This window comes from Pseudophryne corroboree, chromosome 3 (genome assembly GCF_028390025.1).
Source record: "Pseudophryne corroboree isolate aPseCor3 chromosome 3, aPseCor3.hap2, whole genome shotgun sequence".
Classification (NCBI taxonomy): Eukaryota; Metazoa; Chordata; class Amphibia; order Anura; family Myobatrachidae; genus Pseudophryne; species Pseudophryne corroboree.
In genome coordinates, this window is record NC_086446.1 from 355,770,875 (window position 1) to 355,991,442 (window position 220,568).

General features: G+C 46.3%; 1 protein-coding gene across 2 annotated transcripts; it reads left to right on the forward strand.

The window, feature by feature from the left end:
• Positions 1–22,537: 22,537 nt before the first annotated feature.
• On the forward strand, positions 22,538–195,580 carry IGFBP4 (insulin like growth factor binding protein 4). Of its 2 annotated transcripts, none has more exons than XM_063959789.1 (4): positions 22,538–23,030; positions 185,666–185,823; positions 187,385–187,513; positions 189,781–195,580. In XM_063959789.1, exons 1-4 carry the CDS (start codon positions 22,685–22,687, stop codon positions 189,913–189,915), a joined length of 768 nt encoding a protein of 255 aa, XP_063815859.1. In that variant the 5' UTR covers positions 22,538–22,684; the 3' UTR covers positions 189,916–195,580. The 2 variants fall into 2 exon arrangements, with proteins under 2 accessions (XP_063815859.1, XP_063815860.1); XM_063959790.1 differs by having other exon boundaries at positions 185,669–185,823.
• The last annotated feature ends 24,988 nt before the right edge of the window (positions 195,581–220,568 follow it).

A 220,568-nucleotide genomic window follows, 5' to 3' on the forward strand; every position in this document is an offset into this window, starting at 1 on the left:
TAAGAAACAATTTTCTAAAACTTGCCCATCGTTTATCTCTGAGTCATGTAGTGGTAAATCTACTGTTAAAAAGGTTGTCTATACTGAAGCTAGTAATACTAATAAGGATGGTTATTCAGAGATGGACGCATCAAAAATAAGGCTGACCCCTTGTAAGTGCAGCCCGGCTGCGCTGTCAGGCGATCCACCTCCATTTTTAAAAATCAGAGCGGCTGCATGTGATTTCACACAGCCGTCCTGCAAATGCTCCCGGCATGCCCCTTTTGGCCCGCCACACCCAAGAAACGCCATGTCACCGCCCACCCAATGCCCGCCTCTGTCAATTATGTTGCGGACGCATCCTTCAGGGATGCACCCGCAATTTGAATGACTGCGCAGGAGCGATGCTGCCACTGTGCATTCACAGTTTGCTGATGTAAGGCAAACTGCGATGCGGCCGCATTAGCGGCCAGCTCTAAATTAGGCCCAAGGTCAGTTATCATTTTGAACTATAATAACTCTTTAGATGCATTTGTACATTTCTCAGCATTTTATAACTACTCCTTTACCTTGATAGTTTCTGGCTGCCCAAACTAATACATGTTGTATATGATATACTGTAGATATGCTGTTTCCTGTGAAATGTACTGTAGTTTTTCTGTCTTTAACTACTTTTTTTTTCATGCAGATTCGAAAGAAAAAGAAACCAGTAAGTCTTCCACTTTAGCCTTCAAATAGAAAATGTCAGAGTCACATGACACAAGTCATAACCCCTGCTGTTGCTTGGTAATGTCTTCTGATTCAAAACCTGGTATATGCCAAAACCACATCCTTGAATATAAAAGTGACACACTCGCTGTCTGGCTATCTATTTAATGCAGAAACTGAGATTTGCCAGGACCACTTCTTTTGCAATAACAAACTTTTTGAAGACTGTCACTCTCCAGAACAAGGTGTCTGCCAGGGGTGTGATATGTTTTACCGGCAGTCAAAAGACAAATACCAGCATCCCGATGCTGAGAAGTATCACTCCCCTACCCCCCTAAACCTAGCCCTTCCTCCCCGCAGCCTAGTACATAGCTGCAACCTCTCAGGGTGTGGATTTTTAGATCTACACTAAAAAGGTGTACAGTCAATAGGAAGACCACTAATGGTCAACATGCATTATGTCGACAGGGTCAAAGGGTCGACATGGAATAAATAGACGGTAGAAAAGGTTGACAGGATTAAAAGGTCAACAGGGTCAAAAGGTCAACATGGAAATGGTTGACACATAAAAGGTAGACAGACTTTTCTTGTTATTTTTTTGGGTGTTTTGGCACTTTTCTGCCACAAACAAGCCCCATTAGCGTACCGCATCCCCGCTTCGCTCACCATGCTTTTGGAAAGGTACCTAGTTCTGCTGCGCTCGGCACAGGTTACTATTCCCAATCGTAGAAAGAAATATATCACCGGATACTCAGGCGCAGACCCCTTTTGGAACAAATTTTAATACCAATTTGGTAATGATAACCTCAGGCAGAAAGATAAAAACAATCACATAGCATAATTCTGTGATGACAAATATAAAAATTTTCTAGCAGGTTTCTTCTTTATAGACTCCTACTGAATCTGTTGGTCTACAGAAATAAGTAGACAATTTGGGCATTCAGTGATACCAGGTATAACAGGGACTTGCACGTTCTCCATCTATGGATCCTTATCCAAGTACCTCAGAACAGAATGGAAATGCTCCCAACAGTGTAAAATAATTTTTAAGAAAATTCACATATAAACATGGACACTTCTAGATAAATTGGATTCTCACTGGCTAAAGAGGTCTACAGATGTAAGTAGAGCACAGACAAAATACAACCAGGCATCCCCGGGTGAAGATGCAATTGCCAAAGTGCCAGTCCAACGTCCCACATAGCTCTCCTTCACCCAATGCGTTTCAACACCACCTGGGTGTCTTTTTCAAGGTATGCCTTGAAAAAGACACCAGGTGGTGTTGAAACGCATTAGTGGAAGGAGAGCTGTCTGGGATGTTGTACTGGTGCTTTGGCGATTGCATCATCACCTGGGGATGCCTTGTCCAATTTACTCAGAAGTGTACATGTTTATGTGTGAATTTTATGAAAAATTGTTTTACACAATTGGGAGGGATTCAGTATGGGATGCCGACAGTCATGATCCCGTCAGTTACAAGACCGACGCCAAAATCCCGGCAAGCGGTATCCTGATGGTGAGTGCAGCATGTCCACTCACCACTCTTCAGGCCCGATGGCAAGCTTCACTAACCACACTAATTTATTTCCCCCCGGGGAATGGAAAGGACCACCGCCCTAGTGGGGATTCCGCGCCCCGATCGGGATTCCGACTGCTGGATTTCCTTTGGCTGTCGGGATTCCGGTGTCGATATCCTGACCACCGAGATCCCGACAGCTGGGAAACTAACTGCTTCCTATTGGGAGCATATCCATTCTGTTCTGAGGTACCTGGATAAGGATCCATAAAGAGGGAGAATGTGCAGGTTCCTGTTATACCTGGTATCACTGAATGCCCAAATTGTCTACTTATTTCTGTAGCACAACATATTCAGTGGGAGCCTTTAAAGAAGAAACCTGCTAGAAAATTTTTATATTTGTCATCACAGAATTATGCTATGTGATTGTTTTTATCTCTCTATCTGAGGATATCATTACCAAATTAGTTTTAAAATTTGTTCCAAAAGGGGTCTGCACCTGAGTATCCGGTGATATTATATTTCTTTCTATGGGGGTGATTCCGAGTTGTTCGCTCGCTAGCTGCTTTTAGCAGCATTGCACATGCTAAGCCGCCGCCCTCTGGGAGTGTATCTTAGCTTAGCAGAAGTGCGAACGAAAGATTAGCAGAATTGCGAATAGAAATTTCTTAGCAGTTTCTGAGTAGCTCCAGACTTACTCAGCCATTGCGACCAGCCCAGTCCTTTTCGTTCCTGGTTTGACGTCACAAACACACCCAGCGTTTGCCCAACCACTCCCCCGTTTCTCCAGCCACTCCTGTGTTTTACAACTCGAACACCTGCGTTTTTCCGCACACTCCCATAAAACGGCCAGTTTCCGCCCAGAAACACCCACTTCCTGTCAATCACACTCCGATCAGCACAGCGATGAAAAAGCTTCGTTATGCCGTGAGTAAAATACCTAACTTTTGTGTAAAATAACTAAGCGCATGCGCTCTGCGAACCTTGTGCATGCGCAGTAAGCGACTAATCGCAGTATAGCGAAAATCGGCAACGAGCGAACAACTCGGAATGACCCCCTATGTTTGTTAAGTGTGGGTGACACTTATTATCAATGATTCCATGGGCTGCGGTTGGCACATCAATTGGACACACAGTGTTATTCCCAATTTTAGTCCATGTAGATGAAAAAAACAAACAAAATAAAACTTGAGTCGACAATATGTGTGTCGACCACTGACATATCAACTTTTTGACCCTTTTATCCCTTTGAATTGTCTACCTTTTACATGTCCACCTTTTGACCCTGTCCACCTTTTGACCTAATAAATGTAGACCATTTGTGGTCGACCTATTGACTGCAGACCTTTTAGTGTAGATCTATAGGCCAGATACAATACTCTCACCTTATGGTAAACTTACAAGCATGTTTCAGGGATGTGAGGTAGAGCCATGGGACCAAATGTAATAGAGTCCGAGTTTTTTTGTGGGAACAAACTTGCACCTTCTTGCACATTTTGAAGGTGTGAGTTTGTCCCGCAACTTGCAAATATATTAACCTGCGAATCTGCGAGTTGGAGGCTATTTCATGCAAGTTTTTTTTGTATGTAAACACCTTTACATTTGAAAAGCATAACCAGCCCAGGGCTCTTTAAGCTGGTCCTGGTTCAAAAAATACAGGGGGAAAAATGTTTGAGATACCCCTGTATTTTAAGAACGAGCACTGGGCTCTTGGACTGGTCCTGGTTCTAAAACGAAGGGGAATAAAATGAGTAGGGTCCCACGTATTTTTAGAACCAGCACGGGGCTCCACTAGCAGGGGTTACTGCCAGAGACAGGAGACAAACGTATATTACCCGTCCGAAGCATTAACCTCCTTAACTAGTCAGCCCAGGATGGGCTTTCCTGGGGAAGTGGGAACCTCCTCAATAAAGGAGACCCCCCCCCTCCAGGCACCCAAGGCCTGGGCTGAATGAAGCCCGGGGCTATCCCTGGCACTTCTGGGCAGTTGGTGCCGAGTCAATAGCAATTCAGTTAGTTTTGAAAAAATATTGTCTATTACAGGAGGACTACATGTCCCAGCAAACCTCCCCCACATGCCAGTATTTGGAGAACTACAAGTACTAGCATGGGGGACATTGAGGGGCCAGCTGGTTTCTATAGTACCCCTGTAATAGCACATTAAAATAACGACAGGACCCTGTTACAGGCATTCCCAATCCCGGTCCTCAAAGCACACTAAAGGTCTAGGTTTTAGTGATAGCCGTGCTTGAGCACAGGTGACTTAATTAGTACATCAGTTATTTAGATGTAACAATCTGTGCTGAAGCCTGGATATCACTACAACCTGCACTGTTAGTGTGCCTTGAGGACCAAGGTTGGGAATGCCTGCCGTAGACAGTATAACTTCATCACACTCACACTTTCCTTTTTTTCTTCCCTACCGTTTACCCAGTTTCAATTAGTGATGTGCACCGGACATTTTTCGGGTTTTGTGTTTTGGTTTTGGATTCGGTTCCGCGGCCGTGTTTTGGATTCGGACGCATTTTGGCAAAACCTCACCGAAATTTTTTTGTCGGATTCGGGTGTGTTTTGGATTCGGGTGTTTTTTTCAAAAAACCCTAAAAAACAGCTTAAATCATAGAATTTGGGGGTCATTTTGATCCCATAGTATTATTAACCTCAATAAACATAATTTCCAAGTGGCCGACACAAACACCTGGCCCATCTAGGAGTGGCACTGCAGTGTCAGACAGGATGGCACTTCAAAAAAATAGTCCCCAAACAGCACATGATGCAAAGAAAAAAAGAGGCGCAATGAGGTAGCTGTGTGACTAAGCTAAGCGACCCAAGTGGCCGACACAAACACCTGGCCCATCTAGGAGTGGCACTGCAGTGTCAGGCAGGATGGCACTTCAAAAAAATAGTCCCCAAACAGCACATGATGCAAAGAAAAATGAAAGAAAAAAGAGGTGCGAGATGGAATTGTCCTTGGGCCCTCCCATCCACCCTTATGTTGTATAAACAGGACATGCACACTTTAACGAACCCATCATTTCAGTGACAGGGTCTGCCACACGACTGTGACTGAAATGACTGGTTGGTTTGGGCCCCCACCAAAAAAGAAGCAATCAATCTCTCCTTGCACAAACTGGCTCTACAGAGGCAAGATGTCCACCTCATCATCATCCTCCGATTCCTCACCCCTTTCATTGTGTACATCCCCCTCCTCACAGATTATTAATTCGTCCCCACTGGAATCCACCATCTCAGGTCCCTGTGTACTTTCTGGAGGCAATTGCTACTGGTGAATGTCTCCACGGAGGAATTGATTATAATTCATTTTGATGAACATCATCTTCTCCACATTTTCTGGAAGTAACCTCGTATGCCGATTGCTGACAAGGTGAGCGGCTGCACTAAACACTCTTTCGGAGTACACACTGGAGGGAGGGCAACTTAGGTAGAATAAAGCCAGTTTGTGCAAGGGTCTCCAAATTGCCTCTTTTTCCTGCCAGTATACGTACGGACTGTCTGACGTGCCTACTTGGATGCGGTCACTCATATAATCCTCCACCATTCTTTCAATGGTGAGAGAATCATATACAGTGACAGTAGACGACATGTCAGTAATCGTTGGCAGGTCCTTCAGTCCGGACCAGATGTCAGCACTCGCTCCAGACTGCCCTGCATCACCGCCAGCGGGTGGGCTCAGAATTCTTAGCCTTTTCCTCGCACCCCCAGTTGCGGGAGAATGTGAAGGAGGAGATGTTGACGGGTCACGTTCCGCTTGACTTGACAATTTTCTCACCAGCAGGTCTTTGAACCTCTGCAGACTTGTGTCTGCCGGAAAGAGAGATACAACGTAGATTTTAAATCTAGGATCGAGCACGGTGGCCAAAATGTAGTGCTCTGATTTCAACAGATTGACCACCCGTGAATCCTGGTTAAGCGAATTAAGGGCTCCATCCACAAGTCCCACATGCCTAGCGGAATTGCTCTGTTTTAGCTCCTCCTTCAATGTCTCCAGCTTCTTCTGCAAAAGCCTGATGAGGGGAATGACCTGACTCAGGCTGGCAGTGTCTGAACTGACTTCACGTGTGGCAAGTTCAAAGGGTTGCAGAACCTTGCACAACGTTGAAATCATTCTCCACTGCGCTTGAGTCAGGTGCATTCCCCCTCCTTTGCCTATATCGTGGGCAGATGTATAGGCTTGAATGGCCTTTTGCTGCTCCTCCATCCTCTGAAGCATATAGAGGGTTGAATTCCACCTCGTTACCACCTCTTGCTTCAGATGATGGCAGGGCAGGTTCAGGAATGTTTGGTGGTGCTCCAGTCTTCGGTACGCGGTGGCTGAATGCCGAAAGTGGCCCACAATTCTTCGGGCCACCGACAGCATCTCTTGCACGCCCCTGTCGTTTTTTTAAATAATTCTGCACCACCAAATTCAATGTATGTGCAAAACATGGGACGTGCTGGAATTTGCCCAAATGTAATGCACGCACAATATTGCTGGCGTTGTCCGATGTCACAAATCCCCAGGAGAGTCCAATTGGGGTAAGCCATTCTGCGATGATGTTCCTCAGTTTCCGTAAGAGGTTGTCAGCTGTGTGCCTCTTCTGGAAAGCGGTGATACAAAGCGTAGCCTGCCTAGGAACGAGTTGGCGTTTGCGAGATGCTGCTACTGGTGCCGCCGCTGCTGTTCTTGCTGTGGGAGGCAATACATCTACCCAGTGGGCTGTCACAGTCATGTAGTCCTGAGTCTGCCCTGCTCCACTTGTCCACATGTCCGTGGTTAAGTGGACATTGGGTACAACTGCATTTTTTAGGACACTGGTGACTCTTTTTCTGACATCTGTGTACATTTTCGGTATCGCCTGCCTAGAGAAATGGAACCTAGATGGTATTTGGTACCGGGGACACAGTACCTCAATCAAGTCTCTAGTTGCCTCTGAATTAACGGTGGATACCGGAACCACGTTTCTCACCGCCCAGGCTGCCAAGGCCTGAGTTATCCGCTTTGCAGCAGGATGACTGCTGTGATATTTCATCTCCCCGCAAAGGACTGTTGGACAGTCAATTGCTTACTGGAAGTAGTACAAGTGGTCTTCCGACTTCCCCTCTGGGATGACGATCGACTCCCAGCAGCAACAACAGCAGCGCCAGCAGCAGTAGGCGTTACAGTCAAGGATGCATCGGAGGAATCCCAGGCAGGAGAGGACTCGTCATACTTGCCAGTGACATGGCCTGTAGGACTATTGGCTTTCCTGTGTAAGGTGGAAATTGACACTGAGGGAGTTGGTGGTGTGGTTTGCAGGAGCTTGGTTACAAGAGGAAGGGATTTAGTGGTCAGTGGACTGCTTCCGCTGTCATCCAAAGTTTTTGAACTTGTCACTGACTTCTGGTGAATGCGGTCCAGGTGACGTATAAGGGAGGATGTTCCTAGGTGGTTAACGTCCTTACCCCTACTTATTACAGCTTGACAAAGGCAACACACGGCTTGACACCTGTTGTCCGCATTTGTGTTAAAATAATTCCACACCGAAGAGCTGATTTTTTTTGTATTTTGACCAGGCATGTCAATGGCCATATTCGTCCCACGGACAACAGGTGTCTCCCCGGGTGCCTGACTTAAACAAACCACCTCACCATCAGAATCCTCCTTGTCAATTTCCTCCCCAGCGTCAGCAACACCCATATCCTCATCCTGGTGTACTTCAACAGTGACATCTTCAATTTGACTATCAGGAACTGGACTGCGGGTGCTCCTTCCAGCACATGCAGGGGGCGTGCAAATGGTGGAAGGCGCAAGCTCTTCCCGTCCAGTGTTGGGAAGGTCAGGCATCGCAACCGATACAATTGGACTCTCCTTGGGGATTTGTGATTTAGAAGAATGCACAGTTCTTTGCTGTGCTTTTGCCAGCTTAAGTCTTTTCATTTTTCTAGCGAGAGGATGAGTGGTTCCATCCTCATGTGAATCTAAACCACTAGCCATGAACATAGGCCAGGGCCTCAGCCGTTCCTTGCCACTCCGTGTCGTAAATGGCATATTGGCAAGTTTACGCTTCTCATCAGACGCTTTCAATTTTGATTTTTGGGTCATTTTACTGAACTTTTGTTTTTTGGATTTTACATGCTCTCTACTATGACATTGGGCATCGGCCTTGGCAGACGACGTTGATGGCATTTCATCGTCTCGGCCATGACTAGTGGCAGCAGCTTCAGCACGAGGTGGAAGTGGATCTTGATCTTTCCCTATTTTAACCTCCACATTTTTGTTCTCCATTTTTTAATGTGTGGAATTATATGCCAGTATCAATAGCAATGGCCTACTACTATATATACTGCGCACAACTGAAATGCACCACAGGTATGGCTGGATAGTATACTTGACGACACAGAGGTAGGTACAGCAATGGCCTACTGTACCGTACTGCTATATATATTATATACTGGTGGTCAGCAAACTGTGCAAAACTGAAATGCACCACAGGTATGGATGGATAGTATACTTGACGACACAGAGGTAGGTACAGCAGTGGCCTACTGTACCGTACTGCTATATATTATATACTGGTGGTCAGCAAACTGTGCAAAACTGAAATGCACCACAGGTATGGATGGATAGTATACTTGACGACACAGAGGTAGGTACAGCAGTGGCCTACTGTACCATACTGCTATATATTATATACTGGTGGTCAGCAAACTGTGCAAAACTGAAATGCACCACAGGTATGGATGGATAGTATACTTGACGACACAGAGGTAGGTACAGCAGTGGCCTACTGTACCGTACTGCTATATATTATATACTGGTGGTCAGCAAACTGTGCAAAACTGAAATGCACCACAGGTATGGATGGATAGTATACTTGACGACACAGAGGTAGGTACAGCAGTGGCCTACTGTACCGTAATGCTATATATTATATACTGGTGGTCAGCAAACTGTGCAAAACTGAAATGCACCACAGGTATGGATGGATAGTATACTTGACGACACAGAGGTAGGTACAGCAGTGGCCTGCTGTACTGTACTGCTATATTTATTATATACTGGTGGTCAGCAAACTGTGCAAAACTGAAATGCACCACAGGTATGGATGGATAGTATACTTGACGACACAGAGGTAGGTACAGCAATGGCCTACTGTACCGTACTGCTATATATTATATACTGGTGGTCAGCAAACTGTGCAAAAATGAAATGCACCACAGGTATGGATGGATAGTATACTTGACGACACAGAGGTAGGTACAGCAGTGGCCTACTGTACCGTAATGCTATATATTATATACTGGTGGTCAGCAAACTGTGCAAAACTGAAATGCACCACAGGTATGGATGGATAGTATACTTGACGACACAGAGGTAGGTACAGCAGTGGCCTACTGTACCATACTGCTATATATTATATACTGGTGGTCAGCAAACTGTGCAAAACTGAAATGCACCACAGGTATGGATGGATAGTATACTTGACGACACAGAGGTAGGTACAGCAATGGCCTACTGTACCGTACTGCTATATATTATATACTGGTGGTCAGCAAACTGTGCAAAAATGAAATGCACCACAGGTATGGATGGATAGTATACTTGACGACACAGAGGTAGGTACAGCAGTGGCCTACTGTACCGTAATGCTATATATTATATACTGGTGGTCAGCAAACTGTGCAAAACTGAAATGCACCACAGGTATGGATGGATAGTATACTTGACGACACAGAGGTAGGTACAGCAGTGGCCTACTGTACCATACTGCTATATATTATATACTGGTGGTCAGCAAACTGTGCAAAACTGAAATGCACCACAGGTATGGATGGATAGTATACTTGACGACACAGGGTAGGTACAGCAGTGGCCTACTGTACCGTACTGCTATATATTATATACTGGTGGTCAGCAAACTGTGCAAAACTGAAATGCACCACAGGTATGGATGGATAGTATACTTGACGACACAGAGGTAGGTACAGCAGTGGCCTACTGTACCGTAATGCTATATATTATATACTGGTGGTCAGCAAACTGTGCAAAACTGAAATGCACCACAGGTATGGATGGATAGTATACTTGACGACACAGAGGTAGGTACAGCAGTGGCCTGCTGTACTGTACTGCTATATTTATTATATACTGGTGGTCAGCAAACTGTGCAAAACTGAAATGCACCACAGGTATGGATGGATAGTATACTTGACGACACAGAGGTAGGTACAGCAATGGCCTACTGTACCGTACTGCTATATATTATATACTGGTGGTCAGCAAACTGTGCAAAAATGAAATGCACCACAGGTATGGATGGATAGTATACTTGACGACACAGAGGTAGGTACAGCAGTGGCCTACTGTACCGTAATGCTATATATTATATACTGGTGGTCAGCAAACTGTGCAAAACTGAAATGCACCACAGGTATGGATGGATAGTATACTTGACGACACAGAGGTAGGTACAGCAGTGGCCTTCTGTACCGTACTCCTATATATTATATACTGGTGGTCAGCAAAATTATGCACTGTACTCCTACTATATACTGTCTGCAATGCAGCACAGATATGGAGTGTTTTTCAGGCAGACAACGTATACTGGTGGTCACTGGTCAGCAAAACTCTGCACTGTACTCCTCCTATATAATATTATACTGGTGGTCCCCAGTCCCCACAATAAAGCAGCACACTGAGCACAGATATGGAGTGTTTTTCAGGCAGACAACGTATACTGGTGGTCACTGTCAGCAAAACTCTGCACTGTACTCCTGCTATATAATACAGCTGTTCCCCAGTCCCCACAATTAAGCAGTGTGAGCACAGATATATGCAGCACACTGAGCACAGATAAGGAGCGTTTTTTTCAGGCAGAGAACGGATAAAACTGGTGGTCACTGATCAGCAAAACTCTGCACTGTACTCCTCCTATATTATACAGCTGCTCCCCAGTCCTCCCCACAATTAAGCAATAAAGCACAATCAAGTTCAACAATAAACGGAGAGGACGCCAGCCACGTCCTCTCCCTAACATTTCCAATGCACGAGTGAAAATGGCGGTGACGCGCGGCTGCTTATATAGAATCCGAATCTCGCGAGAATCCGACAGCGGAATGATGACGTTCGGGCGCGCTCGGGTTAACCGACCCATACGGGAGAATACGAGTATGCCTCGGACCTGTGTAAAATGGGTGAAGTTCGGGAGGATTTGGTTTCCGAGGAACCGAACCCCGAGGAACCGAACCCGCTCATCTCTAACATACACCCACACGTGTATATATATATATATATATATATATACATATATATATATATATATATATATATATATATGATATATATATATATTATATACACACACATATTTATATATACACATATATATATACACGATATATATATATTATATACACACACATATTTATATATACACATATATATATATATATATATATACATACATATATATATATATACATTATATATATATATATTTATATATATATTAAAACCCAGTACATAATATAAATTACGCAGCCTTACGTTTTTTTTAGGAGTCTGAGAGCTGGCTAGCCTGGCTGAGAAAGGGTGCTGGGCTGGCTGCTGCCTCCATGGAGTCCTCACGCGGCTGTCCTCCCTACTCCTTCCCTGCAGCCTGCGCGCCGAGCGGCAGCCAATGTCTGAGCCGCAGGCTGCTGCTGCTCCTCACGTTATTGGACAGCTGAGCCGTCGCTCAGCTGCAGAGCCGGATTAAGACCATGGGGGGCCCGGGGTACTTAAGACAGTGGGGCCCCTATTCAAAGGGGGGTGTGTGTGTGTATATATATATATATATATATATATACACGCACACACCACACATATATATATATATTTACACACACATATATATATATATATATACATACACACACCCACACGTGTGTGTATATATATATATATATATTATATACACACACATATTTATATATACACATATATATATATACGATATATATATATATTATATACACACATATTTATATATACACACATATATATATATATATATATATATATATATATTTACATACATATATATACATTATATATATATATATATATTTATATATATATTAAAACCAAGTACATAATGTAAATTACGCAGCCTTACGTTTTTTTTAGGAGTCTGAGAGCTGGCTAGCCTGGCTGAGAAAGGGTGCTGGGCTGGCTGCTGCCTCCACGGAGTCCTCACGCGGCTGTCCTCCCTACTCCTTCCCTGCAGCCTGCGCGCCCAGCGGCAGCCAATGTCTGAGCCACAGGCTGCTGCTGCTCCTCCTCACGTTATTGGACAGCTGAGCCGTCGCTCAGCTGTCCTTCCATCACAGCCTGTGAAGCCGCCGCCGGAAGCCAGAGCCGCCAGGGACAGGACAGCCCTGCCGCTGCGTGTGTCGCCGGTTCCCGGGAGCGCAGCGCAATACCGCAGATCGGATCTCTGTTCCGATCTGCAGCGGTGACGGGGGGCCCTTTCAAAAAAGGGGGCCCGGGGTACTTATCCCCGGGACCCCCCTTTTAATCCGGCTCTGGAGCATTGGAGAGACCAGATGGCGTTACTAAATAATTAAAGTGGCCATAACAGGTACTGAAAGCTGTCTTCCTCTCATCTCCAGACCGTAGGTTATACGCACCACAAAGATCCAGTTTGGAGAATCATTTAGCAGATCGTTATCTCTGGAAAAGTTCTGGAATGAGTGGCACAGGTCAGCAAACCTCATCTATCTTTTACGAGAAGAAAATGGGCTCCCTAGCAGGGGATGTAGATGGTCTTACAAAACCACGGGCTAGATACATTTCAATTAATTTTTTTAAGACCTTGAGCTCTGGGTCAGGAAGAGAATATATCATCCCAAAAGGGATTGGCCTTCCTAGCATGTGGTCAATAGGACAGTCGTATTTGTGCTTAAGTGAAAGTACTTCTCTCTGTTTCTTGTCAAATGCTTTAGAGAATATGTTGTACTATAGATTTTAGGTAACTTTCCCTTCTCAGGGAATAATGCACCACACGCAGTTGGTGACAAACATGGCTTGATACAAGGTTGTGATTTAACAAAAATAATTGTTTGATCTCGCTAGTTGATCGTGGAACTATGTTTCCTTAGCCAATAATGAAGCAAAGAGAATGTCAATATCCAAAGATAATTGATCCCAGTGACCCTGTATGATTTCCACGGTTAAAGCAACAGTTTGTTGTGAAACCAGGTCATGCAAACTCTTCCTTCTTGGTCACTAGTGATAATCGTAGTGCCTTTGCTAGAGTTTGGTCAATTAAATTTCTTATAGAGCCAGATTCACCAAGGCCAGACATTTCTGTTGCATTTTCCTCAATGGAGTTGAAGAGGTAGGCATACCGGAGGTAGCAGGAAGGAATCATGTTAGCTGGAACCAGGTGGCTAAGACTAAAGGTTTTTCTGGATCTGAGCTCAACTTCCCATCTTTATAGAGTGGAGAGTTTTGGGATTCATAATGGACTACCTTCTATTTGGATATTGAGCTAATTAATGAGCAGCACTACCACAGCGATGACACAGATTCTGGTCTCAGCAACGTTGTTTCTCCTGGGGGTTTAGATGTCCCCGAATACTTCCTATCTGCATAGGCTCTGGTTCAGTATGCTTGATTGATGATTGAGCACCCCGTACGATGAATGCTGTCACCTCCTCCATTCTATTCAGGGATCTGTCAAACTGGCATCAATGATAATGCAGCTATCGCTGAATTCTTCCAACCCAAGGTTAGAATCATTCCTATTTCTCTAATGTCCTAGTGGATGCTGTGGACTCCGTAAGGACCATGGGGAATAGACGGGCTCCGCAGGAGACAGGGCACTTTAAGAAAGAATTTGGATACTGGTGTGCTCTGGCTCCTCCCTCTATGTCCCTCCTCCAGACCTCAGTTTGAATCTGTGCCCGGACGAGCTGGGTGCTACTTAGTGAGCTCTCCTGAGCTTGCTATAAAAGAAAGTATTTTGTTAGGTTTTTTTATTTTCAGAGAGATCTGCTGGCAACAGACTCTCTGCTACGTGGGACTGAGGGGAGAGAAGCAGCCCTACTCACTGAAGATAGGTCCTGCTTCTTAGGCTACTGGACACCATTAGCTCCAGAGGGATCGTACACAGGATATCACTCTTTGTCGTCCGATCCCGGAGCCCCGCCGCCGTCCCCCTCGCAGAGCCGGAAGACAGAAGCCGGTGAAAGAAGCAAGAAGACTTCGAAATCGGCGGCAGAAGACTTCAGTCTTCATACTGAGGTAGCGCACAGCACTGCAGCTGTGCGCCATTGCTCCCACACTACACCCACATACTCCGGTCACTGTAGGGTGCAGGGCGCAGGGGGGGGGCGCCCTGGGCAGCAATTAGAGACCTCTTGGCAAAAGTGGGCATATATACAGTTGGGCACTGTATATATGCATGGGCCCCCACCATATTTTTACACAGAAACGCGGGACAAAAGCCCACCGCTGAGGGGGCGGGGCTTCTTTCTCAGCACTCACCAGCGCCATTTTCTCTCCACAGCTCCGCTGAGAGGAAGCTCCCCAGGCTCTCCCCTGCAGAAACACGGTAGAAGAGGGTAAAAAGAGAGGGGGGCACATAAATTAGGCGCAAAAACAGTATATACAGCAGCTACTGGGTTAACACTAAGTTACTGTGTGATTCCTGGGACATATAGCGCTGGGGTGTGTGTGCTGGCATACTCTCTCTCTGTCTCTCCAAAAGGCCTTGTGGGGGAACTGTCTTCAAAAAGAGCATCCCCTGTGTGTGTGGAGTGTCGGTACGCTTGTGTCGGCATGTTTGACGAGGAAGGCTTTGTGGAAGCAGAGCGGGAACAAATTAATGTGGGGTCGCCGCCGACGGCGCCGACACCCGATTGGATGGATATGTGGAAGGTTTTAAATGATAATGTTACTTCCTTGCATAAAAGGTTGGATAAAGCTGAAGCCTTAGGACAGCCGGGGTCTCAGCCCATGCCTGATCCTATGTCGCAGAGGCCGTCAGGGTCTCAGAAGCGCCCACTATCCCAAATTGTTGACACAGATATCGACACGGATTCTGACTCCAGTGTCGATTGCGATGATACAAAGTTACAGCCTAAATTGGCTAAAGCCATCCGTTATATGATTATAGCAATGAAGGATGTGTTGCACATCACAGAGGAAACCCCAGTCCCTGACAAGAGGGTTTATATGTATGGGGAAAAAAGGCAAGAGGTGACCTTTCCCCCTTCATATGAGCTAAATGAGTTATGTGAAAAGGCTTGGGAATCTCCAGATAAAAAACTGCACATTTCCAAACGGATGCTTATGGCGTACCCTTTCCCGCCAACGGACAGGTTACGCTGGGAATCCTCCCCTAGGGTAGACAAAGCTTTAACACGCTTATCCAAGAGGGTAGCCCTGCCGTCACAGGATACAGCCACCCTAAAAGATGCTGCGGATAGAAAGCAGGAGGGTACCCTGAAGTCCATTTATACACATTCAGGTACCTTACTAAGGCCGGCGATTGCGTCGGCCTGGATGTGTAGTGCTGTAGCAGCATGGACTGATACCTTATCTGAGGAACTTGATACCTTGGACAAGGATACTATATTGCTGACCCTGGGGCATATAAAAGACGCTGTCCTGTATATGAGAGATGCTCAAAGAGACATTAGCCTACTAGGCTCTAGAATAAATGCAATGTCGATTTCTGCCAGAAGGGTCCTGTGGACAAGCGATGCCGACTCAAAAAGGCACATGGAGGTTTTACCTTACAAGGGTGAGGAGTTGTTTGGGGAGGGTCTCTCGGACCTGGTCTCCACAGCTACGGCTGGAAAGTCAAATTTTTTGCCATATGTTCCCTCACAGCCTAAGAAAGCACCGTATTACCAGATGCAGTCCTTTCGATCACAAAAAGGCAAGAAAGTCCGAGGTGTGTCCTTTCTTGCCAGAGGCAGGGGTAGAGGAAAGAAGCTGCACAATACAGCTAGTTCCCAGGAACAGAAGTCCTCCCCGGCTTCCACTAAATCCACCGCATGACGCTGGGGCTCCACAGGCGGAGCTAGGCCCGGTGGGGGGCGCGTCTCCGAAATTTCAGCCACAAGTGGGTTCACTCCCAGGTGGATCCCTGGGCTATAGAGATTGTGTCTCAGGGATACAAGCTGGAATTCGAAGAGATGCCCCCTCACCGTTACCTCAAATCGGCCCTGCCAGCTTCCCCCTTGGAGAGGGAAATAGTGTTAGCTGCAATTCACAAATTGTATCTTCAGCAGGTGGTGGTCAAGGTTCCCCTCCTTCAACAAGGAAGGGGTTACTATTCGACCATATTTGTGGTACCGAAACCGGACGGTTCGGTCAGACCCATACTGAATTTAAAATCCCTGAACATATACCTGAAAAGGTTCAGGTTCAAGATGGAATCGCTCAGAGCGGTCATCGCAAGTCTGGAAGGGGGGGATTTTATGGTGTCTCTGGACATAAAGGATGCTTACCTTCATGTCCCCATTTATCCACCTCATCAGGAGTACCTCAGATTTGTGGTACAGGATTGTCATTACCAATTCCAGACGTTGCCGTTTGGTCTCTCCACGGCACCGAGAATATTTACCAAGGTAATGGCGGAAATGATGGTGCTCCTGCGACGGCAAGGAGTCACAATTATCCCATTCTTGGACGATCTCCTCATAAAGGCGAGGTCCAGAGAGCAGTTGCTGATCAGCGTAGCACGCTCTCGGGAAGTGTTACAACAGCACGGCTGGATTCTAAATATTCCAAAGTCGCAGTTGATTCCTACGACTCGTCTGCCCTTCCTGGGCATGATTCTGGACACAGGCCAGAAGAGGGTTTATCTCCCGATGGAGAAGGCTCAGGAGCTCATGACACTGGTCAGAGACCTATTAAAACCAAAACAGGTGTCGGTGCATCACTGCACGCGAGTCCTGGGAAAGATGGTGGCATCATACGAGGCCATTCCCTTCGGCAGGTTCCATGCGAGGCTCTTTCAATGGGATCTGTTGGACAAGTGGTCCGGATCACATCTACAAATGCATCGGCTGATCACCCTATCCCCCAGGGCCAGGGTGTCTCTCCTGTGGAGGCTGCAGAGTGCTCACCTTCTCGAGGGCCGCAGATTCGGCATTCAGGACTGGGTCCTGGTGACCACGGACGCAAGCCTCCGAGGGTGGGGAGCAGTCACACAGGGAAGAAATTTCCAAGGTCTGTGGTCAAGTCAGGAGACTTGCCTTCACATCAATATCCTGGAACTAAGGGCCATATACAACGCCCTATGTCAAGTGGAGACCCTGCTTCGCGACCAATCGGTGCTGATTCAGTCAGACAACATCACCGCAGTGGCTCATGTAAACCGCCAAGGCAGCACAAGGAGCAGGGTGGCGATGGCGGAAGCCACCAGAATTCTTCGCTGGGCGGAGAATCACGTCAGAGCACTGTCAGCAGTGTTCATTCCGGGAGTGGACAACTGGGAAGCAGACTTCCTCAGCAGGCACGACCTCCACCCGGGAGAGTGGGGACTTCATCAAGAAGTCTTCACGCATATTGCAAATCGGTGGGAACTGCCACAAGTAGACATGATGGCATCCCGCCTCAACAAAAAGCTAAAGAGGTATTGCGCCAGGTCAAGAGACCCTCAGGCGATATCTGTAGATGCACTAGTGACACCATGGGTGTTTCAGTCGGTCTATGTATTTCCTCCTCTTCCTCTCATACCCAAGGTGCTGAGAATCATAAGAAGAAGAGAAGTGAGAACAATACTCATTGTTCCGGATTGGCCAAGAAGGACTTGGTATCCAGAGCTGCAAGAAATGCTCACAGAGGACCCATGGCCTCTGCCTCTAAGACAGGACTTGTTGCAACAGGGGCCCTGTCTGTTCCAAGACTTACCGCGGCTGCGTTTGACGGCATGGCGGTTGAACGCCGGATCCTAGCAGAAAAAGGCATTCCGGATGAGGTTATTCCTACGCTGATAAAGGCTAGGAAGGATATGACGGCTAAACATTATCACCGTATATGGCGAAAATATGTTGCTTGGTGTGAGGCCAGGAGTGCCCCTACGGAGGAATTCCAGCTGGGCCGTTTCCTTCACTTCCTACAGTCGGGAGTGACTTTGGGCTTAAAATTGGGTTCCATTAAGGTCCAGATTTCGTCCCTATCCATTTTCTTTCAAAAAGAACTGGCTTCTCTACCTGAAGTTCAGACGTTTGTAAAGGGAGTGCTGCATATTCAGCCCCCTTTTGTGCCTCCAGTGGCACCTTGGGATCTTAACGTGGTGTTGGGTTTCCTGAAGTCACACTGGTTTGAGCCACTTAAAACCGTGGAGTTAAAATTTCTCACGTGGAAGGTGGTCATGCTATTAGCCTTGACTTCAGCTAGGCGTGTGTCAGAATTAGCGGCTTTGTCACATAAAAGCCCCTATCTGGTTTTCCATATGGACAGGGCAGAATTGCGGACCCGTCCGCAATTTCTGCCAAAAGTGGTGTCATCTTTTCATATGAACCAACCTATTGTGGTGCCTGTGGCTACTCGTGACTTGGAGGATTCCGAGTTACTAGATGTGGTCAGGGCTTTGAAGGTTTATGTAGCCAGAACGGCTAGAGTCAGGAAAACTGAGTCGCTGTTTATCCTGTATGCACCCAACAAGCTGGGTGCTCCTGCTTCAAAGCAAACTATTGCTCGCTGGATCTGTAACACGATTCAGCAGGCTCATTCTGCGGCTGGATTGCCGCTGCCAAAATCAGTAAAAGCCCATTCCACAAGGAAGGTGGGCTCTTCTTGGGCGGCTGCCCGAGGGGTCTCGGCATTACAGCTTTGCCGAGCAGCTACTTGGTCGGGTTCAAACACTTTTGCAAAGTTCTACAAGTTTGATACCCTGGCTGAGGAGGACCTTGTGTTTGCTCATTCGGTGCTGCAGAGTCATCCGCACTCTCCCGCCCGTTTGGGAGCTTTGGTATAATCCCCATGGTCCTTACGGAGTCCCCAGCATCCACTAGGACGTTAGAGAAAATAAGATTTTACTTATCGGTAAATCTATTTCTCGTAGTCCGTAGTGGATGCTGGGCGCCCGTCCCAAGTGCGGACTTCTTCTGCAATGCTTGTATATAGTTATTGCTTACATAAGGGTTATGTTACAGTTGCATCAGGGTTGATCTGATGCTCTGTTGTTATTCATACTGTTAACTGGGTAAGTTTATCACAAGTTATACGGTGTGATTGGTGTGGCTGGTATGAGTCTTGCCCTGGATTCCAAAATCCTTTCCTTGTACTGTCAGCTCTTCCAGGCACAGTTTCTCTAACTGAGGTCTGGCCGAGGGACATAGAGGGAGGAGCCAGAGCACACCAATATCCAAATTCTTTCTTAAAGTGCCCTGTCTCCTGCGGAGCCCGTCTATTCCCCATGGTTCTTACGGAGTCCCCAGCATCCACTACGGACTACGAGAAATAGATTTACCGGTAAGTAAAATCTTATTTTTTAAAGTATCATTGTGATACATACATGGCCTTATACAGAGATCCAGTTGACACTGGCCAAGAAATAGTTTATACTGAGAATGATCTCAACATGTCTGGAGGTTTGGAATCAGTTGCCAAATGCACTGCAGTCATATTTGCTTGTTGTGGCAGGTCTGGGGGCTGAACTTCTTGGGGTTTTTGAATCACACCCAAACGTCCCTGCATTACAGTTAGGTGAGTTTTTAATTAATGTATTGCTTGAATCAAAGCCGCTTCTGTAGTATGGACGTTGGGTCCAGCGGAATACATTTTAGGCTTGATTATTCTGTTATGGGTGATGGTGTTGGATTCTTTAGACTGGAACTAAAGTCATACTGGTGAGGTACAAGCAAAGATCAGACAGCAGAACTTTGGTTCTCAGATGGTGTTTCCAAGAAACAAGGAAGGCAAGGGAAACAATTTACTGGATACAGGGTGTTTGAGAAGACAACTGGCACTATCTAGCAGGCTCTAATAATCATTCACGGGAAGCTGGGCTGCCCGCCGAGGGGTGACGCCAAAGTGCCAGGAGCTGGGGTGCTGCACTGTAACATTGCGTGCAGCACCCCAGCTCCTGTCACTGTGCACTGCAAACAAAGAATCCTCCGGGTGCAGCCTGTATCTCCCGTCCCCCCGGAGTGACGAAAACGGAGTTGGGAAATCTGGTCACGCCCCCATCCAGCAAAGACATGCCCATGTCCCACTAAGCCACTCTCCCTTTCATGCCTACCGCACCATGTGTTGAGCAAGTAAGTGACGCCTCTGGGATTGGGGACCTGCTAGTCTGCTAAAATCAGTGAGGGAGGTAGAGGCACCCATATAGAATGCATTCAACACTAATGTAATTGGGTCTAATAATAAGTATTATAAGGTATGGGTGCCTGGCCTGCATTATATATCAGTGCCCCCCCTCCCCCCCAACTGATTGTAGCACATCCCCCATCCCCTATTAGCAGGTCCCTCATCCCTTATAATATCTATTATTGCACCCCTCAGTCAGTGATTGTATTAACTATATATCAGTACCTTTAGCGTAGCTACATTATATGAGATCTGACACTTAAGTTAGCAAACTCGCTACTGTGCAGTAGCGGATTTACCACTAGGCAACCAAAGCAGCCGCAAGGGTCCGGCAGGGCCCAGGGGGCTCGCCGACAGATCATGGAGTTGGGCGGGCATTTCTAATTTCTGCTGAAAATATCTTGAGTTCTGGGCTGGCTGAATACTCCCGGCAGGCTGTAAGTGGCTAGATAATAATAAACACACTAGTACAACTATCATCCATCCACCTGCTATAATCAGTAGGGGGCAGATTGGGGAGCATACACTGACTGGGGAGGCGGCATAATGAGCGGGGACATCTCTGCTACAATTGGTGTGTGTGTGTGTGGGGGGGGGGGTACACTGAGGGTTGTTTGAGGAAGTAGGGCCTTAAATTGGTATCTTGCATATGGCCCCATGAGCATAGCTCACAACTATCCCGATTTTCGTGGGACAGTCCCGTTTTTTTGGGACTGTCTCGCTGTCCCACCCACGGGCCACAATGTCCCGCGGTGGGGGTGCCAGTTGGGAGGCTCTGTCACGCACAGCGTCTATTCACAGGACACAGAGGGAGAGAGGGCATGTCAGCAGCTGAAAGAGCGATGGGAATGCCCCCTCAGTGACGAAAATGGGAGGAATGGCAAGCAGTCACGGCATACCGCGAAGCCACCCCACCTTTTCCTGAGACCACACCCCCTCTTCGAGCGGACAAAAGTCCCTATTTCTAGAAGATAAATGTTGGGAGCTATGCCATGGTCAAAATCTACCTCTGCTTATACTGCATTTATGTGAGTAGGCCCTTACTGAACCTTGCCAACACCCCTTCCCTCCCCTATTCCCCCCTCTCTGCTTGTAATTGTAAACTAGTAAATCCTAGCAGAATTTGTATGACTGTGCATTTTCATATTTGTTTGTGTTAATTTTCAGAGCATGTGCCATACAAATCTATGTAAGCTACACTGGGCAAATGGGCATATGTTCCATTTGCAGATCCGCCCCATTATCTGCAACTCAGTCCAGGTGGGTCATGAAGCATGTCAATGCTTGCAGTGTTATATTAACTGTGGAGTATAATTTATTTTATTTATATATTACCATAATCAGTAATACATTGTTTCTTTTGTCTTGCAGATGTGCACAGAAAAACCAGCAATTTTACAGGTACATTTTTACACTTCTGCACAACTCTGCGTAACCTGTAATTCCATCAGCATGCCCTCAGTGAACATTGCCTATGTGAGAATGCCCCAATACAGGCCAGTTATCACAAATGGAGATGCAACTAATTTGCCTATAACTGTATCACCAGTAGCTGCACACACTTGGTTCAGGAGCATGAGCTGAGCAAAACCACGCAAGATATGCTCCACGAACACTTGCATGCTACTGTGCATCCATTCCAAAGGGTGGTTTATAATATATTATGAAGCAACTGAACATGCAAAGAGAAACAGGTTTAGTGTAACAGTGAGACACTAACTAACATAACACAATTAGGAATCTTTTCAAGGAATTCTGAAATGAATCTAATAGAGAACATTCAGATATTGCTAAATTGTCTCTTTGTTTCACGCTGCATTTATTGCAGCTTCTGTCTTACTTCACCTCTATCTCTCATCTGGAACCTTTCTTTTTATTTTCTTGTCTTGCTTTCTAAATTCTTCTACTTTCATGCTCTCCTTCTCTCATTCCCTGTCCTCGCACTCTCCCCCTTTCTCCTGGCAGTGGGACTAGAGATAGGAGTGGCTTAGAGCCAGTATAAAGTCCACATCTATCTGCCCAGTGCAGTAAATCCTCAGTCCCCCTCATTCTTGCTATGGAGAGCAGTACAGCTAAGACTGCATCATTTCATGTTCCTGTGTGCTAACAACTTACCAGTCTACCAGCTCTGCCCCAACTACACCCTCTCATTCACCTTAATCCTATCTGTGTAGCCACACACAATGTCTGGGCACTGCCACCTTGCTTTACTTGTGATCTCATTGACATCACTTGGAATGGCAGATGATGCTATACAGTGCCCCCCCTGCTCACAGGAGAAACTTATTCGCTGTCTGGGCCCTACTGGGTGCCTGGAGTTGGTGAGAGAACCCGGGTGTGGTTGCTGTGCCACCTGTGCCCTCCAAAAAGGAGAGCCATGTGGGGTCTATACTGCTCGATGTGGCTCTGGGCTTCGTTGTTATCCCACCAAGAATTCCGAAAAACCTCTGCATACCCTAATGCATGGACAGGGGGTCTGCACTGAGATCGAGGAAATAGAAGCCATACAGGCAACTTTCCAGACAGCAGGTGAGAATTAAAAAAAAATATCCACAGGGCAAAAAGTAACTTCTAATTAAATCTGCGTAAAGCAATCACCTTCTTGTTTTGTTTTGAGGAACTTGCAATTGTGTGTCTCCCACTTCAAAGACAGGATATGCCTTCAGGATATTACTATACCACTGAATCAAATCCTTAACTGTTTTAGCACCAGGATTGCTGCTTTTTAATGTATGGGAACACATACAGTATGATGTATTGACTGCAATTGGGTCAGTGGTACACTATATACCTTCATCATAAAGGGTTAATAATGGAAAGATTGAGTGCACTATGCCAGATCATTATCCCTGCTCCACATCTGCGTATTTAGTTATAGGGTAAACCATGCCTGGAGATAGGCAGGCAAATGTGTTAAGGAATAGAAGTTAATTGCCTACTTTTTAACGTTCTATTTTCTTTGCACAATACAGCATGACATGAAGTAATGTATAAATTAACTTCTTTTGACTGAGTGATTGAATCAACCTAAAATATATTTGCACTAGTGTAAGGCTTATGAATTTCTCTGTTTGTCTTCAGAAATGCAATTTAGTACTGAATCTATATCATCCATAAAGTTTAAATTCCTTTGTTTTTGCAGTGTTTCCCATTTACTACTATTATTTTCCAGATAATTTTATTAAAATCTAGAACCACAGACCTATCATACACTGTGCTGCACCATAATCACTTGTTACAAGGCATCTTGTATCTAAGAAAAGTACTCATCTGGCAGTTTTTCCTGGTGGGATGTTCCCTTTTTTGGACACAAATCCCCAAGTTCCTCTCAATTCTAAATTGTCTGTCATGTCCACCTGATGTATATCTCTTTATGGATAAATTCCTTCAATCTCTCCTCATATAGTCTCAGTATAACAGTATGTGTATTTTTGAACTGTTAGTAATTTATGGTGTTTATATCTGGATATTGGTTGGTCTGTCATGTGATTTTTGTATCTGCACATCTGGCAAGGTGAGAGCACTTGCCTTCAAATGCATGTAAATATCTATCTGTTTAGTCTGTACAGTAAATGCCCCTATTTGGCCATTTTAAATGTTGGGAGGCATGCTGACATTTGCCCAGCTCTGGATTTATTTTACTCTTTTTTTGTGAATGTTGGACGAATATAATCTGATTCTGCGCTTAATGTTGTACTAGCTTGCAGTGCCAGCCAGATTTCTCAGGCATGGCACCATCATCCATTTCATGAAGGAAACATTAGTCTGGGTTAAGGGAATTTATGTGGGCTCAGTTAATCCATTTGTGTAAAATAAGCTTTTTATGCCTATTAATTAATTGAATAAAAATTGTCATGTTGACTTAATATTTTAGGAAGAAAGATAAAGTGCTGTGCCAAATCACATGGTTGCTATAAAAACATTTGTTATTGCAAAGTACTTTCTGACATAACATGGCAGCTCAGTAATGAAAAAAACTTGACAAAAGGATGCCAAAGATGAGTAGAGGACAATATTGCATTTGTTTTCAGTTTTATCCAATAGCAATCTACCACTGGTATTATCATCATCATTATTATTATTATTATTATTATTATTATTATTAATAACCTTTATTTATAGGGTGCCAGAACGGTTCTGCAGAAGAAGGGTTCTGTACAGACACAGTGCAACCATAACAAGACATAGGGGTAAATAGAATAGGGTCCAAGTTGCCGGAGGTCCGGGATTTCATCCGAGATTGGCCGTATCTTTAAAGCGACAATCATTTACATGGCAAAATCAAGTTGGTTTTGCTTTGTAAATGATTGTGCTTTACAAATATGGCCATTCTCTGACAAAATCCCGGACCTCCGGCAACTCAGTCCTTATTACATTTACCTCATAAAGTATAAACATAACTGTCAACAACTATACATTTAAATACAGACACCATAACCAGAAAATGAGTGCTGGCTGAATATACACTAGTTGATGGCTGCAGCAGACAGGTTAAGAGCCACTTGCGTGATTCAGAGGTATACACAATGCCTGTTGCCGCTTTGCCTTTGTATGTAGCATATATGAGAAGATATGCTAATGCCACAGCTGTTGGGACTTGTATTGGGATGTCCACCTCCTGGCGTCTCAGATCCGCCGCTTGCGTACAAAAATCCACCATAGGGTGCACATCGGTCACAGTAACAGACCTATGAGCAACCCTACGTTTGCTCAGAATATCTGTCTCAACTAAGATGCCGGGGCCAGAACCACTGCATATGAGGACACAGTTGCTGGCTCTGTAACACCCCAAAATGGTTTGCGACAAGCCTGCGTTTTTGTGGCAACCTCCCAATACCTCCCACAAATAGTCACTGCCTGTCAAACTCTCTGTCCCAATTCACACTAAAAACACTGTTGCAGGACCATTGTGGCACAGAGTAGAAAATCCATTGACTAACTGTGCACACCTTGGCATAGCGTCCACCTCTGAATCAGGCCCACTGTTCCAAGGGGTAGGAAATAAGGCATAAGTAAGGAAAAAAGAAGTACAGTACACGATAGAAGAGTGTCCTGCATGTGAGAGCTTACAATCTATAAGGAAGGGGCAGACAGACATAGGTGGCACAGAGGGGAGTTTCAGTTTGAAAAGACCTAATATGTACTAATGACAAGCTTTGTGTATGCATACAGATGGGTCCATGTTTATCTTGACCTTTAATAGGATTAACTGAGACTGGGCAGTCGTACTTAATCCCCTGCTGTAATGACTTAATCCCCTGCTGTATTGTTCTCTCTGTATTGTATTGCAGCTGAGAACAATAGATGAAGGGTTTATGTTAATAAACCACATTGTGCCTAGGCGCAGCAAACTAGCCAAGATAACCGTGGACCCATCTGTATATGAATAAAAACAGGATGCGGTCAATTTACCTACAATCAAAATCCTGACAAGGTAAAAATCCAGACAAGGTCAAAATACCGACGTTTAAAATGCAGACAGGCCAAAATACCGACATTTAAAATGTCAACAGGTCAAAAAGTCGACATGATTTTTTCATGATTTTTTTCATTGAAACCGACTTGTTTATACTTTACCATCCCAGTGGACCTGGAGGGGGAATATAATAGTTCCTGAAGCATGGCGAGCGCAGCGAGACATGCGAGAGGACACGGTACACTTATACGGTGTCCATGTAGACCTATGTCGACATGCACACAAAAAACTATGAAAAACTTGTGTTGACTTTTTGACCTATCGACATTTTAAATGTCGGTATTTTGACCTTGTCAGTATTTTGACCTTGCAGGTTGGGATTTTGACCGTCGATCAATTGTTGTCGGTATTTTGACTGTCGGGATTTTCATTGTAGGTATTTAATACTAAACCCAACTACATATCAATCATATCGTGGCATGACATGTAACTGCTCTGTTGCTTTGGAGAAAACTGTGTAACAAATGGTGGTTTCATGGAGTTGCCCATCAGATAGATATTGTTGGAATATGGACCTTTATCTGATCTGCACTGGAATAAGGTACAGCCTGGTGAAATAAATTTGAGATGTACAGCGTGGCCAATGTTGCTGTTTATTAGTCACTGCTACAACACATTTTTCCATACTGCACATGGGTACTACTGTTTGTATCCAGGTTTGTTGCCTTATGCCTGAAGAGGTGAAATGGCAGAGGTCAAATATTAGTTACACTGGTAATGTACTGTACTTCGTACCATAATTTGTCATTGTGTGATCTCTGTCTATTGGGGATCATTCCAAGTTGGTCGCTCGGCACAGATTTTCACAGCGCAGCGATCATGGCATAACGGGGCTAATCTGCGCATGCGTATGCACCGCAATGCACAGGCATGTCGTATGAGTACACAGTGGTTCACTACCCAGTGATGGCTTCTACGACGATTCCGTTCGCACAGCCGGTCGCAAGGAGATTGACAGGAAGAAGGTGTTTGTGGGTATCAACTGACCATTTTCAGGGAGTGTTTGGAAAAACGCAGGCATGTCCAGTCGTTTGCAGGGCAGGTGTCTGATGTCAATTCCGGGAAGAAAAACACTGAAATGATCGCAAGGACTGAGTAAGTCCAGACCTACTCTGAAACTGCACAAGATGTTTTTGCAGAGCTCCGCTGCAAAGACGTTCACACATTTGCAAAGCAAAAATACACTCCCCCATGGGCGGCGACTATGTGTTTGCACGGCTGCTAAAAGTAGCTAGCGAGCGATCAACACAGAATGAGGGCCATTGTGTGTTAGGATTTAGTGGGTGATTCGAAGTGGGAGGCAAGTAAAACATCTGGTGCAAGTGCCCAATGTTTTACTCCTGCATATGCCTCTCAATGTTTACCACCAGGGGACACAGATCAAAATTGCATTGAGATCCATACAATTTCTAAGGTCTTTCCTGGGCGGTGACTGGGGGTGTGCTATCAGTGTTAGGCATGTCGGAGTCGTATCTGTGTCCAGGCATGCTTTGAAAGACCCAGTTCCACTGGTACCGGCAGCCGTGTAGCATTGAATAACCTTACAGCTGCTTTAATGCCCGATGGTGCAGCTGATGTCACACCAATGGTGCTCCTTTGTGCGCACATCTGTGGATTCACACCGCGGCCAGTGGGCATCTCAATACCCATTGGTGCAGCATTACCATACAGATACAAAGATTGCATCTGCAATTGTGTCCATATCTGTATCATCGCCTTAAGGGGGGTACACACGGAGAGATCCGTGCTTAAAATCTAAGCAATCTTGCTAGATTGCTTAGATTTTAAGCACGGATCTGCCGTGTGTATGCCCTCCAGCGATAGCGATGCGCGGCCCCGCGCATCGCTATCGCCGATGCTAGATTGAGCCTGCATGCAGGCTCAATCTAGCGGGTCGCTCACTTCACCGTTGTGTGAAGTGAGCGGTCCCCCCGTCGGCTTCTCCCCTCGCTCAGCACATCGCGCTGTGCTGAGCGGGGTGAGAGATGTGTGCTGAGCGGTCTGTGTTAAGATCGCTCAGCACACATCTCTCCCGTGAGTACCCCCCTTTAGAGTATAGGGTCCCTATTCAGAGTAATTTACACCCTATTCAGAGTCAGTGCAATCAACAAGTCTCGACCGAATAAAAAAGTAAAGAAAATTGTTGCCATCAAAAAACAGTACCATATACACCAGAACAAAACAAAGGGCTAGATAAAATGATCCCTAACTGAAATCAGCAGATACTGTACATGGATTAGTTGAAAAATGCTTCCGTGAAGCAGAAATTACAGCTCCTTACTTGCAAAACCGATTACGGAATAAATGGATGAGGAAACTCCTTGCGGGAATACATCACCGCCATACCTTCATCTTTTCAGTGTGTTCTTTTTTTTATATATTTTTAAATCACAATATAAATAATAATAATAATAATTACTCCCATACTCCCCACCACCACTAACTTCAAAAGTACAATCAGTACTGGCAGTCCTGCCTAGGTTGGTATTGGAAAAATTGGAAAAATTGAGTGCATAAGGAGCGTCTCGCCCTCATGAAATTTTAATTACAAGAAGTATTACCAGCTAGGGCTTGTTTCACTATAGCAGGAAGGACAGGTGGTGTGAGGTACTACCACCATAGTCCCATCCAGCCCTATGCTGGTAAGCGCAGGGCCAGTGGTGCCGAGAGGTCGATAGGGGGGAGCAGGTACTATTTACGTGGGCCCAGACCCAAGTCCTCCCCCCCTTACCTGGCACCAGCAGCTGCAGGTCTTCTGTTGGGCTGCAGTGTGCCAGGCAGGGGCTTAAAGTAAAATTTTTCTGCATTTTTTTCTACGTGTGCAGGGTCACACCTCTCGTGGTTAGGCCACTCCCCATGAAAAGTACCTGGGCTGGACAAGCACTCTACTGCCCTGCGCAGGGCAGGTTTACCAATGGAATTTTGGAACTGGTGATTATCAGGGCTTTTTCCATACTTTTAATTAGAGATGAGCGGGTTCGGTTCCTCGGAATCCGAACCCCCCCGAACTTCAGCCTTTTTACACGGGTCCGAGGCAGACTCGGATCTTCCCGCCTTGCTCGGTTAACCCGAGCGCGCCCGAACGTCATCATCCCGCTGTCGGATTCTCGCGAGGCTCGTATTCTATCGCGAGACTCGGATTCTATATAAGGAGCCGCGCGTCGCCGCCATTTTCACACGTGCATTGAGATTGATAGGGAGAGGACGTGGCTGGCGTCCTCTCCGTTTAGATAGAGAGTGAGACACTTGATTTACTAGTAATTTAATTTTAGTAATTTTGGGGAGCATTAGGACTGGAGTACTCAGAGAGTGCAGAGTTTTGCTGATAGTTATACTAGTGACCACCAGTTTTATTTATTATTTAAAATCCGTTCTCTGCCTGAAAAAAAACGATACACAGTCACATACCATATCTGTGCTCAGCCTCAGTGTGCTGCATGATAATATCATCTATGTATATCTGACTGTGCTGAGTGCTCACTGCTCACACAGCTTAATTGTGGGGGAGACTGGGGAGCAGTTATAGCAGGAGTACATAACAGTGCACACTTTTGCTGCCAGTGTGACTGACCAGTGACCACCAGTATATTGTCTGCCTGAAAAAGTTAAACACTCGTGTGGTGTTTTTTTTTTAAATTCTATAAACGCATTCTGCTGACAGACAGTGTCCAGCAGGTCCGTCATTCATTATATTATAATATATACCTGCAGTAGTGATATATATATATTTTTATATCATTATCATCCAGTCTATACTAGCAGACGCAGTACGGTAGTCCACGGCTGTAGCTACCTCTGTGTCGGCAGTGCTCGTCCATAATTGTATACCTACCTGTGGTGGTTTTTTTTTTTCTATCTTCTTCATACTAGTAGTTTAGGAGTCTGCTGACAGTGTCCAGCAGGTCCGTCATTATATAATATATACCTGTCCTGCAGTAGTGATATATATATATATTTTTTATATCATTATCATCCAGTCTATACTAGCAGACGCAGTACGGTAGTCCACGGCTGTAGCTACCTCTGTGTCGGCAGTGCTCGTCCATAATTGTATACCTACCTGTGGTGGTTTTTTTTTTTCTATCTTCTTCATACTAGTAGTTTAGGAGTCTGCTGACAGTGTCCAGCAGGTCCGTCATTATATAATATATACCTGTCCTGCAGTAGTGATATATATATATTTTTTATATCATTATCATCCAGTCTATACTAGCAGACGCAGTACGGTAGTCCACGGCTGTAGCTACCTCTGTGTCGGCAGTGCTCGTCCATAATTGTATACCTACCTGTGGTGGTTTTTTTTTTTCTATCTTCTTCATACTAGTAGTTTAGGAGTCTGCTGACAGTGTCCAGCAGGTCCGTCATTATATAATATATACCTGTCCTGCAGTAGTGATATATATATATTTTTTATATCATCATCCAGTCTATACTAGCAGACGCAGTACGGTAGTCCACGGCTGTAGCTACCTCTGTGTCGGCAGTCGCTCGTCCATAATTGTATACCTACCTGTGGTGTTTTTTTTTTTTTTTCTATCTTCTTCATACTAGTAGTTTAGGAGTCTGCTGACAGTGTCCAGCAGGTCCGTCATTATATAATATATACCTGTCCTGCAGTAGTGATATATATATATTTTTTATATAATTATCATCCAGTCTATACTAGCAGACGCAGTACGGTAGTCCACGGCTGTAGCTACCTCTGTGTCGGCAGTGCTCGTCCATAATTGTATACCTACCTGTGGTGGTTTTTTTTTTTCCTATCTTCTTCATACTAGTAGTTTAGGAGTCTGCTGACAGTGTCCAGCAGGTCCGTCATTATATAATATATACCTGTCCTGCAGTAGTGATATATATATATTTTTTATATCATTATCATCCAGTCTATACTAGCAGACGCAGTACGGTAGTCCACGGCTGTAGCTACCTCTGTGTCGGCAGTCACTCGTCATCCATACTAGTATCCATCCATCTCCATTGTTTACCTGAGGTGCCTTTTAGTTGTGCCTATTAAAATATGGAGAACAAAAATGTTGAGGTTCCAAAAATAGGGAAAGATCAAGATCGACTTCCACCTCGTGCTGAAGCTGCTGCCACTAGTCATGGCCGAGACGATGAAATGCCATCAACGTCGTCTGCCAAGGCCGATGCCCAATGTCATAGTACAGAGCATGTAAAGTCCAAAACACAAAATATCAGTAAAAAAAGGACTCAAAAATCTAAAATAAAATCGTCGGAGGAGAAGCGTAAACTTGCCAATATGCCATTTACCACACGGAGTGGCAAGGAATGACTGAGGCCCTGGCCTATGTTCATGGCTAGTGGTTCAGCTTCACATGAGGATGGAAGCACTCAGCCTCTCGCTAGAAAAATGAAAAGACTTAAGCTGGCAAAAGCACAGCAAAGAACTGTGCGTTCTTCGAAATCACAAATCCACAAGGAGAGTCCAATTGTGTCGGTTGCGATGCCTGACCTTCCCAACACTGGACGTGAAGAGCATGCGCCTTCCACCATTTGCACGCTCCCTGCAAGTGCTGGAAGGAGCACCCGCAGTCCAGTTCCTACTACTTCCACCAAGCAATTGACTGTCCAACAGTCCTTTGCGAGGAAGATGAAATATCACAGCAGTCATCCTGCTGCAAAGCGGATAACTGAGGCCTTGGCATCCTGGGCGGTGAGAAACGTGTTTCCGGTATCCATCATTACTGCAGAGCCAACTATAGACTTGATTGAGGTACTGTGTCCCCGGTACCAAATACCATCTAGGTTCCATTTCTCTAGGCAGGCGATACCGAAAATGTACACAGACCTCAGAAAAAGACTCACCAGTGTCCTAAAAAATGCAGTTGTACCCAATGTCCACTTAACCACGGACATGTGGACAAGTGGAGCAGGGCAGACTCAGGACTATATGACTGTGACAGCCCACTGGGTAGATGTATTGACTCCCGCCGCAAGAACAGCAGCGGCGGCACCAGTAGCAGCATCTCGCAAACGCCAACTCTTTCCTAGGCAGGCTACGCTTTGTATCACCGCTTTCCAGAATACGCACACAGTTAAAAACCTCTAACGGCAACTGAGGAAGATCATCGCAGAATGGCTTACCCCAATTGGACTCTCCTGTGGATTTGTGGCATCGGACAACGCCAGCAATATTGTGTGTGCATTAAATATGGGCAAATTCCAGCACGTCCCATGTTTTGCACATACCTTGAATTTGGTGGTGCAGAATTATTTAAAAAACGAGAGGGGCGTGCAAGAGATGCTGTCGGTGGCCAGAAGAATTGCGGGACACTTTCGGCGTACAGGCACCACGTACAGAAGACTGGAGCAACACCAAAAACGCCTGAACCTGCCCTGCCATCATCTGAAGCAAGAAGTGGTAACGAGGTGGAATTCAACCCTCTATATGCTTCAGAGGTTGGAGGAGCAGCAAAAGGCCATTCAAGCCTATACAACTGACCACGATATAGGAGGTGGAATGCACCTGTCTCAAGCGCAGTGGAGAATGATTTCAACGTTGTGCAAGGTTCTGCAACCTTTTGAACTTGCCACACGTGAAGTCAGTTCAGACACTGCCAGCCTGAGTCAGGTCATTCCCCTCATCAGGCTTTTGCAGAAGAAGCTGGAGACATTGAAGGAGGAGCTAACACAGAGCGATTTCGCTAGGCATGTGGGACTTGTGGATGGAGCCCTTAATTCGCTTAACAAGGATTCACGGGTGGTCAATCTGTTGAAATCAGAGCACTACATTTTGGCCACCGTGCTCGATCCTAGATTTAAAACCTACGTTGTATCTCTCTTTCTGGCAGACACAAGTCTGCAGGGGTTCAAAGAACTGCTGGTGAGAAAATTGTCAAGTCAAGCGGAACGCGACCTGTCAACATCTCCTCCTTCACATTCTCCCGCAACTGGGGGTGCGAGGAAAAGGCTCAGAATTCCGAGCCCACCCGCTGGCGGTGATGCAGGGCAGTCTGGAGCGACTGCTGATGCTGACATCTGGTCCGGACTGAAGGACCTGACAACGATTACGGACATGTCGTCTACTGTCACTGCATATGATTCTCTCACCATTGAAAGAATGGTGGAGGATTATATGAGTGACCGCATCCAAGTAGGCACGTCAGACAGTCCGTACGTATACTGGCAGGAAAAAGAGGCAATTTGGAGGCCCTTGCACAAACTGGCTTTATTCTACCTAAGTTGCCCTCCCACAAGTGTGTACTCCGAAAGAGTGTTTAGTGCCGCCGCTCACCTTGTCAGCAATCGGCGTACGAGGTTACTTCCAGAAAATGTGGAGAAGATGATGTTCATTAAAATGAATTATAATCAATTCCTCCATGGAGACATTCACCAGCAGCAATTGCCTCCACAAAGTACACAGGGAGCTGTGATGGTGGATTCCAGTGGGGACGAATTGATAATCTGTGAGGAGGGGGATGTACACGGTGATGAATCGGAGGATGATGATGAGGTGGACATCTTGCCTCTGTAGAGCCAGTTTGTGCAAGGAGAGATTAATTGCTTCTTTTTTGGTGGGGGTCCAAACCAACCCGTCATTTCAGTCACAGTCGTGTGGCAGACCCTGTCACTGAAATGATGGGTTGGTTAAAGTGTGCATGTCCTGTTTATACAACATAAGGGTGGGTGGGAGGGCCCAAGGACAATTCTATCTTGCACCTCTTTTTTCTTTTCTTTTTCTTTGCGTCATGTGCTGTTTGGGGAGTGTTTTTTGGAAGGGCCATCCTGCGTGACACTGCAGTGCCACTCCTAGATGGGCCAGGTGTTTGTGTCGGCCACTAGGGTCGCTTAGCTTACTCACACAGCTACCTCATTGCGCCTCTTTTTTTTCTTCTTTGCGTCATGTGCTGTTTGGGGAGTATTTTTTGGAAGGGCCATCCTGCCTGACACTGCAGTGCCACTCCTAGATGGGCCAGGTGTTTGTGTCGGCCACTTGGGTCGCTGAGCTTAGTCACACAGCTACCTCATTGCGCCTCTTTTTTTCTTTGCGTCATGTGCTGTTTGGGGAGTGTTTTTTGGAAGGGCCATCCTGCGTGACACTGCAGTGCCACTCCTAGATGGGCCAGGTGTTTGTGTCGGCCACTAGGGTCGCTTAGCTTACTCACACAGCTACCTCATTGCGCCTCTTTTTTTTCTTCTTTGCGTCATGTGCTGTTTGGGGAGTATTTTTTGGAAGGGCCATCCTGCCTGACACTGCAGTGCCACTCCTAGATGGGCCAGGTGTTTGTGTCGGCCACTTGGGTCGCTGAGCTTAGTCACACAGCTACCTCATTGCGCCTCTTTTTTTCTTTGCATCATGTGCTGTTTGGGGAGTGTTTTTTGGAAGGGCCATCCTGCGTGACACTGCAGTGTCACTCCTAGATGGGCCAGGTGTTTGTGTCGGCCACTAGGGTCGCTTAGCTTACTCACACAGCTACCTCATTGCGCCTCTTTTTTTTCTTCTTTGCGTCATGTGCTGTTTGGGGAGTATTTTTTGGAAGGGCCATCCTGCCTGACACTGCAGTGCCACTCCTAGATGGGCCAGGTGTTTGTGTCGGTCACTTGGGTCGCTGAGCTTAGTCACACAGCTACCTCATTGCGCCTCTTTTTTTCTTTGCGTCATGTGCTGTTTGGGGAGTGTTTTTTGGAAGGGCCATCCTGCGTGACACTGCAGTGCCACTCCTAGATGGGCCAGGTGTTTGTGTCGGCCACTTGGGTCGCTGAGCTTAGTCATCCAGCGACCTCGGTGCAAATTTTAGGACTAAAAATAATATTGTGAGGTGTGAGGTGTTCAGAATAGACTGAAAATGAGTGGAAATTATGGTTATTGAGGTTAGTAATACTTTGGGATCAAAATGACCCCCAAATTCTATGATTTAAGCTGTTTTTTAGGGTTTTTTGAAAAAAACACCCGAATCCAAAACACACCCGAATCCGACAAAAAAAATTCGGTGAGGTTTTGCCAAAACGCGTTCGAACCCAAAACACGGCCGCGGAACCGAACCCAAAACCAAAACACAAAACCCGAAAAATTTCCGGTGCACATCTTTACTTTTAATGAGTATCAGCGACTCTCTGACAAAGAAGCATATTCTTAGAAGCACTGCACTTTGGCCAATAGAACAAGTGCTTCAAACACACAAAAACTGCATACACAATAAAGAGAGCCCCAATGTCCCCTCATTCTTATGTTTAAAGCTACACAAACGCCTAGGGAGGGAACAGAACACTATGCTGTAGTTCCATCCGCTAGCTGGAGCTTTGGGCTCCTTCATGCAGTGTTTTTTTCCTGAGCTCTTTGGTGTGTTTCAGAGTGATGATTTTGAAGGAAGGCTGAGTGGCAGGACCATTGAGAAGCTACAATGGCAGACTTGCAGCTTCTTATACACAATCTACGGGGGTGATTCAGACCTGGTCGCTGCTGTACGTTTTCGCACAGCGGGCGATCAGCAATAGACTGCGCATGCATATACACCGCAATGCGCACGCACGTTGACCAACAACAACGGCCATTGCCGGTTAGTGACAAGATGGTGCAAAAATGTCATTGGCATGGGCATTCGCAAGGTGATTGACAGGAAGAAGCCGTTTGTGGTGTTACCAAGCGTTTTCAGGGAGGGTGTCTGATATCAGCTCCGGCCACCGATCAGCCTGTTCTCTTCGCACTGGAGGAGTAAGTCCTGGGCTGCGCAGAGACTGCACAAACTGGATTTTTGCAGCTCGGCATGTACATGTGATTGCACACTTGCACGGTAAATTTACACTCTCCCTTGGGCGGCGACTATCTGAACGCAGGACTGCAAAGTTAGCAGCCCAGCGATCAGGTCTGAATCACCCCCTATGTCTCTTTTGGTGGTGATGCAGCATTTATTTAAACTTTAAATGATGTGAAAACAAGCTGTATTTTGGGAGAAGGACAAGGAATAAATGGTTGGTTCTAAAGTTGGCGAAAGTTGAACTTTGATTTGCTATTTTTCAGCTAGAAGCAGAAGAAACCCTGGGGCAGATTTAGTAAGCCTGGAGAAGTGATAAAGCAGTGATAAGTGCAAGGTGATAACGCACCAGGTAATCAGCTCCAGTATGTAAATTGACAGGAGCTGATTGGCTGGTGCGTTATCACCTTCCACTTATCACTGCTTTATCACTTCTCCAAGCTTAATACATCTGCCCCACTGTTCCTGAAGTTCTCATTAATTCTAACATGGGGCCTAATTCTGACTGGATCGCTGCAGCGGCAGCGTTCGTAGTCTGAAGCCCATTGCGGAGTGCGCTCACGCAGAGTGCGCACTGTGTGTGCACACCCCGGGAGCCCAGTGAGATGCTAACAGCATCTCAGGGCTGTGATCGCCTCTGCCTGACTGATAGGCAGAGTCGGTCATAGGGTGAGAGAGGGCGTGCCACAGTGTTAGAACGCCGTTGGTGGGGCGCGGTCCAGACAACGCAGGCGTGTCTGGACCGCTGAGGGGGCGGACCGCTTCACCTGCGTGACATCACATGCAGCGACCCGGGAAGTGGTGGGTAGCCGCCTGCCAGCGCGCAGGATCTGTGCTGGCAGGGAGCTACTCAGTAGGTGCAAAAGCATCTCTGCTGTGTGATGCATTTGCACCCTTGCGAGGGGGTTAGGGCCTGACATGCGGGGCGGACTAGCCCTGTGCTGGGCGTCCACCGCATGTCAGAGAAACTGATCGTAGATGTACTAAATTTAGCACATCTACGATAAGATCTGAATTACCCCCTTGGTGTCTATTTCAGATTGCTAATGGGCAAAACCATGTGCACTGCAGGGGGGGGGGGGCATATGTAACATGTGCAGAGAGAGTTAGATTTGGGTGGGGTGTGTACAAATTGAAATCTTAATTGCAGTGTAAATATAAAGCTGCCAGTACTTACAGATGGAGCCGCACTCATCCAGTGCGGCTCCACCACAGGCGTGCACTCCCGGCGTGACTAGGCAATCCGTCCGCCTTGCTCTGCTGGGAGTGCACAGAGATGCTCTCCCACTCTGGTGAATGGGACGCGTCTCTGTCACGGATGCGCGCGCCCGGACGGAGACACTCTCGGTATTAGGTGCGCCCAGGCACAGATGGAGCCACGACTAGCATGGCTCCATCTGTATCCTGCACAGAAATAATATAACCCACCCAAATCTAACTCTCTCTGCACATGTTATATCTGCCTCCCTTGCAGTGAACATGGTTTTGCCCATTAGCTAACAAATTTGCTGCTGCGATCAGGTCTGAATTAGGCCCATAATCAGGAACTGCATTTCCAAACCAGTCTCAGGTGAAAAAATGTTTTTGCTGCATTAACTTTATGAATCACGGTTGTAATGGTGGTGTCTGTCTCATGTCGGGGGGATATGACAGATATTCACCTAGGGCCTAATTCAGATCTGATCGCAGCAGCAAAATACACATAGGTGGTCATTCCGAGTTGTTTGCTCGGTAAATTTTTTCGCATCGCAGCGATTTTCCGCTTAGTGCGCATGCGCAATGTCCGCAGTGCGACTGCGCCAAGTAAATTTGCTATGCAGTTAGGAATTTTACTCACGGCTTTTTCATCGTTCTGGTGATCGTAATGTGATTGACAGGAAGTGGGTGTTACTGGGCGGAAACTGGCCGTTTTATGGGTGTGTGCGGAAAAACGCTACCGTTTCTGGGAAAAACGCGGGAGTGGCTGGAGAAACGGGGGAGTGTCTGGGCGAACGCTGGGTGTGTTTGTGACGTCAAACCAGGAACGACAAGCACTGAACTGATCGCAGATGCCGAGTAAGTCTGGAGCTACTCAGAAACTGCTAAGAGAGGTGTAATCGCAATATTGCGAATACGTCGTTCGCAATTTTAAGAAGCTAAGATTCACTCCCAGTAGGCGGCGGCTTAGCGTGAGTAAATCTGCTAAAAGCAGCTTACGAGCGAACAACTCGGAATGAGGGCCATGGTGAGATATTGACTATCTTTGATTTTGACTATCTTTACTTAAGAATTTGAATATCTTTACTTGTGATATTGGCTATGTGCGATTTTTATATATATTATACTTTGTACTAGATAGTCAAAATTGCCTTGCCTGCACAGTCTAATTTTTCATGCGATACCGACCCCACGGGATTGCGCATTGATATCGCAAGCTGTGTACACACGGTGCAATATTGACTAACTTTCCTTACGATTATGACTATATACTCAAAATCGTAAGCATGCATCGCACCGTGGCCCTCATTCCGAGTTGATCGCTCGCAAGGCGAATTTAGCAGAGTTGCTCACGCTAAGCCTACGCCTACTGGGAGTGTATCTTAGCTTCTTAAAATTGCGACCGATGTATTCGCAATATTGCGATTACAAACTACTTAGCAGTTTCAGAGTAGCTTCAGACTTACTCGGCATCTGCGTTCAGTTCAGTGCTTGTCGTTCCTGGTTTGACGTCATAAACACACCCAGCGTTCGCCCAGACACTCCCCCGTTTCTCCGGCCACTCCTGCGTTTTTTCCGGAAACGGTAGCGTTTTTATCCACACGCCCCGAAAACGCCGTGTTTCCGCCCAGTAACACCCATTTCCTGTCAATCACACTACGTTCGCCAGAGCGAAGAAAAAGCCGTGAGTAAAAATACTATCTTCATTGTAAAATTACTTGGCGCAGTCGCAGTGCGAATATTGCGCATGCGTACTAAGCGGAATTTCACTGCGATGCGAAGAAAATTACCGAGCGAACGACTCGGAATGAGGGCCCGTGTGTATACACCTAAAGGATTGTTTGCAATTTCTTTGCAAGGGTTGGAGATGGGGAGTGTTATTTTTACTATATTTTTACAGTTCCGATACAGTGGCAGATGTACTAAGCCTTGGAGAGTGATACATGGAGAGAGATAAACTACCAACCAATCAGCTTCTAACTGACATTTTTCAAACACAGTCTATAACATGGCAGTTAAGAGATGATTGGCTGGCACTTTATACGTCTCCACTTTATCTCTATCAAAGGCTCAATACAACTCCCCCAATGTTATTTGCCGTACACATTCTATTTGCTTTGTAAGTGTGGTCTACTGGCTTTTGGGTTAGGGGTGTCCTTCAAGTGGAAAAATAAAGAGATATGATGACAGAAAGAGAGGCAATAAACAAGTGATGGAAACACAGGCAAATCAGACATGTTATGTTTAGAGTTCTAGAACTAATAGATTACCTGAAAAGTCCTTGATATTTCAGCCTCTAAAATTTGAACAGATGACGTGGACAGGTATAATTGACATAACAAGAGAAAAAGGGAACATACACTAAAATAAACATACAATGATAAAGGTGTGTACACGTTCACTGGCAGGTGAAGACCTATGCAGAGATGAACTGCTATTTTTGTGATACCCGCGTTCGGGGTACCCCTTCTGCAGTTAAACCAGTTGCAGATGCACTGTGCGGATTAAAATCCTTTTTACACTGGTTGCTAAGCAACTATGGCAACCAGGAGAGGAATATGTATAGCACTAGGACCCTGGGCTTTCCATCAGGATCCCTGCAGAGCGGGAAGCTGGGAGCGCTCTGATTGGCCGTGTTGTGTGGGGAGAGAAGCAGGAAGGAGAGCTGCAGTGAGCAGACAGAGAGAGCATGGCTTTGGAACAGGAGGCAGTGTGTCATGCGTGGGTGTGAAGAGCTGTACGCGGAGGTCTGGAGGCGCGCTGCGCTGGGAGAGACTGGGCATCGAGAGACGGCTGTCATCCTGAAAAGCAGCAGTGAGAAGTGACCGGCAGGAGCTGGCAACAGCAGCAGATAATGCAGGTACTCTACTTCACCCCAGACAGCCCCCACATATGGGCACCCAGACCAACAGTGATCACCCTGACAGCTTGCAACATCACAGCCCCTTGGGAAAGATCACAGCAGGACCCTATGTACAAGGAGAGGGACATGTGGGATTTATTTGAAGCTGCCTGCCATTGTACCAGAGAGAGCCTTAAGGGATAGGGTTGTGTGAGACCCTCTGCTTCCCCTTACCACTGCAATTGCAAGGAAAACACGAAGTGACACTTATCCCTAGACTGTTTGAGCTGCAGCACAATGTGTGTGCCAGGATTGGGTCATTTGCTCTGTGACCCACTGTATGTGAAATGACTTACTCCACAGCGCCCTCTATTTGAAGCATTGCTATACTGTGATATGACTTGCTCCACAGCGCCCTCTATTTGAAGCATTGCTAGACTGTGAAATGACTTACTCCACAGCGCCCTCTATTTGAAGCATTGCTATACTGGGATATGACTTACTCCACAGCGCCCTCTATTGGAAACTGGTGCTATACATGGCAAGTAGCTGCTCCACGGCACCACCCGTTGGATTACAAATACTGTGCACAGTGCGAACTCATTCTACAGCACCCCCTGTAGGACAGTGATATAGCTGGAACATTTTGTCAGCAGCATAAACTGAACATATCCAATCTAGCGACATCTAGTGACCCGTCAGTATAACGCATGCATACTCATGAAACAGCTGTATAAGACGTCTGAGTGTTGAAATTCTGAAATGCTCTTGTGTTAATGTTATGTTATACTTTTAGTATGTGACTAAAAGTATCGTGGCTTATTGAATTGCACTGAACTCTACTAAGAGGTGAATTTAGTCACATGGACCAGTGACTAACCCTGTCTATAATAAATCTTTGTTACTGTATCCCACCGTAGTGGTCCTTTCACCTTTAAAAGGGGGGTGTTGACTATACTGGGGTATCCCCGTCCCTTCTGCCCAGGTCCTACGCAGCCTTCCCACGCAGATTCCGCCTGACGTCGCGACAAGCAAGAACCGAACGACCAGAGAGGCCACAACTGGACAGGCGTGAGACTGCAGGTACGCTTAGCCACCTATCACACTTGGCGTCCGCGAACAGGATACGAGCAAGATGACGGATCCACAGGTTCCCGCTACTCCCATGCTACCACCGGCACTCGGACAAGGAAACACGACCACCATGGCGGCATCACCGTTGACTATGCCATACTATTTTGGAGCACCATGGTTACCAACGTTTGCAGGAAAACAAGTGCCGGGTTCGAGTACGTTCAAAGAATTCAAAGACAAGATGTACTCCATGTTCCGCCTGTACTCACTAACCGAAGAACAGAAAATAGAGATCGTTATGGGTCAATTGACGGATTCGGCACTACGGGAAGTGAAAGCATGGGAAGACAGCGAAAAGAAGACCGTCGAAGGGATCTTTAAGAAGCTGATGACCATATTCGACTGCGAGACCATAGCGGAATTAAAGAGCCGCCTTTATGCGAGAAAACAAAGACCTGACGAATCACTGCGAGACTTCGCGCTGGCCCTACAAGAAGCTGCAAAGGCTATACGGGCCCTGGATGAACGAGAAGTCGAAGGGATAGATAGAACGTTAACAGACCTGTTTGTAGAAGGGGCAAGAGGAGAGACGATTCGCTCTCAAATGCGCATGGAGAGACGACAGCAACCAGGGAACTCCTTCTCTGAATTCAAAGAGACAGTGCTGCATATCCTTGGGAAAAATCAGAGCAACAATGTCGCGAAAGATGCGTCTTCAGAGTGGAGTGAAGATGACAGCTACAGAGAAACCGCACTGCCCGTGAAGTCAGACGGACTAGCCCAAGTGGGAGCGGTTCTCCAGCAAGCACAAGCCCCACCGGGACCAGATCCTATGGAAACGCTCAATCAGAGGCTGACGGAGATGATATTGAATCTCTCCCAAATGAGCCAGAGATTAGAAGAGCTCGACAGGGACCAAGATAGGAATAGACACAGAGAATGGCGTCAAGAGCAAGATTGGCAGAGTCGTTCTCGCTGGGACGTAGTAAGAGAATCGGGCCGACGATTGACCGATCAATTCCATGCTCCGAAAGGCACTGTATGTCAACAGACCTCCGAAAGAGTGGAGAGAATAGATCTACCATGGGAGGAACGACCCAGAAAAGCAGGACCAAGACTGGTGTGGCAGAGTCAAGTCGGAGTGATGGGTGTACCATCTGGTGGGGATGATCGAAGAACCAGAACAAGAAAGACGACAGGCCAAGTATTGTGGTTTAGTGCAACGCGTGGTTACGGCTTCATAAGGAGAACAGACACTAAGAGAACCATATATGTTCACTATACGGGCATTCAGAAGACCCATCAGAACAATTACTTCCGAAGCCTAGGAAGCGGGGAATGGGTCGAATTTGAATTGACCAATGGAAAAAGGGGCGTTAAGGCCATCAACGTCACAGGTCCTAATGGCGTTCCAGTGCAAGGCAACAGACATGCCAGAGAGCGTAACCGGTATTGGCGCTGTCCACGGTATAGAAAGCCTCCACTCTACTACCAGCAAGACTACTGGGACAGCGGAAGCAGAGAGGAACCAAGAGACTGTAATAGTGAGACCGGTAGACCTAACACCAATCCTCCTCGACCTGAACGGATACCCTGACCACCCGAACCTGAAGTCCCAAAGCAAAGGAAAATGCTGGACACAAGCGAGAGACCGGTTGCGAAAGGTCAGAGTGAGACAGTGCAGCAGTGCCTTCAAAATGTGATAAAGCCTCAGATTTCTCCTCAACCAAAACGAGAGTACATCCCAAAAAGGCAAGACGCAGATTACCGTGCAGCAAATTTCGAGCAAACAGATGCCGGTGCGACTGACCAGAAAAGGGACACTGAAGCAGTGGTCCACATGGCCATGACAAAGATAGTGGAACCCGTGGAATCCAGAAGTCCGGAGCCAGCAATGCCATCGTCTGAACCCAAGCCCCAGGCACTGCAGGCAGAGACCCCACAGGCAGCTGAGAAGGCTGAGGCCCATTCCACGGAAGAGAAGCCTGTAATGGATAGTGAGTACAGGACCATAACGGGAGAAGAATTCGCCTTCAGGATACAGCAGGCTATACGAAGATCAATGAGATGCGATAAAGGTGCACCACATGCTCGTTGCAGATCGCACGCCGTGATATAGAGTACCACCCATGTACACCATTGAAGAACCCGTACCGCAGAGGGATCGGAGTCCTGTGGCGGAGGGATGGGGTCCCTGGGATGGACATACCCTAGCTATTTAACAAGAGTAAAAGTAGAAAGGTATAACTGTTCAGGTTTAACTTGTTGGCATCTAATTATTTGCATGTATTGGGAGTTCAAAGACTGTGGTGTAGGACTTTAATCCATTACAGTATGCGTGGGGACACGCATAATTTCAGCGGGCGAACATGTGATACCCGCGCTCGGGGTACCCCTTCTGCAGTTAAACCAGTTGCAGATGCACTGTGCGGATTAAAATCCTTTTTACACTGGTTGCTAAGCAACTATGGCAACCAGGAGAGGAATATGTATAGCACTAGGACCCTGGGCTTTCCATCAGGATCCCTGCAGAGCGGGAAGCTGGGAGCGCTCTGATTGGCCGTGTTGTGTGGGGAGAGAAGCAGGAAGGAGAGCTGCAGTGAGCAGACAGAGAGAGCATGGCTTTGGAACAGGAGGCAGTGTGTCATGCGTGGGTGTGAAGAGCTGTACGCGGAGGTCTGGAGGCGCGCTGCGCTGGGAGAGACTGGGCATCGAGAGACGGCTGTCATCCTGAAAAGCAGCAGTGAGAAGTGACCGGCAGGAGCTGGCAACAGCAGCAGATAATGCAGGTACTCTACTTCACCCCAGACAGCCCCCACATATGGGCACCCAGACCAACAGTGATCACCCTGACAGCTTGCAACATCACAGCCCCTTGGGAAAGATCACAGCAGGACCCTATGTACAAGGAGAGGGACATGTGGGATTTATTTGAAGCTGCCTGCCATTGTACCAGAGAGAGCCTTAAGGGATAGGGTTGTGTGAGACCCTCTGCTTCCCCTTACCACTGCAATTGCAAGGAAAACACGAAGTGACACTTATCCCTAGACTGTTTGAGCTGCAGCACAATGTGTGTGCCAGGATTGGGTCATTTGCTCTGTGACCCACTGTATGTGAAATGACTTACTCCACAGCGCCCTCTATTTGAAGCATTGCTATACTGTGATATGACTTGCTCCACAGCGCCCTCTATTTGAAGCATTGCTAGACTGTGAAATGACTTACTCCACAGCGCCCTCTATTTGAAGCATTGCTATACTGGGATATGACTTACTCCACAGCGCCCTCTATTGGAAACTGGTGCTATACATGGCAAGTAGCTGCTCCACGGCACCACCCGTTGGATTACAAATACTGTGCACAGTGCGAACTCATTCTACAGCACCCCCTGTAGGACAGTGATATAGCTGGAACATTTTGTCAGCAGCATAAACTGAACATATCCAATCTAGCGACATCTAGTGACCCGTCAGTATAACGCATGCATACTCATGAAACAGCTGTATAAGACGTCTGAGTGTTGAAATTCTGAAATGCTCTTGTGTTAATGTTATGTTATACTTTTAGTATGTGACTAAAAGTATCGTGGCTTATTGAATTGCACTGAACTCTACTAAGAGGTGAATTTAGTCACATGGACCAGTGACTAACCCTGTCTATAATAAATCTTTGTTACTGTATCCCACCGTAGTGGTCCTTTCACCTTTAAAAGGGGGGTGTTGACTATACTGGGGTATCCCCGTCCCTTCTGCCCAGGTCCTACGCAGCCTTCCCACGCAGATTCCGCCTGACGTCGCGACAAGCAAGAACCGAACGACCAGAGAGGCCACAACTGGACAGGCGTGAGACTGCAGGTACGCTTAGCCACCTATCACATTTTCAGCTATAGATAGAGAGAGACAGTGTGGGGGAAAACAAAGACTGCCAAAATGCAGCAAAGAAGGCAAGTAAAGTCCTTGCGTGCATAAAACGGGGTATTGAGACAAGGCACCATATTATGAAAAAGATATCAGGGAGCTCGAAAGGGTTCAAAGGCGAGCTACTAACCTGATTAACGGGTTAGAGACACTGGAGTATGAGGAAAGGCTTAGTAGGTTAAATATGTATTCCCTTGAAATGAGGAGACTAAGGAGACATTATTAATATCTTCAAATATGTAAATATAAAGAGTTAGCAGGGGATTTTTTTATTAATAGAACTCTGTATAGGACACGTGGGCACTCACTGAGGCTAGAGGAGAGAAAATTCCGTATACAACATAGGAAAGGGTTCTTCACCGTAAGAGCAATAAGGATTTGGAACTCCGCAGGAGAAGGTAATAATGGCAGACTCTGTAAATGCATCTAAAAATTGTTTGGACGGTTTTCTAGCTGAAAAAATAATCCAAGGCTATAGCATTTAATACATTGACATTAAGTAACTGGGAGTGGTATGAAATACAGTTGTCAATTGGTACTAAACCATTACTTCAGATGGTACATTGTAGTGTGCACAGCTTGATACAGTGTGCAGGTTGAACCCGATGGGCATTTTGCCTCTTTTCAACTTCATTAACTATGTTACTGTGTTGCTAAAGTGATTGTGTGTGTGTGTGTGGGGGGGAATGTATGACCAAATCGGCACTTGCCGATGCCGAGGGGGAGGCACGACATCTCTGAACTCTCAAACCCGAACAAATTTGCCCGATTGGACGATGATTCGGTGGATGATAGCGAGGAAATGACGGAGCCGGTGGAGACTGTTCCCTTTAGCAACTGGAGGAGTGGTCCCTCTGGCTCAGATGGGATGAAAGTGAGAGAGGCATCCAGGCAGATGGTGGTGGTAGGGGACTCTATCATCAGGAAAGGCAGATAGGGCAATCTGCTACCGGGATCGTGATTGCCGTATGGACTGTTGTCTTCCGGGTGCTCGGGTATGGCACATTGCGGACCGGGTAGATAGATTGGTGGTAGGGGCTGGGAATGACCCGGCAGTCTTGGTGCACGTTGGCACCAATGACAAAGTTAGTGGTAGGGATGTCCTTAAGAAAGATTATAGGGACTTAGGCCAGTAACTAAAAGGACATCTAAGGTAATATTCTCCAAAATATTACCAGTGCCACACGCTAGCCCAGGGAGGCAGAGGGAGATCAGGGAGGTAAATGTGTGACTTAGAGACTGCTGTAGAAAGGAGGGGTTTGTGTTCCTGGAACACTGGGTGGACTTCTCAGTCAGATGCCATCTTTTTTGGTGCAATGGATTGCACCTGAATGAGGAGGGGGCTGCGGTGCTAGGGGGAAGGGTGGATAGTAGGTTGGAGGAGCTTTTAAACTAGGAGCCTGGGGGGAGGGTATAGCTAGAAACTATGGGTCATGCAGTGACAATAGTAAGGATGGTGGTAGTGAGCTAAATGGGGGTGGAGAAGGGGGGAGGGAAAGAACAACCTGCAAGGGCAAGGTATTTACATAGGTTCTAAAAAGGGTATTAACAAAGGTATTGCCAAAACATTAACTAACAACAATTATGTGTCATCATTACAGCATATAGAAAATGATGTACGTAGCATAAGGGAAAATACTTATGTCAGGGCGGAGAGTTTAGACGGAAACATTGAGTTGATCAAAGAGAAGAGTAAGGTGGGCAGTATTAAGTATGGTGGGGGTGGAGAGGGAGCGAGAAGGACAGTCAGTAAGAGTAACTCTAGGGAGGCACTAGTACACCTTGATAGGATACCTTTAAAAAAAACAAACAGACAAGGGAACCACTAAACTAAAATGTATGCTTGCAAACGCAAGAAGCCTTGCAGGTAAAATGGGGGAATTGGAATTGTTAGCATCAAAGGCTAAGTATGATATTATAGGTATTATGGAAACATGGTGGGACGACTCTCACGACTGGGTTGCAAACTTGGAGTGTTATTCTCTTTTCAGGAGGGACAGGGCAAGCAAAAGAGGAGAAGGCATCTATATGTCTTTATGTTAAACCATCTCTTAAACCATACTTAAAGGATGTTATTTATGAGGGGACTGGCAATAATGTGGGGTCACAATGGGTTGAAATCTCAAGTGGAAAAAAAATAGTCATAGGCACGTGCTACAAACAGCCGGATATTAGCATACATGAGGAAGAGCAACTCTTGCAGCAAATCGAAATGGCTGCAGGATTGGGGGACATCCTAGTGATTGGGGATTTTAATTATCTTGATATAAATTGAAGTAACAATTCATGTGTTAAAGCTAGGGGCAACAGGTTTATAAATACGTTAAAGGATCACTACTTGTCTCAATTAGGCGAGGACCCAACTAGGGGTAAAACTACTCTGGATCTAGTAATTGCTAATAATGTGGACATTTATATCAAGCACTAAAGTTGGGGAGACTTTGGGTAACAGTGATCACTATATGATCACATTCGACATCAGTTTCAGGAAACATAGCTATAAGGGTACAACCAAAACATTTAACTTTAGGAAGGCTAATTTCAGTAAGCTGAGATGTGCATTAAACAACATTGAGTGGGAAGTTTTGTTTCATGGTAAGAACACCCCGGAAATGTGGGATGCTTTAAAAGGGTTGCTAGATAGCAATATTCACAAATTCATTCCCATGGGCAGCAAACGCAGGCGTACTAAACTCAAACCGATGTGGCTTAACAAGAAGGTCAAGGCAGAAATGGATAAAAAGAAGCGTGCTTTAAAAGCATTTAAATCTAATGGAAAGGAGGAGTCATTCCAGTACTACAAGGAATGCAATAAAAGAAGCAAAAAAGCAATAAGAGCAGCTAAAATTGAAAACGAGAAGCAAATCGCTATAGAGAGTAAAACCAATCCTAAAAAGTTTTTTTAATAAATAAACAGTAAAAGGTTAAAAAGGGAGAACATAGGTCCAATAAAAGATGAATTTTGAATATTGATAAATGAAGACACAATAAAAGCAGAAATACTGAACAAATTTTTTTCATCAGTGTTCACCAGAGAAGAACTGATGGTGGGAGTAGTGCATAATGATAGTGACAGTAATGATTTGTGGTTAGATACTTGTTTAAGTGAAGAAGTAGTCCGGGAGAGACTAAGCAAAATTAAGATTAATAAATCACCTGGCCCCGATGGACTTCACCGAGGGTTCTTATGGAGCTTAGGCAGGGCCGAAACTAGGATTTCCGGCACCCAGGGCAAGGCAATAATTTAGCACGCACCCTCCCTCCTCACACACACACACACACACACACACACACACACACACACACACACACACACACACACACACATTAATTACATTTAAAAACAAAAAACAAAATCAATTATATATATATATAAATAAAAAATATTAAATAAATAAAAATTAAATAAATTAAAAAAATAAATTCTAAATATAACAATAGATTCCAAACTACACCACACAGTAGTGCACTCATATTCTCATTACAATGCACAGTAGTACCCCTCATTAACATATATATATATATATATATATATATGTTTCTATAAAACGAGATGCGGTACTCATGGGTCCTACTGTAAGAAGGGAATGAACAGAAGGATCAGTGGTGTGGCGATGAGACAGCTCAGATGTAGGGAAAACACACAGCTGCCAGTAACATAAATATTTTCTCGCTAGCACACTTAGAGCAACTGGGACGTTTGTACCTGTTTACTGGCTGGTTGCTGTGGTGCACACCTTACAGCCCAGGGGGAGTGGGGAAGGACTGGATGGCGGTGCTGGGTACTTCCTGTTACCGGGGCATCAATATTAAATTCTGCCCTGCGGCTGCGTCCTCCATATTCACTCCACAGCAGCTCTGCATCCCGATCACAGCCGTGTCTGATCAGTATGCACGGGCGGCATTGGCAATGAATTGGCGCGTGACGGGGGGGGGGGGGAGTTCTGTGTAATCAAACCCCTTCTGCCTGCGCCATAATTACCGGCTCTACTCTGTTGGTGTCCGCTCTCCTGGGTGTCGAGTTCTGGCAGGTGCAGGCAGATCGCAGCGGTGGAGAAGCAGCTGACTTAGGCGGGGGCCTAACATAGGTCCCCGGCACCGCCCCCTAAAATCCGGCACATGACCCCTTAGCTCCCCCTAGTTACGGCCATGGCTTAGGTCACAACTAGCAAGACCACTATACTTGAGTTTCAATAGTTTCATTAGATGAGGTATAGTACCGAAGGATTGGCATATAGTTGAGGTAGTGCCATTATTTAAAAAGTGATCCAAAAATCATCTGGGTAACTGCAGACCTGTTAGTTTGACATCTATAGTGGGGAAAATATTTGAAGGAATTCTAAGGGATAACATACAGGAGTATCTGCAGACCACTAAGATTATTAGCAAGAACCAGCATGGGTTTGATAGGGACAGATCATGTCAAACTAACTTAGTTAGCTTCTATGAGGAAGTGAGCGACAATCTTGACCAGGGAAAAGCAGTGGATGTGGTCTACTTAGATTTTGCCAAAGCCTTCGATACAGTGCCTCACAGGAGACTGATCATCAAATTAAAGGAGCTTGGCTTAGGAAAAACTGTTTGTACATGGATAAGTAACTGGCTGGATAACAGGGTACAGCGAGTAATGGTCAACGGGAAGTCCTCAAGCTGGACACCAGTAGTCAGCGGAATACCAGAAGGGTCCGTACTCGGGCCACTACTGTTCAACATATTTATCAGTGACCTAGAAATAGGCCTGGAAAGCACAGTGTCAATATTTGCAGATGATACTAAACTGTGTAGGGTAACTAATTCGGAAATAGATGTGGAGTCTCTGCAGAATGACTTATCTAAACTTGAATTTGAGAATGAGGTTCAATATAGAAAAATGCAAGGTTATGCATTTCGGGACTAAAAACAAACTTGCATCCTACATATTAAATGGGGAAAGTCTAGGGGTAACAGTATTGGAAAAAGAATTGGGGGTACTCATTGATAATAGGCTTAATAACCGTATAAAATGTCAAAGCACAGTAAAGAAGGCAAGTAAGGTGCTAGCATGCATAAAACGGGTAATTGAGATAAGGGACGGGGATGTAATCCTGCCGATGAACAAATCATTGGTACGTCCGCACCAGGAATATTGTGTTCAGTTTTGGGCACCACTGTATAAAAAAGATATCGTGAACTCGAAAGGGTTCAAAGGAGAGCTACTAAATTGATTAAAGGGAGGGACTGGATTATGAGGAAAGGCTTACTAGGTTAAATATGTATACACTGGAAAAGAGGCGTCTAAGGGGAGACATTATTAATATCTTCAAATATGTAAAGGGACATTACAAAGAGTTATCAGAGGAATTATTTAATAAAAGAACTCTGTTAAGGACACGTGGGCACTCGCTGAGGCTGGAGGAGAGAAAATTCTGTACACAACAGAGGAAATGGTTCTTCAGTGTTAGGGCAATAAGGATTTGGAATTCCCTGCCAGGGAAGGTGGTAATGGCGGACTCTGTAAATGCATTTAAAAAAGGATTGGATAAATTTCTGATAGAAAATGATATTCAAGGTTATAACATTTAAAATATTGACGTTGATAATCTGGGAGTAACGTGATTTATAGTTGTTAACTAGTCATAAAACATTACTTCAGCAGGTACATTATAATCAACTCAACTTAATACAGAATACAGGTTGAACAAAATGGGCATTTTGCCTCTATTCAACCTCATTTACTATGTTACTATGTAACCCGCCGGGTCCCCGCCGCCACCAATATCGCCGGGTACACACATCGGCTAGTGTTTACCTGGCTTTAGACCCTGGATGGTTTTGCAGATAGACCTCTCCACTGCTTATGATGCTGTGGATCATCCTCTCCTCCTCCGCATCCTTCAGTCCATTGGCCTCTATAGCACAGTCCTTGTCTGGTTCACCTCTTACCTCACCAACTGCTCCTTCTCTGTGTCTGCCTCTGGCTCCATCTTATACCCTTCAATCCTTCCTGTTGGCATCCGCCAGAGTTCTGTCCTTGGCCCCCCTCTCTTCTCCCTGTACACCTCTTTCCGGGGTGAACTCATAAGCTCCTTCGGCCTCCAATACCACCTTTATGCCGATGACACACAACTATACCAAATCTCGCCTGACCTCTCCCCATCTATCCTCTCTCAGATATTCAGTTGCCGCTCCGCCATCTCCTCCTGGATGTCTGAGTGCTCCCTGAAGCTCAACATGGAAAAAACCAAACTCCTCATATTCCCGCCATCCTGAGTCTCCACCCCTCAATATCTCTATCACTGTCAATAACACCATCATCTCCCCTATTCCCCAACTACGTTGCCTTGACTCCTCCCACACACTTCAACTACCGCCCTCACCCACCCAGCGGCCGTCGTACCCACATCGCCTCTCACGCATAGCCGTTCTTCTCTCCCAAAGGCTGCACTCCCCTAGTAGTACACTAATTACTGCTTCTCTTACCTTACATCCTAGCTGTATTGTGTATTGCGATTTGTGGTGCTAATTGTTACTTGTGCTTTTATGGGGGCATATGCAAAGCTTATGAGCATTATTATTTTCCTTTGGAGGCCCGTGAGTTTGTTTTTTCATACAAAGCCTGCGTGTTTTATTATTTTCCTCTGGGGGCCCACCAAGAACCTTTGCAATCTGGTGGACAACTATGCAATAGATACCACCTATCCTTATGTATTAATACCTATTTCCCTATAGATTGTAAGCTTGCGAGCAGGGCCTTGCTACCTCTATGACTGTTTGTTATTACCCAGTTTTGTTGTTTCAAATTTTGTGTAGCGCAACGAAAATTGCTACGCTATATAAGAAACTGTTAATAAATAAATAAAAATACATGTGTTTATTTCTTTCATGCAGAGCCTATGCATTTTATTATTTTCCGGTGGGGGGCCAATGTAACTTGCATGCACTGCAGGGAGAGCGTAGGGCCTGACCAAAATCTCCATGAATGCTGGGCACACCCCGTACACTGATGAAGAGGGGGAGGGTCTTAAGGACACCCCCCCTTTGAGTGGCCATGCCTCCTTCCCCATTTTTGTATGCAACAGTACACCCTGGAGTGAACACTAAGGGGCTATTCTAACCTGGATGCAGCCACACATTCCGAAGGAAGTGGCCGCATCCAGAGGGTCTGTGCACACGCAAAGTCTATAGTGCGTGTGTGCGCCCCTTCACCATGTGGCCGCATTGAGAAAAAAAATGACGCCGAACTGCCTACCAACGCAGCGAGCTTGCGCAGGCAGGAGTAGACCTCAGATCAATGCGTTCACAATTAAATTGCAAATGCAACGTGGTGCGGCACCACACACATGCTGGGCGACCTTGTCCTGTGCTAGGCGGCCCCCAGCATGTGACTAGATGGAGGCAGATCTTGCTGCGGAAGCAAGATCCGCGTCCATCTGTGAATAGCCCTCTAACAGTGACGTGCGGTGAGGTCAATGGCTGGGGAGGCACTGGCTTCACCAGTACATCCTTTTTAGGAACAGCAGATACATTAGAGTACATGGGGGTGGGCTAGTACTGCACAGTGGGCAGGTAGAGCCCCCTTTTACAGATTACGGCAGGCAGAGTCCCCATTTTTACACATTACGGCAGGCAGAGTCCCCCTTTTTTTACACATTACAGCAACAGACTCCCCCTTTTTTACACATTACAGCAACAGAGTCCCCCTTTCTACATATTACAGCAACAGAGTCCCCTTTTTTTTTTACACATTACGTCAGAATGCAGAGTCCCCCTTTTTACACATTACAGCAACATGGTCCCCCTTTCTTACATATTATGGCAGAATGCAGAGTCCCCCTTTTTACACATTACAGCAACAGAGTCCCCCCCTTTTTTTTTTTTTACACATTACAGCTATAGAGCCCTCCTTTTTACACATTAAGCAGGCAGAGTCCCCTTTTACACATTACGGCAGGCAGAATCCCCATTTTTACACATTACAGCAACAGAGACCCCCTTTTTACACATTACAGCAGACAGAGTCCCCCTTTTACACATTATGGCAGGCAGAGTCCCCATTTTTACACATTACGGCAGACAGAGTCCACCTTTTACACATTACTGCAGGCAGAGTCCCCATTTTTACACATTACGGCAGACAGAGTCCACCTTTTACACATTACGGCAGACAGCATCCCCTTTTTACACATTACAGCAGGCAGAGTCCCCCTTTTACACATTACGGCAGACAGCGTCCCCTTTTTTACACATTACAGCAACAGAGTCCCCTTTTTTCAACAGTACAGCAACAGAGTCCTCCATTTTACACATTATGCAGCAGAGTCCCTCTTTCTTTCTTTTTTATACATTATGGCAGCTGGGAGAGAGGTCATCAGCCCTCACAGAGGTAACCCCTTCTCCGTGTATGCGCTCAGCATGTAGCGGGGAAAGAGGGGAAGGGAGGCGGGTGGGGGTGATGGCTGCTGTGTTCATTACCTGTCCGCGCTGTGGGGAGGAACAGGGGTGCCGTACTCACCACAAGCGCCTCAGGATTGCGGCCGGCTGTTGGCTCACGACTATCCCTGCATTCACTTGAAAGAGCCCACTGGACGCGCCTATACAGGACACAGACACCCGGAGATGCGTCTAAAGGAGGAGCAGCGCACCGGCCGCCGCTGCTGCACTTGCAGCTCTAGGCTACCCGGCGCCGGCTCCGGCCAGCTGACGCCGCTGCACTTAGCTTTCCCCCCTCCTTGGTGCTGCCTGCGGCTACCACTGCACAGGGTCCCGGTGATGATCGCCGGCCGGCCGCGGGACTCTCCCACCGCCAGCAGCAGGTGAGAACGGGGAGGGGGGGGGGGGAAGAAAGTAGGGAGGGGAGCAGCTTACTGTCCTGCCTCCTGTATGGGTGATTGGACAGCGGGTCCAGCGCTGGATCCGCTGTCCAATCATTTCTGCATTGCTGACAGGGAAAGCCCATCCCTATCAGCGAGGCACTTCTGTAGGTGCCGCTTTCTTCACTTATTTCAATGGGCTTTTAAAGCCCAGTTCTTGGCACCGCCCCCCGCTCGATCCCCGTTGCCGTTGTCTATGGGAGGCACTGCTGTCAGTGCCTCCCAAATGAATTTAATGAGTAAAAATTATTAGAATAGAATAAAGAAGATGCTTATGACACAGAATATGTGTCATAAGTATCTACTTTGTATTATTTTAATAATTCATCACAGGGGAGGCACTGCCTCCCCTGCCTCCCCTGACTGCACGTCCCCGCCCTCTAAATCTCTTTACATTTTCCATACCCCCACTACAAAATTCCCACTGTGACCACTGGGTAGAACCATGATCAAGATCATTTTATATCACCACTTCCCTGTGCTTGCTGCTTAGACAAACTCTGGGATCTCCTTAAGGGGATGTCACAAATTATAACTTCATCAGAGGTCAGTTATGTTGGGCAAACTAGGTGTAGTACCAAGTCTACCTTTAGTGACACTGTGCACATTTATCTGAGCTGGCACATTAGGGCCTGGTTCTGAGTTGCACTACCAGCAGCAATTGTGCATTTTTTTTCTAGTGCACACCAGTCTAAGTTGCACTGCAAATGCAGCCAGCGTCTGTGTGCCCAAAGTCACAGTTGCAAATGAGATGCACAGTTTCCGAAATGTCTTGAAAATGTAATGGGCATCCTGGGTCATCAATGGGAGGTGACGGAGAGGTGGCTATGTTGATACATTGAGATGGTCCACAGTGGTGGATTTCTCAGTAGGCATGTGAGGCACGTGCCTAAGGGTGACATTTGCTGAGGGGGCAGCATAGCATGCTCACTTGCATGAGAGCTCTGCGAGGCTGGTGATTCCCCCCCCCCCCCCGTCAATACGACTTATTATTTTATTTTGTAACTGGTGAGGGAGAAGGGGACAATGGTCAGTAAATTGTGCCTAGGGGCAGCCTGACCCCTAAATTTGCCCCTGATGGTCCGTCTTATGAGTGTTTTATGGGAATGTCACAGGCATATCACTGAAGTGGTTGTGAGTTCAGAATAATAAACACTCACATTGAGGGCCATGCTCTAAGAATCTTCACCTACTGTAGCACGGAGCTGGTGCAACTTTTGATGGTGTAACTGACGGTTGAAAACTAAGCGTGATTACAGCGTCTAAAGGCGCTCAAAGTTGGCGCATCAGCCCCTGCACAATCAGATGCACGACTGTACACCAGGAAAGGGTTTGTAGCAGCATATGCATAAAGTCACAGATGTGCAACCAGCAAATGATGCAGGCACAGAATCAGTCGATAGTTTTCTACCACAGTGCATGGCACGATGACACTTGCGTTGGCTTAATCAGAAAAATTAGATTTAGCAAGGCCTTGTTATAATTGGATGGCTCCTAGTTTAGGAGACCCGATCAAAAATTTTGGGGGGTAGGTTTGCTCTTCAAAAAGGCACACAGTCATTTACAGTTCACAAACTGGGCAAGGTGAAGAAGCGATTCACAAAATTTAAAGCCATGAATCTGCATCAAAGAATATACAAATCAATGCAAATGAAATATAGGGGACTTTGTATCTCTCTAGTGTAAATATAACTAAAATGAGGACTGTTTACAGCTGACAAAGACTGGGCTTTAAAGAATGAGGAGGCTGAGTCTGCTGTCCCTCTGCATGTTATGCTCACAGAAATTTAGAGGCACATAGAGTATGTAAGTCAAGTATTCAGATATATATTATTCAAATTCTATTAGAACTGGTGTAGTCAACTAGACAACCTAGTGACCACTGGCGTATTTATAATTGATGCAGTGTGTGCAGTGTGCACCCATTTTTTCCCAGTACTTGCCGTCTGGAGTCCGACGTCGGCAGCAGCAATGCAGAAATCACCAGATAAATGGCGTGGTGCCTATTTTCCCTGCATTTCATGCTTGCTTCAGTAGCCTTAATGCGTTTCGCGCTTGTAGCTCTTCTTAAGAAGCATTGTTTGCTGCACTTCCTTTGATAACGGCAGGACAGGCATTAAAGATGAGCAGCAATCCGGCTGGCCAAGAATGTCCACCACAGGCAGTGCACCAACCCAAACCTGTTTCTTGACATGATGTTATCACCGTACACCTTGACAAGTTGGCAGTTAATTTTACCTGTTGATGTGCCCTTTAGACACAGAATTCTGATCACACTATGCACCTCAATATAGGACCATGTTTTCGCCAGCCCCGCAATCTTTCAACTGATGTTGGTACAGTATGACTTATGCGAGGGGTGTGTAATAAGTTTCCAGATGTGCAGTGCATAGGTAGAGTAGACACAATCTGACTGTCTGGTTGTGAACTGTAATCTCTCACTAAAATGTAACCATATCTAAGCAGCACTGCACACTGAGCAAGTCTGTGTGTTCACTTCCTTCATGAACTCATTATGGAGGTCAACAGAGGCCACTGGAGAGCCATGATCTTCTACTACTACAAGAGTGGCCTGAAAGCTGATTTTGGGGAGAGAGCACTATCCCAAACCACTATGTTTGAGTGGTTTGCTGACAGTCGGCACAAGAGATGGTCCCTGGAAGATTAGGAGCATCACAGAGGACAATGTTGCTGCCGTGTGGGCCATAGTTGAGTTGGACACCAGAGTGACTGTCACCCAGTTAGAGAAGAAGATAGGCATCTCATTGAGATCAATCCGCTTGATATGAAAGGCTTGGCCTGAGCAAGGTTTCCTCATGCTGGGTGCCCCATCAGCTACTCAAGGGCTGTATTGCTTGGTTCAATCTTGTAGGGAAACAGATACCAGGTCCTCTCTAATGCGTTATGTGCCACATTGAGCTTTATCAAAGAGTCACCTTGAGCTCTTTGATAAAGCTCAGGGTGGAGCGAAACGTGTTAGGGAGGACCTGGTATCTGTTTCCCTACAATACTGGATCAAGCAATGCAGTGCTACATTGATGCTGGTGCCAAACCGCAATTCAGCACCACGCTTTTGAAGACAGCAAGGAGCATTAGAGTTTACTTCCACCTGCCTGCATGACCAGGGAGTGAGCTCTAGCCTGACTGCGGCTGCCGGCGGTGATGCCGCTGATGGAAAGCAGCTGGAATAGTTATGTGAGTCAGTGAGGACATCCTATGGGGAGCGCTGTGGCAGACATATCAGCGTATGGACAGTGGTTGCATACTTTATGATCCACGTAAGATTACAATTGGGAATGGTAACCTGTGTCGAGCGCAGTGGTAGCGGAGTGAGGGACCTTGCCCGAAGCATGGCGAGTGAAGCGAGCCATGCGAGGGAATACGGTGCAAAAAACACATAAAAAACTCATGTTGACCTTTTTCCATGTCGACCTTGTTCATGTAGACCTAATGGCTGTGTCAACCTATTTCCTGTGTCGACCTAGTCACTGTCAACCAATAGGTGTCGACCTAATGTGTGTCGACCTAGACACTGTCGACCCTGAGTCCCATACCCGTGGTTCAAATATCAACATCAAATACAAGATAAAAAATAAAGTTATATAACTTATTTGTTTGAAGGTTTTGCAGTCAGTTATATGTTTAAAAATCCTATCGCTGTCATATCACGCTCTAGAAAAGGAACTTTCCAGGTAATTTGCAAATTTTTTTGTTTTGTGACAAGATACAGTTCTCTAACAATCAGGGAACTGGGGACAGAATGTGGATGCTGTGGTGGAATATTTGCTAGAGAACAGACAGCTTTGCCCTTTACTCCACTCACCTTTCAAAATCAACAGAAGTGAAAGGTAACTACTGTAGGTCTCCAGAAACTATGGATGTCTCTGAAGTTTGTGCTTGGATGCTGAAATCGCATGTTATGTTAATTGTACTGTTGGGTACAAACAAGCTGATCTTGTCACTTAGGGCATATTTATCGCAATTTGCATTTTAAAAGCCATTGTGATAAATATTTTGGGAGGGATTTTACTAAAGCCGAAGATGCAGCCAAAACTCAGAAAAACACAGCTTTTGGAGTATTTGCCACATTTCCATATGTACCTTTAGCTACGGAATGTGATCTTTATGTGACTCTACCCTGAGAGCAATATCCTGCCAACATTTGCAACATGTAAATGTACATTTTTACACAAATTTAGTAAGAAGCTCTTGTCGTCAGACGGACACCGATAAGTTCTTCCCCCGTGGAAGAGCAGGAAGCAGAGTGATGGCATACTTTCTGGTCCGGGTCCTCTGTGTGTAGGCTGGCACATGCATCAGTGGGGCGCTGGAAAGGGATCTTAAAATGCTCCTCATCCTGGAGCTTGGTAAATCTGACTGCATAGAAATTGAGAGGCCACGATATCTGCTGCAATCCATCCATGGTACATCTGCATACCCCCCCACCTTTGTGCTGAGCCAGGGAGGGACATCATCGCGCGCTGTAGCCCGAATTCAGGGGGCGTGGTCTATCAAAAAGGGGTCGTAGCCTCGCGGCAAGTGCCGCGTTTGCAAGCCACACCCCTGTTTTAATCATTATGGGGGCATGGACAGCGCTGAGAGAGCATGCGCACAGCATATATTCACCGCTGCTCTGCTCAGAGAAGCGAGTGACAGGAGGGATCTCCCAACTGCCCCCCCACTGTGGGACACTGCGACCTACGGGTGGGACAGCGGGACAGACGGTGAAAAATGGAACTGTCCCACCAAAATCGGTACAGTTGGGAGGTATGCATCTGGGGTATACGTAATATTTGCGGGTCCCCCTCACAGCCCTTAAATTAGTGATTACTGAGGATATCCTATTAATTGATAAATAGGGCTCTTAGCACCAGAATACATTTCCATTATTACCAAATTATCAGATTATTCTCTTCCTTATTTTTAAACCATAAATTTTTCTTAATATACAAAGAATTTTGTTAATATTTTTCACTCATTGGACAAAACAATAAGGGTCTGATTCAGAGTGGTATGTAAGCTGGCCGCAAGCAGAGTGGCTGCAGTCAGGGCTGTAGAGAGCTGGGCCGGATTCGGGTACTTTTTGGGGGGCAAACCCTATTCGCGGGGTTGGCAGAGGTCCCAGTCCCTGGTAAATAGTATCCACCCCGCCCTTCTCGGCAGCAGTGCCTCTATTAATTCACATGTGAAAATAGCCATCATAACTGTGGGTGCACAATTAGACAAACCTATACCTAAAACCTATTTGCAATCAAACAGACCTCTGCATGTTCTCAATTTAGAACAGTTCACTTATACAACTATGACATGCCCTCTGAACATTAAAGCTGGGTACATATTAGACGAGTTGCATCCTAAATGATGGCATGGCAGTTATAACGATATATCAGCCAGACTGTACACACTTAATGATATATACACAATTGCACGATATATCATTCACCTGCATGCCGTTGTGGCCAGGATCATCCCATTGGGTGTGCAGCACATCCGACGGGACGGCACAGCAAATAACCCAATGGGAGTGTGCGATTGGGGGTACACACTAGATGATATGGCTGATATTTATTGTTCCGATCCACTTCGGAAAGATGTATATCGGACAAGATATCTTCTAATGTGTACCCAGCTTTAGCCTATGGGGGAGATGTACTAAGCCTTGAAAAGTGATACATTTCACGGTGATAAAGTACCAGCCAATCAGCTTCTAAATGCCATGTTGCAGGCTGGTTTTGAAAAATGACAGTTTGGAGCTGATTGCTTGGTACTTTATCACCATGCAATTTATCACTTTTCAAAGCTTAGTACATCAACCCCCTATGGCCCTCATTCCGAGTTGTTCGCTCGCTAGCTGCTTTTAGCAGCATTGCATACGCTAGGCCACCGCCCTCTGGGAGTGTATCTTAACTTAGCAGAATAGCGAATGAAAGATTAGCAGAACTGCTACTAAATAATTCTTTGCAGTTTCTGAGTATCTCCAGACCTACTCCTAGATTGTGATCAGCTCAGTCCGTTTAGTTCCTGGTTTGACGTCACAAACACACCCTGCGTTCGGCCAGCCACTCCCTCGTTTCTCCAGACACTCCCGCATTTTTCCCTGACACGCCTGCGTTTTTTAGCACACTCCCGGAAAACGCTCAGTTACAACAACAGCAAATCTACTAAGTTTTTAGTTAAATAACTAAGCGTATGCGCCCTGCATGCCTTGCGCATGCGCAATTATCAACAAATCGCAGCATAGCAAAAGTCGGCAACGAGCGAACAACTCGGAATGACCCCCAATGTGCATATGCCCTATTGCCAACCAGTTACTCCCATCCAGCCACAAGTGCAGATGTGACTGAGATGTGTGTGACCAGCTTCAGAGCAGGGGGATTTTCCATCCTGTGCTGGCCTCACCACTGAATTTGTGACATTTTGATATCGCACTGAGGGTGCTGTGCAAACCACACCAGAAGAAGAACACTGTGTGGAGCATCCTTAGGACACTATGCAGTAAATTCACTAAAGCTTCTAAAACAGAAAATGTGTGATGCTGCCCATACCGTCATCAGATGATATATATTAATTTTCTAAAAGGCAATAGAGAAATGATAGACATCATCTGATTGTTTGCTATGGGCAACATCACCAATTCTCTGTTTTAGAAGCTTTAGTAAATGTACCCCTCTAGGTGGCGCTCCATTCTACAGAGTGCATGATGCAGATATTTAGCAGCTCTGCTGGCTGTAGCGTGCTGTACCCCTGTGCTCTCCTTAGGCCATATTCCTGGGTGGTGGCACCATGCGCAGATCCCTAGTTACGGGTCTGCATGGGACTCCAGAAGAGTAATGTGCAACTCTGAATGAGGGGTCTATTTACCAAGACTTGGATGGAGATACAGCGGACGGAGATAAAGTACCAGCCAATCAACTCCTAACTGCCATGTCACAGGCAGGGTTTGAAAAATGACAGTTAGGAGCCGATTGGCTGGTACTTTATCTCTGTGCACTTTATCTCCATTCAAGGCTTAGTAAATAGATCCCTTAGTCCCTTATTGGCAATATATCAAAATTTGAATTTTAAACTTTGTGGACTTATGCAGCAGGGACAGCAACCGAAAAATGTATCAGCTGTTTTCCCAAAACCTTTAAGTACACATGGAAATCCAATTATCTGTCATAGGATTTGTGCAGCTCTAGAAGATAGTCATGTTTAAGTAGCATAATGCAGGGCTGCAGTACGTCCACATGCTTTTTTGTAGCCAAATTATTTTTATAACCAGCGGTAGAGAAAACGTTTTCTTTAATACTTTTGTTGTGCATAGACTATAGAGGCATGTAAACCGCGCAGACATAATTTTTCCCACCATAACACTTTGTAGGAAAGTAATCATGCCTGTTTTATGTTCTTATTTTTACTGAAAAGTGCACTGGAGTCTGGGAGACATAGTTTAGCTGCTTTTTATTACTTTCTCAGCATACAAAGAAAATTCTCCCTGTGGACACAAACTTAACGATCAGTATGTATAATATGGCTGTAGTGAGCTCTATTAAGGCAAGCAATGCAAAGGTGAGAGGGACTGGAGATTGTCATTCGGATTTGCACGGGAAATGAAATGTTTGCGTAACAGAAACAGCGTGGTGGCCAGGGACTAACAAAATTTTAATTTCTGCCGGCTGATTCTTTACAAAACACTTATCAGATTACAACCAAGAAGCCAGTGCCTATGGCCCCAGGCAGAGGCTGGCTGGCAACTTTTAGCCTGGCGGGCAAGTCCAGAGCACTGGCCCATAAGTAATGGCGCCATCTTAAATGGAGGGTTTTTTTGTTTAAAAAATATTTATTAATAAAAACAAATTAGGCCTGGTGTAAATTATACCAAAGATACTTTATTATAAATTTGTCAGTGCGGCCACTGCTTCAGCAGACCTGTGTAGTCAGTGGAAGGTGGCGGCTCGCCCGTGACCTTTGGCAGTAGCGTGGCCCGGGGGGCAAATGGCACCCTGACCCCCGGGCCAGCCCGCCTCTGGCCCCAGGCATACATACAGGGGCAGGGCTAAGGTTTTACTTATGTGCTGCTATGCCATTATAGAAGTCTTGCGTACTCTCCAAAAATGTTGTCCTCCACCTAGGTAGATTAGAAAAGATTACTCAACTATTTTTGCAGTAACATAGTGGGAATTGAGACACCTGGCTTTGGTTTTAATTGATCTGTATGTCCAGAGGGATGCAGGCAGGATGTCCCAACACACGCCAGCATGCCGTTTCCGGAACTCCGTCAACGGACAAAATGGCAATGCTGGAATCCCGATACCCGGCATCAGGGGCGCATTTACCCATTGGCCAGGATGCCACTCGCCAGGGGCGCCAGCCGAGCAGGGTGGCGCCGCCTGGCGTTGCCACCCTTGGCCAATGGGTTGAATACCTTAAGCCGGGGTCTTCAACCTGTGGCCCGCTGAGCTGATCTCCGTGGCCCTCCACCCGCCCGCCAAGCACTGGTTTATATTTTTACTTTTTTTTTTTAAGATCCTCCTGAGTGCTCTGGAGCGCACCGGAACTCAGCGCCACGTTGCGTGACTCCCTGTGCTGCAGCAGCTGCACTGGCTTACTTGGGAAGTAGGGGGAGTAGCTGCCAGTGCAGCTGCTGCAGCGCAGAGAGTCACGTGAAGCGGCGCTGAGCTCCGGGTAGTGTGCTCCTCTCAGGCTGAGCCTGATCGTGTGTGGTGAGAGGCTCCACTCATTTCTGCGGCGAGGTAGTATGTTTATATATGCCGGGGGAAGTCACCTTGTCCTACACGAGTGCGGGGATCCGGCGTGGCGGGCGGGCGCTTGTGCTGTCTAGGGTGGGGGGGGGGGATATGATTATAAGTCTGCCTGTGCTGTCTGTATGTAAGTGTGTGTCTGTGTGAGGGGGAATAATCATGGTGTCTGTGCTACGTGTGTGTGTTTGTTACTCATGATGCCTGTGCTGTCTGTACATATGGGGTGGGGGGTGGGATTAATTATGGTGTCTGCGCTGTCTGTATATGTTCGTGTGTGTGGGTGGGAATTTATCATGGTGCCTGTGCTGTCTCTCAATGTGGGGGGAGGGAGATTAATCATGACGCCTGTTCTGTCTGTATATGTGTGTGTGTGTGTGGGGGGGGGGATTAATCATTATGCCTGTGCTGTCTGTATATGTGGAGGGGGGGGGGGGATTAATTATGGTGCCTGTGCTGTCTGTATATGATTGTGTGTGTGTGTGGTGGGAATTTATCATGGTGCCTGTGCTGTCTCTCAATGTGGGGGAGGGGGATTAATCCAGAAGCCTGTGCTGTCTGTCTATGTTGGGGGGATGATCATGGTGTTTGTGCTGTCTGTATATGTGGGGGGGATGATTATGGTGCCTGTGCTGTCTGTATATGTGGGGGGGGGGGAGGGAATGATCATGGTGTCTTGTCTGTATATGCAGGGGGGGGGGGGGATTATGGTGCCCGTGCTTTCTATTGAGGGCATATGTGCATCTGGCACTGCACTACTGTGGCACATGTGTATCTGGCACTATTGGGGGCTTATGTGTATCTGGCACTGCACTACTGGGGGCATATGTGAATCTGGCACTATTGGAGGCATATGTGTATCTGGCACTATTGGGGGCATTTGTGTATCTGGCACTATTGGGGGTATATGTGTATCTGGCACTATTAGGGGCATATGTGCATCTGGCACTGCACTACTGGGGGCATATCTGAATCTGGCACTATTGGTGACATATGTGTGTCTGGCCCCCATATGTGTATCACGCCCCCATTTTTTATTGGCCACACCCATTTTTTGGCACGCACACACAATACCATTAACACATTTTTTTCTACTTGCACCACTGTAAATATGTATATATAATATGTGGAAGGCCTCCTGAGCCTGGGATAACTGCTGGGGAGCGAGCAGGGAACACGCAGAGACCTGAAGCACAGGCAGCAAAATGCGTTTAGTGGTCCTCGGATTTCACTGAATTTTTTAATGTGGCCCACACTGTCTTAAAGGTTGAAGACCCCTGCCTTAAGCCATAGTGTCTGGCAATACCTGGTGTGCCGAGCTGCCTGTGCATTGCCTGGGATGGAGGGCGGAGGCTCGCTCAGCAGGCAGGAGCTGGCACCGGTGTCCGGCACCACAATGCAGTACAGGGAAGAAACTGAAATTAAACTAAAATTCCCAGCCAGGCCAGGCACTGCTGATGTCTCCACAGTGTGATAAGGATTACTATGTAGGCATGATGTGTAAAGGGAACTGCTACTGTGTGGGCATGATGTGTATAAGGGGTACTACTATGTAGCGTAATTTGATTAGGGAGTACTATTGTATAGTCATGCTCCTTTCCCACAAGATCATGACCTTTTTTGCACATGCACCTTCCATATTTCAAATATGGGGGGCGCCAGACCCCTAGATACACCCCTGCCCGGCATCGTAAGTATGCGGCCATCTAGTACTGTTAGCCCGAGGAGGGGGGTAGGTTTAGTTTGCGAGGGGAGGTTTAAGCTGCAGGGAAGGGAGGGTTAGGTTTAGGCACCAACGGGGAGTGTTAGGGTTAGGCTGCGTTGGGGGAGGGGGGTTTGGGTTAGGCTGCGAGGAGAGGGGGTTAGGTTTAGACGCCACTGGGGAGCGTTAGGGTTAGGCTGAAGGGGGGGGGGGGGGTTAGGCTGCGGGGAGAGGGGGTTAGGTTTAGGCACCACTGTGGAGGGTTAGGGAGGGTCATTCCGACCTGGTCGCATGCAGGCTATTTTTGCACTGCTGTGACCATGTAATCGCCGCCTATAGGGGAGGGGGTTAGGGATGTGCAGGGCTGCAACCACTTGTGCAGAGAGCTGCACTAACAAAAAGTTTGTGCAGTCTCTGCACAGCTCAGGACTGACTCATCCACTGCGATGATCCGGCTTGGAGCTGACGTCAGTAGCCCTCCTCTTCAACGGCTGGGCACGCCTGCGTTTTTCCGGACAATCTTCTTGTGTTCGCCGCTGCAAACCACATCTTCGTAAGGTCCATCGCTTCGTGGCGATGGCTGTCGTGACTGCGCATTGCCGCCCGTGCGCATGAGCAGTTCAGACCCGGTCGCACAGCTGCGAGAAATTGCAGCGTGCGAACGGGTCGGAATGACCCCCCAGGGTTAGGCTTCAGGGGAGGGGGGGAGGGTTAAGCTGCGTGAAGGGAGGGTTAGGGGGTATTGGATGAGGGTAAGTATACTTACCTAACCCGTGTCAGGATTCTCACCATTGGGATACAGTGGTCGGACTTCTGACCGCTGGCATCCCGAACGCCGGTAAATCGTATATGTAACCCTGTTCAGAGTGGCATAGTATAACAAACTCAGCGCTCTCGACGATTTGTAAATAAAAACTCAGAGCCTGTGTTTGTTATCAATGTTTCAGAACTTTACATGTTTTTTCGTCAGCATATTTAGATTCCAATCTCCTGAAATGTTAAAGTTATAGTACATGTTACACCAGGAGATGGGGGATAGAGGTATAAATTGCTGAGAGGAGGGTGTTCTGGATTTTCAGCTCACTACTCTTCCCCACAGATGTAATGAGGGTTATGAAATAGGCCCATTCGTGTACACAGGGCTGTAGAGAGCCATGCCAGGCCCCGGTAAAGGGCTGGGGTCATGGCATGTTAAGTAGGCATGACTATGTCCTTTAGTATAAAAATATGTGAACAATAAAATAATTGTGGCCCGCGCGCTTCACAAGTGAGGTGCCATTTTAACATAGGGGGGAGAGCACCCGCTTCCTACCTTTCTTCATCTGGAAGTGGGTCCCTCCTCCCTGGCCAGCGCCATATTCCCAGTGATATTTGAAGTGTGTCCCTCCTCCTCGGCCAGCGCCATATTTCCAGTAATATTTGGGAAGATGACGATGGCCGCTAGAGAGCAAAGAGAGAGGGGTTGGGTTCAGGTGACTGACGTTTGGGATCCCGCCAGTCACTTTACCTACGCCGGGATTCAGAGCTTTAGCTTGCTGGCGGTGGGGGTGGGGTGGGGGCGGTCTGCGCTCGCTACAGGTTCTATTCCCACTCTATGGGTGTCGTGGACACCCACAAGTGGTAGTAGTCCCTATAGTCAGGTAGTAAATTAGTCGGGTTCCCCCACTGCTTGTGAGCACACATTCCTGGCAGCTCTGGTGTCAGGTTCACGTGAACGTGGAGGTGAGTGGCGTGTCCTGATGACATCACTGCTCGTTTCCCCCAGTGACGTGCGGTGGGGTGAGGCAGGTGAGGCAGAGCCTTTCCTGTCAGACTTACGTTTGTACCAGAGTTTTGATTGTATAAAATATATGAAAAATACAAAGAATATGTTTGAAATATCTTCTTTGCATTATTCTAATCATTTTTATACCCAAAACTCTGGAGTAAAAAGCCATTTGCAGTAGAGATGAGCGCCTGAAATTTTTCGGGTTTTGTGTTTTGGTTTTGGGTTCGGTTCCGCGGCCGTGTTTTGGGTTCGAACGCGTTTTGGCAAAACCTCACCGAATTTTTTTTGTCGGATTCGGGTGTGTTTTGGATTCGGGTGTTTTTTTCAAAAAACACTAAAAAACAGCTTAAATCATAGAATTTGGGGGTCATTTTGATCCCAAAGTATTATTAACCTCAAAAACCATAATTTACACTCATTTTCAGTCTATTCTGAATACCTCACACCTCACAATATTATTTTTAGTCCTAAAATTTGCACCGAGGTCGCTGTGTGAGTAAGATAAGCGACCCTAGTGGCCGACACAAACACCGGGCCCATCTAGGAGTGGCACTGCAGTGTCACGCAGGATGTCCCTTCCAAAAAACCCTCCCCAAACAGCACATGACGCAAAGAAAAAAAGAGGCGCAATGAGGTAGCTGTGTGAGTAAGATTAGCGACCCTAGTGGCCGACACAAACACCGGGCCCATCTAGGAGTGGCACTGCAGTGTCACGCAGGATGGCCCTTCCAAAAAACCCTCCCCAAACAGCACATGACGCAAAGAAAAAAAGAGGCGCAATGAGGTAGCTGACTGTGTGAGTAAGATTAGCGACCCTAGTGGCCGACACAAACACCGGGCACATCTAGGAGTGGCACTGCAGTGTCACGCAGGATGTCCCTTCCAAAAAACCCTCCCCAAACAGCACATGACGCAAAGAAAAAAAGAGGCGCAATGAGGTAGCTGTGTGAGTAAGATTAGCGACCCTAGTGGCCGACACAAACACCGGGCCCATCTAGGAGTGGCACTGCAGTGTCACGCAGGGTGTCCCTTCCAAAAAACCCACCCCAATCAGCACATGATGCAAAGAAAAAGAAAAGAAAAAAGAGGTGCAAGATGGAATTATCCTTGGGCCCTCCCACCCACCCTTATGTTGTATAAACAAAACAGGACATGCACACTTTAACCAACCCATCATTTCAGTGACAGGGTCTGCCACACGACTGTGACTGATATGACGGGTTGGTTTGGACCCCCCCCAAAAAAGAAGCAATTAATCTCTCCTTGCACAAACTGGCTCTACAGAGGCAAGATGTCCACCTCATCTTCACCCTCCGATATATCACCGTGTACATCCCCCTCCTCACAGATTATCAATTCGTCCCCACTGGAATCCACCATCTCAGCTCCCTGTGTACTTTGTGGAGGCAATTGCTGCTGGTCAATGTCTCCGCGGAGGAATTGATTATAATTCATTTTAATGAACATCATCTTCTCCACATTTTCTGGATGTAACCTCGTACGCCGATTGCTGACAAGGTGAGCGGCGGCACTAAACACTCTTTCGGAGTACACACTTGTGGGAGGGCAACTTAGGTAGAATAAAGCCAGTTTGTGCAAGGGCCTCCAAATTGCCTCTTTTTCCTGCCAGTATAAGTACGGACTGTGTGACGTGCCTACTTGGATGCGGTCACTCATATAATCCTCCACCATTCTATCAATGTTGAGAGAATCATATGCAGTGACAGTAGACGACATGTCCGTAATCGTTGTCAGGTCCTTCAGTCCGGACCAGATGTCAGCATCAGCAGTCGCTCCAGACTGCCCTGCATCACCGCCAGCGGGTGGGCTCGGAATTCTGAGCCTTTTCCTCGCACCCCCAGTTGCGGGAGAATGTGAAGGAGGAGATGTTGACAGGTCGCGTTCCGCTTGACTTGACAATTTTGTCACCAGCAGGTCTTTCAACCCCAGCAGACCTGTGTCTGCCGGAAAGAGAGATCCAAGGTAGGCTTTAAATCTAGGATCGAGCACGGTGGCCAAAATGTAGTGCTCTGATTTCAACAGATTGACCACCCGTGAATCCTTGTTAAGCGAATTAAGGGCTGCATCCACAAGTCCCACATGCCTAGCGGAATCGCTCCGTGTTAGCTCCTCCTTCAATGCCTCCAGCTTCTTCTGCAAAAGCCTGATGAGGGGAATGACCTGACTCAGGCTGGCAGTGTCTGAACTGACTTCACGTGTGGCAAGTTCAAAGGGCATCAGAACCTTGCACAACGTTGAAATCATTCTCCACTGCACTTGAGACAGGTGCATTCCACCTACTATATCGTGCTCAATTGTATAGGCTTGAATGGCCTTTTGCTGCTCCTCCAACCTCTGAAGCATATAGAGGGTTGAATTCCACCTCGTTACCACTTCTTGCTTCAGATGATGGCAGGGCAGGTTCAGTAGTTTTTGGTGGTGCTCCAGTTTTCTGTACGTGGTGCCTGTACGCCGAAAGTGTCCCGCAATTCTTCTGGCCACCGACAGCATCTCTTGCACGGCCCTGTCGTTTTTTAAAAAATTCTGCACCACCAAATTCAAGGTATGTGCAAAACATGGGACGTGCTGGAATTGGCCCAGATTTAATGCACACACAATATTGCTGGCGTTGTCCGATGCCACAAATCCACAGGAGAGTCCAATTGGGGTAAGCCATTCCGCGATGATCTTCCTCAGTTGCCGTAAGAGGTTTTCAGCTGTGTGCGTATTCTGGAAAGCGGTGATACAAAGCGTAGCCTGCCTAGGAAAGAGTTGGCGTTTGCGAGATGCTGCTACTGGTGCCGCCGCTGCTGTTCTTGCGGCGGGAGTCCATACATCTACCCAGTGGGCTGTCACAGTCATATAGTCCTGACCCTGCCCTGCTCCACTTGTCCACATGTCCGTGGTTAAGTGGACATTGGGTACAGCTGCATTTTTTAGGACACTGGTGACTCTTTTTCTGAGGTCTGTGTACATTTTCGGTATCGCCTGCCTAGAGAAATGGAACCTAGATGGTATTTGGTACCGGGGACACAGTACCTCCAACAAGTCTCTAGTTGGCTCTGCAGTAATGATGGATACCGGAACCACGTTTCTCACCACCCAGGATGCCAAGGCCTCAGTTATCCGCTTTGCAGTAGGATGACTGCTGTGATATTTCATCTTCCTCGCAAAGGACTGTTGAACAGTCAATTGCTTACTGGAAGTAGTACAAGTGGGCTTACGACTTCCCCTCTGGGATGACCATCGACTCCCAGCGGCAACAACAGCAGCGCCAGCAGCAGTAGGCGTTACACGCAAGGATGCATCGGAGGAATCCCAGGCAGGAGAGGACTCGTCAGACTTGCCAGTGACATGGCCTGCAGGACTATTGGCATTCCTGGGGAAGGAGGAAATTGACACTGAGGGAGTTGGTGGGGTGGTTTGCGTGAGCTTGGTTACAAGAGGAAGGGATTTACTGGTCAGTGGACTGCTTCCGCTGTCACCCAAAGTTTTTGAACTTGTCACTGACTTATTATGAATGCGCTGCAGGTGACGTATAAGGGAGGATGTTCCGAGGTGGTTAACGTCCTTACCCCTACTTATTACAGCTTGACAAAGGGAACACACGGCTTGACACCTGTTGTCCGCATTTGTGGTGAAATACCTCCACACCGAAGAGCTGATTTTTTTGGTATTTTCACCTGGCATGTCAACGGCCATATTCCTCCCACGGACAACAGGTGTCTCCCCGGGTGCCTGACTTAAACAAACCACCTCACCATCAGAATCCTCCTGGTCAATTTCCTCCCCAGCGCCAGCAACACCCATATCCTCCTCATCCTGGTGTACTTCAACACTGACATCTTCAATCTGACTATCAGGAACTGGACTGCGGGTGCTCCTTCCAGCACTTGCAGGGGGCATGCAAATAGTGGAAGGCGCATGCTCTTCACGTCCAGTGTTGGGAAGGTCAGGCATCGCAAACGACACAATTGGACTCTCCTTGTGGATTTGGGATTTCAAAGAACGCACAGTTCTTTGCGGTGCTTTTGCCAGCTTGAGTCTTTTCAGTTTTCTAGCGAGAGGCTGAGTGCTTCCATCCTCATGTGAAGCTGAACCACTAGCCATGAACATAGGCCAGGGCCTCAGCCGTTCCTTGCCACTCCGTGTGGTAAATGGCATATTGGCAAGTTTACGCTTCTCCTCCGACAATTTTATTTTAGGTTTTGGAGTCCTTTTTTTTCTGATATTTGGTGTTTTGGATTTGACATGCTCTGTACTATGACATTGGGCATCGGCCTTGGCAGACGACGTTGCTGGCATTTCATCGTCTCGGCCATGACTAGTGGCAGCAGCTTCAGCACGAGGTGGAAGTGGATCTTGATCTTTCCCTAATTTTGGAACCTCAACTTTTTTGTTCTCCATATTTTATAGGCAGAACTAAAAGGCACCTCAGGTAAACAATGGAGATGGATGGATTGGATACTAGTATACAATTATGGACGGACTGCCACGGTTAGGTGGTATAAAAAAACCACGGTTAGGTGGTATATATTATAATAATAATACAATTATGGATGGACGGACTGCCTGCCGACTGCCGACACAGAGGTAGCCACAGCCGTGAACTACCGCACTGTACACTGGTTGATAAAGAGATAGTAGTATACTCGTAACAATTAGGATGACACTATGACGGTATAAAGAATGAAAAAAAAACCACGGTTAGGTGGTAGGTATATAATAATAAATAATACAATTCTGGTCGGACGGACTGCCTGCCGTGTGCCGACACAGAGGTAGCCACAGCCGTGAACTACCGCACTGTACACTGGTTGATAAAGAGATAGTAGTATACTCGTAACAATTAGGATGACACTATGACGGTATAAAGAATGAAAAAAAAACCACGGTTAGGTGGTAGGTATATAATAATAAATAATACAATTCTGGTCGGACGGACTGCCTGCCGTGTGCCGACACAGAGGTAGCCACAGCCGTGAACTACCGCACTGTACACTGGTTGATAAAGAGATAGTAGTATACTCGTAACAATTAGGATGACACTATGACGGTATAAAGAATGAAAAAAAAACCACGGTTAGGTGGTAGGTATATAATAATAAATAATACAATTCTGGTCGGACGGACTGCCTGCCGTGTGCCGACACAGAGGTAGCCACAGCCGTGAACTACCGCACTGTACACTGGTTGATAAAGAGATAGTAGTATACTCGTAACAATTAGGATGACACTATGACGGTATAAAGAATGAAAAAAAAACCACGGTTAGGTGGTAGGTATATAATAATAAATAATACAATTCTGGTCGGACGGACTGCCTGCCGTGTGCCGACACAGAGGTAGCCACAGCCGTGAACTACCGCACTGTACACTGGTTGATAAAGAGATAGTAGTATACTCGTAACAATTAGGATGACACTATGACGGTATAAAGAATGAAAAAAAAACCACGGTTAGGTGGTAGGTATATAATAATAAATAATACAATTCTGGTCGGACGGACTGCCTGCCGTGTGCCGACACAGAGGTAGCCACAGCCGTGAACTACCGCACTGTACACTGGTTGATAAAGAGATAGTAGTATACTCGTAACAATTAGGATGACACTATGACGGTATAAAGAATGAAAAAAAAAACCACGGTTAGGTGGTAGGTATATAATAATAAATAATACAATTCTGGTCGGACGGACTGCCTGCCGTGTGCCGACACAGAGGTAGCCACAGCCGTGAACTACCGCACTGTACACTGGTTGATAAAGAGATAGTAGTATACTCGTAACAATTAGGATGACACTATGACGGTATAAAGAATGAAAAAAAAAACCACGGTTAGGTGGTAGGTATATAATAATAAATAATACAATTCTGGTCGGACGGACTGCCTGCCGTGTGCCGACACAGAGGTAGCCACAGCCGTGAACTACCGCACTGTACACTGGTTGATAAAGAGATAGTAGTATACTCGTAACAATTAGGATGACACTATGACGGTATAAAGAATGAAAAAAAAACCACGGTTAGGTGGTAGGTATATAATAATAAATAATACAATTCTGGTCGGACGGACTGCCTGCCGTGTGCCGACACAGAGGTAGCCACAGCCGTGAACTACCGCACTGTACACTGGTTGATAAAGAGATAGTAGTATACTCGTAACAATTAGGATGACACTATGACGGTATAAAGAATGAAAAAAAAACCACGGTTAGGTGGTAGGTATATAATAATAAATAATACAATTCTGGTCGGACGGACTGCCTGCCGTGTGCCGACACAGAGGTAGCCACAGCCGTGAACTACCGCACTGTACTGTGTCTGCTGCTAATATAGACTGGTTGATATTTAAAGAGATATTAGTAGTATACAACAATACTATACTGGTGGTCAGGCACTGGTCACCACTCCTGCAGCAAAAGTGTGCACTGTTAATTAATATAATTGTACTCCTGGCTCCTGCTAACAACCTGCAGTGCTCCCCAGTCTCCCCCACAATTAATTATAAGCTTTTAATTTATACATTGATGACTGTGCAGCACACTGGGCTGAGCTGAGTGCACACAGACTGAGTCACACTGTGTGACTGACTGTGCTGTGTATCGTTTTTTTTTTCAGGCAGAGAACGGATATAGCAGAGAGAAGTGAACGGATATATTATATTAAATAAAAGTTAACTAGCAACTGCACTGGTCACTGACTGTGGTAAACTAACTCTGTCTGCGACTCTGCACAATCTCTCTCTCTCTATCTAATCTATCTCTATTCTAATGGAGAGGACGCCAGACACGTCCTCTCCCTATCAATCTCAATGCACGAGTGAAAATGGCGGCGACGCGCGGCTCCTTATATAGAATCCGAGTCTCGCGATAGAATCCGAGCCTCGCGAGAATCCGACAGCGTCATGATGACGTTCGGGCGCGCTCGGGTTAACCGAGCAAGGCGGGAAGATCCGAGTCGCTCGGACCCGTGAAAAAAAACATGAAGTTCGGGCGGGTTCGGATTCCGAGGAACCGAACCCGCTCATCTCTACTCCTTATATAGAATCCGAGTCTCGCGATAGAATCCGAGCCTCGCGAGAATCCGACAGCGTCATGATGACGTTCGGGCGCGCTCGGGTTAACCGAGCAAGGCGGGAAGATCCGAGTCGCTCGGACCCGTGAAAAAAAACATGAAGTTCGGGCGGGTTCGGATTCCGAGGAACCGAACCCGCTCATCTCTAATTTGCAGGTGCCTCACCTGTCTATCTTTTCCACACATCTCTGATCAAAACTCTCCAAATTTCCAAGAGTTTATACTGCTGCACCTGTGTATAATGCCCAGATGTACCCCTTGGCTCATATTTTGTGTGTAAATCTGGCTCTGGTGCTAGCTAGTGCCTCCTGAGCCATTTAGCTCACTGCACGTCCCTAGTTTCCCCAACGGTTGCCATATATCAACCCATAATGCTCCCCCTGTGGCTGCCAGCTGTCAGTAGTATATTTATATATGTATATATATTTTTTTTAACTATAGTTAACATTTTATATATTTTAAATATATTTGTTAAACTACTTTATGTCTATTTTTTGAATGGTACTATCTATTAATTTATAGTTTCTCTGACGTCCTAGTGGATGCTGGGTACTCCGTAAGGACCATGGGGAATAGACGGGCTCCGCATGAGACTGGGCACTTCTTTAAAGAAAAGATTAGGTACTACATCTGGTGTGCACTGGCTCCTCCCTCTATGCCCCTCCTCCAGACCTCAGTTAGAATCTGTGCCCGGCCTGAGCTGGATGCACTTAGTGGGCTCTCCTGAGTTCACTAAAAAGAAAAGTATTTGTTAGGTTTTTTATTTTCAGTGAGATCTGCTGGCAACAGACTCACTGCTACGTGGGACTTAGGGGAGAGAAGCAAACCTACCTGCTTGCAGCTAGCTTGTGCTTCTAGGCTACTGGACACCATTAGCTCCAAAGGGATCGAACACAGGGCCTGACCTCGATCGTCCGTTTCCGGAGCCGCGCCGCCGTCCCCCTTGCAGAGCCAGAAGACGGAAGAAACCGGAGGAAATCGGCGGCTGAAGACTTCGGTCTTCAATAAGGTAGCGCACAGCACTGCAGCTGTGCGCCATTGCTCCCACAGCACACCACACGCTCCGGTCACTGGTGGGTGCAGGGCGCTGGGGGGGGGGGGCACCCTGGGCTGCAATTAATATACCTTTTGGCAATAAAAAGCACATAATACAGTGTTTAACACTGTATATGTGCAGAAACCCCCGCCATTAACGTTATTAAAAGCGGGAGAAGCCCGCCGTTGAAGGGGCGGGGCTATCTCCCTCAGCACAGCCAGCGCCATTTTCTCTGGAAGGACGCTCCCCAGGCTCTCCCCTGCAGTATACACTACAGGGGCATAGAGGGAGGAGCCAGTGCACACGAGATAGTACCTAATCTTTTCTTTAAAGAAGTGCCCAGTCTCCTGCGGAGCCCGTCTATTCCCCATGGTCCTTACGGAGTACCCAGCATCCACTACGGACTACGAGAAATAGATTTACCGGTGAGTAAAATCTTATTTTCTGTCCATAGCTGTAAACCTTATGCATCATCTTTTATCAGTCTGTAGTCTGACTGTTGGGTTCCTAACTGCCGGTGTCTTTTGTCAATGGTATTGTTGCACATCAAACGGGTTGCGGTTGATGATTCCTTTAATGGTGGTTGACCAATGGCTTAAAAACATCGAAGGTCTAAAGCACATCCCTATACCTAGCATCACAGGGTCTGGAACATATAGTTTCCTCCACTCCCAGCAGCATTGTTAATGGAATGATGACTCCTCTACTTACAAAGTACTGGGAGGGTAAAATACTGTGGATGAGATTCCATGAGCAGAGGAATGTGGTTGAGTTTTGCTGTGATGATGTGTTGATTCTTCCAATGTGACCAGTGTAAACACATGAACATTGTCCTCAAAGTCACTGGTGGAGTTTCAGAAACAGGTATAGAATAATAGCTATGGTTATAATGTGTAAGACAATGACATATGCAGTACAATAGGTAGTTAAAATAGCACTAGGATGTGGTAGAGAATGAGCATTCAATCACTTTCCTATGACCATCACTGGCAAACCATCAACGGCAGAGAATCATTAGACCCCATGGAAAAAACATTGACCATTTGACGTTAACCATCAATGGTCGATGGACAACTCTAGTTTATGGCTCATGTTCACTGACTAGTGGAATACACTTCCGTCTTTCTTAAGGCTGCAATAGTGATCCTTCCATCAAGATGTCATCAATCAATCAATCAATCAATCAATCTGCATCAGTGCACATTTGCTAAAAATATTTGGATGTGTTTTCGGTATATTACTCCCCTTGATGAAGTCTGACAACTCCTAGTAGCCAAGACAAATCACACTGGGCATCTAAACACTTTCCAGGTTTACCCAGCCAGTCTGCTATTTTTGGCTGATGGATATTTCGTCATTAGGGACGCTTACTTTATTTTTAAAGTACTTGCTCTTTAGTGACTGAAGGAGGTGGCCACTTTCCATTGCATGCAGCATGGCACAAGTGGTGAAATTACGTATTGCCATAATATATGTACTATACTATGTTGTCTTTTTACTTTTTAACTTTTTATGTATCATATGGGAGCATCTGTTCAAAAGTGAGCTCCAAATCAGAGAATGCTGTATATAATTTTGAACTGTATTTGGAAGGATTGTGAATTTGGATCGACTGAGGCATGAACTCTCCTGAGATTGCGCTTGATGACTTTACCTATTTCAGAGTATTACTACATTTAAACCTCTAGGTAACCCTCACATATTAATGTAATAGCAATTATCTATATGTTATATTCTCTAATAAATATTCACAAAATATACTGCACTATACTATATATATGGAAAAGCTGGCAGGAATTCAGCACTGAGATGGTCATTCCGGTGCGGTGGAAAGAGCGCTATTATGCGCAAAGTACCGATGTACGGTACTTTGCACATGCCCAGTATCATTCTGTGAGTGAATGAATGGGTCCTGCGACCTCTGACTTCCAAGAAAGCTGCAGTGATAGCAACTTCAACAACACCTGAATGACCCCTTTAATGCTGTTAGCCTGCTGTGAGGTAAAGTTGCAGCCAGACATGCCAGACAAAGCACCTGGGCTAATCAACTTTATATGAGGAAGCAGGGAACTGTTATTCTCATGGAAATTAAAGACATGGCCTAATGTCAGCCAATTAGGATAGAGCTGGGGTGAAGCCTTTAAAAAGCTGGACCAGCTCACAGAACTGATACTCATTTGGAGTGTGTTAACTTAGTAATAGGGATTAGCAAAAAGAAAAAGATTTGTTTGTGTCTGTTGTCTGCCGTTCTGACAAAAGAGGTAGTTAAAACAAACAGCATTGTGAGCATTATGTTGAAGGCGTTCATGTCACAAGTGGTGACATCATGGGATGCTTAGGTAAAACAGATTCCACGTCTCACCATCCCAAACAGATAAAATGTACAAAAAGCTAGTAAAAGGCATTTTGGAAGTCACTGTTGCCCAGCAAGTGCTGCAAATAGCTAAGGTCCAGGAAGAGAAAGCTAGACTTCTGCAGATATATCTGAACCAATGAATATAGCAACAGTAAGTAATACAGTAAGTGGGTGCAGCAGCATAATGTTGAGGACTAACTGGTGGCTATCACTGACCTGGTTTGAAAGTGTTGTGGACTCTGGGTTTCTTCCGGTGACCGGGAAAAGGAACCGCTACTGGGTCGCAGTAGAGATGGCCGGATGTAGGTCTTCCTCATACAGGATTAGGACGGTAGGCAGGAGGCACGGGTGAATGCTTGAAGGTCTCCTGAAAGACAAGACTTGTAAAGGTGCTGATGAATTGGTGGAGAGTACCAAAAGCTTACTGTGAGCGATGTTGGGGTGCTGGAGGCACTGAGGTGCTGGAGGCACCGAAATGCTAGAGTTTATTGAGGTGTTTGAAGGCGCTGAGGCGCTTAGAGACGTTGAGATGCTTGGAGGCACAGTGGTGCTGGAGGCACGAAGGTGCTGGAGGCACAGAGGTGCTGGAGGCACAGAAGTGCTGGAGGCACAGAGGTGCCGAGTGCTGAGGCACGGAGGTGCTGAGTGCTGAGGCACGGAGGTGCTGAGGCACGGAGGTGCTGAGTGCTGAGGCACGGAGGTGCTGGGAAGCACGGAGATGCTGAGGCACGGAGGTAACGGGAGCTCTGGAGATCACCACCACAGTCGCAGCAACGATGATACTCAGGCGCCGGAGCATTGCCCGGCGTCTGAATTTGAACTTCCCGCCAGGGCCTGATTGGTGGAGGTGCCGATGACGTCACCCGCACCTCCCGTGGACGTCGAGCGCACACGCTGGCCGGACGGAGCGCTGGACGCCGGGAACCGCCAGCAAGGACGGCCGCACAGAGACCCAGCGCGCCCGGAGGGGTAAGTATGGAGACCGCGGCGGCGCTGTGACAGTACCCCCTCCTCTAGGAGTGGCCCCTGGACACTTTCCTGGCTTCGTAGGGTGTCTAGAATGGAAAATCCGGATTAATCGAGGAACCGAGACCTCAGAAGCCTTTATCCAACTTCTCTCCTCAGGACCATATCCTTTCCATTTCACCAGATGTTGCAGATTCTTGTGAAGGTAACGAGAGTCTAGAATAGTTTTGATCTCGAAGTCTGTTCCTGTTTTAGTCTGCACAGAGGTGGGGCTAGAGGTCTTTGAATGAAAACGATTAAGGACGAGAGGACGAAGAAGAGAAACATGGAAGGCATTTGGTATACGTAGGTGAGAAGGTAAACCCAGCTTACAGACCACAGGATTTAGGACTTGTAGCACAGGGTAAGGACCGATGAATCTTGGAGCAAACTTCATGGTGGGCACCTTCAACCGGAGATTACGTGTGGACAGCCATACCCTGTCACCAACCTTGTATTGAGGAGCGGCTCGCCGTTTCTTATCTGCGAAAAACTTGTACCGGACTGAAACCTTCTTAAGATTAGCATGAATCTTGCTCCAACTTTGTCCGAAGTGTTGTAGAGTGGACGTTACAGCTGGAACCTCTTCTATCGGAAGGCTTGGTAATTCCGGAACACGTGGATGGAACCCGTAGTTGACGAAGAATGGAGATTCACCAGTGGAAGAATGAAACGAATGGTTATGGGCAAACTCCGCCCAAGGTAACAACTCCACCCAGTTGTCCTGTGAAGGGGAAAGATAAAGACGAAGGAAAGTCTCTAGATCTTGATTGACTCGTTCCGTTTGTCCATTTGTTTGGGGATGATAAGCGGAGGAAAACTTAAGTTTAATCTGTAAAGTTGAGCAGAGGGTTTTCCAAAACCTTGCGGTGAACTGTACCCCACGATCAGAGACTATTTCCTGTGGCAACCCATGCAACCGAAAATGTTCTTGGATGAATAGTAGAGCTAGTTTCGGAGCTGTCGGTAGACCAGTCAATGGAACGAAGTGTGCCATCTTCGAAAACGGTCGACAATCACCCAGAAGGTGTTGCAACCCTTGGAACAGGGCAAGTCAGTGATGAAGTCCATGGAAATGTGAGTCCAGGGTCTCACAGGAATAGGCAAAGGATGAAGCAACCCAGCAGGAGGCAGGCGAGGAGATTTATGTTGTGTACACTGTGGACAAGAATTAACGTAATCCTGTACATCCTTCCTCATGGTGTTCCACCAGTAAGACCTTTGCAGAAACTTGTACATCTTCTGGGCACCGGGATGACCGGAAAACTTGGAGTTATGGGCCCACTGTAATATTCTTGGCCGGAATCTAGCAGGTACGGACATTCTTCCAGGAGGAGGAGCTGGAGTAGTTAAAGCAGCGGAGACAGAAAATGGATTTAGAATTAAACTCCGCTCAAAAGATTCATCCTCGTCTGTGGAAACTTGTGAACGGGACAGCGCATCTGCTTTAGTATTGACAGTCCCGGCCCGGTACTTGATAACAAAAGAAAATCGAGTAAAGAAAAGTGCCCATCTCGCTTGCCGAGGATTCAAGCATTGTGCGGATTTGATGTACAACAAATTTTTGTGATCCGTGTAAATGGTAAACACATGTTTAGCCCCTTCTAAGAGGTATCTCCACTCTTCCAAGGCGGATTTAATTGCCAAAAGTTCCTGGTCTCCAATAGTGTAATTTCGTTCGGCCGGAGAGAATTTACGAGAATGGAAGCCACACGGATGTAATTTCTTATCAGAGGAGTACTGAGAGAGAACGGCCCCAACCCCGACTGAAGATGCGTCAACCTCTAGGAAGAAAGGTTCATCAAAATTTGGTTGTTGGAGAACAGGAGCAGACATGAAAGCTAACTTCAAGTGGGAAAAGGCCTCAATGGCTTCAGGAGGCCACAAACTCGGATTAGAGCCCTTTCTCGTCAAGGCAGTAATGGGCGCAACAATGGTGGAGAAACCTCTAACGAATTTCCTGTAGTAATTCGCAAAGCCCAGGAATCTTTGTATTGCTTTTAAAGAGAGAGGCTAAGTCCAGTCACGAATGGCAGAGAGCTTTTCCGGATCCATGCGTAGCTCCGTCCCCGAGATGATATAACCGAGGAACGGAATTGATGTTACTTCAAAGGTACATTTGGAAAGCTTAGCATAGAGATGATTCTCTCGTAAACGGTGGAGCACTTCTTTGACTTGAGTCCTGTGTTCAACAAGATTTTTGGAAAAAATCAGTATGTTGTCCAAATATACCACAACACTCTGATATAACATGTCTCGGAAGATTTCGTTGACGAATCCCTGGAAAACAGCAGGAGCATTACTAAGACCGAACGGCATCACCAGGTATTCGTAATGCCCATCCCGGGTATTGAAGGCAGTCTTCCATTCATCCCCTTCTCGGATGCGTATAAGATTATAAGCTCCCCTCAAGTCGAGTTTGGAGAAAACGCGGGCGCCACGAACCCTATCAAATAACTCTGTGATTAGTGGCAAGGGGTATTTATTCTTGATAGTGATATCGTTTAAGCCGCGGTAGTCGATACATGGTCTCAACCCCCCGTCCTTCTTCTTCACGAAAAAGAAGCCCGCTCCAGCAGGGGAGGAAGAGGGGCGAATAAATCCCTTGAGCAGATTGGACTTAATATATTCCGACATAGCTTGAGTCTCGGGAAGAGACAGGGGATATGTGCGACCACGAGGTGGCGTCTTCCCTGGGACAAGGTCAATAGGGCAGTACCAAGGCCTATGAGGTGGTAACAGATCAGCTGCTTGTTCCGAAAACACATCCTTGTACCCTTGATACGCCTCCGGAATATGCTCTTCATCCGTCTTAGAAGAGACACGGAGCGGACAAACGGGAGTGAGACAGTTAGCATGACAAAAGGAACACCAAGACAGAATTTGAAAAGACTTCCAGTCAATGTGGGGATTATGAATTTTCAGCCAAGGCATTCCAAGGACCAGATTGTGATCCAACGCTGACCCTTCAAGCAGGGAAATTATATACGCTATCTTAGAGCGATCCGTAGGGAAGTTATGAGAGAGCAGCTCGAAGTGCACCTCGCACTGATTTAAAAAACCACGGCAATTCTTTGGGTTCCCATTATAGCGGGAAGGAGTAGGAAACTGAAGACGTGACCTGGTACCGGCCGGAGGTTGGACATTACTGGAAACAGCAACTGGAGCAGTTACGGGAGCTGGAGCCGGAATTGCGGAGGCTAAGGATGCTTGGATTTGATCCAATCGGCCGGACAATTCCTGGAGATATTGCATCACCTGACCCTGTGTCGCCTCTTGAGACTGAACTCGGGAAGCCAAACTATGAATGGCGCTTGACTCTGTGTTCCGATTCCCCGGGTCCATGTGGCCTGAGTATACTATCACTGACCTGGTTTGAAAGTGTTGTGGACTCGGGGTTTCTTCCGGTGACCGGGAAAAGGAACCGCTACTGGGTCGCAGTAGAGATGGCCGGATGTAGGTCTTCCTCATACAGGATTAGGACGGTAGGCAGGAGGCACGGGTGAATGCTTGAAGGTCTCCTGAAAGACAAGACTTGTAAAGGTGCTGATGAATTGGTGGAGAGTACCAAAAGCTTACTGTGAGCGATGTTGGGGTGCTGGAGGCACCGAAATGCTAGAGTTTATTGAGGTGTTTGAAGGCGCTGAGGCGCTTAGAGACGTTGAGATGCTTGGAGGCACAGTGGTGCTGGAGGCACAGAGGTGCTGGAGGCACAGAGGTGCCGAGTGCTGAGGCACGGAGGTGCCGAGTGCTGAGGCACGGAGGTGCTGAGTGCTGAGGCACGGAGGTGCTGAGGCACAGAGGTGCTGAGTGCTGAGGCACGGAGGTACTGAGGCACGGAGATGCTGAGGCACGGAGATGCTGAGGCACGGAGGTGCTGAGTGCTGAGGCACGGAGGTGCTGAGGCACGGAGATGCTGAGGCAGGGAGATGCTGAAGCACGGAGGTGCTGGGAAGCACGGAGATGCTGAGGCACGGAGGTGATGGGAAGCACGGAGATGCTGAGGCACGGAGGTGCTGAGTGCTGAGGCACGGAGATGCTGAGGCACGGAGGTGCTGGGAAGCACAGAGATGCTGAGGCACGGAGGTGCTGGGAAGCACGGAGATGCTGAGGCACGGAGGTGCTGGGAAGCACGGAGATGCTGAGGCACGGAGGTAACGGGAGCTCTGGAGATCACCACCACAGTTGCAGCAACGATGATACTCAGGCGCCGGAGCATTGCCCGGCGTCTGAATTTGAACTTCCCGCCAGGGCCTGATTGGTGGAGGTACCGATTACGTCACCCGCACCTCCCGTGGACGTAGAGCGCACACGCTGGCCGGATGGAGCGCTGGACGCCGGGAACCGCCAGCGAGGACGGCTGCACAGAGACCCAGCGCGCCCGGAGGGGTAAGTATGGAGACCGCGGCGGCGCTGTGACAGTGGCATTTAATAGTACCACAAACCTTGCTAAATGGCCAGTGAAGAATTGGGCCAAGATGTTAGCACCATAGTTGGTAGTGAAACTCAAAAACCTATATGGATTTGGATGCAGTACAGGTATTGGTCTACTATATGAACGGGTTCACTACGGTATGCCGGCGGTCGGGAGCCCGACCGCCAGCTTACCGACAGTGTGGCGAGTGCAAATGAGCCCCTTGCGCAAATGTGTCGGCCACTTGGGTCGCTTAGCTTAGTCACACAGCTACCTCATTGCGCCTCTTTTTTTTCTTTGCATCATGTGCTGTTTGGGGACAATTTTTTTAATCTGCCATCCTGTCTGACACTGCAGTGCCACTCCTAGATGGGCCAGGTGTTTGTGTCGGCCACTTGGGTCGCTTAGCTTAGTCAGCGACCTCTGTGCAAATTTTAAAACTCAAAATAATATTGTGAGGTGTGAGGTGTTCAGAATAGACTGGAAATAAGTGGAAATTATGGTTATTGAGGTTAATAATACTATGGGATCAAAATTACCCCAAAATTCTATGATTTAAGCTGTTTTTGAGGGGTTTTTGTAAAAAAACACCCGAACCCAAAACACACCGAATCCGACAAAACATTTTCAGGGAGGTTTTGCCAAAACGCGTCCGAATCCAAAACACGGCCGCGGAACCGAATCCAAAACCAAAACACAAAACCCGAAAAATGTCCGGTGCACATCACTAGTTATTAGATATTGCCAGTGTATTCCGGTCTCTAGGAAAGCCAACCCCCGTATCTACTTATAGTGTCCCCTTAATACCCACCCTTAGGGGTAAATTTACTAAATCTTCTAAAGATGAAAAGTGCTGATGTTGCCCATAGCAACCAATTCATATTCTGTCTATCATTTTCAAGGATGCAATAGAAAAAATGATAGAATCTGGTTGCTATGGGCAATATTGCCACTTTTAGTTTTTAGAAGCTTTAGTAAATTTATCCCCAGGGTGCCTTTTTTTCCCTTTTGGGAATTTTGGCAGGGACCTTTTAGAAACTCAAGGATAGCAAATACAAAGTTATAACTGTTGCACCCGGGAAGAACCCGTTTCCCGGGTTATTACTGGGTCAGGTAGAGTGTGAATGGGTTACCAGGTCGATGCGGACCGGGATCCGTTCACAGCATAAGCAGAAGCAGATCTCATCTCCCAGTGCAGCCTCCGCACACGATGTCGTCAGCACCGGCTCCACCCCTGCCCGGGATGGCAACCAGACACGGCGTATTACTGGGTTGGGAAGCCAATGCGAAAGGGTCCAATGCCGGGTTGCACCCGGGAAGGACCCGTTTCCAAATTCCGGGTGCGACCCGGCATTGCGTTCTGAAAGCAGCATTAATTATTCATACTGTAATTGCTATAAATTGCATATGCATACCACAAAGCAGGCCACATTCAGGATTACCTGCAACTTTGCAGTTCAATAGTCCTGAGAACATTATTGTGCGCAAAGTCTCGTGTATTTTTGGTTCTGATGTCATCGTCGTGTTTTGGTTTTGCACACCCACCCTCAAGTCTGGTTTGGAATCTGTATTTCTCATACGTCATAGAGGATGCTGGGGTCCACTTCAGTACCATCATGGGGTATAGACGTTTCCGCAGGAGCCATGGGCACTTAAAAACTTGTCAAGGGTGTGGACTGGCTCCTCCCTCTATGCCCCTCCTCCAGACCTCAGTTTAGAAAATGTGCGCAGGCAGACTGGATGCACTCCAGGGGAGCTCTACTGAGTTTCTCTGAAAGACTTTATGTTAGGTTTTTTATTTTCAGGGAGGACTGCTGGCAACAGTCTCCCTGCTTCTTGGGACTTAGGGGGCAGAAGTAGGAACCAACTTCCTAAAGAGTTTCATGGCTCTGCTTCTGGCTGACAGGACACCATTAGCTCCTGAAGGGTACTGAACGCTAGCTGCTCACTCCCACAGCGTGCCGTCACCCCCTTACAGAGCCTGAAGTCAGAAGACAGGAGAGTTTACAAGAAGAAGGATCTTCATCGTGATGGCTAAAAGGTAACGCGCAGCGGGTGGGAATGCTGCGCGCCATGCTACCCAGTAACACAGGCACAGCAGGGAGCAGGGGGGGGGGGGGGGGGGCTTTGGGCAGCATAAAACCTACTCAAAACTGGCAGATAAGGGGACATAAGATGCTGAGGCACAGTCCTACCCCCCGCCAGTATAAAAATTAGCATTGAAAAATCTGAGAGGAAACGCGCCATTATGGGGCCGGGGCTTTCTCCTCAGGCAGCTAGCACACTGCTCAGCGCCATTTTCTCTCCTAGCAAGCTGCAGAGAAGGACGCTGGTCCTCCTCCACTTCTGTACCAAGTATCAAGGTGCAAAATGGGGTGGGGGGGGGGGGGGGCACAGTGTAATTTGGTGCTATATTGTGAATTTATCAATTTAAAAGCGCTATAGGTCTGTGGGCATTTTGTGTTTCACAGGATTTTTATAACTGGCACTGGGTTTTGAACTGGCAAATCCTATCTGTGTCCTTCTCACAGATTTTACTGTGGGTCTGTCCCCTATAAGTCCCGGAGTGTCTGTGGTGTGGTTGTGCACGTGTGTGACATGTCTGAGGCAGGGAGCTCTTCCCCTGAGGGAGCCTTTTTAGGGACACAGAGTTGTAATGTGGCGCTACCGGCACACCACAAGCCTGAATGCGTGAAAGAATTACGTGATAGTGTGAATCATATCAGTAAGATATTGGATAAGTCTGAGTCTCATGCAGAAAACTGGAGAAAATCAGTGGAAGATGTGATTTTTCATAGTTCTGCCTTTTCATCCACTGGAGACCCCTCTGGGTCACATAAGAGACCATTTGCACAAATAGTACAAACAGATACCGACACAGACTCTGATTCCTGTGTCGACACTAGTGATTCCAGGGGAATAGATCCTAAATTGGCAAAAAGCATTCAGTACATGATTGTTGCTATAAAGGAGGTCTTAGAAGTTACGGAAGCCCCTCCTTTACCTCAGGAGAAGGCTTATTTTTATAAGGAAAATAAATTAAATGTAACTTTCCCGCCTTCTCACAAACTAAATACTCTCTTTGAGGGAGTTTGGGCAAACCCTGAAAAGAAATTTCAGATTCCCAAAAGAATTCAGGTTGCTTATCCTTTCCCGGCAGAGGACAGGAAAAGATGGGAGTCACCCCCAGTTTTAGATTAACTAAAAAGTGTTACGCACACCAGTGCTAACAGGAGTATACCGGTGTATCAACAGAGAGGGAAGCGAAGCAAACGAACTCACAGACAGTATAACATAACATACACAGGAGGTGATGGAATAACTAATAAACACAAAGTGAATGGAGAAGCCCAAAGGCTCAGGAATTGGGTGTCTCCCTAGTGTCAGGAATGCTCAGATGGAATAGAGCGGACAATGAAGCGATGTGTAGTGATTTCACATGTGGAGCACCTGAAATGATGTTGCTAAGAGCAACAGAAAAAACCCCAAAGGGTTACCAACGGGTGTGGGAATAAACTCCTTGGTCAGAGATAGAAATATAGACACAAGGAGAGTATCCACAATCCTAACCCCCACTTGCAGGGCACAGGTTCAGCTTACTGCCACTAAACTGGCACCTGGACGCCCTGCACAGTGAGGGAGGATTAAGCAAGCAGGTCTGAGAGTACAGCCGCAAACCTGCTGGGTTCACAGAATAGCAAAAGAACCCCAGCAGGTCAAACAACTGACTCCAGTCTTACTGCTAGGTCCGGATTGGCAGAATGAAGTACCGAATCCCAAGGCCTATTCGCAGTAAGCAACAAGTAAATACAAAGTCACACAGTACTAGCTAACTCTCTGGAACTGACTAACAAACAAAGATTCAGCAGCATTTGCCTAGCCTGAGAGGATGGTTTATATAGCAGGTGCTGTCCACGCCCCACTCAGACCTCACAGACTGTGAGCACAAAACCAGCGCCGGATTCCCTGCCGTGCACAGAGCCTGTAACCACTACACAGTAAAAACCCGGACCGGAGTATCAGCTGCGCTCAGGTTACTTCGCTAACACTTGCCTCCCGGTTGCCATGGCGATGTGGCAACACAGAGCAGGAGATCCTAACAGTACCCCCCCTCTGACGAGGGGTCAAAGAACCCCTACCACCGGGTTTATCGGGGAACTGCGAGAAGAAAGAGCGTATCAGTCTGGGGGCATGAAGATCACAACTGCGCACCCACGACCGCTCCTCCGGGCCATACCCCTTCCAGTGCACCAAAAATGACAGCCGACCCCGAACCATCTTGGAGTCAAGAACCCTTTCAACCACAAACTCCCTCTGACCCCGTATCAGAAGAGGAGAAGGTCTTCCACTGGAAGAAGGATTACTAACCGCCAGTTTTAAAAGGGAACAATGAAATGTTTTATTGATACCCAATGAACAGGGCAGATCTAACTGAAATGCCACAGGATTGATAACCCTGGTGATCTTATAAGGGCCGATGAACCAGGGGCCTAACTTATGAGATGGCTGTCTCAACTTCAAATTCTTGGTGGACAACCAGACGAAGTCTCCTAATTTGAAGCTGCAGGGTCTTCTCCGCTTATCAAAAACCCTTTTGGTCACTAATGACACAGACACAAGGGCTTTCTTCACTTTCCTCCAAATACCCCTAAGGACCGAAACAACAGAGGAACCACCAGGCGTGGAATCCAGGGGGTCAAAAGAATTGGCCTTAGGATGATGCCCATACACACAAAGGAAGGGAGAGATCCCTGTAGCAGAGTGAGCCGCGTTGTTATAGGCAAACTCCGCCATGGACAGATGAGCAACCCAGTCAGTATGACACTTGGAGACATAACACCTGAGTAACTGCTCCAAGGACTGGTTCACCCTCTCAGTCTGCCCATTAGACTGTGGATGGTAGCCTGACGACAAGCTCACAGAAATCTGGAGATCAGAACAAAATGCCCTCCAGAATTTGGCCACAAACTGGGATCCACGGTCAGAGACCACATCAAGTGGCAACCCGTGGAGGCGCACAACATGCTGCATAAATAACTCAGACAGGCGTCTGGCCGATGGCAACCCAACCAGTGGAACGAAATGCGCCATCTTCGAAAACCTGTCAACGACAACCCAAATGGCTGTCATCCCCGAGGATTTGGGCAAGTCCACCACAAAATCCATGGAAATGTGGGTCCATGGCTTAGACGGAATAGAAAGTGGATGCCTCTAGGAGTTTTATTTCGGGCACAAACGTCACATGCCCGAACCCACTGATCCACATCCCTAGCCACCGAGGGCCACCACACCGCCCTAGACAGCAACTCCCGAGTTCTGGCAATACCCGGATGCCCTGCCGACCTCTTGGCATGGAATTCCAGGAACACTCGCTGTCTTAACCTAGGAGGCACAAACAAGAGACCTACCGGAAGGTCTGGAGGAGCCTGCTCCTGTGCTCTAAGGACTAATGACAAGAGGTCCTGGGTAATGCCCACTTTAATACATGATGGGGACACAATGGGCAATGGCTCCTCGGTGGTCTTTTGAACTGGAGCAAAACTCCGCGAGAGCGCATCAGCCTTGATGTTTTTTGACCCAGGGCGATATGTTATCAAAAAATTAAAGCGAGCAAAAAACAAAGCCCATCGTGCCTGCATGGCATTGAGCCGCTTCGCTGACTCTAAATATGCCAGATTCTTATGGTCGGTGAGAATTGAGACCACAAACTTAGCCCCCTCAAGCCAGTGTCTCCACTCCCCGAGTGCATCCTTTATAGCCAACAATTCCCGGTTACCCACATCATCATTCATCTCGGCAGACGAAAATTTACGGGAAAAGTAAGCACAGGGATGAAGGCGATTATCAGACACCCCCATCTGAGAGAGCACTGCCCCAATACCTATCTCAGAGGCATCCACTTCTACCACAAAAGGACGCTCTGGATCTGGGTGTCGCAGCACCTTGGCCGAGACAAATGCCCTTTTGAGACGGGCAAAGGCCGCTTTGGCCTCACAAGACCAGTGAGCAACATCCGCCCCTTTCTTAGTGAGTGCCACCAAGGGGGCCACTATAGACGAAAATCCAGCGATAAACCGTCTATAAAAATTCGCAAATCCCAGAAAACGCTGAAGCGCCTTCAAACTAGTGGGCTGCACCCAATCCAGGACTGCCTGTACCTTAGAACCCTCCATTTAGAAACCTTCTGAGGAGATAATATACCCTAGAAATGCGATTTGCTGGACTTCAAACTCGCACTTCTCCAGCTTCGCCCCAAGCTGGTGGTCTCTGAGTTTCTGGAGGACTAAGCGTACATGCTTCCGATGTTCCTCCAGGGAATGAGAGAAGATTAGGATGTCATCTAGATAAACAACTAAGAATCTATCCAAATATTCCCTGAGCACATCGTTCATGAATTCCTGGAAGACTGCCGGGGCATTAGAGAGCCCAAAAGGCATCACCAAATATTCATAATGCCCTGAGTGGGTATTAAAGGCAGTCTTCCATTCATCCCCCTCTCTTATTCGGATTAGATTGTAAGCACCGCGTAGGTCAATCTTAGAAAAAATGGTGGCAGTACGAAGCTGGTCAAACAAAACCGAAATGAGAGGCAGTGGGTACGAGTTTTTAATCGTGATACGGTTCAATTCCCTGAAGTCGATGCAGGGTCGCAACGAACCGTCCTTTTTACCCACGAAAAAGAACCCCGACCCAACTGGGGACTGTGAGGGTCTGATAAATCCCTTAGCCAAGTTCTCCTGAATGTACTCTGCCATAGCCTGAGTCTCAGGACGTGACAGGGAGTACAACCTGCTCTTGGGAAGCTTAGCATCCGGCAACAAATCAATGGCACAGTCATAGGGGCGATGGGGAGGTAGTACCTCCGCAACTTTTTTGGAGAACACATCCGCAAAATCTGCATAACATCCTGGCAATCCTGGCAAACTTAGCTGCGAGAGCCTGACTGGAAGGCTCAAGCAACTCCTGAAACAATCACTACCCCAACTAAGAATCTCCCCAGAGACCCAGTCAAATTGAGGGTTATGGGCCCTTAACCAGGGTAACCCCAAAACCAATGGGGCAAAAGAACAGACAGTCACATAAAAAGACAATTTTTCAGAGTGTGTGGCTCCAATAAACAAAGGAATTTGGCTGGTGCAGGAGGTAATTTTACCCTGGGACAATGGTTCCCCTTTTAACCCACAGATCTCAATCTCTGATGCCAAAGGTACTGAGGGAACAGAGTGTTCCAGGGCGAATTGACGGTCCATGAAAACCCCATCGGCCCCACTGTCAACAAAGGCCTCAGTCTTGACAGTTTGACCGAGGATCTCCAAAGTCACCGGAATGAGAAAAGTATTTTTGGGAAATTCTGACTTCTGGCCTGACAGGATATTTCCCATCACCCTCAGGCCCTGAAGTTTTCTGTTTTTCTGGGCATGATACTACAACATGACCTTTATTCCCACAGTACAAACACAAACCCTGCTGTCTCCTCCGCGTCTTCTCACGCGAGGAGAGGCGGGTAGCCCCAATCTGCATAGGCTCCTCGGAATATTCCTCAGAGTCTGAGGTTCCCTTGGGAAAAAAGGAAAATGCGGTCTCCCTTTCAAGCCTACGCTCTCTCAGCCGTCTATCCACCCGGATGGATAACTGCATGAGCTGATCTAAGCTATCAGGCGAGGGATAATGTACCAGTTGGTCCTTTATCTGGTCAGAAAGGCCCCTTCGGTACTGGTTTCTCAGGGCTGGGTCATTCCACTGGGTATCATGAGCCAACCTCCGAAACTCCGTACTATAAACCTCAGCTGGCCGTCGACCTTGCTTAAGAACCGTAATCTGAGCCTCGGCTGAAGCCATCTTGTCAGGGTCATCATACAAAATGCCCAGTGCCGTAAAAAAAGCATCAACACTTTTAAGCGACGGACAGTCAGGCTGTAACCCATATGCCCAGACCTGTGGGTCTCCTTGTAGCAAGGAAATCACCATGCCCACCCGCTGAATCTCCGACCCAGAAGACTGGGGCCTAAGCCTGAAATATAGCTTACAGCTCTCCTTGAAACAAAAGAACTGCGAGCGATCTCCAGAAAAACGATCCGGGAGATTTACTTTCGGCTACTTAACCCCTGAACTTGCCGCTGCTGCTGCGGGAGCTCCATTTTAATGGACATCTCATTAAATTGTCGAGTCAGGACCTGCACCTGATCGACCACCTGTTGCAAAGTATTTTGAGGGGTATGCTCCATATTCCCACAAAATTTCAACAGGAGTAGGGCTGCTGAATATGTTACGCACACCAGTGCTAACAGGAGTATACCGGTGTATCAACAGAGAGGGAAGCGAAGCAAACGAACTCACAGACAGTATAACATAACATACACAGGAGGTGATGGAATAACTAATAAACACAAAGTGAACGGAGAAGCCCAAAGGCTCAGGAATTGGGTGTCTCCCTAGTGTCAGGAATGCTCAGATGGAATAGAGCGGACAATGAAGCGATGTGTAGTGATTTCACATGTGGAGCACCTGAAATGATGTTGCTAAGAGCAACAGAAAAAACCCCAAAGGGTTACCAACGGGTGTGGGAATAAACTCCTTGGTCAGAGATAGAAATATAGACACAAGGAGAGTATCCACAATCCTAACCCCCACTTGCAGGGCACAGGTTCAGCTTACTGCCACTAAACTGACACCTGGACGCCCTGCACAGTGAGGGAGGATTAAGCAAGCAGGCCTGAGAGTACAGCCGCAAACCTGCTGGGTTCACAGAATAGCAAAAGAACCCCAGCAGGTCAAACAACTGACTCCAGTCTTACTGCTAGGTCCGGATTGGCAGAATGAAGTACCGAATCCCAAGGCCTATTCGCAGTAAGCAACAAGTAAATACAAAGTCACACAGTACTAGCTAACTCTCTGGAACTGACTAACAAACAAAGATTCAGCAGCATTTGCCTAGCCTGAGAGGATGGTTCATATAGCAGGTGCTGTCCACGCCCCACTCAGACCTCACAGACTGTGAGCACAAAACCAGCGCCGGATTCCCTGCCGTGCACAGAGCCTGTAACCACTACACAGTAAAAACCCGGACCGGAGTATCAGCTGCGCTCAGGTTACTTCGCTAACACTTGCCTCCCGGTTGCCATGGCGACGTGGCAGCACAGAGCAGGAGATCCTAACAAAAAGGTGATTCTTCCTGCACCTGGGACGGCTTCACTAAAGGAGCCGGCAGACCGCAAGTTAGAGACTACGTTAAATCTATTTATGTGGCCAATGGTACGCTACTCAGGCCCACCATTGCTTGTGCGTGGGTGAGTAGTGCTATCGAGAAATGGTCGGACAATTTGTCATCTGAAATTGTCACAATAGATAGAGACGAGATACTCCTAACGTTAGGTCATATCAAAGACGCTGCTGCATACATGCTAGAAGCCATGAAAGATATTGGGCTCTTGGGTTCAAAAGCCGCTACCATGGCTGTCTCAGCTCAAAGGGTGTTGTGGATTCGCCAATGGAATGCTGACGCAGATTCCAAAAGAAATATGGAGGCTCTCCCGTATAAAGGTGAGGCCTTGTTTGGAGATGGGCTGGATGCTTTAGTCTCTGCGGCTACCGCAGTTAAGTTGACATTCTTGCCTTATGCTCCTGCGCCGGCGAGAAAGTCACATCACTCTCAGATGCAGTTCTTTCGACCCAACAGATAGAAAAAGGGTAAAGGTTCCCCTTTCTTTGCAGGTAAAGGAAGGGGTAGAGGAAAGAAGTCCGCAGCGTCTCCAGGATTGCAGGAGCAGAAATCAACCCCTGCTTCTGCCAAATCTGCAGCATGATGCTGGGGCTCCCTTGCGGGAGTCCGCTCGGGTGGGAGCACGTCTGAAACTTTTCAGTCAGCTCTGGGTTCAATCGGGCCTGGACCCATGGGTCTTACAAATAGTGTCCTATGGATACAAACTGGAGTTTCAAGACGTCCCCCCATGCCGATTTTTCAAATTGACCTTGCCAGCTTCTCTTCCGGACAGAGAAGTAGTTTCAGCTGCAATTCAAAAATTATGTCAGGATCAAGTCATTGATCTGGTACCCTTGTCGCAACAGGGAGAAGGGTTTTATTCAAGTCTCTTCATAGTTCCGAAGCCGGACGGCTTGGTCAGACCGATTTTAAACCTGAAATCTCTGAATCTTTACCTAAAAAGGTTCAAGTTCAAGATGGAATCTCTGAGAGCAGTGATTTCCAGTCTGGAGGAAGGGGACTTCATGGTATCAGTAGAGATAAAAGATGCTTACTTACATGTTCCCATTTATCCTCCTCATCAAGCGTATCTGAGATTCGCAGTACAGGATTGCCATTACCAGTTCCAGACGTTGCCGTTCGGACCCTCCACGGCACCGAGGGTATTCACCAAGGTGATGGCAGAGAGGATGGTCCTCCGTCGACAACAAGGAGTCAATATAATTCCTTACCTGGACGATCTCCTGATAAAAGCGAGATCCAGGGAACGGTTGGTGCAGACCATTGCACTCTCCCTGTCAGTACTCCAACAACACGGTTGGATCATGAATTATCCAAAGTCACAGTTGGAACCGACAACAAGATTGTCCTTTCTGGGGAGGATGCTGGACATGGAAGTACAGAGGGTATTTCTTCCAGTGGAAAAGGCTCTGTCACACGTCGCAGGCAGCGGCGCCCGCGCTTGCCCCTGCGTGTGTCTTGGATTACCCGGCGCCTCTCTCCCCCGGCGGTCTCCGGGTTCCGGCGTCGGGTCGGTGTGTCTTCTCGGCGGCTTCCCGGAGCGAGGGCGCCGCCATCATGAGTGTGGTCATGGAGGCGGAGCAGGACTGACGTCACCTGCCCGCTCCGCCAATCAGGCTAGGGCGGGAGATTCAAAGTCAGACGCCGGGCAGAGACCCGGCGCCTGAGTATCATCATTCTGCTGTCAGAAACTGTGATCTCCAGAGCTCCCCTGTTCCTGCTAAATCCTGTGTTCTCAAGCATCTCCTTGTTTCCAAGCATCACCGTGCCTCCAAGCATCCAAGTGCCTCCACGCACCTCCGTGCCTCCCAGCACCTCCGTGCCTCCCAGCATTACCGTGCCTCCCAGCATTACCGTGCCTCCCAGCATTACTGTGCCTCCAAGCACCCAAGCACCTCCACGCACCTCCGTGCCTCCAAGTGCCTACACGCACCTCCGTGCCTCCCAGCATTACTGTGCCTCCAAGCACCTCCATGCACCTCCGTGCCTCCAAGTGCCTCCACGCACCTCCGTGCCTCCAAGCACCTCCACGCACCTCCGTGCCTCCAAGCGCCCGAGCGCCTCCACGCACCTCCGTGCCTCCAAGCACCTCAGTGCCTCCAAGCGCCTCCGCACCTTCAAGCACTTCTGTACCTCTAAACACCTCAGTGTATCCAAGCACCTCAGTGCCTCCAAGCGCTTTCGCGCCTTCAAGCACTTCTGTACCTCTAAACACCTCAGTGCCTCCAATCATCTCAGTGTCTCCAAACACCTCAGTGTCTCCTAGCACCCAGAGCACTTTAGCGCAGTTTGTGCCTCCAGCATCGGATATTCTTCACTGATTTATCAACGCCTTTCAAGCTTTGTCTTTCAGGAGACCTTCAGCGTCCACACGTGCCTCCTATTTGCCGATCTAATCCTGCATGAGAAAAACTTACATTCGACCATCCCTGCTGCGGCCCAGTTGCGGTTCCTCTTCCCGGACACCGGAAGAAACCCCGAGTCCACAACACTCTCAACTCAGGTCAGTGATAGGCTATGGAAATCCAGAGAATGGTCAAGCAAATTTTGAAACCAACAAGAGTGTTGATCCATCAATGCATTCGGTTGTTGGGAAAGATGGTAGCGGCCTACGAGGCCATACAGTTTGGCCGATTCCATGCCAGAGTATTCCAGTGGGACCTGTTGGACAAGTGGTCCGGATCCCACCTACACATGCACCAGAAGATAATCCTGTCCTCCAAAACCAGGATTTCGCTCCTGTGGTGGATGCACAGTTCTCACCTGTTAGAGGGACGCAGGTTCGGGATTCAGGACTGGGTCCTAGTTACCACAGATGCAAGTCTCCTAGGCTGGGGAGCAGTCACACAGGGAAAAAGCTTCCAAGGAAAATGGTCAAGTCAGGAAACCTGTCTTCACATAAACTTTCTGGAATTGAGAGCCATTTACAACGGCCTTCTACAAGCGGTGCATCTTCTTCAAGATCAACCCGTGCAGATCCAGTCGGACAATGTAACAGCAGTCGCGTGCATAAACCATCAAGGCGGAACGAAAAGCAGAGCGGCAATGGCAGAGGTGACAAAGATCCTCTTCTGGGCAGAAAGACATGTAAGAGCTCTGTCAGCAATTTTCATTCCGGGAGTTGACAACTGGGAAGCAGACTTCCTCAGCAGACACGATCTCCATCCAGGAGAGTGGGGCCTCCACCAAGAAGTCTTCGCAGAGGTGACAAGTCTTTGGGGAGTTCCTCAAGTAGATATGATGGCATCTCATCTCAACAAGAAGCTTCAGAGATATTGTTCCAGGTCGAGAGACCCTCAAGCAATAGCAGTGGATGCACTGGTGACCCAGTGGGTGTTTCGGTCGGTATATGACTTCCCTTCACTTCCACTAATACCAAAGGTTTTCAAAATAATAAGAAGAACAAGGGTTCGAGCAATCCTCATTGCACCAGACTGGCCAAGGAGGGCTTGGTATCCAGATCTTCAGGAGTTGCTCATAGAAGATCCTCGGCCTCTTCCTCCTCGTGAGGACCTGCTGCAGCAAGGGCCATGCGTGTATCAAGACTTACCGTGGCTACGTTTGATGGCATGGCTGTTGAGCGCCAGATCCTAACCCAAAAGGGTATTCCCAAGGAAGTCATTCCACTCTTATTCAGGCCAGGAAAGGAGTAATGTCTAAACATTACCACCGTATTTGGAGAAAATATGTGTCTTGGTGTGAATCCAAGAAGTCTCCTACGGAAGAGTTTCAGTTAGGACGTTTTCACCATTTTCTGCAGGCAGGTGTGTGGATGCGGGCCGAAGATTGGGTTCAATCAAGGTCCAGATTTCGGCCTTATCAGTTTTCTTTCAAAAACAATTGGCATCCCTTCCAGAAGTTCAGACGTTCGTGAAAGGGGTGCTGCACATCGAACCTCCATTTGTGCCTCCGGTGGCACCTTGGGACCTTAATGTGGTGTTGCAGTTCCTTCAATCAGATTGGTTTGAACCTCTGCAAGAGATAGAATTGAAGTTTCTCACTTGGAAAGTGGTGATGCTCTTGGCCTTGGCATCCGCAAGGTGGGTGTCTGAATTGGGGGCCTTGTCTCACAAGAGCCCTTACCTGGTCTTCCATGAAGATAGGGCAGAGTTGAGAACTCGCCAATAATTTCTTCCAAAGGTGGTTTCGTTTTTCCATATAAACCAACCTATTGTGGTGCCAGTGGCTACTGACACCTTCACTGCATCAAAGTTTCTTGATGTGGTTAGAACTTTGAAAATTTATGTCGCAAGAACAGCTCGGATACGGAAAACAGAGGCTCTGTTTGTCCTGTATGCTCCTAACAAGAATTGGGTGTCCTGCTTCTAAGCAGACCATTGCGTGCTGGATTAGAGGGACGATTCAGCACGCTCATTCCACGGCAGGATTGCCGATACCGAAGTCGGTAAATGCCCATTATACTATAAAGGTGGGCTCATCCTGGGCGGCTGCCCGGGGGGTCTCGGCATTACAACTTTGCCGAGCAGCTACTTGGTCGGGGCAAGCACGTTTGCAAAGTTTTACAAGTTTGACACCTTGGCTGATGAGGACCTCAAGTTCGGTCAATCGGTGCTGCAGGGTCATCCGCACTCTCCCGCCCATACTGGATCTTTGGTATAACCCCATGGTACTGAAGTGGACCCCAGCATCGTTTATAACGTATGAGAAAATAGGATTTTAATACCTACCGGTAAATCCTTTTCTCCTAGTCCGTAGAGGATGCTGGGCGCCCGACCCAGTGCGTACTTTACCTGCAGTTGTTAGTTTGTAGTTACACAAGTGTTGTGTTACGGTTATTTTTCAGCATGTTGCTGCCAATTGTTCATGCCCGGTGGCATGTGTTATGTTGAATGCCATGTTGTGCGGCATGGTTGAGGTGTGAGCTGGTATGAATCTTACGTTAAATGAAAAGTAAATCCTTTTCTCGAAATGTCCGTCTCCCTGGGCACAGTTCCTATACTGAGGTCTGGAGGAGGGGCATAGAGGGAGGAGCCAGTTCACACCCTTGAAAAGTCTTAAAGTGCCCATGGCTCCTGCGGAACAGTCTATACCCCATGGTACTGAAGTGGACCCCAGCATCCTCTACGGACTAGGAGAAAAGGATTTACCGGTAGGTATTAAAATCCTGTTATTGATGGTTTGGAATCCATATATTTAATTGGTTAAGCAATTTTTATGAAAGAGCACTATGCCCAAATGACAACTCTCATTTTGATGGTTCAGGTGTCATGATATACTGTAGATGTGTAGAATTTTGATAAGTGGTCAGGTTGTTGAGGAAAAGCGTGTCAAAGTCATGAATTTTTTTCCATAGAAAAAGCATTACGTGGGTGTCGCATGCTTTATTTTGCTAGATTTCAAGCAGCGGTTGACTAATCCAAATCTTGTGTTTGAAATTACTTGAAAATGGATAAAAACAGCTAAAATCATGTAATTTTTGCAGTCCAAAACCCAAAATTCAGATTTAAAATTTGAATTTCAAACCGCAGGAAGATCCGAATCGGGACTGTTGGGATCTCCTCGGGAAATCTAAACTGGCTTGTATCCTCACAGAGGTTAGGTGTAGGAACTGAAGCAGATTATGCTGATGTGAGCACCATGCCACAAGTCCATAGGCATTAAAATATTTTAACAAAAGAAGACGTTTGGCTGTGTTTCCTGTCACCAGGGGAACTGGGCAAATGTTTGTTTTGCCCCCACTGTACTTTTCTAGAGGAAATCTTTTATTTAGCCAATGTGTAAACTGTTTCTGATCATGAAGGGGAGGACTTGAACTGGAGTTACACAAAGTTAGAATGTGCAAACACTGGGTTTTGGCCACACTACCCATAAACAGATACGGAATAAAAATGTTTCTGATTGTTTTTCAGTGGGTTGGAGTCCCGAAAAACCTATTTAAGTAATGACGCATACAGCTAAGAGTTGTCACTGCAGTACACCTAATATGAAAGTCACCTTAAAGTTTACAATATTTTCATACTCAATTTTGCCAGTTCTGATATGCCAATATAATTTAGCTACAGCTTAACTTAATTACGATTTATGTTTAACCATTTACTTTCTTTAAATTAATATATGCACAAAAACATATCTGATATAAACTATTCTGCCCTAAATTTCACTCAAAGTAGAATGTCACTGGGACATTGCTCTTTCAGTGACCTTAAATATGACCCTACACTAGGACAGTTAAATGTTAACCAGACACAAATAGTGAGTGGTGTCAGTGCCCAGAAATACCAAGAACTGCAATATGTAGCGTGAGGTCAGCCATATCTTCACAATGTAATTGTGACCTTTCTTCCTACATCCTTTACCCTTCTTCTGTCAAGTCCTTTCTGTTGTTTGCATCATTCTATACATGTCCTGTGACTGTCGCAGTGTGTCCCCATGTGGGCTCGCTGCGCTCGCCATGCTTTGGGCCCAGTGGCGACCTTAGGTCGCCTCACTAATCTATTCCTCCTCAGGTGGTGGCGTGGACCACCACCCAAGTGGGGATTCCTAGCAGCGGTCCAGGGGCGGCATTTCAGTTGGTGTCGGAATTCCGGCATCAGTATTTTGATTGCCGGGATCCCGAAAGTCGAAATTAACTGCGTCCCCATGTACCTTCTTTCACCTAAGGAACATAGCCAGAATCAAGCACTTAATTCTCCCAGACGATCTGCCAAAAGTCATACATGCATTTGTATCATCTCGATTAGACTACTGTAATGCCCTCTACCTTGGTCTCCCAGCAAAATAATTGCACCGCTTACAGCTGGTGCAAAACACAGCTGCCAGGCTGTTAACCGACCAGCCCCGTTCTAGCCACATAACACCCATCCTCTACTCCCTTCACTGGCTGCTTGTAAGATGGGGAATCATCTTCAAGATTGACTTACTGAGTTTCAAAGCACTACATGACCAAGGCCCAAGGTACCTGAAGCAGCTGCTGATCCCATTCTTCCCCACTTAATTACTGCGATCTATAGATGAAGGACTTTTAGCAGTACCTAGAACCTCCCGTAATTCATCTGGGGGTTGAGCTTTTAGTCATGCTCTGACTCTATGGAACTCACTTCCCCGCACAGTGCGAGAGGCCCCAACTATAGAATCCTTCAAAAGTAGACTCAAGACTTTCCTGTTTACTCAAGCATTTCCATAATGTCACTTTAGTATCTACATGCTTCTGTATTTTATGAAATGCTGTTCTGTACTTCATTATTTTCTGTACTATATTATGCTATGTATCTGTTAAAAGCCTTGAGTCCTATTGGAGAAAGAGCGCTATATAACTAAAATTATTATTATTATTATTATTATTATTATTATTATTACTGACATCAGCTGTGGTACAAAATGTAGACATTGAGACTATTGACATGGTCTGAATGTCAAGAATTTTGTCACGGTAGTATGCCGACATGTCAAATGTCAAAATTGACATATTTTCAAAATTGTGCCTATCGATAGTCAGCATGTTGAGATAGCATTTTCACCTGATTGCAGCCTTACCCTAACACTAAAATGGACTGTCGGAATTCTGCTTGTTGACATTCACAATGTTGACATTATGTCCATGTTGACATTGTTAATATTGACATTTTAACCTTCAACATTTTGCGAATGTAGACTTTCTGAATGTCATTCAGGGTGCTGTGGACATAATGACTAGAAACACAGACATCTCCCTAATCTAGTCTTTTGTTGTCCCTTCAATTTCTGGCATCCTATATACCAGCAGTTCTCACACTGTGGGTCATGACCTCACAGTGGGTCCCGACCATCTCAGCATGGGGTCGCAAATCCATGTTGCTGTCAGGCTGATGACTCCTTTGATCTCGCAGCCAGTGATTCGAGGACTCTGAAAAATCATTTGAAATGTTTGTTACTTCAGACTCCTCAGATCACTGGGTTAGACATCCGAGGAGTCATCAGGCAGCTCTGCCCCCACCCCAGTGCTCTGCCTCTCCTGTCTAGTCCAGCTGCTGATACAGCACGCTGCATTTCTGGCTCTCTCATCAATATGCAGATATCCACAGGGCGCACATGGCTAGCAGCGAGGGCACACCTGAGTCATGGGGCTTCTGAGCTGTAATAAACTTACAGATGAAACAGGTAGCCAGGAGCAGACCGCAGTCAGACTCAGAGGAGCCAGCTCTCAGTACCAGGTGGGGTTTTGGGAAGCAGCAGTAGGGAAGCATGAGGGGAAAGGCACACAGGTTTTATGGGATGTGTCTGTGGATGGTGGGATCAGGGGAGCACAGTGTAGGATGTGGAGTGGGAACGGGAAAACTCATTAATTAAACACCCACTGCCTCTCCCTAGTTAGCCTCTGCCATCCCCTGTCGCCCTATGCCATCATTCCCCTGTCAACCTTTGCCTCTCCCTAGCCATCCTCTGCCATTCCCCTGTCACCCACTGCCATTCTTGTCAACCAATGCCTCCCCATTGCCCTATGCCTCACAATGCCTCCCCATTGCTTCTCCCTAGTTTCCCTAGTCACCTACTGCCTACTCCTGCCATCCTATTCCTCCCCCTATCACTCCCTTTGCCTCTCCCTATTCACACAAGGTTTCTCCCTAGTCATCCTCTGTCTCACTCTGCCATCCCCTTGTCACTGTCTGCCACCCCGTTACCATCTGCCTCTCCCTAGTCAACCTCTGCCTTTCCCTAGTCACCCTCTGGCATTCCCTATTACTGTCTTCCTCCCAATCCCCCACTGCCTCTCCCTAGGCACGCTCTGCCTCTCCCTGCCAGCTACTGTCTCAATCTCTCACTCTGCCATCCCCCTGTCACCCTCTGCCTCTCCCTGCCAACTCCTGCCTCAATCTCTCCCACTGCCTCACCAGTCTGCCATTACCTATCTCTGCCACCTTTTGCTTCCCTGTACCCCTTTGCCACCCACTACCTCTCCCTGTTACCCCCTGCCTCGCCCAAGTCACCCACTGCATCTCCCAAGTCACCCTCTGCCTCACTCTGCCATCCTTCTATCTCACTCTGCCACCCTCTGCCTCTCCCTAGTCATCCACTGCCTTTCCCAAATTACCCTCTGTCTCACTCTGCCATCCTTCTTTCTTACTCTGCCACCCCCTGTCACCCACTGCCTCTCCCTAGTCACCCTTTGCTTCTTCATGCCACCGTCTGCATCTTCCTGCCTGCCACTGCTTTAGTCTCACTTCCACTGCCACCCTCTGCCTCTCCCTTGCACCCACTGCCTCTCCCTGTCATCCACTTCATCTCCAGTCTCCCACTGCCTCTCCCTACCACCCTTTGACAATCCGTCATCCTCTGTCACCCACTGTCTCTCCCAGTCATCCACTGCTTCCCCTGTCACCCACTGCCACCCACTGTCTCCCTGCCATCCCCGAAGCCTTCACAGCAGATATAAACTTAACATTTGCATGAATATATGGGAAAAAACACACATGCAAGTTGGACTCAGAAAGGAGATCATGCTGCGATTGTGTAAGAAATGAAGTGATCGCATTAGCGATCACTTCACTTCTGTTTTGTGCCTCTGCAATACTGCTGTGCATGTGTGGTCTTCTGATCACACATGTGTGGCGGCCATTCCGCGGTAACTTGCTTGGGGTCCTGTAATAAATGTTATCTTCTGACTGGGTCACAGAACAATATAGTTTTTGAGAATCCCTGCTCTATACTCTCTGTCCTTTAAGTTCCTGACATAGGGCCTAATTCATGTTTGTACGCAATGGCAGATTTTCACACAATGGAGCAATGTGCTGCTATTGCAATGCGTATGTGTCATGGTGCCACTGCGATCTCACTAGCAATAAGGATTTCATGGAGAAGTGATTTACAGGAAGTGACCATTTGGAGATGTTAATGCGGAGTGGTTGGAGAAACGCAGGCATGTCATGGCCATGTTCAGGGCGTATATCTGCTACCAGCAGCTGCGAGCTCATACGTGCAAAAACATGGCACCTGCTTCGCTACTGCTGTGTGCATATAGTCATAGTCCTACCCTTAACCTTGATGTTCCTCATTTTTGCATATAGGCTGCGAATGTGGCTGTGCACGGAACTGCAAATGAGTTTGCAATGGCACTAGTGGGCGTCTCTTTTAATTTCTGTGTGGCAGCTTCACTTGCTAACAATACATTAGCGTTCTGAAGCCTAGAAAATTGCAATTGCATTTGTGTACAAACATGAATTAGACCCATTCTTCACACATTCCATCTTGACATCTTTTACCTTGTCTAGCTGCTGTATCTTCTAAATGAATAACATCTACCTTAGCAAAGACAGGGACATGCGATATGAGAAACTGTTATGGTAATGTTTGCTTGTATCAATTCAGAATAGGGACAGGTAGAAAAGTGTATGCTTGTCTCATTTCCGATGAGACAAGTAGACACTTTCCCTTAATCTTGTACTCTGAAACCCTATGTTTATATGTAAGCCAAAACCAGATGTCTCCACACTGTTTCAAAACATCCTTCCACCCACTCTAGGGCCTTACTCCAGAGACTGGTATATTTATTTGTGCCTTGTCTGGTCCCATCAGCCCATGTAGCACAATAAACAAAAAGAAGCTTTGTACTGGGAAGGTAGGGACTGCAGTACTAACATAGATGCAGAGATGCACAGATTACAGGATAGCCATCGATCTGGTTGGGCCCTTGTGAAAGTCTGGTCTGGGTCATCAGTATATTCTCATAATAGTGGATTGTGCTACTCAATATCCTGAGGCAATCCCTTTGCTTTATATGTCAACCAAAACTATAGCTAGAGAGCTGTTGCTTGTTTTTAATAGGTTGGGAAAATACCAAAAGAAATATTGACAGACCAAGGTACCCCTTTTATGTCTAGAATTATGAAGGAAATATGCAAATTGTTTAAATTTACTCACTTGAGAACCTCAGTTTATCATCCCCAAATGGATGGCTTGGTAGAGAGGTTCACGAAATCCTTAAAGAGTATGCTGAAAAGGTTGTTGATAAGGATGGGAAAAACTATGATTACTTATTGTCATATTTGATGTTGGCAATTAGAGAAGTACCTCAGCCTTCTATGGGATTCTCTCCTGTTGACCTGTCGTATGGAAGACATAATAGAGGGGGATGCAGTTAAAATGCCTGCTGTCGGGATCCCAGCATTCAGGAGATGCTGGAATCCTTACAGCTGGTTAAATACCAACATCTGAAATCCCGGCTGCTGCCCGGTATACCCACAAGGTTGGTAGGTCCATGTAAGCAACTGAGTGGGAACAGAACCTGTAGTGAGCAAAGTGAGCCACCAAGCCAGAAGCGTGGTGAGTGCAGCGAGCACGCAAGGAGATTCACTGCCTCGCTGCTAGGATTCCGGCAGACGGGATGACGCTGTCAGTATACTGACAGCCGGCATCCCGCCTGCCAGTAAAACATAGGGTTGCTAGAGGTTGCTAAAGAGACATAGGAATGGCAGCCCACACCCCATAAAAGTGTAATTGAACATGTATCACAGATACAGAACAGGATTGCGGCTGTGGTGCCCATTGTCAAGGAACATATGGAGCAGGCCCAACAAGCTCAACAGAGAGTGTATAATTGAAATGCAGATTTGCCCCTGGCGATAGCATTTTTGTTTTGGTACCCACAGTGGTAAGCAAGTTCCTGGCTAAATGGCAAGGTCCGTTTGAGATCAGGGAAAAATGAATGAGGTTAACTATAAAGTATACCAACCAGGCAAAAGAAAGCTTGAACAAATTTACCATGTTAAACTGGTTAAGGTCTGGAAGGATAGGCTAGCCACGTCAACTGAACCTTGCCCACCAGTAACTTCAATCCCCATTGTTCCTGAAGTAAAGTTGTCAGAGACACTGTCAGCTACTCAGAAGAATGAGGCTAAAGAAACTCTATAATATAATAAGGGTTTTAAGAAAATGTACAGGAGGGAGACAGTTTTCAAAGGTAGAGAAGTAATAGAACACAAGGACATGCACGGAAATTGTAGGGAAGTACAGTAAGTTCAGGGAAAACTTGAGGAAAAATTACTTCACAGAAAGGGTAGTGAATGGAATAGCCTCCCAACAGAGGTCGTAGAGGCTAAGACACTAGAGCAATTTAAACATGCATAGGATAGATATAAGTTTATCATTACAAAGAAATAAGATCAAATAGGGTTTGAGGTAAAAATATGGTTAAAAAAGAGGCAGAATAGATGGTCCAAGTGGTTCTTAGCTGCCGTAAAATTCTATGTTTCTATGTTTAAAGAATTCCTTGTTAGGAACATGAATGTGTTCTCAGAACTGCCAGGCCAAAAGGCCATAGCATGACGGAGTGACACAGCAAGGGGCCAAGGAGTCCAACAGTGAATGGTTCAGCCCCATACAGATGTGTCCTCACACATCATTGATTTATCCGGCATGGCATTCCCGCGATGCGTACATATTGCAAGACCAAGCACTGCCATAAGATCTTTCATATGCTAATAATTGTGGGTTATCCAAGGTAGCCGCCTCGTACCGTCGCTTGTACTAGGTTATGCTCCCGCTACCCGATCCCATGGAGTGCCACTCCGTACACAGGCAGGCGGAGTGTCCTAGTCCTGGTGTCTGCAAGTGCACAGATTTAGTTAAAGTTTAACAGCAGGCACATGCATACGCATGTGCATGCAAATGCCATGGCATGGCGCGTTCTATGACCAGGATGCATTCGAATCTAGGGACACATCTGTAGTTCTTATTCCAAAACCAGATGGCAGGCTATGCTTCTGCAATGATTTTTGTAACTTAAATGCAGTGTCCAAGTTTGATGCTTACCCCATGCCCCATGTGGATGAGTTTAGAGAAAGGCTAGGAACCGTCAGATATCTCGCCACACTGGCCCTATCAAAAGGGTACTGGCAGATCCCATTAACCAGCAGGACAAAAGAAAAAACAACTTTCTCTGTTCTAAAAGGGCTGTTTTAGTATAGGTTGTTGCCTTTTGGGTTGCATGGGGCCCCAGCAACCTTCCAACAGGCAATGGATAAAATTTTGAAGCTTCACAGTTTGTATTCAGTTGCCTATCTGAATGTATGGTAATCCACAGTCCACACTGGGAGTCTCACTTAGCGAGAGTACATCAGTACTGGACTTAATCAGAAAGGACCGGCCTGACAGCCAACCCAAAGAAATGCTGCTTAATGATGGAAGAGGTTAAATTCTTGGGGTTTACCATAGGTGGAGGTCTGATTAAGCCCCAATTGAACACAATTGAGGCTATCCAAAACTGTCCCCATCCAGTAAATAAAAATCAGGTGAGAGCCTTCTTGAGGATCACAGGTAGTAGTAATGGTTTATTCCTAATTTTGCCACCACCAGAGTTCCTTTATCAGACCTTACCAAAGGTAAACAATCAAATATGGTGAAATGGAAACCTGAGGCAAAAAAACATTTTCAGGAATTAAAAAGGGCATTGGGGGTCATTCCGAGTTGTTCGCTCGTTATTTTTTTCTCGCAACGGAGCGATTAGTCGCTAATGCGCATGCGCAATGTCCGCAGTGCGACTGCGCCAAGTAAATTTGCTATGCAGTTAGGTATTTTACTCACGGCATTACGAGGTTTTTTCTCCGTTCTGGTGATCGTACTGTGATTGACAGGAAGTGGGTGTTTCTGGGCGGAAACTGGCCGTTTTATGGGTGTGTGTGAAAAAACGCTACCGTTTCTGGGAAAAACGCGGGAGTGGCTGGAGAAACGGAGGAGTGTCTGGGCGAACGCTGGGTGTGTTTGTGACGTCAAACCAGGAACGAAACTGACTGAACTGATCGCAGATGCCGAGTAAGTCTGGAGCTACTCAGAAACTGCTAAGAAGTGTCTATTCGCAATTCTGCTAATCTTTCGTTCGCAATTTTGATAAGCTAAGATTCACTCCCAGTAGGCGGCGGCTTAGCGTGTGCAAAGCTGCTAAAAGCAGCTTGCGAGCGAACAACTCGGAATGACCCCCATTATGTACACAACCCGTGTTGATAACAGCTAACTTTTCTAAAGAATTTGTGGTTCTGACGGATGCTTCAGAGGTACCGGTAGGTGCCATGTTGTCCCAAAAACAAGTTGGTGAGGAGCACCCCATTATTTATTTGAGTAGAAGACTCAATAAACATGAGAAGAGGTATGCTATTGTTGAAAAAGAGGCCGTGGCCATTAAGTGGGCATTAGACACTTGAAGCAGATGGGTTAAACTAGTGATTGATCATGCTTCATTAAAATGGATGTCTGTAAATAAAGGGCAGAATGCCAGAGTAACAAGGTGATTTTTAGCCTTGCAAAAATTTACTATGGAACATAGTCCCGAGGCACACCTAGCCTAGCATTTTCTGTTTAGGGGCTACAAGTGTTCTGCCACATAGGTCGAAACAGGGCAGGGGGATGTGTGACAAGATCACTAGAATAGTGGTGGAAGGAAGGTATATTTGCCCCTGGTTCCTAACCCATGTGTTTTAAAACCCCAGGTATATTGTGTTAGTTGTACTGAGAGCTTTGCGCTATTGGCAAGAACTGGATAAGGGTCCTGGGGTTGGATGTGAGAAGAGAGGGCAATTTTTCCATCCATTTAGGCCCAGTTCAGGTCTTTGGGCTTTTAGCCTCACAGAAGGTAAAATTAGGGCTTTCAGATGTATGGGTGTGTTAAAAAGGTTGCCCATCCCGACACTGCTTGGAATATTGACCCCAGGATCCAGACATGGATCGCAATACCACTGCTGGAATTCAGAACGCTGGGGGCCTTGAACAAAGCACTGCTGGCTTTGCAGTGAGGTTAGCCACCTGGGGGGAGGGTGGTTACCTTCTAGGTTGGGATCCTAAGCGTCGGTATGCTGCTATCGATATTCTGACATCCCGAGTGCGAGGGATCCCTATAACAATCCATTCAAGACAAGCTCATGTCTCGATCAACTGCACCACCTAGTTTTGATGCAGATGTGACCTTCATGTCACAACTTGACACTGTTCTTCAGTCTCAGTCACAATGTTATTTGCAGCCTTTCCCACTCACAGAGATAGCACTATGTGTGTCTGTTTGGCTCAATATTCAGTGCAGGGGAGAGCTGTTGCTGTCAAATCTACAGCGCTAATGAGCGTCGGCTAGGACTCGGGGAGCTGGGAGGGCTTCCTCTGGATCCTAACTCCCTGCGATGTTCAGTGTAATGTCCTGACATCATCCATGCAGGTTCTAGTGATAGTCTGTGGTGCAGCATGCTCATATGGACGGGGCCCCTTGGAAGCTTGGTGCCCGGTATGTGATTACCCTTTGTACCTCCCTGTCACCAGGTCTGAGTAACCTCTACCAGTGTGTGTGGGAATACACAGACTGACATAGGGCGGGATGTATTAACATACATACATCACCGCCCCTCACCGCCCATCGCAGCGATGTTGATCGCATATGTGCTAACATATGCATTTAACATCGCAATGCGGTGACGGAGGCCCCCCGCGATACCTGTGAGGTGGTGTGCGGGGGGTCTCCGTCACATCCCTGGGGTCTCCACCTGCTCACCGGCTGGAAAGCAGGCAGCAGGCTGTCCCCGGCGCGTCCTCCTCCTCCCTGCAGCCGGAAGGACCTCCAGCAGTGTTGCCAAGTGGAGGATGAGTTTAGCTTCCGGGATCAGGGCTGCCTGGAAGAAGGTGTGCCGGGGGGAGGGGGGTCGGAGCCTGCTGCGGGTTGCGGTGTCCGGCGTTAAAAAGCCCATAGGCTTCTATAGGGTATCGCCATCCAAAGATGGCGATACCCTCAGGGGCGAAAACGCGGTGGCCGGGGGTTAGTACATACGAAAATGCAATAAAACATCGAAAACAAGGGTTTTATCGCATTTTTCCCTTTAGTACATCCCACACATAATATAGAGCCTGCATTTAGCAATGTTCAAGCAGATGTCAATCTACTGAGTCCCTCATTCAGCATCAGTTGCAAAAGCAAATAATCATGAAGTGAGCAATTATCGGCACACTGCACATGTGTACACAAGACAGTGCGTGCAGGCCAAGTCTGATTTCTGTGTGACTGACTAGGTATCTGCAAACACAGTTCAGGATCTAAATCACACAATTACTAACAGATTATTTTTGAAATTTTTTTTAAAGGATGGCAAAAAACATCTGTTAGTAAATGTGTGATTTAGACCCTGTAACACACAAAAATTGATCAAATATTAATAATAATAATAATAATAATTTTATTTATATAGCGCTCTTTCTCCAATAGGACTCAAGGCGCTTAACAGATACACAGCATAATATAGTACAGAAAAATAATGAAGTACATTTTTCATAAAATACAGAAGCATGAAGATACTAAAAGAGACACTATGGAAATGCTTGAGTAAACAGGAAAGTCTTGAGTCTACTTTTGAAGGATTCTATAGTTGGGGCCTCTCGCACTGTGCTGGGAAGTGAGTTCCATAGAGTCGGAGCCGCATGACTAAAAGCTCGACCCCCAGATGAATTACGGTAGATTCTAGGTACTGCTAAAAGTCCTTCATCTACAGATCGCAGTAATCGAGTGGGGCAGTATGGGATCAGAAGCTGTTTCAGGTACCTTGGGCCTTGGTCATGTAATGCTTTGAAACTCAGTAAGCCAATCTTGAAGAGGATTCGCCATCTTACAGGCAGCCAGTGAAGGGAGTAGAGGATGGGTGTTATGTGGCTGGAACGGGGCTGGTTGGTTAACAGCCTGGCAGCTGTGTTTTGCACCAGCTGTAAGCGTTGCAATTCTTTTGCTGGTAGACCAAGGTAGAGGGCATTACAGTAGTCTAATCGAGATGATACAAATGCATGTATGACTTTTGGCATATCATCTGAGGGAATTAAGTGCTTGATTCTGGCTATGTTCCTCAGGTGAAAGAATGAGGATTTGATTGTGGCTGATATCTGATGTTTAAGTGTCAAGCCATCATCCAGGACAACGCCAAGATTCCGCACATGATCACTGGTCTGTAATTCTGAATCCCCGAGTGTAAGTCCAGTTGGTTGGCTATGCTGCAGTCTTGTCCTTTGATGTTGCGGTCGTATTATAAGGACCTCTGTTTTATCCGGGTTCAGTCGCAGCCAACTGGCGCTCATCCACTCCTGTAGTTCAGCTAGACAGCCATTCAGGGTTGCTACTGGGTTATCAGTGCCCGGAGCAAAGGACAAGTACAGTTGTGTATCATCTGCATAGCAGTGGTAGACCAGGCCATGGCGCCTGATTATTTCGCCCAATGGGAGCATGTATACTGCAAAAAGCATGGGGGATAGTATAGAACCTTGTGGGACACCACATGGCAATGGCACTGGTGGTGATGAGTATAATCCAGATGATACTCTCTGTGACCTGCCTGTGAGAAATGATTTGAACCAGTTTAGGACTGTGCCATCCAGACCACAGAAGTGTATCAGTCGCTCAATCAGAAGCCCGTGGTCCACGGTATCAAATGCTGCCGAGAGATCCAGAAGGATTAATATTGAACAGTCACCTCTGTCTTTTGCCATCAGAAGATCATTTAACACACACACCAGGGCTGTTTCAGTGCTATGTCTTCTCCTGAATCCTGATTGAAATGGATCATAAATATCATGGGTTGTCAGGCGAGTTTCCAGTTGATTTGCAACCACTTTCTCAATAACCTTTCCTAGGAAAGGAAGGTTTGATACCGGTCTGTAGTTGGACATGCAGTCGGGATCTAAATTAGGTTTTTTAAGAAGTGGTCTAACAATTGCTTCCTTTAGGGGTCCAGGAAAAATGCCTGTCTGCAAAGAGCATTGAACAATTTTTGCAAAGACAGGACCGATTATATCCGTACAACCTATTAGAAGCTTGGTTGAGGCTGGGTCCAGACCACAGGTGGTGGGACGCAAAATCCGAGCAATTTCAGCAGTGTCCTTTACATCTACTGGGTCAAAGCTGGTCCATGAAGGCAGGTAGCTTATATTGGCAGGCTTTGTAGTTTGGCTCTCCTTTGATGGCACTGTGGATATTCCAGCCCGGATGGTGGATATTTTATCTGCAAAGAAGTTTGCAAACTCGTTGCATCTTGCTTGGGAAAGGGTCTCATCAGTCTGCAGGCATGCTGGCTTGCAAAGCATCTCCACTGTGCGGAAAAGTTGAGCTGGCCTATTGTTTGCTGCTGTGATCTCATTTGACAGGAACTGTGATTTCTTGCGAGTGATTGTCGATTGATATTCTTCGTTATGCTTTATTAGTTTTATTTTGTCATCCACTAGGTTAGTCTTCCTCCATCGTCTTTCCAGTCTACGCCCCCTTTTCTTGAGCTCACTAACACTGTTGTCGTACCATGGAGCTTGACGATGTGGTTTACGAGGTCTTATACGCACAGGGGCGATAATATCAATTGCAGCCTTAACATCCCTATTATAATAACGGACTAGGGAACAGGGATCTTCACAGGCACCCAGTATAGCAGAGAGATCCATATTTGCTGCAAGAGCCTGGGGAGTCATACCCCTCCTTGGACGGTACCTGGTCAACTCCACGGGCAGAGATCTTATTTGAGGGGTTGCAACTGAGAACCAGAGGGAGTAGTGGTCTGACCAGATGACTGGGTTTATTTTTAGGTCAGTGACTTCTAATCCAATCTGAAAGACAAGATCAAGAGTGTGACCACTTTTATGTGTGGCAGAGGGAATTATCTGTGTGAAGCCCAGACCATTCATTGTGCACAGGAGGTCTTGGCCAAGGCGTGAGAGCTCATCATCCACCCATGCATTGAAATCCCCGAGGATGAGCCATCTTTGATGTTCCAGAACCAGGCCAGCAACAGTGTCTGCAATTTCTTGTAGAAATATCTTTCCATCTCCAGGTGGCCGGTAGATGAGAAGTACTCTGAAACCTAATCCTGTCGAACTCTGGGCAGCAATGCACTCAAATGAGCGAGTAGTTTCAATAGGGTGGACCCTAAGTTTAAGTTCATTTTTGAAGCAGATAGCCACCCCGCCACCCCTGCGGTCCAGTCTTGGGTTGTGGATGACAGAGTAGTTTGTTGGTACCGCAGCCTCTAATATAGGTGCTGCATTTTCATCTAGCCAGGTCTCTGTAATACAGGCTAGATCTGCAGATTCAATAAGGTCAGCAATTGTTGCAGTCTTGTTTCTTATAGATCTGGCATTACAAAGGACTGACCTGATTGGGCATACCAGAGGGCCTTCCGTTTTCTTTATGTTAATTGCAGGAGCTCTGGGTATGGGGGTCACAAAGCGAGAGTTGACAGTTCTGTCCTTCCAAACATAGGGCCGTCTTTTGGGTATTACTTCTATTTGATTGTTCTTTGTGTATGGGGGTGAGCAGGTGGGCAAAGGACGTAGATGGTTACCGGGGGAAATAAGTTTCCTGCCTGCTCGCTTCCCACGAATGCGCCTGTTTTTTCTTTTTAAAATGCCAAGGGATTGGAGAATAGAAGCCTGTGATGGTGTGATAGGAACTGCAGAACGTGGTGGGCGGAGTGAAAGAATGAAGCTGGAGCAATATGTATACATTTGGTCATCAATGACAGATTACTATGAGTTTGAGCTGCATATGATGATGAGAGAGGGAGAGAAAGCAGTGTTTTTTTTTTTTTTTTTCTTCCTTTTTGTGTTTTGTTTTCCCCCAATCGGTATTTGGTCCAAAATTCTAATGGGTTTATGAACAAAGTTATTGCTATAACCTATTGGGTATATTTGAAGCAAGTGATAAATAAAATAGCTGCTGATTTAATCAATTATCCTAGCATAGGCAGACTTTTGGGAAGGTGTTAGAAGCCAATTCCTACTGTGTAGGTGTGAAAAGTCTCAGTGTGAGAGGCCTTTGAAGTAGGTTTCTTGTGTGTGGGGGGAAGTGATAACATGTCCTGGGAAATGGATCCTGAGTTGAAACAGTGAGCCTTCAGCAATTCAGAGCCTGAATATACTGATATTAGTAGATTAATGCAATAAGTCAGTTATTAGTTGCTCAGAGAACAGAGGTGGATGATGTCTTAGTGAGGGGCTAGATGTAGCCAAAGATAGGTTGTAATCCACAGTACCTTATCTGGGCAATGTCCAATGCAGAGTGCAGCAGCTGCTAAACTGAAGGATTTCTCAGTGGAGGTTTGCAGAGGATTCAGTCCAGGATTCAATCCAGTGTGTATCTCAGCGCAGGAATGCAATCCGTTGGTTTTGATGAGATGCCCGCGTAGAGTAGTACAAGTTAAAGGTAAGTCCTTGGATATTTCTGATGATTCATAGGTCAGTTGTGGTGAATTTAAGCTGTTTTATGGAGATGATCAGGAGCATACAAAAGGTGAGGCAGCCATCTTGGGCGCCCCTCCTCCTCAATATTGACCTAACATCAACCAAAATTCGATCAACATCGATCCAAATTGACATTTAGTGAATACACCCATTTCATAAATCCACAAAATAACACTTTTCATTAATTATATCTGTTGTCATGTTTATGCTCATTTTAGCACAGTGTTGTGCATAACTTATTACTATTGTAAGCAACACATGTTACTTTAACATTTTACATGTATGTATGTAATGCATTGTGTTTACACAATGACCTGTAATGCCTGCCTAAGATTATTCTGGCAGAATAGAAAAGGAAACAAACCATACAAGTTTTGTGCTGACATCGATGTATAAGAGCTGTGGTTATTCTATTCATTTTTATTGAATATACGCAATTTTGTGTCTGCAGCTATGCATGCAATTGGAGTGGACTAGGGACCTTATTCAGTAATGATTGCAATTTCTGCTAAAAAGCGGTTGCTGCCCACAAATAGAGATAAAACGCCCATTGTAGAAATTGTCAATGCATCGCAATATGAGGTCTGATCACAAAACCATACGTAGTCACAGAAATCCAAAATGTGCTTTATGTACCAGGAGCAAATCTCATAGCCATCAGTGTCCTAGAACAATGTGGCCACAGAGTCCATTTTGCAAAAAGGTAAGTGTATTGTGTGGAATAAGAAAACAAATTTGGCTCATGCCAGACCTGGATACAGATACCTCATAATGGGGGTAATTTAGACCTGATAGTAGCAACTATCTGATCGCAGGGCAGCAAAAAACGTAGCCCAGCAATCAGAGCTGAATGACACCCATAGTTCACACAGTCAGTGAGAAGAGTCTGACTGATATCCTTTTCAAGAAGTGTGGACTAGAATTGTCTGAAATGTTGATATTTTCCTGCTTGCCTAAGCCTCAATTTTTTGTATAGTTTGCTACAATAATGCTAAAAGTAAGAAATGTTTGTTTAACATGGAGAAGCCAGGAGTACCCTACTGCACAGTCTCCATGCTGCTTCTTTAAGGAGGCATCAAGTCCTTTACCAAGATGGCTGTCATTTGGTCTTCTGCACAAGCGCAGTACCATATTGTCATTGTGTTAGAACTAGAGATGAGCGCCGGAAATTTTTCGGGTTTTGTGTTTTGGTTTTGGGTTCGGTTCCGCGGCCGTGTTTTGGGTTCGAACGCGTTTTGGCAAAACCTCACCGAATTTTTTTTGTCGGATTCGGGTGTTTTTTTTTTTTTAAAAAACACTAATAAACAGCTTAAATCATAGAATTTGGGGGTCATTTTGATCCCAAAGTATTATTAACCTCAAAAACCATAATTTACACTCATTTTCAGTCTATTCTGAATACCTCACACCTCACAATATTATTTTTAGTCCTAAAATTTGCACCTAGGTCGCTGGATGACTAAGCTGGGCGACCCTAGTGGCCGACACAAACACCGGGCCCATCTAGGAGTGGCACTGCAGTGTCACGCAGGATGTCCCTTCCAAAAAACCCTCCCCAAACAGCACATGACGCAAAGAAAAAAAGAGGCGCAATGAGGTAGCTGACTGTGTGAGTAAGATAAGCGACCCTAGTGGCCGACACAAACACCGGGCCCATCTAGGAGTGGCACTGCAGTGTCACGCAGGATGTCCCTTCCAAAAAACCCTCCCCAAACAGCACATGACGCAAAGAAAAAAAGAGGCGCAATGAGGTAGCTGACTGTGTGAGTAAGATAAGCGACCCTAGTGGCCGACACAAACACCGGGCCCATCTAGGAGTGGCACTGCAGTGTCACGCAGGATGTCCCTTCCAAAAAACCCTCCCCAAACAGCACATGACGCAAAGAAAAAAAGAGGCGCAATGAGGTAGCTGACTGTGTGAGTAAGATAAGCGACCCTAGTGGCCGACACAAACACCGGGCCCATCTAGGAGTGGCACTGCAGTGTCACGCAGGATGTCCCTTCCAAAAAACCCTCCCCAAACAGCACATGACGCAAAGAAAAATTAAAGAAAAAAGAGGTGCAAGATGGAATTGTCCTTGGGCCCTCCCACCCACCCTTATGTTGTATAAACAGGACATGCACACTTTAACCAACCCATCATTTCAGTGACAGGGTCTGCCACACGACTGTGACTGATATGACGGGTTGGTTTGGACCCCCACCAAAAAAGAAGCAATTAATCTCTCCTTGCACAAACTGGCTCTACAGAGGCAAGATGTCCACCTCATCATCATCCTCCGATATATCACCGTGTACATCCCCCTCCTCACAGATTATCAATTCGTCCCCACTGGAATCCACCATCTCAGCTCCCTGTGTACTTTGTGGAGGCAATTGCTGCTGGTCAATGTCTCCGCGGAGGAATTGATTATAATTCATTTTAATGAACATCATCTTCTCCACATTTTCTGGATGTAACCTCGTACGCCGATTGCTGACAAGGTGAGCGGCGGCACTAAACACTCTTTCGGAGTACACACTTGTGGGAGGGCAACTTAGGTAGAATAAAGCCAGTTTGTGCAAGGGCCTCCAAATTGCCTCTTTTTCCTGCCAGTATAAGTACGGACTGTGTGACGTGCCTACTTGGATGCGGTCACTCATATAATCCTCCACCATTCTTTCAATGTTGAGAGAATCATATGCAGTGACAGTAGACGACATGTCCGTAATCGTTGTCAGGTCCTTCAGTCCGGACCAGATGTCAGCATCAGCAGTCGCTCCAGACTGCCCTGCATCACCGCCAGCGGGTGGGCTCGGAATTCTGAGCCTTTTCCTCGCACCCCCAGTTGCGGGAGAATGTGAAGGAGGAGATGTTGACAGGTCGCGTTCCGCTTGACTTGACAATTTTCTCACCAGCAGGTCTTTCAACCCCAGCAGACTTGTGTCTGCCGGAAAGAGAGATCCAAGGTAGGCTTTAAATCTAGGATCGAGCACGGTGGCCAAAATGTAGTGCTCTGATTTCAACAGATTGACCACCCGTGAATCCTTGTTAAGCGAATTAAGGGCTCCATCCACAAGTCCCACATGCCTAGCGGAATCGCTCCGTGTTAGCTCCTCCTTCAATGTCTCCAGCTTCTTCTGCAAAAGCCTGATGAGGGGAATGACCTGACTCAGGCTGGCAGTGTCTGAACTGACTTCACGTGTGGCAAGTTCAAAGGGCATCAGAACCTTGCACAACGTTGAAATCATTCTCCACTGCGCTTGAGACAGGTGCATTCCACCTCCTATATCGTACTCAATTGTATAGGCTTGAATGGCCTTTTGCTGCTTCTCCAACCTCTGAAGCATATAGAGGGTTGAATTCCACCTCGTTACCACTTCTTGCTTCAGATGATGGCAGGGCAGGTTCAGTAGTTTTTGGTGGTGCTCCAGTCTTCTGTACGTGGTGCCTGTACGCCGAAAGTGTCCCGCAATTCTTCTGGCCACCGACAGCATCTCTTGCACGCCCCTGTCGTTTTTAAAAAAATTCTGCACCACCAAATTCAAGGTATGTGCAAAACATGGGACGTGCTGGAATTTGCCCATATTTAATGCACACACAATATTGCTGGCGTTGTCCGATGCCACAAATCCACAGGAGAGTCCAATTGGGGTAAGCCATTCCGCGATGATCTTCCTCAGTTGCCGTAAGAGGTTTTCAGCTGTGTGCGTATTCTGGAAACCGGTGATACAAAGCGTAGCCTGCCTAGGAAAGAGTTGGCGTTTGCGAGATGCTGCTACTGGTGCCGCCGCTGCTGTTCTTGCGGCGGGAGTCCATACATCTACCCAGTGGGCTGTCACAGTCATATAGTCCTGACCCTGCCCTGCTCCACTTGTCCACATGTCCGTGGTTAAGTGGACATTGGGTACAACTGCATTTTTTAGGACACTGGTGAGTCTTTTTCTGACGTCCGTGTACATTCTCGGTATCGCCTGCCTAGAGAAGTGGAACCTAGATGGTATTTGGTAACGGGGGCACACTGCCTCAATAAATTGTCTAGTTCCCTGTGAACTAACGGCGGATACCGGACGCACGTCTAACACCAACATAGTTGTCAAGGCCTCAGTTATCCGCTTTGCAGCAGGATGACTGCTGTGATATTTCATCTTCCTCGCAAAGGACTGTTGAACAGTCAATTGCTTACTGGAAGTAGTACAAGTGGGCTTACGACTTCCCCTCTGGGATGACCATCGACTCCCAGCAGCAACAACAGCAGCGCCAGCAGCAGTAGGCGTTACACGCAAGGATGCATCGGAGGAATCCCAGGCAGGAGAGGACTCGTCAGAATTGCCAGTGACATGGCCTGCAGGACTATTGGCATTCCTGGGGAAGGAGGAAATTGACACTGAGGGAGTTGGTGGGGTGGTTTGCGTGAGCTTGGTTACAAGAGGAAGGGATTTACTGGTCAGTGGACTGCTTCCGCTGTCGCCCAAAGTTTTTGAACTTGTCACTGACTTATTATGAATGCGCTGCAGGTGACGTATAAGGGAGGATGTTCCGAGGTGGTTAACGTCCTTACCCCTACTTATTACAGCTTGACAAAGGCAACACACGGCTTGACACCTGTTGTCCGCTTTTCTGTTGAAATACCTCCACACCGAAGAGCTGATTTTTTTGGTATTTTCACCAGGCATGTCAACGGCCATATTCCTCCCACGGACAACAGGTGTCTCCCCGGGTGCCTGACTTAAACAAACCACCTCACCATCAGAATCCTCCTGGTTAATTTCCTCCCCAGCGCCAGCAACACCCATATCCTCCTCATCCTGGTGTACTTCAACACTGACATCTTCAATCTGACTATCAGGAACTGGACTGCGGGTGCTCCTTCCAGCACTTGCAGGGGGCGTGCAAATGGTGGAAGGCGCATGCTCTTCACGTCCAGTGTTGGGAAGGTCAGGCATCGCAACCGACACAATTGGACTCTCCTTGTGGATTTGGGATTTCGAAGAACGCACAGTTCTTTGCGGTGCTTTTGCCAGCTTGAGTCTTTTCAGTTTTCTAGCGAGAGGCTGAGTGCTTCCATCCTCATGTGAAGCTGAACCACTAGCCATGAACATAGGCCAGGGCCTCAGCCGTTCCTTGCCACTCCGTGTGGTAAATGGCATATTGGCAAGTTTACGCTTCTCCTCCGACAATTTTATTTTAGGTTTTGGAGTCCTTTTTTTACTGATATTTGGTGTTTTGGATTTGACATGCTCTGTACTATGACATTGGGCATCGGCCTTGGCAGACGACGTTGCTGGCATTTCATCGTCTCGGCCATGACTAGTGGCAGCAGTTTCAGCACGAGGTGAAAGTGGATCTTGATCTTTCCCTAATTTTGGAACCTTTAACATTTTTGTTCTCCATATTTTAATAGGCACAACTAAAAGGCACCTCAGGTAAACAATGGAGATGGATGGATACTAGTATACAATTATGGATGGACTGCCGAGTGCCGACACAGAGGTAGCTACAGCCGTGGACTACCGTACTGTACTGTGTCTGCTGCTAATATAGACTGGTTGATAATGAGATGTAGTATGTATAAAGAAGAAAGAAAAAAAAAACCACGGGTAGGTGGTATACAATTATGGATGGACTGCCGAGTGCCGACACAGAGATAGCTACAGCCGCGGACTACCGTACTGTACTGTGTCTGCTGCTAATATAGACTGGATGATAATGAGATGTAGTATGTATAAAGAAGAAAGAAAAAAAAAACCACGGGTAGGTGGTATACAATTATGGATGGACTGCTGAGTGCCGACACAGAGATAGCTACAGCCGTGGACTACCGTACTGTACTGTGTCTGCTGCTAATATAGACTGGATGATAATGAGATGTAGTATGTATAAAGAAGAAAGAAAAAAAAACCACGGGTAGGTGGTATACAATTATGGATGGACTGCCGAGTGCCGACACAGAGGTAGCTACAGCCGTGGACTACCGTACTGTACTGTGTCTGCTGCTAATATAGACTGGATGATAATGAGATGTAGTATGTATAAAGAAGAAAGAAAAAAAAAACCACGGGTAGGTGGTATACAATTATGGATGGACTGCCGAGTGCCGACACAGAGGTAGCTACAGCCGTGGACTACCGTACTGTACTGTGTCTGCTGCTAATATAGACTGGTTGATAATGAGATGTAGTATGTATAAAGAAGAAAGAAAAAAAAACCACGGGTAGGTGGTATACAATTATGGATGGACTGCCGAGTGCCGACACAGAGGTAGCTACAGCCGTGGACTACCGTACTGTACTGTGTCTGCTGCTAATATAGACTGGATGATAATGAGATGTAGTATGTATGTATAAAGAAGAAAGAAAAAAAAACCCACGGGTAGGTGGTATACAATTATGGATGGACTGCCGAGTGCCGACACAGAGGTAGCTACAGCCGTGGACTACCGTACTGTACTGTGTCTGCTGCTAATATAGACTGGATGATAATGAGATGTAGTATGTATAAAGAAGAAAGAAAAAAAAACCACGGGTAGGTGGTATACAATTATGGATGGACTGCCGAGTGCCGACACAGAGGTAGCTACAGCCGTGGACTACCGTACTGTACTGTGTCTGCTGCTAATATAGACTGGTTGATAATGAGATGTAGTATGTATAAAGAAGAAAGAAAAAAAAAACCACGGGTAGGTGGTATACAATTATGGATGGACTGCCGAGTGCCGACACAGAGGTAGCTACAGCCGTGGACTACCGTACTGTACTGTGTCTGCTGCTAATATAGACTGGATGATAATGAGATGTAGTATGTATAAAGAAGAAAGAAAAAAAAAACCACGGGTAGGTGGTATACAATTATGGATGGACTGCCGAGTGCCGACACAGAGGTAGCTACAGCCGTGGACTACCGTACTGTACTGTGTCTGCTGCTAATATAGACTGGTTGATAATGAGATGTAGTATGTATAAAGAAGAAAGAAAAAAAAACCATGGGTAGGTGGTATACAATTATGGATGGACTGCCGAGTGCCGAGTGCCGACACAGAGGTAGCTACAGCCGTGGACTACCGTACTGTACTGTGTCTGCTGCTAATATAGACTGGATGATAATGAGATGTAGTATGTATAAAGAAGAAAGAAAAAAAAAACCACGGGTAGGTGGTATACAATTATGGATGGACTGCCGAGTGCCGACACAGAGGTAGCTACAGCCGTGGACTACCGTACTGTACTGTGTCTGCTGCTAATATAGACTGGATGATAATGAGATGTAGTATGTATGTATAAAGAAGAAAGAAAAAAAAAACCACGGGTAGGTGGTATACAATTATGGATGGACTGCCGAGTGCCGACACAGAGGTAGCTACAGCCGTGGACTACCGTACTGTACTGTGTCTGCTGCTAATATAGACTGGATGATAATGAGATGTAGTATGTATAAACAAGAAAGAAAAAAAAAAACCACGGGTAGGTGGTATACAATTATGGATGGACTGCCGAGTGCCGACACAGAGGTAGCTACAGCCGTGGACTACCGTACTGTACTGTGTCTGCTGCTAATATAGACTGGTTGATAATGAGATGTAGTATGTATAAAGAAGAAAGAAAAAAAAAACCACGGGTAGGTGGTATACAATTATGGATGGACTGCCGAGTGCCGACACAGAGGTAGCTACAGCCGTGGACTACCGTACTGTACTGTGTCTGCTGCTAATATAGACTGGATGATAATGAGATGTAGTATGTATAAAGAAGAAAGAAAAAAAAAACCACGGGTAGGTGGTATACAATTATGGATGGACTGCCGAGTGCCGACACAGAGGTAGCTACAGCCGTGGACTACCGTACTGTACTGTGTCTGCTGCTAATATAGACTGGTTGATAATGAGATGTAGTATGTATAAAGAAGAAAGAAAAAAAAAAACCACGGGTAGGTGGTATACAATTATGGATGGACTGCCGAGTGCCGAGTGCCGACACAGAGGTAGCTACAGCCGTGGACTACCGTACTGTACTGTGTCTGCTGCTAATATAAACTGGATGATAATGAGATGTAGTATGTATAAAGAAGAAAGAAAAAAAAAAACCACGGGTAGGTGGTATACAATTATGGATGGACTGCCGAGTGCCGACACAGAGGTAGCTACAGCCGTGGACTACCGTACTGTACTGTGTCTGCTGCTAATATAGACTGGATGATAATGAGATGTAGTATGTATGTATAAAGAAGAATGAAAAAAAAACCACGGGTAGGTGGTATACAATTATGGATGGACTGCCGAGTGCCGACACAGAGGTAGCTACAGCCGTGAACTACCGTACTGTGTCTGCTGCTAATATAGACTGGTTGATAATGAGATGTAGTATGTATAAAGAAGAAAGAAAAAAAAAAACCACGGGTAGGTGGTATACAATTATGGATCGAGTGCCGACACAGAGGTAGCTACAGCCATGGACTACCGTACTGTACTGTGTCTGCTGCTAATATAGACTGGATGATAATGAGATGTAGTATGTATAAAGAAGAAAGAAAAAAAAAAACCACGGGTAGGTGGTATACAATTATGGATGGACTGCCGAGTGCCGACACAGAGGTAGCTACAGCCGTGAACTACCGTACTGTGTCTGCTGCTAGTATAGACTGGATGATAAATAATGATATAAAAAATATATATATATCACTACTGCAGCCGGACAGGTATATATTATATAATGACGGACCTGCTGGACACTGTCTGTCAGCAGAATGAGTTTTTTAATTTTTATAGAATAAAAAAACACCACACAAGTCACACGACGAGTGTACTTTTTCAGGCAGACATTCAATCACAATATACTATACTGGTGGTCAGTGTGGTCAGGTCACTGGTCACAGTGGTCAGTGGTCAGTCACACTGGCAGTGGCACTCTGGCAGCAAAAGTGTGCACTGTTTAATATGTACTCCTGGCTCCTGCTATAACCTATAACTGCTCCCCAGTCTCCCCCACAATTAAGCTGTGTGAGCACAGTCAGATATTATACATAGATGATGCAGCACACTGGGCTGAGCACAGATATGGTATGTGAGTGTGACTGAGTCACTGTGTATCGTTTTTTTCAGGCAGAGAACAAGAACAGAACGGATTATTAAATAATAATAAATTATAAAACTGCACTGGTGGTCAGGTCACTGGTCATCAGTCACTAGTATAACTCCTCCTAAGCTCCAGTAAGTAAATGAAGTGTCTCACTCTCACTCTCCTATCTATTTTAATTTCTAAACGGAGAGGACGCCAGCCACGTCCTCTCCCTATCAATCTCAATGCACGTGTGAAAATGGCCGCGACGCGCGGCTCCTTATATAGAATCCGAGTCTCGCGATAGAATCCGAGCCTCGCGAGAATCCGACAGCGTGATGATGACGTTCGGGCGCGCTCGGGTTAACCGAGCAAGGCGGGAAGATCCGAGTCGCTCGGACCCGTGTAAAAAAACATGAAGTTCGGGCGGGTTCGGATTCAGAGAAACCGAACCCGCTCATCTCTAGTTAGAACACTACAGTGTTCAAGCTCAGTGAGACCCTGTAATATACTGCATGCCACATGCTATTCACTACCAACATACAGGGGTCTATTCACGAAGCAGTGAAAGTGTTGAGAAGTGAGCCATTGGAGAAGTTGCCCGTGGCAACCAATCAGCTGATCTGTATAATTTTATAGAATGCACTTTCTACATTTTACCCCAACACTGATTAGTTGCCATGGCCAACTTCTCCACTGGCTCACTTCTCCATACTTTTTTTCACTGCTTCATCAATAAACCTCACAGTCACTGACTGGTGGTCTGTATGCTCCGCTCCAAGCTGAGAATCTGTTATATGCATAACTGTCAGTATGCTTGTACTGTACATCCACATTGGTTGCTAAATAAACCACTCCACTGGACAAGTACTGTGCTGTTTTATGACTTTGAGATATCTGCTGGTGTATACTATTACTAATACCATACCATCACCATAAGTAAAGTACACACATATTAGTACACACAGACACATATTTCAACAAGGGGTTCTTCAGGGAAGAGTTAATGTTTTAAATGACCTCCCCAGATGATTATATTATGAACTGGCAGAATCACTGCTCTATTACAGTACGTTCATTTCCATTATTAGTTAGTATAAACATCTTAGTGATATTTGGTGGACCCCTTTCTTTGAAAGTAAAGCATTCATAACCATAACCAGAAATAACGACACTGAGACTTGAATTTGGCAGAAAATTGCTAGCTATTTATTTGTCCCTAACCATTAGGAAACCTGTAATAAAGAGATTAATTTAATATGCCGCTCCAGCTGGCATATGGTGGCGGCCCAAAAGAACGGCTCACTTAATCTAAATTAAACTTAAATAACTCAACCCTATAAATTTACTAAAAGCTTACCATAAACCGGTAATAGGTGACAACTCAACCCCCACAGTGACTACCCACCGCTCCTGGGTGCCCTGCCGCTGCCTTCCCGGACGGGTGGTCAAGCGGCCATAAGTCGATGGAGGTGAGTGCACCTAAACCACAACCAACTGTAAAACACTACAGTTTTCTCTACCATACGAAACTGCCGTTCTTTTCCGCCAATAAATAGCCAACGAAAACAGCCAACAACTTAGAGCCAAAGCACCACGTGCCACAATTTCCAACTACCAGGGCGGGAGGGTGGGAAACCAAATCACCAAGAGACTTAAGATGGCTTCGCCTTCCCTATATATATCAAGCCCTCCCCTTAAAGAAGGCTGTACTTTCCTTACAGCTAGGTCCACCCCTCCCCAGATGTTTAACTCTTTTCTCTCCTATGCAGTCAATACTCTCTTCTAAACATCTTAGTGATATTTGGTGGACCCCTTTCTTTGAAAGTAAAGCATTCATAACCATAACCAGAAATTACGACACTGAGACTTGAATTTGGCAGAAAATTGCTAGCTATTTATTTGTCCCTAACCATTAGGAAACCTGTAATAAAGAGATTAATTTAATATGCCGCTCCAGCTGGCATATGGTGGCGGCCCAAAAGAACGGCTCACTTAATCTAAATTAAACTTAAATAACTCAACCCTATAAATTTACTAAAAGCTTACCATAAACCGGTAATAGGTGACAACTCAACCCCCACAGTGACTACCCACCGCTCCTGGGTGCCCTGCCGCTGCCTTCCCGGACGGGTGGTCAAGCGGCCATAAGTCGATGGAGGTGAGTGCACCTAAACCACAACCAACTGTAAAACACTACAGTTTTCTCTACCATACGAAACTGCCGTTCTTTTCCGCCAACAGCGAAAGACTCATCCCCAAAGTCTTTCGCACCGCCACCATAAACCTACCCTAACTCCTGCAAAGCGAAACCTAGATCCTCCAGAAAAAACATCATCCCCTCATCGGATAGATGTACTCCATCGCGCCGGAAAAGGTGGCTGTCTCTGAACCGTATCCTCGGGTGGCGAACCACCCTCCCACCGTGGGACAGCACCCACTTTGCCACTGCTCCGTTCACCTTTTTCCGGGCCTCATCAATCCGGCGACCATCCGCCACACCCCTCCAACACAATCTCGGCACCATCATGGAAAAAACCAACACACAATTGGTCCATTGCGCGGTCACACTTGCCAGATCCTGTATCATGGCCCACCGCAGCTCCAAGGATGTCCTCTTCCCCAAGTCGTTGCCACCTAGATGGACAACCAAAACTTTAGGGACTCCATGCTTGCTGGCCTGACTCACTAACCTACTCTTCAGCTCACCCCACATCATTCCGCGCCAGCCAAGCCATCTGACACCCTGTATTCCAAACAATGCCTGCGACCCTTCCGAGGCCACAAACCTGGCCGCCCAGTAAATGTAAGAGTGGCCAACCACCCAAATGGTCAAATTGTCTTCAAACCATCCTGAAGGGAAAAAGAGGGGTAGAATTGATTACTAAGAGGCTTATTAATTGTTTACACTGAAGGATCTGCCAAAAAAGAAAACTTTAGGACTCGCTATTGCAGCAGTCACGGCCTAGCCGACTGCACCGTGCTTCGTTGCCAATTTAGAAGTGCAATTAAAGACACAAAGGGGGAAGATCAAATAAAAATAAACGAAATAAAAACAGGGGGAGGGGGGGGGGTATAAAATGGGAAACACATGTAATAACTCAGCTGGAGATGAAACGTAAAGACCTGCTGAGGGACTCTGATTAGACCAAATTAGCCGAATTATAGATTAGAATTCAGTCCGTCCAGTCAGGCAAAAAATCGCAAATAACTCCAGACCCCCGCTGCCGACTCATGCCGGCAACGGCGAGTAGCTAATCCCTGAGTAGGATAAAAAGGGGGAACAAACATTAACAAACGCACAACTCCATAAAACACAGAACTGAAACAGCATAACGAATTGCAATTAACAATGCCCCAAGCGCCGGGCGCCCTCTCACGTGATGGGGCGAATATATCGCCTGTAACTGGACGACTTCCATCGCCCCACCGCCTGGATCTCAGTTCTGGAGAAACCCGCCGCAGCTGCCGACGTCGCCGCGCCTATCCGAAAGGAATGGGTACCGAAAGCAGCAGGTGAGAGGCCCAAGCCCGTCAGACAGCGACCCAGCATCCACCGGAACTGGTATTTTGTGACTGGCAGCCCGTCATAATGCAATAGCCATGACCCCTCCTTAGCGGGTCGCACTACCACATATTGCATTGCCAGACCCACTGGGCAAACGCTTTCTTCTAGCGCTGGAACCATCGTAACCCAGCGCCCTCTCCCCACTTGATCCGTCTTGGAGCGCCGCAATCTGCACAGCAAGGACCTCTCACCCACTACCACGTCGCCGACCAGCATGCGCGATTCCGACCTCTTGGAAGGCGCTACCAACTCAGAAACTCGAAAAGCCCCATGGTAAGCCATCGAGAAGGCTAAACGGAACAAAAGCGCCTCAAACCTGGACGACGCTACTCGCCCCACCGCCTCGATGACGGCCGGCAACAAAGCCGCATCGATGGGCCGCCTCCTATCTGGCGGCGTCGGCGCAACTCGCGCCCACCCTTTCATAGCCTTCCGTAGAACCTCGCTTTTCGTTACATCCGGGACGCCTCGCAGCTTGCAGAAGAATGAGACGCCAGCCAAGTACCGGGACACCACCGCTCGTGACCTACCGGAAACGTAGAGCTGCCACATAAAAGAAAGCATCAGCCGATGCCTGCTCTTACCTTGATGCTGACGACCCTGGACAAACTCCTCCCACTCGCTCCACGCTTGTCCGTACGCCTTGAGCGTGGCCGGCGCTACTGACCGCAACGCTAGACCTTCCAGTCCGGCCCGATCACCTGCCAAACATAACCAGGACAGTGAAAACCCTGCTCTTCGGCCTCGGGTGCCAAAACCCAAAACCTCTCCCACTGTCCCCGCGACAATGCATCTGCGATTTCGTTTTCCAAACCGGGAACGTGCTGCGCCCGGAACCATAGATTCCTACGCAAGCATGTCAGAAGCAACTGCCCGAGCACCCTCAGAACCACTAGCGATTTCGCCCTCTGGTTATTAATCGCATGCACTACGCCCAGATTGTCGCATCTAAACACTATGCTGCGATTAGCCAACCGGTCGCCCCAAACTTCCAGAGCTACCATAATGGGAAAAAGCTCCAGTAGCAACAGATCTCTTGTAAGACCCTCACTATGCCAGCTTTCCGGCCAAGATGCCACACACCACGATCCCTCCAAAAAACAACCAAATCCATAGGCACCTGCGGCATCGGTAAACAGCTGCAACCGGTCGCTGCCTACGGCTGGCGCTTGCCATATGCTCACCCCGTTGAAATCCTCCAGGAACGAAGCCCATACGGCCAGATCCCTTTTTAATTCAGAGGACAATCGAACGAAATGATGAGGCCTGGCACACCCCGCCGTTGCCCTTTCGAGCTTCCGGCAGAAAACCCTGCCCATCGGAATTACCCGACAAGCAAAGTTAAGCATGCCCAGCAAGGACTGCGCCTGACGCAGCGTGACCTTACGCGAGCCTTTGAACCGGCAAATGGTTTCGCGGAGCTTCGACACTTTGTCCTGAGGCAAGCGACACTCCCCCGCCACTGTGTCAATTTCAATCCCCAAGAACGATAAACAGGAGTCCGGACCCTCCGTTTTGTCCCCGGCTACAGGAACACCGAAGTGGTAAAAGAGAGCCTGGGTGCTAAACAACAAATCGGCGCACCTTGTGTCGTTCGCCGGACCCGCGCATAGGAAATCGTCGAGGTAATGTGCAACCCCGTGGCCGCCTGACGTCGACTCCACACACCAATGAAGAAAAGTGCTAAAGCGTTCGAAAAATGAGCATGAAACGGAACATCCCATCGGCAGACATTTGTCGATGAAATACTCCGTCCCAATCCGGAAACCCATGAAACGGAATGTGTCAGGATGCAATGGCAATAATCTAAAGGCTGACTCAACATCGATCTTAGCCATGAGGGCCCCGCTCCCGTAGCTGCGGACCATCTCTAGCACCTCGTCAAATGACTGATACACCACCGAGCAATAAGCCGGTGGTATTGCGTCGTTGACCGATGCCCCTGGCGGGTAAGACAGATGCTGTATGAGCCGAAAAGCGCCCGGGGTCTTCTTCGGAACCACCCCGACCGGGGAGATGACCAAGTCATCCACCGGGGGTGATCTAAAAGGCCCCTCCATCCTGCCCAACCTGACCTCCTTATCTACTTTCTCCCGCAGGACAGTCGGCAAGGCCCGTGCAGACTGGAGGTTTCTCTGTGCCCGCACTGATACCTCGCTTGCAACAGGCAAGCGAAAACCAAACTTAAAACCGTCTAACAAAAACTTCGCATCCGTTCTATTTGGATACATATCCAACCATTTGCCCATCGTTTCCAACTTAACTGGCGTTGGGGCTCTGTTGAGCGGTCCCGCTCGCGGCCTGCTTCGAGTAAGCCTGCTTTCCCCTGTTTCCCTGTCGCCCCCCTTTGAAACAAGAGGAGGCTGGGTGGGCTCCTCCACAATGCTGGCAGGAGTGACGAAACCGACACTGCTTGCCATAGGAACATGTTCCGCTGTTAAAAGCGAAGCATTTCCCCCGAGTAGCAGACCGCCCGCCCCCGCGAGCGGCTAATCCGCCTGTCCTGGCAATTCCTCCGTCCGCGACCGCCCCCTGGGCTGATGACCCCGCGCGACGCACACCTGTTCCCTGTTTCTGGGGCTCCGCCTCTTGTTGTGATGCCCGGGTCACTTTGAGCCAGACCTCTACATCTTTGAAACCAAAATCCATGACCCGCAGCCCATCCTGTTTCTCCCGAAACTCTTGGTCATACTGCCGCCATTCCGAGCCCGCGGACGTGCGCTGCATGTCATGCACGAGATGCAGGTACCGGATAATATTCATGTGTTCTTCCGGCCTATCCTCCAAATAGCATGCCGCAAACACCCAGAAACCGGCCAGCCAATTATCAAAAGACCGGAAAGCTTCTGTCCCCATGCCCGTCTTAGCGGCCGCCGCTTTGTAGTCCCTCTTCATGGCCCTAGTCAAGACGAATAAGTCCACGAAGTCACCCCTACGTATCTTCTTGCGGCAGCTATCTCGCAGCCCCCTCATAACTGCGGTGTACTCGCAGCGCACTACCCCCGGCAGATCGCGCCGCTTCTTTGCCCTACGCTCCTCTACACTCATTCGCCTGCGTCGCTTGCGCCTCTTCTGCTGCTTTGCCGCCCTTTTGGCAAGTTTCTCGGCCTCCCTCCTTGCCCTAGCAGTACTATCCGCGTCGGACGCCTGCGACGCTAAAGAAGAGGAGGACGAGGAGGACGAAGAGCTTCGCGAACTCGAGCTCGTGGTGGAAACTGATATAGACTGTACCAACTCACCGGATGCCATCGACCTCTCCGACCCGGATCCTTCGTTTTCTTCCGTCCAATCATCGTCCGCCACGAAATCTGCCCAATCTCTTTCACTTCGGCCCTCTGTGGAAGACAAAACAGAAGAGGGCCCGGCCCGCGCTTGCGGCGCACGCCGGGCACCCCGTGCGGAATGCGCAGTGACTGTGCGCCCCCGCTGCTCCCGTTCTGGCCCTAGCTCCAGCTCCGCCGCGGCGGCCCCCAGCTCTCGGCAGGCCCGTGCTACTCGCTGCGCCGCTGATGCCCTTCGATCGCCAGACCCCCTGCGTCCCGCAGACTGGCCAACATCCGTCCTTGCCCTAGGGGAGGCCACTGCTGCTAACGGCCCCAGAGCCTCTACCACCGTGGCCAGCGCCGACGCCATGGCCCCCGGAGGAACCCGTGCGGCGCGACCCGCGGAAACGCCGCCCGATGGACGGCCGGTCCTTGGTTGGGCGCGAGGCCGCGCCCACCGACCGCCTGACGCGCCCCGGGGACCCTGCTTCTCGTGCTCTAAACCGAAGGCAAGTGCACCCCGGACAGCCCGACCACTCTCAAATTCCGAGCCTACTTCTTCCCTCTCCGGGGGAGCAGAAAAATCCCCTGGTCCTGTGGAGGACCCACTGTCGGGCTCAGCGGCCCGTGCCGCGGCCCTGCGGCCGCTGACCCACTCCCTGTCTCCCTTCTTGCCGCGGGACCCGCTGTGCCCCGCGGTATTCATGGGGACCTGCTGCCCCCCCGCGCGTGCTCCCCCGCGTGTCACCTGGCCCGCGGAGGGCGCACCCGCCCGCTGGCCCCGGCCATCCCTTGCCGCTGATGCTGTACCCCCTCCTCCTACTGCCCTCTCCATGCGCCCAGCGCTGCCTACTCGAGGCATACGCTGCACCCCCCTCATGTATTCCCTCCCCCTGCCGTCTACCGGCATCCGGGGAGAAGAAGCTGGTGATCTGTGTGGAGTTGGCCCCGCTGCGCGCGCACGTGCGCGACCCGCGGCGTCCGGAACGAGCGTGGGCGCGCGCGCGCCTCGGGCGCGCGTCCCACGTCCTCCCGCCAACGGTCTCCCGCATTGATCCTCCTCCTCGGCCGCCGCGCGAGGCTCCTGCATAGGCCCCGCGCGGCGACCGCCTGCTCCCGCACCTGTCCTCTCCCCCCGCCCGGCACGAACACTCGGCCGCGGCGAGGAAGGAGAGTTACTGTTTGCCGCTCCCGGGCGCTCACCGCAGCGCGCGCGCCCGCGGGCGCCCGACCTGCTCCCGGGTACGGCGGCCCCCTGAGGGGACGGCCGCCGCCCGCTGATCCTCGGGTGTCTTGAAAGGACCACCGGTCCCCCACGCCGTCCTCGTCCGGCCGAAGTGCCCATCCCGGCCCCCGGCGGCGAGCCCGCCCGGACCCCGTCCGCGCTGCCTGCGGCCGTAAGTGTAGAGGCCCTAGGGGACGGAGCCCCATCCCTCAGGCCGCCCACCGCCGCCTCAGGGCCCGCTCGGACGTCCGAGCCGCTGTACCGAGCCGGGGCCCTTAGCACGCGCCGGGGCCTAGCAGACATGTTTAGCAGGAAGACAAACCAGGTGAGAGAGTATAAATAGTGAGGGGTTCTCTGGAGAGGAGAATCACCACAGATGGACTATGAATGAACTATGTGTACAGCAAAAGCCCAAGGAAAAACAAAAATATTGCTTGCACTGCAGCACTCACCAAACCAAATCACCAAGAGACTTAAGATGGCTTCGCCTTCCCTATATATATCAAGCCCTCCCCTTAAAGAAGGCTGTACTTTCCTTACAGCTAGGTCCACCCCTCCCCAGATGTTTAACTCTTTTCTCTCCTATGCAGTCAATACTCTCTTCTTAGGATAATATATTACCCCTCAATCTTCAGCCTGGAGTATTTTATATTGTACTATGGGCCTAATTCATGTTTGTATGCAATGTTGACGTTCAAGCAACGGAGCGATTATTGGCATTCTGCGCATGTGCAGCAATCGCATTGCACATGCGCCAAGGTGCTTTTGCGATCACACTTGCATTGAGAACTTTAATGCAGATTGATTGACAGGAACGGACGGTTAGGGGTAGGTAACTGGGAGTGATGGCAAAAAAGCAAGTGTGTTGGCCTTTTCAGGGAATGTATCTGCATTCAGCCGCGATCATGTACGTAAAGAAACATGGCACCAGTGTCAGTCTGCGTAGCCATAGGTCAACCCTTACAGTCAAGGGGGTAATTCAGACCTGATCGCTCACTAGCTGTTTTTTGCAGTCCTGCGTTCACATAGTCACCGCCCACTGGGGTGTGTATTTTAGCTGTGCAAGTGTGCGATCGCATGTGCAGCCGAGCAGTACAAAAAACTTTGTGCAGTTTCTGAGTAGCCCAAGACTTACTCAGCCGCTGCGATCACTTCAGCCTGTCCGGGACCGGAATTGACGTCAGACACCCGTCCTGCAAATGCATGGACACGCCTGCGTTTTCCCAAACACTCCCTGAAAACAGTCAGTTGCCACCCACAAACACCTTCGTCCTGTCAATCTCCTTGCGATAGGCTGTGCGCATAGGCGTAGTTATCATGGGTGCAGGGAGTGCGGTTCCTATGGGGCCCTGGCCATGTCCAGGGCCCGGCCCTCCCCCTGCACCTGTATGAGAGACCTGTGCCTTGTGGCTTCTCCTCTATCAGCAGTGTACTGCTGCTACTGCAGGCACAGTTGCTGTCAGTGTTACAGATGGCTCTGTTTCCCCGTTCTCACTGATGATGGGAGGAGTCATGGCATTGCTTACTCTGGCTCCTCCCAGCGTCAATGAAGATGTCGAGACACGGAGTCAGCTGGCCGGGACATTGACAGCAGATGTGCCTGCAGCAGCACAGGACTCGGTGAGTGCCCACCCGCACAGTGGGGGTCATTCCGAGTTAATCGCTAGCAGAAAATGTTCGCTGTGCAGCGATGATGCAAAAAAATGGCACTTCTGCGCATGCGTATGCGGTGCAATGCGCATGCACGACGTACTTTCACAACGGCCGATGTAGTTTCACACAAGGTCTAGCGAAGCTTTTCAGTCGCACTGCTGGCCGCAGAGTGATTGACGTGAAGTGGGCGTTTCTGGGTGTCAACTGACTGTTTTCAGGGAGTGTTCGGAAAAACGCAGGCGTACCAGGAAAAACGCAGGCGTGGCTGGGCGAATGCAGGGCGTGTTCGTGACGTCAAAACAGGAACTGAACAGTCTGAAGTGATCGCAAGCGCTGAGCAGGTCTGAAGCTACTCTGAAACTGCACAAAATTATTTTGTAGCCGCTGGGCGATCCTTTCATTCGCACTTCTGCTAAGCTAAAATACACTCCCAGAGGGAGGCGGCACAGCGTTTGCACGGCTGCAAAAAACAGCTAGCGAGCGATCAACTCGGAATGACCCCCCGTGTCCGGTGGTGGCTCGTGTTGCGGAGGACGGATGAATAGGGTTGCAGTACCCTTTTTTGCACCATGCAGCAGTACTGTGAGGGGGTGGGGGGCATAGATAAAAATTTGCAATGGGGCCCCATATGTCATAGCTACGACCTTGGCTGTGATAATGGATTCTTTGTAAAACCCATCGCACAGCAACAATCCACTTTGTAACCATGCGACACGCCGTGCATTGTGGTGCATACGCATGCGCAGTTCTGACCTGATCGCAGTGCTACAAAAAACGCTAGCGAACGGTCAGGTCTTAATTACCCCCAATGTTCCTTCTTCTTTGCAATCGCTCTGGTGGTCGTCTATTTTCATTTCAGGCTGGCAGCTTCACTTGCTGACATTAACAACTTCATGGACCAAAAGAAAAGCTGTGTAGGCAAGTGCATACAAACATGAATGATGGAACATGTTATCAATTTGTTTTTAGGGGCTTAAGCCTTTTATAAATTCTTTGGTATTAAATTGGGTGTTGATAAGACACTTTGGCGCCAGTTCTTCTATTGCTATAAATATACTATATATATATATATATATATATATATATATAGCTTCTCCAATAACCGGCACTCCGTTATCAATAACAGCTGCCCCCGGTGCCTCTCCTTGCTGCATGCAGAGATATACCGTGTAGTCGGGTGGCACTCAAGGGGACTTATTTACCAGAAATAAACACAGAGACAATGCTCCTCCGATGCGGTAACGTTTCAGTTGTATTACAACTTTCGTCAGACCCAAAGAAACATTAATAAAATACAGACATTAATACCTTACCCACCACCTCATGCAGCGTTTTCTCCGGCCCGGTGCGCTGGCGGGGATAGATGACAACATCGCGCACTTGCTGTGTGACGCGTTTCCGCCCCTAACAGCGTCCCGGTAACCTAGGAGACGCACAGATACAAAAACAGTGCAACATGTTACACCCTCTAGTACAAGTACATACAGCAGATACTGTTAGTATATAGAAACAAAATTACATCATTTAAATAGACAACATAACTGTAGAAGTATTAAAGGACATATGACTATATACATGATTATATCTATTGATATTTGCCAGCCTAAATAAAACAATTTAATGAAAGTTGTTCATTAAGACCACCCGGGGCCAATGTGTTGAGGCGGTGAATCCACCTTGCCTCCCGTTGTAATAACAATTTATCCCTATTCCCTCCTCGGATGTCTTCCGGTTGCTGATCTATTATCTTATATTTAAGGCACGAAAGATTATGTTTCATTTTGGCAAAATGCCTTGCCACAGGTTGTGCTTGACTTTCACCCCCTAAGGCTGCCCTAATGGCTGACCTGTGCATGGCCATGCGTTCCCGAAATTGTCTCACAGTACTGTCAGACTGTATCTGGTGAGAGTCTGTTACTGCTGGAGCGGCGCCGGTGTACGGCAGCACCACACTTGTAATCAGACTAAAAATAAACTACAGCTCTCAGCAGCCCTTGCTGCTGGGAGTTTTCGGCAGGAAGGGCTGCTGGGAACTGTAGTTTATTTTGAGTCTGATTACAAGTGCGGTGTTGCAGGACACTAGTCTGACCACTAGTGCAGTGCGATGCTGATGGACACCGGTGCCGCGCCGGCAGTAACGGACTCTACCAGGTACACAGCAATTGTTATATAGCACAGTGCTATAGATCTATTTGTTGTTGTTGATGATAATAATGAAAAAGTGACAGTGTTTGGGGGAAGGGACTGTAGTACCTAGAAAACTACATGATTTTCATGCATGTTAGATGTAAGTAAGTAGTAAGTAAGCGAAAACTTTAATTTGTTGAGTGTAATAAAGAAAATACATATCTTACCTATTTCAAGGCCAGGTTGTGTAATTGATCATTTTATCTAGGAAGTGATGGCACCCTGATGTTTTTTCTAACGGGAAGCACTTCTACCATCCACGTAATGGTGTTTGGTTAATGGCTGGGTCCATTTGAGGCTCATCTCACAGCATCTCATTAGCATTTCATTCTGGATGCAGTCAAGATGCCAGCGTTTGGCATCCCGGTGGTTGGAAAGATGACGTCAGCATCCCGAAACTGCTCGGAATGTGTTGCTGGCATCCCAACATAGATAGCGATGAAGAATAACAAAATCTGGATCGATTTGGTGCCAAAGTCTCCACTGGCAAGCTGCGTGGGAGGGTTAGGGTTAAGCTGTGAGGGTGGAAGGGTTAGGGTTAGGTTGTAGGGAGGGGGATTAGGAAGGGAGTGTTAGGGTTAGGCACCACTGAAGAGGCTGGGGCGGGGGGGTTAGGGTCAGGCTGTGGGAAAGGTGGGTTAGGGGGGAGGGATGGTGTGACGTGAATACGAGACACTACTGTGCAATGTAATGTGAATAAGGAACACTACTGTGTGACATAATTTGAATTGGAAGTACTATTGTGTCCACACCCTTCCCCCACAAGACAATGCCCCATTTCCAATACTCACACCTTTTTTCAAATGTGTGTAGGGGGTGGGGGGCACCAGCCCCTTACTTTGCCAGGGTGCACGGACCCCTAGATACACCCCTGCCTGCATCCACGGTAGTTACATAACTGACTATTAATGCTGAGTACACATTATAAATATGTAATTACCAACAATTAAGAGACAAGACTTCAATAACTATATAATCATTGAAATTATTAATAGAACAGAGACATTTAAAGTTGCAGTCCAATTTACTGTAATACTGTAATTGTTCTTGAATTTAATGCTATAAAATGTATACTCTGATTGTGAAATTAAGGGACATGGGTCATTAGGTCGACAAGATTTAGGTCGACAGTCATTAGGTCAACCACTATTGGTCGACATGCATTAGGTCGACAGGATTAATAGGTCGGCATGGTCATTAGGTCGACGTGAACAAGGTCGACATGGAAAAAGGTTGACATGAGTTTTTTTTTACTTTTTTTGGTGTTGTTTTCTCCATAAGGTGACCAGGAACCCCAATTAGTGCACCGTGTCCCCTCGCTCGCCATGCTTCAGGCAGGTTACCATTCTCAGTTGTAGTCCATGTGGATCATAAAGTATGAAAAAGTAAAAAAAATGGGATTTTTTTTTGAAAAACTCATGTCGACCTTGTTCATGTCAACCTAATGACCATGTCGACCTAATGACCATGTCAACCTAGTGCATGTCGACCAATAGTGGTCAACCTAATGACTGTCGACCTAAGTCTTGTCGACCTAATGACCGTAAACCAAATTAAGACAGTACAAAAGGAGTCTGCAGGGAATAAGATTTTAATTAACATTGATCACATTTTGTCTATTTTTCACTAGAGATGTGTGGTTCGGTTTCCACACATCCAAACTTAGCTGTTACGAGTTGATCCACGCCCTAGTTTGGGTCTTCCTGACACATTCAGACCCCAAAATGAGGCAAAACATAATCTTCCCGCTGCGGTACCTCTTGTGTTTTGAATTGCATATGAGTCCCTCCATAATATTCACAAATGAGACCGGAGGGAGAGGGTGTGCTGCACTGTGAGGCACTGTCTTGTGTGCCCCCAAAAAACACCATTATGAGCATTAGGACATTCATTAAATCATTACTCACACACAGCCACACAAACACACAGGAGATCAGAGGGAAAGGGCTACTGAACTATTAGGCACTGTGTAAAATAAAAAAAAATGCCATTATAAGCACAGGGATTTCATTTCACACACAGTGACAATAGATGAGATGGAGAGTTTGTGCTGCATGGTGAGACACTGCTTTAAAAAATATAATGTAATTTTATGACTAGGAGCACTGTTGTTTATGTGTTCAGTCACTGTGCTTTAAAATACATACCTCCCAACTGTCCCGATTTTGGCGGGACAGTGACGTTTTTCACGGTCTGTCCCACTGTCCCACCCGCGGGTCGCAGTGTCCCGCGGGTGGGGGGCAGTTGGGAGATCCCTTCCTGTCACTCGCTGCTCTGAGGAGAGCAGCGGTGAATAGATGCTGTGTGCATGCGCACAGCGTCTATTCACGCAGAGAGGGACAGGGGGCATGACCAGCAGCTCTCACAGCGCTGTTCATGACCCCATAATGATGAAAACGGGGGCGTGGCTTGCGATCGCGGCACTTGCCGCGAGGTCACGTCCCCTTTCGTTAGGCCACGCCCCCTAAAAGTCGGGCACGCGCCTTCGGCCTTCGGCGCGCGATGTGGTCCCTCTTCCAGAGATGCCAAAGTTGGGAGGTATGAAAATATATAACATCATTTTAGGGTGCCATTATTACTAGGTGCACCATGTTGTTTGTGTGTTCAGGCACTGCATACCTCCCAACTTTCAGATTTCCGAGCCAGGACTCTTCTGTGCGACAGAGCCGCGCCCACCCTAAATGGGTGCGTGGCCTCAGTAAAAGGGAGCATGGCTTCCTGTTTTAGTCACTGAGGCAGCATGCCCAGCGCTCTGTGAGCTACTGGCATGCCCCCAGTCCCTCTGTCTCCTGTGAGTAGACGCTGTGCACATTCACACACCATTTATTCACTGCTGCTCTGCTAAGCAGTGCAGCGAGTGACAGGAGCCTCCCAATCCCCCCCCCCCCCCCCCACCGCGGGACTCTGCTTCCCACGGATGGGACATCGGGGTAGTCCCAAAAAACTGAGACTGTCCCGCAAAATTTGGGATAGTGACAGGTATGCACTGTGTTTTAAAAAATTTAATTTTAGAGTGCCATTAAAGTGAACTTGCACCATTTTTGTCCTTTGGAAATATATCACTGCAGTATACTATATGATTTTTATGGTTTATTATTTGTCCACTCATTGGTTTATTATTTGTATACTCATTACTGTGTTAGAGGCTGCATTACCCCATGAAGACTGCTTTGTTTTGATGAGTTCTGCAGCAGCCCAACATCGGGGAATTGCAGTTAGGGTTGCTTATGCGATCCTTATTGAGTCACCACCTGTGTGTGGTGGTGCACCCCATCATCTACACCCAAAAACAATTATCAAGTGTAAAAAGCTCATTTCTGTTCTGGTGTCAAAAATAAAAGCAATCATAGATCAGTCGAAGAGGAGGAGGAGCAGCAACCAAGTACTAGTGTGCAACTGCTTCCAGGAAAAGACTGACCTTTTCCAAGAGAGCCGCTAGTGATGAAGATGAGTCAACTCAGCGCACCAGAGGGACAACTAGATTATTATGACATCTAGTCAGTCCTAAAAGAAATGGCAAAATTATTGGCACCTCTACTGTGACTCAATCTGATACAGTAATCATCAATAGAATGGTGGAGGATTATTTGAATGACAACATACAAGTTAGCATGTCAGACAGTTCCTTTGAATACTGGGAGGAAGAAAAGGCAAATTTGATCCCCTTACACATACTAGCTTTCCTTTACTTAAGCTGCCCACCATCCAGTGTGTAATCAGAAAGAGTGTTAGCACAGCCAGGAACATTGTGAGCGATTGGCCTAGGAGGCTACTCCCTAAAAATGTGGAATAGCTGATGTTAATAAAAATGAACTACAAATTCCATGTTGAAGACCTTTCCCACCAATTACATGAAAGTACATTCTGTAATGGTGGCTTCAAGTGGGGATGAGCTAATATTGTGTGAGGATGATATTAACATTGATGAGGATGATATTAACAGTGAGGAGGATAAAGATGAGGATGAGAATTACATCTTCCAACTGTACAAATAACTATCAACACTGTTAGCTGACTTAATCCATTGGTAGCTTGTCATTGTTTTGTGGGGACCCAAACTAACCAAGCACTTCAGCCCAAAAAGTGTCGGTTTCTGTCACTGAAGTGCTTGGTTTGTTAAACTGTGAATATTCCTTTTTAATATCCAACATAAGAGTGGGTGGGAGGACCTAAGGACAATTTCATCTTGCACCACTTTTCTTTCCATTATGGGCTGTATTTTTGGGGGGCATTGGTGGTCTTCTGTCTCTTGCAAATTGATCCTTTACTAGCTCATGCTTCATTCTTATCATGCTGTCTTGTGTGTGCTTGACTGGAAGTGTATAATAAATTAATTAGAAAGAATAATAATTGTAGAATACTATTTTTTGAGGGGCATTGTCAATGGTCTTTTTTGCATAGACACACATTTTATTGGTTATTGCTCTAATACATTACTAACACATTACAAATTTGCAACACATTTTTAACCAGAAATAATGTGGTGCCTCACAACAAAAACCCCCCAAAAAACTTGACAGAATTATGGAGCATATTTAGTATTATTCAGTAATTATTCACAACAGCCAACAGAAATGCTTGTAGATCATGGATAAGCCAAAAATCTCTCTGCTTGTAGATTAGATTTAGGAGAAAAAACATGGTATTATTCTTCATGCTCAGACTGTTTGGTGCACCTCATAAATGTACTACAGGGGTGCGTTACCCAATTAGGAAGGAGGAAGGGGGTTGGCTCAGTATGGCCAGCAGGTTTGCTATTGTAAGATAGGCTGATTTGAAGATTGCAGCTTTGCAGTGCAACTGTTCATTTTCTTGGCTTCTCAGAATCAGATGTTGAACTTCCTTAGTTGCCTGAGGAAGAATAACCTAATCCAAAATTGTCCTTTGTCCTGGCTGGATGCAAAATTATACCAAGCTTTATCATGGCTTGTCCCGCATGATAATGTACCCCCAAAATAAATGAAGAGAGAAGGAACCATATATAATCCCAATCTTTATTGGATACAAAGGACAAAACCACAAAGTGGGGAATCAATTGGACAATTTGGAACAGCTTGCGGAACATGTCCGCCGTAACTATAGCAACAAAAAAAAAAGAAAGTGACGTGACGAAGGCCAGGAGGAGGGCGTAAGCGTCTAGCGGCACCATAGGAACAGTAACCATAGAGACGACCAGTAGGGCACGTACGTGACGGAGGCTACGAGGAAAACGAGTAGTCAGAGGTCGAGGGAGCGGGTCCGGAACGCCGACTGGTGATATAACGCTCTTCTTACTCCCAGAGATTTATTTTTGCCAACTATTTCTCTACTTCTGGTAATTGATTCAATTCTAATTTCACCTAAGCTGTCCTTTTAATTTGAGTGTCATCGTTTGGAGGAGGATTGTGGTTTTATATTGCTGTTTGTTTATTGCCAACTCTTAATTGCTTTGGTTTTATCATTCAGGATTCCAGAAGGGATCATGTGTTGTTTTTATTACAGTGCGTGAAAATAAAAAACTTATTATGCTATGCGGTTTTTCTATTATCTTCCATATTTTATGGTGTATATGGAAAAGATTCCATTGAAGGAAACTGTATGACGACTACTATAAGGAGGGAGAAGGAGGACTGCGTGATTTGACACCGCCTTGATACATAGAGTTAAGGAACGTATATACTAGAGATGTGCACTTGAAATTTTTCGGGTTTTGTGTTTTGGTTTTGGGTTCGGTTCCGCGGCCGTGTTTTGGGTTCGACCGCGTTTTGGCAAAACCTCACCGAATTTTTTTTGTCGGATTCGGGTGTGTTTTGGATTCGGGTGTTTTTTTCAAAAAACACTAAAAAACAGCTTAAATCATAGAATTTGGGGGTCATTTTGACCCCAAAGTATTATTAACCTCAAAAACCATAATTTCCACTCATTTTCAGTCTATTCTGAATACCTCACACCTCACAATATTATTTTTAGTCCTAAAATTTGCACCGAGGTCGCTGGATGACTAAGCTAAGCGACCCTAGTGGCCGACACAAACACCTGGCCCATCTAGGAGTGGCACTGCAGTGTCACGCAGGATGGCCCTTCCAAAAAACACTCCCCAAACAGCACATGACGCAAAGAAAAAAAGAGGCGCAATGAGGTAGCTGTGTGAGTAAGATAAGCGACCCTAGTGGCTGACACAAACACCTGGCCCATCTAGGAGTGGCACTGCAGTGTCACGCAGGATGGCCCTTCCAAAAAACACTCCCCAAACAGCACATGACGCAAAGAAAAAAAGAGGCGCAATGAGGTAGCTGTGTGAGTAAGATAAGCGACCCTAGTGGCCGACACAAACACCTGGCCCATCTAGGAGTGGCACTGCAGTGTCACACAGGATGGCCCTTCCAAAAAACACTCCCCAAACAGCACATGACGCAAAGAAAAAAAGAGGCGCAATGAGGTAGCTGTGTGAGTAAGATAAGCGACCCTAGTGGCCGACACAAACACCTGGCCCATCTAGGAGTGGCACTGCAGTGAAACGCAGGATGGCCCTTCCAAAAAACACTCCCCAAACAGCACATGAAGCAAAGAAAAAAAGAGGCGCAATGAGGTAGCTGTGTGAGTAAGATAAGCGACCTTAGTGGCCGACACAAACACCTGGCCCATCTAGGAGTGGCACTGCAGTGTCACGCAGGATGGCCCTTCCAAAAAACACTCCCCAAACAGCACATGACGCAAAGAAAAAAAGAGGCGCAATGAGGTAGCTGTGTGAGTAAGATAAGCGACCCTAGTGGCCGACACAAACACCTGGCCCATCTAGGAGTGGCACTGCAGTGTCACGCAGGATGGCCCTTCCAAAAAACACTCCCCAAACAGCACATGACGCAAAGAAGAAAAAAAGAAAAAAGAGGTGCAAGATGGAATTGTCCTTGGGCCCTCCCACCCACCCTTATGTTGTATAAACAGGACATGCACACTTTAACCAACCCATCATTTCAGTGACAGGGTCTGCCACACGACTGTGACTGAAATGACGGGTTGGTTTGGACCCCCACCAAAAAAGAAGCAATTAATCTCTCCTTGCACAAACTGGCTCTACAGAGGCAAGATGTCCACCTCATCATCATCCTCCGAAATATCACCGTGTACATCCCCCTCCTCACAGATTATCAATTCGTCCCCACTGGAATCCACCATCTCAGCTCCATGTGTACTTTGTGGAGGCAATTGCTGCTGGTCAATGTCTCCACGGAGGAATTGATTATAATTCATTTTAATGAACATCATCTTCTCCACATTTTCTGGAAGTAACCTCGTACGCCGATTGCTGACAAGGTGAGCGGCGGCACTAAACACTCTTTCGGAGTACACACTTGTGGGAGGGCAACTTAGGTAGAATAAAGCCAGTTTGTGCAAGGGCCTCCAAATTGCCTCTTTTTCCTGCCAGTATAAGTACTGACTGTCTGACGTGCCTACTTGGATGCGGTCACTCATATAATCCTCCACCATTCTTTCAATGGGGAGAGAATCATATGCAGTGCCAGTAGACGACATGTCCGTAATCGTTGGCAGGTCCTTCAGTCCGGACCAGATGTCAGCATCAGCAGTCGCTCCAGACTGCCCTGCATCACCGCCAGCGGGTGGGCTCGGAATTCTGAGCCTTTTCCTCGCACCCCCAGTTGCGGGAGAATGTGAAGGAGGAGATGTTGACAGGTCGCGTTCCGCTTGACTTGACAATTTTCTCACCAGCAGGTCTTTGAACCCCAGCAGACTTGTGTCTGCCGGAAAGAGAGATCCAAGGTAGGTTTTAAATCTAGGATCGAGCACGGTGGCCAAAATGTAGTGCTCTGATTTCAACAGATTGACCACCCGTGAATCCTTGTTAAGCGAATTAAGGGCTCCATCCACAAGTCCCACATGCCTAGCGGAATCGCTCCGTGTTAGCTCCTCCTTCAATGTCTCCAGCTTCTTCTGCAAAAGCCTGATGAGGGGAATGACCTGACTCAGGCTGGCAGTGTCTGAACTGACTTCACGTGTGGCAAGTTCAAAGGGCAGCAGAACCTTGCACAACGTTGAAATCATTCTCCACTGCGCTTGAAACAGGTGCATTCCACCTCCTATATCGTGCTGAATTGTATAGGCTTGAATGGCCTTTTGCTGCTCATCCAACCTCTGAAGCATATATAGGGTTGAATTCCACCTCGTTACCACTTCTTGCTTCAGATGATGGCAGGGCAGGTTCAGGCGTTTTTGGTGTTGCTCCAGTCTTCTGTACGTGGTGCCTGTACGCCGAAAGTGTCCCGCAATTCTTCTGGCCACCGACAGCATCTCTTGCACGCCCCTGTCGTTTTTAAAAAAATTCTGCACCACCAAATTCAAGGTATGTGCAAAACATGGGACGTGCTGGAATTTGCCCATATTTAATGCACACACAATATTGCTGGCGTTGTCCGATGCCACAAATCCACAGGAGAGTCCAATTGGGGTAAGCCATTCCGCGATGATCTTCCTCAGTTGCCGTAAGAGGTTTTCAGCTGTGTGCGTATTCTGGAAACCGGTGATACAAAGCGTAGCCTGCCTAGGAAAGAGTTGGCGTTTGCGAGATGCTGCTACTGGTGCTGTTCTTGCGGCGGGAGTCCATACATCTACCCAGTGGGCTGTCACAGTCATATAGTCCTGACCCTGCCCTGCTCCACTTGTCCACATGTCCGTGGTTAAGTGGACATTGGGTACAACTGCATTTTTTAGGACACTGGTGAGTCTTTTTCTGACGTCCGTGTACATTCTCGGTATCGCCTGCCTAGAGAAGTGGAACCTAGATGGTATTTGGTAACCGGGGCACACTACCTCAAGAAATTGTCTAGTTCCCTGTGAACTAACGGCGGATACCGGACGCACGTCTAACACCAACATAGTTGTCAAGGCCTCAGTTATCCGCTTTGCAGCAGGATGACTGCTGTGATATTTCATCTTCCTCGCAAAGGACTGTTGGACAGTCAATTGCTTGGTGGAAGTAGTAAAAGTGGTCTTACGATTTCCCCTCTGGGATGACCATCGACTCCCAGCAGCAACAACAGCAGCGCCAGCAGCAGTAGGCGTTACACGCAAGGATGCATCGGAGGAATCCCAGGCAGGAGAGGAATCGTCAGAATTGCCAGTGACATGGCCTGCAGGACAACAGGTGTCTCCCCGGGTGCCTGACTTAAACAAACCACCTCACCATCAGAATCCTCCTGTCACAACTGAGGGCCTGAGCTGACGGGAGGCAGCCTCAGTTGTAGGGGCTGAGATGTAACGGAACCTGGGAGGTTGTATCAGACCCCTAGACATGTAAGTAACATGTAGAATAACTGCCCGAAGGCGTGACCACGATAACCAGGATAAAAGTCAATGATGTTTATTATGACAAACTCCGTAACACAGCAGCAGTAAAAGGAAACATAAAAGTCAACAGAGGATAAATACAATTCCTGGGTACTACAGGGTGGCAAGGGCCACAGGCACTGGTAGTGTGAGACAGTTCTTATAATCTTCTAGTTGGAAAGTCCTTACCAGGCCTGACTGTAGCAATGGAGAGAACCCAGGATCGTACCAGCTGATGTTCCAGGAAAGGCTGGGCTGCTGAAGGTAAAACGGCTGCTGTGGATACTGGCTGGAACCAGACTGTTGTTGGTACGGAGTGGATACTGGCTGGAACCAGTTAAATAATAAACGAACTTGAGAGCGATTAAATAATAATGAAGTTTGGAGTTTGAGAGCGGTGAAATAATAATACCGGTGGAGAGTGGTAAACTGCAGAAAAGGACACCGGCCCTTTAAGAGAAGCTGTACACTGCTGGAAGCTAGGCTGGAAGCAGGTGATTGTTTGAGAGCGGTGAAATAATAAATACCGGTGGAGAGTGGTAAACTGCAGAAAAGGACACCGGCCCTTTAAGAGAAGCTGTACACTGCTGGAAGCTGGGCTGGAAGCAGGTGATTGTTTGAGAGCGGTGAAATAATAAATACCGGTGGAGAGTGGTAAACTGCAGAAAGGACACCGGCCCTTTAAGAGAAGCTGTACACTGCTGGAAGCTGGGCTGGAAGCAGGTGATTGTTGTAGCTGGAAACAGGTGAGTCCAGAATGGATCGGAGAGTCAGGCTACACCGCAGATGGAATGCTGGTGCGGGTGTCTATAGCAGAAGTCTGGAGACAGGAGCTGGAACCTGGAAGACAACCACAGGAGAGAGACAAACTGGAACTAGGTTAGACAACCAAAGCACTGACACCTTCCTTGCTCAGGCACAGCTTACTTATACCTGCAGCAAGGAAGGGGTTGGCTAGGCAATTATGCAAATCAACAATACAGACAGCAGATTGGTGGAAATGATCAGATGACAAAATCCAAGATGGCTGCGCCCATGCAGACACTTGGAGGGAAGTTTGGTTTGTAATCCATGTGAGAATTGAAACAGTAATGGCGACGCCGGCCACAGGAGACAGGAGACGCCAGACTGACAAGCCCACATTTAACCACGCGGGCACAGCGGAGGCCGCGGCTGATGAAATCACCACTCTGACATTCTGCATGTGGAAACTCAGGAACAGCGGGATCCGGTCCTGGAACGCTGAGCCAGCCTTAGGAGGCATCTGAAGGGTAAGTAATGGCGTCCAGATACCCGGATCGTGACAGCACCCCCCCCTTTAGGAGTGGCCCCAGGACACTTCTTAGGCTTTAAAGGAAACTTTGCGTGGAAATTTCGGACCAAGGCAGGAGCATGGACGTCTGAGGCATTGGTCCAAGAGCGTTCTTCAGGACCATAGCCCTTCCAGTCAATGAGGTATTGTAACTGACCGTAACGGAAACGTGAGTCCAAAATCTTGGCCACCTCGTACTCGACTCCCCGTTGAGTCTGAACTTTGGGAGCTGGAGGAAGTGCGGAATGAAACCGATTCAGGATCAGCGGTTTCAACAAAGAAACATGAAATGTCCTGGGTATTTTCAAGAAGGATGGTAACTGTAACCTGTAGGCAACAGGATTGATGACTTGTTCAATCTTGAAGGGTCCGATGTAGCGAGGTGCAAATTTCATGCTGGGAACTCTCAACCTCAAATTCTTCGTGGACAGCCACACACGATCACCCACCTTGAGAGCAGGAACCGCTCTACGCTTCCTATCGGCAAACTTCTTATACCTGAATGAGGCTTTAAGCAGGGCTGCGCGTACGTTCCTCCAGTTATTTGAAAACTGACGCAAGGTGACATCCACTGCTGGAACAGAAGTTGCGGGAAGCGGTTGGAATTCTGGGACTTTAGGGTGGAATCCATAATTAATGAAGAATGGTGTAGAAGAAGATGAGGAATGGTATTGATTGTTGTGGCTGAACTCGGCCCAAGGAAGGAGTTGAACCCAGTCATCTTGAGAGGAAGACACATATATACGGAGGAAGGCCTCCAAGTCCTGATTCACTCTCTCGGTTTGACCATTGGTCTGAGGATGGTAAGCCGTGGAAAACTTTAACTTGACTTGGAGGGCTTGACACAAACTTCGCCAAAATTTGGCTACAAATTGTACTCCACGATCCGAGATGATCTCTTCAGGAAGACCGTGAAGTCGGAAGATCTCTTGTATAAACACTTGAGCCAACTTGGAAGCTGATGGAAGACCGGTGAGAGGGATGAAATGTGCCATCTTGGTGAACCGGTCAACTACCACCCAGATGGTATTAAACTTGTTGCAGATAGGTAGATCGGAAACAAAGTCCATCGACAAATGGGTCCAAGGTCGATGGGGAACAGATAATGGAACCAGTTGCCCCGCAGGCGACTGGCGGGAGACTTTGTGTTGGGCACACTTTGGGCAGGAGGCAATAAATTCCATAACGTCCTTCTTCAGAGTTGGCCACCAGTAGGACCTAGAAATAAATTCAAGGGTTTTCTGAATGCCTGTATGTCCAGAAAAACGGGAAGCATGGGCCCAATGCATGAGCTTCTTCCTTAGAACTGGCTTAACAAAACTTTTCCCTGGTGGAGGCGTAGAGTCCATCCCTACCGTGGAGAATGCCAACGGATTAATAATAGGATGCTTGTCTGCAGACTCGGACTCATTTTCTTGCTCCCATGAGCGGTAAAGGGCATCGGCCTTACGATTCTGAGAACCCGGACAGAACTGGAGTTTAAAGTCAAACCTAGAGAAGAAAAGTGCCCATCTGGCCTGACGAGGATTCAGACATTGTGCGCCTTTGAGATATAAAAGATTTTTGTGGTCGGTAAGTATGGTGATTGAGTGGGAAGCTCCCTCCAACAGGTATCTCCACTCCTCCAGAGCGAGCTTGATGGCTAGCAACTCCTGATCGCCAATGGCATAGTTGCGCTCAGCTGGGGAGAACTTCCGGGAGAAGAAACTGCAAGGATGTAGATGTCCATCTTTGGCCCTCTGGGATAACACTGCTCCTACTCCAACGGAGGAGGCATCTACCTCTAAGATAAAAGGAGAGTCGGTGTCGGGCTGTTTCAGAACTGGTGCAGAGATGAACCGTTGCTTCAGAAGGTGAAAGGCCTGTGTAGCTTCCTCGGACCACTTGGACGGATTAGCACCTTTCTTGGTTAATGCAGTGATAGGCGCCACAATGGTGGAAAAGTCTCGTATAAATTTTCTATAATAATTGGCGAACCCTAAGAACCTCTGGACCCCTTTGAGGCTTAAGGGTATAGGCCAATTCTGGATTGCTTGGAGTGTCTCAGGATCCATCTCTAGTCCGGAACCGGACACAATGTAACCTAGAAACGGAATGGTTTTAACTTCAAACACACACTTCTCCAATTTACAATAGAGGTGATTGACACGGAGACGGGAAAGAACCTCTTTTACCCAGAAACGATGATCTTCGAGATTATTAGCAAAGATGAGGATGTCGTCTAGATAAACCACGACATGGCGGTACAAGATGTCCCTGAAAATCTCATTCACGAAGTGCTGGAAGACTGCTGGAGCGTTGCTCAATCCGAAGGGCATGACGAGGTACTCATAATGTCCGTCACGGGTGTTAAAGGCGGTCTTCCACTCGTCACCCTCACGGATTCGGATGAGATTGTAGGCACCCCTCAAGTCCAGCTTTGTGAAAATAGTTGCACCACTAACTCTATCAAAGAGCTCGGTAATCAGGGGTAAAGGGTATCGGTTCTTGACGGTAATGTCGTTCAGACCTCTGTAGTCGATGCACGGACGCAGACCACCGTCTTTCTTCTTAACGAAGAAGAAGCCTGCGCCGGCTGGAGAAGAAGATGGTCGGATGAAACCCTTCGCCAGGTTCTCTTTGATGTACTCTTCCATGGAGTGTGTCTCAGGCAGAGACAACGGATAAGTTCGGCCTCGCGGTGGAACCTTCCCTGGAATGAGGTCGATTGGGCAGTCCCATTCTCTATGAGGAGGAAGGATATCAGCAAAGGCTTTACTGAACACGTCCGTGAAGTCTTGATATGGAGGAGGCGGAACATCAGATGACCTGGGGAAGGAAGAACAAACAGGAAGAACTTTGGCTAAACAAGTCTCAGCACAGGAGGGACCCCATGCCAGTATTTGCGTAGTCGTCCAGTCAATTGATGGGTTGTGGAGACGGAGCCATGGAAGGCCTAAAACCACTGGATGTGTGGCTCTTGGAATCACTAAAAAAGAAATATACTCAGAATGAAGAACTCCCACTCTCAGACGAACTGGAAGAGTCCTTAAGGAAATGACTGCGTCAAAAATCTTGCTGCCATCCACGGCAGTCAAAGAGATGGACGAGGACAGTCTCTCGGTGGGTAGGGACCACCGTTTAACATAAGCTTCGGTTATGAAATTCCCAGCTGCTCCGGAATCAAGGAGGGCAATGACGTTCCTGTAACGTTGAGCAATTTGGAGCGACACTGGGAGGTTACAGTCATGAGGAGATGGAGAGGAGATCATTACTCCTAGCCGGCCCTCTCCTTGGCGAGCTAGGATCTGGAGTTTCCCGGACGTTTGGGACAGGCATTGATAGTGTGCGACGGAGCTGCACAGTAGAGACAGAGAGACTCAGAGCGACGTCTTCGGCGCTCAGCGGGAGATAGACGGGAACGACTAATTTGCATAGGCTCATCCTTGGATGGAGATGGTTGACGAGGAGGAGGAGCAGAAGATTTAGGAGTAGATGATCTTCCTCGCTCGGTTGCTCTCTCTCTGAAACGTAGATCAACCTTCGTGCAAAGAGAAATTAGCTCATCCAACTTAGAGGGCAAGTCTCTGGTAGCTAACTCATCCTTGATGCGTTCTGATAAGCCATGCCAGAATGCAGCATACAGGGCCTCGTCGTTCCATGCCAGTTCGGATGCCAGGATTTTAAACTGTATAAGATACTGTCCCACAGTACGTGTTCCCTGGCGTAAACCGAGAATCTCAGATGAAGCAGATGTTATCCGGCCTGGCTCGTCGAAGATGCGCCTGAATGTAGCTACAAAGTCAGTATAGGAGGATAGCAGGGGATCAGACTTCTCCCATAAAGGTGATGCCCAGTCAAGGGCTGAGCCACTGAGAAGGGAGATGATATAGGCAATTTTGGTACGGTCACTGAAGAAATTGCCAGGTAGAAGCTCAAAGTGGATTTCACATTGATTGAGAAATCCCCTGCAGAACCTTGGAGATCCATCAAATTTTGCTGGCGTTGGAAGATGAAGATGTGGACTGGAAATGGGTAAGGTGGGTGGGGTTACAGCTGGTGTCACTGTAGTGGACGCACCGGACGTGCCAGGTCCACGGAGGGTCGTTTGAATCCCATCCAGCCGTGTAGAGAGATCCTGGAGACAGCGGATGATGTGGCCCTGTGCAGCCTCCTGATGTTCAAGTCGGGCTGCCAGTTCTTGCATCGGCCTGGCCGCTTGATCCTGGTCTCCGGCTGGATTCATTAGGTCAGTGCTTACTGTCACAACTGAGGGCCTGAGCTGACGGGAGGCAGCCTCAGTTGTAGGGGCTGAGATGTAACGGAACCTGGGAGGTTGTATCAGACCCCTAGACATGTAAGTAACATGTAGAATAACTGCCCGAAGGCGTGACAACGACAACCAGGATAAAAGTCAATGATGTTTATTATGACAAACTCCGTAACACAGCAGCAGTAAAAGGAAACATAAAAGTCAACAGAGGATAAATACAATTCCTGGGTACTACAGGGTGGCAAGGGCCACAGGCACTGGTAGTGTGAGACAGTTCTTATAATCTTCTAGTTGGAAAGTCCTTACCAGGCCTGACTGTAGCAATGGTGAGAACCCAGGATCGTACCAGCTGATGTTCCAGGAAAGGCTGGGCTGCTGAAGGTAAAACGGCTGCTGTGGATACTGGCTGGAACCAGACTGTTGTTGGTACAGAGTGGATACTGGCTGGAACCAGTTAAATAATAAACGAACTTGAGAGCGATGAAATAATAATGAAGTTTGGAGTTTGAGAGCGGTGAAATAATAATACCGGTGGAGAGTGGTAAACTGCAGAAAAGGACACCGGCCCTTTAAGAGAAGCTGTACACTGCTGGAAGCTAGGCTGGAAGCAGGTGATTGTTTGAGAGCGGTGAAATAATAAATACCGGTGGAGAGTGGTAAACTGCAGAAAAGGACACCGGCCCTTTAAGAGAAGCTGTACACTGCTGGAAGCTGGGCTGGAAGCAGGTGATTGTTTGAGAGCGGTGAAATAATAAATACCGGTGGAGAGTGGTAAACTGCAGAAAGGACACCGGCCCTTTAAGAGAAGCTGTACACTGCTGGAAGCTGGGCTGGAAGCAGGTGATTGTTGTAGCTGGAAACAGGTGAGTCCAGAATGGATCGGAGAGTCAGGCTACACCGCAGATGGAATGCTGGTGCGGGTCTCTATAGCAGAAGTCTGGAGACAGGAGCTGGAACCTGGAAGACAACCACAGGAGAGAGACAAACTGGAACTAGGTTAGACAACCAAAGCACTGACACCTTCCTTGCTCAGGCACAGCTTACTTATACCTGCAGCAAGGAAGGGGTTGGCTAGGCAATTATGCAAATCAACAATACAGACAGCAGATTGGTGGAAATGATCAGATGACAAAATCCAAGATGGCTGCGCCCATGCAGACACTTGGAGGGAAGTTTGGTTTGTAATCCATGTGAGAATTGAAACAGTAATGGCGACGCCGGCCACAGGAGACAGGAGACGCCAGACTGACAAGCGCACATTTAACCACGCGGGCACAGCGGAGGCCGCGGCTGATGAAATCACCACTCTGACATTCTGCATGTGGAAACTCAGGAACAGCGGGATCCGGTCCTGGAACGCTGAGCCAGCCTTAGGAGGCATCTGAAGGGTAAGTAATGGCGTCCAGATACCCGGATCGTGACACCTCCTTGTCAATTTCCTCCCCAGCGCCAGCAACACCCATATCCTCCTCATCCTGGTGTACTTCAACACTGACATCTTCAATCTGACTATCAGGAACTAGAGATGAGCGGGTTCGGTTTCTTTGAATCCGAACCCGCACGAACTTCACTTTTTTTTTCACGGGTCCGAGCGACTCGGATCTTCCCGCCTTGCTCGGTTAACCCGAGCGCGCCCGAACGTCATCATGACGCTGTCGGATTCTCGCGAGACTCGGATTCTATATAAGGAGCCGCGCGTCGCCGCCATTTTCACACGTGCATTGAGATTGATAGGGAGAGGACGTGGCTGGCGTCCTCTCCATTTAGATTAGATTTAGAAGAGAGAGAGAGAGAGAGAGATTGCTGTGATACTGTAGATTAGAAGAGAGTGCAGAGTGCAGACAGAGTTTAGTGACTGACGACCACAGTGACCAGTGACCACCAGAGACAGTGCAGTTGTTTGTTTTATTTAATATATCCGTTCTCTGCCTGAAAAAAACGATACACAGTCACACAGTGACTCAGTCTGTGTGCACTGCTCAGCCCAGTGTGCTGCACATCAATGTATTGTATATAAAGCTTATAATTGTGGGGGAGACTGGGGAGCACTGCAGGTTGTTATAGCAGGAGCCAGGAGTACATGATAAATAATATTATATTAAAATTAAACAGTGCACACTTTTGCTGCAGGAGTGCCACTGCCAGTGTGACTAGTGGTGACCAGTGCCTGACCACCAGTATATTAGTAGTATTGTATACTATCTCTTTATCAACCAGTCTATATTAGCAGCAGACACAGTACAGTGCGGTAGTTCACGGCTGTGGCTACCTCTGTGTCGGCACTCGGCAGGCAGTCCGTCCATCCATAATTGTATTATATACCACCTAACCGTGGTTTTTTTTTTCTTTCTTTATACCGTCGTCATAGTCATACTAGTTGTTACGAGTATACTACTATCTCTTTATCAACCAGTGTACAGTGCGGTAGTTCACGGCTGTGGCTACCTCTGTGTCGGAACTCGGCAGGCAGTCCGTCCATCCATAATTGTATTATAATATATACCACCTAACCGTGGTTTTTTTTTCGTTCTTTATACCGTCGTCATACTAGTTGTTACGAGTATACTACTATCTCTTTATCAACCAGTGTACAGTGCGGTAGTTCACGGCTGTGGCTACCTCTGTGTCGGCACTCGGCAGGCAGTCCGTCCAACCATAATTGTATTATATACCACCTAACCGTGGTTTTTTTTTCATTCTTTATACCGTCGTCATACTAGTTGTTACGAGTATACTACTATCTCTTTATCAACCAGTGTACAGTGCGGTAGTTCACGGCTGTGGCTACCTCTGTGTCGGCACTCGGCAGGCAGTCCGTCCAACCATAATTGTATTATATACCACCTAACCGTGGTTTTTTTTTCATTCTTTATACCGTCGTCATACTAGTTGTTACGAGTATACTACTATCTCTTTATCAACCAGTGTACAGTGCGGTAGTTCACGGCTGTGGCTACCTCTGTGTCGGCACTCGGCAGCCCGTCCATAATTGTATATACCAGTGACCTAACCGTGTTTTTTTTTTCTTTCTTTATACATACATACTAGTTACGAGTATACTATCTCTTTATCAACCAGTCTATATATTAGCAGCAGACACAGTACAGTGCGGTAGTTCACGGCTGTGGCTACCTCTGTGTCGGCACTCGGCAGCCCGTCCATAATTGTATATACCACCTAACCGTGGTTTTTTTTTCTTTCTTTATACATACATACTAGTTACGAGTATACTATCTCTTTATCAACCAGTCTATATATTAGCAGCAGACACAGTACAGTGCGGTAGTTCACGGCTGTGGCTACCTCTGTGTCGGCACTCCGCAGCCCGTCCATAATTGTATATACCAGTGACCTAACCGTGGTTTTTTTTTCTTTCTTTATACATACATACTAGTTACGAGTATACTATCTCTTTATCAACCAGTCTATATATTAGCAGCAGACACAGTACAGTGCGGTAGTTCACGGCTGTGGCTACCTCTGTGTCGGCACTCGGCAGCCCGTCCATAATTGTATATACCAGTGACCTAACCGTGGTTTTTTTTTCTTTCTTTATACATACATACTAGTTACGAGTATACTATCTCTTTATCAACCAGTCTATATATTAGCAGCAGACACAGTACAGTGCGGTAGTTCACGGCTGTGGCTACCTCTGTGTCGGCACTCGGCAGCCCGTCCATAATTGTATATACCAGTGACCTAACCGTGGTTTTTTTTTCTTTCTTTATACATACATACTAGTTACGAGTATACTATCTCTTTATCAACCAGTCTATATATTAGCAGCAGACACAGTACAGTGCGGTAGTTCACGGCTGTGGCTACCTCTGTGTCGGCACTCGGCAGCCCGTCCATAATTGTATACTAGTATCCAATCCATCCATCTGCATTGTTTACCTGAGGTGCCTTTTAGTTGTGCCTATTAAAATATGGAGAACAAAAATGTTGAGGTTCCAAAATTAGGGAAAGATCAAGATCCACTTCCACCTCGTGCTGAAGCTGCTGCCACTAGTCATGGCCGAGACGATGAAATGCCAGCAACGTCGTCTGCCAAGGCCGATGCCCAATGGCATAGTACAGAGCATGTCAAAACCAAAACACCAAATATCAGTAAAAAAAGGACTCCAAAACCTAAAATAAAATTGTCGGAGGAGAAGCGTAAACTTGCCAATATGCCATTTACCACACGGAGTGGCAAGGAACGGCTGAGGCCCTGGCCTATGTTCATGGCTAGTGGTTCAGCTTCACATGAGGATGGAAGCACTCAGCCTCTCGCTAGAAAACTGAAAAGACTCAAGCTGGCAAAAGCACCGCAAAGAACTGTGCGTTCTTTGAAATCCCAAATCCACAAGGAGAGTCCAATTGTGTCGGTTGCGATGCCTGACCTTCCCAACACTGGACGTGAAGAGCATGCGCCTTCCACCATTTGCACGCCCCCTGCAAGTGCTGGAAGGAGCACCCGCAGTCCAGTTCCTGATAGTCAGATTGAAGATGTCAGTGTTGAAGTACACCAGGATGAGGAGGATATGGGTGTTGCTGGCGCTGGGGAGGAAATTGACCAGGAGGATTCTGATGGTGAGGTGGTTTGTTTAAGTCAGGCACCCGGGGAGACACCTGTTGTCCGTGGGAGGAATATGGCCGTTGACATGCCAGGTGAAAATACCAAAAAAATCAGCTCTTCGGTGTGGAGGTATTTCACCAGAAATGCGGACAACAGGTGTCAAGCCGTGTGTTCCCTTTGTCAAGCTGTAATAAGTAGGGGTAAGGACGTTAACCACCTCGGAACATCCTCCCTTATACGTCACCTGCAGCGCATTCATAATAAGTCAGTGACAAGTTCAAAAACTTTGGGTGACAGCGGAAGCAGTCCACTGACCAGTAAATCCCTTCCTCTTGTAACCAAGCTCACGCAAACCACCCCACCAACTCCCTCAGTGTCAATTTCCTCCTTCCCCAGGAATGCCAATAGTCCTGCAGGCCATGTCACTGGCAAGTCTGACGAGTCCTCTCCTGCCTGGGATTCCTCCGATGCATCCTTGCGTGTAACGCCTACTGCTGCTGGCGCTGCTGTTGTTGCCGCTGGGAGTCGATGGTCATCCCAGAGGGGAAGTCGTAAGCCCACTTGTACTACTTCCAGTAAGCAATTGACTGTTCAACAGTCCTTTGCGAGGAAGATGAAATATCACAGCAGTCATCCTACTGCAAAGCGGATAACTGAGTCCTTGACAACTATGTTGGTGTTAGACGTGCGTCCGGTATCCGCCGTTAGTTCACAGGGAACTAGACAATTTATTGAGGCAGTGTGCCCCCGTTACCAAATACCATCTAGGTTCCACTTCTCTAGGCAGGCGATACCGAGAATGTACACGGACGTCAGAAAAAGACTCACCAGTCTCCTAAAAAATGCAGTTGTACCCAATGTCCACTTAACCACGGACATGTGGACAAGTGGAGCAGGGCAGGGTCAGGACTATATGACTGTGACAGCCCACTGGGTAGATGTATGGACTCCCGCCGCAAGAACAGCAGCGGCGGCACCAGTAGCAGCATCTCGCAAACGCCAACTCTTTCCTAGGCAGGCTACGCTTTGTATCACCGCTTTCCAGAATACGCACACAGCTGAAAACCTCTTACGGCAACTGAGGAAGATCATCGCGGAATGGCTTACCCCAATTGGACTCTCCTGTGGATTTGTGGCATCGGACAACGCCAGCAATATTGTGTGTGCATTAAATATGGGCAAATTCCAGCACGTCCCATGTTTTGCACATACCTTGAATTTGGTGGTGCAGAATTTTTTTAAAAACGACAGGGGCGTGCAAGAGATGCTGTCGGTGGCCAGAAAAATTGCGGGACACTTTCGGCGTACAGGCACCACGTACAGAAGACTGGAGCACCACCAAAAACTACTGAACCTGCCCTGCCATCATCTGAAGCAAGAAGTGGTAACGAGGTGGAATTCAACCCTCTATATGCTTCAGAGGTTGGAGGAGCAGCAAAAGGCCATTCAAGCCTATACAATTGAGCACGATATAGGAGATGGAATGCACCTGTCTCAAGTGCAGTGGAGAATGATTTCAACGTTGTGCAAGGTTCTGATGCCCTTTGAACTTGCCACACGTGAAGTCAGTTCAGACACTGCCAGCCTGAGTCAGGTCATTCCCCTCATCAGGCTTTTGCAGAAGAAGCTGGAGGCATTGAAGAAGGAGCTAAAAGGGAGCGATTCCGCTAGGCATGTGGGACTTGTGGATGCAGCCCTTAATTCGCTTAACAAGGATTCACGGGTGGTCAATCTGTTGAAATCAGAGCACTACATTTTGGCCACCGTGCTCGATCCTAGATTTAAAGCCTACCTTGGATCTCTCTTTCCGGCAGACACAGGTCTGCTGGGGTTGAAAGACCTGCTGGTGACAAAATTGTCAAGTCAAGCGGAACGCGACCTGTCAACATCTCCTCCTTCACATTCTCCCGCAACTGGGGGTGCGAGGAAAAGGCTCAGAATTCCGAGCCCACCCGCTGGCGGTGATGCAGGGCAGTCTGGAGCGACTGCTGATGCTGACATCTGGTCCGGACTGAAGGACCTGACAACGATTACGGACATGTCGTCTACTGTCACTGCATATGATTCTCTCAACATTGATAGAATGGTGGAGGATTATATGAGTGACCGCATCCAAGTAGGCACGTCACACAGTCCGTACTTATACTGGCAGGAAAAAGAGGCAATTTGGAGGCCCTTGCACAAACTGGCTTTATTCTACCTAAGTTGCCCTCCCACAAGTGTGTACTCCGAAAGAGTGTTTAGTGCCGCCGCTCACCTTGTCAGCAATCGGCGTACGAGGTTACATCCAGAAAATGTGGAGAAGATGATGTTCATTAAAATGAATTATAATCAATTCCTCCGCGGAGACATTGACCAGCAGCAATTGCCTCCACAAAGTACACAGGGAGCTGAGATGGTGGATTCCAGTGGGGACGAATTGATAATCTGTGAGGAGGGGGATGTACACGGTGATATATCGGAGGGTGAAGATGAGGTGGACATCTTGCCTCTGTAGAGCCAGTTTGTGCAAGGAGAGATTAATTGCTTCTTTTTTGGGGGGGGTCCAAACCAACCCGTCATATCAGTCACAGTCGTGTGGCAGACCCTGTCACTGAAATGATGGGTTGGTTAAAGTGTGCATGTCCTGTTTTGTTTATACAACATAAGGGTGGGTGGGAGGGCCCAAGGATAATTCCATCTTGCACCTCTTTTTTCTTTTCTTTTTCTTTGCATCATGTGCTGATTGGGGAGGGTTTTTTGGAAGGGACATCCTGCGTGACACTGCAGTGCCACTCCTAAATGGGCCCGGTGTTTGTGTCGGCCACTAGGGTCGCTAATCTTACTCACACAGTCAGCTACCTCATTGCGCCTCTTTTTTTCTTTGCGTCATGTGCTGTTTGGGGAGGGTTTTTTGGAAGGGACATCCTGCGTGACACTGCAGTGCCACTCCTAGATGGGCCCGGTGTTTGTGTCGGCCACTAGGGTCGCTAATCTTACTCACACAGCTACCTCATTGCGCCTCTTTTTTTCTTTGCGTCATGTGCTGTTTGGGGAGGGTTTTTTGGAAGGGACATCCTGCGTGACACTGCAGTGCCACTCCTAGATGGGCCCGGTGTTTGTGTCGGCCACTAGGGTCGCTAATCTTACTCACACAGTCAGCTACCTCATTGCGCCTCTTTTTTTCTTTGCGTCATGTGCTGTTTGGGGAGGGTTTTTTGGAAGGGCCATCCTGCGTGACACTGCAGTGCCACTCCTAGATGGGCCCGGTGTTTGTGTCGGCCACTAGGGTCGCTAATCTTACTCACACAGTCAGCTACCTCATTGCGCCTCTTTTTTTCTTTGCGTCATGTGCTGTTTGGGGAGGGTTTTTTGGAAGGGCCATCCTGCGTGACACTGCAGTGCCACTCCTAGATGGGCCCGGTGTTTGTGTCGGCCACTAGGGTCGCTAATCTTACTCACACAGCTACCTCATTGCGCCTCTTTTTTTCTTTGCGTCATGTGCTGTTTGGGGAGGGTTTTTTGGAAGGGACATCCTGCGTGACACTGCAGTGCCACTCCTAGATGGGCCCGGTGTTTGTGTCGGCCACTAGGGTCGCTTATCTTACTCACACAGCGACCTCGGTGCAAATTTTAGGACTAAAAATAATATTGTGAGGTGTGAGGTATTCAGAATAGACTGAAAATTAGAGATGAGCGGGTTCGGTTTCTCTGAAACCGAACCCGCACGAACTTCATGTTTTTTTTTACGGGTCCGAGCAGACTCGGATCCTCCCGCCTTGCTCGGTTAACCCGAGCGCGCCCGAACGTCATCATGACGCTGTCGGATTCTCGCGAGACTCGGATTCTATATAAGGAGCCGCGCGTCGCCGCCATTTTCACACGTGCATTGAGATTGATAGGGAGAGGACGTGGCTGGCGTCCTCTCCATTAGAAATTAGATTAGAAGAGAGAGAGAGATTGTGCAGAGTCAGACAGAGTTTACCACAGTGACCAGTGCAGTTGTTGTTAGTTAACTTTTATTTATTTTAATATAATATATCCGTTCTCTGCTATATCCGTTCTCTGCCTGAAAAAAAACGATACACAGCAGCAGCCAGTCACACAGTGTGACTCAGTCTGTGTGCACTCAGCTCAGCCCAGTGTGCTGCACATCAATGTATAAAAGGCAAAGCTTATAATAATTGTGGGGGAGACTGGGGAGCACTGCAGGTTGTTATAGCAGGAGCCCCCAGGAGTACATAATATTATATTAATTTAAAATTAAACAGTGCACACTTTTGCTGCAGGAGTGCCACTGCCAGTGTGACTAGTGGTGACCAGTGCCTGACCACCAGTATAGTAGTATATTGTTGTATGTATTGTATACTATCTCTTTATCAACCAGTCTATATTAGCAGCAGACACAGTACAGTGCGGTAGTTCACGGCTGTGGCTACCTCTGTGTCGGCAGTCGGAACTCGGCAGGCAGTCCGTCCATCCATAATTGTATTACAATATATACCACCTAACCGTGGTATTTTTTTTTCTTTCTTTATACCGTCGTCATAGTGTCATACTAGTTGTTACGAGTATACTACTATCTCTTTATCAACCAGTGTACAGTGCGGTAGTTCACGGCTGTGGCTACCTCTGTGTCGGCAGTCGGCAGGCAGTCCGTCCATCCATAATTGTATTATTATTATAATATATACCACCTAACCGTGGTTTTTTTTTCATTCTTTATACCGTCATAGTGTCATACTAGTTGTTACGAGTATACTACTATCTCTTTATCAACCAGTGTACAGTGCGGTAGTTCACGGCTGTGGCTACCTCTGTGTCGGCAGTCGGCAGGCAGTCCGTCCATCCATAATTGTATTATTATTATAATATATACCACCTAACCGTGGTTTTTTTTTCATTCTTTATACCGTCGTCATAGTATCATACTAGTTGTTACGAGTATACTACTATCTCTTTATCAACCAGTGTACAGTGCGGTAGTTCACGGCTGTGGCTACCTCTGTGTCGGCAGTCGGCAGGCAGTCCGTCCATCCATAATTGTATTATTATTATAATATATACCACCTAACCGTGGTTTTTTTTTCATTCTTTATACCGTCGTCATAGTGTCATACTAGTTGTTACGAGTATACTACTATCTCTTTATCAACCAGTGTACAGTGCGGTAGTTCACGGCTGTGGCTACCTCTGTGTCGGCAGTCGGCAGGCAGTCCGTCCATCCATAATTGTATTATTATTATAATATATACCACCTAACTGTGGTATTTTTTTTTCTTTCTTTATACCGTCGTCATAGTGTCATACTAGTTGTTACGAGTATACTACTATCTCTTTATCAACCAGTGTACAGTGCGGTAGTTCACGGCTGTGGCTACCTCTGTGTCGGCAGTCGGCAGGCAGTCCGTCCATCCATAATTGTATTATTATTATAATATATACCACCTAACCGTGGTTTTTTTTTCATTCTTTATACCGTCGTCATAGTGTCATACTAGTTGTTACGAGTATACTACTATCTCTTTATCAACCAGTGTACAGTGCGGTAGTTCACGGCTGTGGCTACCTCTGTGTCGGCAGTCGGCAGGCAGTCCGTCCATCCATAATTGTATTATTATTATAATATATACCACCTAACCGTGGTATTTTTTTTTCTTTCTTTATACCGTCGTCATAGTGTCATACTAGTTGTTACGAGTATACTACTATCTCTTTATCAACCAGTGTACAGTGCGGTAGTTCACGGCTGTGGCTACCTCTGTGTCGGCAGTCGGCAGGCAGTCCGTCCATCCATAATTGTATTATTATTATAATATATACCACCTAACCGTGGTTTTTTTTTCATTCTTTATACCGTCGTCATAGTGTCATACTAGTTGTTACGAGTATACTACTATCTCTTTATCAACCAGTGTACAGTGCGGTAGTTCACGGCTGTGGCTACCTCTGTGTCGGCACTCGGCAGGCAGTCCGTCCATCCATAATTGTATTATTATTATAATATATACCACCTAACCGTGGTTTTTTTTTCATTCTTTATACCGTCGTCATAGTGTCATACTAGTTGTTACGAGTATACTACTATCTCTTTATCAACCAGTGTACAGTGCGGTAGTTCACGGCTGTGGCTACCTCTGTGTCGGCAGTCGGCAGGCAGTCCGTCCATCCATAATTGTATTATTATTATAATATATACCACCTAACTGTGGTATTTTTTTTTCTTTCTTTATACCGTCGTCATAGTGTCATACTAGTTGTTACGAGTATACTACTATCTCTTTATCAACCAGTGTACAGTGCGGTAGTTCACGGCTGTGGCTACCTCTGTGTCGGCAGTCGGCAGGCAGTCCGTCCATCCATAATTGTATTATTATTATAATATATACCACCTAACCGTGGTTTTTTTATACCACCTAACCGTGGCAGTCCGTCCATAATTGTATACTAGTATCCAATCCATCCATCTCCATTGTTTACCTGAGGTGCCTTTTAGTTCTGCCTATAAAATATGGAGAACAAAAAAGTTGAGGTTCCAAAATTAGGGAAAGATCAAGATCCACTTCCACCTCGTGCTGAAGCTGCTGCCACTAGTCATGGCCGAGACGATGAAATGCCAGCAACGTCGTCTGCCAAGGCCGATGCCCAATGTCATAGTACAGAGCATGTCAAATCCAAAACACCAAATATCAGAAAAAAAAGGACTCCAAAACCTAAAATAAAATTGTCGGAGGAGAAGCGTAAACTTGCCAATATGCCATTTACCACACGGAGTGGCAAGGAACGGCTGAGGCCCTGGCCTATGTTCATGGCTAGTGGTTCAGCTTCACATGAGGATGGAAGCACTCAGCCTCTCGCTAGAAAACTGAAAAGACTCAAGCTGGCAAAAGCACCGCAAAGAACTGTGCGTTCTTTGAAATCCCAAATCCACAAGGAGAGTCCAATTGTGTCGTTTGCGATGCCTGACCTTCCCAACACTGGACGTGAAGAGCATGCGCCTTCCACTATTTGCATGCCCCCTGCAAGTGCTGGAAGGAGCACCCGCAGTCCAGTTCCTGATAGTCAGATTGAAGATGTCAGTGTTGAAGTACACCAGGATGAGGAGGATATGGGTGTTGCTGGCGCTGGGGAGGAAATTGACCAGGAGGATTCTGATGGTGAGGTGGTTTGTTTAAGTCAGGCACCCGGGGAGACACCTGTTGTCCGTGGGAGGAATATGGCCGTTGACATGCCAGGTGAAAATACCAAAAAAATCAGCTCTTCGGTGTGGAGGTATTTCACCAGAAATGCGGACAACAGGTGTCAAGCCGTGTGTTCCCTTTGTCAAGCTGTAATAAGTAGGGGTAAGGACGTTAACCACCTCGGAACATCCTCCCTTATACGTCACCTGCAGCGCATTCATAATAAGTCAGTGACAAGTTCAAAAACTTTGGGTGACAGCGGAAGCAGTCCACTGACCAGTAAATCCCTTCCTCTTGTAACCAAGCTCACGCAAACCACCCCACCAACTCCCTCAGTGTCAATTTCCTCCTTCCCCAGGAATGCCAATAGTCCTGCAGGCCATGTCACTGGCAAGTCTGACGAGTCCTCTCCTGCCTGTGATTCCTCCGATGCATCCTTGCGTGTAACGCCTACTGCTGCTGGCGCTGCTGTTGTTGCCGCTGGGAGTCGATGGTCATCCCAGAGGGGAAGTCGTAAGCCCACTTGTACTACTTCCAGTAAGCAATTGACTGTTCAACAGTCCTTTGCGAGGAAGATGAAATATCACAGCAGTCATCCTACTGCAAAGCGGATAACTGAGTCCTTGACAACTATGTTGGTGTTAGACGTGCGTCCGGTATCCGCCGTTAGTTCACAGGGAACTAGACAATTTATTGAGGCAGTGTGCCCCCGTTACCAAATACCATCTAGGTTCCACTTCTCTAGGCAGGCGATACCGAGAATGTACACGGACGTCAGAAAAAGACTCACCAGTGTCCTAAAAAATGCAGTTGTACCCAATGTCCACTTAACCACGGACATGTGGACAAGTGGAGCAGGGCAGGGTCAGGACTATATGACTGTGACAGCCCACTGGGTAGATGTATGGACTCCCGCCGCAAGAACAGCAGCGGCGGCACCAGTAGCAGCATCTCGCAAACGCCAACTCTTTCCTAGGCAGGCTACGCTTTGTATCACCGCTTTCCAGAATACGCACACAGCTGAAAACCTCTTACGGCAACTGAGGAAGATCATCGCGGAATGGCTTACCCCAATTGGACTCTCCTGTGGATTTGTGGCATCGGACAACGCCAGCAATATTGTGTGTGCATTAAATATGGGCAAATTCCAGCACGTCCCATGTTTTGCACATACCTTGAATTTGGTGGTGCAGAATTTTTTAAAAAACGACAGGGGCGTGCAAGAGATGCTGTCGGTGGCCAGAAAAATTGCGGGACACTTTCGGCGTACAGGCACCACGTACAGAAGACTGGAGCACCACCAAAAACTACTGAACCTGCCCTGCCATCATCTGAAGCAAGAAGTGGTAACGAGGTGGAATTCAACCCTCTATATGCTTCAGAGGTTGGAGGAGCAGCAAAAGGCCATTCAAGCCTATACAATTGAGCACGATATAGGAGATGGAATGCACCTGTCTCAAGTGCAGTGGAGAATGATTTCAACGTTGTGCAAGGTTCTGATGCCCTTTGAACTTGCCACACGTGAAGTCAGTTCAGACACTGCCAGCCTGAGTCAGGTCATTCCCCTCATCAGGCTTTTGCAGAAGAAGCTGGAGGCATTGAAGAAGGAGCTAACACGGAGCGATTCCGCTAGGCATGTGGGACTTGTGGATGCAGCCCTTAATTCGCTTAACAAGGATTCACGGGTGGTCAATCTGTTGAAATCAGAGCACTACATTTTGGCCACCGTGCTCGATCCTAGATTTAAAGCCTACCTTGGATCTCTCTTTCCGGCAGACACAGGTCTGCTGGGGTTGAAAGACCTGCTGGTGACAAAATTGTCAAGTCAAGCGGAACGCGACCTGTCAACATCTCCTCCTTCACATTCTCCCGCAACTGGGGGTGCGAGGAAAAGGCTCAGAATTCCGAGCCCACCCGCTGGCGGTGATGCAGGGCAGTCTGGAGCGACTGCTGATGCTGACATCTGGTCCGGACTGAAGGACCTGACAACGATTACGGACATGTCGTCTACTGTCACTGCATATGATTCTCTCAACATTGATAGAATGGTGGAGGATTATATGAGTGACCGCATCCAAGTAGGCACGTCACACAGTCCGTACTTATACTGGCAGGAAAAAGAGGCAATTTGGAGGCCCTTGCACAAACTGGCTTTATTCTACCTAAGTTGCCCTCCCACAAGTGTGTACTCCGAAAGAGTGTTTAGTGCCGCCGCTCACCTTGTCAGCAATCGGCGTACGAGGTTACATCCAGAAAATGTGGAGAAGATGATGTTCATTAAAATGAATTATAATCAATTCCTCCGCGGAGACATTGACCAGCAGCAATTGCCTCCACAAAGTACACAGGGAGCTGAGATGGTGGATTCCAGTGGGGACGAATTGATAATCTGTGAGGAGGGGGATGTACACGGTGATATATCGGAGGGTGAAGATGAGGTGGACATCTTGCCTCTGTAGAGCCAGTTTGTGCAAGGAGAGATTAATTGCTTCTTTTTTGGGGGGGGTCCAAACCAACCCGTCATATCAGTCACAGTCGTGTGGCAGACCCTGTCACTGAAATGATGGGTTGGTTAAAGTGTGCATGTCCTGTTTTGTTTATACAACATAAGGGTGGGTGGGAGGGCCCAAGGATAATTCCATCTTGCACCTCTTTTTTCTTTTCTTTTTCTTTGCATCATGTGCTGATTGGGGAGGGTTTTTTGGAAGGGACATCCTGCGTGACACTGCAGTGCCACTCCTAGATGGGCCCGGTGTTTGTGTCGGCCACTAGGGTCGCTTATCTTTCTCACACAGTCAGCTACCTCATTGCGCCTCTTTTTTTCTTTGCGTCATGTGCTGTTTGGGGAGGGTTTTTTGGAAGGGACATCCTGCGTGACACTGCAGTGCCACTCCTAGATGGGCCCGGTGTTTGTGTCGGCCACTAGGGTCGCTTATCTTACTCACACAGCGACCTCGGTGCAAATTTTAGGACTAAAAATAATATTGTGAGGTGTGATGTGTTCAGAATAGGCTGAAAATGAGTGTAAATTATGTTTTTTGAGGTTAATAATACTTTGGGATCAAAATTACCCCCAAATTCTATGATTTAAGCTGTTTTTTAGGGTTTTTTGAAAAAAACACCCGAATCCAAAACACACCCGAATCCGACAAAAAAAATTCGGTGAGGTTTTGCCAAAACGCGGTCGAACCCAAAACACGGCCGCGGAACCGAACCCAAAACCAAAACACAAAACCCGAAAAATTTCAGGCGCTCATCTCTACTGAAAATGAGTGTAAATTATGGTTTTTGAGGTTAATAATACTTTGGGATCAAAATGACCCCCAAATTCTATGATTTAAGCTGTTTTTTAGTGTTTTTGGAAAAAAACACCCGAATCCAAAACACACCCGAATCCGACAAAAATAATTCGGTGAGGTTTTGCCAAAACGCGTTCGAACCCAAAACACGGCCGCGGAACCGAACCCAAAACCAAAACACAAAACCCGAAAAATTTCAGGCGCTCATCTCTATCAGGAACTGGACTGCGGGTGCTCCTTCCAGCACTTGCAGGGGGCGTGCAAATGGTGGAAGGCGCATGCTCTTCACGTCCAGTGTTGGGAAGGTCAGGCATCGCAACCGACACAATTGGACTCTCCTTGTGGATTTGGGATTTCGAAGAACGCACAGTTCTTTGCGGTGCTTTTGCCAGCTTGAGTCTTTTCATTTTTCTAGCGAGAGGCTGAGTGCTTCCATCCTCATGTGAAGCTGAACCACTAGCCATGAACATAGGCCAGGGCCTCAGCCGTTCCTTGCCACTCCGTGTGGTAAATGGCATATTGGCAAGTTTACGCTTCTCCTCCGACAATTTTATTTTAGATTTTGGAGTCCTTTTTTTTACTTATATTTGGTGTTTTGGATTTTACATGCTCTGTACTATGCCATTGGGCATCGGCCTTGGCAGACGACGTTGCTGGCATTTCATCGTCTCGGCCATGACTAGTGGCAGCAGCTTCAGCACGAGGTGGAAGTAGATCTTGATCTTTCCCTAATTTTGGAACCTCAACATTTTTGTTCTCCATATTTTAATAGGCACAACTAAAAGGCACCTCAGGTAAACAATGGAGATGGATGGATACTAGTATACTTATGGATGGACGAGCGACTGCCGACACAGAGGTAGCTACAGCCGTGGACTACCGTACTGTTTCTGCTGTTAATATAGACTGGATGATAATGAGATGAAATTAATATATATATATATATATATATATATATATATAATATCACTAGTACTGCAGCCGGACAGGTATATATATTTATTATGTAATGACTGATGACGGACCTGCTGGACACTGTCAGCTCAGCAGCACCGCAGACTGCTACAGTAAGCTACTATAGTAGTATGTATCAAGAAGAAAGAAAAAAAAAAAAACCACGGGTAGGTGGTATACAATTATGGATGGACGAGCGACTGCGGACACAGAGGTAGCTACAGCCGTGGACTACCGTACTGTGTCTGCTGCTAATATAGACTGGATGATAATGAGATGAAATTAATATATATATATATAATATCACTAGTACTGCAGCCGGACAGGTATATATATTTATTATGTAATGACTGATGACGGACCTGCTGGACACTGTCAGCTCAGCAGCACCGCAGACTGCTACAGTAAGCTACTATAGTAGTATGTATCAAGAAGAAAGAAAAAAAAAAAACACGGGTAGGTGGTATACAATTATGGATGGACGAGCGACTGCCGACACAGAGGTAGCTACAGCCGTGGACTACCGTACTGTGTCTGCTGCTAATATAGACTGGATGATAATGAGATGAAATTAATATATATATATATATATATATATAATATCACTAGTACTGCAGCCGGACAGGTATATATATTTATTATGTAATGACTGATGACGGACCTGCTGGACACTGTCAGCTCAGCAGCACCGCAGACTGCTACAGTAAGCTACTATAGTAGTATGTATCAAGAAGAAAGAAAAAAAAAAAACCACGGGTAGGTGGTATACAATTATGGATGGACGAGCGACTGCGGACACAGAGGTAGCTACAGCTGTGGACTACCGTACTGTGTCTGCTGCTAATATAGACTGGATGATAATGAGATGAAATTAATATATATATATATAATATCACTAGTACTGCAGCCGGACAGGTATATATATTTATTATGTAATGACTGATGACGGACCTGCTGGACACTGTCAGCTCAGCAGCACCGCAGACTGCTACAGTAAGCTACTATAGTAGTATGTATCAAGAAGAAAAAAAAAAAAAAAAAACACGGGTAGGTGGTATACAATTATGGATGGACGAGCGACTGCCGACACAGAGGTAGCTACAGCCGTGGACTACCGTACTGTGTCTGCTGCTAATATAGACTGGATGATAATGAGATGAAATTAATATATATATATATATAATATCACTAGTACTGCAGCCGGACAGGTATATATATTTATTATGTAATGACTGATGACGGACCTGCTGGACACTGTCAGCTCAGCAGCACCGCAGACTGCTACAGTAAGCTACTATAGTAGTATGTATCAAGAAGAAAGAAAAAAAAAAAACCACGGGAAGGTGGTATACAATTATGGATGGACGAGCGACTGCCGACACAGAGGTAGCTACAGCCGTGGACTACCGTACTGTGTCTGCTGCTAATATAGACTGGATGATAATGAGATGAAATTAATATATATATATATAATATCACTAGTACTGCAGCCGGACAGGTATATATATTTATTATGTAATGACTGATGACGGACCTGCTGGACACTGTCAGCTCAGCAGCACCGCAGACTGCTACAGTAAGCTACTATAGTAGTATGTATCAAGAAGAAAGAAAAAAACAAAAACCACGGGTAGGTGGTATACAATTATGGATGGACGAGCGACTGCGGACACAGAGGTAGCTACAGCCGTGGACTACCGTACTGTGTCTGCTGCTAATATAGACTGGATGATAATGAGATGAAATTAATATATATATATATAATATCACTAGTACTGCAGCCGGACAGGTATATATATTTATTATGTAATGACTGATGACGGACCTGCTGGACACTGTCAGCTCAGCAGCACCGCAGACTGCTACAGTAAGCTACTATAGTAGTATGTATCAAGAAGAAAGAAAAAAAAAAAAACCACGGGTAGGTGGTATACAATTATGGATGGACGAGCGACTGCCGACACAGAGGTAGCTACAGCCGTGGACTACCGTACTGTGTCTGCTGCTAATATAGACTGGATGATAATGAGATGAAATTAATATATATATATATATAATATCACTAGTACTGCAGCCGGACAGGTATATATATTTATTATGTAATGACTGATGACGGACCTGCTGGACACTGTCAGCTCAGCAGCACTGCAGACTGCTACAGTAAGCTACTATAGTAGTATGTATCAAGAAGAAAGAAAAAAAAAAAACACGGGTAGGTGGTATACAATTATGGATGGACGAGCGACTGCCGACACAGAGGTAGCTACAGCCGTGGACTACCGTACTGTGTCTGCTGCTAATATAGACTGGATGATAATGAGATGAAATTAATATATATATATATATATATATAATATCACTAGTACTGCAGCCGGACAGGTATATATATTTATTATGTAATGACTGATGACGGACCTGCTGGACACTGTCAGCTCAGCAGCACCGCAGACTGCTACAGTAAGCTACTATAGTAGTATGTATCAAGAAGAAAGAAAAAAAAAAAACACGGGTAGGTGGTATACAATTATGGATGGACGAGCGACTGCCGACACAGAGGTAGCTACAGCCGTGGACTACCGTACTGTGTCTGCTGCTAATATAGACTGGATGATAATGAGATGAAATTAATATATATATATATATATATATATATATAATATCACTAGTACTGCAGCCGGACAGGTATATATATTTATTATGTAATGACTGACGACGGACCTGCTGGACACTGTCAGCTCAGCAGCACCGCAGACTGCTACAGTAAGCTACTATAGTAGTATGTATCAAGAAGAAAGAAAAAAAAAAACACGGGTAGGTGGTATACAATTATATATATATTATATACAATTATATATATATATATATATATATATATATATATATTAAACTGGTGGTGATTAATTAAACTGGTGGTCAGGTCACTGGTCACACTATCAGCAACTTGCAAGTAGTACTCCTAAGCAGACAATCACAATATATACTGGTGGTCAGTGTGGTCACAATGGCAGTGTGGCACTCTGGCAGCAAAAGTGTGCACTGTACGTTAAAATATGTACTCCTGCTCTCAGACTCTAACTGCTCCCCACTATCTCCCCCACAAGTCAGATATACAGTCACACTATCACTTCAGCAAGTAGTAGTACTCCTCCTAATGCTCCCCAAAATTACTAAAGTAAATACAGTGTCTCTCTCTACTCTAGTCTCACTCTCTTCTCTATAAACGGAGAGGACGCCAGCCACGTCCTCTCCCTATCAATCTCAATGCACGTGTGAAAATGGCGGCGACGCGCGGCTCCTTATATAGAATCCGAGTCTCGCGATAGAATCCGAGCCTCGCGAGAATCCGACAGCGGGATGATGACGTTTGGGCGCGCTCGGGTTAACCGAGCAAGGCGGGAAGATCCGAGTCGCTCGGCCCCGTGTAAAAAAACCTGAAGTTCGGGCGGGTTCGGATTCCGAGGAACCGAACCCGCTCATCTCTAGTATATACCCCCTGTCTAATAGAGTCAGTGCCTATATAGAAATTGCTCACAGCTTGTTCACACATATTCATATTTCAGGAGTTGTGGAGAAACTCTCCTATTAGTAATTTCTTAATTGGCTGCTATCACCTGCGCACATTAGGACATACCACCCCCTTTACACATTTACTTCCCTTTTTGAATATTGGTACTACTTCCGCTATACGCCAGTCTTTGGGAACCATGCCTGATGTAAGTGAGTCAATGAAAATCAAATACAGGGGTCTAGTTTATTTGGAGTGTAGCTTCATGAGAACACTTGGGTGAATTCCTTTGGGACCAGGTGATTTGTTAATCTTAATTTTTTTTAATCGGTCACAGATTACTTCCTCACTTAAAAAATCACTTAGTAGTGGGACATTATCGTTGCTGAGGTTATGTGTTAATCCCGCCATCTGGTCCTCTGTTGTCAATACTGATGCAAAAAACTAATTAAATTTTTCAGCTATGTCCTTATTGTCTTTGATTAAGATGGTCACATTGTCCTTTAAAGAGCCTATACTCTCCTTCCTTAATCTTTTGCTGTTGATGTATTTGAAAAACTTTTTGGGGTTTGATTTACTTTCCTTTGCTACTTTTGTTTTTTTAGTTTCTATTTTAGCAGCTCATTTCTTTTTTGCATGTTTTGTTACAATCCTTATAGTACTGGAATGACTCCACTTTCCCGTCTGATTTATATTTTTTGAATGCTCTCCTCTTTCTGCCCATTATTTCCTTAATCTTTTTGTTAAGGCACATTGGTTTGAAATTATTACTCCTTTTTTTGCTGACCTTGGGAATAAATTTTACAATGCCGCAATGTTTCATAGATGTGCAATATTCTTTAATTCTTTTAAACTGTCATGTATTTGTGCCACTGCTCTGTTGCTTAGTTTAGCCAGCCAGCCTTCGGTCAATATTGGTAATGGTATTGAGAGCTGTGAGGTGGTCAAAATCGACTGGAATTTAATGTTATGGAGGTTTATAAATCTGTAGGAAAAAAAAAAGGCCCAAATTACATGATTTTACAGATGTGTCCTCACACATCTTGCCTCAATACGCCACACAGGGGGAGATGCCTGTACTAAGCCTTGAAAATGATACATTTCATGGTGATAAAGTACCAATCAAGCAGCTCATATCTATCATTTTCAAACCCAGACCGTAACATGACAGTTAGGAGCTGATTGTCTGGTACTTTATTACTGTGAAATGTATCACTTTTCAGGGCTTAGTACATCTCCCCTCAGGTGTGAATAAGCTGACAGGTCCCATGCAAATTCCGTTAGCATTGGGCGTTTGCAAATAGGATGAACAAGCAGACTCTGCTTATTAAAATGATATGTGGCATGCCTATATTCTCTGTGCGACTGCAGCTGTATCTGCTTACGAAATGCTACATTAGTGTTTTCCTGGAAATTACTGTAGCATATGATTTAATACGCAGATACAGCAACACAGAATCTAGGCATTTTAATCAGCAGAAGCTACTTGTGCGTCCTAGTGGCATCATTTTGGCTTCGTTGCGCTCGCCCTCCTGCCAGCATACTAGCTCCTGGGATCCCGTCGTCAGTATGCTGACTGGCGGGATCCCGACCGCCAGTCACTCGACCCCAATTGTAATGCTACTTGGACAGGGCCGGCTCCAGGCATGTTCGAATAGAGCGGCCGCGCAGGGCGCCACCCTTAATGGGCGCCGCGTGCTGGCGCTGCCATATTCGAAGCTGGAGCCGGCCCTGTACAGCATTGGCCCGGCCGTGACCTCTTGTGTGCACTATGCGTGCTGCGCGGCGCCGGTGTCTAACGTCAGGCGCCGCGCATAGCGCACACAAGTGGCCGCCCGCCCGCACCTGGACCCGCACTCGCCCGGCCGCCCGCCCGCACTCGGACAGCAGTACTCCTCCCCCTCTCAGCGCCGCAGGTATTTGGGGGGGGGGGGGCACATTTATGGATGGCACTGTGGGGTCACATCTGCACTGTGGGGGCATTTATCTGGCACTGTGGGGGCATTTATCTGGCACTGTGGGGGCATATCTGCACTGTGGGGGCATTTATCTGGCACTGTGGGGGCATATCTGCACTGTGGGGGCATTTATCTGGCACTGTGGGGGCATATCTGCTCTGTGGGGGCATATCTGGCACTGTGGGGGCATTTCTGTATCTGGCACTGTTGGGGCATTTCTGTATCTGGCACTGTGGGGGCATTTATGTATCTGGCACTGTAGGGGCATTTATGTATCTGGCACTGTGGGGGCATTTCTGGCACTGTGGGGGCATTTATGTATCTGGCACTGTGGGGGGGGGGGGGGAACTGGCACTGTAGGGGCATATCTGGCACTGTGGGGGCATTTATGTATCTGGCACTGTGGGGGCATATCTGGCACTGTAGGGGCATATCTGGCACTGTGGGGGCATATCTGGCACTGTGGGGGCATTTCTGTATCTGGCACTGTGGGGGCATTTCTGGCACACTGGGGGCATTTCTGGCACACTGGGGGCATTTCTGGCACTCTGGGGGCATATCTGGCACTGTGGGGGCATATCTGGCACTGTAGGGGCATATCTGGCACTGTGGGGGCATTTATGTATCTGGCACTGTGGGGGCATTTCTGGCACTGTGGGGGCATTTCTGGCACACTGGGGGCATATCTGGCACTGTGGGGGCATATCTGGCACTGTGGGGGCATTTCTGTTTCTGGCACTGTGGGGGCATTTCTGGCACACTGGGGGCCTTTCTGGACCCTGGGGGCATTTCTGGCACACTGGGGGCATATCTGGCACTGTGGGGGCATATCTGGCACTGTGGGGGCATTTATGTATCTGGCACTGTGGGGGCATATCTGGCACTGTAGGGGCATATCTGGCACTGTGGGGGCATATCTGGCACTGTGGGGGCATTTCTGTATCTGGCACTGTGGGGGCATATGTGGCACTGTGGGGGCATATGTGGCACTGTGGGGGCATTTATGTGGCACTGTGGGGGCATTTATCTGCACTGTGGGGGCATTTATCTGGCACTGTGGGGGCATTTCTGTATCTGGCACTGTAGGGGCATTTATGTATCTGGAACTGTGGGGACATATCTGGCACTGTGGGGGCATTTATGTATCTGGCACTGTGGGGGCATTTATGTATCTGGCACTGTGGGGGCATTTATGGCACTGTGGGGGCATTTCTGTATCTGGCACTGCTGGGGGGCATGTCATGTGTAGCAGGCACGGCTGGGGAGCATATCATGTAGTGATCCCGCTTGGCGTCTGTGGCTAGGCAATGAGTCTCAGTGCTCTGCCTGGCGCAAAGTGTCTAACGTGCTCTGCCTGGCGCAAAGTGTCTAACGTGCTCTGCCTGGCGCAAAGTGTCTAACGTGCTCTGCCTGGCGCAAAGTGTCTAATGTGCTCTGCCTGGCACAAAGTGTCTAACGTGCTCTGCCTGGCACAAAGTGTCTAACGTGCTCTGCCTGGCACAAAGTGTCTAACGTGCTCTGCCTGGCGCAAAGTCTCTAGGAGGTTCTACCTGGTGCAGTGTGTATTAACTGCACTACTGTGTGGTGTAATGCGAATTGCCACTATTATGTGGCCACACACCTTTCCCACGAAGCAACGCCCTGAAATTTTTGCGGCGCGCATTCGGCGCGCACTGCCCATGCTTTGCCATGTAGGTAGATGAGCACCAAGCATTATAGTATGTACATCATTTTGCCCTCCTAACTTAAAAATGTGCCCTCCCTGTGATCAGCACCCTGCCCTAAAAAGTGAACACTATCATGTGTAGCTGGCACTGCTGGGGGGCATATTGTGTGTAGCTGGCACTGCTGGGGGGCATGTCATGTCTATCTGGCACTGCACATTGTGTATCTGACACTATACTGGAGACATTGTGTGTAAGGAACCCTACTGTGGCTGTTATGTGTAAGGCTGCTAATTGTGTGCGTAGAGGGGGTGTGAAAATATATTTATTTATAGTCTAATAATATGAAGTTATGGGCCACGCCCACTTTCCCAGAGGCCACGCCCACTTATCCTGGAGAGCGTGCGCCTTCGGCGCGCGCATAGGGGGGGGGCGCGCTTTTACATGTTCTCGCTCAGGGTACTAGTAGGCCTGGGGCCGGCCCTGTACTTGGAGCATTTCGACTATGTGGCTCTTAGAAGTTTAATCATGCAGGTAAGTGGCATGTTGTTATAAGACCCTCAAGGTGAAATGCTGTAAGTAGCATTACACCAGTATTGAGAGCACGGTTTCGGAATTGTCATGTCAACATAGTCACTGTTGACCTAGAGTTTGTCGACAATCAACATGCTAACCACATAATGTTACTCAACCTAGACAATTGCCACTGGGAACTCTTGTAAATTGTCAAGTTAATGATTATTGCCTGGTAGGAATTTGTAAACCAAGATCATGGAATTGCATCATACTGACTGATTGGGGGCAGGGATTATTAAAAAAAAACAAAAAAACAAAACATTTATGGTGGTGGCATAACTTATTTGGACAGATATTAAGTACATTTATACCTGTCATAGGAGCCCCCTCAGCAGATAGCAGATGCTGGTATATTGGCCCTCATTCTGAGTTGATCGCTAGCTGCCGTTGTTCGCAGCGCAGCGATTAGGTAAAAAAGCGGCACTTCTTCGCATGAGTGTGGGGCGCAGTGCGCACGCGCTACGTACATTCACAAAAGCCGATGCAGTTTCACACAAGGTCTAGCGACGCTTTTCAGTCGCACTGCTGGCCACTGAGTGATTGACAGGAAGTGGGTGCTTCTGGATGGTAACTGACCGTTTTTGGGGAGTGTGTGTAAAAACGCAGGCGTGTCGGATAAAAATGCAGGAGTGGCTGGGGAAATGTAGGCGTGGCTGGCCGAACGCAGGGCGTGTTTGTGACGTCAAAACAGGAACTAAACTGTCTGAAGTGATCGCTAGCTAGGAGTAAGTCTCGAGCTACTCTGAAACTGCACAATCTTTTTTAGTAGCAATGCTGCTAACCTTTCGTTCGCACTTCTGCTAAGCTAAGATACACTCCCAGAGGGCGGCGGCTTAGCATTTGCACTGCTGCTAAAAGCAGCTAGCGAGCGAACAACTCGGAATGAGGGCCATTATACTGTATATACGAAAGTTACAGACATTTTACTTGTTTACCTTCCTATGGAAACAACTGGTTTCCCAACAGTAGGTACTGTAGCTGCAACAGCGCTTATCATCTATTCTATATACTGTATATTGCTGTGTAACAATAATCTTACAGAAGGAAACTGGGTTTACTTGTTCCTACTGTAGCTAGTGCAGAGGAACCAGAGGATTTCTACAAGTGCTTCTCAAAACATATTGTTTTTAACCTTTTCTCACTTAACTGATCTGCTGAAACGAGATGTTTTGTACTGCAAAATGTAAAAGCTATATAATGAATAATGATGGATATCATATTGTAGACAATATGCTGAAATAATTTGTATTTTGCATATATTTTGCATATTATTAACAATACATGATTCCATATTTCCAGGTTCTGGTTGTGAATGTGTTAATGGAGACAAACCAGAGAAAGGTTTATTTTGGCATTCCACGCCATCCCAAGGTTTCATGAGCTGGGACAAATCTCTTTTCCGCACCTCCTCACACACTTCAATCACCTCCCAAACTCCCCCCACCTTTTATTTACAAATAACAGCAGATCCATCGCTCTGTACAGAATCTTAGGGCTCAAAACATCTGCACTTCTGATAGAGATTCCTGACCTGGTGAAATAACCAGAGATGTTAGAGATCACCAAACCAGCACAGGATACTCCCATTGTATTATGTTAGCAAAGGAGGAAGAGAATATGCAGAATGCCATATTATACATTATACCAGGCATTCCCAACCTCGGTCCTCCAGGTACACTTACAGCTCAGGTTTAGTGATATCCATGCTTGAGCACAGGTGACTTAATTAGTACCTCAGTTATTTTGCTTTTTAATTAGTATCTCAGTTATGTTTATTTAACCATCTGTGCTGAAGCCTGGCTATCATTAAAACCTGCACTCTTAGTGTGCCTTGAGGGCCGAGGTTGGGAATGCCTGCATTAGATGGATAAGTTACTGGGAAAGGTAAAAGAGTAACGGTTATGGATCAATGGGTCGACATAGATTAGGTCTACAGTTAATAGGTCGACCACTATTGGTCAGCATTAAAATGGTCAACATGGGACAGGAGGGCACACGAAAGATAACGTGACAAGGAACCTCAATTAGTGCACTGCGTCTCCTTGCATGCAGATCGAACTGAGGGCAAGGTGTCTTGTTCTGCTGCTGCTGTGCTCGGCACAGGTTACTATTCCCAATCGTAGTCCATGTGGACGGTAAAGTATGAAAAAGTTAAAAATATATTTCAAAAACAAAACTAATGTCGACCTTTTCATGTGTTGACGTGTCCCATGTCGACCAACAGTGGTCGACCTATTGACTGTCAACCTAATCCATGTTGACCTACCATCTGGATACCCAAGGCAACATCAGGTGACATGGAGTACCAGGATTTAGGAAGGTTATATGAAATACTGTAACATGCATAATGATAAAGAAAGGTTATACAAAGTTTTTTGGGGAGAGATTAATGTATATGGAATGATATGAGGAAGAGGAGAAGTTATAGAGAGGTTATATGGAGTAAGAGTAGGCATTATAGGGAGAGGGTATATGGCATAATATGAAGAAGTATAATAGATATTTAGAAAAAGCTATAGAAAAGTAATATGGCGTAATAAGAGGAGTTATAGGGAAAAGGTTATATGAAGTAATAGAAGGAGTTACAGAGTTACAGAGAGAGGTTTTATGGAAGAATAGAAGGAGTTACACGGACATATTATATAGAGGAATAGGAGGAGTTAGAGGTTTTGGGAGGAGTTATAGGGAGAGGTTATATGGAGCAGTACGACTAGTTAAAGGGAGAATTATATTTAGTAATATTAGGAGTTAAAGCAAGGTTGTTATATAGAGTAATATTAGGAGTTACAGGAGGGGTTATATGGAGCTATAGGAGTAGACATAGGGAGAGGTTATATGGAGTAATAGAAGGAGTTACACGGACATATTATATAGAGGAATAGGAGGAGTTAGAGGTTTTGGGAGGAGTTATAGGGAGAGGTTATATGGAGCAGTACGACTAGTTAAAGGGAGAATTATATTTAGTAATATTAGGAGTTAAAGCAAGGTTATATAGAGTAATATTAGGAGTTACAGGAGGGGTTATATGGAGCTATAGGAGTAGACATAGGGAGAGGTTATATGGAGTAATAGAAGGAGTTACACGGACATATTATATAGAGGAATAGGAGGAGTTAGAGGTTTTGGGAGGAGTTATAGGGAGAGGTTATATGGAGCAGTACGACTAGTTAAAGGGAGAATTATATTTAGTAATATTAGGAGTTAAAGCAAGGTTATATAGAGTAATATTAGGAGTTACAGGAGGGGTTATATGGAGCTATAGGAGCAGACATAGGGAGAGGTTATATGGAGTAATAGAAGTTATAGGGAAAGGTTATATGGACTAGTATGTGTTACAGCGCAAAGTATAATGGAGTAAAAGGAGGTATTGTATGGAGAAGTTGTATGAAGTAATATAAAGTGTTATTTAAAGATGTTATATCAGAGGTTCTCAAACATGGTCTAGGTGTTAGGTATAGCCATGGCTCAGCACAGATGGTTAAATCAAATTCACTGAGGTGCTAATTAAGTCTCCTGTGGCCAAGCATGAATAAACTTAAAACCTGGACCGTTGGAGTGCCTTGAGGGCTGTGTTTGAGAACCTCTGTGTTATATGGAGTAATAAGAAGGGTTACTTTTATGGATTATTGGAAGGTGTTTTAGGGAGAGGACATGCTATGCATAATATTAGCAGAAGCTATAGTGAAAGCATATATGAGCAAAAATCACTGTTTTGACATGCTACCAGTTACACAGATATACAGTACAGGATTTGGGAAATGATTAGACACAGAAACTATATGGAATATGTGGATAGTGCATATATAAAGCAGCAGAAATAAGCTTCGGGTTCTGTTGCTTTATTGCAAAGTGGGTAGGGGGATGGTGCTGTTTATGGGAGACTGTGCACAATTCTACAATAAATGAATCCTAGAAAACAGCCAGACACATGGGGGAGGAGGAAGAAGGATATTGTCTGAAGCCCTCTCAGCAGCTGGAGATTGAGCAGCAGAGAGAGCTGGAGACTGGCCACACATTCCTAGAGTTTAAAGCAATAAAGCTTCGGCAGGGAGTAATCTGCAAGGATTTCCTGGATATCAGAAGGAAGATCTTGTGGGCAAGGCATGCATCACCTGCAGCAAAGTGCACTGAGTGGGAAGATAAAGAAGATTAGGAAGCAGAGTTGAAGTGGAAAGAAATAAAAAAGGAAAATGAAATAATTTGGATAAAACTGTTTAGTATAATAATTAGAAGGACAGAGAATACGGAAATATGAGGTAGAGGCTGGGTCTGAGGTATGAGGTAGATCCATGCACCTGAATCGCAATGCACATGTGCCACAATGGTCTTAAGACAGTGGTCACAGTGAGGATTTATTTGCAAAGTGACTGACAGTCAGGGACTGTCTCCTCCCCTTTGTCTCCAAACTCCTTGAGCGGACTGTCTACAACCACCTTACCACCTTTCTTTCCTCCCATTCTCCACTTAACCCATTTTAGTCTGGCTTTAGTCGAGTAACTAAACAGAAACTGCTCTAGCTAAAGTCAGCAATGACCTCTTTGCTGCCAAATCCAAGAGCCAAAACTCTCTACTCATTTTCCTTAAACTCCAGGAAATCCTCCTTTAGGCTGCATAATACTGCCCTCTCCTGGCTGTCCTCCTGCCTCACTGACTGTTCTTTATCTGTATCATCTAATGACTCCACTCCCCTCTTCCTCACTTACTCTACCAGTAGGTGTCTCCCAAGGTTCTGTTCTTGGACCTTTCTATTGACTCTTTATACATCCTCTTCAGGTGAGCTCATCAGCATCCTTTGGCATCCAACATCACCTCTATGCTGATGACACTAAGATGTACCTTTCATCTCCTGACCTTTGCCTCCTTACTCGTATCTCAAACTGTCTCACTGCTATTTCTTCCTGGTATGTCCCAACACTTTATTAAACTTAACATGTTTAAGACTGAGCTGATAATCTTCTCACCCTTCCGAATAACCTCAACTCCCATAATTTCATAATCTTTTGACAACACCATAACCTCCTCTAGCACACTAGTGTGCCATCTTGGAGTTATTCTTAACTCTTCCCTCTCCTTCAAACCACACATTCTGTATCTGCCATGTCTAGTCAAAAACTATCTTATGTATCAGACCCTTTTTCACCCTGGAGGCAACTAAGACCTCCATCCACTCTCTGATCATCTCCTGACTGGACTACTGTAATACTGTCTTATCTGGCCTCCCTGACTGCCACCTCTCCCCATTCCAATCTGTCCTCAATGCTGCTGCCTGTCTCATCTTTATCTCCAAACATACTACATCTGCTTTCCCTCTCCTACTATCCCTACACTGGCTCCCCTTCAGAACCCAATTCAAGTTTCTCACATTCACTTACAAAGCACAACACTCATTCACTTACAACACACTCATACAATCCTCTCCTATTTACATCTTTAACCTGTGTTCTGCCCTACCACTGGAACTCTCTCCCTTTCCCTATCAGACTCTTCACCTCTCTACAAAACTTGAATTGGGCTCTCAAGACCAACTTCATTATCAAAGCCTTCCAGCTCTCATCTTAACCCACAGCTCCATGCTCCTTGATCGCTGTCTCTCCCCCCTGTTTTTCCCCTATCTGTCTGTCCCTCCTCTCTAGACTTTACGCTCTCAAGACCAGGGCCCTCTTCCCTCATGTGCTTTTTCATCCCTCACTTACACTATCATCTCCTCCTCAATGCCTAGAATGTCACTTGACTCTTTGGTTTTGCCACCCTACTGCTTATTATTACAGATTGCCCATGGTTTAATGGTTAGCATTACTACCTCACAACACTGAGGTCATGGGTTTGATTCCCACCATGGCCCTAAATGTGTGGAGTTTGTATATTCTCCATATGCTTGCTTGGGTTTTCTCTGGGAACTCTGGTTTCCTCCCACAATCTAAAAATATACAGGAAGGTTAATTAGCTCCCCACAAAATAGATGGGCCAAGTGGCTCTTAACTGACGTCAAATTCTATGTTTCTATAATGGCTGATGCATCAATGTTTAAGCTATGTCCATTTCAGGCAATGTTACATCCTGTAAGTCACTTCTTTCTTGTTTTGTTCATACTGTTTCTGTTTATGCACTTTGTAAGGCACTGCGGACCCCATATGGCACACCATTTAAAGAAAGGATAATAATAATACAAATTAGATGGTTTGGGAGAAAATGATCATGGAAGATGAAATGGAAGGGAAGAGAGGAAATCTGGTGAAAGTTTGTTATTACATACAGTATAAATAAACAATGATTACAACTTCAGCAGATGAGTGAGGTTGATAGGACAATTAACATATACAGTAGATAGTATGTAATAAGTAAAGGGAAGTAGAAATTGGGACAAATGAATATGATGAGAAAATGAAGGATAATGAAAAATGTTTGATGGATAAAAGGACAACTAGCATGTTGTTGTAGAGACTTTGCTTTATACTGTTACATGGCAATAGCAGCAGAGCAAAAATTCTGGTGAAAATGTCTGTCCTGTACAGTTTTCCAGAAGTCAAGATGTTAAAATTCTTTACATCCTCCCTTGTTGCCCATAAAGCAGGGAAATTACTTGCCAACCTGGCCCAGCTTCAGCCTGCTGTCTGAGATTACCATCTTGGATGGATGTCACGCCAGCTCTGTTTGAAAGAAGTGCACATGGACCAGCCAGCACCTTCTGAAAGGCCTGTCAGACTTTCCATGAGCTCACAAGAAAGCTGGAGCTACAGAACTGCAAAATGCAAACAGGGGTAGGGGGAGAGCATGGAAGGCAAAGGTGACCCCATTAACACCTTGGACCAAACACTGGGGTTTACACTATGGCTTTGATATTGTTTCACTAGTAAATTTGCCAAAAGCAGCAACTCCCCAAAGCTAACACTTTTCCTGGCTCCTTTCTGTCTATGTCAGTGTATCAGGCTGTATATTACTTTGCTCACTATGATCTGTGCAATGCTGCAGAAGGGGAGCAGACTATTATTCTAGGGTGAGCATAAAAGACTACATAGCTAATGTCTGCAAAGAATGTGTCACCAATCACAGAAAAGACATATTGTATAATGTATAAGGATATTTAAGGTCACTATGACTATAGGTCAAGGTGCATATACTTTAGAGAATTTTAATATAATAACTTTATGATTAACATTAAGATTGGCTTTATAAATGATCCAAATTAACACTGAAGTGACCATTGTTAAAGTCACCAATTATAATGTGCAATATCAGAAAGCACCTTTTGTACAGATTTAATTTACAGGCATTTATTCGTATGACAGCATTACTTGAATATTATAAGACATGTATTCTATAACATACTTTAGTTCAAAACATGCTAATCAGACATGGGGGTAAATTTACTAAGGTGGGAGATTTTTAGAACTGGTGATGTTGCCCATGGCAACCAATCAGATTCTACTTACCATTTATCTAGCTGCTTCTAGCAGATAATAGATATAATCTGATTGGTTGATATGGGCAACATTACCAGTTCTAAAAATCTCCCACCTTAGTAAATTTACCCCATGGTCCTTTATTGGTATAGTACACATTGGATGAACAGTCACTTATGGAGCTATTGTATCTTAGTGTTCAGGGGGTGCAGTGGTAGAGTCAAACTTCAGTAGTTCTGGTGGAAATACTCCTGTAAGACTTAAACTTTAAAAATGTGTCTGGATCTTATTACCTGAAGTTTAATGCTGGGTACACACTAAATGAAGTGCACCCAGCACAACATTGCGATCGATGGACTCGGCGGGGGTGCATTCACACTTGCCGGTGTTGGCAGGGGCGGCAGCATTTGTTAGTGACATAGTGCGTACACAAGGATGATTTTAATGATGTGTCATTCCGATCCGTCGGAATTGGCCACATCGTTAACAATATCGTCTATTGTTTACCCCGGCATAACACAACAACATGAGATCCCATAGCTAATGTTCAGTACTGCTCCCACATAATCTGATAGTGATAACATTCCACTTTTTGAATGTTGTCATCTGACAAAGGGGCAGATGTACTAAGTCTTGGAGAGTAATCAAGCACCAGTCAGTCAATTCCTAACTGCCATGTTACAGGCTGTGTTTGAAAAATGACAGGAGAGGATTGGTTGGTTTTTAAACTCTCCACTTTATCTCTCTCCAAGGCTTAGTACATCTGCCCTATTAGAGATGTTTCAGGTCAGATAATCACTCCTATTCACTCACCATCCTATTTTCTGCACCTACCCTCTTCTATTACTCTCCCATAGAAACAACACTACTCCGATTCTAACGTTTCTCCTTATACTTATTTTTCCAGAACAGTGGCTCCCAAGACTCACACATGGGGCTGTACCCTTTACTCTTGTAGGGTTTCTACACTATCATAAAAGTTTAATGAATCTGTGATTAGAATCTGTGCAGTGTGGGTTTGTGTTAAGTGACTGGCAATGAGGTCGGTTTGAAGCATAATTGCCTACTCTCCCAGAATGGTGCTCCCGCCCCCCGGAAGAGTGAGCAAATCTCCAGGACAAGCTCCACCCACCCGCAACACATCACATCTCCTAGCAACCACCCCCACTAAGGTGTCCAAAGTAGTCGTTCCGGGAGGTCTGAAAACGCGTTTTGCGTCATCCTGGCCCTGCCCCCCTACCTAGCATTGCAGGTAATCTCAGCATTGCATAGCGGGGGGCAGGGTCATGATGATGCAAACATGCAGCCACGCCCCCAGTCCATCCCCTATACACTGGCCTTTATGCTAGCCATGTCCCCTAGTGCTACACCATGCCCCCCACTGCTCCAACTTGGTTGCCTCCTCCTGGAATGTTAAATGGTGCTCCAGCCAGTCAGCTCCTAACTGTCGTGTCTGAAAATTGACAGCAACAAGAATATCACTCATTGTTAAATCTGCCCCTGGATTTGTACACAGGGAGTTGTGCTCTGGCTGACAGCAGGGTTTGGTTTGGACAATGGGGTTTGTGAAAAAAAGTAGCTATAATCAATGTTTTCATAAAATGGACTTTGTGAAAAGTGTCCAGAGTAATGTGACTCTCAATAGTTTCTGTGTAAAAGGGTCTATTGGCTAACAATGAAGTTTGTGTAGTAGGGTCTGCTTATGTTGTGTGACTACCCTTTCTTTGCCTTTAAAACAACATCAATACTTCTTGGTACACTTGCACAAAGTCAAGGATTTTGTAGAATTATAGTCAGGTGTAAGATTAACCAATCATACCAAACAAGTGATCATCAATTTCAAACACAGTCATTAACTGAAACAGTTATGTAGACAGCTTAAAACTGGGTGAAGAACAGCCAAACAATTCTACAAAGGTGAGGTTGTGGAAGACAGTTTCATGTAACAGGCACTGGCGTTTCACACACTGCACCTATTTGTAAAATACTTACCCCTCCGAAGTCCAGCACCGGCATCCGCAGTGCCGCTAGAACACAGTGAAAATGGCCCAGCGGCCATTTTCACGGCGTTCTGCGCATGCGCAGTAGAGAGATCTCAGGGAAAATGGCCGCCTTGCCATTTTCCCGGAGATCTGCACATGCGCAGTAGAGTCTAAGCCCTCTAGTGCTCAGACTCTACGGCGTTTCGAGCAGAGAGGAGGGGGCCCGACGGAGGAGGCTGAACACGGGCCTCCTCCTCTCTTAAAACGCCCCCTGGTCACAGGTCATACACCATGGCAAGACTGAGCACAGCAACAAGACACAAGGTAGTTATACTGCATCAGCAAGGTCTCTCCGTGTCACAGATTTCAAAGCTGACTAGGGTTTCACGATCTGCTCCTCAAGCTTTTTTGAAGAAGCACAAAGAAACGGGCAATGCTGAGGATGTAGACGCAGTGGTCGGCCAAGGAAACTTAGTGCATCAGAAGAAAGACACATCATGCTTACTTCCCTGTGAAATCAGAAGATGTCCAGCAGTGCCATCAGTTCAGAACTGGCAGAAACCAGTGGGACCCAGGTACACTCATCAACTGTTTGGAGAAGTCTGGCAGGGAGTGGTCTTTATGGAAGAATTGCAGCCAAAAAGCAATACCTTTGACATGGAAACAAGCCCAAGTGATTCACTAAGTGCAAAAACATAGGAACTAGGGTGCAGAAATATGGCAGCAGGTTCTCTGGACTGATGAGTCAAAATGTTAAATATTTTACTGTAACAGAAGGCAGTTTGTTCGCCGAAGGGCTGCACAGCGGTACAATAATGAGTGTCTGCAGGCAACTATGAAGCATGGTGGAGGTTCCTTGGAGGCTGCATCTCAGCAAATAGAGTTGGGGATTTGGTCAGGATTAATGGTGTCCTCAATGCTGAGAAATACAGTGCTTCTCCCACAGAAATACAGGCAGGTACTTATCCATCATTATACCATCAGGAGGGCATCTGAATGGCTCCAAATTTATTCTACAGCAGGACCCCAAACATACATCCAATGTCTTAAAAAACTATTTTTAGTGTACAGAAGAACAAGGAGTCCTGGAAGTAATGATATGGCCCCCACAGTGCCCTTATGTCAACATCATTGAGTTTGTCTGGGATTACATGAAGAGACAGAGGGGGTCATTCCGAGATGATCGCTCGCTTGCTAGTTTTAGCAGCCGTGCAAACGCTATGCCGCCGCCCACAGGGGAGTGTATTTTAGCTTAGCAGAAGTGCGAACGCATGTGCAGCCGAGCTCTGCAAAAACAGTTTGTGCAATTTCAGAGTAGCTCTGAACCTACTCAGCGCTTGCGAACGCCCAGCCACGCCTGCGTTTTTTTAGACATGCCTGCGTTTTAACAAACACTCCCTGAAAACGGTCAGTTGACACCCAGTAACGCCCCCTTCCTGTCAATCTTCTTACGGCCACCAGTGCGAAGGAAAACTTCACTAGAACCTGAGCACAACCACAAAGAGCTTTGTACCTGTACATCGCGCGTGCACATTGCAGGGCATACGCATGCGCAGAAATGCCATTTTTTCACCTGATCGCTGCGAAAATCGGCAGCGAGCGATCAACTCGGAATGACCCCCAGAAGGTTTTGAGCAAGCCCACATCCACAGAAGATCTGTGGTCAGTTCTCCAAGATGGTTGGAACAACCTCCCCGCCGAGATCTTCAAAAACTGTGTGCAATTGTTCGTATTGATGGTGTTTTGAAGGTAAAGGGTGGTCACACCAAATATTGATTTCTCTTCTGTTCATTCAATTTGAATTTTGTTAATTGATAAAAATAAACTATTAACACTTCTATTTTTGAAAACATTCTAACTTTGCAGCATTATACCACACCTGCCTAAAACTTTTGCAGAGTACTGTATTTCACTGCTATTCATATGCTGCTTTATACAAATTAAGTGCATTATCGATAAAGATATAACCAATATTAATTTTGGTGCCATCATATTTGTCTTCAACGGGCCTGATTCATGTTTGTAAGTAAAGCAAAAAAGTAAGCAACTGGGCAAAACCATATAGCACTGCAGGTGGGACAGATGTTATATGTGCAGAGATATTTAGATTTGGGTGTGTTGTGGTCAAACTGAAATCTAAATTGCAGTGTAAAAATAAAATTGTCTTTGTGGACTACATGCACAAGCACAGAGTACTTACCCTGCACAGAAAAAAATATAAATGTATTTTCTCCCTTTGCATGGCTGCACGGTTTGTTCCAGACACAAAGGGGGTCATTCCGACCTGATCGCACGCAGCGCTTCTTCGCAGCCATGCGATCATGTCGGAACTGCGCATGAACGATGGCTGCATTGCACAGGCGCATCGTTGCTCGCCGGGCAGTGATGCCGCTAACGAAGAAAGCGGTCGCAGCGGCGACCGCAAGAAGATTGACAGGAGGAAGGTGGAACCGGGCGTCAACTCACCATTTTCTGGGCGTGGAGATCCAAACGCAGGCATGTCATGTCGCTTGGAGGGTGGATGTCTGATGTCAATTTCCGGGACCTGCAACGCTGGATTGATCGCACAGGGTAACTCTTACCCTGGTCTTGTTCTACACAAAACCTATTTGCATAGCAGGGCTGCACAAGCGATTGCAGCCTTGCTATGCAAAAATACACTCCCCCATAGGCGGCGTCTAGTCGATCGCATGGGCTGCAAAAAGTTGCAGCGTGCGATCAACTCGGAATGACCCCCAAAGTAACTTGCTTTTTTTTGCTTTTCTTACAAACATGAATCGCTCCCAGTGTCTGTCACAATCATTTTGTGAAGTGATTCATTGTACTTGTATGATCAATGATATGCCACAGAACCCCAATAAGTGGGTTCCTTGCTCATGCATTCACATGTATATTGGGGGTCATTCCGAGTTGTTCGCTCGCTAGCAGATTTTAGCAGCATTGCACACGCTAGGCCGCCGCCCTCTGGGAGTGCATCTTAGCTTAGCAGAATTGCGAACGAAAGATTAGCAGAATTGCGAATAGAAATTTCTTAGCAGTTTCTGAGTAGCTCGAGACTTACTCCTACATTGCGATCAGCTCAGCCCGTTTCTTTCCTGGTTTGACGTCACAAACACGCCCTGCGTTCGGCCAGCCACTCCCCCGTTTCTCCAGCCACTCCTGCGTTTTATCCTGGCACGCCTGCGTTTTTCCGCACACTCCCAGAAAACGGTCAGTTTCTGCCCAGAAAAACCCACTTCCTGTCAATCACACTCCGATCACTTCAACGATGAAAATTCTTCGTTCGGACGTGATTAAATCTACTAAGTTTTGTGCTAAAATACTTAGCGCATGCACACTGCGTACCATGCGCATGCGCATTTTTGCCTTAATCGCTCCGTTGTGAAAATCGGCAACAAGCGAACAACTCGGAATGACCCCCATTCTTATAATCAGGGCCTGATTAAGGCTTGTGGGGGCCCAAGGGCAACAAAGTTGTGGGGGGCCCCACTAATCGCACACAAAGCAGTGGCACACAGTACAATCCCCCCCCCCCCATCCCCACAGCAGGCGCACGGCACGCAATGCCCCCCTACACCCCACAGCAGGAGTACACAGCTCTGGTGCTGCAAATGGGTCTGCCGCCGCACAGGGAGGAGGGGGACATGGAGGCTGCAGCGGAGAGGGAGGGAGGGCTGCAGCCCACATGGTCCACAGGCTGGAGGAGAAAGGAGGGCAGCCAGATCTCTCCAGCGGTGGCCGGAGAGTGTGAATTCCAGATCCGCGGGTGAGGCGGGGACCACACGGACACGGAGCAGCAGCCGACGCTAAGACCAGAGCGCTGGAGCACCCCTTGCTGCCGTCTCCTGCTGTCTTCACTTGCTGGACGCGTAACTCCTGTACAGCTCAGCCGCTGGAGGAGGAATACTCGAGGGATGTGCGGTGAGCTAAATGGCTCAGGAGGCACTGGCTAACCTCAGAGCCAGATTTACATGCAATATATGAGCCAAAGGGTACATCTGGGCATTAACACAGGTGCAGCATTATAAACTCCTGGAAATCTGGTGAGCTTTGATTAGAGATGTGTGGAAAGGATACACAGGTGAGGCACTGCCTCACCTGCCATAGACTTTTTACTTCAGAGTTTTGGCTATAAAAATTATTAGAATAATGCAAAGAAAATATTTCAAACAAATTATCAGTATTTTTCATATATTTTATTCAGTCAAAACTCTGGTTTAAACGTAAGTATGACAGGAAAGGATCTGCCTCACCCCACTGCACGACACTGGAATACTCTGCTTTTCGACAGCTGTATGTGGGGGCCTCTAATGTGTGGGGACCCCGGGACGACCGCCCTTGTCGCCCCTCCCTTAATCCGGCCCTGCTTATAAGTATGTGTGGTAAAGAGCTACCAGTTGATTTGGGTGTGGCTTCTTTTCAGAAGAGTTGCATGTGCTACTGTATACTGTATGTATGAGGTAATGATTGAACCTCCCGCTCAGTTTTAACAGGCAGCTCTTTCCTCTCCTGGCTGTAAGAGCAAGCGGGTGTCTTTATTCTTGTAACAATGAGGGGGTCTGGGGTTATGATAATCCATTCAGAAGTTTAAACTGTTGGAGGGATTGCCCAAACATTCCTCTTTAAAATTAACCTACAATCGTATTCCAGTCAATTGGCTCACCAATTGCACTGCTTTCCTTTTTCCTCTATTATGTTATAGAGAGGGGTAAGTTAGTGTTACAGAATCAGGATGGATATGCTACAGTATGCTTGGTTGACATGTATTAAGTCAATATGCATTGGGTCGACATGGATGAATTGTTGACATGATAGAATGTCAAAATAACACTGCTGGTGGCCTGGTCCCAGTGACTGCAGCAGCTACAGCATCTTCTTCCAGGTCTTGGAAGTCATGTGACCAGCAGTACTGGCGAAGACCTGTGCTGGGCGGTGTTTGGGTAAATATACTGGCCCTATACCTATCCCCTACCTCTAATCCTTCCCCAAGTGCCTAACCCTAACCTCCTCCTGTAGCCGAACCCTAACCTTAACCATCGGCAGTCTGAGAATGTCGACATTACACATGGTGACTTTTCAGATGTCCACATTGTGAACATGTTGACATTCTGAGGATGTCTGTTGGAAATTATGTGTGTGTAGGTGTTGATATTGCACACCTGGCGGATGACTCAAACTGTGAACAGCCCAGGTACTTAAACAGTGGTGTAGGTTTGTTGAAAGATAACAAGTACAGCTGTACTCACAGTTATATGTAGACTGGTGAAGAAGATCTCTGTCACCCACCATGTCACTCTACACAGTCTCACACAGTAAAGTAACAGATTGGTCTCTGCACATGCTTAGTAGAGATCTCGACGGCCATCTTGGAATATGGCATGAGGTTTCCCTGAAGAACAGGAAGACTGGAGTCTGCGCATTAGTGCATTCTTCTTTTTACAATGTTGACACGGTGCCTGTCGACATGTTGAAAAATGTCAACATTTTACTGTTGACAATGTGACTGGATCCCATCAGGAGCATACTACTCACTTCAGTGGGTAACATATTGTAGTGAATGTTCTTTAAGTATTGCTTTATCTGCTAATAAAAAAGGTGGTCCATGCCATTATCCTAGACAATTTGAGTGAGTAAGCCTCTTCCTATAATTTAAGACCAAACTGCTCCTTTGTATTTTCAGGGAGGCTTTTGTTTCTGTAGATGCAATGTACTAAAGTGTAAAATCACACCTTTCTTCAGCAGATGATGACCACCCAAATATCAGTTTAAACCCATGCCCTACAAATGATAAGACCTGTCAACAGAAAGAACATGCAAAATTAAACTGGAATGCAATGCAAAGAATGAAGAAACATTCCCTGGGCCGTCAAACAACCAACAATCAACCAGCAAAAATGGTAAGAGGAGCATGTAATCCTGTAATTCGGAGCTTTTTCCAATCTTGTAAAACACCAGTTAATATGCTTTTGGCGGACATTCTATAGCTTAACAATGGTAGATGAGCCCAGAGCCGGCCATAGGCATAGGCCATCTAGGCAATTGCCTAGGGGATTTGATATGCCTAGGGGCATCATCAGCTTCTGCTGATTAAAATGATATGCGGCATGCCCATATTCTGTATGTAGCATTTCATATGCAGATACAGCCACAGTCTCACACAGTATATAGGCATGCTGCATATTAGTTTAATCAGCAGAAACTGCTTGTGCATCCTAGCCACATAGCAATGTAAATAAGATGCATTTTCATTAAAAAAAGGTGCCCGACGTTAGCATTGATGCAAGATTTATGAGGACACATCTGTATCCAAGCAGAGGCAGAGGTCACAGTGTCAGTGGAAGTGTGAGTGCTGTGTGCATGTGAGTGGGTTGGTTGTGCAGTAGTGTTCAGAATATGTGTAAGGAGCATTATGTGTGTCATGTAAAAATGCATTAATAATGTGCAACATATGTGTAAAGGGCCACTATGTGTGTCATTATGTATATAAGGGCATTAATAATGTGCGGCATATGTGTAACAGGGTACTACTGTATGTGTGTCATTATGTGTATAGGGGCACTAATAATGTGCAGCAAATGTGTAGGGGCACTGTGTGTGTCATTATGTGTATAAGGGCATTAATAATGTGCGGCATATGTGTAAGGGACATTATGTGTAAAAGGGCATTATTAAAGGTTGTCATAATGTGTAAGGTGCATTATGTTTATAAGGACATTAATGTGTCTCATATGTGTAAGGGGCATTACTGTGTGGAATTGTGTATAAATGCATTACTAATGTGTGGCATTATGTGTATAAGGTGCTCTACTATGTGGTGTTGCATATAGAAAGGGCACTACTGTGTCGTCTAATGTGAATAAAGAGCAATAAGGTGTGGTGTAATGTGAATAAGGAGCAATTCAGTGTGATGTAATGTGAATAAGGGGCTCTACTGTGAGGAGTAACGTAATAAGGTAAAGTGATACTACTGTGGGATGTAATATGAATTATGGACACTATCGCAAGATAAAATGTGAATAAAGTTGCAGTACTGTGTGGCATAATTGGAATTTGGGTTACTATTGTGTGGCCATGCCCCTTCCCAGCAAGAAGATGCCCCTTTTTGGGCTGTGCGTCAAATGTGCGAACTGTTCCTATTTAAAATATAGGGGGTACAAGGACTGCTATGGGTGAGGGGTGATGGTGCTGGGAAAGAGGTGCAAGGTCAGAGGCAGAACCAGCGGTGGTGCTAGGGGGCACCAGCCAAAATCTTGCCTAGGGCATCATATTGGTTAGGGCCGGCTCTGGATGAGCCACTACTGCGGTAGTCCCTGAGATTATTCATTACTTTGCCCTGCAGTGACATTGGCAATGTCTTCTTAAATAGTTGAATCATTACATATGCAATTGGAAATTATTTTGCATGTTTGTTGTTTGTTATCTGAGTGTCCTTTCTCATTATATTGTTGATCTGTTTAGGGTTCCTGCCACAAGGCTCTGAATGTAGCATTAGAGAGACTGGCATCGCTTAGGACCAAAACACAGGAGGATTTTCTGAATACTCCAATTCCTAATTGTGACCGAGAAGGAAACTATAATCCTAAACAGGTAATAATGGAGCTGGAAAATGATGTGCAATGGAGGCTACTGGGATGGCTATGAAAAGATGGGTTAATAAAGCGAATAATATTCCCCACATACAATATGTCTACTAGAAATCAATGAGGAATTCTGTTAGCCATTAGGGCAAAAGGTTACCAAGTGAATGTAGTACAGGCCACAAACATCACAGTGGTTTCTATCATCCTTGTAGAAACCCTTGATCTTTATCTCCAGATTTGTTTTACCTATGCAGTCTGTTATGTATTAATAGAATGCTTTCTAAACTAGTCAAGAGACTCTCATAATACAAGAAATGAGCAAAATGTTTTGTGGCTTGGTGGCCTGCGTATTGTTTTAGAACAATTTTGTTAATTTTTGGTACAGGTTGAGTATCCCATATCCAAATATTCCGAAATACGGAATATTCTGAAATACGGACTTTTTTGAGTGAGAGTGAGATAGTGAAACCTTTGTTTTTGATAGCTCAATGTACACAAACTTTGTTTAATACACAAAGTTATAAAAAATATTGTATTAAATAACCTTCAGGCTGTGTGTATAAGGTGTATATGAAACATAATCAAATTGTGTGAATGTAGACACACTTTGTTTCATGGACAAAGTTATAAAAAATATTGGCTAAAATGACCTTCAGGCTATGTGTATAAGGTGTATATGAAACATAAATGCATTCTGTGCTTATATTTAGTTCCCATCACCATGATATCTCATTATGGTATGCAATTATTCCGAAATACGGAAAAATCCGATATCCAAAATACCTCTGGTCCCAAGCATTTTGGATAAGGGATACTCAACCTGTAATACTTTTAGAAAAATTAATCTTATCGGAACTAACCAGAATTGAAGAAAACATGACATGGTTGCCTATTTAAAATCATTCTTTGTTCTTTATTATTTGTTATTTCATCTTTGCATGTCTACGCAGTAATACCAAGGTGCTCCCAACCATTAGTCAAACCAATAGGTTTAAGATTATCTCTGTGATGCAGATTTTGACCAAGTCTAGATTTCATTATATATTTATTTGTAATTCAGTTATTTATTCTTAAACATGTAATAAATATGAATTTGAGGATTTGTGCACAATTGCAACAGTAAAACATGATTATTGGATAGCAATAAGCTTGCAAAGATGGGATAATGGGCATCCACCCTAAATGGCACTGTGACCCTTGTGTATGCATTATTGCACCATCTCCGGTCAGCTGGGCCACCTTTATAACATAGCAGGCCTTGCGCAAAGCAATACACTGAGGCCCCTGCTCACCTATTTTGCGGGAACCAATTAAAAAAAATTATAACTTGTACCTTCTGCTGTCCCATACCTTTTCTCTAAATGCTTCCATGCAGCGAATGGCTGTCAGCACTCTGATTGGTTGATAGCTCCAGCCATCCACCAATCAGCATGCTGACTGCTATTCACTGTCTGGCTGCAGGCTGGGAGGCAGGTAGAGAATGCTTCCTCACCACTATGATTGTGTAACCACCACCCGCCCCTGCTCGAAGCTGCCTAGAATTGTGGGGCCCTAGGCAGCTGCCTAGTGTGCTTATACGTTAAAGTGGCCCTGCCAGCCAGCAAAATTGCTTAGGAGACCTAACATTCACAAGAGAGAGAAGACTTGCCAGAGCAATACACAATAATAGAACATCACTGGAGGAGGAGAAAAAATAATAACTGGACCACCTAATGAATTGAGAAGAAGTATTTAGGGGTGCATTCACTACATAAAGATGGGCTGCCAAGAATGCAGACAATCACATAGTCCTTGAGTCTGGGAGCCGGTTTCACAATCCATGTTTCGGTTATATTATTTATTTACAGTTTGTTTTATAGTGCAGCAAATTCTGTTGCACTTTACAATTAGAAACAGTGATTAAATAAAACAAAACAATTGGAAACAACAGTGAAAAAAACAAGACTGGGTAATAACAGTCATAGAGGTTGGAAGGCCCTGCTCGGAAGCTGACAATCTGGGATGTAGATTGTAGCAGTAGTGGGTTTCATCTTTCAAAGGAATTAGACATTGCTCTTACTGATACTAGATGGTATAACCAAGGGGAGTCAGTACACTTCAGTCCACCACATCATATTCTAAAACATATTTTTCATGTCATAATATACCTTTTGTATATTCAAAGTTTTAAGTTATGCTATCATTGAACCAAATACAGGTTTTTGAAAGGAGCAAGTGTATACATATATCTGTGCTGCCATTCCCATTAACTTCCATTTCATCTGTTTCTCATAGTGTCACCCGGCTCTTGATGGACAACGTGGAAAATGTTGGTGTGTTGATCGGAATAATGGAAGCAAGCTGAATGTGCCTTATGATCCTAATCAAGACCCAGACTGTCAGTTAACATCTGAGCTTATCAGAAAATAAGGCCCAGGGAAACATTCCACTTGAATCCGCCACCCACAGTCCACTATTAAAAGGGATTCAGCTCTAAAGGGAATCACTGAATATTTCATTATGACAAACCTACAAGAGACAGCATCCGATCCTTAACTCTTTCTCTGCCAAAGAAGCCTACAATACTCTATAAAATACTGTCCAAACGTGTGTTGCAGAACGCTCTGGCTGGAAAAGAGTTAACATACAATTGAAAAGCTGTGGTGTGGAGGGAGGGAGCCCATGTCCCATGTGTTTCATTTATTCAAGTCATAGGTAGCCAGAAATAAGGAGTAAAGTGTGTAGGATCAAATTTAGTACAATTTAAGGGGGAGATTCAAATGTTTGAAAAGTCAGTTGGGAGTCTGTTTTTTCCTGTCTATTAGATAGGAAAAAAACAGACACCCAACCGACTTTTCAAACATTTGAATTTCCCCCTAAATTTCAGATCAAGCAACAGTTGTAATTGGTGGGTTTGCGAGTTATATGAGGGGTTTTGTGGAGCAATATGAGGTTTACTGTAGAACGTTGTGTAGGAACTGTGAGGACATATCAAGAAAAATGTTAGAAAGATGAAGCGGGTAGTTTGAGGGGAAATTTGTCTCCATCCATAATTTGCTATACTGTATAGTGATTTAAGCGCACTTCACTTTGGAAAGCACTTAATGTTACAGTATATAAAGTGTCTGAAGAACTGTAAGAGTTAAATAACTTTAACATTATGCAAAAGAACTGTGAAGAGTAATTTATTGTTAAACATACAGTACAAATGATTCAAATGAGGTTCCGATTCACATTCACTTCTGGAACGTCTCTGGAAACCGTGATCTTCACTGGCACATTCTCTATTTACACTGTAATGCACATTAATGGTCTTATTAGGTGGACGCAGTGCCAATGTCGCACTGCTCATGTATCCCAATTGTTTGCATAGAGAAACGCAGCACAGAGTCAGGCCATGGGTCTGAGAGTCTTACATGGGGGTGGTAAAGCTCATGCTGGTGTGTGGTGGGCGTGTAGTTGAAAGCGGCTACATTCAAAACAAAAGCCACTCACACAGGAGGCCATGCTGGATGGAGAAACTGCACCTCCCATAGAGCTGATGCAAGTTTGGATGGTGCATCGAAATACACACAGTGACGGAAACCTACTGTCGGAGATGCTGCAAGTGGGCCGCTCGGTTATCAGCTGCGGCATTAGCATAAAGATAAGAATGCCTCAAAAGACACTTCAGTATTAAGGCCCTAAGGCAAGGGTGGGCAATTATTTCAGCTGGTGGGCCGCTTAACACTTTCAGCGAATATTCGAGGGCCACACACAAAATACTCATAAAGAGTCCCCTTTTTACACATTACGGCAGACAGCGTCCCCTTTTTACACATTACAGCAGGCAGCATCCCCCTTTTTTACACATTACGGCAGACAGCGTCCCCTTTTTATACATTATGGCAGACAGCGTCCCCCTTTTTACACATTACTGCAGACAGCGTGCCCTTTTTACACATTACGGCAGATAGTGTCCCCCTTTTTACAGATTACGGCAGACAGTCCCCCTTTTTACACATTACGGCAGACAGCGTCCCCTTTTTACACATTACGGCAGACAGCGTCCCCTTTTTACACATTACGGCAGACAGCGTCCCCCTTTTTACACATTACGGCAGACAGCGTACCCTTTTTACACATTACGGCAGACAGTGTCCCCCTTTTTACACATTACGGCAGACAGCATACCCTTTTTTAAACTTTAAGACAAGAAAGAAAGAAAGAAAGAATTATACTTAAGGCCCATATCGACGGGCCGATGTGGGAGAGATGTGTGCTGAGCGAACCAAAAGAGGTTTTTTGGTTGGCCGAACATGCAGGTCTGAATTAGGCCCAATATCGTTTGTCTGGGAGCTCAAGGGAAATCGTTAATGACCTTGTTTCATTTGCACATTGTATAGTGTGCGCCCAGCTTAAGGGGGACATTTACTAAGCAATAATAACAGCGGAGAAGTGAGACAGTGGAGAAATTGCCCCATCAACAAATCAGCAGCTCTGTATCATTTTATAGTATGCAAATTATAGATGTTACTTCAGTGCTGATTGGTTGCCCTGGCCAACTTCTCCGCTCTTATCACTGCTTAGTAAATTTCCACCTAAGACTCTAATACATTGGGTACATCTCTCCATTTTGTTTTTGAGAGAAAAAAAGTGTGCATACAGGACATAATAAAATGTATGATGAACGAGGAAAGCACTTATTAGCGTCACCTATCCAATTCAGAGAAGAAATTGCAATAAGCCAATCATAAGCAGTTGAGTAATGCTGACAGCCATCCTTCTAATCACTGTGTACCCAAAAATTATATGGTCTTGAAAGGCATATATTCTGTGCCGGCCTGCATCTGTTCACAATTATGTGGGCACAAGTGTTATATTTAGCAATGTGTGTGGCCTGCAAACAAAGCAATGCAAAGAAAAAATATGAAAGACCACACTTCAAAACGGATGCAGCTAGAAGTTTTAATAGGTGGTCACCTACACCCAACAGTCATAATATACAAAAATAGTTACACAGCGCAACCTTTAGTTAGAGATCAGTAATGGGTTAAAAGGTACTGTTCTCTCACAAATGTCCTTTAATAAGTTCAAATTGTTCCACCAAAACGATCAGTCAAAATTTACTGCTATAACGCCATTAATCTCCACCTTATTTCTGTATTCCTGGTTTCCTCAAGCTCACAGCTTTGTCATAACCACCGCATATGTAAAAAGGGAGAAAGGGATTTGCAATAGTGAAATACGTTTTACCTTGAAAAAGACTCAAGCTGAGTTGAAATGCATTGGTGGACTGAGAGTGGTACTGCCATTTTGTTGCTGGACATCTGGAAGGCCATTCATATACCAGTACAGTTCTGGACATTCCTGATCTTGGGAGGTGCTTTGACACTGACATACAAATATAGGTGTGCCTTTGTACACCCATACAATCTTGTCTTAAAGGTTGTCACTATTTCTGTATACTAATGTGTGTGTCCTGTTTCCTGTGCATGGGCAGAATGATTTTGCAACTGTTGTAAGTTTAACTCTATATCAGCCCCTAAATGTGCAAGGTGCTGAGAACTCTGCACACAGGATTCCCAGTAGAGTGTGCTTTAATGTGTGTTACAGTGTGAAGACACTCGCAGATCGGAATCAATGATCCCGCATGATGGCTGCATTTTTGTTTCTCTGTGCAGGAGGTCAAACCACAAAACATACACAGTGCACATAAGTGCTGACATGTCAATGAGTAAATTCGTGAAGCTTATTCTTTCACTGCAAATAACTTTCAGAAAATCATGATTACTTGGTAATTTTACATTTTACTGTTTTAGAATTAAAGAATTCTGTGAAACTGTGTTTTTTTCTTTAATAACCCAAAAGTATGCAATAAATATAAGTAGGGACTATGAGAGAATAGTGATCTTTTGTAATTATCAATAACGGTGGGAAGGGGGGGGGGTTAAATTAAAGCTTCATATGTAAACTGATGTGATCATACCTCTTTGATAACTGAAGAATTTAAGAAAATACCAGCCATGATTCACAACTTTGTACATCAAAACTGGCCATGCTTGGATCAATCAGCAAGTTACAATCCATTCTGTATATAGAATCCAAGGGCCCATTTATCATTGATTGCACTTGTAATGAGATCTGGGCGCAATATTAGTGTCCAAGATCGCATTGCAGAATGTGATCAAATTGGCCCTCATTCCGAGTTGATCGCTAGCTGCTTTCGGTCGCAGCGCAGCGATTAGGTAAAAAAGCGGTACTTCTGCGCATGCGTATGGGGCGCAGTGCGCACGCCCGATGTACTTTCACAAAAGCCGATGCAGTTTCACACAAGGTCTAGTGACGCTTTTCAGTCGCACTGTTGACCGCTGAGTGATTGACAGGAAAGGGGCGTTTCTGGGTGGTAACTGACTGTTTTCAGGGAGTGTGCTGAAAAATGCAGGCGTGTCAGATACAAACGCAGGCGTGCCTGAGGAAACGGGGGAGTGGCTGGCCGAACGCAGGGCGTGTTTGTGACGTCAAAACAGGAACTAAATAGTCTGAAGTGATCGCAGGCTAGGAGTAGGTCTGGAGCTACTCAGAAACTGCTCGGAAATATTTTGGAGCAGTTCTGCGATCCTTTCGGTTGCACTTCTGCTAAGCTAAGATACACTCTCAGAGGGCGGCGGCTTAGCGTTTGCACTGCTGCTAAAAGCAGCTAGCGAGCGATCAACTCGGAATGAGGGCCATTGGCGGCATGTATCAATGAAAACCTGCAGGGACAAGGGCTCCCTGGGATGTGCTGTGACGGCTGCCAGAGCTTCTGCGCATGCGTGGTTCCACTGATCGCACATGCAAAGCCGCCACTTTCGGTGGAGGATTCCAGGGGAACACTCTGCCGGCCAGGTATGCGGTGTGTAGCCCATAGTAAATTGATAAATCTATGGGGATGAGGATGCCAGTGGGAATGGAGGGATTGTAGCAGGTTTCAGAGATATCTGCTGCGGTCCTTCCCACGGGTTGGGACTTCCTACATATAGTACTTTTGGGGGCTACTTAATATTTGCGGCTAACCTCTAAAAAGGGTTTTTTTTATAAATGATAATAAACTAATGATGCAGTTACTATATCTTAAGCGATTGTGATAAAAGAGATGATTCAGACTTGTGAGAAAGCATACAAAAGAACAATGCAAGATATGCAAATACATTTGATTGTTTTTGCATGCAGGGTAAATACTGTCTGCTATAGCTCGACAGCTTTATTTGATACTTTTTAAAACTGCGCCCCCTCTGCAGTGCAACACGGTTTTGCCAATGTGTAAAGTTATTTCTGTTTTTGGTTTGTTCCCAAATAACAAATAACTTCTATATATGTAAATATCATTATCAATTTGTTGTTTTTCATGCTTACATCTGAACCTCCAGGTAACTGTTTAGTATTCTCCTGTCTTTCATTGATTCCTACAAATGTATAACGGGAGCGTTTCCCAGTTGTAAATTACTAGGGAGTATATGCTATATAGATAAATGTTAGTACACAAAATGCTAAATAATACTGTGTTGAGGGTGGGTCTGGGGTCTGGGTATAGGAGAGCAGTAATAATTTGCCTTGGACTGACTTGCATACTTTAATGTGTCTATAAAAATGACTTTTGTTTTTACTGCAATGTTTGATCACCACCTATCAACAGCAGCTATAGGAAATACTAATGTAGTTTATTAAGGTTATTGTGGTGCATATAGGGGAATCACTTTTAAGCTCAAGTAGCACATCTTTCTAGGTAATATGTTTGTTTTTTAATGTATAGTTATATTCCTAGGCAATACTTTTCTTCTGTTGTTGTTGTTCTAAGATGACAGCATTGTATCTGTGAATAATGCTCCTTGTCATGTGACTAATCCAGGGCGTTAGCTTATGTGTATATGTCAAGGATGAACTTGGTTGAGTAGCCAATAACAAGAATGTCTTCTCAGCCAAGTTAAGACATTTGCAGAATGAGGATACATGTCATGACAAGGGTTAATGTTGGCCTTTAAATCAATGTAGCATTTGTGTTTTATTTTAAATGTACATATCTACTTTTGTGTGAAATTTAATGTGAAAACAATAAAAACACTGATGTTTCCTTAAAGGCCTGTGTACAGGTGACCTAGAACAGTGACATGCTTCACAAAAAGTATTCTCTTCTTTATTCTCTTACAGGCTGATGTATAAAAAATTTTTAGAATTATTTGTTTCTTCTCGCCAGACATCGCATATTTTTAGTTACATAAGTCGATAAAAAACAACCAAACAGTATAATTTTCCCCCCCGAAAAAAAAAAGGAATGTGATATTCCCTCTGCAATACAATAATTTTGACATCTGTATCTCTCTCTATTATATATATATATATATATATATATATATATATATATAAAAATAAGCACAATGAAGCGGCACTCCAGGACTTAATTCAAATAAACGGGTCCAGTCTACCGATTTTGATGTGCAACGTTTCGGTTTTAATCACAAACCTTCGTCAGGCATATGAGGTTTGTGATTAAAACCGAAACGTTGCACATCAAAATCGGGAGACTGGACCCGTTTATTTGAATTAAGTCTTGGAGTGCCGCTTCATTGTGCTTATATCTTCAACCTGCAAAGTTGATTTAGAGGGCACCGGGCAAGCTGACTGTGATGTTTATTTCACGAGTGCCGAATACAAATAATATATATATATATATATATATATATCATGCTAGTAAACGGGCGGCACTCTCCAGACTTTCAAGTTTCAATAGCGTCCTTTAATCCTACGTTACGTTTCGGGCTCCCGCCCGTCGTCAGGGACAATCATACACAAAATAACATACAATAACACATACATTTATACCCTATCTAACATGTGCACAGATTGCAAAAGCTCACTCACCTGCTCCACGCCGCTCCGTGCAGCCGGGTCCGCGCGCACACAACTGTCGTCACTGGCTCCCGACGTCACCAGGCGGCGCCGAGCTCGGATCACCCATATTTTCTGTTGCCTAGCAACCTGACAACGTGAAATAAAAAACTTAATACAGACATTTAAAAATAGCAATCCGTGTATTAAAAACTGGACATACTCATCACTATCCGTGTGTCATGACTATATGTGCATTTTCTTTTATCAATGTTAAATATTACGCTCTTTTCACTATAACCACAATTAATAAAGCACAGCTCACTCTTAAGTGTTTGAGTCTCTACTTTCGTCCCCTATAGTCTGGTAGCCTATGCACTAAATCAATCCAAGTGTTTATTACAATGTATTGTTATGTATTTCTGTATATATACAATTACTGATTACACCCCTATAGATAACATTGTTCTACCTAGAGGAGGGAATCAAGCTAAAATTCTGCTCAAACGTGAATGTAGGTGGATATTTATGCTCAACACATTGGCCCCAAAAGGGTTAAACGAAACCCTGGGTTTACAATGTTATCTATAGGGGTGTAATCAGTAATTGTATATATACAGAAATAAATAACAATACATTGTAATAAACACTTGGATTGATTTAGTGCATAGGCTGCCAGACTTTAGGGGACGAAAGTAGAGACTCAAACACTTAAGAGTGAGCTGTGCTTTATTAATTGTGGTTATAGTGAAAAGAGCGTAATATTTAACATTGATAAAAGAAAATGCACATATAGTCATCATGACACATGGATTTAATACACGGATTGCTATTTTTAAATGTCTGTATTAAGTTTTTTATTTCACGTTGTCAGGTTGCTAGGCAACAGAAAATATGGGTGATCCGAGCTTGGCGCCGCCTGGTGACGTCGGGAGCCAGTGACGACAGTTGTGTGCGCGCGGACCCGGCTGCACCGAGCGGCGTGGAGCAGGTGAGTGAGCTTTTGCAATCTGTGCACATGTTAGATAGGGTATAAATGTATGTGTTATTGTATGTTATTTTGTGTATGATTGTCCCTGACGACGGGCGGGAGTCCGAAACGTAACGTAGGATTAAAGGACGCTATTGAAACTTGAAAGTCTGGAGAGTGCCGCCCGTTTACTTGCATGCTATTACAGGGTTACTGACCCAGGGAGGGCACCAGAGCAAGTACCGTATGAGACCTTTATAATACAGAGTGCCGGATCGAACCGAATATTTATATATATATATATATATATATATATATATATGTAAAATGTTATATATATGTATATATATATATATATATATATATATATACACACACACATTTAAACACAGCACATCACACCTTATTAAACAAGATAATAGAGTAATTTAGGATAAACTTTTAACTGGTTTAAATTAGTGATGAGCGGGTTCGGATCCCCGGGATCCGAACCCGCCCGAACTTCACCTTTTTTTTCACGGGTCTGAGCAACTCGGATCCTCCCGCCTTGCTCGGTTAACCCGAGCGCGCCCGAACGTCATCATCCTGCGGTCGGATTCTTGCGAGATTCGTATTCTATATAAGGAGCCGCGCGTCGCCGCCATTTTTCACTCGTGCATTGGAGATGATCGTGAGAGGACGTGGCTGGCGTCCTCTCAGTTTCTATGTTCAGTGGGCTGCAAATTGTGCTGCAAATATCTGTGCTCAGTGTGCTGCAAGTGCAAATATCTACATTCTCTGCCTGAAAAACGCTCCATATCTGACTGTGCTCAGTGTGCTGCAAATATCTGTGCTCAGTGTGCTAATTGCTTTATGTGGGGACCAGCAGTATTATATAGTAGGAGGACAGTGCAGAGTTTTGCTGACCAGTGACCAGTGACCACCAGTATTATACGTTCTCTGCCTGAAAAACGCTCCATATCTGTGCTGCATTGTAGTATATACAGTAGTAGGAGGACAGTGCAGAATTTTGCTGACCACCAGTATAACTATATATATAGCAGTACGGTACAGTAGTCCACTGCTCTACCTGCCTCTGTGTCGTCAAGTATACTATCCATCCATACCTGTGGTGCATTTCAGTTTTGCACAGTTTGCTGACCACCAGTATATACTATATAGCAGTACGGTACAGAAGGCCACTGCTCTACCTACCTCTGTGTCGTCAAGTATACTATTCATCCATACCTGTGGTGCATTTCAGTTTTGCGCAGTATATATAGTAGTAGGCCATTGCTATTGATATATTACTGGCATATAATTCCACACATTAAAAAATGGAGAACAAAAATGTGGAGGGTAAAATAGGGAAAGATCAAGATCCACTTCCACCTCGTGCTGAAGCTGCTGCCACTAGTCATGGCCGAGACGATGAAATGCCATCAACGTCGTCTGCCAAGGCTGATGCCCAATACCATAGTAGAGAGCATGTAAAATCCAAAAAAATAAAGCTCAGTAAAATGACCCAAAAATCTAAATCAAAATCGTCTGAGGAGAAGCGTAAACTTGCCAATGTGCCATTTACGACACGGAGTGGCAAGGAACGGCTGAGGCCCTGGCCTATGTTCAAGGCTAGTGGTTCAGCTTCACCTGAGGATGGAAGCACTTATCCTCCCGCTAGAAAACTTAAAAGAGTTAAGATGGCAAAAGCACAGCAAAGAACTGTGCGTTCTTGTAAATCACAAATCCCCAAGGAGAGTCCAATTGTGTCGGTTGCGATGCCTGACCTTCCCAACACTGGATGGGAAGAGGTTGCGCCTTTCACCATTTGCACGCCCCCTGCAAGTGCTGGAAAGAGCACCCGCAGTCCAGTTCCTGATAGCCAAATTGAAGATGTCACTGTTGAAGTACACCAGGATGAGGATATGGGTGTTGCTGGCGCTGGGGAGGAAATTGACAAGGAGGATTCTGATGGTGAGGTGGTTTGTTTAAGTCAGGCACCCGGGGAGACACCTGTTGTCCGTGGGACGAATATGGCCATTGACATGCCTGGTCAAAATACAAAAAAAATCACCTCTTCGGTGTGGAATTATTTCAACAGAAATGCGGACAACTGGTGTCAAGCCGTGTGTTGCCTTTGTCAAGCTGTAATAAGTTGGGGTAAGGACGTTAACCACCTAGAAACATCCTCCCTTATACGTCACCTGGACCGCATTCATCAGAAGTCAGTGACAAGTTCAAAAACTTTGGATGACAGCGGAAGCAGTCCACTGACCACTAAATCCCTTCCTCTTGTAACCAAGCTCCTGCAAACCACACCACCAACTCCCTCAGTGTCAATTTCCTCCTTACACAGGAAAGCCAATAGTCCTGCAGGCCATGTCACTGTCAAGTCTGACGAGTCCTCTCCTGCCTGGGATTCCTCCGATGCATCCTTGAGTGTAACGCCTACTGCTGCTGGCGCTGCTGTTGTTGCTGCTGGCAGTCGATCGTCATCCCAGAGGGGAAGTCGGAAGACCACTTGTACTACTTCCAGTAAGCAATTGACTGTCCAACCGTCTTTTGCGAGGAAGATGAAATATCACAGCAGTCATCCTGCTGCAAAGCGGATAACTCAGGCCTTGGCAGCCTGGATGGCGAGAAACGTGTTTCCGGTATCCACCATTAATTCACAGGGAACTAGAGACTTAATTGAGGTACTGTGTCCCCGGTACCAAATACCATCTAGGTTCCATTTCTCTAGGCAGGCGATACCAAAAATGTACACAGACGTCAGAAAAAGAGTCACCAGTGTCCTAAAAAATGCAGTTGTACCCAATGTCCACTTGACCACGGACATGTGGACAAGTGGAGCAGGGCAGACTCAGGACTATATGACTGTGACAGCCCACTGGGTAGATGTATTGCCTCCCGCAGCAAGAACAGCAGTGGCGGCACCAGTAGCAGCATCTCGCAAATGCCAACTCGTTCCTAGTCAGGCTACGCTTTGTATCACCACTTTCCATAAGAGGCACACAGCTGACAACCTCTTACGGATACTGAGGAACATCATCGCAGAATGGCTTACCCCAATTGGACTCTCCTGGGGATTTGTGACATCGGACAACGCCACCAATATTGTGCGTGCATTACATCTGGGCAAGTTCCAGCACGTCCCATGTTTTGCACATACATTGAATTTGGTGGTGCAGAATTATTTAAAAAACGACAGGGGCGTGCAAGAGATGCTGTCGGTGGCCCGAAGAATTGCGGGCCACTTTCGGCATTCAGCCACCGCGTGCCGAAGACTGGAGCACCAGCAAACAGTCCTGAACCTGCCCTGCCATCATCTGAAGCAAGAGGTGGTAACGAGGTGGAATTCAACCCTCTAAATGCTTCAGAGGATGGAGGAGCAGCAAAAGGCCATTCAAGCCTATACATCTGCCTACGATATAGGCAAAGGAGGGGGAATGCACCTGACAAAAGCGCAGTGGAGAATGATTTCAACATTGTGCAAAGTTCTGCAACCCTTTGAACTTGCCACACGTGAAGTCAGTTCAGACACTGCCAGCCTGAGTCAGGTCATTCCCCTCATCAGGCTTTTGCAGAAGAAGCTGGAGACATTGAAGGAGGAGCTAAAACAGAGCGATTCCGCTAGGCATGTGGGACTTGTGGATGGAGCCCTTAATTCGCTTAACCAGGATTCACGGGTGGTCAATCTGTTGAAATCAGAGCACTACATTTTGGCCACCGTGCTCGATCCTAGATTTAAAACCTACGTTGTATCTCTCTTTCCGGCAGACACAATTCAAAGACCTGCTGGTGAGAAAATTGTCAAGTCAAGCGGAACGTGACCCGTCAACAGCTCCTCCTTCACATTCTCCCGCAACTGGGGCTGCGAGGAAAAGGCTAAGAATTCCGAGCCCACCCGCTGGCGGTGATGCAGGGCAGTCTGGAGCGAGTGCTGACATCTGGTCCGGACTGAAGGACCTGCCAACGATTACTGACATGTCGTTTACTGTCACTGCATATGATTCTGTCACCATTGAAAGAATGGTGGAGGATTATATGAGTGACCGCATCCAAGTAGGCACGTCAGACAGTCCATACGTATACTGGCAGGATAAAGAGGCAATTTGGAGGCCCTTGCACAAACTGGCTTTATTTTACCTAAGTTGCCCCCCCCTCCAGTGTGTACTCCGAAAGAGTGTTTAGTGCAGCCGCTCACCTTGTCAGCAATCGGCATACAAGGTTACATCCAGAAAATGTGGAGAAGATGATGTTCATCAAAATGAATTATAATCAATTCCTCCGTGGAGACATTCACCAGCAATTGCCTCCAGAAAGTACACAGGGACCTGATATGGCGGATTCCAGTGGGGACGAATTAATAATCTGTGAGGAGGGGGATGTACACAGTGAAAGGGGTGAGGAATCTGACAATGAGGAGGAGGTGGACATCTTGCCTCTGTAGAGCCAGTTTGTGCAAGGAGAGATTGATTGCTTCTTTTTTGGTGGGGGCCCAAACCAACCAGTCATTTCAGTCACAGTTGTGTGGCAGACCCTGTCGCTGAAATGATGGGTTTGTTAAAGTGTGCATGTCCTGTTTATACAACATAAGGGTGGGTGGGAGGGCCCAAGGACAATTCTATCTTGCACCTCTTTTTTCTTTCATTTTTCTTTGCATCATGTGCTGTTTGGGGACTATTTTTTTGAAGTGCCATCCTGCCTGACACTGCAGTGCCACTCCTAGATGGGCCAGGTGTTTGTGTCGGCCACTTTTGTCGCTTAGCTTAGCCATCCAGCGACCTTGGTGCACCTCTTTTTTTCTATGCATCATGTGCTGTTTGGGGACTATTTTTAAAATCTGCCATCCTGTCTGACACTGCAGTGCCACTCCTAGATGGGCCAGGTGTTTGTGTCGGCCACTTGGGTCGCTTAGCTTAGTCACACAGCTACCTCATTGCGCCTCTTTTTTTCTTTGCATCATGTGCTGTTTGGGGACTATTTTTTTGAAGTGCCATCCTGTCTGACACTGCAGTGCCACTCCTAGATGGGCCACGTGTTTGTGTCGGCCACTTGGGTCGCTTAGCTTAGCCATCCAGCGACCTTGGTGCACCTCTTTTTTTCTTTGCATCATGTGCTGTTTGGGGACTATTTTTTAAATCTGCCATCCTGTCTGACACTGCAGTGCCACTCCTAGATGGGCCAGGTGTTTGTGTCGGCCACTTGGGTCGCTTAGCTTAGTCACACAGCTACCTCATTGCGCCTCTTTTTTTCTTTGCATCATGTGCTGTTTGGGGACTATTTTTTTGAAGTGCCATCCTGTCTGACACTGCAGTGCCACTCCTAGATGGGCCAGGTGTTTGTGTCGGCCACTTGGGTCGCTTAGCTTAGTCATCCAGCGACCTCGGTGCAAATTTTAGGCCTAAAAATAATATTGTGAGGTGTGAGGTGTTCAGAATAGACTGAAAATGAGTGGAAATTATGGTTATTGAGGTTAATAATACTATGGGATCAAAATGACCCCCAAATTCTATGATTTAAGCTGTTTTTGAGGGTTTTTTGTAAAAAAAAAAACACCCGAATCCAAAACACACCCGAATCCGACAAATATTTTTCAGGGAGGTTTTGCCAAAACGCGTCCGAATCCAAAACACGCCCGCGGAACCGAATCCAAAACCAAAACACAAAACCCGAAAAATTTCCGGTGCACATCACTAGTTTCAATCATAATACAATCTTATATTTCTATATATTTATCATTTACAATGTAAAAAAAGTATTCATTATAAGTAAATACCCTTTGAGTAATATGTTCAGAACTTCAGATCAATGTGTGCAAATAAGGTTCAAACAATTGGGGAAGTACATGAAGTAGTGCACATAACTTGTATTAGAGAATAAATCGATAGATGTATTTGGAGGGAAAATCAGAAGTAAACACTAATGATAAATAATAATTCCTTTGATACTAGGACGATATTCCCTCCCCTTGTGTGTCTCTTTATTTTTTCCTCCAAAACACTTCTCATTTTATGCTTGTAAGCCAAGAGCGTAGTCTCTTTATTTTACCGCTGCTGTTACAGTCCCCATTGAGTGCCGCCAGTCCACGATTACCTATATTCGCGTCCAGCATTGGAAGACACCGGGGCATGAGATCAGGAGGCTTGGAGTGCCAGTATTAAACAGAAATATACATATACATACAGGGGCGGATCCAGAAGAAAATGATAGGGGGGGCACCATGGAAGGGGAAGTACATTTGCGTGCGGCTTCGGTGCATGTGAGGTGGCGCTTCTTATACAATGCCCACAGTTGTAGCGCTCATTATGCAATGTCCACTGTACTGGTAGTGCCCCTTATATAGACCCCATAGTAGTGGTGCCCCTTATGCAATGCCCGTATTGCCCCCAGTAGTAATGTTGCCTGTAGTAATGCCCGCAGTCATTTAGTGAGTGTGGCCAATTAAAATGAGACGTGATACACAGACATATGCCCCCAATAGTGCAGTGCCAAATCCGCAATTGCACCCACAGTGCCAGATCCACAATTCCTCCACAGTGCCAGATCCACAAATGCCCCCACAGTGCCAGATCCAAAAATGCCCCCACAGTGCCAGATCCACAAATGCCCCCACAGTGCCAGATCCACAAATGCCCCCACGGTGCCAGATCCAAAAATGCCCCTACAGTGCCAGATTCAAAAATGCCCCTACAGTGCCAGATCCAAAAATGCCCCCACAGTGTCAGGTATACAAATGCCCCCACAGTGCCAGGTAAACAATTGCCCTCACAGTGCCAGGTAAACAATTGCCCACACAGTGCTAGGTATACAAATGCCCACACAGCAGGTATACTATACAAATGCCCCCACAGCAGTTCTGCAGCTGCTTACCGCGGACCGGCGGCTCCTGATTGGCTGCCGGTCCGCGAGCTCTGATTGGCTCACGAACCGGCGGCTGGTTTGAAGTCCGCAGCACGCCGCCAGATAGCCGCGCTCTCCTCCTGACAGCTAAGACACGCTGCCGCTGGACTGAGCGGCAGCGTGTCTCAGTGACACAAGCGGGGGACGGGGACAGATGGGGCCACAAATGACAGGGGGGGCATGGGCCCGAGTGCCCCCCCCCCTGGATCCGCCACTGTATACATATATATTTTTATCTTCTCCCCGTACTCAACTGTGAGAATTTTTAAACATAAAACATATGTTTTACCACAAATGACTAAATGTCTAATATTTTAGTCAAACCACTCAAGGACAACACCTGATGTGGATGCACCAGAGTCCAATTATATATATTAGGACCGCTGCTCCCCTCTCAAGAATGTAGCCTGGAATTCCTCAGGTGGCTATTTCTGCGAACAAAGGAAAGAGAAGGGGCGCTCCATAGTGCATAAATGTTTTATTTTTAAAAACATTCAAGGTACTGCTATTAAAACTGTAATGAGAAAGCCCATACCAAATTGTAACCAGTGTGGGCTGGCAGTGGCTGGCTACCACATGATATATTACAAATTCCCACTGGCAAACCGGGACCTTCGCTCTACGAGAAAACGGACTCCAAGCCTCCTGCTGCTGATCACACAAAGGAATCGCTGCAAGCCGAGTCACGAACACCGCTGAAGCCGGGACACTAGGAAGCCAGGGATAGTATCGTCACAGAACTCTGCCCTGACCGGTTTCGTCAGAGGACTGAGCGCTGTGACGTTTGAGATGGTATAAATCAGCCAGTCCAGCCAATCAGTGCTTGGACTTCAATTATTAAAATCAGCTGTCTGGCATATTTATAATTGGATGCTGCTCAGCCTCAAGCACACTACAAAATTTGTAAATGAATCCATATATATATATATATATATATAGAAAAATATAAAACTATGACAATAATATCGTATTGTCTTCATTTATTTTTGCTGCAGCAATCAATTTTTCATATGCCGCTCACAATCTATAAATATACAATGATACATACAGTATATATAAAATATAACACCAATAAAACAATAACAATGATAAAATGTGCAGATACCACTTCTAAACATTGTATACCCCTCGTATATCATACACATGTTATAGAGAGAGATATTGGGGTATATGCAATTGCGGTCGAATTCCCGAAAATGTCGAAAAACGGGACATTTTCGCCCCCCAAAAAAATTTGACAATGCAATTCAGTACTTTTCGCCAAAAAAACGGACTTTCCAAATTCGACTTTTTGAAATTCGACATTTGTCAAATTCGACATTTCTGCAATGGTACAAATGCGGCAATTTGACAAAAGTATATTCAATTGAAGTTTGTAAATTCGACAACAGTGCTTTGAGACAGTAAATTCGTCATTTTCAATCCGCCACACTTTGCTGGCGGAATCTAATAAAAATTTTTAAAAACATGTTTTTTTTTGTGTTTTTTTTTATTGGTAATAGCATATCTATTTATATTAGAAGGGATTAGGTACTTGGTTTGTCTATTTTGGAGGCACAAGTATTATTTATATATTTTTTAAAATATTATTATATTTTTTATTTTATTTTTTAAATGGAATGTTAAAAATCAGAAAAAAAATTGCGTGGGGTCCACCCTCCTAAGCATAACCAGCCTCGGGCTCTTCGAGCCGGTCCTGGTTCTAAAAATCCGGGGAAAAAACTGACAGGGGATCCCCCGTATTTTTAAAACCAGCACCGGGCTCTGCGCCTGGTGCTGGTGCAACAAATACGGGGGACAAAAAGTGTAGGGGTCCCCCGTATTTTTTACACCAGCATCGGGCTCCACTAGCTGGACAGATAATGCCACAGCCGGGGGTCACTTTTATGCAGCGCCCTGTGGCCGTGGCATTAAATATCCAACTAGTCACCCCTAGGCTGTCCCCCCCATCCAAGGGCTGCGGATGGGGGGCTGATAGCCTTGAGAAAATTGAAAGAATATTGTTTTTTCCAGTAGTACTACAAGTCCCAGCAAGCCTCCCCCGCAAGCTGGTACTTGTAGAACCACAAGTACCAGCATGCGGGAGAAAAACGGGCCCGCTGGTACCTGTAGTTCTACTGGAAAAAAATACCCAAATAAAAACAGGACACGCACACCGTGATAGTAAAACTTTATTTCACACATGTCGAAACACACATACTTACCTATGTTCACATGCCGACCTCTGTCCACTTGTCCAAGTAGAATCCACGGTGTACCTGTGAATAAAATTATATTCATCTGATCCAGTGTCCTGTGGTCTTTTATTATAATCCTCGTACTTGGCAAAACAACAAAACGGCAACCCGGACCAAACGGACTGAAAGGGGTCCCATGTTTACACATGGGACCCCTTTCCCCGAATGCAGAGACCCCCCCCCCCGTGACTGCTGTCACAGAAAGGTCTCTTCAGCCAATCAGCGAGCGCAACGTCCTGGCACTCTGCTGATTGGCTATGCGCGTCTGAGCTGTCAGACAGCGCATCGCAAAGCCTCTCCATTATATTCAATGGTGGGAACTTTGCGGTCAGCGGTGAGGTCACCCGCGGTCAGCGGCTGACCGCGGATAACCCCACCGCTGACCGCAAAGTTCCCACCATTGAAACTAATGGAGGGAGCTGTGCGATGCGCTGAGCCCGGTGCTGGTTTTAAAAATACGGGGGATCCCCTGTCAGTTTCCCCCCCGGATTTTTAGAACCAGGACCGGCTCGAAGAGCCCGAGGCTGGTTATGCTTTGGAGGGGGGACCCCATGCAATTTTATTCGGGTTTTTTCCCGTTTTTTAAAAATCTAATCAAAATCCGTCAAATCGGCCGTTTTTCGACAGCGGGACTGTCGAATCCGTTTTTTATTGAATATGTTGAATTCCGGCACCCACTTGCCGGAATTCGACGGTCGAATTGTGTCGAATTAAAAAACGGGCGAAAAATTGCCGCGATTCGCCGGTAATTGCATATACCCCAAAGTTGTTATGTGAAGTCAGTGTATTTGTTACTCAGACATACACACAATGGCCCTCATTCCGAGTTGTTCGCTCGCAAGCTGCTTTTAGCAGCTTTGCACACGCTAAGCTGCCGCCTACTGGGAGTGAATCTTAGCTTATCAAAATTGCGAACGAAAGATTAGCAAAATTGCGAATAGACACTTCTTAGCAGTTTTTGAGTAGCTCCACACTTACTCGGCATCTGCGATCAGTTCAGTCAGTTTCGTTCCTGGTTTGACGTCACAAACACACCCAGCGTTCGGCCAGACACTCCTCCGTTTCTCCAGCCACTCCCGCATTTTTCCCAGAAACTGTAGCGTTTTTTCGCACACACCCATAAAACGGCCTGTTTCCTCCCAGAAACACCCACTTCCTGTCAATCACATTACGATCACGAGAACGAAGAAAAAACCTCGTAATGCCTTGAGTAAAATACCTAACTGCATAGCAAATTTACTTGGCGCAGTCGCACTGCGGACATTGCGCATGCGCATTAGCGACTAATCGCTCCGTTGCGAGAAAAAAATAACGAGCGAACAACTCGGAATGACCCCCAATATACAAGACCATCAACCAGCAGGGACTTCATAGAAAAGGAGTGATGGCTACACCTTCATTTAACCCTTTTGGTGTCAGAGTATTTAATGTTAGAATCCAATGTGTTTCCCTTTTAATTAATGCTTTTTCACGATCACCCCCTTTTCCCCCCACTCCAACAACTTTTATGATATTCCTGAAAGTGGCGTGGTATACTATTATTTTGAACATGGTTTTTGGTATTACGTAAATGTTCTAAAATACAAATTTTTAATGTCTGTCTTACCTATATATAAATAACCGCAGGGGCAAGTAAGTTGATAAACAATAAAAGTGGAATTACAATTAATAAACCTATTGATGTTAAAAAACTTTTTACCATCACTACCAGAAAACGTCTTATGATTACTATCTACCTGCTTAACGATTTTACTGCTATATATTTCAAAAAAGGCAGCCCCAACACTGACACTCCTGCCACTGTGATAAATAATGCTACAAATATAGATGTAAATAGATATTCACACTCTAATAGGCCCTACACTGTGGCCGATATTCCTCAAAGATATGAACGATCTCGTTCATTATTGAATGAGATAACGTTCATATCTCTCAGTGTGGAGTCACCAGCGATGAACGATGCGCATCCCTGCGCTCGTTCATCGCTGGTTCCCCGTCGGCTGTGCATGCAGGACAATATAGACGATCTCGTCCATATTTGCCTGCACTTCAGTGGAGCCGGGTGACGGGGGGAGTGAAGAAACTTCACTGCCCCATCACTGCCTCTCCGCCGCCGGCCGTATCCGCCGTCGGGCAGCTTGGTGGGGGATCTTTATATGTGTAGGGCCCTTAAGAGTGCATTAATCCACCTCAGCTGCACGTAATAAGGGACCCGTTAGGCTGACAGAAAAAACAATCTCCTATATAATAGCCCAGATCTCTCACTCTGTGACTGTGTGGCTAATGCTGGGCATGGCTAGGAGCTCTCATTGGGTTAGCAGCAGGTCTATCACACCCAGTCCACAGCTGATTGGGCGAGAAACGCCTTCCCACACAGGTTACATGCAATGGGAGGCTCTGCCCTTTGGCTGCTGTGTGTTCCCAGAGCAGGATTAACAATGGGGCTAATGGAGCTGCAGCTCCAGGCCCACACCCCAAAATAGGCCCACTGCATCTGCAGCAACATACCCTCCAACAATTTACACATAAAAATCGCTACAAATTCCAAAAGGGGGCATGGCCACGGGTAAAGTGGCGTGGCCACGCCCCTTTTCTTATACTTTCAATGGAAGTTTGGAGAGCCAAAAATCGGTACAGACCATATAAAAAGGTCCTGTACCTGCCAAAAAGGTCCAGCTGGAGGGTATGCCACTGCATCTGCAGCAAGTCTCTGCACTGTAGATAGGGGGGGGAAATCCTTTTACTGTAGCGTCCTATGTCCTGCTGCCAGTCCGCCTGCCCCCTACGGCATCAACAATCCCCACTCCCTAGCCACAGTGCAGGTGCAACAAAAGCTGCTGTGCTCACCGGCATAGATGTGTATGAAAGCGGCGCAGCAGAAGCATACATGCCTACATTCATAGGCGTGCGCACGGGGGGTGCCTGGTGCATGCCTGCTGCAGCCTAGTGGACTGGTGATTGCTGCGAGCCCAGCTTGCTGCTCTCTGCACTGTCTGAGGTCCTGTGCGCCTCTTCTCCCTGTCCCGGCCAGCCAGTTGCTGCTGATTTCAAGGGGGTTTCTATAAGTGGGCGTGGTCACGGGGGTCCACAATTAGGCCACGCCCACAACTTTCCCTGAGCCGAGCGATCTATGTGCACTGTGCAGCCCTGCATTCTCTTGCTGGGCCAGGTGGATCTGTAACAACAACAGCCATCCCATGGAGCCCGGCCAGGAAGGAGAAGGTAAGCTTTTTGTCAGTGTATTTGACAGTGTTTGTTAGTGTGTGTGTGTGTGTGTGTGTGTGTTAGTGTGTGTCTGTGTGTGTCAGCAGGCCCGGCAACATGGGGATGCCATTCTATATCTGCTGCAGCATGCATGATCTATGAGGAGCAGGAGGAATACTGGGGGTAATTCAGAGTTGATCGTAGATGTGCTAAATGTAGCACATCTATGATCATTTACTCTGACACTCGGGGGGACGCCCTGCATGTCAGGCCCTACCCCCCAAAGATGGCGATACCCTGTGCTGCAAAAACGCAGCGGCCGGGTATTAGTACATACAAAAATGCGATAAAACCATCGGAATAGGGGGTTTTATCACATTTTCCCTTTATTACATCCCGCCCTCTATGAGGGCCCATTATTTATCATGGATTACATATTGAATGCCCAGGATCGCATTGAAATATGTGATCCCTTCGGGTGACCACGATGCACTGAGGTAATTCTAGCGGAATGTTCTCGGGGAACCCAGCCGGATCTACTCTCCCTGATCTGTAGCCCATAGGCTCCTGTCTCTTTCCTTCTCCATATCCTTTCTCCATTTCTTTTCTCTCTCTCTCTCCTTTTCCCTCTCCCCCCTCCTCTTTCCGGGTGGGGGGGGGGGGGATATCTCTCTCTCCCCCCCGTCTCTCTCGGTGGTCGAGGTGCCACCTCCCCTGCAGTCATTTACTTCTACCACTATCTACTCCAGCGCGGGAAGGCTTCATGGTCATGCTTGGTGATGCCTACTGTGCTGGGTCAGAGGCGGAACTACAGATGTTGCCACGCTTATCCATCATTGCGGAATGGATGGCGTGACTAGTATGCCTTAGTCTATGATGCGTGTGTACATATTCACGTGCATGCTATAGACTTCTACAGAGCGAACGCTGGCTGCAACTATTCACAACACGGCATTCAGTACAGCTTGCTGCATTGCGTATACCCGTGAGTACGCACCACGGCAACAATGAGGCTGGCATAATGGGAATTTCGGCTCATACCATGTGGCATAATGTGAATTTCGGCTCATACCGTGTGGCATAATGTGAATTTCGGTTCATACCGTGGGGCATAATGTGAATTTGGCCCATACTGTGTGACATAATATGAATTTCGGCTCATACCTTGTGGCATAATGTTAATTTCGGCTCATACCGTGTGACATAATATGAATTTCGGCTCATACGGTGTGGCATAATGTGAATTTGGCTCATACGGTGTGGCATAATGTGAATTTGGCTCATACTGTGTGGCAGAATATGAATTTCGGCTCATACCGTGTGGCATAATGTGAATTTTGGCTCACACCGTGTACATAATGTGAATTTCGGCTCATACCATGGGACATAATATGAATTTCAGCTCATACCGTGTGGCATAAGGTGACTTTGGATCATACTGTGTGGCGTAATGTGGAATTTGTCTCATACAGTGTGGCACAATGTGAATTATGGGCACTACTGTCAGTAGCTTGTGAGCATGGGGACATGTATGACAAATGCTGGCGTCCTGCAGAGGAGGAGTGTGATGGCATAGAAAGAAGCAGATGTGGCTGTGATGGCACATAAGTATATTTGAAACTTTACTTTTGTTATATTTAAACTCAAATGTTCGGCCCCCTAAATCTCCCATACTTTTCAGAATGTCCCACTCAAGATTAGGGTATAGGTGCTTAGGGGTGCAAGGGGTGTGTGTGGGGGGTGCATATGCACCCTAGGCACACCACTTTCTAGTTCCGCCGCTGGGTCAGGGATAGGTTGGGGAAGTGTAAGCAGCGATAGGGTGCAGCGGCAGCTAGGACTCGGGGTTATGCCGTAGCGGACAATCAGTACCAGCCGGTGGCCGCACCATTATGTTTCATTTTATTTCTCTGGGGTGTATTATACCTACTTTATTTTTAGGAACTATGGAGAAATTAGATTAAGCCATGTGATTTTACTGATAGAATGTAGCATAGTGCTAGACACGCCCCTCCTTCGGTGCACCCGCTAATAAAATTAACTGTGCACGCCTATGCCTACATTGTGCCTGCTCCCTCCGGGATGCAATGGCGTAATTGCAGCCCCGCCCCCCGCTTTACAATGCCCACAGTACCGGCATTGCAAATCGGGTGACGAGGCTACAATGACGCGATTTAACATGCACTGCATCATTGCTCCGCCCCCTCTTAGTGATGGGATGCTGCTGTGACCGTGTCATGCGGCAAGCGGTGGAGTCCGGCAGGGGGTGAGCGCCATGCGGGAGACTTGCCCACTTCTCCGGGGGGCCGGGAGTGCCACCCGATTTTCGGGAGCCTTCCGAACTTTCCGGGAGAGTGGGCAAGTATGAGCGGAAGGCTTTCATAGCCTTCCCTGCGCCGCATACTCTCTGAGCCCCAGAGCCTCCTCTGCACGTGATGTCACAGAAGTGCCTCCCCGCCACAGCCACGCATAGATCCCCAGAGGCCCTGACTCCGCAATACAGCACCTTGACTGCCGGTCTGGAAGCCCCGAGATGGCTAATGTAACGGATAGAGTGGGTGCTATTGCGGAGGGTAATGTCTGGACTCTGAATTAATGTAAAAGGTGACAGTGCTGTGCAGTGCAGTGGGTGTGCAGTGTCACTGATACTGCACAGCACTCTCACCTTTTACATTGATTCAGTGAGTCAGTCAGTTCTGCCAGACAGTCACTATTGTTAGTGCCGGTGTCCCAACGCACCGCATTGCAGGGAAGTAGGCGCACTAAATAAGCTACAGCTACCAGCAGCCCTTAGCGCCAAAGCATTCTGGCGCTAAGAGCTGCTGGGATCTGTAGTTTATTGAGTGCATCTTCTTCCCTGTAATGCTGCGCGTTGGGACACCGGCGCTAACAATAGTGACTGGCTGCTTGGCTGCTGTGCGAGTCTCCATGAGAGCCACTGCCAAAGGGATGACAGCAGCTTAGCTGCTTCCAGGAGGAGAAGCAGGAGAAGCATTACCTGCCCCTCCCCCACTCGCAGTACCTCCGGGCCCCATCCGCGGCACCCCCACACACCCCCTCCACCACCCGCAGTGGCTCCGGACCCCCTCCTTCACCCGCAGCACCCGCCCCTCCCCCACCCAGAGCACCAGTCCCTCCCCCACCCGTTGCACCCCCGAAAACCGCTCCTTCCCCACACGCGGTGGCTTCGGACCCCCACCCACGGCATCCACGCACCCGCCCCTCCCCCACCCACGGCACCAAGGCACCATCCCCTCCCTCACCCGCGGCAACCCGCAACCGCCCCTCCCCCACCCGCGGCACCCCGGGACCCCCTCCCCCATCCGCGTCTCCCCACACCCGCCACTTTTCCAACCACAGCACCTACTAGGTGATTCATCAGGCTCTGCGTGCGCTATTCACGCCATTGCATGGGGCTACGACCCCTTAACCATCGCACGCCCTTTGTCCATGCAATATTTAAGCACTCACACAGTTATGATTGGAGATAATACTCCATATAATAAAAATATTGCACGCCGCAAGGGTTAAGGGGGAGTAGCCCCTTACGGCAGTGTGAAGAGCGCCTGTAGGGCATGATGAATCACCCAGTAAATAGATAATTACTGCGCTTGTGGATGCTTGTTACTTATATCACATCTAATACTATATATATATTGTCTGTCCCTGAAGACGGGGCTTGTTCCCCGAAACGCCGTAGGACGTGATTAAAAGTTGTTTCTCATCATTTACTTCCGACTGCTGAGTGCCGCTGTTTTTTCTACTCACCATATTGGATCCCACACAGGATCACAGAGGGCACCGCAGCAAGTATTCCTAGTACCCCTATTTCAGAGTGCCGATCCCCACACCGCTGTCTATATATATATATATATATATACAGACAGAGGGTCCGCACTCACGTTAGAGCAGTATTTATGCTGGGGTGACATCCAATGAGGGGAAAGAATTCCAACTCCAATGTAATTCCAAATAAGGGGAGCACTCACCAGTCTTCAAGAAGGCACAAGTTTTATTTAGGTCATCAATGACAAGCAGGTTAGATCGACGTTTCGGTCATGTTTCTGACCTTTGTCAGGATACCAGTACAGTGAACTGGTGCTACCTAAATACCCCTATAAGTCCCACCTCCCAATTAATCATAGCAACTGCCCCACACCCCATAACAAAGATAATGTCACTAATTTATATTACCAAATGAATCAACATACATACATATAATGGAAAACAAGAGATCATGTCAGATATCGGGCATAAATGATGTTATACTGACCCCCTCATGTAGTAACAAACATGCAGTCACACACTGTCAGCTTCGCGTGTGGCGTGCGTTCCACTGCGGCCCGTACTTCCGGTCCGTGGAACGCACATTCTGCACTTCCGGGATGTAGATCCCGGGATGTGCATAGGTGTTGCCAGGCAACCATGTGATGATGCGTCGTCATGTGCCATTAAGGCACTTCCTGTGCGCACGATGTACTTGAGAAGTTATGTGTCAACATATTATGGTTGCTTAGCAACCGTTATTGTCAGTGTGGAATCTATGTGGAATGACTCACAGGACACCATATCAAACAAGGGCAATATAGATCTATATAAATCGAGTTCCTATATCATGATCAGTAGTATGGAGTCAAAAGAGGGCATCACATATCCATACATGAACCTAAATATATAAATACATAAATATAAACAAATAAATGAATGAAGAGCGATGTCCCAATAATCATATAATAGGAGCAATGATATATCATAAGTGTCCCATTCTAAAGTTATAGGACATAGACACATATCTATGTTTGTGGATATACTAATAATAACTATTAAATTCTATGACACCTGTGGTCATTATATTAGGGCATTACTGAAATGTGTGTGACTACAGATAGTGACCACTTAGGGGGTAAGTAGGTTGGTGGGGGGTAGGTCGTTCAGGGTATAATTTCACATAAATATAGATAGAAATTCCAAAAAATAATAATATGAATTCCAAAAAATAAATATCACATACAAAGGTAAATAGTCAGATACCATCCAGGTATGTATTGGATATTTATATCTCATTAATATTTTGGTTTCAAGGATTGTATAGAAAAAATTCAAAAAACCGACGACAGGAACAAAAATATAAAAATATAAAAGGGAAAAAAGGAAAGAAAAAAGAAGAAAAAATAAAAAGAATTATATATAATTATATATATATATATATATATGTATAAATAAAGAGTTTCAGAGAAGTCCCACATGGAGGATTGATGTGAGGTAAACCAACACGGAGTATCCTTTATAAAAAGATACTATAGTGTATTCCATCATTAAGGCCTCGTGGTCTTATTGTGTCCAGTCTGTATATCCAGGCGGCTTCTCGCTTCAATAGCAATTTTGCTCGGTCACCACCTCTTCTCGGTGCCTCCACTCTGTCTATTACCATACTCCTTAAGGATGCCAGAGGGTGTTTTGCCTCGCAGAAGTGTCTACCAACAGGTTTGTCCGAGATGCCACTTGATATTGCATTCCTGATGGAGAGTCGGTGGTTGGCCATCCTCTCACGGAATGGGCGAACCGTCTTCCCCACATATACTAGGGAACATGGGCATGTCAGAGTGTATACCACATAGTCAGAGGTACATGTCAATCTATGACGGATGGTTATTTTTTCTCCCGTATGTGGGTGATGGAAAAATTGGCCCGTGGTCATGCTTCTGCATGTGGTGCAGTTGATACATTTGAAGCACCCTAATTTTTTGGGTATCTGCCACATATTGGATGTTTGCTGTACCATCCTGTCGGGCTGCATCAGTATATCTTTCAGATTGTGTGCACGTCTGAAACTGAGTAATGGTTTATCAGGTAGTTTTTTCCTGAGTACGGGGTCCGTTTTGACCACTGGCCATAGGTTTCTAACTGCTCTCCGGATGACCGGACCTGCTGTGTTAAAGGTTGTGGAGATGACAAATGGATTATCCTTCTTATGTTTTCTGTGTGAGGCTCCCCTATAGATGTTTTTGGCTTTGTATAGGCATCTCATGATGGTCTTTTTGTCATACCCTCTTGTTTCAAATCTCTTTTTCATCTCCTCTAGTTGCTTGGCAGCCACTTCTTCATCTGAGTTGTTTCTGAGGACCCTTAAGAATTGAGATATTGGTAGATTCTGCTTCAATGGTCCAGGGTGGTGACTGTCAAAAGACAGTAGGGTGTTCCTGTCAGTCGGTTTTCTATACAATTTGAAACCATAGCCATCATTGGTGGTGTAAATACTGACATCCAGAAAGTCGACAGTCTCAGCACTGGAGTGCATTGTAAACTTAATTGTGGAATCAAGGACATTGAGGTGCTCAACCATGTTCACTAGGGCTTCCTGGGTACCCACCCATATCAGAAAAACATCGTCTATAAATCTTCGATAGAAGGCGATACTATCTCCAAACGGCGGTATGATGTTAGTGGTCTCATATGCATCCATAAAGAGATTTGCATACGACGGGGCTATGTTACTCCCCATCGCTGTCCCGGCCGTTTGAAGATAGTATCGCCCTCCGTAAGAAAAATAGTTGCAATTTAAAATCAATTCCAACAGGTCCATCAGAAAATCTATCGGGGGTTGACCCCTATGTGATGCGGTAAGTGCTCGTTTGGTCATGGCTAGACCTTGGTTATGAGGGATCACCGTGTATAACGAGGCCACGTCCATAGTGACCAGAATCCTCTGGCCAGTATGGGTCTGTTGATTCAATAATCTTAGAAAGTCTTCAGTGTCTCTTAGATAGCTGTTGGTCTTCTTAACACAGACTTGTAGAAAACTATCTACATATTGTGCTACTTTAGAGAAGAGTGAATTGCGTGCGGAAATTATCGGACGGCCAGGAGGTCTGTCCAAAGTCTTATGTATTTTAGGTATCACGTATAAGATAGGAGTAATAGGGAAGTCTGTTTTAAGAAAAGCAACAGTATCTTCATCTATCCAGCTCTGGGAAAACGCCATGTCTAGGACATTATCTAGCCTTTTCTTAAAGGCTACACCAGGATCCCCTGGTAGTAGTCTGTAGGTTCCTGCATCAGCAAGTTGTCTCCGTACTTCAGCATCATAGTCTGCGGTGTTCAGTATTACAACTGCTCCCCCCTTGTCTGCGGGTCTCACAGTAATGCTGGAGTTGTTCCTGATCTCATACAATGCTTTCCTCTCAATGGCCGAGAGATTATGTCTAATCATTTTTTGTTTAGTCAGTGATTTTTTGACATCTGAGTCAAGCATTCTAGTGAACGTTCTGATGCTGGAGTTATAGGATATTGGATCATATGTGCTTTTATTTTTGAATGGATTAGCTACCTCAGCCATAGGTTTATCAGTGGCAAATTTTTCTGCTAATCTCAGTTTTCTACCGGTCTTAAATGTGTCAATTGACCAATCAAAGTCATCAAATTTGGGGGTGGGGATAAAACTTAAACCCCTAGAGAGGACACTCATTTCCGCTGGTGTAAGTTTATGTGAAGATAAATTGATTACTGATTCTTCTGGGCTTTGGTCGTTTTTTTCTTTTCTTTTGTAGTTGCCCCGCCGGAGGTGGGGCCTTCTATGTTTAAATTCTGTTCACCAAACCATGAGCGTGTGTTAGCTCTTGGTAACGGGGTTTTTTTATATGCCTGAGTGTCAGAGGAATCCCTCTCAGAGGAGGAGTAACTCTCAAACTGTGAGCGATCCTGTCTAAACCTATTGCCTCTATATCTAGAGGAAGAGTTGTCATTACCCACCAACCACCTATATACTCTGTGGTCTTTATAGTCTCTATCAACCTTTTCTAGTTTGGCTCTCTTAAAGGTGATCAAATCCTTACGATGTTTGTCAATATGTTGTTTAAGTTTAGTCAACCACTGTTGTGTGTTATCCTTCTGTAAGGTCTCAACAGCTATTGATTTGAAATCAACGATTTCTGTTCTCAGTTTTTTTAGTTCGCTACCCACCTCCTCAATAACTAGTAAAAGTAAATCAAACGAGCATTTGTTTAAAATGGAACACCATTTGCTGCAGAAGGCTGGGTTACCTCTCCCAATTGTGGGGGTATTGTTGAGACGAAAGCCTCTAGGTATCTGTTTTTTACGGAAATAGTCCGAAAGGAACTGCCCATGCAGCAAAAGGTCAATCTCACGTTTCTCAAGGTTTAGTAGTTTATGATATATGTCTATAACACTCCCAGCTGGTATTTGTTCAAAATCATTAAATTCAGACAGTACCCTTTCTGCATCATCATCAGTGAATACTAATACATCACGTTCAGCAGCCAATAGTAATTCTGTTGAAACAATCCCTTCCATAGAGATAATTTACACCACCAATTAGGCTCCAAAAAGGAAGAATATTACAAAGAGGGAGTCAAGAGACCTCTTTATATAAAAGAAATTCCACACTGACAATAACGGTTGCTAAGCAACCATAATATGTTGACACATAACTTCTCAAGTACATCGTGCGCACAGGAAGTGCCTTAATGGCACATGACGACGCATCATCACATGGTTGCCTGGCAACACCTATGCACATCCCGGGATCTACATCCCGGAAGTGCAGAATGTGCGTTCCACGGACCGGAAGTACGGGCCGCAGTGGAACGCACGCCACACGCGAAGCTGACAGTGTGTGACTGCATGTTTGTTACTACATGAGGGGGTCAGTATAACATCATTTATGCCCGATATCTGACATGATCTCTTGTTTTCCATTATATGTATGTATGTTGATTCATTTGGTAATATAAATTAGTGACATTATCTTTGTTATGGGGTGTGGGGGAGTTGCTATGATTAATTGGGAGGTGGGACTTATAGGGGTATTTAGGTAGCACCAGTTCACTGTACTGGTATCCTGACAAAGGTCAGAAACATGACCGAAACGTCGATCTAACCTGCTTGTCATTGATGACCTAAATAAAACTTGTGCCTTCTTGAAGACTGGTGAGTGCTCCCCTTATTTGGAATTTATATATATATATATATATATATATATATATATATATGAGATTTTTTGTATAACCATTGGTCCTCAGAAATGAATAAGTATTAAGAATTAATATTAGGAAGACCTGTATTTATATAAAATTTATTGTGCACTCACAATCAGAAATATGCATCGAAAATATACATCAATAAGCAACAATAAAAAGGTAAAATTCCGAGAAGAATGATAAAATCAATTATTTATTCTCTCCTTCATATGTATACATTAAAAAAGTAATTTGATTACTATGATAGTATAAAATACTTTGGAAATAGTAACTATTGGCAAACTCCCAGACTTTATCCTCCTCCAAAGAATGAAAATAATGTATTTTAGTTAATTTGTAACAATGATGTTCACAGCGGCTGTTTGTGTCCAAATAGTATCATTAGTAGCTGATATGCACCTTGGAGCTGGATGTATATAATAGTGCTGCAATTGCCGGCGTCCCAGCTAATAAGTTCATTTATCCAAACACTATTCACTGGTATAATTACCCTTCCTGGTGCCTCTAGTCAATCAGCCACATGTATCTCCACTGCACGGCCCTTTCTCCCGATGGTGATGCACTCACCGCTGGCGGGACTTCTGGCTAGTCACAGGTGCCTTCGTATGGTGTTTACCAACAGTGCCAGGTGATCTGACCGCGGATGCCGCTGTCCGCTCACGAGCTCCTGCTCGCTATGGCTTTCCCGGTGATGGTAATGATAGCTGCTGTGGGAACTGGTTCAGCTGTACAAACTTAGTCCAGCGGCAAGATCTGTGTACAGAGCTGTGGTGGACTCAATAGGTGGTAGGAGGAAGTCTGGAGGATAGCAATTGCTGCTCTGGTCAACGCGTTTCGTCCCACAATGCACTGGGACTTTTTCAAGACTCTTGACAAATGGAGTATGGAATATTTCTTTTCCACTGTGGATAATGACAGCTCGTAATTTATAAATAGTTATCCACATTTACATTCTTAAAATGTGTATATGTTTGAATGCTTGACTCTTTAGAAAAATTAGAGGTATCAAATACAAGTTCAAGAAACTCGATTTTGTCTTATTGAAAAGTGTAAGTGAACTTCAGGTTATAGTTATTCACATTAATAGAGTCAGTAAACTCTTGGAACTCCTGTTCAGTTCCATCCCAGACGATTAATAGATCATCTATAAATCGTTTAATATAATGTGTCCAGCATTAACACAGGTACTAATCTCACTTTACACTGCTCCAAAAAATAAAGGGAACACTTAAACAACACAATGTAACTCCAAGTCAATCACACTTCTGTGAAATCAAACTGTCCACTTAGGAAGCAACACTGATTGACAATCAATTTCACATGCTGTTGTGCAAATGAAATAGACAACAGGTGGAAATTATAGGCAATTAGCAAGACATCCCCAATAAAGGAGTTGTTCTGTAGGTGGTGACCACAGACCACTTCTCAGCTCCTATGCTTTCTGGCTGATGTTTTGGTCACTTTTGAAAGCTGGCGGTGCTTTCACTCTAGTGGTAGCATGAAACGGAGTCTGCAACCCACACAAGTGGCTCAGGTAGTGCAGCTCATCCAGGATGGCACATCAATGCGAGCTGTGGCAAGAAGGTTTGCTGTGTCTGTCAGCGTAGTGTCCAGAGCATGGAGGCGCTACCAGGAGACAGGCCAGTACATCAGGAGACGTGGAGGAGGCCGTAGGAGGCTAACGACCCAGCAGCAGGACCGCTACCTCCGCCTTTGTGCAAGGAGGAACAGGAGGAGCACTGCCAGAGCCCTGCAAAATTACCTCCAGCAAGCCACAAATGTGCATGTGTCTACTCAAACGATCAGAAACAGACTCCATGAGGGTGGTATGAGGGCCCAACGTCCACAGGTGGGGGTTGTGCTTACAGTCCAACACCATGCAGGACGTTTGGCATTTGCCAGAGAACACCAAGATTGGCAAATTCGCCACTGGCGCTCTGTGCTCTT

Bases quoted from the DNA above. Each gene is read 5' to 3' on its own strand.
- IGFBP4 (XM_063959789.1), top strand. From the start codon at position 22,685: ATGTCTGGGCACTGCCACCTTGCTTTACTTGTGATCTCATTGACATCA. The intron at 185,824-187,384 runs GTAAGAGGAGCA...TGATCTGTTTAG, and splicing joins ACAATCAACCAGCAAAAATG to GGTTCCTGCCACAAGGCTCT. The intron at 187,514-189,780 runs GTAATAATGGAG...TGTTTCTCATAG, and splicing joins GAAACTATAATCCTAAACAG to TGTCACCCGGCTCTTGATGG.